Below are 253,170 nucleotides of genomic sequence, written 5' to 3'. Positions count from 1 at the left end.
TTTTTGTTATTTTCCTTTCTTTAAAACTTTAACCATGTGAGTTTGTCTGTCGTCTTTTATGTAAATGGTGCTGAAAACAAGGTTTTGGGTTTAAAGCACATAATCAATTAAAATACTTCTTCTTTTCTTTTTGCTGTGCTAATGGTACTTTACTGTCAATAAATTGCTAACTATTTTGCTTCAGGTCCAAAGTGGTGTCTGGAATGAGTATTCGTAAAGTCTGCGATTGGTTCTTCAAAACGTCTGTTTGGGAAACTTTGGGGTCAATTTTGAGGGATTTTAAAGATTTTAAATGTTAATTCATTAATTACAAAAGGCTGATTTAATTCAGCTGTCTGTCCCCAATTCATAACAATAAGTGCATTGCAAGAACAGTGCAACCTGTATCAAATAAAAATAAAGGACAACACACATGACTGCTAACATGTGTAGCTGTACTATCTGGGGCTGCATCAGAATATTCAATGATCCTGAATGCATGTCATGAAAGCACAACGTAAAAACTCCACCGGCAGAGGGAATGTTTACATCCACAACCTGATCCATCCACTATTTACACTAAAACTAATAACTAACTTACTCACAGTACATAGGGAAGCTTCCATCTTGTGACAAGTTACTTCTCTAAGCTTTACATTCTTCAACAGCTTTTTTATTCACTCATGGTACCTGGGCATTGCTGACTAGCCAGTGTTTGTTGTCCATCCTGAGTAGCCCTTGAAAAAGTGGGAGTGAGCTGCTGCCTTCTTGTGTTGCTGCAGTCCATGTGCTGGGGAGGACATGGCCTGGTAGTAATATCATGAGACTTTTAATCCAGAAACTCAGTTAATATTTTGGTAGTCCAAATCATGCCATGGCAGATGGTGGAGTTTGAATTCAATTAAAACAAAATATCTGGAATTAAGAATCCACTGATAACCACTGTCAGTTGTCAGGAAAAGTTAATCCAGCTCACTAATGTCCACAGGGAAGGAAATCTGCCATCCTCACATGGTCTGGCCTATATGTGACTCCAGACCCACAGCAATGTGACTTTCAAGTGCCCTCTGAAAAGGCCTCGCAAGCCACTCAATTGTGTCAATTGCTAAGCCACATAACATGATGGCTGCTATTTTCTGATTATTTAGTATTGAGGAATAGATTATGTTTGACAATGGATCGCAGATCATTCACAACTGATATTACAATATTACCTCACAATCCTTCTTTAAACAGACCAGCAGAATGAATGCTATATTCTATGAAACCAATGATCATAAATTGTTGAGCAACAAATCAACATTCTAGCATTGTATTGCTGTCTTTTCATACAACACCAATGGTGAAAGGACTGCCATCCCCAGCACAACTTATGCTCAGAAGGCAAAAGTGAATGAGTATGCCCAGCAACCAGTTGTCCATCCATTCCGAGATACAGGCATTTTTCTTCAGAGATGAAGGAATGAAAGAGATACGTGATGATGACCAGGTAGAGGACTGTTATTCTGAGGAAAAGTTAATCAACCTGACATGTTAACTGTGATTTCTCTTCATAGATGTTGCTAGACCTGCAGAGCCTTTTCAGCAAATTCAGTTTTTGTGAGAGAATTACTTTACACGGTGCGAAGAGTGTGAAGCAGAAAAAGAAATACAGCAAACTTTGTCTTAATCAGCACTTTATGGACGGAGAAAAGCACTTGAGAAACTGGCAGAAATTATACAGCTCAAACACAGCAAACCTTATTGCATTTTCACGATCTCCATAATGTCAGCTGGGGATGTGAGTGAGAAGACACTCTGCATTATTATTTCACTGATTTATGCTGCAAATAAAGTATGACAGTGATGTGTATGACCCCTGCATTACATCCCTATTGCTGAGAACATGCTTTTACATTGATTATGTGGACCTCTTGATCAACCAGTGCACTTCTGGTCACATTGGTGTCGGTACATATATTTGGATACAGTACAATTTTATATAATATGCAATAAGTCCAGATCATTTGAAGATGCTCCTGATCATGGTGAAGGTACAAAAGATAGCTCAGTCCAAAGAGCAACATATGAATTAAGCATGAAGTGTGTGCTCTGAGAATGATGATTGGTCAGTGGTGTTGAGTCTCAGCAGCAGCAAGAAAACTAAGGTGTTGACCAAAAGCAGCTGTGGACAACATATTAGCCTGCAGATAGACACATAATCAACAGAACAGAATGCATTGGTCAAATCTCCAAACCTTAATAGCAAAGTTTCAATTGTTAGCTTTATAACCTCTGTTTTACCAGGTTTTATAATTGTTGAATTGACCCATTTTTATATGTAGAATTATGTATATCAGTTGGGATAATTTTTTGAAGATTTTGCATGTGAAATTACATCTGACAGCATGTATTAAACAATCCTTTAAAAGTAATGCCATTACTTTATCCACAGCATGTGATCTGAGGAAATAACGGTTTTGGAAGCCAACATACCTGGGCAGGATCAATGTAGGAAACATTGGTGAAAGTGTGCTACTCATTGTGACTACACAGCTTAACAATAGAAAACAAACTGAAGTTCCTGTGGCTGTAATATTTGCATGTATCAGGAGGTGTAATAAATGTCCATTGAAATTTTCAGTACTGCATTACCCAAGTTTAGTACTTATGTTATAGAAATTAACACAAGCATTGTCACATCAGATACAAATACCCCACTGGAGGCAAAATCCACATCACAATCGAAATTCACTTCTCAGCTCAATTTGTTCTGAGACAAAGAAAAGAATGGCTGAATGTGAGAGAGTTTGAGTTCCCAGGTTTTCCAATGTGCTGTGCTGATGATCTCAGTGGAAAGGAGGAGAGATGTTCATAGCTGACCAGGAAAACCCAGAGACACAAAAGTCAGTGAGCACATCACACCATGATTGGAATTTACAAAGTAATTAGTTTACCTGCCTGTGAATGTGAACTGGTTTATGAGATGATTTTGGTTTTGAGTCTGTATTTTTGTGATAGTCTTTATTTGCATTGTAATCAAAATGATGAGGTAACATTGACAGAGGTATGGCCAGAAATTCGGTACTGATACTGAGTATGGGTTTTGGGTTTAAGTCACGAGGGTCATAATTGAAATATAACCTGGGCAGAAAGGATTTCCTATGTTGCAGCTTTCTTTTCCCCTCCTTCCTTAAGTATGGCCTTCAGTGATGCACTTCTTCCTACTCATCAATGTGGAAAACACAGTGGCTCAGTGGGTAGCTCTCACAGTGCCAGGAGCTCAGGTCCAATTCCAGCCTTGTGGTGACTGCCTGTATGGGTTTCCACCCGGGGCTCTGGTTTCCTCCCACAGTCCAAAAATGTGCAGGTTGGGTGGATTGCCACTGCTATATTGTCCTGTAGTGTCTGGGGATGTGATGCAGGGTTATAGAGGTTTGGTAAGGGCCTGGGTCTGGGTGGCTTGCTCTTCAGAGGGCTGATGCAGACCCAATGGGCCAAATTGTCTCTTTTAGCACTGTAGGGATTCTATGATTTTAACCTGGCAACTGATAGATCATGGGTTGGATCATGAAGGCAAATTGTGAGGGCAAGTAACAAGCTCCACATACTCAGCAACCATTTATTTCCTAATTTGAGTTTGGGTTTTACTGCAACCAAGTAGCTCCAGACTCACAAAGCCTAGGTGAGGAGAAAGCGACTGTTCCTGTAATCAGTTTTCTAATGACTATGTTATCACAGGCCTAACAATATTGAAGTCAATGGAATTCAATGGGAAATATATTTTGGGAGCAGCTGGGACCCAGGGAAATAATGAGGAAAGAGATCAATCTAGGACTGGTACAGTTAAGAACAGAAGCGAGTCAAACAGTCAGGGCAGGCAGGGGCAAGGTAGGATACATAAGTGAAACTGCATTTATTTCAAAGCAAGGGACGTTTCAGGGAAGGCAGATGAACTCAGGGCATGGTTAGGAACATGGGACTGGGATACCATAGCAATTACAGAAACATGGCTCAGGGATGGGCAGGACTGGCAGCTTAATGTTCCAGGATAACAAATGTTGCTGGAAGGATAGAAAGGGAGGCAAGAGAGGAGGGGGAGTGGAGTTTTTGGTCAGGGATAGTATTACAGCTGTACTGAGGGAGGATATTCCCAGAAATACATCCAGGGAGGTTATTTGGATGAAACTGAGAAATAAGAAAGGGATGATCATCTTATTGAGATTGTATTACAGACCCCCTAAAAGCCAGAGGGGAATTGAGAAACAAACTTGCAAGGAGAACTCAGCCATCTGTAGGAATAATAGGATGGTTATGGTAGGGCATTTAAACCTTCCAAACATTGACTGGGACCGCTATAGTGTTAAGGGGAGAAGAATTTGTTAAGTGTTTACAAGAACCTCTTCTGCTAGAGAAGGTGCAAAACTTGAACTACTCTTGGGAAACAAGGCAGGACAAGTGACTGAGATGTCAATGCGGGAGAACTTTGGGCCAGCGACCATAATTCTATTAGTTTTAACATGGTGATGGAAAAGGGTAGACCAGATCTAAAATTTGAATTTCTAAATTGCAGAAAGGCCAATTTTGACTGTATTTGGCAAGAACTTTCAAAAGCTGATTGGGAGCAAATGTTCAGAGGTAAAGGGACGACTGTAAAATGGGAAGCCTTCAGAAATGAGAAAATGAGAATCCAGAAAATGTATATTCCAGAAACACTGAATACCCTGTCAAAATAACAGACCTTACTTTGAACTGCAGACATTCTATACTAGGATTCCAGAATGCAAATGCAGACTCTTCACTCTCTCAAAGGCAAAGCTACAAATGGTGGGAAAAAGAGGTGCCATAGATGAAGGTGAAAAACCACTGCAGAGAATTCTGAATCTTGGTTTGCCCTTTCAGGATATAGTCAAAGAGGAGAAACCCACTACTCCATTTAAGAGAGTTAAAAATCACACAACACCAGTTATAATCCAACAGGTTTATTTGGAAGCACTAGCTTTCAGAACACTATAACCTGGTGTTGTGTGTGATTTTTAACTTTGTCCACCCCAGTCCAACACCAGCTCCTCAACACCATTTAATAGATTTAGATCATCCTGAACACTTGAATTTGGGCAGTGTTGTTATGCAAGTCCCTGCTGTCTGTTTTAGGACAAATCATCCTTTTGAAGAAGATCAAGAGCTAAAGTGGCCTGCTTATTTAACCAAACATCTGCTGGAAATGCAATAACAGCTACTGTAATCACCATTAGTAGTAATTGTGCCCTGTTGAACCACTACTCAGAAGTTGGAATAATATTGTCTATTATTTGAAACACCAATGGAAGTAAATGAAGCTTTAAATAATCCTCCAGTTACCAAAGTGCTCACAATGTCTGAAATGGATTACATCAGGGAGTTAGAAAAGAATCTTAAATCATGTAAGAAATCGGTCTCACAACTCCAACATAGATCAAACACTGTTCTGTGTTACTCCATGATTCAGTACTTTCCACTTGGAAAAAGCTTAATTTATTCCTGCTTTTTGTTTTCTATCTGCCTTCCAGTTCTCTCTTCATATCCGTACACTACAGCCAATCACATGTGTTCTAATATTACTTGTGAACCTCTTTTATTGGACATTATTGTAAGCCTTCTGAAACTTCAAGTAAACCACATTCACTGGCTTCCCCTTATCAAATCCATGCGTTAAATCATTGAAAGATTCCAGTAAATTTGTCAAACATGACTTCCCTATCCAAAGTCCATTCTGACTGTGTCTGACCCTCTCCCTGTTTTCCAAGTATCAGCCACTGAATCTTTTATAATGGACTTTAGCACTTTCCCCACTATCAATGTCAGGCCAAGTGGCTTGTTGTTCCCTGTTTTCTCTCGACTTTATTTTCAAAATTGAGAGGTCACATTAGCTAGCCCCCAATCCATAAGAATTTTGAAAGATGACCACCAAAGCATCATTTTTCAGGCTACTTCTGAGGACTGAATTATTCAGCCTGGAGAATTTATTGGACATTAATCCCAACAATTTCCCAAAACCATTTCCCTAGTATTACTGATTTCCAACGGTTCCACCTTATCACTATACTCTGTTTTCCACAACATATTTGCAATGTTGAGGCATCCTCCTTTCTGAGGATAGAAGGAAAAATATGTATTGAATCAGTCCAACATCTGTTTGTTACTGATGTATACCATGACCACTTGGCTGTTCACCCTCTCATCTCAGAATGTCCTGTAACTGCTCTGAAATGTCCTTGACTGGAGAACCAGGGAGGTAACATATCATCTGGAGTCTTGTTTGTTGCCCCAGAATCTGTTGCCCTTATAATTGGATTGCCCCATCACCATGATACTGCGACATTTATTCCCGCCCAACCATGCAGCAGTGTCAGACATTAACTGAAACAGTGACTACACCCCAACAAAATTCCTTCGCTAACTCTAAATTGGTTTATGCACGATGATTACGCAAGACACAAAATAGGTACCCGCCTTTTCACACCGAGTCACTTTCCTTGAGGTTCCAGCCAGCTCCTTTATAAGATCAATGCCATAGCCCAGGTAACAATGCTCAGCCTGCCATAACCACAACTTGTGAAAATAACACTTACTCATTTACATATTTATTGTTTGACCATGCCATAGAGCAGAGTTTATTCAGCAATTTTCCTTTTATTTTATACAAGTTATTCTTGAGCAAACATTTGCCAGGTTTCTTCCTCGGATTCGTTCTCTCCCTGAACGGTATGTCGCCGTGGGCTCCTGAGTAAACGCAAAGTAAGCAGCTTTTTCAAAATGGGTAGAATGCCTCAAAATCTTCTTTTATTTGTGTTGAAATGTATTTCCGTTTCTTTCTGTGAATGAGAGATATACCAGCAGATATACAACTTTGAACGGATAATAATAGGTTTATGACTTCGGGAATCCTTCGTGTGATAACTATTATCTTCTAATGGTTTACACTTTATGAACATTGCATATCCCACCGACTTTCCCATCGACATCGATCGGAGTGGAGCCTGCTCTCCCTCGGGCGAAAAGCAAAACTCATCACACAGCGGTAAGTGCTGGTGTGGATCTCAATGAGGGACGCGGAACTGCTGGGTCCACCATCAGCAGGAATCTTATGGTCTTATGAATCAATTTGTATAAATTGGTTACTGACGTACAGCAATTCTGAATTCATTTATCGAAGTGTTTTGACAGAACTGAATGTACTCTGAAAAACCAAACTCTGAGCAGTGTACATTAATAGATTGAATCCAGGAGAGTGAAAGAAGTGAGAAGGAAATGGGAAACTGGAACAAAAATTGCAAGAGAAACTCTGCAGGTTTGGTGTCATCTGTGCAGAGAAAGCAGAGTCAGCGTTTCGATCCCCGTGACCCCTCTTCAGAACAGAATGAAATCTGTTGGAAAGCTGGTGGTAGATGTGAAAAAGATCCGTGGGGCAGGTCAATCCTTCCCAGTTGTGACTATGTACACTTTCAAAAATTATCGAAGTGAAAAATGTTACTACCTTTAAAAATGGTGAATTGGTTTTCTCAATAAATTCATGAGAATTAATTCAGAAATGGAAGAGTTTAAACAGAAGGGAACAAATAAGGACAAGTCGAATCGTTAATAATGTTGAGGAACGTACACCTCAATTACACTGTGAGCGGAGTAACTATTTCTTTGAGTCAACTCTGGATAATGTTGGCCAGCCAGCAATGTTGTTGTGCGATGGGTCATTAAAATACATTGTGCTCAATTAATTTTAAAATTATTTTCAGGTTTAGTTATTTTTTAACCTGTCGCCAGCAGCTGGGAGGTTATTGTGGAAATGGCCCGTTTGTAGGAACTTTACGTTAAAAGATGTGTTGGTTTAATCCTGCTACACTTTGGGAGTATATCTCTTAATGAGGATAGAGTCATGTCGAGAGTCATGTGCCCTGTTGTGGCTTCTGCATGCAACTAGCCTTCGCTGCTAGATTGTTCATATATTATCGAATCATCCTGTTCAGAAATGTTAGCACACAGCAGGTGGTAGTAGCACTACCTCTGCTGGTTGTTAAAGAGGAAGTGGGCGCAGTGTAGGGTGATATTTTCAAATCAATCTGTTTGGAGATGTCATTACACACAATTACGTTGGAATTTCTCTTTGAATGCTATCGGTCTTTCCACCAGAAGTGACTCTTGTTTCATTAAAATGCAGGAGAAAGCAAGGACTGCAAATGCTGGAGATCAGAGTGGAGAGTGTGGTGCTGGAAAAGCACAGCAGGTCAGGCAGCATCTGAGCAACAGGAAAATCGGCGTTTGGGCATAAGCCCTTCATCAGGAATGTCAATTCTCCTGCTCCACGGATGCTGCCTGACCTGCTGTGCTTTCCCAGCAACACACTCTCCACTTCATTACATAGCAGTTGTGCCGGAAGTGAACAGAAATGGCTGGAAAACTCAGCAAGTTTAGCAGTATCTGTGAAGAGAGAGAAAGTGAATTCAGCAACTTCTTCAGAACTTCTTGTGTAAAGCAGCACTTTTCCTTTCTTTTCAATTTCCAAAAGTATGTTTTGGGGTTAATGTGTATTTAACAATCTTTGAATTTATAAGTAGATTGTTTGATTTATTCTTCTTTTGATCTTCATTGCCTTTGTTAATACTCTTCTGTTTCTTTGTTAAAGCTAAATTTGCAGTATCACAGGCCGATGTTTCAGCAGAAGATCATTTCACTTCATTAAAATTAAAACAAACCGGTTTATTGTCTATTAAGCCGGGGTCGAGTCTGTGGTCTGACTTGTCTGAGAACAACAGCAGATAGGATGAGAACAGAAGTATCATTCTTATTAATCCATACCGGTTTGTGTATAAATTAATGTCAATTTAAGCTCCTCGTGAAGGTGTCTGCTGCTGTGTATATATAAAATCATGTTGCTCGGTTTCTTAGGGATAAGATTGGCTGCTCAAATCATCCTGTTCTGTAACTCATTTTGATAGTTGATCAGGCTATCCTCTTTCCTATCCTATCCTCTGCTTGAATAATTCCCCGCACATTCAATTTTTATACCCTTCTGTCAGACCCGAATGGTACATTTGCAGTTTCTCATTAGGACAGTGCTTTCAGCCTCTCCCTATAGCTCAAATTCTCCAACCCTGGCAATATCCTTGTAAATCTTTTCTGAACCCTTTCAAGTTTCACAACGTCCATCCGATAGGAAGGAGACCAGAACCGCACACAATATTCCAAATGTGGCCTAATCAAAGCTTGTTCAAATGTAATATGGCTTCCCAATTCCTATACTCAATGCACTGACCAGTACAGACAAACATACAAAACGCTATCTTATCTAACTGTGACTCCACTTTCAAGGAACTATGAACTGGCACAGCAAGGTCTCTTCTTTTTCAGCAAAACTGACCAGGACGTTACTATTAAGTATACAAGTCTTACCCTAAAATGAGATTAGGAATCCTTAGTGTCATCATGATAGTTGACAGCCTGATTGAGGCATTCAAATTTTTTGGGCATTCCTTGATCCAGGGTTCTGTTTATGTGAGACTGCATTCCTACTCCTTTCCACCGATGCCATATATTGCCTTTCCTTCACTGTCACTGGGTCCAAACCATGGAATTCCCTCCTTCTGTGTATTGTGAATCAACCCACAGCAGGTGGTCTGCTGTGGTTCAAGGTAGCAGCTCATCACCATCTTCTCAAAGGCAACTAAGGATGAGCAATGAATACTGGCCAGTCAGCAACACACACATTCCACAAATTATTGTTAAAAAAAACTCTGGACATGTCTCTCTTTTTGGTTATCATCTGTCTGAAACTTAGTCCGATTTCCACCAGCTCTTGGCTTAAGCAATTTTTTGTGTTAATAAAAATACATTGTTCATTATCTAAAACGATGCAATTACAGGACAACCTTGATTATCCGAACGAGACAGGCAGGGAGTACTTTGTTCAGATAACTGATTGTTCAGATAAATTTTGTTGTAAACAAGTGGTGACTTGTGTACTGGTTATCAAACATTTCTCGGTCATCTGGCAATGCACACCATAGGGTGCTTTAACTGATAACTGAATGTTGTGTTGTCTCATGTCATTTTTGCAGGACCTTGAGATCTTGTTTGGATAATCCGAAATTTGGATAATTGATGTTCAGGTAATTGAGGTTGTGCTGTAATGATAGGGCCATTGGTAGTCTTTTGATCAGAGAAACCTCAGGGTTCAGGTACATAATTCTTTGATATTTGCATCACTGGTCAACAGGGTGGTTAAGAAGGCATTTAGCATACTTGTCTTCATTGCTTAGTCCTTTGAGTATCGGAATTGGAATGACATGCTGCGGTTGTACAAGACATGTGGGGCCTTTTCTGGAGTACTGTGTGCAGTTCTGATTGCCCTGTTATAAGAAGGATATTACTAAACTGGAGATGGTTGAGAAAAGATTTACAGTTGTAGAGTCATAAAGATATGCAAGACAGAAATGGACCATTCAGTCCAATTCATCCTGACCAACCATGCATCCTAAATAAATTGAATCCCATTTACCAGCATTTGTCACATATCCCTCTATACCCTTCCTATTCATATGCCCAGCCAGGTGCCTTTTAAATGTCATAATTTTGCCAGCCTCCACCACTTTCTCCGGCAGCTCACTCTATACATGCACCACCCTTTGTGTTAAAAATTTATCCCGTAAGTTCCTTTTAATTCTTTCCCCTCTCATCTTAAACCTATGCCCTCTAGTTTTCGACTCCTCCATTCCCGGGAAAAGACATCTATTTCCCCTATCCATGTCCCTCATGATTTTATAACCCTCTCTAAGGTCATCCCTCAGCCTCCGGCACTCCAAGGAAAATAGCCCCAGTCTATTCAGCATCTCCCTAAAGCTCAAACCCTGTGAAACATGTATAATTTGATCTGGCACACAACCTGGTCACATTTAAAATATATTGTGTTCAGTTGTGGAGTGAGCCTAGAAAAAAAAACATTTGCTCTAAACATTTACATTAGCTAATTTGTGTTTTTCTGCATGATCAAGTCTGACCCTGATGCTGACTTTCGTCTGAAACATGCATGGTATTGCAAGATAAGCATCTCAAAAGGAGCTCCAGATGAAACTCAGATGAACTCTTTCTGTCCTCACGGGTGTGGTCAAAACTGCTGAGTTTTACTCGCATTCAATTTTTAAATAAGAACTTTCAACATTTCAAGAGTGAAAACGTTGATCATCCATCATGGTCACAGGCATAGAAAGAATGTGAGCTCAACCTCATACTTTGGTGCCAGAAATAGATTAGTGAGGATTTCAATAGCTTAGATCATTCTAAATGAGTGTAAAAGGAAAGGCAGCACATTTTCTATTACAATCCACAACATTTGGTCGCCATACTAAAGGAAGGATGTGGAGGCACTGGAACGGGTGCAGAGGAGGTTTACCAGGATGTTGCCTGGTATGGTAGGAAGATGGTATGAGGAAAGCTGAGGCACTTTGGGGCTGTTTTCATTGGAGAAAAGAAGGTTTAGGGGTGACTTGATAGAGGTGTACAAGATGACTAGGGGTTTAGATAGGGTTGACCATGAGAACCTTTTTCCACGTATGGAGTCAGCTATTATGAGGGGGCACAGCTTTAAATTAAGGGGAGGTAGGTATAAGATAGATGTTAGGGGTAGATTCTTTACTCAGTGAGTCGTGAGTTCATGGAATGCCCTACCAGTAGCAGTGGTGGACTCTCCCTCTTTATGAGCATTTAAACGGGCATTGGATAGGCATATGGAGAATAGTGGGCTAGTGTAGTTAGGTGGGCTTGGGTCGGCGCAACATCGAGGGCCAAAGGGCCCGTACTGTGCTGTATTTTTCTCTGTTCTATGTTCTATGTTCTATTTCACAAACATGATAAACTTGTAGAATCAGTTTGACATCCTGCCCTACCCATAATGAGCTACTAACATGCGCAAAGACTTGCAATTTTTAATCAATTCACAATTGACTTTAAAATATCATTTCATAGTACTATTGTAGCCATTGGTTCAGAGTTCCAGGGCAGATGGGCCCTAGAATTGTTAATTATTATTATTATCATTATTATTATTTGAGTTTAAACTGCGATGCACGGAAAAGAGAAATGTAGTAGTAATAGGGAATTTAAAAGTAAGAAGAACAGACAGTTTTGTTGCCAAAAGTGAGACTCCAGGATGCCTCCCTTGTGCTAGAGTCATGTCTCAGTACATCTAGAGGGCATTCAGTAATCGAAGGGTGAACAGTTAGTGGTCATGGTACACATTGGTCATGCTGACTGAAGTAATAAAAAGGATGTGTTTCAAACAGCAGAATAGACGATGTTAAGAAGCAAGTTAAAAAATAGGACCTCAAAGGTAGTGGTCTCAGAATTACTTTCAATGCCACTTACTAATCAGAGCAGAAACAGCAGGATAAATCAGATGAACACTCTACTGGAGACGTGGTGACAGTGTGTGTTTCAGATTCCTAAGGCATTAGGATTGTTCTGAGGAACGTACATTCTAAATAGAATGTCCCTGAACAAGATCAGAACTGATTCCCTCAAGAAAGTATTTGAGAATGTAGTTAGGGAGGTTTAAACTGAAAGATAAAATCCAAGACAGGGATATAAATAACCCGGAAATAAGGACTAAACAGAGGAGAAAATGGGAAATATGAAAGGTGATATGAAGAGATTTCAAAGGCTGGAATCAAGCAGGGCCATTGTGAACAGGACTAAGAATACTAAAAAGACAAGCCTTAAGATCTGGTGTCTGGATTTAGGGATGCAAATAGAACTACTGTAAATGGGTATGATCTAGTGGGTGTTGTAGAGACATGGTTGAAAGGAATGGGAAGTGAATATCCAGGGGTTTTTACTTTTAAATGGCAGACAGAAAGGGAAAGGAGATGGGTAGCACTGGTGATTAGAAAGGAAATTAATGCAGTTATGAGGAAAGATATTCACTCTGATGAAGTAGAATGTGTATGAGCTGAGCGAAGAAATACCATAGGGCAGAAAATGATAATAGTGGTTGTATATGGACCCTCAAAATCGAGAATAATGTGGAACCAAGATGGAATTGCACAGCCATCTAAATCGCAGAAAAATGTTGGGATAAAGGGAAAGTTGTCGAGATGGCACAAAGCAAATGGGCTGAATGGCGATCTTCTGCAATCAAACTATAGTTTTATGTGGGATATTGTTGAGAGCACTGCAATCCTCGGAAATCACATCCGCAGCAATGCTTACAGTGTAATGAACACTAGATCGGAATTGTAACTTAGAGAATGAGGTTCGGAGATTACATGGTATCATAAAGAGGGAAAGTTACCTTAAACTTTGTTCCAAGAGGGAATTAAACACTAAAGATTAAGAATTGGCTCAGATTCAATTTGTCATCTGGAATTAGAGGTTAGAAATCACACAACACCAGGTTATAGTCCAACAACCACCTGATGAAGGAGCAGCGCTCCGAAAGCTAGTGATTCCAATTAAACCTGATGGACTATAACTTGATGTTGTGTGATTTTTAACATTGCACACCCCAGTCCAACACCGGCATCTCCAAATCATGGAATAGGAGTGTATAACCGCCAGCCAGGAGGAAAAGGAGAGCCAAGGTTCCGTACCAAAAGGTCAAAATGATTCATTTTACCTGAGTGGATGAGAGTGATCAGAAAACTAACCAGGGTACTATGGTACAGGAGCCTACTCAACTAGGGAGTGAGGCTAATGAAAAGGAATATGATGGAGATGGGGGCAATATTTCATTGTAATAGCTCAAATTATATGGAGCTACAAAGTAACAAACAACCTAGAAAGCAATTTATATGACAATCTTTATTACAAAGAACCTGGAATATATGCATAAATAATATTACAATTGTATAGGATATGGTGAGACTATCCTCAGCTACTGCATACTGCTTTGGTCTCCACACCGAGGCAAGATACACTTGCATAACGGCATTTAGCAAAGGCTGGCTATCCCTGAGTTTATCACATTGTCCTGGAAGATGAAGAGGGGATCCCATTAAACCACACACACACACACATATACAGATATATATATAAGACAAGAGGTTACAAAAATAATAAATGGACAAAACTTAAGGCAGTGCATATGAAAAGAAAGATGAATGAGTCGCACAAATTAAGATAAATAAGCACAATCTAGTGGCTATAAGTAAGACATGGATGCAGGATGACTTAGATTGGGACTTGAATATTGAAGTGTATGGGACATTTGGGAAAGACAAGATGCTCACAAAGGGTAGAGGAATGGCTCTGTTCATTTAAAGGTGATGTTAGTACAATAGAGAGGAATAAAATAAATTCACGAAGTCAGGACATAGAAGCAGTCTGGGCAGAAATAAGGAATGATAAAAGATAAGAAGTCATTGTGGGAGTTGTGTACAGGCCCCCTCACAGTATCCACATGGTAGTACACAGTGTCAAAGAAAAATAATGAGCGCTGTCAAAAAGGTACAGTAATGGTCATTGAATTTCCTTGCATTATGAGATCATAAGTGGGGATGTTCACTACTGATTGGACACTATTCAACACCTTTTGGACCTCCTCAGGTCCTATTGTAGTCTATGTACATATACAGCTAGAGTTGGACAATTTCCAGATTTACACTGATCAGTGGCTGCAACATTTGCACCACACCAAGCACTAGACAATGAAAGAGAATCTAACCAACATCTCTTAGCGGTCAATGGTTCTAATATATACCCACTATATAAAAAAATCCAAGTGATGATTCTGTACTCGGTTAAATAAACAAGTTGAGGAAATGATCAAGTTTCGAGATGACCATGTATGATTGAGACGTTCTGTAGAAAACTCATATCAGAATTGAAACAGTAACTCTGTGTCTCTCTGCCCAGATGCTGCCAGACGTCTAGGTTTTCCGCACCAGTTTCCATGTTTCCTTCAGGATTCCAGCATCTACCATAGTTTGGTTTTATTTGAGTCTTCTCTCCCCTTCTCCTGCTCTCATAACTCTAAGTAAATAGCGAAACATTGAATTGGCATGTCAATGGGATAAAAGCAATGAGCTAACATCTGCAACATATGCTTGGTAACTGATATAGTTGGCATTTACCTCTATTCATTTCTCTCTTGTCCTCTGTTTTGTTGTAATTCTGCTATTTGCCTTTAGCAGAATTGTTGCTCCTTTGTTAATGTATCTTTACAAACAAACTGAAAACTTAGGTATGAATTTCGATGGCAAGAATATTCTCCAGTTTCTTTCAGTAATTTTCTTTCTTTTGTTATTATTGTAGATTTAATAAACAGACAGAATCGGATTGATTGGTAATACTGGTGAACGATCAGCTCCAAGTATGGATAAACGAGTAACTAAAGACTCCTCCCAGACCTACTCCACATTCCATTTCCTTTTTGGATTGTTGGCACTGACAGCATCATTGTGGATAATTCTGAACCTTATTCTCATAATGGTGTGTAGTATGATAAAGAAGATGCTCATAATAAGCTGAAATTTAAGCAAGGCTTGAAATTACAAAGTCTAAAAATATGATGTTTGTTTTTGCTAACTGTATGTTGCAAATAGAAAATGGCACAAGGTTTGGGATTTTTTGTAGCTTCTAAAATTTCCCTTTCTGTCCAACTTTCACTCACGTTTTCTTTGATTTCCTCTTCTCCTGAAGGAACATGCAGTACAGTGGGTCTAATTTCATTGGCAGCTGCTCGATCTAATATGTTGCTCAGATAGCTATTGTTCATGTTTGTTTCTCAACAGTAAATATTGACCAGCTGTACAATGAAGGATTACTCTTGTGTTACAACATGGTGTAAACCCCTCTGCTAATTTAAACCTGACACACAGAGGAACTTACCTCGCGCCGTAATCTAGTCAATTTCGAGGAGCAAAGAACTGTCCCAGAGCTCAATACTTAAAGTAAAAATGAACAGTTTTATTCTTTAAGTCCAACAGAGAAGAGAAAAACAACAGCTATTGACAGCTCCTTTCTCTTAGACCTATCTTTTACCTATCGCTCCACAATACTCGTCCAATAAATTCCTTCTTAAATTTTCGGCAAAATCAATTTCAAATCCAGGTACAGTCTTCACTATAGATTCTCTATAGATTCCTCTCAGTTGACTTTGGTGTTCTGCTGCACAGATTTCTTATTGATAGAGAGACTGAATAGCTCTCTTCTTTCAGGGAGCTATTCAGTTAGCAATCTGTTTGTTTGTACTCGTTGCTGTTCTCCTCCTAACTGTTCAAAATGTCCAAATTTATACCCCAAAACATCATGTTATTTCATTGGTTTGATGGTATCCAAACAGTAAAACTCAAATTCGATTGGATTTTTGTATCTGGAGCATAACTTAAATGGATTGGCTGAACTTGAATTAGTTTTTTGTTCCATGGCAACAGAGCACCAGCTATTTGTGTCAAACAAACATTATGTTTTTAAATCTTTTAGCACACTAAGTCCTTGCCAGCTTCCTCTCTCTCTTAAAGGCACAGTACAAACCTACACATTTATAACACCTCCCCCTTGAGAAAAAATGAACCATAATGATTAGATTCCCTGCAGTGCGCAAACAGGCCCTTCGGCCCAACCAGTCCACACCGACCCTCCGAAGCATAACCCACCCAGATCTATTTCCCTCTGACTAATTGACCTAACACTATGGGGCAATTTAGCATGGCCAATTCACCTGATCTGCACATCTTTGGACTGTGGGAGGAAACCAGAGCACCCGGAGGAAACCACGCAGACACAGGGAGAATGTGCAAACTCCATACAGACAGTCATCCGAGGCTGGAATCAAACCTGGGACCCTGGTGCTGTGAGGCAGCAGTGCTAAACACTGAGCCATTGTGCCATCCCTAATGAAAAGATGACTTCATTTTTTTTCTATTCTTTAACTACATTACCGTGACATACATATGACTGTAATTTAAGTTCATATTAACTTCTTTCCAGATATAAATGTGTTGCTGGAAAAGCGCAGCAGGTCAGGCACCATCCAAGGAACAGGAGAATTGACGTTTCGGGCATAAGCCCCTCTTCAGGGCTTAGTCTCCTGTTCTTTGGATGCTGCCTGACCTGCTACAATTTTCCAGCAACACATTTTCAGCTCTGATCCCCAGCATCTGCAGTCCTCACTTTCTCCTCTTTCCAGATATATACAACATTGAATAGATACAAATCTCATCTATACTTTATAAGTTGAATCCACGATAACGCATCTGCAATTACTTTCTTACGACCTGCAACATGGACGATTTGTAAATTAAAAGTCTGTAACATAAGACTCCAATGAAATAGTCTCATATACATGCCATTAAAGCATTCCAAGGATGTAAGAGGATTGTGATCTGTGTACACAATCGTCTCTGACACGTTGTTCATGACGTACATATTAAAAGTTTGAAAGGACAGTATCAAACTCAATAGTTCTTTTTCGATCATGGAGTATTTCCTCTGATGGATGTTGAGTTTCTTTGAAAAGTAACCAACTATCAGTTAAATCCCAACATTATCTTCCTATAGCAGTACAGTTCCAACCCCTATGTCACTAGCATCGATGGTAACTTTGAAGGGTATCGAAAAGTTTGATGTAGCTAAAACTGGTGGGGTGGTTCATATTGCTTTTAAATGTTGAATGCCTCCTGGCATAGTTCTGTCCACTGAAACTTTGCGCTCTTCTTCAGCAAATCAGTTAACGGTGCCACTACACTCTGAGATTTGGAACAAACTTCTGATCGAATGCGCTGAGTCCCAAGAATTTTCAAGGTTTGTCATGGAAATTTCTCGATGGCCTACGTCTTTGCATTCCATGGGGTTAACCTTCCATGATCGATGTTATATCCCAAGAATATCACCTCTGCTTTTGCAAATTCAGTTTTGTTTAAGTTTATTAACAGTTTTACTTCTCGTAGTCTTGCAAAGACCTCTGCCAACTGTACCATGTGATCTTTCCAGGAATTACTGAAGGTCACTACCACATCCAAATAGACTGCATAGTTTGTTAACCCAGCCACAACTCTGTTCATGAGTCATTGGAATATGGTGGGTGCATTCTTCATTACAATTGATATAGTCCATTTGGGGTTACAAATGCAGAAATTTATTTTGGTGTCTCTGATAAAGGTTTCTGCCAGTGACCACATAGTAAGTCCAATTTGGTGATGTAACTGGCTTGTCCAACTTTCTCGATACAGTCCTCCAATCTGGGTATTGGATATGAGTCTGATTTTGTAACAGCATTGAATTTCTGATAATCAACACAAATTCGTTGTGTCACATCTGGTTTGGGAACTAAGACAATCAGTGAACTCCATTCACTCCGGGTCGGTTCATTGATATCCTTGTTGGGCATGGCCACCACCTCCTTCTGAAGCTGTCTGGCTTTAAATCGATTAAGCCATTAGGTGTGTTGTTTTATCAGAACAGTATTCCCTCCATCTACTTCATGTACAATAGCATTAGTCCTCCCCATCTGATTCCTACAAATGTCTTTATACTGCAGTAACAAATCTTTCAACTGCATTCAGACAGATACTTGCATATCCCGCTCCTCTCAAGGGCCTCTTCATTTTTGAACATATTTTGACACATCTTAAAATCCACAACATCTGGATTTCATTCCTCACTCTGCGGGGCTGTAACTAACTCTTGTTTCTCCAATTCTTTCTCTCTAGGTTAATATGGTTTCAACACATTCACACACATACCCAATACTTGTTTCTTCTATTTGGCATCTTTACTAAATAGTTCTCCTGACTTAACCTTTTTTCAATTTGATAGGGACTACTAAACCTGGCTTTGAAGTGATGTCCTATCATTGGTAAGAGTCGTAACACATCATCCCCTCAGGAAAGCGTCCGAGTCTCAGTGTTTTGAACTGCCACCTGCTTCATTCTATGCTGTGCCCTCTTTAGATGCTGTTTAGCTAACTCACCTGCTCGATTTAATCTCTCCCTCACCTCTGATACATAAGCTCAGTGAAAGATCTCTGTTTTTGGCCCTGTCAACTTTGCTTTAATTAATTTCAAAGGGCCTCTCACTTTATTTCCGAATATTAACTTGAAGTGAGTAAACTGAGTAGATTTGTATGGAGCATCTCTAATGACAAACAGCATAAATGGTATGCCTTTATCTCAATCGTTCAGGTAATGCTGACAGTATGCTGTCAACATGGTCTTCAAGTTCTGATACCACCTTTCCAAAGATCCATGAGATTCAGGATGATACGCGTTTTATTTAAAGTGCTCTATACCTACGGTATCCTTAAAAATGACACAACGCCAGGTTATAGTCCAACAGGTTTAATTGGAAGCTTTCGGAGTGTCGCTCCTCATCAGGTGATAGTGGAGGGCTCAATCCTAACACACAGAATTTATAGCAAAAATTTACAGTGTGATGTAACTAAAATTATACATTGAAAAATTGATTGTCTGTTACGCCTTTCACATGTGGAAGGCATCTTGAAACCTATTGTACAAGGGGTCTCCAGCTTCTGTCGCAACACTACGGATTTCTTACAGAAACTCAGTACCCACGAGCCAGTCAAATCGGGAACATTCCTTGTCACATTGGACGTTTCTACACTCTACACCAGCATCCTCCACAATGATGGCATCGCGGCAACTGCCTCAGTACTCAACACCAACAACTGCCAATCTCCAAACACCATCCTACAACTCATCTGCTTTATCCTCGATCACAACCTCTTCACCTTTGACAACCAGTTCTTCATCCAGACACACGGAAAAGCCATGGAGATCAAATTTGGACGCCAGTATGCCAAAATGTTTATGCACAGGTTCGAACAAGACTTCTTCTCTATGCATGATCTCCAACCAACATTGTACGCCAGGTACATTGACGACATTTTCTTCCTTTGGATCCATGGTGAGGAGTCATTGATAAAACTACACAATGACATCAACAAGTTTCATCCCACCATCAAACTCACCATGAACTACTCTCGACTATCTGTCTCACTCTTGGTTACATGCGTCTCCATCAAGGATGAACACCTCAGCACCACACTCTACCGCAAACCCACAGATAACCTCACAATGCTACACTTCTCCAGCTTCCACCAAAAACATATGAAAACAGCCATCCCCTATGGATAACCCTTACGCGTACACCGGATCTGCTCAGATGAGGAGGAACGTGACGGACACCTGGAAGTACTCGGCGATGCCCAAACTCATCGACCGCCAGTTCCGACGTGCCACAGCAAAGAACCGTCATGACCTGCTCAGGAGACAGACACGTGCTGCAACCGACAGGGTACCCTTCGTTGTTCAGTATTTCCCAGGAGCTGAAAAATTACGCCATGTACTTCGTGACCTGCAACACATTATCAATGAGGATGTGCACCTCACCAAGACCTTCCCCACACCTCCACTACTTGCCTTTAAACAGCCGCCAAACCTCAAAAAGATCATTGTTCGTAGCAAGCTGCCCGGCTGTCAGGACAACTCCATACAACCCTATCACGGTAGGCGGTGCAAGATGTGTCAGAGTGTGGGCATAGATACCACCATTACGCTGGGGACACCTCCCATCTTGTACATGGCAGGTTCTCATGTGACTCAACCAACGTTGTCTATCATTTACGTTGCAGGCAAGAATGCCTGGAGGCATGATACATTTGGGAAACCGAGCAAAGGCTACGATAACGTATGAATGGGCACTGCACAACAATCAACAGACAGGAGGGTTCCCTCCCAGTTGGGGAACACTTCAGTGGTCCAGGACATTCGGTCTCGGACCTTCGGGTGACCATCCTCCAAGGTGGACTTCGGGAAGGCAGCAGAGAAAAGTGGCTGAGTAGAGGCTGATAGCTAAGTTCGGTACCCATAGGGAGGGCCTCAACCAGGAACTTGGGTTCATGTCACATTACAGGTGACCACCATTGCGCTATACACACTCACAGATACTCCTACACACACACACACTCACACACACACAGGCACTCCTATACACGCATACACACGGACACACATACGCACAGACACGCACACAGACACCCACACACAGCCTTACAGACACACACACACTCCCACACTCACACACACACACACCCTCACAGACTTAAGACACTCTGCACTCACTACACACACGTACACTTTCTCACACTCACAACCCCCAACCTCCTACCCAGACAGACACACACACACACACACAAAGACCCACATGCACATATATATTTTGTGGGGAGAATTTGTACTTTCAGGGTTACATTGTACTTTGCTCAAAAACTGCATGCATCCATGTCGAACTCTGAGCTCAAAAACTGCATGAATTAATGTAAAACTCTGTAATCTCAATTTTTAGATTAGAATCAATCTAAACATCATGGCATAGACAGAGAACATAGGGGGGCAAAATCTACAACATATTGTCTAGCTATCACCATTGTTAACAGCTAACCCAAGAATGCAATGTTTTTAAAAAAAAGGTTTTGTCATTTACACATGAAAGAAGTGAAACTATCACTGTATTCTGACAGATGAAAGGCTTAACAGACAATCAATTTTTCAATGTATAATTTCAGTTACATCACACTGTAAATTTTTGCTATAAATTCTATGTGTTAGGGTTGAGCCCTCCACAATCACCTGATGAAGGAGTGTTGCTCCGAAAGCTAGTGTGCTTCCCATTAAACCTGTTTGACTATAACCTGGTGTTGTGTGATTTTTAACTTTGGACACCCTAGTCCAACACCAGCATTTCCAAATCATAAGCTATCCTTGACCTCCTTAAACAGCCAAGCAGTAAAATTTGACCCTTGGTCTAACTGAATCTCTCTGGGTAGCCCATACCACATGAAGAATGCTCCTAACTCTTCTACCAACCTTTTTGCCTTAATACTCCTTAATTGAGTTGCCTCCAGAAATCTGGTAACACATTCACTATAGTTAGCAAGTTCTGGTTTCCACTTTTAGTTCTCAGGAGGGCACCGACACAATCAATCAACCGTAACCCACGTGAAAGGTTCTTCAGATTCAGGAATTAGTAACAAAGGTGCTGGTTTTATTATCCCCTGTGGCTGACTACCATTTGCCATGTATGACACATACGGCAAAAGTTAACCACATCCTGGTGCCTTCCAGGCCAATACAAATGTTTTTGATACCTTAGCCTGAGTCTTTCGTACCCCTAGGTGACCTCCTACAGGCAGTTCATGTGCTACCCATAACACCTCCTGTCTGTCATCTAGCGGCAACACAATCTGGTGCATTTCAGTCCATTTCTCCTCTGCACTAACCTGCTGTGGTTTTTGTTTGTGTCTTAAGATTCGATCTTTCAGATAATACCCCGCAGGAATATTCTCTGCCTCCTTTTCAGAGTACGCAGACACAGATTTATCTTTCATTGTCTTGTCTTGCTTTTGCAAGTCCCTTAGCCTTTCAGAACTAAACTCTTCTGTCTGACCCCTGTCCATTCAGGTTTTTCCTGCACATTAAGTCAAACAGGGTGTCCACTAACTGAACCTCAACTCCTCCATCTTTCTCTTTAGTTTTTGATTTGTACTGTGACTTATGATAGGGGGATCTAGTTACAACACAATTTGGGAAAATATCAGGATATTTCTGTTTTAACCCGTTGGTTTCTGGGTCTTCCTTGGGCTTCTCTCTAACAAAGGGTGTCGCTCCCACCTTGGGCCTTGCTAAATCATTTCCAAGAACAAACTGAATTCCTGGAACTGACATTCTGTCAATCACTCCCACTGTAACTTCCCCAATCTTGAGGTGGTGCTCCAACCTGATCTTACATAGGGGACGCTAAATTTTCTGTCCATAAATCCCACAAATTGACACACTCTCAGGTAACAGATCAGAAAGAGTGCAAATGCACTCATCTCATACTCTTAGATACTGGTTAGATCTTGTACCTCTCAAATTTATAACTTCTTGTCCTTCTCCCCCTGTTCTTTCTGAGTAAACTTTACCCACAGAGGGAAATTCTTTATAGAAATCAGGCACTAACTCCGTACTCAGTCCCTGCCTAGGCTGTGCACTCTCCTGCAGCACTTCAGCTTTTCTTAGGGTCTCCCTTACCAACTTCACTAATGCCACTGGCTTAGCTTCTTTTACCACATCTTTTCCCCCCATTGCCTTTCTTTAGTGTGTCCCATTTACCACAGCGGAAACACCTGACAATTTTCACCTCCTTTCCTCCCGTTTAGGCCTCTTTTTGAACCTGTGGCATGCACTTACCAGTGCTCTCTACTCTTGGCTTAGTTGGGTAGGATCTCCCCTTCTCTCAAATTTTAACCCTCACAGGACAAAATTCTGGTTGGAAGCTTGCCTTATGCACGAATATGTATTTAGCTGCTCATTCTTCTGCCCATCTCACTTCCTGAACTATCAGTTCTTCCATGTGAATTCTTATCATTTCTGGAAGTGAGTTTTTAAACACCAACAGCAGAATAATCTCTCCTTGATCCTTATTGGTCTTATCTCTCTGTAAGGCCTACACCCATCTATCAAAATGGCTGTGTTTCATTTCTTCGAACTCAACGTAAGTCTGATCTGGTTCGTTCTTTATGTTTTGGAACCAGTGTCTATACGCTTCTGGTGCCAACTCATAAGCACTTAAAATAGCCAGTTTGACCTCTTAATAATCCCTTGACCGCTCATCTGACTGCTTGGCAAATACCTGACTAGCTCTGCCTGCCAGTTTACACTGGACTAGCTATACCCATAAATCCTCAGACCACCCCATCTGCCAAGCCTTTTTTTTTCAAATGAAATAAAGAATGTTTTGATATCTTTCCTATCAAAATGTGGCAGAGTTTGGACATACTTGTATATGTCTCTATCTTGCCTTTTAATCTCCATCCTGTTAACTTGACTTTGCTAACTAAGGCAAAATCAATTTCAAACCCAGATATTGTATTCAGATGTAGAACCTTCTCTATAGATTCCTCTTGGTTGACGTTGGTGTTCTGCTGCACAGATTTCTTATGGACAGGTACCTTTCACAGAACTGTTCGGCTGGTAGTCAGTTTGTTGGAACTCATTGTGTTCTCGTCCTAACTGTTCAAAATGTCCAATTTTATATCCCAAAACATAGGATCATTTCATTGATTTGATGTCATCCCAAATAGTAAAATTCAAATTCAATTGGATTTTGGTATCTGGGGCATAATTTAAACTGATTGGCCGAATTTGAATTTGTTGCGTGGCAACACAACACCAGCTGTTTGTGTCAACCAAATGTTACATTTTTAAATCTTTCAGCACACTAGGTGCTTCTCTAAGTCGTTGTCAGCTTCCTCTCTGTCTTCAAAGTACAATACGCACCTATACCTTCATTACACTTGTTAAGATTAAGCATGTTCACAGCCAATGTACAAACTTCCAGCAAAGCTTGTTGGTTAGTAATCAGAATGAAGGGACTGACAGATTATTTTAATTTCTTAACTCCAATATTCTGTGGCTAATATTATATCTCTTTCACTGTCACCCGATGACTGCACAAAGCCAATATTAAGCTTAGAACGTTCATACTCTGCATAGTTTAGCTTCATTGGGGAAAGCATTCTGTATTAGCTTCAAGCTCCCAGAATGCAAAGATATGAAGCCTTAATTTGGTGATTTGCCACAAATTCCACCTCAAATCAAGGGGACTGGATAATTTATCGAAATGCCTGCAAACAGCATCACCTGTAGTGACTCAGGAGATCAAACGCTACTCCCTCATGTATGCAATGATCTTAGAGAAACCCGAGCATTAGCAGCAGCAGGATATTTAAATCAGGTTGATGGCAAGAGGTCAGGATTTCTAAATGGCTGTGTTAATGGCTATCACCAGTATGGGTGCAGTCACACACACATGCGAAACTCATTGTAAGAAATCCTCAAGATTCCCAAGCCTGTCGATCATTTACCATTGGCCAAGGAAATGCTGATGAATATTTGGTCTGAAATGAGGACCCAAACAGGTTTCATGCTGTTGTGAACTTCTCCTCTGGAATACTGTGCAGGGAACTAGTCACCTTATTGAAATAAATATGTCAGTGGTTGTAGACAGTTCAATGGATGTTTACTGGAGCTGGAAGGTGGGCTAGTTGTCCTCTAAGGAAAGGGTTGATAGGCTGTGTTTCTATCTGCTGGGGTTTTGAGGAGTAAGTGGTAACTTAACTGAAAGATATACAATTGTGAGGCATCTGGACAGGGTAGATCTGCCAAGATCTTATTGAATGATAGAGCAGTCTCGAGGGACTGAGGGGTCTACAACTATTCTAATTCTTCTGTTCATATGTAAATGACATGGAGGATGGGACCAAATGTATGATAGCTAAATTTAAAGATGGCACACTTAGGTGAGGAAATGGCTTGTGAAGAGAGCATAAACAAACTACAACTTAATGCAGAAAGGCTAGTTGACTGGGAAAGATCCAACAAATAGAGCACATTGTGGGAAAATGTAAAACTGACCATTTTGGAAGGAAGAATTAAATAGAAACTGATAAATTAAATGGAGTGAGTCATATAATAATAGAGATGTACAGCACAGAAAAAGACCCTTTGGTTCAAATCATTCATCCCAAGCAGACATTTTAACCCAATCTACTCCCACTTGCCTCACATCCCTGTAAACCCTTCCTATTCATATACCCATCCAAATGCCTTTTAAAGGTTATAATTGAACCAGCCTCCACCACTTCCTCTGGCAGCTCATTCCATACTCAGATTACAGACCTTAGAAACGCTCAGGGATCTGGATGTCCTAATGCATGGTTCTCAAAAGATTAGTATGCAGACACAGCAATTGATGTGGAAGGATATTATTGTTTATGACTAGGAAATTGAATACGAAATCAGGAAGATCATGCTTCCGCTATACAGGGCATTGATGAGACCCCATATGGTGAGCTATGTAGAGTATCAGTCTCCTTATTTCACAAAGACATAAATTCTTTGAAAGTAGTTCAGGGGAGGTTTACAAGACTAAGTACTAAGGATAGATGGGTTATCTTATGAGGAATTGTTGAACAGGCTAATCCTGTATTGTATTCCCAAGAGGCCATTATCACAGAGTTTATGAGATTGGAAGGTGTTGTGCAAGGGAGTTCTGGTTCCCAGCACCACTTTATTATCTTTATCATCCATCAATTTTGTGGCCCACGGCATGAGCAGAATGATCGATTATTGCAGTTCTACTGCTTTAGTCTCCTTTCCTCTTGACTGACTCTTTCTCTCTTTTTTCAGCCTTTCTTCAATGAAACAAACCTGTTCATTTTAAGTTAATTTCCTCTGACACTTGACAATTTCATATTCTCTGGTTCCGGTCTTCTCCTTTTCACTGTGAACACTAACATTTCCAAAGCTGTACCCTCACTAAGATCATCTTCATGTGCCTGTGCTTTCCTGAAGCAGTTAAAAATGACACAACACCAGGATATAGTCCAACAGGTTTAATTGGAAGTACACTAACTTTCGGAGCGACGCTCTTTCAGTTCTTCTTCTTTCTTGGCCAAATGTGGGAGTGTTTTGGAGAGTAAACCTTAAGTAAATCTCCAAAATTTGTTGTTTTAAAACATTGTAACTTTCCACAGCCTCATAACGAATCAATCTTGGGAACAGAAGCAAGTTGGAAGAGTTACCCATCTCCAAAATTCTATTCTACAACTGTACAACTAAAGGAAAAGGAAACATCTCTTTGGACGGACAGGCTATTGCAATGTGGCTACCTGAATCACAGCTTCACCCCTGAAGAAAGGTCAGAGGGGACGTTCCTTATGAAAATGATTGAATGGCCTGCACCCCCCAAATCTGCTGTGCCCTTTCAGAAAAGCAGCGACCCAGCACATGTTCACTTTGTAATTTTAAATTCAGCAAAGACTTTCTATGTGGGAGATCAGCTACAAGTGATGCTGCAGATGAGAGATTTTGAAGGTCACCCAAAGCAATATGGGGGTGACTATCTCCAAGCTCGGATCCACACCCCAGCTTTAAAGGCTGGTTCAGCAGGAACTGTTATAGACAACCAAAATGGAATTTACTATATCAATTTTACTTTATCTTGGCCGGGAAAAGTTGAAGTCTCTGTTTTACTGGTTCATCCCTGTGAAGGGATCCAAGCACTTAAAAGACTCCGCGAGGAACGGCCAGAGAGAGTATATTTTAAAAGTACCTTCAAATCAGGAGCTGTCTCCGAGACCACTGTGTGTAATCTTTGTTTGTCTCAATCTCATCCACTCTGTAACTTTACTGATATCAGGACTGGGGAGCCCTGGTTCTGTTACAAACCGAAGAAGCTTCCCTGCTCTGCTCGTATCAACCACGCAATGGGAGGTTATCAGCAGAAGCTTTTAATAGAAGAAGAAAGACATTTCTTCCAAAGGTATGTTACTGATTATATTCCTTTCGTTTATTCACCTCCTGAGTTGGGATTAAGGCACAAGTATATTGATCTGCAACTGTAATTCGGGTTTGTGTCTCCAGAAGAGCATGGACCCCGCAATGATGGCAACACTTGTAATAGCTGGCATAACATAAAAACTAGATCTAACATTGTACTAAGAGATTTTATTGGATGTTTATTATGGTTGCTGCTATATACATGTATGACAGTAATCGACACATCAGGATAGTATGAGCATGCTTTTTAAAGTTGTACTGTGTTTGAGCCATGAACCAGAACCAGATACATTTACCAGGTTCTTGTGACAGTGAACCTCAAGAGGCAATGTGTTGAAATTGAGCACCTCTGTGTTATACCCTTGTCTATTATTCAAACCCCCTTTTAGTGTGATTCCATGCTGAAATCTGGAAGCAATGCATTTGTTTTATCAAATCGCACCTATCATTTCTGAAATGTCCATTTAAAAATACAAACATTGAAATCTCTGGGTACAACTCAATTCCTGTTGGAGATGATTGTTAGACATTGAGTGGCAGATAATAGTTGCTAATTTGTCTTGAATCTGTGAGGGAGGACATTTCAAATAATATCGGTAAAATACAACCCAGCCAAATACGACCTCATCAATCTACTCCAGATCATCAGTAAAGTGATAGAAGGTATCATCAACAGTGCTATCATGCAGCACCGACTCAGCAATAACCTGCTCAGTGACACCCAGTTTGGGTTTTGTCAGGACCACTCAGCTCCTCATTACAGCCTTGGATTAAACATGGACAAAGGAGCTGAATTTCAGATGAGGTAAAAGTGGCAGCCCTTGACATCAAGGCTGCATTTGACTGAGTGTGGCATCAAAGAGCCCTAGAAAACCTAAAACTCAATGGATATCAGGGGAAATTTCTGCACTGGTTGGAGTCATACCTGTAACATAGGAAGATGACCAGGTTGGTCAAGGTCAGTCATCTCAGCTCCAGAACATTTCTGCAGGAGTTCCTCAGGGTAGAGTCCTAGGTCCCTCTTCAACTGCTTCTTCAATGGCCATCCATCCATCATGAGGTCAGAATTGGATGTTTGCCAATGTTCAGCACCATTCAAGATTCCTCAGGTACTGAATCAGCCTATGTTCAAATGCAACAAGATCTGGGCAGTGTCCAGGACAATATCCACACAAATGCCATGCTATGACCATCTCCAATAAGAGATAATCTAGCCACCATTCCTTGATATTCAATGGTATTACCATCATTGAAAACCCCACTCTCAACATCCTGGCGGTTATCACTAAATAGAAACTCAAATGGACTCACTGTATAAATACATGGCGACAAAAGCAGATCAGAAACTAGGAATACTGTGGCAATCATCTCATCACCTGAGTCCCCACTTGCCTGGATGAGTGCGTCAACAACAACACTCTCAAAGATTCACACCATCCAAGACAAAGCAGCCCGCTTGATTGTTTGCACAACCACAGTCATCAAGTCCCTCCACATCTGACATTCAGTAGCAGCTGTGTATACCATTGACATGATGTACTGCAGAAAATCATCAAAAATACTGAGACAGCACCTTCCAAACACATGGCTCTTCTGTCTAGAAGGGCAAGCACAGCAGATACATGGGAACACCACCAGCTGCAAGTGCCACCCCAACACCCCCAAATCAAGTTTCCATCCCGACTTCGAAATATATTGCTGATCCTTCACGGTCACTTGGTCAAAGTCCTGTAATTCCCTCCATAAGGTCATTATGGATCCACCTAAGCTCGTCACCACCTTCTGTCTGGAAACTAGGGACAGATAATTAATGCTGCCCAGTCAGAGAGGCCCACATCCCATGAATAATTAAAAGAAAAGTAATCCCAGACCATGCTCCAATACTGAAAATGTGTTGCTGGAAAAGTGCAGCAGGTCAGGCAGCATCCTAGGAGCCGGAGAATCGACGTTTCGGGCATGAGCCCTTCTTCATGCTTTTCCAGCAACACATTTTCAACTCTGATCTCCAGCATCTGCAGTCCTCACTTTCTCCATGCTCCAATATTTCCAGGACCTGTCCGAAAAACAACACACAGCACATACTTTAGAATTAATCCATTTTCGGTTTCCCAGATGCTGAAAATCGTGATTTCAGAGAGAAGGATAAAGTTAAAATTGGAAGATAGTAATATTTGAAAATCTTTTCTCTGATGGGAGATAAATACAATGGGTTGTTTTATTGTATATTTCAATATATACACACTGGACTCAATTTTTCAAGTTGAATCTATTGTCAAAATTCATGAATTCTAATTTTGTCTCAATATTTCATTAACTTTCTGGATATAATGTTTCAGTGTGCTATTCTTTCTCAACACTGATTTCTCCAGAAGTGATTGACCTGTAGCTGAGGTAGATATCCACATATGCCAGTCTCCCACCAGTACGATCATGAAGTAACATTTAAGTGCTCCACATCTTATTATTCAACTCTGGCTTTATCTAGCTTCCGAGCCATGTGTACATTCTGAAATCAGAGTGAGGAATCCTGACTGATTGGACCTTCTCTCGCTCTTTGGAACTGAGGTGAATAATAGCACACTCACCATCACTCCAGACCATCTAATGCAACACACACATTGTCATTGAATCTGAAACGTGTGACGAGGGTTTCTTGTTTGAGGCAGTACCAGGGAGTCCGGAGATTTCTTGATGTTAGGAACTTGCTTCCCACCCAATTCTAGTTTTATCTTGGGGAGGTGTGGAAAGCCTGGGGTTGGGTTTTTCACCTCTAACATCAGTGTGAAAGTGCAATCTACAGTGACAACAGAGCGGATGCTAATGCAGAGGCATGTCTATCCCTGTTATAAGGCCCATCCCTGACATCATCTTTGTATCACAACAATGTAACATACTGTGAGTATAATGACTTTATTGATGGCATTACTGATGGTATTCTGGATGGTTGATAATATGTTGCCACTTGATATCTTAAAACTGGCTGAAAATACACGGTTTTTTTGGAGACCAACCTTCTCGCCACTCCCTGCAACTGGCTGTATTCTGAAAATGCAGCAGCTCATAGCATAGATCCAGGGTTGCAATCAGATCGCAACTCTACAGCCCCTCACATGACCTTGCAACTTCGACAGACGAGGCCAAACATTGAACAAACACCTGGCTTTTCTTGGCCTTTTGTCTCCCAAGTCTTATGCACTTCACACTTCTCAAGGAGAACTGGCCCTTTAGAACATTGCCTCACAATGTCAATGCATAGAGACTGGCACACACACACATACACACAGAGCAATAGTGCAACCACCATGTCTGTGCACTGCAAACCCATCAACACCAAACCCTATCCTTCCTTCGATGCTGCCTGACCTGCTGTGCTATTCCAGCACCACATTCTCGACTCTGATCTCCAGAATCTGCAGTCCTCACCGTTTCCTTTCCTTTCATTATCATACATCTGCAGCAATGTAATGATACATGACACATGGTAAACAGACTTCCAGATGCATGTGTTGCATCTAATCCCAGTGCCTATATGGTGGAGTACAGCAAGTAGTTTGGAGAGCTGGGACTCTCAGAATTAATGCTTCAGTGATTTTGATTTGGATACTCTGGTGAATGCACTCAATGATAAGACAGACCTCCAATTGTTTTCTCAATGAGCATCCTTTTGTGCAGGTGGTTCACAGTGTATCACTGGTGGGGCTCATTTTGCAGTTCTCTCAGAGGTGTTAAAAGCCACCTCTTCAAAGTCTGCACCTTGTCACCATCTCCATGTCTGCAGGAAGGACTGGTAGAGTTGAGGCAGAGTCAAAAAGTGTGGCATTGGAAAAAGCACAGTGAGTCAGTCAGCAAAAGATGTTTTTCCATTGTTATTGGTCTACTTGTGAGATTGACAGAATGGTATCCCTTCCTGGTAATAAACCTGTCTGATCTCTCCTTGAGGTCAAGGTTTAGTGTGGTCAATGAGTTCACAGTTGGCTGGATGACTGATGTGGAATGATGTCAATGATGTGGATTCAATCCAAGCATTTTCTGTAGAATTTCATGAAGACTCACCTCTGTGCCTTGTCCTTAGTGTGGAGTGATGCCTCTTAAGCAGTTTCCACTTTCTAATATAAAAAGATGCCTCCTGTCCTCAATAGTCTACACTGAAGTCACTCAACTTTTGAGGTATTGAGGGGCAGGGTCATGGGGAAAGCTGAGCGAGACGTTCTGAACCAAGGGAAGGGGATAAGGTTCCACTGATCATTGCCCACATCCATGCAGTCAACTGCCCACAACTGGAGACAAATGAAAGTCCTCCCAATCTGGCAGACAGGTCATTATGGTTACTCTGTCAGAACCACCCCAAATGTTCAGCTCATTGGAATGGTGGTGAGTTGAGGCCCTTAAGTGGCCATTAACTAACTTTTGTGCATTAATTGGTGGTGGGTCAGCCACAGAGCTTCCCCTTCTCACACCAGCACTTGATTGTAGTGGGATGGGGGCTAACTATCCCACCAGTGCTACCTCATCCAATTATTTCCTCATATTGCAACTGGACCTGCTGCCTCATCAAAATGGAAAATCTAGCCCAATAACTATGTTTCCCTCTCCACAAATGCTTCCTAAGCTGCTGAGTATTTCTAACATTGTCTGCCATTGTTTTGAGATTTGGTCATCTGTGCTGGATGCTCTGTCTAGTTGGGAGTTCAAACGACATAATCTTCTTTCATTGCAATGGAATTTGTATCTACATTTTTACAAAATTCACTCATTGAGCATGGCCATCAGTGGCTGGCCAGTGTTTATTCCCTGTCCCTAGCTGCCCTTGAGAAAATGGTGTGAGCAGCCTTCTTCAATACACTTGAATGGCTTGCTCGGAGATTTGAGAGTCTGGAGTCACATGCTGTAAGGGTGGCAGATTTATTTCCCTGAAGGGCTTTACTGAGCAAGATGGTTTTTTTTCCCCACAATTTACAATGGTTCCATGCTAAACAGCAGATTGAGATATTTGTCAACTGAATTCAAATTCCACCAGCTGCTGTGGCAGGATTCAAGCACAGGTTAACTGAGTTTCTAGAATTATAGATTAGCGATTAATATCAATCGACCGTCATCTCCCCTGATGAATTGCTCAAGGTAGTTGCAGTGCCATGGGGTGGGGAAATGGATTTAAACAGTGCATCCAACTGAAGAGGGTTACATTTCCTTCTTTTGGTGACGTGTAAAGGAAACAAATGTGCAAGGTGGGAGATGAAGCTCAGCATCACAGCCAAGTGAGTTTCCCAGCCAGTAGGAAGAGGGAGGTGGGAACATCATCACAAACAAAAACAATAGACCTTGAATTTTGACATGTCACAGCTTGAACTGCCAGCACGGCTTGCTGATCTCCCACATGGTAAATGGATTCCTGTCCTGTGTAATTTATATTGATTACAATTCTGGTTGCAATTACTTCAGATAATAACTATAATAATGATAAAAAGAATGTATTTTCAGTGGCGTCAACGTCAAGAGGCCCATATTGCCCAATGGCCTGGGATATGTAACTGTGCAACCTTCACCTCATACAGGTAAGAGCAATATAAATGATAGTAATGACTGTTGTATTAGTTTATTTATCTATTAAAGGGAGAGCAAGTAAGTAATCCTTTGCTGCAGATATTGTATCGTGCTCGAAAGGTTCAACTCACAAGGAAAGAGAAACCTATGAATGTGTTGGAACAATGAAGTATTTGTTCTCAATGACGTAGTTGAAGCCTCAGGCAGACTTTGGATGCATACCCCAGGAGATGGACCTGTTTCCACCTTCAGGGAAGTAATTGGATCTGAGGCCATCGTCAGTCATGATTTTATTGAATGACAGAACAAGGAGCCATCTGGTTCACTCCAGCCCTGAATGTGCTTTTAACCAGACTGTATCAATGACTCTGTGTCTTTTAGCTTGAATTACAAAAGGGCACAGAATTAACTTTTCCAGTTCTGTTAAAAAAGCAACACAGATAGCCTTGATTGACAACCAGATGTCTCAAAATGATTTGCAGCTAATGAAATATTTTGCAAGGTGGTCATCACTGTAATGCAACGTGTGAAAATGCAGCAGACAATTTAGTGCATCATAAAGAAATTAAATGCACTGAGCTAATACCCACAGAGCCTGTGCTACTACTGTTGATTGAAGGACAGTATTGACAGGAGGCCCAGGTAAACTCCTATGTCCTTCTACAAAGTAGTAAGGTGGGATCTTTTGTATTCACCTGGGAGGAAGGATAAAGCAATGTTTGGTTTATTACAGCTGAAAGGTGATACTTCCAGCAGTGCAGTACATCCCCTGCCAAGTCACTGTCTGAGTCTATCAACCTAGAATTATTTTTATCAGGTTTTTTTGGCAACCCACATACGTGTTTCACGAGACCATGTTATAGAGTCATACAGCACGGAAACAATCCAATCAATTCATGTTGAACATAATCCCCAACTAAACTAGTCCCAGCTGTCTTCTCCTCATCCATATCCCTTCAAACCATTCTTGTTATAGTTACCCAAGTGTCTATTAACCATTGCAATTGTGTCCATAACCACCAGTTTATTTCACATGTGAACCACCCTCTGTGTAAAACAGAATTTGCCCCTCGAGTCTTTTTAAAATATCTCTCCTCTCACTTTCAAAGTCTGTGCCCTAATCTTGAAATTTCCCATCCTCAGGAAAAGGCACCTATTATTAACCCTATCGATACCCCTCATGATATTTCAACTTCTGCAAGGTCACCTTTCAATCTCCTCTGCTCCAGTGAAAAAATCCTGGCTTATCCAAACTTTCTTTATAACTCAAACCTTTTAATTTTTCTGCATTGTATGTTCCTTTGACATCATGAAGTGCCTTTATGGTTTTCCTTCCCAACATTTCTGGGCCTTTGTCATTTTCCTTTTGCCTTGGTAACCAGAACTCAATTTAAAAATAACAAAAAGCCCACATCTTCCAATCTCGGTCAGAATTCTTATTTCTGACAAACCCAACATTCCCAGAGTTTTTTCAACTGAAATAAAGTCCAACACACAGAGACCATCGTCAGAGTGGATCATCACAGAAACTGTGCTCTTTACTGCAGTAGGTGTTGAACTCCAGTCAGTACCCACAGTTTAACAGACCCAGAACTAATTAGTCAGTGACTAAGAAAAGTGGGTGAAGATCATGAATTTTCAAAGCGAGTTGTGATAATTTATAATTTGGTTAAGGTAGGCTAATTAAAAGCTTTGAATTAATCTCTGCAAATAGTCTAGATCATATGCTATAGGAGATGTTCAATCAGTTATTGAGTTAATGAATGAAATCAGACTTCATTCAATGTAATAAAGTAAATTAGCATAATCAGCTAACAGCTATGTAAGGAACTAATAAAAGACAAAGAAGTTATAGTTATCAGACACAGAAGACAACGTCAATACTGGCTTCAAATCCCAGCCAACAAACAAGAACACACTTCCTCCCTCAATATCATTTAATCTGTCCATGAGTTTACATGTTTTCTCACTCTAAGATGATCGATTGTTTTAGAGTGTTTATGTGATGTGTTTGTGGGAGGTGTGGTGGCTCAGTGCTGAGCACTGCTGCCTCACATCACAGGGAAACCAGGTTCGATTCCAGCCTCGGGCAACTGTCTGTGTGGAGTTTGCATATTCTCCCCGTGTCTGCATGGGTTTCCTCCAGTACTCTGGTTTCCCCCCACAATCCAAAAATGTGCAGGTTAGATGAATTGGCCGTGCTAAATTGCCCATAGTGTTAGGTGCATTAATTAGATTTGATTACTTAGTGTGGAAACAGGCCCTTCGGCCCAACAAGTGCACACCAACCCTCCAAAGACCAACCCAACCAGACCCATTTCCCTACATTTACCATTTCATCTAACAGCAAAGGCAATTTATCATGACAAATTCAACTAATCTGCACATTTTTGGACTGTGGGAGGAAACCAGAGCACCCGGCAGAAACCCATGCAGACACAGCGAGAATATGCAAACTCCACACAAACAGTTGCCTGAGGCGGGAATTGAACCCAGATCTCTGGTGCTGTGAGGTAGTAGTGCTAACCACTTTGCCACCGTGCCACCCATTAGGTGTAAATGTGGGGAATGGGTCAGGGTGGGTTATTCTTTGGAGGATCGGTGGGGACTTGTTGGCGAAAGGGCCTGTTTCCACACTGTAGGGAATCTAATCTAATCATTTGTTATGGACCAGGCCAGACTCTCTTAGAATATTTTAAGAAGGTAGTCTAGACTCTAACTGTTTCGTATTTGAAAGGCAGATGTGTAGTGGATAAGCCAGGAGTGATGCAGCTGTTCAAACCACTTGTCTATAAGCAAAACAGAATTTATTTAGACATGAAGAAAACAAACCAGAATTTAAAATAATCCAGCAATTGGAAAACTCAACCGACTCAATACAGCAACTTAACTGAGGAACTATCCCAATTCCCGGAACACCTCACAAACACACCCCTAGGCAATAGATATATTCAAACACATAGAGTCATAGAGATGTACAGAGAATTAATAATTAAAATGAATAATCATGTAACTTTTATTCACTTTGGATTCTTCATTACTTATTCATTAGTTGCAGACTAATTCACAAGGTTCTTCTAATTTGTCATTTGTTGCTGGTCAATGATTATTAATATCTCTAGTTTGACAGTGTCCTATGCAAATTAAGTGCAGTAATCAAAACGTATTTTGCATCAGTACAAAATCTTCTCCTTTCATATTAGTCAAATATATGTATTTATAAAATTCCTCGAGGAGTGGTCAATTTAATAAATTAAATCAGAAAGCAAAATCTGCAAGCCCACTCTACAACAAGTGGCTGTGTGAAAGAGCAAGGTGCCAGATGGGTGAGGGAACAGATTGTCATGTGGGGGAGGGGGTAACATGTCAAGGGATATCAAATCTTGGGTTGGAGTGGGTATTGAGTCTTGAGAGTGAGGGGCAGGAGCAGTTGCCTGAGCTTGGCAGGGAAGAAGTTGGCAACTGTCAGGTTGTGTGGCGAAACAAGAGCAGTCTGGGGTGGGGGTGTTCTCGGTGGGGATTATTGTGTTGGATGTCCAGGGTAGAGTGGGCCAGTATGAATGTTTGTGAACCAATCTAAGTGATTGACCAAGAGTTATGGGACATTTCAATCCTCTAACCTTTCATGACAAACATTTAAGGTTAAACAAAGCCATCTGAAGTTTCCACCTCTGAATTAGAGTCAGGACCCATCAGAAATTTCAACTTTCCATGAGATTCCCACATGGTCAGTGCGTTTGGACGTCTGAGAAATGCATCTTTCTGAGTTCATCCAGACTCTCACTGTCTGCTCACTGGAGGATCTGTGCCAGTGAGTGTTTGGCCCATTGTGGCCATTTAACTTTACGGTTTTACTTTACTTTGTCACTCTTTGTTGATAATAAAAAAACTTTATTTTGCGATTCACTATTGCCCCTGAAACTATGATAAGCCAACTTAAAAAAAATTGGAATGACCTCCACCTCAGATGCAGAGCATTTTGTTTGGGTTGCAATTCATGTGCTTTTCTTTTCAGGCATAAATCTTGGAGGATGTGTCTCCAGCAAGCCCTTGCTTTCACCGGCTGGATTTTATTATCAGGACCAGTGGATGTCAAGAAACTGTAATGTTCGACGCTTCAACACTCCTGCAAATATTACAAACTGTCTCCGTGGGAAAAAAGTTCACATTTTTGGAGATTCCACTATACGTCAGTGGTTTGAATATTTGACAGAATTTGTACCAGGTGATGTTTATCCATATTTCTCATGGATTTTGATATAATTTGCTTTATGTGTTACATATAATCATCTTTTATAAATTCCTAGGCATTTATACTTTCTTCAACATTTGTAAAGTCAGTCAGTATTTCGACACAGCACACTTTAAACTGCAGTGAAGCAGCTTACATTTGTATATCATCTTTATTGTAATAAATTGTTCTGAAGTAGTACAAAATTAAGAGAGTAATAAAGCAAAATTAGATGTCATGCTCCATCAACGGATATCAAGATAGATGGTCAAACAAGGCAAGGGTGAGGGGTATCTCAAAGGAAGAAAATGAGGTCAAGTGTCAGAGATGCTTACAGATTGAATTCCCGATCATAGGTGACTAAAGCCCTGACCATCAATGGTGTAGTGATTAAATCTGGGACTGTTCTAGCACCCTATGGTGATAGGAGTACAGCCGTCTCAGTGCTGGGGTGATAAGAGATAAGTTATGATGAGATGTAGATGACAGTTTTAAAATCAAGTTTTCATTTGAGCGTGGGCCATTGCAGGTGCATAGATGCGATCGGTGAATAGGATTTGCAGCAAATAAAGTCAAAGGCAGAACGAAATTTCACTATGAATGGGGTTTGTGGGAATAAATTTGAATGATCTCGTGTCAAGGTCACTATAGCATTAATGAGGGTCTCGAGAGGAGCTGAGCTGAGGCAGTGGCGATGTCAGAAAAGTAGAAGAGATAGAAACAGGAAGAGGCCATTTGGCCCCTTGACCCTGCCTTGTCATACAATAGGATCATGGCAAATCTGTCACAGGCCTCATCCCCTCTCTTGTGCCAGCTCCTCATAGCCCTCAACTCCTGAATGTTTCCAAAATCTATCCACCTCCACAGTAAAATCATTCAGTTGTACTGGATGATAGCTAATTCCAAACATTACCAACTCTCTGGTAGAAATTCTTTTGCACCTTTTCTCTCCCTGTCCCCTTATTCTGTAGCAATGTTCCCGAGTTCAAGATTCCCCCACGAATGGACACACCTTCACATCATCTACCCTCTCAAGCCCCAACAGAATCGTGCATGTTTCAATAAGACTGCTCCTCATTCTTCTGAACTCAAATGAATGAACGCCTAACTGGCCATTCTTGATGTGTTAACCCCTTCCCCGCAGGACTCAGTCGAGTGGATGTCTTTTTGACTGTCTCCAATGCCAGTACATCCATTTTTAAAAGCAGGAAGCAGAATGATACATACTACTCCAGGCACATCCTCATCAACACTGTATACTGTAAAAAGACTAATTTTAAATTTCAAACCCTCCACAACACAGCTCACAATTCCATGAGCTTTCTTACTACAGACTGAACTTGCATTAAAAGACCTTGTATTTCATGCACAAGAACATCCAGATACTCCTGAGTTGTGCATTTTTCGGTTCTCTCTCCATTTAACAATATGTCTGCCTCTTGATTCTTCCTATCAAAGTGCATGACATTGCACTTTACTGGATTCAACACAATCTATCAACCTTTGCTCACTCACTCAACCTGAATTCAGAAAAGACGTTTGTAATATTTTACACTGAGTCTCATATCAGCGGTCAGGGAAATAATGGAGAATATTTGGAAGGAAAGAATTAATCTACATGTAGAAAGGCAAGGTTTGATCAGGGAGAGTTGGTATGGCTTTGTCAGAGGGAGGTCACGCCTAACAACGTTGATTGAAGTTTTCAAGGTGATGATCAGGTGTGTAGTGGAGGGTAATGCAGTTCATGTAGTTTATATGGATTTCAGCAAAGCTTTTGGAAAGATCCCACATGGGAGACTTAGAAAGAAGTTAAAAGCACTTTATATTCAGGTTAACTTGGCCCGTCAGATCAAAAATTATGTTTGGGTAATGTTTATACAGAAATCCTAACTATTCCTTCAAATATATTCCTGAAATGAGTTCATGAAAGGGATTCAGGTTACCTTGGCAAGTTGGATCAAATATTGGACCTAAGTGTGAATGACAAAGAATTGAATTGCAGGTGCAGCAGGAAAATTAGAAGGCGATTGGAACATTGTCCTTCAGTACTAGAGGGATTGAGTTTAAAAATGGGAGTTTATGTTGGAGCTGTATGACGTGCTGGTGAGACCACACCTGGAGTAATGTGTGCAGTTCTGGTCTCCTTATTTGAGAAATGATGTACATGTACTGGATGGGTTGCAGAGGAGGTTCACATGGTTGATTCCAGAGTTGAGAGGATTTGCTTATGAGGAGAGATGGACTAGAACGGGACTATACCCATTGGAATTTAGAAGAATGAGGGGGGATCTTATAGAAACATAGAACATTGTGAAGGGAATAAATAAGATAGAAGCAGGGAGGTTGTTTCCGCTGGTGGGTGAAACTAGAACTAGGAGCATAGCCACAAAATAAAGGGGAGCAGATTTAGGACTGAGTGAGGAGGAATGTCTTCACCCAAAGGGTGGTGAATCTGTGGAATTTCCTGTTCAGTGAAGCAGCTGAGGCTACCTCGTTTAATGTTTTTTCGGCAAAGTGATAGTGTTTGAATAATAAAGGAATTAGAGGTTATGTGAACAGGTGGGTAAGTGGAAGTGAGTCCACATAAAGATCACAATACCATAAAACATAGGAGCAGAAAGTAGGCCATTCAGCCCATCGAGTCTGCTCCACCATTTAGCCATGGCTGGTAGGTTTCTCTGCTACATTCTCCCACTTTCTCGCGATAACCCTTGATGCCCTTGATACTCAAGAACCGAACGAAGTCAGCCATAATCACATTGCATGGCGGAGTAGGCTCAAGGGGCCAAATGGACTACTCCTGCTCCAATCCCTGATAGTTTTATGTTCTTACATAACTATCTCATTGCACAGACTCTGACTTCTTGTGCATCACCATTTCGCTTTTGCTGCACCAATTGTCTAGTGCATTTGGCCTTGAATTCTGGAAGTTACAATTTCACCCCTTCTGTCTTTCTTCATCCTTTTTTACCTTTGCAGAGTCCTTCCCACTTCTTTGACTCAGTATTTGATCATCATCATTATAGCTCAGAACCATCAGCAACCAGCAGCAGTTGCCAAACAGCCTCCACATGAAGACACACAGCTATACGTCCCCTCAGTCTGCAGACGACATTCACTGGGCCCAGAGTCGATTCTCCTTATGGTCATTTCATCCAGATGAATGGAGCACAGTGCCAACACCATTCTTTGACTGTAAATTGGTTGTTGCTTTAAAAGCATGCAGCATCTGTTTAGTCCCTGAAACCAATGCAGTTTTTCTGTTTTTTTTTCTTTCTTCCTCTTTCCTGTTGTTTTAGAAAAGGTTCACGCTAACAGCTATTTGAAGTTGCTTTGACATTTGATGCTCCCACATTCAGCATTGACTCAATGTTATACTGCAGTGGGTATTAGGGAAAGAGTATAGGCATTAAGGAAGGGAAACCTCTTGTTTCCTTCTTGTAGCTGCAGACACAAGGACAGTCAATCAGACAGATGACGATTTAAAGACCAAAAAAAATGTGGACGCTGCAAATCAGAAAGAAAACCAAAAATTGCCAGAAAAGCTCAGCAGGTCTGGCAGCATCTGTGGAGAGAAATCAGAATTAGCATTTCGGGTTGAATGACCCTTCTTCGGGACAATGGGTTCTGAGGAAGGATGACTTGAAACAAAATGTCAACTCAGATGATAATTCAAAGTGCCAATTTATTTGCGAATTGACATTCTGTTTCCAATGAGATATTGCCCATGCTACCTGTTTGCCCTCACATTCTTTACTTTTCCATTTCCTCCCACTATGCCAACTATAAGGGACTCCTCGATGCTGGCAGTGTGTGACGTGGCACACACCTGGTGTTTCAATGTGTTGTCAGCAACAGGAAACCTGAAGGTCCAGGCAGTGGTGAGCATGCCCTCTGCTGGTTATTCAAACTAGCTCAAGGGTGGCACCAAGTAAAGTTGTGTGTATATAGTAAGGTGAGAAGTGAGGAATTGCATGAGATAACTCGCAGAGTTCATGGAGAGAATGAAACTATCTGAAGTTTACATTTGGCAAAATTGAGCACTTAGTCTTCAATTTTAACATAATTTGAGGTACACTGCTTTATTCTGTCATTTATTTCTGGCTTGTTACTACTTCAGAACAATAAAAACGAGACATTATTGTTGCATTACAAAATTGTTTATTCTGTACATGATGGTATAAAATTGCATTTTGACCTATCAGTCTTTTTAATGAATATAACGCAAACAGCTCCTCAAAATGCTCAAGTTAAACTAAGACTGACTGTATGGCCCCACTTACAAATGCCTCATTCTGAAGAAGGTTCTGAAAATCTAGTCCCATCTACAACACCCTCCCATGTTATGCACCCTCTTGCTTGCTTATCATTAACAGAATCCTCTGCCTTGTGTGTCTCTGAATCTGTTAACTGACACAACTGCTGAGGCTGAATACTTTTTAACCTTGCTCTTTATATTCTTACCTGACTGCTTTCTTCTCTAACTGTTGGTTCTCATCTCAATTGCTTAACTGCCCAAGAACTCACCCACCTATTTCCCTGAGTGTTTCCTGGGGCATCCACTGGCCTACTGATCCGAATTATTTAATCTGGCTGCTCACTTGCCTTTTCTGACTTTCCGTTGTTGTATGAAACTGATGGTCCCGCAGTAAAGTAGGATAAGAGCTGAGAGCATCCCCAAGTTAAAACACTAATGTTCTTAGTGATTTGTCTACTTTGGTCTGTTCATAATGATCAATGGAATGATAACTCACTGTCAAGTTATGTGTAATTCCATCTTCTGTTTTAGGTCTGAAGAAGTTTGATCTTGGCAATTCTAGGAAGACGGGGCCACATCTCGCTTTGGATATAGACAACAAGATCAAGGTGGAATACTATGCTCATGGCTCACCGATCCGAATCTCGCCCATTTCAAATCAGGACCTGCCATTCATCGCAAATAAACTGGATGAGATTAAAGGTGGAAAGAACACTGTTATAGCCTTCACCATTTGGTGTCATTTCAACACTTTCCCAGTTGAACCATACATCCGCAGGCTCCAGAACATCCGCAGGTCAATTCTACGATTGCTGGAAAGGAGCCCAGATACACTGGTTGTAATAAAGACTGCCAATGTCCAGGCCCTTCCGCGGGAGGTCAGTCTCTACAACAGTGACTGGTATTCTTATCAACTTGACTTAGTGATGAGAAAGATGTTTGAGGGCATCAACGTGGCATTTGTGGATGCCTGGGAGATGACAATAGCACATTACCTACCTCATGAATTACATCCCAAAAGAATCATTATAAAAAATGAAGTAGATGTATTTCTTTCATATGTGTGTCCTTTATGAAAAGGTGAAGCACTGTTTATTAGATTGAAAATGGCAGCCATGAGATTTATGTTGTATGACAAAATGAAAAGGTTACAAGCATGTCCTTCAAGAATTTTGGAAGCATGTTTTTGATGATTGTATTGTAATATTTTAAATATAGATCTACCAGCAGCATTTATCTTTTTTAAAAAGTGGTACTATGCCAACAATGCAACATTGAAGGGTATTATGTGCAATTGTGGCTTCAGTTCAGTTACAAATATCAGCAGGTTATTTCCTGACACTTTCAAGGGGAATGCTGAGTGGCACTGGGTAAGCTGGCCAGGTATGTAATGTGTCTGTCCCTGTTTCTGAGTCACCAGTCACTCTGTCCCTTACTTCATATCATCTACAATGAATGGTTAGGGCAGAAGTTAAGAAAATGGGCAAGGGAGAATGTTTTGCTTTCTGTTCCAGTCCAAGACCTGTTGTGTTCACACATTATGGGAATATGCAAATATTCAAGGAACCAGGTTGTAATACAGATGTGACCAGAAACCAATTGCGTGTGTGATTGCAAACTGATGCTTTGGGTAATGCTGGTTGTTGAATCCTACCCAGCCCTAGTTTGTCCTATACTGTGTATATGTTGTTACAAATATGTTTTGTATTTCAAGTTGCCTGGTGGACTCAAATAACTCCACAGAGGCAGGTATCCCATCATCAAATCCCCTTTTATTTTCACGTTCGTAGTACATGGACTGTGAACAGCCAGCTCAGAAGCAGTTCTTTGAATGAACAGATTGCTTGAGACTCCTGTTTATTTTTTTCCTTTCTTCTTTAAACGATGAAGTCCCTGTATACGTCAGTGCCTGTGATGCAGGAATGGTATATAAAACGGTAATTGAAGTATTCTTTTAATTCAACATGTTTCCTTGGTATTCCTCAGTGAATCATAGAATCCACACAGTGTGGAAGCAGGCCATTCAGCCCATTGTGTCCACATCATCCCTCTGAAGAGCATCCCACCCAAATCCACCAGCTTATGCTATTCCTGTACCCTGCATTTCCCAAAGTGAATCCGCTGAGTCTGCACATCCCTGGACACAATTGACAATTTAGTATGACCAATCCATCGAACCTACACATCTTTTGACTGTGGGAGAAAACTGGAGCACCCAAAGGAAAACCACGCAGACATGTGGAGAATGTGCAAACTCCACACAGACAGACAGTCACTCGAGGCTCAAATTGAATCCAGGACCCTGGCACTGTGAGGCAGCAGGGCTAACCACTGAATCACCGTGCCCCCCGTAAAATCCCAACAGCATTTTGAAAAACTTATTCCGATGTTATTATCCACTTCTGGAGCAGGTGGGTCTTAAACCTAGACCTCTTATGTCTAGAGGTAGGGACAGTACCACTATGCCCCAACAGTCCCTGGGAACCCTGTATTTATTTATTTATTTTTTTGCCCCAGCACCCATGGTGTGTGTGTGTGCAAGTGTGAGACACAGTGAGAGACACAAAGTGCACGAATCTTTATTCAATTTCCACCACCAGGAAGATAGGAAAACACCCGAGTGACCTGTGACAAGCAAGCCCTTCACATCAAAAAGGGCAATGCTGTGTGATCAAACAGTGAAGGGGAGAGCAGGGACTAAATCAAAAGAGAGTTGGAACGGGAAATGATGCACTCCACTCCCTGCGGCGCAGGACCCCTGTATTTATTTTTTTTGTGTGTGTGTTTGTGTGCAGGTGTGAGACACAGTGAGAGACACAAAGTGCACAAATCTTTATTTAATTTCCACCACCAGGAAGAAAGGAAACACCCGAGTGGCCTGTGACAAGCAGTGGCCTTCACATCAAAGGGCAATGCTGCGTGATGAAAACAGTGAAGGGGAGGGCAAGGACTAAATCAAAATAGCGTTGGAGGGGGAAATGATGCACTCCACTCCCTGCGGCGCGGGACCCCGTATTTATTTATTTATTTATTTATTTATTTCTTACACCCGGGTGGCCAGTGACAAGCAGTGCCCTTCACATCAAAGGGCAATGCTGTGTGAACAAACAGTGAAGGGGAGGGCAGGGACTAAATCAAAATAGCGTTGGAGGGGGAAATGATGCACTCCACTCCCTGTGACGCAGGACCCCGTATTTTTTTTTCTTCTTTTTTTTCTTTTTTTTCTTTTTTTTTCTTTTTTTTTTTCTTTTTTTTAACCCCCACACTACCGCCTAACTGCGGTAGTGCTTATTTTTATCCCCAGCACCCATGGTGTGTGTGTGCAGGTGAGAGACACAAAGTGTACAAATCTTTATTCAATTCCCACCACCAGGAAAAGTAGGAAAACACCCGAGTGGCCTGTGACAAGCAGTGCCCTTCACAAAGTGCAATGCTAATCTCCTGTTTATTTATTTATTTATTTATTTATTTTTTTCTCCTGTTTATATTTTTTTTTTACCTTTTTTTTTCTTTTTAACCCCCACACTACCGCCTAACTGCGGTAGTGCTTATTATTTTTAACCCCAGCACCCATGGTGTGTGTGTGCAGCTGTGAGACACAGTGAGAGACATAAAGTGCACAAATCTTTATTTAATTTCCACCACCAGAAAAAGTAGGAAAACACCCGAGTGGCCTGTGACGAGCAGTGCCCTTCACATCAAAGGGCAATGCTGTGTGAACAAACAGTGAAGGGGAGGGCAGGGACTAAATCAAAATAGCGTTGGAGGGGGAAATGATGCACTCCACTCCCTGCGACGCAGGACCCCGTATTTTTTTTTCTTCTTTTTTTTTTTTTTTTCTTTTATTTTCTTTTTTTTTCTTTTTTTTAACCCCCACACTACCGCCTAACTGCGGTAGTGCTTATTTTTATCCCCAGCACCCATGGTGTGTGTGTGCAGGTGAGAGACACAAAGTGTACAAATCTTTATTCAATTCCCACCACCAGGAAAAGTAGGAAAACACCCGAGTGGCCTGTGACAAGCAGTGCCCTTCACAAAGTGCAATGCTAATCTCCTGTTTATTTATTTATTTATTTATTTATTTTTTTCTCCTGTTTATATTTTTTTTTTACCTTTTTTTTTCTTTTTAACCCCCACACTACCGCCTAACTGCGGTAGTGCTTATTATTTTTAACCCCAGCACCCATGGTGTGTGTGTGCAGCTGTGAGACACAGTGAGAGACATAAAGTGCACAAATCTTTATTTAATTTCCACCACCAGAAAAAGTAGGAAAACACCCGAGTGGCCTGTGACGAGCAGTGCCCTTCACATCAAAGGGCAATGCTGTGTGAACAAACAGTGAAGGGGAGGGCAGGGACTAAATCAAAATAGCGTTGGAGGGGGAAATGATGCACTCCACTCCCTGCGGCGCAGGACCCCGTATTTATCTATCATCTGGTTTTCCCTGATTGGCCCAGGTTGACAGACCCAATTAGGGAACTCATTCTCATACTCAGTGAGATCCATCTGGCCAATCTGCTTCAATCACTACACCTGACCCCTTGAAGTTCAGGGATCTAGACCTGTTTTTTCTCTTGTAGTTTTTCCTGTGATATCTTCACCCCAGTCTTGTTCCCCCAGCTTGGCAGTGTGTGTACCAGACTTAGAGCATCTCAGTAGAATTTCCTCCCTTTCTTCAGATGGTAACAGTAGCGAGGCTGTGATATTGGCTGCATCTATCTCGGCGTCATGACACTTGATTGAGGGAGAGAAGCCACAGACTTTCTAGTGTTCTGAGGGCCAGCATATGTTTTGCTCCTACCCTGTTTGTGAGGTAGCAGCTTTTATGTCCATGTTTGTTCAGGTCAACCTCACTAACCCGAACGTTGTACGTCATGGGAGCCAACATCGTGCCAATTCCGCCTCATACCCATGAGGGGCCATTCCCGTGGTTCGACACCAATCTATGTCCCCTGATGTAAACTGTCTCTCTCTCACTTAGAGGTGGCCTGCAGCAGGATTGCAGTTTCACCAGCCCCACCACCAGGTCTGGGAAGATTACGTTTAACCTGGTATAGAGTATTCTCTTTAGAGCACACTAAAGGACCAGCATGGTGAGTGTGTAACTGAGTCCAGGGTTTACCTGGCCATTTCCACAAATGTGGAAGAGCTGCTGGCCGTAATGTTTGTCCTTGTTGGCAACCTGGGCACGGCCCCTGCAACACGACGATGTTAACATTCAATTGTAGCCACCAGACATGATGTCCTGCCAACATCTTCATTTTGCAAACCCCTGGATGACCCTGGTGGAGCTCAGCCAGTGCCTGGTGGTGGCCTTTACTTGAGTCAATCACATTTTCTCCCCATAATAATATGGCGTCCTCTATGGTGATCTAGTCCTGCCGGGCCCAGAAAGGTTTCAATTCTGGCTCCGATAACCCTTCTGATTCTTCCATCAACACCAGCTGTTTTAGTTTTGCTAGGATGCGATCATTTAGTGTCCACATTCAGATTATTGTCAGCGGTGACCGGAAGAATATCCAGAAAAGTTAAAACCAGAATGAAGTCTTCCAGATGAGGCAGCACTGGCAATGTATCTGCCCGTGAGAGGTGGCACAAAACATCTACATTGGCTCCTTGCCTCCTAGCCAGTCATCCAACTTGTAGTTGTGTGGACTGAGAATAAGGGCCCACTGCTGAATTCGACATGGAGGTATGGGCGGTACTGCCTTGCTTTCTTTAAGTAGGCCAAGCAAGGGTTTGTGGTTCACCATTATTACAAATTTACATTAAGGTATTGTGAAACTTCCTCACATGAAAGATGACCGTCAAACCTTCCTTCTCTGTCTGGGTATGTTTTGTTTTGGCATCAGCAAAAGTCCAGGAAGCAGATGCCAACAGGTATTCCTCCCCTCAGGGCCACTGCAATCCCAAATGGGGAGGCATCGCATGTCAGCACCGATCACGCAAGGGATTGTATTGGGCCAACATCTTAGATGACAATAGCTCTTCATTCACTTCCCTAAAGGCTACATCTTGGCCACAAGAATATTTCCAGGGCTGACCCTTTTTCAATAGCAGATGCAAGGGTGCCAGCTTGGGGGCCAGGTTAGGTATGAAATTTCTGGAATAATGCACCAACCCAAGGAAAGACCAAAGCTCCAGTATAGTCATGGGAACCTGGACACCTTTGATCTTCTTCATTTATCTTCCGACATGTGTAATCCACTCTTGGTGAGTCTGCAGCCCAAGTAGGTAACTTGGAATGCACGGAACACATTTTTCTCTTCAAAGATGTACACCTGCCTTGGATAAACATTAAGCACTATGGTCAAATACTCTAGATGCTTTTTATTGTACTTTCTGGTTGTTAGCACATCATCCACATGGTGACCTGTAAAATATTCTCCATTGGAAAATGGCACGGGTTGATGATACCTAAAATGCATTCTCGTATATTGGTACAAACACTTATGGGTATTCATTATGACATAATTCTGGGAATCCTCAATTAATCACAACAGCTTCGTGGAGGACTGCATCCCCACCCTGCCCACCGCCACCACCCCCCCCCCACCACCACCAATTATCTTATATGTCCTCTATGCAAGGGATTAGGTGTGTACCCAGCTGTGAAAAGCCATTTACTGTTTGCTTGAAATCCCCACAAAGGTGAACTGACCCAATTCACAGTCAATATAATTAGTGCTGCCCATCACTGATATCCCCACTCTGGTGTCAACCTCCATTGGAACCTGGTGGCCATTTATTTTGATTGGTTCTGATTTGCAGGTTGCTAAGCAATTTAATTGTTCCATACTAGCTGTAGGTGGACTGCCCAGGGTGTGCACTCTCCTGAATACTCACCTATGAGTCCTTTTACTCAATTCAGGGTCAAACCAAAATCACATGCTCGTCATTTTAACCCCATTAAAAATTTCAATATGGATTCCCCAGGTTCTTGAACTGCCAAGTAAAACTAATAGTGTCTCAGAATTAGAGGAGGCTTGGGTTCATAGTATTCCTGAACTAAACCTATCAACTCTTGAAAGGTTTTAGTATCTGGTGCCTCAGGGAAAGTTGCTCTCCTAATAACCAATCAAGTTACAGATACACACACTATCATGAAAACTACTCAGTGCAGTAGTTGTCAGTCCCAGTGTCATTAATCTGAAAAAGGTAATACATTCTTTCCACATATTGGACACGGACGGCAGGATCAAGCTTGTCAAATTTCCCAAATAGTGGCTTGATGCCAGAAATGTTTACCCAACTCAAGACGACTGTGGCAAGCGAATCTCTACAGGAACAGCGATTGTTTTGGGGATGTAGGGGTTGGTGGCAGCAGACAGCATTTTACAAAAAGAGGTGGGGTGAATTCATGGGATAATCAAACCGATGGGATTGACATGGAGGTCATGGCAAATACAAACCATGACTGGGTGTGTTTTTTTGGTGGGAATTATGTGATCACCAAAATTGACAGGCCAAGCCTGTGAATCACTCTGTGAAACCTATGCTACCTTCCTTCCTCATCCACATCATGAGTACACTGATAAAACAACAAAGATCTACTACATACTCGGAATGGAGAGAATAAGCATGTTTTTTCTCTGTCAGTAAGCTTTATTTCTGTGTGATGTAAGGCGCTTTAACTGGCAGCAAGCACATACAGTACTTAAAGATGGTTAAAGATATCCGTTTTCACAAAATTCCTCACGTGGACCCTATTCATTGATCAATTCTCCCGACTAAAAATCCTGATCTCAAGAATCTTAACCATGTCATTCAACATTCCAAAATAATCCCTTTGATTGGCTGTGAGGTCCAAGTAATCTCAGAGTCAGCTGTAAAAATTCATCTTAGGTCCAAAATTCTGTCTCTTTCCATGATTTCATGATGTGCGCAAAGTTTCAACAGATGCTTTGTCAACTAGGAAGAACATTATGTCTAAAAAGACAGCAGAAATTGGTTATTTACAAAGTTACCACCTGGAAATTGGTTCCAGCAAGTCAGGAAAAGACCTTATGCTCAAGCAGATGGTAAATGTTGAATGATATTTGGGACACAGTGGAGGAGATGGCCAGTGAGTCAGGGAGTGATCAGAATTTGAATTGGGTTTTGGACTGTGTTTTAAGTGAGAAATAGTCTGATTGTTGATGTTACATCATGAAAATTTGAAAGATCCCTGCCTAACCTCTCATGAACACATCTTGGAGCTTGGAAAATAGTTATAGGTGTTACTGGCTTCATCTGACCCTAATCATAATCTTTAGAATGTGAAACAAGAGATTATTGTCAATGCCTGTGGAACAACTCCCAGTGAAAACCACTGAAGTAACCTGGTCATTTTTGTTATTTTCCTTTTTTTAAAACCTTAACCATGTGAGTTTGTCTGTCTGTCTTTTATGTAAATGGTGCTGAAAACAAGGTTTTGGGTTTAAAGCACATAATCAATTAAAATACTTCTTCTTTTATTTTTGCTGTGCTAATGGTACTTGACTGTCAATAAATTGCTAACTATTTTGCTTCAGGTCCAAAGTGGTGTCTGGAATTGAGTATTCGTAAAGTCTGTGATTGGTTCTTCAAAATGTCTGTTTAGGAAACTTTGGGGTCAATTTTGAGGGATTTTAAAGATTTTAAATGTAATTCATTAATTACAAAAGGCTGATTTACTTCAGCTGTCTGTCCCCAATTCATAACAATAAGTGCATTGCAAGAGCAGTGCAACCTGTATCAAATAAAAATAAAGGACAACACACATGACTGCTAACATGTGTAGCTGTACTATCTGGGGCTGCATCAGAATATTCAATGATCCTGAATGCATGTCATGAAAGCACAACGTAAAAACTCCACCGGCAGAGGGAATGTTTACATCCACAACCTGATCCATCCACTATTTACACTAAAACTAATAACTAACTTACTCACAGTACATAGGGAAGCTTCCATCTTGTGACAAGTTACTTCTCTAAGCTTTACATTCTTCAACAGCTTTTTTATTCACTCATGGTACCTGGGCATTGCTGACTAGCCAGTGTTTGTTGCCCATCCTGAGTAGCCCTTGAAAAAGTGGGAGTGAGCTGCTGCCTTCTTGTGTTGCTGCAGTCCATGGGCTGGGGAGGACATGGCCTGGTAGTAATATCATGAGACTTTTAATCCAGAAACTCAGTTAATATTTTGGTAGTCCAAATCATGCCATGGCAGATGGTGGAGTTTGAATTCAATTAAAACAAAATATCTGGAATTAAGAATCCACTGATAACCACTGTCAGTTGTCAGGAAAAGTTAATCCAGCTCACTAATGTCCGCCAGGGAAGGAAATCTGCCATCCTCACATGGTCTGGCCTATATGTGACTCCAGACCCACAGCAATGTGACTTTCAAGTGCCCTCTGAAAAGGCCTCGCAAGCCACTTAATTGTGTCAATTGCTAAGCCACATAACATGATGGCTGCTATTTTCTGATTATTTAGTATTGAGGAATAGATTATGTTTGACAATGGATCGCAGATCATTCACAACTGATATTACAATATTACCTCACAATCCTTCTTTAAACAGACCAGCAGAATGAATGCTATATTCTATGAAACCAATGATCATAAATTGTTGAGCAACAAATCAACATTCTAGCATTGTATTGCTGTCTTTTCATGCAACACCAATGGTGAAAGGACTGCCATCTCCAGCACAACTTATGCTCTGAAGGCAAAAGTGAATGAGTATGCCCAGCAACCAATTGTCCATCCATTCCGAGATACAGGCATTTTTCTTCAGAGATGAAACAATGAAAGAGATACGTGATGATGACCAGGTAGAGGACTGTTATTCTGAGGAAGAGTCACTCAACCTGAAATGTTAACTGTGATTTCTCTTCATAGATGCTGCTAGACCTGCAGAGCCTTTTCAGCAAATTCAGTTTTTGTGAGAGAATTACTTTACACGGTGCAAAGAGTGTGAAGCAGAAAAAGAAATACAGCAAACTTTGTCTTAATCAGCACTTTATGAACGGAGATAAACACTTGAGAAACTGGCAGAAATTATACAGCTCAAACACAGCAAACCTTATTGCATTTTCACGATCTCCATAATGTCAGCTGAGGATGTGAGTGAGAAGACACTCTGCATTATTATTTCACTGATTTATGCTGCAAATAAAGGATGACAGCGATGTGTATGACCCCTACATTACATCCCTATTGCTGAGTACATGCTTTTACATTGATTATGTGGACCTCTTGATCAACCAGTACACTTCTGGTCCCATTGGTGTCAGTACATATATTTGGATACCAGTACAATTTTATATGATATGCAATAAGTCCAGATCATTTGAAGATGCTCCTGATCATGGTGAAGGTACAAAAGATAGCTCAGTCCAAAGAGCAACATATGAATTAGGCATGAAGAGAGTGCTCTGAGAATGATGATTGGTCAGTGGTGTTGAGTCTCAGCAGCAGCAAGAAAACTAAGGTGTTGACCAAAAGCAGCTGTGGACAACATATTAGCCTGCAGATAGACACATAATCAACAGAATAGAATGCATTGTCAAATCTCCAAACCTTAATAGCAAAGTTTCAATTGTTAGCCTTATAACCTCTGTTTTACCAGGTTTTATAATTGTTGAATTGACCCATTTTTATATGTAGAATTATGTATATCAGTTGGGATAATTTTTTGAAGTTTTTGCATGTGAAATTACATCTGACAGCATGTATTAAACAATCCTTTAAAAGTAATGCCATTACTTTATCACAGCATGTGGTCTGAGGAAATAACGGTTTTGGAAGCCAACATACCTGGGCAGGATCAATGTTGGAAACATTGGTGAAAGTGTGCTACTCATTGTGACTACACAGCTTAACATTAGAAAACAAACTGAAGTTCCTGTGGCTGTAATATTTGCATGTATCAGGAGGTGTAATAAATGTCTATTGAAATTTTCAGTACTGCATTACCCAAGTTTAGTACTTATGTTATAGAAATTAACACAAGCATTGTCACATCAGATGCAAATACCCCACTGGAGGCAAAATCCACATCACAATCGAAATTCACTTTCTCAGCTCAATTTGTTCTGACACAAAGAAAAGAATGGCTGAATGTGAGAGAGTTTGAGTTCCCAGGTTTTCCAATGTGCTGTGCTGATGATCTTAGTGGAAAGGAGGAGAGATGTTCATAGCTGACCAGGAAAACTCCAGAGACACAAAAGTCAGTGAGCACATCACACCATGATTGGAATTTACAAAGTAATTAGTTTACCTGCCTGTGAATGTGAACTGGTTTATGAGATGATTTTGGTTTTGAGTCTGTATTTTTGTGATAGTCTTTATTTGCATTGTAATCAAAATGATGAGGTAACATGGACAGAGGTATGGCCAGAAATTTAGTACTGATACTGAGTATGGGTTTTGGGTTTAAGTCACGAGGGTCATAATTGAAATATAACCTGGGCAGAAAGGATTTCCTATGTTGCAGCTTCTTTTCCCCTCCTTCCTTAAGTATGGCCTTCAGTGATGCACTTCTTCCTACTCATCAATGTGGGCAACACAGTGGCTCAGTGGGTAGCTCTCACAGTGCCAGGGGCTCAGGTCCAATTCCAGCCTTGTGGTGACTGCCTGTATAGGTTTCCACCAGGGGCTCTGGTTTCCTCCCACAGTCCAAAAATGTGCAGGTTGGGTGGATTGCCGCTGCTATATTGTCCTGTAGTGTCTGGGGATGTGAATGCAGGGTTATAGAGGTATGGTAAGGGCCTGGGTCTGGGTGGCTTGCTCTTCAGAGGGCTGATGCAGACCCAATGGGCCAAATGGTCTCTTTTAGCACTGTAGGAATTCTATGATTTTAACCTGGCAACTGATAGATCATGGGTTGGATCATGACGGCCAACTTGTGAGGGCAAGTAACAAGCTCCACATACTCAGCAACCATTTATTTCCTTATATTGAGTTTGGGTTTTACTGCAACCAAGCAGCTCCAGACACACAAAGCCTGGGTGAGGAGAAAGCGACTGTTCCTGTAATCAGTTTTCTAATGAATATGTTATCATAGGGCCTAACAATATTGAAGTCAATGGAATTCAGTGGGAAATATATTTTGGGAGCGGGTGGGACCCAGGGAGATAATGAGGAAAGAGATCAATCTGGGACTGGTACAGTTAAGAACAGAAGTGAGTCAAACAGTCAGGGCAGGCAGGGGCAAGGTAGGATACATAAGTGAAACTGCATTTATTTCAAAGCAAGGGACGTTTCAGTGAAGGCAGATGAACTCAGGGCATGGTTAGGAACATGGGACTGGGATACCATAGCAATTACAGAAACATGGCTCAGAGATGGGCAGGACTGGCAGCTTAATGTTCCAGGATAACAAATGTTGCTGGAAGGATAGAAAGGGAGGCAAGAGAGGAGGGGGAGTGGTGATTTTGGTCAGGGATAGTATTACAGCTGTACTGAGGGAGGATATTCCCAGAAATACATCCAGGGAGGTTATTTGGGTGAAACTGAGAAATAAGAAAGGGATTATCATCTTATTGAGATTGTATTACAGACCCCCTAAAAGCCAGAGGGGAATTGAGAAACAAACTTGCAAGGAGATCTCAGCTATCTATAGGAATAATAGGATGGTTATGGTAGGGCATTTAAACCTTCCAAACATTGACTGGGACCGCTATAGTGTTAAGGGTTTAGATGGAGAGAAATTTGTTAAGTGTTTTCAAGAACCTTTTCTGATTCAGTTGTACAAATATACCTGCTAGAGAAGGTGCAAAACTTGAACTACTCTTGGGAAATAAGGCAGGGCAGGTGACTGAGGTGTCAGTGCGGGAGAACTTTGGGGCCAGCGATCATAATTCTATTAGTTTTAACATGGTGATGGAAAAGGGTAGACCAGATCTAAAATTTGAAGTTCTAAATTGCAGAAAGGCCAATTTTGACTGTATTTGGCAAGAACTTTCAAAAGCTGATTGGGAGCAGATGTTCAGAGGTAAAGGGACGACTGTAAAATGGGAAGCCTTCAGAAATGAGAAAATGAGAATCCAGAAAATGTATATTCCAGAAACACTGAATACCCTGTCAAAATAACAGACCTTACTTTGAACTACAGACATTCTATACTAGGATTCCAGAATGCAAATGCAGACTCTTCACTCTCTCAAAGGCAAAGCTACAAATGGTGGGAAAAAGAGGTGTCATAGATGAAGGTGAAAAACCACCGCAGAGAATTCTGAATCTTGGTTTGCCCTTTCAGGATATAGTCAAAGAGGAGAAACCCACTACTCCATTTAAGAGAGTTAAAAATCACACAACACCAGGTTATAATCCAACAGGTTTATTTGGAAGCACTAGCTTTCAGAACACTATAACCTGGTGTTGTGTGTGATTTTTAACTTTGTCCACTCCAGTCCAACACCAGCTCCTCAACACCATTTAATAGATTTAGATCATCCTGAACTCTTGAATTTGGGCAGTGTTGTTATGCAAGTCTCTGCTGTCTGTTTTAGGACAAATCATCCTTTTGAAGAAGATCAAGAGCTAAAGTGGCCTGCTTATTTAACCAAACATCTGCTGGAAATGCAATAACAGCTACTGTAATCACCGTTAGTACTAATTGTGCCCTGTTGAACCACTACTCAGAAGTTGGAATAATATTGTCTATTGTTTCAAACACCAATGGAAGTAAATGAAGCTTTAAATAATCCTCCAGTTACCAAAGTGCTCACAACGTCTGAAATGGATTACATCAGGGAGTTAGAAAAGAATCTTAAATCATGTAAGAAATCGGTCTCACAACTCCAACATAGATCAAACACTATTCTGTGTTACTCCATGATTCAGTACTTTCCACTTGGAAAAAGCTTAATTTATTCCTGCTTTTTGTTTTCTATCTGCCTTCCAGTTCTCTCTTCATATCCGTACACTACAGCCAATCACATGTGTTCTAATATTACTTGCTGACCTCTTTTATTGGACATTATTGTAAGCCTTCTGAAACTTCAAGTAAACCACATTTACTGGCTTCCCCTTATCAAATCCATGCGTTAAATCATTGAAAGATTCCAGTAAATTTGTCAAACATGACTTCCCTATCCAAAGTCCATTCTGACTGTGTCTGACCCTCTCCCTGTTTTCCAAGTAATCAGCTACTGAATCTTTTATAATGGACTTTAGCACTTTCCCCACTATTAATGTCAGGACAAGTGGCTTGTTGTTCCCTGTTTTCTCTCTACTTCATTTTCAAAATTGAGAGGTCACATTAGCTAGCCCCCAATCCATAAGAATTTTGAAAGATGACCACCAAAGCATCATTTTTCAGGCTACTTCTGAGGACTGAATTATTCAACCTGGAGAATTTATTGGACATTAATCCCAACAATTTCCCAAAACCATTTCCCTAGTATTACTGATTTCCAACGGTTCCACCTTATCACTATACTCTGTTTTCCACAACATATTTGCAATGTTGAGGCATCCTCCTTTCTGAGGATAGAAGGAAAAATATGTATTGAATCAGTCTAATATCTGTTTGTTACTGATGTGTACCATGACCACTGGCTGTTCACCCTCTCATCTCAGAATATCCTGTAACTGCTCTGAAATGTCCTTGACTGGAGAACCAGGGAGGTAACATATCATCTGGAGTCTTGTTTGTTGCCCCAGAATCTGTTGCCCTTATAATTGGATTGCCCCATCAACATGATACTGCGACATTTATTCCCGCCCAACCATGCAGCAGTGTCAGACATTAACTGAAACAGTGACTACACCCCAACAAAATTCCTTCACTAACTCTAAATTGGTTTATGCACGATGATTACGCAAGACACAAAATAGGTACCCACCTTTTCACACCGAGTCACTTTCCTTGAGGTTCCAGCCAGCTCCTTTATAAGATCAATGCCATAGCCCAGGTAACAATGCTCAGCCTGCCATAACCACAACTTGTGAAAATAACACTTACTCATTTACATATTTATTGTTTGACCATGCCATAGAGCAGAGTTTATTCAGCAATTTTCCTTTTATTTTATACAAGTTCTTCTTGAGCAAACATTTGCCAGGTTTCTTCCTCGGATTCGTTCTCTCCCTGAACGGTATGTCGCCGTGGGCTCCTGAGTAAACGCAAAGTAAGCAGCTTTTTCAAAATGGGTAGAATGCCTCAAAATCTTCTTTTAGTTTGTGTTGAAGTGTATTTCCGTTTCTTTCTGTGAATGAGAGATATACCAGCAGATATACAACTTTGAACGGATAATAATAGGTTTATGACTTCGGGAATCCTTCGTGTGATAACTATTATCTTCTAATGGTTTACACTTTATGAACATTGCATATCCCACCGACTTTCCCATCGACATCGATCGGAGTGGAGCCTGCTCTCCCTCGGGCGAAAAGCAAAACTCATCACACAGCGGTAAGTGCTGGTGTGGATCTCAATGAGGGACGCGGAACTGCTGGGTCCACCATCAGCAGGAATCTTATGGTCTTATGAATCAATTTGTATAAATTGGTTACTGACGTACAGCAATTCTGAATTCATTTATCGGAGTGTTTTGACAGAACTGAATGTACTCTGAAAAACCAAACTCTGAGCAGTGTACATTAATAGATTGAATCCAGGAGAGTGAAAGAAGTGAGAAGGAAATGGGAAACTGGAACAAAAATTGCAAGAGAAACTCTGCAGGTTTGGTGTCATCTGCGCAGAGAAAGCAGAGTCAGCGTTTCGATCCCAGTGACCCCTCTTCAGAACAGAACGAAATCTGTTGGAAAGCTGGTGTAGATGTGAAAAAGATCCGTGGGGCAGGTCAATCCTTCCCAGTTGTGACTATGTACACTTTCAAAAATTATCGAAGTGAAAAATGTTACTACCTTTAAAAATGGTGAATTGGTTTTCTCAATAAATTCATGAGAATTAATTCAGAAATGGAAGAGTTTAAACAGAAGGGAACAAATAAGGACAAGTCGAATCGTTAATAATGTTGAGGAACGTACACCTCAATTACACTGTGAGTGGAGTAACTATTTCTTTGAGTCAACTCTGGATAATGTTGGCCAGCCAGCAATGTTGATATGCGATGAGTCATTAAAATACATTGTGCTCAATTAATTTTAAAATTATTTTCAGGTTTAGTTATTTTTTAACCTGTCGCCAGCAGCTGGGAGGTTATTGTGGAAATGGCCCGTTTGTAGGAACTGTACGTTAAAAGATGTGTTGGTTTAATCCTGCTACACTTTGGGAGTATATCTCTCAATGAGGATAGAGTCATGTCGAGAGTCATGTGCCCTGTTCTGGCTTCTGCATGCAACTAACCTTCGCTGCTAGATTGTTCATATCGAATCGTGATGTTCAGAACTGTTCGCACATAGCAGGTGGGCCTCCTGGCCGAGAGGTAGGGACACTATCTCTAGTGGTTGTTAAAGAGGAAAAGGGCGCAGTGTAGGGTGATATTTTCAAATCAATCTGTTTGGAGATGTCATTACACACAATTACGTTGGAATTTCTCTTTGAATGCTGTCGGTCTTTCCACCAGAAGTGACTCTTGTTTCATTAAAATGCAGGAGAAAGCAAGGACTGCAAATGCTGGAGATCAGAGTGGAGAGTGTAGTGCTGGAAAAGCACAGCAGGTCAGGCAGCATCCGAGCAACAGGAAAATCGACATTTTGGGCATAAGCCCTTCATCAGGAATGTCAATTTTCCTGCTCCACGGATGCTGCCTGACCTGCTGTGCTTTCCCAGCAACACACTCTCCACTTCATTACATAGCAGTTGTGCCGGAAGTGGAACAGAAATGGCTGGAAAAACTCAGCAAGTTTAGCAGTATCTGTGAAGAGAGAGAAAGTGAATTCAGCAACTTCTTCAGAACTTCTTGTGTAAAGCAGCACTTTTCCTTTCTTTTCAATTTAAAAAATTATGTTTTGGGGTTAATGTGTGTTTAACAATCTTTGAATTTATAAGTAGATTGTTTGATTTATTCTTCTTTTGATCTTCATTGCCTTTGTTAATACTCTTCTGTTTCTTTGTTAAAGCTAAATTTGCAGTATCACATGCCTATGTTTCAGCAGAAGATCATTTCACTTCATTAAAATTAAAACAAACCGGTTTATTGTCTATTAAGCCAGGTTCTAGTCTGTGGTCTGACTTGTCTGACAACAACAGCAGATAGGATGAGAACAGAAGTATCATTCTTATTAATCCATACCGGTTTGTGCATAAATTAATGTCAATTTAAGCTCCTCGTGAAGGTGTCTGCTGCTGTGTATATATAAAATCATGTTGCTCGGTTTCTTAGGGATAAACAGGATTGGCTGCTCAAATCATCCTGTTCTGTAACTCATTTTGATAGTTGATCAGGCTATCCTTTCTCCTATCCTATCCTCTGTTTGAATAATTCCCTGCACATTCAATTTTTATACCCTTCTGTCAGACTTGAATGGTACATTTGCAATTATGTCAGTTTCTCATTAGGACAGTGCTTTCAGCCTCTCCCTATAGCGCAAATCCTCCAACCCTGGCAATATCCTTGTAAATCTTTTCTGATCCCTTTCAAGTTTCACAACATCCTTCCGATAGGAAGGAGACCAGAACCGCACACAATATTCCAAATGTGGCCTTATCAATGTCTTGTTCAGATGCAACATGGCCTCCTAACTCCTATACTCAATGCACTGACCAGTACAGACAAACGTACAAAAACGCCATCTTATCTAACTGTGACTCCACTTTCAAGGAACTATGAATTGGCACAGCAAGGTCTCTTCTTTTTCAGCAAAACTGACCAGGACGTTACTATTAAGTATAAAAGTCTTACCCTAAAATGAGATGAGGAATCCTTAGGGTCATCATGATAGTTGACAGCCTGATTGAGGCATTCAAATTTTTTGGGCATTCCGTGATCCAGGGTTCTGTTTGTATGAGACTGCATTCCTACTCCTTTCCACCTACGTCATATATTGCCTTTCCTTCACTGTCACTGGGTCCAAACCATGGAATTCCCTCCTTCAGGGTATTGTGGATCAACCCACAGCAGGTGGTCTGCTGTGGTTCAAGGTAGCAGCTCATCACCATCTTCTCAAAGGCAACTAAGGATGAACAATGAATACTGGCCAGTCAGCAACACACACATTCCACAAATTATTGTAAAAAAAACTCTGGACATGTTGTCTCTCTTTTTGGTTATCATCTGTCTGAAACTTAGTCCTATTCCCACCAGCTCTTCGCTTAAGCAATTTTTTGTGTTAATAAAAATACATTGTTCATTATCTAAAACTGTGCAATTACAGGACAACCTTGATTATCCGAACGACTGATTGTTCAGATAAATTTTGTTGCAAACAAGTGGTGACTTGTGTACTGGTTATCGAACATTTCTTGGTCATCTGGCAATGCACACCATAGGGTGCTTTAACTGATAACTGAATGTTGTGTTGTCTAATGCCATTTTTGCAGGACCTTGAGATCTTGTTTGGATAATCCGAAATTTGAATAATTGATGTTCAGGTAGTTGAGGTTGTGCTGTAATGATAGGGCCATTGGTAGTCTTGTCGATCAGAGAAACCTCAGGGTTCAGGTACATAATTCTTTGATATTTGCATCACTGGTCAACAGGGTGGTTAAGAAGGCATTTAGCATACTTGTCTTCATTGCTTAGTCCTTTGAGTATCGGAATTGGAATGACATGCTGCGGTTGTACAAGACATGTGGGGCCTTTTCTGGAGTACTGTGTGCATTCTGGTTGCCCTGTTATAAGAAGGATATTACTAAACTGGAGATGGTTGAGAAAAGATTTACAGTTGTAGAGTCATAAAGATATGCAAGACAGAAATGGACCATTCAGTCCAATTCATCCTGACCAACCAGGCATCCTAAATAAATTGAATCCCATTTACCAACATCTGTCACATATCCCACTATACCCTTCCTATTCATATACCCAGCCAGATGCCTTTTAAATGTTGTAATTTTGCCAGCCTCCACCACTTTCTCCGGCAGCTCACTCTATACATGCACAACCCTTTGTGTTAAAAATTTATACCGTAAGTTCCTTTTAATTCTTTCTCCTCTCACCTTAAACCGATGCCCTCTAGTTTTCGACTCCTCCACTCCCTGGAAAAGACATCCATTTCCCCTATCCATGCCCCTCATGATTTTATAACCCACTCTAAGGTCATCCCTCAGCCTCCGGCACTCCAAGGAAAATAGCCCCAGTCTATTCAGCATCTCCCTAAAACTCAAACCCTGTGAAACATGTATAATTTGATCTGGCACACAACCTGGTCACATGTAAAATCTGTTGTGTTCTGTTGTGGAGTGAGCCTAGAAAAAGAAAAAACATTTGCTCTAAACATTTACATTAGCTAATTTGTGTTTTTCTGCATGATCAAGTCTGACCCTGTTGCTGACTTTCGTCTGAAACATGCATGGTATTGCAAGATAAACATATCAAAAGGAGCTCCAGATGGAACTCAGATGAACTCTTTCTGTCCTCACGGGTGTGGTCAAAACTGCTGAGTTTTACCCACATTCAATTTTTAATTAAGAACTTTCAACATTTCAAGAGTGAAAACGTTGATCTTCCATCATGGTCACAGGCAAAGAAAGAATGTGAGTTCAACCTCATACTTTGGTGCCAGAAATAGTATTAGTGAGGATTTCAATAGCTTAGATCATTCTAAATGAGTGTAAAAGGAAAGGCAGCACATTTTCTATTACAATCCACAACATTTGATTGCCATACTATTGGAAGGATGTGGAGGCACTGGAACGGGTACAGAGGAGGTTTACCAGGATGTTGCCTGGTATGGTAGGAAGATCGTATGAGGAAAGGCTGAGGCACTTGGGGCTGTTTTCATTGGAGAAAATAAGGTTTAGGGGTGACTTGATAGAGGTGTACAAGATGATTTGGTGTTTAGATAGGGTTGACAGTGAGAACCTTTTTCCACGTATGGAGTCAGCTATTATGAGGGGGCACAGCTTTAAATTAAGGGGAGGTAGGTATAGGATAGATGTTAGGGGTAGATTCTTTACTCAGCGAGTCGTGAGTTCATGGAATGCCCTGCCAGTAGCAGTGGTGGACTCTCCCTCTTTATGAGCATTTAAATGGGCATTGGATAGGCATATGGAGGATAGTGGGCTAGTGTAGTTAGGTGGGCTTGGGTCAGCGCAACATCGAGGGCCAAAGGGCCTATACTGTGCTGTATTTTTCTATGTTCTATGTTCTATGTTCTATTTCACAAACATGATAAACTTGTAGAATCAGTTTGACATCCTGCCCTACCTATAATGAGCTACTAACATGCTCAAAGACCCGCAATTTTTAATCAATTCACAATTGACTTTAAAATATCATTTCATAGTACTATTGTAGCCATTGGTTCAGAGTTCCAGGGCAGATGGGCCCTAGAATTGTTAATTATTATTATTATCATTATTATTATTTGAGTTTAAACTGCGATGCACGGAAAAGAGAAATGTAGTAGTAATAGGGAATTTAAAAGTAAGAAGAACAGACAGTATTGTTGCCAAAAGTGAGACTCCAGGATGCCTCCCTTGTGCTAGAGTCATGTCTCAGTACATCTAGAGGGCATTCGGTAATCGAAGGGTGAACAGTTGGTGGTCATGGTACACATTGGTCATGATGACTTAAGTCATAAAAAGGATGTGTTTCAAACAGCAGAATAGACGATGTTAAGAAGCAAGTTAAAAAATAGGACCTCAAAGGTAGTGATCTCAGAATTATTTTCAATGCCACTTACTAATCAGAGCAGAAACAGCAGGATAAATCAGATGAACACTCTACTGGAGACCTGGTGCCAATGTGTGTTTCAGATTCCTAAGACATTAGGATTTGTTCTGAGGAACGTACATTCTAAATAGAATGTCCCTGAACAAGATCAGAACTGATTCCCTCAAGAAAGTATTTGAGAATGTAGTTAGGGAGGTTTAAACTAAAAGATAGAACCCAAGACAGGGATATAAATAACATGGAAATAAGGACTAAAACAGAGGAGAAAATGGGAAATAAGAAAGGTGATATGAAGAGAATTCAAAGGCTGGAATCAAGCAGGGCCATTGTGAACAGGACTAAGAATACCAAAAAGAGAAGCCTTAAGATCTGGTGTCTGGATTTAGGGATGCAAATAGAACTACTGTAAATGGGTATGATCTAGTGGGTGTTGTAGAGACATGGTTGAAAGGAATGGGAAGTGAATATCCAGGGGTTTTTACTTTTAAATGGCAGAGAGAAAGGGAAAGGAGATGGGTAGCACTGGTGATTAGAAAGGAAATTAATGCAGTTATGAGGAAGGATATTCACTCTGATGAAGTAGAATCTGTATGAGCTGAGCGATGAAATACCATAGGGCAGGAAATGATAATAGTGGTTGTATATGGACCCTCAAAATCGAGAATAATGTGGAACCAAGATGGAATTGCACAGCCATCTAAATTGCAGAAAAATGTTGGGATAAAGGGGAAGTTGTCGAGATGGCACAAAGCAAATGGGCTGAATGGCGATCTCCTGCAATCAAACTATAGTTTTATGTGGGATATTGTTGAGAGCACTGCAATCCTCGGAAATCACATCCGCAGCAATGCTTACATTGTGATGAATACTAGATCGGAATTGTAACTTAGAGAATGAGGTTCGGAGATTACATGGTATTATAAAGAGGGAAAGTTGCCTTAAACTTTGTTCCAAGAGGGAATTAAACACTAAAGATTAAGAATTGGCTCAGATTCAATTTGTCATCTGGAATAAGAGGTTAGAAATCACACAACACCAGGTTATAGTCCAACAACCACCTGATGAAGGAGCAGCGCTCCGAAAGCTAGTGATTCCAATTAAACCTGATGGACTATAACTTGATGTTGTGTGATTTTTAACATTGCACACCCCAGTCCAACACCGGCATCTCCAAATCATGGAATAGGAGTGTATAACTGCCAGCCAGGAGGAAAAGGAGAGCCAAGGTTCTGTACCAAAAGGTCAAAATGATTCATTTTACCTGAGTGGATGAGAGTGATCAGAAAACTAACCAGGGTACTATGGTACAGGAGCCTACTCAACTAGGGAGTGAGACTAATGAAAAGGAATATGATGGAGATGGGGGCAATATTTCATTGTAATAGCTCAAATTATATGGAGCTACAAAGTAACAAACAACCTAGAAAGCAATTTATATGACAATCTTTATTACAAAGAACCTGGAATATATGCACAAATAATATTACAATTGTATAGGATATGGTGAGACTATCCTCAGCTACTGCATACTGTTTTGGTCTCCACACCGAAGGCGAGATACACTTGCATAAGGGCATTCAGCAAAGGCTGGCTATCCCTGAGTTTATCACATTGTCCTGGAAGATGTAGAGGGGATCCCATTAAACCACACACACACACACACACACACACACAGATATATACAAGACAAGAGGTTACAAAAATAATAAATGGACAAAAATAATAAATGGACAAAATTAAGGCAGTGCATATGAAAAGAAAGATGAATGAGTCGCACAAATTAAGATAAATAAGCACAATCTAGTGGCTATAAGTAAGACATGGATGCAGGATGACTTAGATTGGGACTTGAATATTGAAGTGTATGGGACATTTGGGAAAGACAAGATGCTCACAAAGGGTAGAGGAATGGCTCTGTTCATTTAAAGGTGATGTTAGTACAATAGAGAGGAATAAAATAAATTCACGAAGTCAGGACATAGAAGCAGTCTGGGCAGAAATAAGGAATGATAAAAGGTAAGAGGTCATTGTGGGAGTTGTGTACAGGCCCCCTCACAGTATCCACATGGTAGTACACAGTGTCAAAGAAAAATAATGAGCGCTGTCAAAAAGGTACAGTAATGGTCATTGAATTTCCTTGCATTATGAGATCATAAGTGGGGATGTTCACTACTGATTGGACACTATTCAACACCTTTTGGACCTCCTCAGGTCCTATTGTCGTCTATGTACATATACAGCTAGAGTTGGACAGTTTCCAGATTTACACTGATCAGTGGCTGCAACATTTGCACCACACCAAGCACTAGGCAATGAAAGAGAATCTAACCAACATCTCTTGGTGTTCAATGGTTAGAACCTAATCCTATCATGGCAGATAGTGACGTTTGAAATCAACAAAAACAAAGTCTGGTCAAAAAGAAAATGATTGTGAGAGTTTAAATGAAGCGGGAAGATTCAATTAGCTTTTGCCAGATACAAACCACATGATGAAAGTCAGTTTGGTGTTTAAGAGTTATCCTACGGGAAAAAAAAAGTTAAGTATTACATTGGAATATTTCCTGTTGAGTGAAGAGCTTAATTATAAGGCAGAGTAAATTATTACCTCAACGGGAGATTTCCATTTGTTTTAACTGTTAAGTAGGAGATCCTTATCTGGAGTTCAGGGTATAAGTTAGCTTCTGTGTTTAGCGTGTTTATTCCAATAAATGAGTTAAACTTTGAAATCTTGTGAGCTGAGAGGCATCATGGTCAGATTTAACCAAAAATGACATTGAGGATCCTGAGAAAAATTACAGCCAATGGCAATGGGGGAGCAACTCTACACTGGTTGGAGTCAAACCGAGCACTAAGAAAGGTGGTTGTGATTGTTTGAGGTCAGGAGGAAATAAGTAGATTCTTAATGAGTAACAGATTGAGGGGTTATGAGGAGTGGGCAGAAAGTGGTAGTAAGGCAGAGATGAGATCAACTATGATCATATTAGATGACGCAGTAAATTCCAGGGAATGAATTGCCTACCCAAGGTCATAATTCTTATGTTTTTCTGTTCTTAATATTATGTAAGGAGCTTCAATTAGACTTGATCATGTGTCGGGAGGTAGGGATTATTTAATGACCTCACAGTAAATACACCTCTAGCCAGCAGTAGTCTTATTATGATTTAATTTTACCTCAAGTTTACAAGGGAAATGAGTGGATCCAGCACAAATATTTTGAACTTAAATAAGAGCAGCTATGTTGGCGTGAAAGGTGAGTTGAGTTGAAGTGAGCTAGTACTAGCTTAAGAGATGAATCAATGAGTTTTGAGGAGATTTGTAGCTCAGGTTGAGCTTCTGGATGTAGGTTTGCTCGCTGAGCTGGAAGGTTCATTTCCAGACGTTTCGTCACCAAACTAGGTAACATCTCCAGTGAGCCTCCGGATAAGCACTGTTGGTGTAGCTCGCTTTCTATTTATATGATTGGGTTTCCTTGGATTGGTAATGTCATTTCCTCTGCTGATGTCATTTCCTGTTCTTTTTCTCAGGGAGTGGTAAATGGGATCCAAGTCAATGTGTTTGTTGATAGAGTTCCAGTTGGAATCCATGCTTCTAGGAATTCTCGTGCATATCTCTGTTTGACTTGTCCCAGGATGGATGTGTTATCCCAGTTGAAGTCCTTCCTCATCCGTATGTAAAGATATCAGTGAGAGTAGGCCATGTCTTTTTGTGGCTAATTGATGTTCATGTATCCTGGTGGTTAGTTTTCTGTCATTCTGTCCAATGTAGTGTTTGTTACGGTTCTTACAAGGTGTTTTGTAAACGTCATTAGTTTTGCTTGTTATCTGTATAGGGCCTTTCAAGTTCATTAGCTGCTGTTTTAGTGTGTTGGTGGGTTTGTGGGCTACAATGATGCCAAAGGGTCTGAGTAGTTTGACAGTAATTTTCCAAGGTGTCTTTGATGTAGTGGGGAGTGGTTGTGGTTTCTGGATGTGTTTTGTCTGCTTGTTTGGGTTTGTTGCTGAGAAATCGGCAAACTGTGTTCACTGGGTACCCATTCTTTTTGAATACTCTGAATAGGTGATTTTCCTCTGCTCGGCATAGTTCCTCTATGCTGCAGTGTGTGGTGGCTCATTGAAATAATGTTCTAACACACCTTCATTTGTGGATATTGGGATGATTGCTTCGGTAGTTCAATATTTGGTACGTATGTGTTGTTTTCCTGTTGGCACTGGTTTGAAGTCACCCATTGGCTGTTTGCTGTACTGCGACATCTAGCAGTGGCAGTTTGTTTTCCTCCTCTTTAGTGAATTTTATGCAAGTGAGGGTATTATTGATGGTCTTGAAGGTTTCCTCTGTTTCATTTAGTGATGACAAAGGTGTCATCCATGTAGTAGACCGAAAGTTTGGGTTGGATGGTTGACAGAGCGACTTGTTCAGGTCTCCACAATACTGCCTCTGTTAAGAACCCTGATATTGGAGATCCATGGATTCCGTCAGTTTGTTTGTAAGTTTTATTGTTGAAGGTGAAGTGGGTGGTAAGGCATAGATCCACTAGCTTGATGATACTGTTCTTGCTGATGAAGTTGGTGGTGTTTGGTGTATGTGTCTTTGTTCTTCTAATACTGCAGCCAGTGTTTCGTTGGCAAGGTTGATGTTGATGGATGTGAACAGTGCTGTTACATCAAAGGAGATCATTATTTCATCCTCTTCTATCTTGGTGTCTTTGATGATCTTCAGTAATTCTAGGGTGGAGTGGATGGAGTGGCATGAGTCCTCTACTAAGTGTTTTAGTCTTTGATGAAGCTCCTTGGCCAATCTGTAAGTTTGTGTTTCCTGGTAACAAGACTATGGGTCTGAGGGGAGATACTGGTTTGTGAATTTTGGGTAATCCATAGAAGTGTGGTGAACTGGATCCATCTGATTTCATTTTGTGGATGTCGGTCTCGTTTATTTCTCCAGATTTCTGAAGTCTTTTTGAGTAGGGCTGTGATTCAATTGTCTGGTCAGGTGTATCACCACTTGTTGGTAAGTGTTGGTATCTGCAAGCAGTGCATTCGCTTTCTCAAGGAAGTCTCTTTGAATTAAAATGACTGTCAAGTGTCCTTTGTCTACAGGTTAGGATAACAATGGTTTTATCTTTTTTAGTCTTTCTAGTGCTTTCCTTTCTTGTGCATGGAGTGTGTTTCCTTCATTATTCCTGCTTAATGTAGGTGCGACTGCCTGTCTGATGGTTTGCTGGGTTTCTTCTGTGAATTGGTTGTCTTTCAATGTTGTTTCTAATACTGTGAAAAAATCTCTCTTGTCCGCATCGTGGAAGTTGTAATTTAATCCTCTTGCTAAGACAACTTTGTCAGTGTCTATTAAGTGTCGGTCAGATAGGGTTTTTTTAACTATGCTATTATGTTGTCAGTGTTGTTATTTTGTGTAAGTTTGTCTACATTTTTTTGCAAGTCTAGTTTTTCATTTTCTGTGTTTGTCCCTGTCTAATATCTATAACTTGTTGTACTGTGTCTGTCCATTCATGGTCTGTTGCATGAGTGAGTAAAGATTTTACCTGAAGATCTTACCCAGTATGTGATGAAACATCTGAAAATGAATTGAATTGAATTGAATTTCTTGTCAAGTGTACTGAGGTACATTGAAAAGCTTTGTCTTGTGAGCAATACAGGCAGATCACACAATTAAGGAGCATTGATAATAAACAATAGGTACACAGCGGCAAAATCAAAATCAAGGTACAGCCGAATGTTCAGAGTTTGTGAGTCCATTCAGTAATCTAACAACAGTAGGGCAGAAATTGTTATGAAACCGACTGGTGCATGTCTTCAGGCCTCTGTAACTTCTCCCCGATGGTAGAGGTTGTGGAAAAACATTGCCAGGATGGAATGGATCTTTGAGAATACTGGCGGCCTTTCCTTGACAGTGGGCCTGGAAGATGGATTCTGTAGATGGGAGGTTAGCCTTTGTGATTGTCCAGGCAGAGTTCACCGCTCTCTGTAACTGTCTCCGATCTTGAATGGTACAATTGCCATACCAGGTAGTGATACATCCCTACAGAATGCTCTCAATGGCACACCTATAAAAATTGGCAAAGGTATTCACTGTCATGCCAAATTTTCTCAGCTGCCTGCGGAAGAAGCGACATTGCTGGGCCTTTGTAACCAGTGCATTCACATGAAGAGTCCAAGAAAGCTTGTTGTGGATGATCACTCCCAGGAGCTTGACACTCTCCACTCATTCCACCTCTGTGCTGTTAATGTGTAGGGGGACAGGAATAACATTCCACTAAAAGTCTATAATGCTTTCCTCGGTTCTGCTAGCATTGAGAGCGAGGTTGTTCTCAGTGTACCATTTTTCCAGCTCTTCCACCTCCTATCTGTAGTCTCTTTTGTCACCATCTGAGGTTTGACCAACTATGGTGATGTCATCAGCGAACGTGTAAACCTTCCAGCTCAGCGAGCAAAATTACATCCAGATAGATCAATACAGAAAAACAGTAAATACTTTAAAAATATTTCAAAATACTCAGAATAAGAGTATACCCACTATATAAAAAAATCCAAGTGATGATTCTGTACTCGGTTAAATAAACAAGTTGAGGAAATGATCAAGTTTCGAGATGACCATGTATGATTGAGACGTTCTGTAGAAAACTCATATCAGAATTGAAACAGTAATTCTGTGTCTCTCTGCCCAGATGCTGCCAGATGTCTAGGTTTTCCCCACCAGTTTCCATGTTTCTTTCAGGATTCCAGCATCTACCATAGTTTGGTTTTATTTGAGTCTTCTCTCCCCTTCTCCTGCTCTCGTAACTCTTAGTAAATAGCGAAACATTGAATTGGCATGTCAATGGGATAAAAGCAATGAGCTAACATCTGCAACATATGCTTGGTAACTGATATAGTTGGCATTTACCTCTATTCATTTCTCTCTTGTCCTCTGTTTTGTTGTAATTCTGCTATTTGCCTTTAGCAGAATTGTTGCTCCTTTGTTAATGTATCTTTACAAACAAACTGAAAACTTAGGTATGAATTTCGATGGCAAGAATATTCTCCAGTTTCTTTCAGTAATTTTCTTTCTTTTGTTATTATTGTAGATTTAATAAACAGACAGAATCGGATTGATTGGTAATACTGGTGAACGATCAGCTCCAAGTATGGATAAACGAGTAACTAAAGACTCCTCCCAGACCTACTCCACATTCCATTTCCTTTTTGGATTGTTGGCACTGACAGCATCATTGTGGATAATTCTGAGTCTTATTCTCATAATGGTGTGTAGTATGATAAAGAAGATGCTCATAATAAGCTGAAATTTAAGCAAGGCTTGAAATTACAAAGTCTAAAAATATGATGTTTGTTTTTGCTAACTGTATGTTGCAAATAGAAAATGGCATAAGGTTTGGGATTTTTTGTAGCTTCTAAAATTTCCCTTTCTGTCCAACTTTCACTCACGTTTTCTTTGATTTCCTCTTCTCCTGAAGGAACATGCAGTACAGTGGGTCTAATTTCATTGGCAGCTGCTCGATCTAATATGTTGCTCAGATAGCTATTGTTCATGTTTGTTTCTCAACAGTAAATATTGACCAGCTGTACAATGAAGGATTACTCTTGTGTTACAACATTGTGTAAACCCCTCCGCTAATTTAAACCTGACACACAGAGGAACTTACCTCGTGCCGTAATCTGGTCAATTTCGAGAGGCAAAGAACTGTCCCAGAGCTCAATACTTAAAGTAAAAATGAACAGTTTTATTCTTTAAGTCCAACAGAGAAGAGAAAAACAACAGCTATTGACAGCTCCTTTCTCTTAGACCTATCTTTTACCTATCGCTCCACAATACTCGTCCAATAAATTCCTTCTTAAATTTACAGCAAAATCAATTTCAAATCCAGGTACAGTCTTCAGATGTTGAACCTTCTCTATAGATTCCTCTCAGTTGACTTTGGTGTTCTGCTGCACAGATTTCTTATTGATAGAGAGACTAAATAGCTCTCTTCTTTCAGGGAGCTATTCAGTTAGCAATCTGTTTGTTTGTACTCGTTGCTGTTCTCCTCCTAACTGTTCAAAATGTCCAAATTTATACCCCAAAACATCATGTTATTTCATTGGTTTGATGGTATCCAAACAGTAAAAATCAAATTCGATTGGATTTTTGTATCTGGAGCATAACTTAAATGGATTGGCTGAACTTGAATTAGTTTTTTGTTCCATGGCAACAGAGCACCAGCTATTTGTGTCAAACAAATATTATGTTTTTAAATCTTTTAGCACACTAAGTCCTTGCCAGCTTCCTCTCTCTCTTAAAGGCACAGTACAAACCTACACATTTATAACACCTCCCCCTTGAGAAAAAATGAACCATAATGATTAGATTCCCTACAGTGTGGAAACAGGCCCTTCGGCCCAACCAGTCCACACCGACCCTCCGAAGCATAACCCACCCAGATCTATTTCCCTCTGACTAATTGACCTAACACTATGGGGCAATTTAGCATGGCCAATTCACCTGATCTGCACATCTTTGGACTGTGGGAGGAAACCAGAGCACCCGGAGGAAACCACGCAGACACAGGGAGAATGTGCAAACTCCATACAGACAGTCATCCGAGGCTGGAATCAAACCTGGGACCCTGGTGCTGTGAGGCAGCAGTGCTAAACACTGAGCCATTGTGCCATCCCTAATGAAAAGATGACTTCATTTTTTTTTTCTATTCTTTAACTACATTACCGTGACTTACGTATGGCTGTAATTTAAGTTCATATTAACTTCTTTCCAGATATAAATGTGTTGCTGGAAAAGCGCAGCAGGTCAGGCACCATCCAAGGAACAGGAGAATCGACGTTTCGGGCATAAGCCCCTCTTCAGGGCTTATTCTCCTGTTCTTCGGATGCTGCCTGACCTGCTACAATTTTCCAGCAACACATTTTCAGCTCTGATCCCCAGCATCTGCAGTCCTCACTTTCTCCTCTTTCCAGATATATACAACATTGAATAGATACAAATCTCATCTATACTTTATAAGTTGAATCCACGATAACGCATCTGCAATTACTTTCTTACGACCTGCAACATGGACGATTTGTAAATTAAAAGTCTGTAACATAAGACTCCAATGAAATAGTCTCATATACTTGCCATTAAAGCATTCCAAGGATGTAAGAGGATTGTGATCTGTGTACACAATCGTCTCTGACACGTTGTTCATGACGTACATATTAAAAGTTTGAAAGGCCAGTATCAAACTCAATAGTTCTTTTTCGATCATGGAGTATTTCCTCTGATGGATGTTGAGTTTCTTTGAAAAGTAACCAACTATCAGTTAAATCCCAACATTATCTTCCTATAGCAGTAGAGTTCCAACCCCTATGTCACTAGCATCGATGGTAACTTTGAAGGGTATCGAAAAGTTTGATGTAGCTAAAACTGGTGGGGTGGTTCATATTGCTTTTAAATGTTGAATGCCTCCTGGCATAGTTCTGTCCACTGAAACTTTGCGCTCTTCTTCAGCAAATCAGTTAACGGTGCCACTACACTCTGAGATTTGGAACAAACTTCTGAGAGAATGCACTGAGTCCCAAGAATTTTCAAGGTTTGTCATGGAAATTTCTCGATGGCCTACGTCTTTGCATTCCATGGGGTTAACCTTCCATGATCGATGTTATGTCCCAAGAATATCACCTCTGCTTTTGCACATTCAGTTTTGTTTAAGTTTATTAACAGTTTTACTTCTCGTAGTCTTGCAAAGACCTCTGCCAACTGTACCATGTGATCTTTCCAGGAATTACTGAAGATCACTACCTCATCCAAATAGACTGCATAGTTTGTTAACCCAGCCACAACTCTGTTCATGAGTCATTGGAATATGGTGGGTGCATTCTTCATTACAATTGATATAGTCCATTTGGGGTTACAAATGCAGAAATTTATTTTGGCGTCTCTGATAAAGGTTTCTGCCAGTGACCACATAGTAAGTCCAATTTGGTGATGTAACTGGCTTGTCCAACTTTCTCGATACAGTCCTCCAATCTGGGTATTGGATATGAGTCTGATTTTGTAACAGCATTGAATTTCTGATAATCAACACAAATTCGTTGTGTCACATCTGGTTTGGGAACTAAGACAATCAGTGAACTCCATTCACTCCGGGTCGGTTCATTGATATCCTTGTTGGGCATGGCCACCACCTCCTTCTGAAGCTGTCTGGCTTTAAATCGATTAAGCCATTAGGTGTGTTGTTTTATCAGAACAGTATTCCCTCCATCTACTTCATGTACAATAGCATTAGTCCTCCCCATCTGATTCCTACAAATGTCTTTATACTGCAGTAACAAATCTTTCAACTGCATTCAGACAGATACTTGCATATCCCGCTCCTCTCAAGGGCCTCTTCATTTTTGAACATATTTTGACACATCTTAAAATCCACAACATCTGGATTTCATTCCTCACTCTGCGGGGCTGTAACTAACTCTTGTTTCTCCAATTCTTTCTCTCTAGGTTAATATGGTTTCAACACATTCACATGACATACCCAATACTAGTTTCTTCTATTTGGCATCTTTACTAAATAGTTCACCTGACTTAACTTTTTTTCAATTTGATAGGGACTACTAAACCTGGCTTTGAAGTGATGTCCTATCATTGGTAAGAGTCGTAACACATCATCCCCTCAGGAAAGCGTCCGAGTCTCAGTGTTTTGATCTGCCACCTGCTTCATTCTATGCTGTGCCCTCTTTAGCTAACTCACCTTCTCGATTTAATCTCTCCCTCACCTCTGGTACATAAGCTCAGTGTAAGATCTCTGTTTTTGGCCCTGTCAACTTTGCTTTAATTAATTTCAAAGGGCCTCTCACTTTATTTCCGAATATTAACTTGAAGTGAGTAAACTGAGTAGATTTGTATGGAGCATCTCTAATGGCACACAGCACAAATGGTATGCCTTTATCTCAATCGTTCAGGTAATGCTGACAGTATGCTGTCAACATGGTCTTCAAGTTCTGATACCACCTTTCCAAAGATCCATGAGATTCAGGATGATACGCGTTTGATTTAAAGTGCTCTATACCTACGGTATCCTTAAAAATGACACGACACCAGGTTATATTCCAACAGGTTTAATTGGAAGCTTTCGGAGCGTCGGTCCTTCATCAGGTGATAGTGGAGGGATCAATCCTAACACACAGAATTTATAGCAAAAATTTACAGTGTGATGTAACTAAAATTATACATTGAAAAATTGATTATCTGTTAAGCCTTTCACATGTGGAAGGCATCTTGACACCTATTGTACAAGGGGTCTCCAGCTTCTGTCGCAACACTACGGATTTCTTACAGAAACTCAGTACCCACGAACCAGTCAAACTGGGAACATTCCTCGTCACATTGGACGTTTCCGCACTCTACACCAGCATTCTCCACAATGATGGCATCGCGGCAACAGCCTCAGTACTCAACACCAACAACTGCCAATCTCCAAACACCATCCTACAACTCATCTGCTTTATCCTCGATCACAACCTCTTCACCTTCGACAACCAGTTCTTCATCCAGACACACGGAAAAGCCATGGAGATCAAATTTGGATGCCAGTATGCCAAAATTTTTATGCACAGGTTCGAACAAGACTTCTTCTCTATGCATGATCTCCAACCAACATTGTACGCCAGGTACATTGACGACATTTTCTTCCTTTGGACCCATGGTGAGGAGTCATTGATAAAACTACACAATGACATCAACAAGTTTCATCCCACCATCAAACTCACCATGGACTACTCTCGACTATCTGTCTCACTCTTGGTTACATGCGTCTCCATCAAGGATGGACACCTCAGCACCACACTCTACCGCAAACCCACAGATAACCTCACAATGCTACACTTCTCCAGCTTCCACCAAAAACATATGAAAACAGCCATCCCCTATGGATAGCCCTTACGCGTACACCGGATCTGCTCAGATGAGGAGGAACGTGACGGACACCTGGAAGTACTCGGCGATGCCCAAACTCATCAACCGCCAGTTCCGACGTGCCACAGCAAAGAACCGTCATGACCTCCTCAGGAGACAGACACGTGCTGCAACCGACAGGGTACCCTTCGTTGTTCAGTATTTCCCAGGAGCTGAAAAATTACGCCATGTACTTCGTGACCTGCAACACATTATCAATGAGGATGTGCACCTCACCAAGACCTTCCCCACACCTCCACTACTTGCCTTTAAACAGCCGCCAAACCTCAAAAAGATCATTGTTCATAGCAAGCTGCCCGGCTGTCAGGACAACTCCATACAACCCTATCACGGTAGGCGGTGCAAGATGTGTCAGAGTGTGGGCATAGATACCACCATTACGCTGGGGACACCTCCCATCTTGTACATGGCAGGTTCTCATGTGACTCAGCCAACGTTGTCTATCTTATACGTTGCAGGCAAGAATGCCTGGAGGCACGATACATTGGGGAAACCGAGCAAAGGCTACGATAACGTATGAATGGGCACTGCACAACAATCAACAGGCAGGAGGGTTCCCTCCCAGTTGGGGAACACTTCAGTGGTCCAGGACATTCGGTCTCGGACCTTCGGGTGACCATCCTCCAAGGTGGACTTCGGGAAGGCAGCAGAGAAAAGTGGCTGAGTAGAGGCTGATAGCTAAGTTCGGTACCCATAGGGAGGGCCTCAACCAGGAACTTGGGTTCATGTCACATTACAGGTGACCACCATTGCGCTATACACACTCACAGATACTCCTACACACACACACTCACACACACACAGGTACTCCTATACACGCATACACACGGACACACATACGCACAGACACGCACACAGACACCCACACACAGCCTTACAGACACACACACTCCCACACTCACACACACACACCCTCACAGACTTAAGACACTCTGCACTCACTACACACACACGTACACTTTCTCACACTCACAACCCCCAACCCCCAACCCAGACACACACACACACACACACAGACAAAGACCCACATGCACATATATATTTTGTGGGGAGAATTTGTACTTTCAGGGTTACATTGTACTTTGCTCAAAAACTGCATGCATCCATGTCGAACTCTGAGCTCAAAAACTGCATGAATTTATGTAAAACTCTGTAATCTCAATTTTTAGATTAGAATCAATCTAAACATCATGGCATAGACAGAGAACATAGGGGGGCAAAATCTACAACATATTGTCTAGCTATCACCATTGTTAACAGCTAACCCAAGAATGCAATGTTTTTAAAAAAAAGGTTTTGTCATTTACACATGAAAGAAGTGAAACTATCACTGTATTCTGACAGATGAAAGGCTTAACAGACAATCAATTTTTCAATGTATAATTTCAGTTACATCACACTGTAAATTTTTGCTATAAATCCTATGTGTTAGGGTTGAGCCCTCCACAATCACCTGATGAAGGAGTGTTGCTCCGAAAGCTAGTGTGCTTCCCATTAAACCTGTTTGACTATAACCTGGTGTTGTGTGATTTTTAACTTTGTACACCCTAGTCCAACACCAGCATTTCCAAATCATAAGCTATCCTTGACCTCCTTAAACAGCCAAGCAGTAAAATTTGACCCTTGGTCTAACTGAATCTCTCTGGGTAGCCCATACCACATGAAGAATGCTACTAACTCTTCTACCAAACTTTTTGCCTTAATACTCCTTAATGGAGTTGCCTCCAGAAATCTGGTAACACATTCACTATAGTTAGCAAGTTCTGGTTTCCACTTTTAGTTCTCAGGAGGGCACCGACACAATCAATCAACCGTAACCCACGTGAAAGGTTCTTCAGATTCAGGAATTAGTAACAAAGGTGCTGGTTTTATTATCCCCTGTGGCTGACAACCATTTGCCATGTATGACACACGGCAAAAGTTAACCACATCCTGGTGCCTTCCAGGCCAATACAAATGTTTTTGATACCTTAGCTTGAGTCTTTCGTACCCCTAGGTGACCTCCTACAGGCAGTTCATGTGCTACCCCTAACACCTCCTGTCTGTCATCTAGCGGCAACACAATCTGGTGCATTTCAGTCCATTTCTCCTCTGCACTAACCTGCTGTGGTTTTTGTTTGTGTCTTAAGATTCGATCTTTCAGATAATACCCCGCAGGAATATTCTCTGCCTCCTTTTCAGAGTACGCAGACACAGATTTATCTTTCATTGTCTTGTCTTGCTGTTGCAAGTCCCTTAGCCTTTCAGAACTAAACTCTTCTGTCTGACCCCTGTCCATTCAGGTTTTTCCTGCACATTAAGTCAAACAGGGTGTCCACTAACTGAACCTCAACTCCTTCATCTTTCTCTTTAGTTTTTGATTTGTACTGTGACTTATGATAGTGGGATCTAGTTACAACACAATTTGGGAAAATATCAGGATATTTCTGTTTTAACCCGTTGGTTTCTGGGTCTTCCTTGGGCTTCTCTATAACAAAGGGTGTCGCTCCCACCTTGGACCTTGCTAAATCATTTCCAAGAACAAACTGGATTCCTGGAACTGACATTCTGTCAATCACTCCCACTGTAACTTCCCCAATCTTGAGGTGTCACTCCAACCTGATCTTACATAGGGGAACGCTAAATTTTCTGTCCATAAATCCCACAAATTGACACACTCTCAGGTAACAGATCAGAAAGAGTGCAAATGCACTCATCTCATACTCTTAGATACTGGTTAGATCCTGTACCTCTCAAATTTATAACTTCTTGTCCTTCTCCCCCTGTTCTATCTGAGTAAACTTTACCCACAGAGGGAAATTCTTTATAGAAATCAGGCACTAACTCCGTACTCAGTCCCTGCCTAGGCTGTGCACTCTCCTGCAGCACTTCAGCACTTCTTAGGGTCTCCCTTACCAACTTCACAAATGCCACTGGCTTAGCTTCTTTTACCACATCTTTTCCCCCCATTGCCTTTCTTTAGTGTGTCCCATTTACCACAGCGGAAACACCTGACAATTTTCACCTCCTTTCCTCCCGTTTAGGCCTCTTTTTGAACCTGTGGCATGCACTTACCAGTGCTCTCTACTCTTGGCTTAGTTGGGTAGGATCTCCCCTTCTCTCAAATTTTAACCCTCACAGGACAAAATTCTGGTTGGAAGCTTGCCTTATGCACGAATATGTATTTAGCTGCTCATTCTTCTGCCCATCTCACTTCCTGAACTATCAGTTCTTCCATGTGAATTCTTATCATTTCTGGAAGTGAGTTTTTAAACACCAACAGCAGAATAATCTCTCCTAGAGCCTTATTGGTCTTATCTCTCTGTAAGGCCTACACCCATCTATCAAAATGGCTGTGTTTCATTTCTTCGAACTCAACGTAAGTCTGATCTGGTTCGTTCTTTATGTTTTGGAACCAGTGTCTATACGCTTGTGATGACAACTCATAAGCACTTAAAAAGCCAGTTTGACCTCTTAATAATCCCTTGACCGCTCATCTTACAGCTTGGCAAATACCTGACTAGCTCTGCCTGCCAGTTTACTCTGAACTAGCTATACCCATAAATCCTCAGACCACCCCATCTGCCAAGCCTTTTTTTTTCAAATGAAATAAAGAATGTTTTGATATCTTTCCTATCAAAATGTGGCAGAGTTTGGACATACTTGTATATGTCTCTACCTTGCCTTTTAATCTCCATCCTGTTAACTTGACTTTGCTAACTAAGGCAAAATCAATTTCAAACCCAGATATTGTATTCAGATGTAGAACCTTCTCTATAGATTCCTCTTGGTTGACGTTGGTGTTCTGCTGCACAGATTTCTTATGGACAGGTACCTTTCACAGAACTGTTCGGCTGGTAGTCAGTTTGTTGGCACTCATTGTGTTCTCCTCCTAACTGTTCAAAATGTCCAATTTTATATCCCAAAACATCGGATCATTTCATTGATTTGATGTCATCCCAAATAGTAAAATTCAAATTCAATTGGATTTTGGTATCTGGGGCATAATTTAAACTGATTGGCCGAATTTGAATTTGTTGCGTGGCAACACAACACCAGCTGTTTGTGTCAACCAAATGTTACATTTTTAAATCTTTCAGCACACTAGGTGCTTCTCTAAGTCGTTGTCAGCTTCCTCTCTGTCTTCAAAGTACAATACACACCTATACCTTCATTACACTTGTTAAGATTAAGCATGTTCACAGCCAATGTACAAACTTCCAGCAAAGCTTGTTGGTTAGTAATCAGAATGGAGGGACTGACAGATTATTTTAATTTCTTAACTCCAATATTCTGTGGCTAATATTATATCTCTTTCACTGTCACCCGATGACTGCACAAAGCCAATATTAAGCTTAGAACGTTCATACTCTGCATAGTTTAGCTTCATTGGGGAAAGCATTCTGTATTAGCTTCAAGCTCCCAGAATGCAAAGATATGAAGCCTTAATTTGGTGATTTGCCACAAATTCCACCTCAAATCAAGGGGACTGGATAATTTATCGAAATGCCTGCAAACAGCATCACCTATAGTGACTCAGGAGATCAAACGCTACTCCCTCATGTAAGCAATGATCTTAGAGAAACCCGAGCATTAGCAGCAGCAGGATATTTAAATCAGGTTGATGGCAAGAGGTCAGGATTTCTAAATGGCTGTGTTAATGGCTATCACCAGTATGGGTGCAGTCACACACACACATGCGAAACTCATTGTAAGAAATCCTCAGGATTCCCAAGCCTGTCGATCATTTACCATTGGCCAAGGAAATGCTGATGAATATTTGGTCTGAAATGAGGACCCAAACAGGTTTCATGCTGTTGTGAACTTCTCCTCTTGAATACTGTGCAGGGAACTAGTCACCTTATTGAAATAAATATGTCAGTGGTTGTAGACAGTTCAATGGATGTTCACTGGAGCTGGAAGGTGGGCTAGTTGTCCTCTAAGGAAAGGGTTGATAGGCTGCGTTTCTATCTGCTGGGGTTTTGAGGAGTAAGTGGTAACTTAACTGAAAGATATACAATTGTGAGGCATCTGGACAGGGTAGATCTGCCAAGATCTTATTGAATGATAGAGCAGTCTCGAGGGGCTGAGTGGTCTCCAACTATTCTAATTCTTCTGTTCATATGTAAATGACATGGAGGATGGGACCAAATGTATGATAGCTAAATTTAAAGATGGCACACTTAGGTGAGGAAATGGCTTGTGAAGAGAGCATAAACAAACTACAACTTAATGCAGAAAGGCTAGTTGACTGGGAAAGATCTAACAAATAGAGCACATTGTGGGAAAATGTAAAACTGACCATTTTGGAAGGAAGAATTAAATAGAAACTGATAAATTAAATGGAGTGAGTCATATAATAATAGAGATGTACAGCACACAAAAGACCCTTTGGTTCAAATCATTCATCCCAACCAGACATTTTAACCCAATCTACTCCCACTTGCCTCACATCCCTGTAAACCCTTCCTATTCATATACCCATCCAAATGCCTTTTAAAGGTTATAATTGAACCAGCCTCCACCACTTCCTCTGGCAGTTCATTCCATACTCAGATTACAGAGCTTAGAAACGCTCAGGGATCTGGATGTCCTAATGCATGATTCTCAAAAGATTAGTATGCAGACACAGCAATTGATGTGGAAGGATATTATTGTTTATGACTAGGAAATTGAATATGAAATCAGGAAGATCATGCTTCCGCTATACAGGGCATTGATGAGACCCCATATGGTGAGCTATGTAGAGTATCAGTCTCCTTATTTCACAAAGACATAAATTCTTTGAAAGTCGTTCAGGGGAGGTTTACAAGACTAAGTACTAAGGATAGATGGGTTATCTTATGAGGAATTGTTGAGCAGGCTAATCCTGTATTGTATTCCCAAGAGGCCATTATCACAGAGTTTATGTGATTGGAAGGTGTTGTGCAAGGGAGTTCTGGTTCCCAGCACCACTTTATTATCTTTATCATCCATCAATTTTGTGGCCCACGGCATGAGCAGAATGATCGATTATTGCAGTTCTACTGCTTTAGTCTCCTTTCCTCTTGACTGACTCTTTCTCTCTTTTTTCAGCCTTTCTTCAATGAAACAAACCTGTTCATTTTAAGTTAATTTCCTCTGACACTTGACAATTTCATATTCTCTGGTTCCGGTCTTCTCCTTTTCACTGTGAACACTAACATTTCCAAAGCTGTACCCTCACTAAGATCATCTTCATGTGCCTGTGCTTTCCTGAAGCAGTTAAAAATGACACAACACCAGGATATAGTCCAACAGGTTTAATTGGAAGCACACTAACTTTCGGAGCGACGCTCTTTCAGTTCTTCTTCTTTCTTGGCCAAATGTGGGAGTGTTTTGGAGAGTAAACCTTAAGTAAATCTCCAAAATTTGTTGTTTTAAAACATTGTAACTTTCCACAGCCTCATAACGAATCAATCTTGGGAACAGAGGCAAGTTGGAAGAGTTACCCATCTCCAAAATTCTATTCTACAACTGTACAACTAAAGGAAAAGGAAACATCTCTTTGGACGGACAGGCTATTGCAATGTGGCTACCTGAATCACAGCTTCACCCCTGAAGAAAGGTCAGAGGGGACGTTCCTTATGAAAATGATTGAATGGCCTGCACCCCCCAAATCTGCTGTGCCCTTTCAGAAAAGCAGCGACCCAGCACATGTTCACTTTGTAATTTTAAATTCAGCAAAGACTTTCTATGTGGGAGATCAGCTACAAGTGATGCTGCAGATGAGAGATTTTGAAGGTCACCCAAAGCGATATGGGGGTGACTATCTCCAAGCTCGGATCCACACCCCAGCTTTAAAGGCTGGTTCAGCAGGAACTGTTATAGACAACCAAAATGGAATTTACTATATCAATTTTACTTTATCTTGGCCGGGAAAAGTTGAAGTCTCTGTTTTACTGGTTCATCCCTGTGAAGGGATCCAAGCACTTAAAAGACTCCGCGAGGAACGGCCAGAGAGAGTATATTTTAAAAGTACCTTCAAATCAGGAGCTGTCTCCGAGACCACTGTGTGTAATCTTTGTTTGTCTCAATCTCATCCACTCTGTAACTTTACTGATATCAGGACTGGGGAGCCCTGGTTCTGTTACAAACCGAAGAAGCTTCCCTGCTCTGCTCGTATCAACCACGCAATGGGAGGTTATCAGCAGAAGCTTTTAATAGAAGAAGAAAGACATTTCTTCCAAAGGTATGTTACTGATTACATTCCTTTCGTTTATTCACCTCCTGAGTTGGGATTAAGGCACAAGTATATTGATCTGCAACGCTAATTCGGGTTTGTGTCTCCAGAAAAGCATGGACCCCGCAATGATGGCAACACTTGTAATAGCTGGCATAACATAAAAACTAGATCTAACATTGTACTAAGAGATTTTATTGGATGTTTATTATGGTTGCTGCTATATACATGTATGACAGTAATCGACACATCAGGATAGTATGAGCATGCTTTTTAAAGTTGTACTGTGTTTGAGCCATGAACCAGAACCAGATACATTTACCAGGTTCTTGTGACAGTGAACCTCAAGAGGCAATGTGTTGAAATTGAGCACCTCTGTGTTATACCCTTGTCTATTATTCAAACCCCCTTTTAGTGTGATTCCATGCTGAAATCTGGAAGCAATGCATTTGTTTTATCAAATCGCACCTATCATTTCTGAAATGTCCATTTAAAAATACAAACATTGAAATCTCTGGGTACAACTCAATTCCTGTTGGAGATGATTGTTAGACATTGAGTGGCAGATAATAGTTGCTAATTTGTCTTGAATCTGTGAGGGAGGACATTTCAAATAATATCGGTAAAATACAACCCAGCCAAATACGACCTCATCAATCTACTCCAGATCATCAGTAAAGTGATAGAAGGTATCATCAACAGTGCTATCATGCAGCACCGACTCAGCAATAACCTGCTCAGTGACACCCAGTTTGGGTTTTGTCAGGACCACTCAGCTCCTCATTACAGCCTTGGATTAAACATGGACAAAGGAGCTGAATTTCAGATGAGGTAAAAGTGGCAGCCCTTGACATCAAGGCTGCATTTGACTGAGTGTGGCATCAAAGAGCCCTAGAAAACCTAAAACTCAATGGGTATCAGGGGAAATTTCTGCACTGGTTGGAGTCATACCTGTAACATAGGAAGATGACCAGGTTGGTCAAGGTCAGTCATCTCAGCTCCAGAACATTTCTGCAGGAGTTCCTCAGGGTAGAGTCCTAGGTCCCTCTTCAACTGCTTCTTCAATGGCCATCCATCCATCATGAGGTCAGAATTGGATGTTTGCCAATGTTCAGCACCATTCAAGATTCCTCAGGTACTGAATCAGCCTATGTTCAAATGCAACAAGATCTGGGCAGTGTCCAGGACAATATCCACACAAATGCCATGCTATGACCATCTCCAATAAGAGATAATCTAGCCACCATTCCTTGATATTCAATGGTATTACCATCATTGAAAACCCCACTCTCAACATCCTGGCGGTTATCACTAAATAGAAACTCAAATGGACTCACTGTATAAATACATGGCGACAAAAGCAGATCAGAAACTAGGAATACTGTGGCAATCATCTCATCACCTGAGTCCCCACTTGCCTGGATGAGTGCGTCAACAACAACACTCTCAAAGATTCACACCATCCAAGACAAAGCAGCCCGCTTGATTGTTTGCACAACCACAGTCATCAAGACCCTCCACATCTGACATTCAGTAGCAGCTGTGTATACCATTGACATGATGTACTGCAGAAAATCATCAAAAATACTGAGACAGCACCTTCCAAACACATGGCTCTTCTGTCTAGAAGGGCAAGCACAGCAGATACATGGGAACACCACCAGCTGCAAGTGCCACCCCAACACCCCCAAATCAAGTTTCCATCCCGACTTCGAAATATATTGCTGATCCTTCACGGTCACTTGGTCAAAGTCCTGTAATTCCCTCCATAAGGTCATTATGGATCCACCTAAGCTCGTCACCACCTTCTGTCTGGAAACTAGGGACAGATAATTAATGCTGCCCAGTCAGAGAGGCCCACATCCCATGAATAATTAAAAGAAAAGTAATCCCAGACCATGCTCCAATACTGAAAATGTGTTGCTGGAAAAGTGCAGCAGGTCAGGCAGCATCCTAGGAGCCGGAGAATCGACGTTTCGGGCATGAGCCCTTCTTCATGCTTTTCCAGCAACACATTTTCAACTCTGATCTCCAGCATCTGCAGTCCTCACTTTCTCCATGCTCCAATATTTCCAGGACCTGTCCGAAAAACAACACACAGCACATACTTTAGAATTAATCCATTTTCAGTTTCCCAGATGCTGAAAATCGTGATTTCAGAGAGAAGGATAAAGTTAAAATTGGAAGATAGTAATATTTGAAAATCTTTTCTCTGATGGGAGATAAATACAATGGGTTGTTTTATTGTATATTTCAATATATACACACTGGACTCAATTTTTCAAGTTGAATCTATTGTCAAAATTCATGAATTCTAATTTTGTCTCAATATTTCATTAACTTTCTGGATATAATGTTTCAGTGTGCTATTCTTTCTCAACACTGATTTCTCCAGGAGTGATTGACCTGTAGCTGAGGTAGATATCCACATATGCCAGTCTCCCACCAGTACGATCATGAAGTAACATTTAAGTGCTCCACATCTTATTATTCAACTCTGGCTTTATCTAGCTTCCGAGCCATGTGTACATTCTGAAATCAGAGTGAGGAATCCTGACTGATTGGACCTTCTCTCGCTCTTTGGAACTGAGGTGAATAATAGCACACTCACCATCACTCCAGACCATCTAATGCAACACACACATTGTCATTGAATCTGAAACGTGTGACGAGGGTTTCTTGTTTGAGGCAGTACCAGGGAGTCCGGAGATTTCTTGATGTTAGGAACTTGCTTCCCACCCAATTCTAGTTTTATCTTGGGGAGGTGTGGAAAGCCTGGGGTTGGGTTTTTCACCTCTAACATCAGTGTGAAAGTGCAATCTACAGTGACAACAGAACGGATGCTAATGCAGAGGCATGTCTATCCCTGTTATAAGGCCCATCCCTGACATCATCTTTGTATCACAACAATGTAACATACTGTGAGTATAATGACTTTATTGATGGCATTACTGATGGTATTCTGGATGGTTGATAATATGTTGCCACTTGATATCTTAAAACTGGCTGAAAATACACGGTTTTTTTGGAGACCAACCTTCTCGCCACTCCCTGCAACTGGCTGTATTCTGAAAATGCAGCAGCTCATAGCATAGATCCAGGGTTGCAATCAGATCGCTACTCTACAGCCCCTCACATGACCTTGCAACTTCGACAGACGAGGCCAAACATTGAACAAACACCTGGCTTTTCTTGGCCTTTTGTCTCCCAAGTCTTATGCACTTCACACTTCTCAAGGAGAACTGGCCCTTTAGAACATTGCCTCACAATGTCAATGCATAGAGACTGGCACACACACACATACAAACAGAGCAATAGTGCAACCACCATGTCTGTGCACTGCAAACCCATCAACACCAAACCCTATCCTTCCTTCGATGCTGCCTGACCTGCTGTGCTATTCCAGCACCACATTCTCGACTCTGATCTCCAGCATCTGCAGTCCTCACCGTCTCCTTTCCTTTCATTATCATACATCTGCAGCAATGTAATGATACATGACACATGGTAAACAGACTTCCAGATGCATGTGTTGTATCTAATCCCAGTGCCTATATGGTGGAGTACAGCAAGTAGTTTGGAGAGCTGGGACTCTCAGAATTAATGCTTCAGTGATTTTGATTTGGATACTCTGGTGAATGCACTCAATGATAAGACAGACCTCCAATTGTTTTCTCAATGAGCATCCTTTTGTGCAGGTGGTTCACAGTGTATCACTGGTGGGGCTCATTTTGCAGTTCTCTCAGAGGTGTTAAAAGCCACCTCTTCAAAGTCTGCACCTTGTCACCATCTCCATGTCTGCAGGAAGGACTGGTAGAGTTGAGGCAGTCGAAAAGTGTGGCATTGGAAAAAGCACAGTGAGTCAGTCAGCAAAAGATGTTTTTCCATTGTTATTGGTCTACTTGTGAGATTGACAGAATGGTATCCCTTCCTGGTAATAAACCTGTCTGATCTCTCCTTGAAGTCAAGGTTTAGTGTGGTCAATGAGTTCACAGTTGGCTGGATGACTGATGTGGAATGATGTCAATGATGTGGATTCAATCCAAGCATTTTCTGTAGAATTTCATGAAGACCCATCTCTGTGCCTTGTCCTTAGTGTGGAGTGATGCCTCTTAAGCAGTTTCCACTTTCTAAAATAAAGAGATGCCTACTGTCCTCAATAGTCTACACTGATGTCACTCAACTTTTGGGGTATTGAGGGGCAGGGTCATGGGGAAAGTTGAGCGAGACGTTCTGAACCAAGGGAAGGGGATAAGGTTTCACTGATCATTGCCCACATCCATGCAGTCAATTGCCCACAACTGGGGACAAATGAAAGTCCTCCCAATCTGGCAGACAGGTCATTATGGTTACTCTGTCAGAACCACCCTGAATGTTCAGCTCATTGGAATGGTGGTGAGTTGAGGCCCTTAAGTGGCCATTAACTAACTTTTGTGCATTAATTGGTGGTGGGTCAGCCACAGAGCTTCCCCTTCTCACACCAGCACTTGATTGTAGTGGGATGGGGGCTAACCATCCCACCAGTGCTACCTCATCCAATTATTTCCTCATATTGCAACTGGACCAGCTGCCTCATCAAAATGGAAAATCTAGCCCAATAACTATGTTTCCCTCTCCACAAATGCTTCCTAAGCTGCTGAGTATTTCTAACATTGTCTGCCATTGTTTTGAGATTTGGTCATCTGTGCTGGATGGTCTGTCTAGTTGGGAGTTCAAACGACATAATCTTCTTTCATTGCAATGGAATTTGTATCTACATTTTTACAAAATTCACTCATTGAGCATGGCCATCAGTGGCTGGCCAGCGTTTATTCCCTGTCCCTAGCTGCCCTTGAGAAAATGATGGTGAGCAGCCTTCTTCAATACACTTGAATGGCTTGCTCGGAGATTTGAGAGTCTGGAGTCACATGCTGTAAGGGTGGCAGATTTATTTCTCTGAAGGGCATTACTGAGCAAGATGATTTTTTCCCCCACAATTTACAATGGTTCCATGCTAAACAGCAGATTCAGATATTTGTTAACTGAATTCAAATTCCACCAGCTGCTGTGGCAGGATTCAAGCACAGGTTAACTGAGTTTCTAGAATTATAGATTAGCGATTAATATCAATCGACCATCATCTCCCCTGATGAATTGCTCAAGATAGTTGCAGTGCCATGGGGTGGGGAAATGGATTTAAACAGTGCATCCAACTGAAGAGGGTTACATTTCCTTCTTTTGGTGACGTGTAAAGGAAACAAATGTGCAAGGTGGGAGATGAAGCTCAGCATCACAGCCAAGTGAGTTTCCCAGCCAGTAGGAAGAGGGAGGTGGGAACATCATCACAAACAAAAACAATAGACCTTGAATTTTGACATGTCACAGCTTGAACTGCCAGCACGGCTTGCTGATCTCCCACATGGTAAATGGATTCCTGTCCTGTGTAATTTATATTGATTACAATTCTGGTTGCAATTACTTCAGATAATAACTATAATAATGATAAAAAGAATGTATTTTCAGTGGCGTCAACGTCAAGAGGCCCATATTGCCCAATGGCCTGGGATATGTAACTGTGCAACCTTCACCTCATACAGGTAAGAGCAATATAAATGATAGTAATGACTGTTGGATCAGTTTATTTATCTATTATGGGGAGAGCAAGTAAGTAATCCTTTGCTGCAGATATTGTATCATACTCTGAAGGTTCAACTCACAAGAAAAGAGAAACCTATGAATGTGTTGGAACAATGAAGTATTTGTTCTCAATGACGTAGTTGAAGCCTCAGGCAGACTTTGGATGCATACCCCAGGAGATGGACCTGTTTCCACCTTCAGGGAAGTAATTGGATCTGAGGCCATCGTCAGTCATGATTTTATTGAATGACAGAACAAGGAGCCATCTGGTTCACTCCAGCCCTGAATGTGCTTTTAACCAGACTATATCAATGACTCTGTGTCTTTTAGCTTGAATTACAAAAGGGCACAGAATTAACTTTTCCAGTTCTGTTAAAAAGCAACACAGATAGCCTTGATTGACAACCAGATGTCTCAAAATGATTTGCAGCTAATGAAATATTTTGCAAGGTGGTCATCACTGTAATGCAACGTGTGAAAATGCAGCAGACAATTTAGTGCATCATAAAGAAATTAAATGCACTGAGCTAATACCCACAGAGCCTGTGCTACTACTGTTGATTGAAGGACAGTATTGACAGGAGGCCCAGGTAAACTCCTATGTCCTTCTACAAAGTAGTAAGGTGGGATCTTTTGTATTCACCTGGGAGGAAGGATAAAGCAATGTTTGGTTTATTACAGCTGAAAGGTGATACTTCCAGCAGTGCAGTACATCCCCTGCCAAGTCACTGTCCGAGTCTATCAACCTAGAATTATTTTTATCAGGTTTTTTTGGCAACCCACATACGTGTTTCACGAGACCATGTTATAGAGAGATACAGCACGGAAACAATCCAATCAATCCATGTTGAACATAATCCCCAACTAAACTAGTCCCAGCTGTCTTCTCCTCATCCATATCCCTTCAAACCATTCTTGTTATAGTTACCCAAGTGTCTATTAACCATTGCAATTGTGTCCATAACCACCAGTTTATTTCACATGTGAACCACCCTCTGTGTAAAACAGAATTTGCTCCTCGAGTCTTTTTAAAATATCTCTCCTCTCACTTTCAAAGTCTGTGCCCTAATCTTGAAATTTCCCATCCTCAGGAAAAGGCACCTATTATTAACCCTATCGATACCCCTCATGATATTTCAACTTCTGCAAGGTCACCTTTCAATCTCCTCTGCTCCAGTGAAAAAATCCTGGCTTATCCAAACTTTCTTTATAACTCAAACCTTTTAATTTTTCTGCATTGTATGTTCCTTTGACATCATGAAGTGCCTTTATGGTTTTCCTTCCCAACATTTCTGGGCCTTTGTCATTTTCCTTTTGCCTTGGTAACCAGAACTCAATTTAAAAATAACAAAAAGCCCACATCTTCCAATCTCGGTCAGAATCCTTATTTCTGACAAACCCAACATTCTCAGAGTTTTTTCAACTAAATTAAAGTTCAACACACAGAGACCATCGTCAGAGTGGATCATCACAGAAACTGTGCTCTTTACTGCAGTAGGTGTTGAACTCCAGTCAGTACCCACAGTTTAACAGACCCAGAACTAATTAGTCAGTGACTAAGAAAAGTGGGTGAAGGTTGTGAATTTTCAAAGGGAGTTGTGATAATTTATAGTTTGGTTAGGGTAGGCTAATTAAAAGCTTTGAATTAATCTCTGCAAACAGTTTAGATCATATGCTATAGGAGATGTTCAATCAGTTATTGAGTTAATGAATGAAATCAGACTTTATTCAGTGTAATAAAGTAAATTAGCATAATCAGCTAACAGCTATGTAAGGAACTAATAAAAGACAAAGAAGTTATACTTATCAGACACAGAAGACAACGTCAATACTGGCTTCAAATCCCAGTCAAAAAACAAGAACACACTTCCTCCCTCAATATCATTTAATCTGTCCATGAGTTTACATGTTTTCTCACTCTAAGATGATCGATTGTTTTAGAGTGTTTGTGGGAGGTGTGGTGGCTCAGTGCTGAGCACTGCTGCCTCACATCACCAGGAAACCAGGTTCGAATCCAGCCTCGGGCAACTGTCTGTGTGGAGTATGCACATTCTTCCCGTGCCTGCGTGGGTTTCCTCCAGTACTCTGGTTTCCTCCCACAATCCAAAAATGTGCAGGTTAGATGAATTGGCCGTGCTAAATTGGCAATAGTGTTAGGTGCATTAATTAGATTAGATTACTTACAGTGTGGAAACAGGCCCTTCGGCCCAACAAGTCCACACCAACCCTCCAAAGATCAACACAACCAGACCCATTTCCCTACTTTTACCTTTTCACCTAACACCAAAGGCAATTTATCATGATAAATTCAACTAATCTGCACATTTTTGGACTGTGGGAGGAAACCAGAGCACCCAGCAGAAACCCATGCAGACACAGCGAGAATATAGCTGAAAATGTGTTGCTGGTTAAAGCACAGCAGGCCAGGCAGCATCCAAGGAACAGGAAATTCGACGTTTCAGGCCAGAGCCCTTCATCAGGAATGAGGAGAATGTGCCAGGCAGGCTAAGATAAAAGGTAGGGAGGAGGGACTTGGGGGAGGGGCGATGGAGATGTGATAGGTGGAAGGAGGTCAAGGTGAGGGTGATAGGCCGGAGTGGGGTGGGGGCGGTGAGGTCAGGAAGAAGATTGCAGGTTAGGAGGGCGGTGCTGAGTTGAGGGAACCGACTGAGACAAGGTGGGGGGAGGGGAAATGAGGAAACTGAAGAAATCTGAGTTCATTCCTTGTGGTTGGAGGGTTCCCAGGCGGAAGATGAGGCGCTCCTCCTCCAGCCGTCGTGTTGTTATGTTCTGCCGATGGAGGAGTCCAAGGACCTGCATGTCCTCGGTGGAGTGGGAGGGAGAGTTAAAGTGTTGAGCCATGGGGTGGTTGGGTTGGTTGGTCCGGGCGTCCCAGAGGTGTACTCTGAAGCGTTCCACAAGTAGGCGTCCCGTCTCCCCAATGTAGAGGAGGCCACATCGGGTGCAGCGGATGCAATAGATGATGTGTGTGGAGGTGCAGGTGAACTTGTGGCGGATATGGAAGGATCCCTTGGGGCCTTGGAGGGTAGTGAGGGAGGAGGTGTGGGCGCAAGTTTTACATTTCCTGCGGTTGCAGGGGAAGGTGCCGGGAGTGGAGGTTGGGTTGGTGGGGGGTGTGGACCTGATGAGGGAGTCACGAAGGGAGTGGTCTTTGCGGAACGCTGATAGGGGAGGGGAGGGAAATATATCCCTGGTGGTGGGGTCCGTTTGGAGGTGGCGGAAATGACGGCGGATGATACGCTGTATGCGGAGGTTGGTGGGGTGGTAGGTGAGAACCAGTGGGGTTCTGTCTTGGTGGCAGTTGGAGGAGCGGGGCTCAAGGGCGGAGGAGCGGGAAGTGGAGGAGATGCGGTGGAGGGCATCGTCGATCACGTCTGGGGGGAATCTGCAGTCCTTGAAGAAGGAGGCCATCTGGGCTGTACGGTATTGGAACTGGTCCTCCTGGGAGCAGATGCGGCGGAGACGAAAGAATTGGGAATATGGGATGAAGTTTTTACAGGGGGCAGGGTGGGAGGAGGTGTAGTCCAGGTAGCTGTGGGAGTCAGTCGGTTTATAGTAGATGTCTGTGTTGAGTCGGTCGCCCGAGATAGAAATGGAAAGGTCTAGGAAGGGGAGGGAGGAGTCTGAGACAGTCCAGGTGAATTTGAGGTCGGGATGGAAGATGTTGGTAAAGTTGATGAACTGTTCAACCTCCTCGTGGGAGCACGAGGCAGCGCCGATACAGTCATCGATGTAGCGGAGGAAAAGGTGGGGGGTGGTGCCAGTGTAGTTGCGGAAGATGGACTGTTCCACATATCCTACGAAGAGACAGGCATAGCTGGGGCCCATGCGGGTGCCCATGGCAACTCCTTTAGTTTGGAGGAAGTGGGAGGATTGAAAAGAGAAGTTATTCAGGGTGAGGACCAGTTCAGTCAGTCGAAGGAGGGTGTCAGTGGAAGGGTACTGGTTGGTGCAGCGGGAAAGGAAGAAGCGGAGGGCTTTGAGTCCTTCGTGATGGGGGATGGAGGTGTACAGGGACTGGATGTCCATCGTGAAGATAAGGCGTTGGGGACCGGGGAAGCGAAAATCATGGAGGAGGTGGAGGGCATGAGTGGTATCCCGAACGTAGGTGGAGAGTTCTTGGACTAAAGGGGACAGAACCCTGTCGAGGTACGCGGAGGTGAGTTTGGTGGGGCAGGAGCAGGCTGAGCCAATGAGTCAGCCGGGGCAGTCAGATTTGTGGATTTTGGGCAGAAGGTAGAAACGGGCGGTGCGGGGTTGTGGGACAATGAGGTTGGAGGCAGTGGATGGAAGATCCCCTGAGGTGATGAGGTTATTGATGGTCTGGGAGATGATGGTTTGGTAGTGGGAGGTGGGGTCATGGTCAAGGAGGCGATAAGAGGAGGCGTCCGCGAGCTGGCGTTTGGCCTCAGCGGTATAAAAGTCGGTGCGCCAAACTACCACCGCGCCTCCCTTGTCTGCCGGTTTGATGGTGAGGTTGGGGTTGGAGCGGAGGGAGTGGAGGGCTGCACGTTCTGAGGGTGAGAGGTTGGAGTGGGTGAGAGGGGTGGACAGGTTGAGTCGGTTGATGTCGTGGCGGCAGTTGGCTATAAATAGATCGAGGGCGGGTAAGAGGCCAGCACTGGGTGTCCAGGTGGATGGGGTGTGTTGGAGGCGGGAGAAGGGGTCGTCAGAGGGTGGGCGGGAGTCTTGGTTGTAAAAGTAGGCACGGAGGCGAAGGCGGCGGAAGAATTGTTCAATATCTCGCCGCGTGTTGAACTCATTGATCTGAGGGTGTAGGGGAATGAAGGTGAGGCCTCTGCTGAGGACTGATCTTTCATCCTCAGAGAGGGGGAGGTCTGGAGGGATGGTGAAGATCCGGCAAGGTTGGGAGCTAGGACCTGGTGTGGGACTGGAGCTGGGGGTGGGGGCGGGGTTAGAGGCGGGGACAGAGATCGACGTAGGGGCGGGTTTAGACGTGGTGACGTTGCTCGGTGTCGGGGCGGGGTCAAGCGTGGGGGCGTGGTCATGTGTCGTGACAGAAGAAAGCGTGGGGGCGGGGTTACGTGTGGTGGCGAAAGTCGGTGTGGGGGCGGGGTTATGCGTGGTGACGAAGGTTTGCGTGAGGGCGGGGACGCCCGGACCAACCAACCCAACCACCCTGTGGCTCAACACTTTAAGTCTCCCTCCCACTCCACCGAGGACATGCAGGTCCTTGGACTCCTCCATCGGCAGAACATAACAACACGACGGCTGGAGGAGGAGTGCCTCATCTTCCGCCTGGGAACCCTCCAACCACAAGGAATGAACTCAGATTTCTTCAGTTTCCTCATTTCCCCTCCCCCCACCTTGTCTCAGTCGGTTCCCTCAACTCAGCACCGCCCTCCTAACCTGCAATCTTCTTCCTGACCTCTCCGTCCCCACCCCACTCCAACCTATCACCCTCACCTTGACCTCCTTCCACCAATCACATCACCATCGCCCCTCCCCCAAGTCCCTCCTCCCTACCTTTTATCTTAGCCTGCCTGGCACATTCTCCTCATTCCTGATGAAGGGCTCTGGCCCGAAACGTCGAATTTCCTGTTCCTTGGATGCTGGCTAACCTGCTGTGCTTTAACCAGCAACACATTTTCAGCTCTGATCTCCAGCATCTGCAGACCTCACTTTTTACAGCGAGAATATGCAAACTCCACACAAACAGTTGCCTGAGGCGGGAATTGAACCCAGATCTCTGGTGCTGTGAGGTAGTAGTGCTAACCACTTTGCCACTGTGCCACCCATTAGGTGTAAATGTGTGGAATGGGTCAGGGTGGGTTATTCTTTGGAGTATCGGTGGGGACTTGTTGGCGAAAGGGCATGTTTCCACACTGTAGGGAATCTAATCTAATCATTTGTTATGGACCAGGCCAGACTCTCTTAGAATATTTTAAGAAGGTAGTCTAGACTCTAACTGTTTCGTATTTGAATGGCAGATGTGTAGTGGATAAGCCAGGAGTGATGCAGCTGTTCAAACCACTTGGTTATAAGCAAAACAGAATTTATTTAGACATGAAGAAAACAAACCAGAATTTAAAATAATCCAGCAACTGGAAAACTCAACCGACTCAATACAGCAACTTAACTGAGGAACTATTCCAATTCCCGGAACACCTCACAAACACACCCCTAGGCAATAGATATATTCAAACACATAGAGTCATAGAGATGTACAGAGAATTAATAATTAAAATGAATAATCATGTAACTTTTATTCACTTTGGATTCTTCATTACTTATCCATTACTTGCCGACTAATTCACAAGGTTCTTCTAATTTGTCATTTGTTGCTGGTCAATGATTATTAATATCTCTAGTTTGACAGTGTCCTATGCAAATTAAGTGAAGTAATCCAAACGTATTTTGCATCAGTACAAAATCTTCTCCTTTCATATTAGTCAAATATATGTATTTATAAAATTCCTCGAGGAGTGGTCAATTTAATAAATTAAATCAGAAAGCAAAATCTGCAAGCCCGCTCTACAACAAGTGGCTGTGTGAAAGAGCAAGGTGCCAGATGGGTGAGGGAACAGATTGTCATGTGGGGGAGGGGGTAACATATCAAGGGATATCAAATCTTGGGTTGGAGTGGGTATTGAGTCTTGAGAGTGAGGGGCAGGAGCAGTTGCCTGAGCTTGGCAGGGAAGAAGTTGGCAACTGTCAGGTTGTGTGGCGAAACAAGAGCAGTCTGGGGTGGGGGTGTTCTCGATGGGGATTATTGTGTTGGATGTCCAGGGTAGAGTGGGCCAGTATGAATGTTTGTGAACCAATCTAAATGATTGACCAAGAGTTATGGGAGATTTCAATCCTCTAACTTTTCATGACAAACATTTAAGGTTAAACAAAGCCATCTGAAGTTTCCAACTCTGAATTAGAGTCAGGACCCATCAGAAATTTCAACTTTCCATGAGATTCCCACATGGTCAGTGCGTTTGGATGTCTGAGAAATGCATCTTTCTGAGTTCATTCAGACTCTCACTGTCTGCTCACTGGAAGATCTGTGCCAGTGAGTTTTTGGCCCATTGTGGCTATTTAACTTTACGGTTTTACTTTACTTTGTCACACTTTGTTGATAATAAAAAAACTTTATTTTGCGATTCACTATTGCCCCTGAAACTATGGTGAGCCAACTGAAAAAAATTTGGAATGACCTCCACCTCAGATGCAGAGCATTTTGTTTGGGTTGCAATTCATGTGCTTTTCTTTTCAGGCATAAATCTTGGAGGATGTGTCTCCAGCAAGCCCTTGCTTTCACCGGCTGGATTTTATTATCAGGACCAGTGGATGTCAAGAAACTGTAATGTTCGACGCTTCAACACTCCTGCAAATATTACAAACTGTCTCCGTGGGAAAAAAGTTCACATTTTTGGAGATTCCACTATACGTCAGTGGTTTGAATATTTGACAGAATTTGTACCAGGTGATGTTTATCCATATTTCTCATGGATTTTGATATAATTTGCTTTATGTGTTACATATAATCATCTTTTTTTAATTCCTAGGCATTTATACTTTCTTCAACATTTGTAAAGTCAGTCAGTATTTCGACACAGCACACTTTAAACTGCAGTGAAGCAACTTACATTTGTATATCATCTTTATTGTAATAAATTGTTCTGAAGTAGTACAAAATTAAGAGAGTAATAAAGCAAAATTAGATGTCATGCTCCATCAACGGATATCAAGATAGATGGTCAAACAAGGCAAGGGTGAGGGGTATCTCAAAGGAAGAAAATGAGGTCAAGTGTCAGAGATGCTTACAGATTGAATTCCCGATCATAGGTGACTAAAGCCCTGACCATCAATGGTGTAGTGATTAAATCTGGGACTGTTCTAGCACCCTATGGTGATAGGAGTACAGCCGTCTCAGTGCTGGGGTGATAAGAGATAAGTTATGATGAGATGTAGATGACAGTTTTAAAATCAAGTTTTCACTTGAACATGGGCCATTGCAGGTGCATAGATGAGATCGGTGAATAGGATTTGCAGCAAATAAAGTCAAAGGCAGAACGAAATTTCACTATGAATGGGGTTTGTGGGAATAAATTTGAATGATCTTGAGTCAAGGTCACTATAGCATTAATGAGGGTCTCGAGAGGAGCTGAGCTGAGGCAGTGGCGATGTCAGAAAAGTAGAAGAGATAGAAACAGGAAGAGGCCATTTGGCCCCTTGACCCTGCCTTGTCACACAATAGGATCAAGGCAAATCTGTCACAGGCCTCATCCCCTCTCTTGTGCCAGCTCCTCATAGCCCTCAACTCCTGAATGTTTCCAAAATCTATCCACCTCCACAGTAAAAGCTTTCAGTAGTACTGGATGATAGCTAATTCCAAACATTGCCTACTCTCTGGGAGAAATTCTTTTGCACCTTTTCTCTCCCTGCCTCCTTATTCTGTAGCAATGTTCCCGAGTTCAAGATTCCCCCACGAATGGACACACCTTCACATCATCTACCCTCTCAAGCCCCAACAGAATCGTGCATGTTTCAATAAGACTGCTCCTCATTCTTCTGAACTCAAATGAATGAACGCCTAACTGGCCATTCTTGATGTGTTAACCTCTTCCCCGCAGGACTCAGTCGAGTGGATGTCTTTTTGACTGTCTCCAATGCCAGTACATCCATTTTTAAAAGCAGGAAGCAGAATGATACATACTACTCCAGGCACATCCTCATCAACACTGTATACTGTAAAAAGACTAATTTTAAATTTCGAACCCCCCACATCACAGGTCACAATTCCATGAGCTTTCTTAATACAGACTGAACTTGCATTAAAAGACCTTGTATTTCATGCACAAGAACATCCAGATACTCCTGAGTTGTGCATTTTTCGGTTCTCTCTCCATTTAACAATATGTCTGCCTTTTGATTCTTCCTATCAAAGTGCATGACATTGCACTTTACTGGATTCAACACAATCTATCAACCTTTGCTCACTCACTCAACCTGAATTCAGAAAAGACGTTTGTAATATTTTACACTGATTCTCATATCAGCAGTCAGGGAAATAATGGAGAATATTTGGAAGGAAAGAATTAATCTACACGTAGAAGGGCAAGGTTTGATCAGGGAGAGTTGGTATGACTTTGTCAGAGGGAGGTCACGCCTAACAACGTTGATTGAAGTTTTCAAGGTGATGATCAGGTGTGTAGTGGAGGGTAATGCAGTTCATGTAGTTTATATGGATTTCAGCAAAGCTTTTGAAAAGATCCCACATGGGAGACTTAGAAAGAAGTTAAAAGCACTTTATATTCAGGTTAACTTGGCCCGTCAGATCAAAAATTATGTTTGGGTAATGTTTATACAGAAATCCTAACTATTCCTTCATCACCAACAAATATATTCTTGAAATGGGTTCATGAAAGGGATTCAGGTTACCTTGGCAAGTTGGATTAAATATTGGACCTGAGTGTGAATGACAAAGAATTGAATTGCAGGTGCAGCAGGAAAATTAGAAGGCGATTGGAACATTGTCCTTCAGTACTAGAGGGTTTGAGTTTAAAAATGGGAGTTTATGTTGGAGCTGTATGACGTGCTGTTGAGACCACACCTGGAGTTATGTGTGCAGTTCTGGTCTCCTTATTTGAGAAATGATGTACATGTACTGGATGGGTTGCAGAGGAGGTTCACATGGTTGATTCCAGAGTTGAGAGGATTTGCTTATGAGGAGAGATGGACTAGAACGGGACTATACCCATTGGAATTTAGAAGAATGAGAGGGGATCTTATAGAAACATAGAACATTGTGAAGGGAATAGATAAGATAGAAGCAGGGAGGTTGTTTCTGCTGGTGGGTGAAACTAGAACTAGGAGCATAGCCACAAAATAAAGGGGAGCAGATTTAGGACTGAGTGAGGAGGAATGTCTTCACCCAAAGGGTGGTGAATCTGTGGAATTTCCTGTTCAGTGAAGCAGCTGAGGCTACCTCGTTTAATGTTTTTTCGGCAAAGTGATAGTTTTTGAATAATAAAGGAGTTAGAGGTTATGTGAACAGGTGGGTAAGTGGAAGTGAGTCCACATAAAGATCACAATACCATAAAACATAGGAGCAGAAAGTAGGCCATTCAGCCCATCGAGTCTGCTCCACCATTTAGCCATGGCTGGTAGGTTTCTCTGCTACATTCTCCCACTTTCTCGCGATAACCCTTGATGCCCTTGATACTCAAGAACCGAACGAAGTCAGCCATAATCACATTGCATGGCGGAGTAGGCTCAAGGGGCCAAATGGACTACTCTTGCTCCAATTCCTGATAGTTATGTAAGAAAATAAAACTATCTCATTGCACAGACTCTGACTTCTTGTGCATCACCATTTCGCTTTTGCTGCACCAATTGTCTAGTGCATTTGGCCTTGAATTCTGGAAGTTACAATTTCACCCCCTCTGTCTTTCTTCATCCTTTTTTACCTTTGCAGAGTCCTTCCCACTTCTTTGACTCAGTATTTGATCATCATCATTATAGCTCAGAACCAGCAACCAGCAGCAGTTGCCAAACAGCCTCCACATGAAGACACACAGCTATACGTCCCCTCAGTCTGCAGACGACATTCACTGGGCCCAGAGTCGATTCTCCTTATGGACACTTCATCCAGATGAATGGAGCACAGTGCCAACACCATTCTTTGACTGTAAATTGGTTGTTGCTTGAAAAGCATGCAGCATCTGTTTAGTCCCTGAAACCAATGCAGTTTTTCTGTTTTTTTTCTTTCTTCCTCTTTCCTGTTGTTTTAGAAAAGGTTCACACTAACAGCTATTTGAAGTTGCTTTGACATTTGATGCTCCCACATTCAGCATTGACTCAATGTTATACTGCAGTGGGTATTAGGGAAAGAATATTGGCATTAAGGAAGGGAAACCTCTTGTTTCCTTCTTGTAGCTGCAGACACAAGGACAGTCAATCAGACAGATGGCGATTTATAAACCAAAAAAAATGTGGACGCTGCAAATCAGACAGAAAACCAAAAATTGCCAGAAAAGCTCAGCAGGTCTGGCAGCATCTGTGGAGAGAAATCAGAATTAGCATTTCGGGTTGAATGACCCTTCTTCGGGACAATGGATTCTGAGGAAGGATGACTTCAAAAACAAAATGCCAACACAGATGATAATTCAAAGTGCCAATTTATTTGCGAATTGACATTCTGTTTCCACTGAGATATTGCCCATGCTACCTGTTTGCCCTCACATTCTTTACTTTTCCATTTCCTCCCACTATGCCAACTATAAGGGACTCCTCGATGCTGGCAGTGTGTGACGTGGCACACACCTGGTGTTTCAATGTGTTGTCAGCAACAGGAAACCTGAAGGTCCAGGCAGTGGTGAGCATGCCCTCTGCTGGTAATTCAAACTAGCTCAAGGGTGGCACCAAGTAAAGTTGTGTGTATATAGTAAGGTGAGAAGTGAGGAATTGCATGAGATAACTCGCAGAGCTCATGGAGAGAATGAAACTATCTGAAGTTTACCTTTGGCAAAATTGAGCACTTAGTCTTCAATTTTAACATAATTTGAGGTACACTGCTTTATTCTGTCATTTATTTCTGGCTTGTTACTACTTCAGAACAATAAAAACGAGACATTATTGTTGCATTACAAAATTGTTTATTCTGTACATGATAGTACAAAATTGCATTTCGACCTATCAGTCCTTTTAATGAATATAACGCAAACAGCTCCTCAAAATGCTCAAGTTAAACTAAGACTGACTGTGTGGGCCCACTTACAAATGCCTCATTCTGAAGAAGGTTCTGAAAATCTAGTCCCATCCACAACACCCTCCCATGTTATGCACCCTCTTGCTTGCTTATCATCAACAGAATCCACTGCCTTGTGTGTCTCTGAATCTGTTAACTTACACAACTGCTGAGGCTGAATACTTTTTAACCTTGCTCTTTATATACTTACCTGACTGCTTTCTTCTCTAACTGTTGGTTATCATCTCAATTGCTTAACTGCCCAAGAACTCACCCACCTACTTCCCTGAGTGTTTCCTGGGGCATCGACTGGCCTACTGATCCGAATTATTTAATCTGGCTGCTCACTTGCCTTTTCTGACTTTCCGTTGTTGTATGAAACTGATGGTCCCGCAGTAAAGTAGGATAAGAGCTGAGAGCATCCCCAAATTAAAGCACTAATGTTCTGAGTGATTTGTCTATTTTGGTCTGTTCATAATGATCAATGGAATGATAAGTTATGTGTAATTCCATCTTCTGTTTTAGGTCTGAGGAAGTTTGATCTTGGCAATTCTAGGAAGACGGGGCCACATCTCGCTTTGGATATAGACAACAAGATCAAGGTGGAATACTATGCTCATGGCTCACCGATCCGAATCTCGCCCATTTCAAATCAGGACCTGCCATTCATCGCAAATAAACTGGATGAGATTAAAGGTGGAAAGAACACTGTTATAGCCTTCACCATTTGGTGTCATTTCAACACTTTCCCAGTTGAACCATACATCCGCAGGCTCCAGAACATCCGCAGGTCAATTCTACAATTGCTGGAAAGGAGCCCAGATACACTGGTTGTAATAAAGACTGCCAATGTCCAGGCCCTTCCGCGGGAGGTCAGTCTCTACAACAGTGACTGGTATTCTTATCAACTTGACTTAGTGATGAGAAAGATGTTTGAGGGCATCGACGTGGCATTTGTGGATGCCTGGGAGATGACAATAGCACATCACTTACCTCATGAATTACATCCCAAAAGAATCATTATAAAAAATGAAGTAGATGTATTTCTTTCATATGTGTGTCCTTTATGAAAAGGTGAAGCACTGTTTTTTAGCTTGAAAATGGCAGCCATGAGATTTATGTTGTATGACAAAATGAAAAGGTTACAAGCATGTCCTTCAAGAATTTTGGAAGCATGTTTTTGATGATTGTATTGTAATATTTTAAATATAGATCTACCAGCAGCATTTATCTTTAAAAAAAATGGTTCTATGCCAACATTCCAACATTGTGCAATTGTGGCTTCGGTTACAAGTATCAGCAGGTTATTTCCTGACACTTTCAAGGGGAATGCTGAGTGGCACTGGGTAAGCTGGCCAGGTATGTAATGTGTCTGTCCCTGTTTCTGAGTCACCAGTCACTCTGTCCCTTACTTCATATCATCTACAATGAATGGTTAGGGCAGAAGTTAAGAAAATGGGCAAGAGAGAATGTTTTGCTTTCTGTTCCAGTCCAAGACCTGTTGTGTTCACACATTATGGGAATATGCAAATATTCAAGGAACCAGGTTGTAATACAGATGTGACCAGAAACCAATTGCGTGTGTGATTGCAAACTGATGCTTTGTGTAATGCTGGTTGTTGAATCCTACCCAGCCCTAGTTTGTCCTATACTGTGTATATGTTGTTACAAATATGTTTTGTATTTCAAGTTGCTTGGTGGACTCAAATAACTCCACAGAGGCAGGTATCCCATCATCAAATCCCCTTTTATTTTCACGTTCATAGTACATGGACTGTGAACAGCCAGCTCAGAATCAGAACTTTAAATGAACAGATTGCTTGAGACTCCTGTTTATTTTTTTCCTTTCTTCTTTAAACGATGAAGTCCCTGTATACGTCAGTGCCTGTGATGCAGGAATGGTATATAAAACTTTAATTGAAGTATTCTTTTAATTCAACATGTTTCCTTGGTATTCCTCAGTGAATCATAGAATCCACACAGTGTGGAAGCAGGCCATTCAGCCCATTGTGTCCACATCATCCCTCTGAAGTGCATCCCACCCAAATCCACCAGCTTATGCTATCCTTGTACCCTGCGTTTCCCAAAGTGAATCCGCTGAGTCTGCACATCCCTGGACACTATTGACAATTTAGTATGACCAATCCATCAAACCTACATATCTTTTGACTGTGGGAGAAAACTGGAGCATCTAAAGGAAAACCACGCAGACATGTGGAGAATGTGCAAACTCCACACAGACAGACAGTCACTCGAGGCTCAAATTGAATCCAGGACCCTGGCACTGTGAGGCAGCAGGGCTAACCACTGAATCACCGTTCCCCCCGTAAAATCCCAACAGCATTTTGAAAAACTTGTTCCGATGTTATTATCCACTTCTGGAGCAGGTGGGTCTTACACCTAGGCCTCTTATGTCTAGAGGTAGGGACAGTACCACTATGCCCCAACAGCCCCTGGGAACCCTGTATTTATTTATTTATTTATTTGCCCCAGCACCCATGGTGTGTGTGTGTGCAGGTGTGAGACACAGTGAGAGACACAAAGTGCACGAATCTTTATTTAATTTCCATCACCAGGAAGATAGGAAAACACCTGAGTGACCTGTGACAAGCAAGCCCGTCACATCAAAGGGCAATGCTGTGTGATCAAACAGTGAAGGGGAGAGCAGGGACTAACTCAGAAGAGAGTTAGAGGGGGAAATGCTGCACTCCACTCCCTGCGGCGCAGGACCCCTGTTTTTTTTTATATATATTTTTTCTTTTTAACCCACACACTACCGCCTAACTGCGGTAGTGCTTATTTTTCCCCCAGCACCCATGGTGTGTTTGGGCAGTTGTGAGACACAGTGAGAGACACAAAGTGCACAAATCTTTATTTAATTTCCACCACCAAGAAGATAGGAAAACACCTGAGTGACCTGTGACAAGCAGTACCCTTCACATCAAAAAGGACAATGCTGTGTGATCAAAAAGTGAAGGGGAGGGCAGGGACAAACTCAGAAGAGAGTTGGAAGGGGAAATACTGCACTCCACTCCCTGCGGCGCAGGACCCCTGTATTTATCTATAATCCGGGATTCCCTGATTGGCCCAGGATGACAGCCCCACTTAGGAAACTCATACTCATACACAGTGAGATCCATCTGGCCAATCTGCTTCAATCACTACACCTGACCCCTTGAAGTTCAGGGATCTAGGCCTGTTTTTTCTCTTGTAGTTTTTCCTGTGATATCTTCACCCCAGTCTTGTTCCCCCAGCATGGCAGTGTGTGTACCAGACCTAGAGCATCTCAGTAGAATTTCCTCCCTTTCTTCAGATGGTAACAGTAGCGAGGCTGTGATATTGGCTGCATCTATCTCGGCCTCATGACACTTGATTGAGGGAGAGAAGCCACAGCCTTTCTGGTGTTCTGAGGGCCAGCGTATGTTTTGCTCCTACCCTGTCTGTGAGGTAGCAGCTTTTATGTCCATGTTTGTTCAGGTCAACCTCACTAACCCGACGTTGTACATCATGGGAGCCCACATCGTGCCAATTCCGCCTCATACCCATGCAGGGCCATTCCCGTAGTTTCGACACCAAACTATGTCCTCTGATGTAAACTGTCTCTCTCACTTAGAGGTGGCCTGCAGCAGGATTGCAGTTAAGTGGATTGCCACTGCTAAATTGTCCTGTAGTGTCTGGGGATGTGAATACAGGGTTATAGAGGTATGGTAAGGGCCTGGGTCTGGGTGGCTTGCTCTTCAGAGGGCTGATGCAGACCCAATGGGCCAAATGGTCTCTTTTAGCACTGTAGGGATTCTATGATTTTAACCTGGCAACTGATAGATCATGGGTTGGATCATGACGGCCAACTTGTGAGGGCAAGTAACAAGCTCCACATACTCAGCAACCATTTATTTCCTAACATTGAGTTTGGGTTTTACTGCAACCAAGCAGCTCCAGACACACAAAGCCTAGGTGAGGAGAAAGTGACTGTTCCTGTAATCAGTTTTCTAATGAATATGTTATCACGGGACCTAAGAATATTGAAGTCAATGGAATTCAGTGGGAAATATATTTTGGGAGCAGCTGGGACCCAGGGAGATAATGAGGAAAGAGATCAATCTGGGACTGGTACAGTTGAGAACAGAAGCGAGTCAAACAGTCAGGGCAGGCAGGGGCAAGGTAGGATACATAAGTGAAACTGCATTTATTTCAATGCAAGGGACCTTTCAGGGAAGGCAGATGAACTCAGGGCATGGTTAGGAACATGGGACTGGGATACCATAGCAATTACAGAAACATGGCTCAGGGATGGGCAGGACTGGCAGCTTAATGTTCCAGGATACAAATGTTGCAGGAAGGATAGAAAGGGAGGCAAGAGAGGAGGGAGAGTGGTGTTTTTGGTCAGGGATAATATTACAGCTGTACTGAGGGAGGATATTCCCAGAAATACATCCAGGGAGGTTATTTGGGTGGAACTGAGAAATAAGAAAGGAATGATCATCTTATTGAGATTGTATTATAGCCCCCCTAAAAGCCAGAGGGGAATTGAGGAACAAACTTGTAAGGAGATCTCAACTATCTGTAGGATTAATAGGATGGTAATGGTAGGGCATTTAAACCTTCCAAACATTGACTTGGACCGCCATCGTGTTAAGGCTTTAGATGGAGAGAAATTTGTTAAGTGTTTACAAGAAACTTTTCTGATTCAGTTGTACAAATATACCTACTAGAGAAGGTGCAAAACTTGACTTACTCGTGGAAAATGAGGAAGGGCAGGTGACTGAGGTGTCAGTGCGGGAGCACTTTGGGGCCAGTGACCATAATTCTATTTGTTTTAACATGGTGATGGAAAAGGGCAGACCAGATCTAAAATTTGAAGTTCTAAATTGCAGAAAGGCCAATTTTGACTGTATTTGGTAAGAACTTTCAAAAGCTGATTGGGAGCGGATGTTCACAGGTAAAGGGACGGCTGTAAAATGGGAAGCCTTCAGAAATGAGAAAATGAGAATCCAGAAAATGAGAATCCAGAAAATGTATATTCCAGAAACACTGAATACCCTGTCAATATAACAGACATTACTCTGAACTACAGACATTCTATACTAGGATTCCAGAATGCTAATGCAGACTCTTCACTCTCTCGAAGGCAAAGCTACAAATGGTGGGAAAAAGTGGTGCCATAGATGAAGGTGAAAAACCACCACAGAGAATTCTGAATCTTGGTTTGCCCTTTCAGGATATAGTCAAAGAGGAGGAACCCACTACTCCACTTAATAGAGTTAAAAATCACACAACACCAGGTTATAATCCAACAGGTTTATTTGGAAGCACTAGCTTTCTGAACACTATAACCTGGTGTTATGTGATTTTTAACTTTGTCCACCCCAGTCCAACACCAGCTCGTCAACACCATTTAATAGATTTAGATCATCCTGAACACTTCAATTTGGGCAGTGTTGTTATGCAAATCCCTGCTAACTGTTTTAGGACAAATCATTCTTTCGAAGAAGATCAAGAGCTAAAGTGGCCTGCTTATTTAACCAAACATCTGCTGGAAATGCAATAACAGCTACTGTAATCACCGTTAGTAGTAATTGTGCCCTGTTGAACCACTACTCAGAAGTGGGAATAATATTGTCTATTATTTCAAACACCAATGGAAGTAAATGAAGCTTTAAATAATCCTCCAGTTACCAAAGTGCTCACAACGTCTGAGATGGATTACATCAGGGAGTTAGAAAAGAATCTTAAATCATGTAAGAAATCGGTCTCACAACTCCAACATAGATCAAACACTGTTCTGTGTTATTCCATGATTCAGTACTTTCCACTTGGAAAAAGCTTAATTTATTCCTGCTTTTTGTTTTCTATCTGCCTTCCAGTTCTCTCTTCATATCCGTACACGACAGCCAATCACGTGTTCTAATATTACTTGCTAACCTCTTTTATTGGACATTATTGTAAGCCTTCTGAAAGTCCAAGTAAACCACATTCACTGGCTTCCCCTTATCAAATCCATGCATTAAATCATTGAAAGATTCCAGTAAATTTGTCAAACATGACTTCCCTATCCAAAGTCCATTCTGACTGTGTCTGACCCTCTCCCTGTTTTCCAATTAATCAGTGACTGAATCTTTTATAATGGACTTTAGCACTTTCCCCACTATCAATGTCAGGACAAGTGGCTTGTTGTTCCCTGTTTTCTCTCGACTTTATTTTCAAAATTGAGAGGTCACATTAGCTAGCCCCCGATCCATAAGAATTTTGAAAGATGACCACCAAAGCATCATTTTTAGGGCGACTTCTGAAGACTGAATTATTCAGCCTAGAGAATTTATTGGCCATTAATCCCAACAATTTCCCAAAACCATTTCCCTAGTAGTACTGATTTCCAACGATTCCACCTTATCACTATACTCTGTTTTCCACAACATATTTGCAATGTTGAGGCATCCTCCTTTCTGAGGATAGAATGAAAAATGTGTATTGAATCAGTCTAACATCTGTTTGTTACTGATGTGTACCATGAGAGGCTGTTCACCCTCTCATCTCAGAATATCCTGTAACTGCTCTGAAATGTCCTTGACTGGAGAACCAGGGAGGTAACAGCGGTAGTGCCTCCCACCCACCCTCCTCCTCTAATCTAATAATAAGACCCATTGTGGTAAGCAGGTAAGTGCTGCATTTTTCTTGTTCTATTGTTTGGACCTAGTTTTTTTTTTAAAGGTCACTTTTAGAGGCACGGCAGTGAAGGTAGTGCAATGTTCCTCTTGCATATGTTCGCGGTGAGGGATGCCATAGTCGTCCCTGCTGATTACACTTGCAGGAAGTGCACCCATCTCCAGCTCCTCCAAGACCGTGTTAGGGAACTGGACCTGGAGTTGGGTGAACTTAGGATCATTCGGGAGGCAGAGGGGGTCATAGATCGGAGCTTTAGGAAAGTAGTAACTCCAAAGACTGGGAGGAAGCAGCCAGTGCAGGCACCCCCTACGGCCGTTCCCCTCAAGAACAAGTATACCGTTTTGGATACTTGTGGGGGGTCGACTTACCAGGGGTAAGCAATGGGGTTCAGGCCTCTGGCACAGAGCCTATCCCCGTTGCTCAGAAGGGAAGGGTAGAGAAGAGCAGAGCAATAGTCATTGGGGACTCGATAGTTCGGGGCACAGATAGACGGTTTTGTGGGGGCGAGAGAGACTCACATTTGGTAATGTTGCCTCCCAGGTACAAGGGTACGTGATGTCTCTGATCGTGTTTTCCAGGTCGTTAAGGGGGAGGGGGAGCAGCCCGTAGTCGTGGTCCACATTGGCACCAACAACATAGGTAGGAAGAAGGATGAGGATGTTAGGCAGGCTTTTAGAGAGCTAGGTTGGAAGCTCAGAGTTAGAACAAACAGAGTTGTTGTCTCTGGTTTGTTACCCGTGCCACGTGATAGAGAGTCGTGGAATAGGGAGAGAGAGCAGTTAAATGCGTGGCTACGGGGATGGTGCAGGAGGGAGGGATTCCAGTATCTGGATAACTGGGATTCTTTCTGAGGAAGGTAGGACCTCTATAAACAGAATGGTCTACACCTGAACCTGAGGGGTACCAGTATCCTTGGGGGGAGGTTTGCTAGTGCTCTTTGGGGGCATTTAAACTAACTCTGCAGGGGCAAGGGAACCTAGACTGTAGCTTTAGGGTGCAGGACCTGGAGTGTAGGGAGGTTAGGAACATGGCATCAATCTCGAAGGAGGGTGCCTGTAAACAGGAAGGGTGGCTTGAAGTGTGTATACTTCAATGTGAGGAGTATACGAAATAAGGTAGGTGAACTTGCAGCGTGGGTTGGTACCTGGGATTTCGATGTTGTGGCTGTTACGGAGACATGGGTAGTACAGGGCCAGGATTGGCTGTTGCAGGTTCCAGGGTTTAAATGTTTTAGTAGGGTCAGAGGTGGGGGTAAAAGAGGGGGAGGTGTGGCATTGCTTGTCAAAGATAGCATTACAGCTGTGGAAAGGACGATGGATGAAGATTCGCCATCTGAGGTAGTTTGGGCTGAGCTTAGAAATAGGACAGGTGAGGTTACCCTGTTAGGAGTTTTCTACTGGCCTCCTAATAGTCCTGGAGACATAGAAGAAAGGATTGCGAGGATGATTCAGGAGAAGAGTGAAAGTAATAGGGTGGTTGTTATGGGGGCTTTAACTTTCCAGATATTGACTGGGAAAGCTATAGCTTGAGTACGATAGATGGGTCGGTGTTTGTCCAATGTGTGCAGGAGGGTTTCCTGACACAATCTGTAGACAGGCCAACAAGAGGTGAGGCCATACTGGATTTGGTTCTGGGTAACGAACCACGCCAGGTGTTAGAATTGGAGGTAGGTGAGCACTTTGGAGACAGTGACCACAATTCGGTGACTTTTACTCTAGTGATGAGAGGAATAAGTGTGCACTGCAGGGCAAGAGTTATAGCTGGGGGCAGGGAAATTATGATGCAGTGAGGCATGACTTAGAATGCATTTTTTGAAAAAGTAGGCTTCAAGGGAAGGGTGCAATCGATATGTGGAGCTTGTTCAAGGAGCAACTATTGAGCGTCCTTGATAAGTATGTACCTGTCAGGCAGGGAGGAAAGGGTCGTGTGAGGGAGCCGTAGTTTAATAAGGAATTGGAATCCCTTGTTAAAGGGAAGAGGGCGGCCTATGTAAAGATGAGGCGTGAAGGTTCAGTTGGGGTGATTGAGAGTTATAAGATAGCCATGAAGGATCTAAAGAGAGAGCTAAGAGCAGCAAGGAGGGGACATGAAAAGTCCTTGGTTGGTAGGATTAGGGAAAACCCAAAGGCTTTCTATAGGTATGTCATGAATAAAAGAATGACTAGGGTAGGAATAGGTCCAGACAAGGATAGTAGTGGGAAGTTGCGTGTGGAGGCTGAAGAAATTGGGGAGACACTAAATAAATACTTTTCGTCAGTATTCACTCAGGAACAGGACATTGTTGTCGATGTGAATATTGAGTCATAATTAATTATAATGGATGGCTTTGAGGTATGTAGGGAAGAGATGTTGGAAATTCTGGAAAGGATGAAAATAGGTAAGTCCCCTGGACCTGATGGCATTTATCCTAGGATTCTCTGGGAAGCAAGGGAGGAGATTGCAGAGCCATTGGCCTTGATTTTTATGTCCTCGTTGTCTACAGGAATAGTGCCAGAAGACTGGAGGATAGCAAATGTAGTTCCCTTGTTCAAGAAGGGGAGTAGGGATAAGCCTAGTAACTATAGGCCGGTGAGTCTCACTTCTGTTGTGGGCAAAGTCTTAGAGAGAATTGTAAGGGATAGGATTTATGAACATCTGGATAGGAATAATGTGATCAAGGATAGTCAGCATGGTTTTGCGAAGGGCAGGTCATGCCTCACAAACCTTATTGAATTCTTTGAGAAAGTGACGAAGGAGATGGACGAGGGTAAAGCGGTAGATGTGGTGTACATGGATTTTAGTAAGGCATTTGATAAGGTTCCCCATGGTAGGCTACTGCAAAAAATACGGAGGTATGGCATTGAGGGTGAGTTGGAGGTTTGGATTAGGAATTGGCTGGCTGGAAGAAAGAGAGTAGTAGTTGATGGTAAAGGTTCATCTTGGAGTGCAGTTACCAGCGGTGTTCCGCAAGGATCTGTTTTGGGACCATTGCTGTTTGTCATTTTTATAAATGACCTGGAGGAGGGGCTAGAAGGTTGGGTGAGAAAGTTTGCAGATGATACGACAGTCGGTGGAGTTGTTGACAGTGAGGAAGGATGTGGGAGGTTACAGCGGGATATAGATAAGCTGCAGAGCTGGGCAGAAAGGTGGCAAATGGAGTTCAATGCAGCTAAGTGTGAAGTGATTCACTTTGACAAGAGTAACAAGAAGATGGGGTACTGGGCTAATGGTCAGATACTTGGTACTGTGGATGAGCTGAGGGATCTTGGAGTCCATGTACACAGATCTCTGAAAGTTGCCACCCAGGTAAATAGTGCTATGAAGAAGGCATATAGCGTACTGGCTTTTATTGGTAGAGGAATTGAGTTCCGGAGTCCTGAGGTCATGTTGCAGTTGTATATGACTCTGGTGCGGCCGCATCTGGAGTATTGTGTGCAGTTTTGGTCGCCATACTATAGGAAGGATGTGGAGGCACTGGATCGGGTGCAGAGGAGGTTTACCAGGATGTTGCCTGGTATGGTAGGAAGATTGTATGAGGAAAGGCTGAGGCACTTGGGGCTGTTCCCATTGGAGAAAAGAAGGTTTAGGGGTGACTTGATAGAGGTGTACAAGATGATTAGAGGTTTAGGTAGGGTTGACGATGAGAACCTTTTTCCACGTATGGAGTCAGCTATTACGAGGGGGCATAGCTTTAAATTAAGGGGAGCTAGGTATAGGACAGATGTTAGGGGTAGATTCTTTACTCAGCAAGTCGTGAGTTCATGGAATGCCCTGCCAGTAGCAGTGGTGGACTCTCCCTCTTTATGGGCATTTAAATGGATAGACACAGGGAGGATAGTGGGCTAGTGTAGGTTAAGTGGGCTTGGGTCGGCACAACATCGAGGGCCAAAGGGCCTGTACTGCACTGTATTTTTCTATTTTCTATTCTATGTTCTATGTAACATATCATCTGGAGTCTTGTTTGTTGCCCCAGAATCTGTTGCCCTTATAATTGGATTGCCCCATCACCATGGTTTTGCGACATTTATTCCCGCCCAACCATGCAGCAGTGTCAGACATTAACTGAAACAGTGATTACACCCGAACAAAATTCCTTCACTAACTCTAAGTTGGTTTATGCACGATGATTACGCAAGACACAAAATAGGTACCCACCTTTTCACACCGAGTCGCTTTCCTTGAGGTTCCAGCCAGCTCCTTTATAAGATCAATGCCATAGCCCAGGTAACAATGCTCAGCCTGCCATAACCACAACTTGTGAAAATAACATTTACTCATTTACATATTTGACCATGCCATAGAGCAGAGTTAATTCAGCAATTTTCCTTTTATTTTATACAAGTTCTTCTTGAGCAAACATTTGCCAGGTTTCTTCCTCGGATTCTTTCTCTCCCTGAACGGTAATGTCCAGGGTAGAGCGGGCCTGTATAAATGTTAGTGAACCAATCTAAGTTATTGACCAAGAGTTACGGGAGATTTCAATCCTCTAGCCTTTCATGACGAACAGTTAAGGTAAAACGAAGCCATCTGAAGTTTCCAACTCTGAATTAGAGTCAGTGCCCATCAGAAATTTCAACTTTCCATGAGATTCCCACATGGTCAGTGCATTTGGACGTCTGAGAAATGCATCTTTCTGAGTTCATCCAGACTCTCACTGTCTGCTCACTGGAGGATCTGTGCCAGTCAGGTTTTGGCCCATTGTGACCATTTAACTTTACGGCTTTGCTTTTCTATATCACACTTTGTTGATAATAAAAAAACTTTATTTTGCGATTCACTATTGCCCCTGAAACTATGATGAACCAACTGAAAAAAATTTGGAACGGCCTCCACTCAGATGCAGAGCATTTTGTTTGGGTTGCAATTCATGTGCTTTTCTTTTCAGGCATAAATCTTCGAGGATGTGTCTCCAGCAAGCCCTTGCTTTCACCGGCTGGATTTTATTATCAGGATCAGTTGATGTCAAGAAACTGTAATGTTCGATGTTTCAACACTCCTGCAAATATTACAAACTTCTCCGTGGGAAAAACGTTCACATTTTTGGAGATTCCACTATACGTCAGTGGTTTGAATATTTGACAGAATTTGTACCAGGTGACGTTTATCCATATTTCCCATGGATTTTGAAATAATTTGCTTTATGTGTTACATATAATCATTTTTTAAAAATTCCCAGGCATTTATGCTTTCCTCGACATTTGTAAAGTCAGTCAGCATTTCGACACAGCATATTTAAACTGCAGTGAAGCAGCTTACATTTGTATATCATCTTTATTGTAGTAAATTGTTCTGAAGTAGTACAAAATTAAGAGAGTAATAAAGCAAAATTAAATGTGAAGCTCCATCAGCAGATATAAAGATAGATGGTCAAACAAGGCAACGGTGAGGGGTATCTCAAAGGAAGAAAATGAGGTCAAATGTCAGAGATGCTTACAGATTGAATTCCAGATCATAGATGACTAAAGCCCTGACCATCAATGGTGTAGTGATTAAATCTGGGACTGTTCTAGCACCCTATAGAGATAGGAGTACAGCCGTCTCAGTGCTGGGGTGATAAGAGATAAGTTATGATGAGATGTAGATGACAGTTGTAAAGTCAAGTTTTTGCTTGAGCATGGGCCATTGCAGGTACATAGATGCGATCGGTGAATAGGATTTGTGGCAAATAACGTCAAGGCAGAAGGATATTTCACTATGAATGGGGTTTGTGGGAATAAATTTGAATGATCTAGTGTCAAGGTCACTATAGCAATAATGAGGGTCTCGCGAGGAGCTGAGCTGAGAAATTCTTTTGCACCTTTTCTCTCCCTGGGTCCTTATTCTGTAGCAATGTTCCTGAGTTCAAGATTCCCCCACGAATGGACACACCTTCACATCATCTACCCTCTCAAGCCCCAACAGAATCGTGCATGTTTCAATATGACTGCTCCTCATTCTTCTGAACTCAAAAGAATGAACGCCTAACTGGCCATTCTTGATGTGTCAACCTCTTCCCCGCAGGACTCAGTCGAGTGGATGTCTTTTTGACTGTCTCCAATGCCAGTACATCCATTTTTAAAAGCAGGAAGCAGAATGATACATACTACTCCAGACACATCCTCATCAACACTGGATACTGTAAAAAGACTAAATTTAAATTTCAAACCCCCAACAACACAGGTCAAAATTCCATGAGCTTTCTTCATCCAGACTGAACCTGCATTATAAGACCTTGTGTTTCATGCACAAGAACATCCAGATACTCCTGAGTTGTGCATCTTTAGGTTCTCTCTCCATTTAAAAATACGTCTGCCTTTTGATTCTTCGAATCAAAGTGCATGACATTGCACTTTACTGGATTCAACACACTCTATCAATCTATCAATCTTTGCCCACTCACTAAACCTGAGATAAGACGTTTGTAATATTTTACACTGAGTCTCATATCAGTGGTCGGGGAAATAATGGAAAATATTTGGAAGGAAAGAATTAATTTACACTTGGAAGGTTTGATCAGGGAGAGGTGGTATGGCTTTGTCAGAGGGAAGTCATGCCTAACAAAGTTTTCAAGGTGATGATCAGGTGTGTAGAAGAGGGCAATGCAATTGATGTAGTTTATATGGATTTCAGCAAAGCCTTTGACAAGATCCACATGGGAGACTTATAGAGAAGTTAAAAGTACATTGGATTCAGGTTAACTTGGCCCATCAGATCAAAAATTATGTTTGGGTAATATTTGTACAGAAATCCTAACTATTCCTTCATCACCAGCACCTATATTCTTGAAATGGGTTCATGAAAGGGAGATAATCTTTAATTACTTGCCTGGAATTCATTGAGGACATTGCGAATGCAGTAGACAACAGGAAACCAGTAAAGGTGGTGTATCTAGATAACCAGGAGGCATTCAGCAAGGTGCCGCACAAAAGGCTGCTGCATAATATAAGGGAGCACAGCATTATGGGTAAAGATTAGCATGGATAGAGGATTGGTTAACGAACAGAAACCAAAGAGTAGGGATAAAAGGGTGCTTTTTTTTTGGTTATCAATCAATGACTAATGGTGTCCCTCAAGGATCAGTGTTGGGACCAAAATTGTTTACAATTTATATTGAAGATTTGGAGTTGGGAACTACGTGTAGTGTGTCAAAGTTCACAGATGGCACGAAAATGAGTGACAAAGCAAAGTGTGCAGAAGGCACTGTAAGTCTGTAGAGGGTTATAGATAGGTAAGTGAGTGGGCAAGGATACAATGATGGCATATGTGAGGTCATCCATTCTGGTAGGAATAACAGCAAAATGGACTACTATTTAAATGATGGAAAATTGCAATTTGCTGTTGTGCAATGGGACCTAGGTGTGAATCACAAAGAAATTGAATTGCAGGTGCAGCAGGCAAATTAGAAGGCAATTGGAATGTTGTCCTTCATTACTAGAAGGATTGAGTTTAAAAATGGGAGTTTATGCTGGAGCTGTATAACGTGCTGGTGAGACCACACCTGGAGTACTGTGTGCAGTTCTGTTCTACTTATTTGAGAAATGATGTACATGTACTGGACGGGTTGCAGAGGAGGTTCACATGGTTGATTCCGGAGTTAAGAGGATTTGCTTATGAGGACAGATGGATTAGAACGGGACTATACCCATTGGAATTTAGAAGAATGAGGGGGGATCTTATAGAAACATAGAACATTGTGAAGGGGATAGATAAGATAGAAGCAGGGGAGTTGTTTCCACTGGGGGTGAAACTAGAGCTAGGAGCATAGCCTCAAAATAAAGGGGAGCAGATTTAGGACTGAGTTGAGGAGGAATGTCTTCACCCAAAGGGTTGTGAATCTGTGGAATTCCCTGCCCAGTGAAGCAGTTGAGGCTACCTCGTTGAATGTTTTTAAGGCCAAGCGATAGTTTTTTGAACAATAAAGGAATTAGGGGTTATGTGAACAGGTGGGTAAGTGGAACTGAGTCCACATAAAGATCATAATACCATAAGACACAGGAGCACTGACTCTGACTTCTTGTGCATCCCCGTTTCCATTTGCTGCACCAATTGTCCTGACCATTTAGGCCCTGAATTCTGGAAGTTACAATGTAAACCCCTCTGTCTTTCTTCTCCTTTTTTCACATTTGCACAGTCCTTCCCACCTCTTTGATTCAGCATTTAATCATCACCATTATAGCTCCTTTGTCTCTGTTGTTTTGCCATGATTGTGCCTCTGCTTGACAGATATTTGGATGTTCAGGTCACTGTATAAATGCAAATTGTTTTCACATAGTTGACCATTCCACTTTTGATGCTCATTGTCTTGTTTGGGAAGTGTGAAAGTGTAAGTTCTAAGGGGATATGTCATAATGTAGTTTTAGTTTAATTTACTTGTTTGCCCTGTTTCATTGATGTTAAACCTACAACATGTACCAGCAGCTAATAGAGTCACCACATTGCATGTAATTTACCCAAATGGCCATGTCTCAAACTCTAAGGGCAAAAGACTTCATTCCAGTGACAGGTCAATGTCTTCTTTCGGGAGGTCTTTACCACAGTCTGGATATCCCAACCACATTATCAGCATCTACCTTTCCTAATTATTTTCAATATTCTGGAGAGTTTAGAGAGATTATCTCTTTAGTCAAAACTCTAGAGAATGTAGAACTAGTTTGTCCAACCTTTTCTTCAGGATGATCTCCCTAAATCATTGAAACAGGAAATCTGGGGAACCATTGTTGTACCCCTTCTTTGGCAATGCTATCCTTCATGAGATAAGGAGACAAGAACTGCAGACAGGTGCAATCTAAAAAAGGTCATACGCAAATGAAACAAGATTCATCACACTTGTACTCAAATCTTCCAATGATAAAGATTAATACGCTGTAAGTTTGTTGTATCTGCATGTTAACCTTCAATGACTTAATAACAAGGACACTCAAATCACTTTGGACTAGTCTCACCATTTAAGAAATTCTCTATACATCTGTTCTTCCTAGAAAAGTGGATAACCTTATGTTTTTCTGCATGATATTCTGTCTGCCATATTCTTGTCCAATCACGAAGCCTGTCGAAATCCTTTTGGAAGCACCTTACATCATCTTCACAACTCATGTGCCTGTATAGATTTGTATCATCTGCAAATTTGTAAATATTACATTTGTTCCCCAACTTTAAATCCTTGATATAATTTGTGAACAGCTGGGGTCAATGACTGACTCTAGTCAATTCAAGAGTGACCCATTTATTTACTCAAGGGTTCCTGTCTGTCAGCCAATCCTTAATCCATGCCAGTACATTATCTCCCCGATCACGTGCTTTAATCTTGCCAACTAACCTCCTTTGAGGAAATGTTTATCAAAAACTTTCTGAAAATCTAAATTATATGACATCCATTGACTCCCCATTGTTAATTTAGTTTGTAACATCTTCAAAACATTCCAATAAGTTTGTCAAACATGATTTTCTAATTGTAAATCCACGTTGACTATGGCCACATCAGATCATTTTGAGCCAAGAGTCCACTTACCACATCCTTTATGATAGATTCTAGCATGTTTCCTGCTACAGAAAGAAGGTTGCTGGGTCTGTAGTTCCTTTCTCCTTTTTTAAATTGGAGGTTGACTTTTGGAAGTTTCTAATCTGCGAAAATCACTCCATAGAGTCATAGAGCTATAGAAATGTACAGAATGGAAACAAACCCTTCGGTCCAACTTGTACATGTCAACCAGATATCCCAAACTAATCTAGTCCAACTTGCCAGCACCCAGCCCATATCCCTCTAAACCCTTCTTATTCATGTACCCATCCTGATACCTTTTAAATGTTGCAATCATACCAGGCTCATTAGGCATGGCTGATTTATCTTTACATTTAGATGTTTGTGTATTTGAAGAACGTATATCTGTTGTAAACAATGTATCTTTTCAAATACCAGCTATTGCCTGTCTACTGGCATAGCTTTTGGTGATTTGCCCAATCTAGCCAATTTACCACTCATACCCTCTTAATTTCCTTTGCTCAAATTTCAAACTCTAGTTTCAGAAAGAACTATGCCACAGTCAGATCTCACAGGGTCCATTATAGTAACATTATTAATTAGATTTTCTTATTACATACGACTAAATCTAAAGTAGCCAATTTCTAATTGATTGTGTTATGCTAAAGTTCAACTGAGGAGTTGTGAATGGTATTAATTGCACATTTGACAGTGAACATTCCCACTTTTGACCTTATGATGGAGGGAAGGGCATTGATGAAGCAGCTGGAAATGGCTTGTCCTGGGATATTTCACTGAAGAACTGGGCTCTTGTAATGCAGTGGGAGTATCCCTACCTCTTGACCAGGAGACACAGATTCAAGTCCCATCTCCTCTAGATGTATGTAATAACAGATCATGTAGAAAATGTTTATCTTGAAGAATTCCTTACAGACATGTCATGGAAATCAGATGCTAGACCACCACCAACTATACTATTTTTCCTTTGTCCCAGATATGATTCTAATAAGTGGAGTGTTTGTTTTTTTGATTCCCATTGATCCCAGTTTTGCTAGGCTCCTTAATGTCACACTTGATCAAATGTGACCACGATATAACGTGCATTCTTACTATCGCCTTACCCTTAGTTTCATTTTAGATTCATTGTGAGTGGTGTTTGGAGATTTATGGCATTTACATGCACTTAAATGAAGTCATCTGTGAAAATTTAGGCGATGATGACCAATGGATCAACTATCTTGACAGCCATTTCCTTCAAATCCCTGGGTGCAGACCATTCAGTTTTAGGCACTTATCAACTTTCAGCCCCATGGACTTTCTTGGATAACCTTCTTCCTGATGCTAATTTACGTCAACTCTACATTCTCCCTAGTAATTGGGATCTCTAATTTGAGAGATTCCTTGTTTCTTTGTCAAGGAAAACAGACACAAAGTCATTAGCGGCAATTGAATAGGTACATGGATAGGTGCTTTAGCTAGGACAAATGTTCGGCACAACATCGTGGGCCGAAGGGCCTGTTCTGTGCTGTATTGTTCTATTTTCTATGTTCTATCTATGATTGAAAACAAATTTGACTTACTGAAATGCTGCCGGGAACAATCCTGGACATCGATGGGAGCCCAGGCACCATCTCCAAATGACTGGCCTCCTGCCCTTTCTCTCTCACCCCACATTTTCCCTGGAGTTCTACCCAGAGGTGTACCCTAAACTCCCCTTCCCAAGATAATCTCTCCAACATTGTCCTGTACAGGGCAAAGGTGGAACTTGTCAAAAAGCTGCAGTAAAAAATGTGTGTGTGTGTGTGTGTGTGTGTCTGTCTGTCTGTTTGTGTGTGCTATTTTGAGACTCACCCCACAAAGGCAGCAGCAGTCTTACTGTTGGCGTCCAGTCCGATTGCCCTGGTGAAGGGGGCAGGGGCTCACGCATGGTGTGCTGCTGCCTCATCTTCTGAACAGGGAGCAGACTTGTCAAGTGCTTCCTGTGGCAATCCCATTGCACTAATGGGGGCGGGGCCGGGAGGCTTCAGCAATGCTGCAGGTCCTTTCCACACAAGTGTGTGTCTGCTCAGAAACAAGCCCTGAGACAGAGAGAGGGAGCAAGGCAGGCAGAGAGAGGAAAAAGGAAACTTCAAAAAACACTGAGCCCCAGAGGAGAGGCATTGAATCAATCAACCAAATAATCAATTATCCAAATGAAATACTGCCCGCACATCTCATTCGGATAACCAAGGTTCCTCTGTATTACTACTTCTGACCACTTTATAAGCCTTTCCTTTTAATCTTATTCAAGCTTTCACTTCCTTTGACAGCCATCATTGACTGAGCACTCTTGAGTTTTTGCACCTTGAGGGAATGTGTAGTTGCTGTAAGCCATAAAGTGGCTCTTTGAAGTTCATTCATTGATTATAGAATCATAGAACCATAGAATCCCTACAGTGTGGAAACAGGCCTTTCAGCCCAACAAGTCCACACCAACCCTCTGAAAAGCAAACCACCCAGACCTATTCCCCTGTCCCATTACTCTGCATTTTACCAGACTAATGCACCTAAACCACACACCCCTGATTACTATGAGCAATTTAGCTTGGCCAACTCACCTAACCTGCACATCTTTGGTTTGTTGGAGGAAACTGGAGCACTTGGAGGAAGCCCACACAAACACTGGGAGAATGTGCAAATAAAAATGTGGGACTCAATTAAAATATTTACTTGAGTGAGAGAAAGAAGAATTTTATTACTTGGACCAGGAATAAATAAAGATGTAACATCTAACATTCAGATTGTATATACAGTCATGGTCTTTCATTTATTTCCCATTCTAGCTCAGCCAATCTGTTCCTCAGGCTTTCATCATTTCCTGTTCTTAACACTCCTGCTTCAGAATGATGCACCTCACTCTCAACATGATGTAAAAATACATCATATTATGGTCACTCATTCATTAGTGTCCTTTTACAGTGAGATTATTAACTATCCACTTTTCATTGGAGAAGTCAATTGTGGAGCATAGAGGCAGTGTGCTGAAATACAAAAGGGGAACAAAAAGGTTCCGTTGCCATAGTCCTCCCATCCAGAGGGCTGCTCTCTCATTATCGAGATAACTGGTGGTGGTCTAACCTGAGGATCACCACACCTCAGGCCAGGGGAGAGGTTGAGAAGGTGAGTCCTTCGTGGTAACCTCTGTTACCAAAGCGATGAGGATGGAACCCTCATGATAATTAAACTGAAACACAAGTCCCAATCTATTATGGCGGGAGTAGAGATTCCCTTCTAACAATTAAATCCAAAACATCCAGAGAAGCTTGCCTCACCCCTTGTAATCTGTTAAAAGTGTGGTTAACTGAAAGGCATCCCTGATACTTTATAAGTAATAAGTAACAATTTATTTATTTAATTATAACAGCGAATAAATTAACAGAATTACTAACAAACTGAACAATTCCTCCCTAACTACTAACTATTCCCTGACTGAACTCACTTCCACTGGCATGTCGTTCCAATAAATACTTTTGATGAGAACTCGTCTACTGAGGCAGTATGGGCTGTGGTTAGAAACAGGAGAGGAGAGATCACACGCTGGGAGTTTTATATAGGCCTCTGCAGAGTTCCAGGGATGTGGAGGAGAGGATTGGTAAAATGATTCTGGGTAGGAGTGAAAAGAACAGGGTGATCATGATGGGGGACTTTAACTTCCCCAACATTGACTGGAAATGCTATAACTCTAGTATGTCGGATGGATCAGTTTTTGCCCAATATGTGCAGGAGAGTTTCCCATATCCCTCTAAACCTTCTAAATCAGAGTATTGAGTACAGGAGTTGAGAGGTCATGTTGTTGCTGTACAGGACATTGGTTGGGCCTCTGTTGGAATATTTCATGCAATTCTGGTCTCCTTCCCATCGGGAGCATGTTAAGGAACTTGAAAAGGTTCAGTAAAGATTTACAAGGATTTTGCCAGGGATGGAGGATCTGAGCTATCGGGAGAGGCTGAACAGACTGAGGCTGTTTTCTCTGGAGCGTTGGAGGCTGAGGGGTGACCTTATAGAGGTTTACAAAATCATGAGGGGCATGGATAGGGTCAGTAGACAAGGTCTTTTCCCTGGGGTGGGGGAGTCCAGAACTAGAGGGCATAGGTTTAGGGTGAGAGGGGAAAGATATAAAAGAGACCTAAGGGGCAACCTTTTCACACAGAGGGTGGTCGTGTATGGAATGGGCTGCTGGAGGAAGTGGTGAAAAGGGATCTCTCTGGGTATATGAATAGGAAGGGTTTAGAGGGATATGGGCCAAATGCTGGCAGGTGGGACTAGATTTATTTAGGATATCTGGTCGACATTGATGAGTTGGACCGATGGGTCTGTTTCCATACTGTATATCTCTGTGACTCTATGACTCTAAGTAATGTGAAAACAATAAATTAAAACTTCGTCTCTCAAAGTTCATACAGAATGTGTCTTCCAGGATACTCTGACTTCTCCACTATCTCTCCAGTCTTGCTTCAGCTGATCTCAAATCACAAATGCCTTTTTTCCACTGTTCCTGCTGTCAGTGATGTTTTGTCTGTTATTTCTTTTGTCTGGAATATTAGCTGAAGAGGCCATGGTACCTTTGATTGATAGATGGTGCTTTCTCTGAGGGGTGAAAGTTGGTGTCTTCAGATGGCAGTTGGCACTCTCCAATGTTCCAAACGCCCTCATCTTTTATACCCTCGATGACATTTTTTTACACTTGAATTGGTTTGAGGTCATCAAAGCAATCACATTTAAATATAATTGAGTATAGGTATCTAGAGTCTGGTTTAAATTAACTGGCTAATATTGAAGCCGGTTGCTTTAACATCAAAATGAGCCTAAGGTTCGCAATCACACAACCAACTGATACACATTTCAAATTCCAAACTGTCAGTAATCTACAGCTGCTCACGGACACATTTATCAGTGTAAAATTCTAAGCTTACAAAAACACTTTACCTCTTAAAGGGACCATACACTCTTTCCTCCCATCATTTTTACTGAACAAATTCTAGCTTCCTGCCTTTCATTTTGCTAGTACTCTGCACATCTTAATAATGCCACAGCCAATACAGAAATTGAACCCATTCCGTTAGCATTACGCCTTGCAAACCAACTATTAAGTCAATTGAGCAAAGTGACCCCTAAATAAAAAGAGGACCATACTTGTGTCAGGGGACCGGTCGATATATAAGCATGGGAGACAATAGCCCATTAGGTAGGTCGAAGTATAAGCATGGCAGACAACAGACTATCGGAAGGCAAAGGATGCAGCAGGAGAGGTTGGATTGTCAAGTTACCACCAACCCGGCTTTGATGACAGGGCAGTGTATCATGATGTTTGACATCGCTGACCTGTAGACAGTTGTGTTTCTCAGCAAACTCATGTGATAGAAAATTGTGTAATGGAAGACCATCATCAAAAATCACACTGTGAAAGATCACCAAAAGAAAATCGCTATACCGTTCAGTAGAAAGTTTACGATATCCAAACAGTATCCACAATTTGTTTTGACAATTTGTGTTGACGAAATGCACAGTGTACCAGACTGACCTGTAGTTGTCTTTGTGTTTGTGAAGGGAGCAGCCTTCACTTGTGATCAGTGTGGGCCCTTCAAGGGGCAATTTCATTAATCAAGCAGTTACACAGTACAGGCTAAAGACAATCATTGTAATCTTGTCATTCGACATGTGAACCACATGCAGTGACCAACCTCATTCAATACAAATTTTGGTGACAAACCACCTTGAGCATATCATTGATCACTGCAGCTCAATTATCGTCACCTCTGTGAACCAGAGGTAATCACAGAGGTAATCTTTAATGTAGGCAAAAGTGAGGACATCAGATGCTGGAGATTAGAGTCAAGATTAAAGTGGTACTGGAAAAGCACAGTGGGTCAGGCAGCATCCGAGGAGCAGGAAAATCAACATTTCGGGCAGGAGTCCTTCATCAGGAAATATTTAATGTGTCATTGGTGGCCATAACTCACAGAGATAATCCAAAGTCTCATTGGCTGCACAAGGGATACATAAAGCTGTTTCCATCTCATATTGAACTCTGCATATTTGACAACATGCTCTTCTTGAGTGATGTGGGTATTAGAGGAAACAAAGTTTCTGACCACACTTACAACCTTCTGCTTTATTTGTGTGATGTGCCATCCACTGCAAACATCAGAGTATTGTCCCTATGTCAATGATTTGTGTAGATGCATTCCATGAACCTTTTTGTCAGAGATCAATATATTTCAAATTTATTGAGCACTGTGATAAAATATCATTTTTCTGTGAAGCAAATACTGACTGCTCATATTGCTGAGGAGTTGTAATGTTTCTTACATTCTTCACAGAGGTTCATTGGAACCATTCGCAATGGGTCTAGGCACAGCAGTTGTTCTTGTCATGATGACTATGGCTGTGACACAGTAAAGGTGCAGAGTTATTGTGAAGGACCAAATATGCAGCAAGCCCAGAACCATCAGCAACCAGCAGCAGTTGCCAAACAGCCTCCACTTGAAGACACACAGCTACACGTCCCTTCAGTCTGCAGAGGACATTCACTGGGCCCAGAGTCAGTCTTCCTGATGGTCATTTCGTCCAGATAAATGGAGCACAATCCCACCATCAAATGAGGATGTCCCAGACACCCGCACAGGATTGTCAACTGCTGGAGTAGGGCTTATAACCTTAAGTGGGGGGTTGCCATCCGATCCCCAATGGGCAAAGACAGTTCCATTAAACTCTTGTGTGATTGGCTGATTCCAAAGATCCACTGGGGACCTATGTTGGATCTTTCCACCCTTACCCCACAAATGTGTCACTGTGGTTACCAATGTAACTTGTGCAGGATTACATCACTTCATCTTGTTTCCCATGATGCTACAGCCCAACTGTTGGGCTTGCAAACATAACTGGCTTGCCCCAGGTGCAAAATGCCATAGACTGTACAGATATGATGCTGAAAGCATCATATCATAATGTGCTTGACTTCAACAACAGAAAACGTTGGTCAGTGCGTAAGTCTGGGATCCTAGAGATCTGTGCTAAGTATGCTGCTATAACCTGGATAACTTGTAAGTTCTTGCTTCCTTTCAAGGGATGGAAGACTTTTAAGGATGGTTACTGAGAGACAAGGAGGGAGGACATCTCCACAACACACGCATGAAACAACCCCACTGCCCTGCAGCTGAACACTTAAACTCCCCCTCCCACTACGCCCAGGACATGCAGGTCCTGGGCCTCCTCCACCGCCAAACTCTTACCACCCAATACCTGGAGAAGGAACACCTTATCTTCCGCCTTGGGACCCTCCAACCATACGGGATCAATGTGGATTTCACCAGTTTCCTCATTTTTCCTTGCCCAATCTTATCCCAGGTCGAACCTTCCAACTCAGCACTGCCCTATTGACCTGTCCTATTTGTCTATCTTCTTTCCACTTATCTGCTCCACCCCCTTCTCCGACCTATCACCTTTACCCCCAACTTGATTTACCTATCAGATTGTAAAGAGCTGCAAATGTGTTGCTGGTCAAAGCACAGCAGGTTAGGCAGCATCTCAGGAATAGAGAATTCGACGTTTCGAGCATGAGCCCTTCATCAGGAATAAGAGAGAGAGAGCCAAGCAGGCTGAGATAAAAGGTAGGGAGGAGGGACTAGGGGGAGGGGCGATGGAGGTGGGATAGGTGGAAGGAGGTCAAGGCGAGGGTGATAGGCCGGAGTGGGGTGGGGGCGGAGAGGTCAGGAAGAGGATTGCAGGTTAGGAGGGCGGTGCTGAGTTGAGGGAACCGACTGAGACAAGGTGGGGGGAGGGGAAATACCTATCAGATTCTCAGCCACCTTACCCCAGCCCCACCGAACTGCCATTTATCTCTTCAGTCCCCTTGGGCCACCCCCTCAATCCTGATGAATAGCTTATGCTCAAAGGTCTGGCAGCATCAGTGGAGAGAAATCAGAGTTAATGTTTCAGGTCAAGTGATCCTTCCTCAGGACTGCAGGTTCATAGTGCCAATATATTTGCAAATTGATTTTCTGTTTCTAGTGCGATATTGCCCGTGCCACCTCCGTGCCCTCAAAAGCTTTATTTTTCCACTTCCTCAAAGTATGCCAACTATAAGGGACTCCTTGAGGCTGGCAGTGTGTGACATGGTGCTGGGGTGGCACGGTGGCTCAATGATTAGCACTGCTGCCTCACAGCACCAGAGTCCCTGGTTCGATTCCAGCCTCGGGTGACTGTCTGTGTGGAGTTTACACTCCCAATGTCTGTGTGGGTTTCGTCTGGGTGCTCCGGTTTCCTCCCACAGTCCAAAGATGTGCAGGTCAGGTGAATTGGCAACGCTAAATTGCCCATAGTGTGAGGTGCATTAGTCAGAGGGAAATGGGTCTGGGTGGGTTACTCTTCAGAGGGTCGACGTGGACTTGTTGGACCGAAGGGCCTGTTTCTACACTGTTGGGAATCTAATCTAATCAAATCTTAAATGTGTTGTCAGCACCAGGAAACCTGAACGTCCAGGCAGTGGTGAGCATGCCCTCTGCTGGTCAGTACACACTAGCTCAAGGGTGGCACCAGAGTAAACTTGTGTGTATATAGTGAGATGAGAAGTGAGAAATTGCATGAGATAACTCACAGAGCTCATGGACAGAAATCCTCCATGAAACTCCCTGAAGTTGACATTTGCTGACTTTTGGGAAAATTGAGCACTTAGTCTTAATTTGTAACATAATTTGAGGTACGCTGCTTTATTCTGTCATTTATTTCTGGCTTGTTACTACTTCAGAACAAGAAAAACGAGACATTATTGTTGCATTACAAAATTGTTTATTCTGTACATGATGGTACAAAATTGCATTTCGACCTATCAGTCTTTTTAATGAATATAACGCAAACAGCTCCTCAAAATGCTCAAGTTAAACTAAGACTGACTGTGTGGGCCCACTTACAAATGCCTCATTCTGAAGAAGTTTCTGAAAATCTTGTCCCATCCACAACACCCTCCCATGTTATGCACCCTCTTGCTTGCTTCTCATCAACAGAATCCTCTGCCTTGTGTGTCTCTGAATCTGTTCACTTACACAACTGCTGAAGCTGAATACTTTTTAACCTTGCTCTTTATATACTTACCTGACTGCTTTCTTCTCTAATTGTTGGTTCTCATCTTAATTGCTCAACTGCCCAAGAACTCACCCACCTACTTCCCTGAGTGTTTCCTGGGGCATCGACTGGCCTACTGATCCGAATTATTTAATCTGGCTGCTCACTTTCCTTTTCTGACTTTCCGTTGTTGTATGAAACTGATGGTCCCGCAGTAAAGTAGGATAAGAGCTGAGAGCATCCCCAAGTTAAAGCACTAATGTTCTTAATGATTTGTCTACTTTGGTCTGTTCATAATGATCAATGGAATGATACGTTATGTGTAATTCCATCTTCTATTTTAGGTCTGAGGAAGTTTGATCTTGGCAATTCTAGGATGACGGGGCCACATCTCGCATTGGATATAGACAACAAGATCAAGGTGGAATACAATGCTCATGGCTCACCGATCCGAATCTTCCCCATTTCAAGTCAGGACCATTACCATTCATCGCAAATAAACTGGATGAGATTAAAGGTGGAAAGAACACTGTTATAGCCTTCACCATTTGGTGTCATTTCAACACTTTCCCAGTTGAACCATACATCCGCAGGCTCCAGAACATCTGCAGGTCAATTCTACGATTGCTGGAAAGGAGCCCAGATACACTGGTTGTAATAAAGACTGCCAATGTCCAGGCCCTTCCGCGGGAGGTCAGTCTCTACAACAGTGACTGGTATACTTATCAACTTGACTTAGTGATGAGAAAGATGTTTGAGGGCATCAATGTGGCATTTGTGGATGCCTGGGAGATGACAATAGCACATTACCTACCTCATGAATTACATCCCAAAAGAATCATTATACAAAATGAATTAGATGTATTTCTTTCATATGTGTATCCTTTATGAAAGGGTTAAGCATTGTGTTTTTTTTAGATTATAAATGGTAATTATGAGATTTATGTTGTATGACAAAATGAAGAGATTATAAATCTGAACTCCAAGAATTCTGGAGGCATGTTTTAAATGATTGCATTGTAGTATTTTAAATATTGATCTCCCTGCAGCTATTATTTTTAAAGATTTGATTCTCTGCCATTTTTGGGAATGCTTTGTGAGCATGGAGCATGGATGAGTATTATGTGCATTTGAATCTTCAGTTAGGTTACAAGTGTCAGCAGTTTATTTCCCGACACTTTCAATGGGAGTACTAAGTGGCAGTGGGCAACATGGCCAAGCACATCATGGCCCTGTTTCTGAGTCCTAGTGTACAGTCACCATTTTAACCAGTCACCCTGTCCTTTATTTAATGTCATCTAAGAAAGCGCTTAAGAGAGAATGTTTTGCTTTCTGTTCCAGTCTAAGGCCTGTTGTGTTAACACTTTATGCAAATATGCAAATGTTCAAGGAACCAAGATGTAAAGCAGCTGGGACTAGAAGCCAGTAGTGTGTTGATTGGAATCTGATGCGTTGAGTAATAATGGTTGTTGAATCCTAACTAACCCTAGGTTGTCCTGTATGTTGTTACAAATATATTTAAATTATTTGGAGGATTTAAATTTTGAAAGATCAGAGAACATTGCTTTATTTCAAATTTGGTGGACATACTGGAAGTAGGCTTTTTAAACGCGATTATTCAAAATTCACTCTGAGCATTAATTTTTTTAATTACATTTTCCTGTTAATAACATAGAACATCGAGCAATAGAACAACATGACTGGCGATAACTAATTGTTTGGGACTGGAGATTTTCTTGAACAAAAAAAGTGAAGTATTTGTTTTGTCTGGTTGAGTTGGAGGAAAGCTTGCTTAGAATAAGCTGCCCAGCTAATCTCTCCCTTTTCTGAAACGAAGACCTTCATGTGTGGAATTCCGAATGAAACCTGCATGTTCCTTTGAAAGAGTGATTGAACAAACATCTCAGTATTGCTGTCGCTGCCAACTGTGCATGACTAGTGTCTGATGATATATGCCAGAACATCAGAACAATGGAGTCCAGATCATCTTGTGCCTTTTGCTTCTGCCTTCAAAATTATGGATGAAGTATTTATTTTTTTCAGGAAGCCAATCTCTGCAGAGGAATCAGATTTTTCCTTCTTTTTTTGGAGAGAGGGAGTGTGTGTGTGTGCGCTAGAAGGACAGGCATTTATACTTCATCATTGACTGTGTATCTTAACCAATTATTGCGTCTTTATTGAATATATGAACTAATGATAATAATCCAGATTTGTGTTTATTAAGAAATCTAGTTGATGGATCTTTTTATTTAAACATTGATGTAGATAAGAATCTTAATTGGACATTTTATTATTGAGTAAGAATATTTTAATTTTATGCTATGACCCATAGAGTAGTGGATCTCAAGAAACTGTGTACTCCTCCTGCCTCAATCAAAACACAAAAGTGGAGGCCCATGCAGGGTGCCCAATGAAGGTATTATTTAATTGGAAATGAGGTTCTGGTAATTGAAATACAATAAAAGGAAACATACTTGGTTTATTGCGCATCATTCTGTCAAAATGTCTTTTGGAGTTGCTAAGACATTTCTTCTGCAGATTTAGATTTATCCCAAAATAATCTGCAAATGAGTATCAACATTAGGTTAGTTGGATTAGCTGAGAAGTTAGGGCTAGAGTTAAAATTAGGGGCCAGGAATACTAATGTAATTGCGATAATTACACAGCATGTGACGTTGGAGTTTCGTAGGTTGTGGGAAAGATGTAACAGGCGATCAAACCAGCACCTTTAATTCTCCTACCAGTTTTTGAGGGATCATTTAGTAGGGTGTTTAGTGGATTGTGTGTGACCTTTGCACAAAACAGAGCAGGACACCAGTATATCCTCACTGTGTTCAGTTCCCACAGGACATATCTTAAAGATCAATCGCGGTTAAGTTAGTAGGAGAGAATTTAAACCAGTTCTTTACTCAATATGTATTACTGATGTAGATTCAATCAGACACAATTATAATTTAATATCTAAAACCTGACGTGTAGTCAAGATATCGCCCACAGGCACAAGGAGCTTAAGTAAGGTAGCGTCAAATCCACAAAATTGTCACCATGTTGTCAGGAATATTTCATCACCGGGACAAATGACCAAAACCTCTTTTGTTCAACATGCAAACATCAATGAATACATCTTAGACCTTTTGATTTACTCTATGGTTATGAAGCAAGAGGAGCTCTGAAGCTGATCAAAGTGAAGTTTTCAGGAGTGAAGAAAGAACTCCCCGTAATAGACCATGGGTGGAATCTTCTAGTGGTCTAAACAATGTAGGTTATAGCACAGCCAATTCTGGTGATAAGTGCTGTGAGGTCCATCTCAGCATTGGGAACAACTCGGCCATCTTTTATGCTTTTCATAAGCAGTGTGCTGAGATTCTCACTCAGCAATGGTAAGATGTCAATTAATGCTGATCAACATTTATTGAATGTCTTGTTAACAGTACAACACACCTCATTAATATTCAATCATACCATCTTAACAAACTTGCCAACCACGCAAGATGTCAGAAAAGCTTGACAAGAAAACCAGGGCAGGTGCCTGGTTGTTTCAGATTACTGCTGGATCCAAATGATACCAGGAACCAATTTCTCAGGCTACATACACCCAAGTCCTTGGTCATTGTTCCAGTTTCTAAGAACCCTTGTGACACATCTCCAATTCACTCACAGGATATTGCTGCACCTCAGGCTGCACCAGGAGCTGTCAATATAATGCTGCTGCAAGGACACCATGTGGTCAGGGGATCATACCCAGCAAGTGGACTGGACCAGGTTGCATCTCTCGTCCATTCGTTTGCTGTCATAGTGCTCAGTCACTCTACCTGGATACTCACACCATCCGTGCCTTGCCTTACCATTCTGTGTTTTGCCTCCTCTCAGTCAGGATGTCAGGTTCACATTACTGCAGTCTTACCCATGCCTAGCACAGATAAAAAGCGAGGAAGCTTGTCCTTGTTGTCAATAGGCTTAAGTCAAGTCAAGGGAGATATCCCTTACTCAGGGGTTCCCAGCTCAGTCAGTCAAGGACAATATCAGATATCAGTCCCATGCCCTGGGACTGATCATAATCAGCATACTCTCTTCATAAGAGATGAGGAGGAAAATGATGACCAGATCAACACCTTTTGTGGTCTGTTTCACTCATGGAATGGAAGTGAGGCAGGTATTATAGCAGATGTAAGTGTATGGCACAGGTATCCCGGTTATTACAGGTGGGCAGTTAATAGGCAGGACAGAAGGTGAGTGATGCCAGGGTTGGGGAGGAGAAGAGAAAGTAGGGAAGGTGTTGCTGGTAATAGTCTGAATGGGAGAACATGCGTCTTCTTGGCAAATGGCACTGTGGCAATCAGTGAGAGGCTTTTTAGAGAGAACCTGGTGGCACTGATGCGAAGAGAGTGGAGGAGGATATTAACCTTTTTCCTGCTGAGCTGCTCATTTCTGTAGCCAGCTGAAACTGCTTTAACCTGTGCCGCAATCTTGGACAGGGTGGCATGGTCTGCTGTCTTGGCATCCACTGCCACTCCTGGAAGAAGGGTGTGACCAGCCTGTGCATCACCCATCAAGCAGGACTTCCAGGATCCTACCCAGATCAAAACATAGAAACACAGAAAATAGGAATGGAAGTAGGCCATTCAGCCCTTTGAGGCTGGTCCATCATTCAATACAATCATGGCTGATCATCCAACTCAGTAACCTACTCCTGCTTTCACCCCATCCCCTTTGATCCCTTTTGCCTTTATTCATTCTCTTCGTAAAAACAATGTTGTGGCCTCAACTGCCGTTCTGTGGCAGTCAATTCCACAGGCTCACCACTCTCTGGGTGAAGAAATCTCTCCTCATCTTCGTTCTAAATGGCCTACCCATTATTCTTACAACGTGACCTCTGTCGAGTGTGCCGAAGGTTGTGTTGCCCACCTGGTGCCCAGGTTCAGGATATCTCATCTAGACTGCAGAGGAACTGGGAGTGGGAGTGAAAGTACAGTTTAGTCCATACTGGGTAATCAAAAGTATGGAAAAAATATCTAACTGAAACCCTATATTGTCAGAAAAAGAATCAGCTGTGTCATATCAATGATTTGAAGCATTTTCAGGTTTTCAGGCAGTCAGAAACAGTGATGGTGAAGAGACAGTGGGAATGAAACTCAGGCAAGACCAGAGAATTCCAACTGAACCAGCTACTATACAGTTAACTATAACTGAACCATCTGGGCAACTAGAGAATGTGTTTTCATGCTTGAAGGCAAAATAACAAAAAGACCTACCAAGGTTACTCGCCTAATTTAAGGAATATTTTAGGGCAATTTGAAGAACTAACGAAGAGGATTGATGAGAGCAAAGCTGTGGACTTGATCTAAAAAGTGAGGACTGCAGATGTTGAAAACCAGATGTTTCGGGCAACAGCCCTTCATCAGGAATAGGCTCTATTCCTGATGAAGGACTTTGGCCCGAAACGTTGATTTTCCTGCTCCTCGGGTGCTGCCTGACCTGTTGAGCTTTTCCAACACCACCTTGATCTATATGGACTTCAGTAAGGCATTTGTCAAGGTTGCCTTGGCAGACTGGTTAACAAGATTATGTCACATGGAATACAGAGAGACCTGGCCGATCGGATACAGAACCAGCTCAATGTCCTGGGTAGGAGATTTGCTCGTGTGGTTCTGGAGGGTTTAAATTAGTTTGGCAGGGGGTGGGAACCAGAGCTACATATCTGAGAAGGGAGTAGTTGTAGATGGGGCAGTGACAGGATGTAGTGAATCTATTGGGAAGGATTTTCATGTGATGAAACAAAGGGATTGGTTAAAGTGTGTCTGATTTAATGCAAGGAGTGTCAGAAACAAGAGCAATGAACTTACAGCATGGATCAGTACTTGGGACTATGATGTTGTGGCCATAACGGAGACCTGGGTTTCACAGGGGCAGGAATGGTTGTTGGATGTTCCAGGGTTTAGAACATTTAAAAAGAACAGGGAGGGGGAGGGGGGAAAGAGGAAGGGGTGTAGCATTGCTAATCAGAGAGTGTGTCACAGCTAGAGAAATGAAGGTTGTCAAGGAAGGTTTGTCTACTGAGTCAGTATGGGTGGAAATTATGAACAGCAAGGGAGCAGCCACTTCGTTGGGGGTATTCTACAGACCCCCTAATAGCAGTAGGGAGATCGAAGAACTCATAAGCCAGCAGATTTTGGAAAAATGCAGATGTAGCAGGATTATTGTTATGGGTGACTTCAACTTTCCCAGTATTGACTGGAACCTCCTTAGTGCAGATGATTTGAATGGAGCAGTTTTTGTCCAGTGTGTTCAGGAGGGTTTCCTTACTCAGTTTGTAGACAGGCCGATGAGGGGAGTGGCCATTTTGGATTTGTTGCTCGTCAGGACAAGTGTCAGATCACACGGTGGGAGAACACTTTGGTGACAGTGACCACAACTGCCTTGCATTTACCATAGCCTTGGAGAAGGAAAGGAGCAGTTACCAGGGGAAGATATTTAATTGGGGAAAAGGAAAGTATGATGCTATCAGACAGGATTTGGGATGTGCAGATTGGGAGCAAATGTTCCACAGAAATGACACAGAGAGGGCACAATAGAAACTGTTTAAGGAGCAGTTGTTGCGAGTGATGCATAAATTAGTTCCTCTGAGACAGGCAAGAAGGATTAAGATTAAGGAGCCTTGGATGATGAGAGCAGAGGAGCTTCTTATCAAAAGGAAGAAAGCAGCTTACGTAAGGTGGAGGAAGCAAGGATCTAGCACAGCTTTAGAGGATTACAGACTTACGAGAAAGAAGCTCAAAAATGGACTGAGTAGAGCACGGAGGGGCACGAGAAAGGCTTGGCAAGAGGAATTAGGGAGAACCCAAAGGCATTTTATTCATACGTGAGGAATAAGAGAATGATCAAGGAAAACGTCGAGCCAGTCAGAGATAGCGTAGGAAACTTGTACATGGAGTCTGAGCAGATAGGGGAAGCCCTAAATTAGTTTTTAGCTTTGATTGTCACTAAGGAAAGGGACCTTGTTGTGAATGAGAACTTTGAGGAGCTGGGAAACAGGCTTGAAAGGATCGAGATTGAGGAAGTTGATGTGCTGGAAATTTTGGCAAACATTAAGGTTGGTGAGTCCCCTGGGCCAGATCAGATTTATCCTAGGCTGCTCCAGAAAGTGAGAAAGGAGGTTGCTAAGTCGCTGACAAAGATCTTTGCTTCCTCACTCTCCCCGGGAGTCTTATCGGAGGATTAAAGGGAGGTGAATGTTGTTCCTCTTTTCACAAAGGGGAATAAGGAAATCCCTGGCAATTACAGACCAGTCAGTCTTATGTCTGTGGTCAGCAAGGTTTTGGAAAGAATTCTGAGGGACAGGATTTATGACAATTTGGCAAAGCATAGCATGATTAAAAGCAGTCAGCATGGCTTTGTGAGGGGCAGGTCATGCCTCGCAAATCTTATTGAGTTCTTTGAGGAGGTAACGAGACAGGTCGACAAAAGTCGAGCAGTGGATGTGGTGTATATGGACTTCAGCATGGCATTTGCTAAGGTTCCCCATGATAGGCTCATTCATAAAGTCAGGAGGTATGGAGTACAGGAAGATTTGGCTGTCTGGATTCAGAATTGGTTGGCTGACAGAAGGCAGAAAGTGGCTGTAGACGGAAAGTATTCTGCCTGGAGGACAGTGTTGAGTGGGGTCCCACAGGGCTCTGTTCTTGGGCTTCTGCTCTTTGTAGTTTTTATACATGACTTGGATGAGGAGGTTGAGGGGTGCGTTATTAAATTTGCAGATGACACAAAGTTTGGAGATGCCGTTGATAGTATCGAGGGCTATTGTAGGCTGCAGCACAACATTGACAGGATGCAGAACTGAGCTGAGAAATGGTAGGTGGTGTTCAACCTAGATAAATGCGAAGTGATGCATTTTGGAAGGTCAAACTCAAATGCTGAATATAGGATTAAATATAAGATTCTTGGCAGTGTGGTGGAACAGTGGGATCTTGGTGTTCAAGTGCATAGATCCCTCAAAGTTGCCACCCAAGTGGATAGGGTTGTTAAGAATGCATATGGTGTTTTGGTTTTCATTAACAGGGTGATTGATTTTAAGAAATGTGAGATTTTGCTACAGTTCTACAAAACTCTGGTGAAACCACACTTAGAATATTGTGTCCAGTTCTGGTCGCTCTATTATAGGAAAGATACAGAGGCTTTCGAGAGGCAAAGAAGGTTTACTGGATGCTGCCTGGACTGGAGGATGTGTCTTACGAAGAGAGGGTGACTAAGCTCAGACTTTTCTCTCTGGAGAGGAGGAGGAAGAGAGGTGATCTGATCAAGGTGTACAAGGTAGTGGAGGCATGCATAGAGTCAATAACCAGAGACTTTTCCCCAGGGCAGGATTAATTGCCAGAAGGGGTCATAGTTTTAAGACATGAAGAGGAAGGAATAGAGGAGACGTCAGAGGAAGGTTCTTTATGCAGAGAGTTGGGAACGCATGGAATGTGTTGCCAGTGGTGATGGTGGAAGCAGAGTCATTAGGGACATTCAAGCGACTATTGGACATGCACATGGGCAGCAGTGAGTGAATTGAGGGGTGTGTAGGTTAGGTTATTTTATTTTAGATTACGACTAATTCTCGGTACAACATCGTGGGCCAAAAGTCTTGTTCTGTGCTGTACCTTTCTCTATTCTATGTTCTAAAAGGTGGTGACAGAGGGTTGCTTTTCAGACTGGAGACCTGTGACCAGCGGTGTGCCACAAGGATCAGTGCTGGGTCTGCTGATTTTCATCATTTATATAAATGATTTGGATGTGAACATTGGAGGTACGATTAGTAAGTTTGCAGATGACACCAAAATTGGAGGTGTAGTGGACGGCAAAGAAGATTACCTCAGATTACAATGGGATCTTGATCAGATGGCCCAATGGGCCGAGGAGTGACAGATGGAATTTAATTTAGATAAATGTGAGGTGCTGCATTTTGGGAAAGCAAATCAGGGCAGGACTTATACACTTAATGGGAAGGCCTTGAGAGTGTTGCTGAACCAGAGACCTTGGAGTATAGGTTCAATGTTCTTTGAAAGTGGAGTTGCAGGTAGATAGGATAGCGAAGAAGGTGTTAGAATGCTTGCCTTTATTGGTGAGTACATTGAGTCTAGGGGTTTGGAGATCATGTTCATAGAATCTCTACAGTGTGGAAACAGGCCATTTGGTCCAACAAGTCCACACTGACCCTCCGAAGAGGAACACACCCAGACTCATATTACTCTACATTTACCCTGACTAATGCACCTAACCTACACATTCCTCAACATTATGGACAATTTAGCACAACCAATTCACCTAGCCTTCACATCATTGGATTGTGGGAAGAAACCAGAGCAGACAGAGAAAACCCACACAGACATAGGGAGAACGTACAAACTCCAGACAGACATTTGCCTGAGGCTGGAATTGAACACAGGTCCCTGGCGCTGTGAGGCAGCAGTGCTAACCAGTGAGCCACCATGCCACCCCATGCTGCAGCTGTCCAAACATTGCTTAGGTCACTTTTGGAATACTGCTTGCCAGTCTGGTGTCCCTGCTATAGGACTGAAGTTATAAAACTTGGAAATGTTCAGAAAAGATTTACAAGAGTGTTGTCAGGATTGGAGGTTTTGAGCTATAGGGAGAGGCTGAATAGGCTGGGGCTGTTTTCCCTGCAGGGTCGGAGGCTGAGGGGTGACCTCATGGAGATTTGTAAAATCATGAGGGACATGGATAGGTAAATAGCCAAGGTCATTTCCCTGCAGTGGGGAGGTCCAGAATTAGAGGTTATGGTTTAAGGTGAGAGGGGAAAGATTTAAATGAGACCTAAGAGGCAACTTTTTCACGACGAGGGTGGTGCGTGCCTGGAATGAGCTGCCAGAGGAAGTGATGGAGGCTGATACAATAACAACATTTAAAAGGCATCCTAATGGGCAATTGAATAGGAAGGGTTTAGAGGGATATGGGCCATATGGTAAATGGATTAGATTAATTTAGAATATCTGACCGATATGGGTGAGTTGAACCGAAGGGTCTGTTTCCGTGCTGTACATCTCTGACTCTGTGAGTCTAAATTAAGGTGTGCAATATTATCCATTCATGTTTTTGAAATGGCAGAATCTTCTCACTTTTATTTGTATCATCTCCAGCCACGGGCCTGATACTGGAGACCGGACAGTGGCTAATGTCGTGTCTTTATTTAAGAAAGGCTGTAAAGAGAAGCCTGGGAACTATAGACCTGTGAATCTGACGTTAGTGGTGGGTATCTTATGAGAAGATATTCTGAGAGATAGGATTTACTGCACCTGATGAGTCAAGAACTGATTACGGATAGTCAGCATGGCTTTGTGCATGGGAAATCATATCTCACACACTTGATTGAGATTTTGAGAACGTAACCAAGAATGTCGGAGCATCGGAAGCTGAGAGGTGACCTTTTAGAAGTTTATAAAATCACTAGGGGCATGCATTGTGTCACTAGACAAGGTCTTTTCCCTGAGGGTGGGGGAGTCCAGAACTAGAGGGTAAAGGTTTAGGGTGAGACGATAAAAAATTAAGAGGGACCTAAGGGGCAACATTTTCACACAGAGGGTGCCAGAGGAAAAGATGGTGGCTGGTGCAATTTCAACATTTATAAGGTATCTGGATGGATATATGCATAGGAAGGGTTTAGAGGGAAATGGGCCAAGTGCTGGCAAATGGGACTAGATTGGTTTAGGATATCTGTTTGGCATGGATGAGTTGAACCAAAGATCAGTTTCTATGCTGTACATCTCTATGACCCTATGACTAGGGCAGAACAGCAGACATTGTCTATGTGGATCTTAGTAAAGCCTTTCACAAGGTTCTGTGTGATAGACTAATTAGTAAAATTACATTACGTAAGGTTCAGGGAGAGTTTACCAACTGGATACAAAATTGGCTTGACAGTAGGAGACAGAGGGTGATGGTAGGGGGTTATTTTTTCGATCTGAGGCCTATGACCAGTGGTGTTCTACAGGGATCAGTGCTGGGTCCACCTTTCTTTGTTACTTATATAAATGATTTGAATGAGAATTTAGGAGCTGTGGTTAGTGTTGTCAAGCAGAAAGACATAGGGGTTCGGTATATAGTTCTTTGAAATTCGTGTCACAGGATGGTTAAAAAAGCATTTAACACACTTGCCGTCATTGCTCAGAACTTTGACTAAAGGAGTTAGGACATCATCGAGGAGAAAGTGAGGTCAGCAGATGCTGGAGATCAGAGCTGAAAATGTGTTGCTGGAAGAGCGCAGCAGGCCAGGCAGCACCCAAGGACTCCTGCTCCTTGGATGCTGCCTGACCTGCTGCGCTTTTCCAGCAACACATTTTCAGCTCTGATCTCCAGCATCTGCAGACCTCACTTTCTCCTCAAAGATTTTAACCTACTGCGAATCCTCTTGCAAGGAAGCCTTCCTTGAAGAAGCTCTCTTCCTCCTTCTACAAGGATTTCAGTGAGTCCCTCTCTCACTGCACACCCCAGGTCATCTCCTCTGCACAGAAGCTCTTCAGCCACGTTCTCAAACAGACTCGACCTCTCCGCCCCCACCCCACTCCGGCCTATCACCCTCACCTTGACCTCCTTCCATCTGTCGCATCTCCATCGCCCCTCCCCCAAGTCCCTCCTCCCTACCTTTTATCTTAGCCTGCTGGACACACTTTCCTCATTCCTGAAGAAGGGCTTATGCCCGAAACGTCGAATCTCCTGTTCCTTGGATGTTGCCTGACCTGCTGCGCTTTTCCAGTAACACATTTTCAGCTCAGTTAGGACATCATGTTAAGGTTTCATAGGACATTGAAGCCACTTTTGATGTACTGGTTGCCCTGGTATAGGAAATATATTTTTAAATTGGAGAGGAATCAGAAAAGCTTTATCAGGATGTTGCTGGGACTGGAGAGTGTGAGTTATAAGCAGAGGGCGAGAGGAGGGGAGCTCAAAATAGGGGGCATATTTTTAAACGAGAAAGATTCTAAAAAGAACCTGAGGGGCAACTTTTTCATACAGAGATTACTTCATATATTCAATGAACTGCCAGAGAAGGTGACAGCTACAGATATAGTTCCAATATTTAAAAGGCATTTGGATAGGTGCATGAATAGGAGAGGTTGAAAGGGATATGGGCTAAATGCAGGCAAGTAGGACCAGTTTAGTTTGGGAAACTTAGTCATCAATGGAACAAATGGCTTGTTTCTATGCGTTATGAGTTTAAATTTATGTTGGAAACCAGTCTAACCAAACACAATCAAAGCAGCTGAATGTCCCTCATAGTGTTTAAAGCTAGGGTTAATGCTGCAAACAGATTCTGCGTTTATTTAAAAAAATGGTCATTGCAGTAATGATGACAGCTTCCTGTCCAATTCCTCACTTGAAAGATTATTGATAGGGTTGGAAATGCCAGATTTTTCACCAAAGTAGATTTGCTAAAGGGCAAGTTCTTTTAAAACCTGAAGCTAAAGGGATATTGGCCTTTGTCATAATAATGGTCTTTTCAATTGCTAAGTAATTACATTTGAGCTAAAAAAAAGTTTGGAGAATTTTCCATAGTCTTATGAATCAATTGGCAGCCAGTGTTCCTAATTGTGTTGTTTAATATGGTAATATATTGGTATATAGTGACACTTGGGAGGACCACTTGAAATAAGTGGAAGCTTTATTTCAGAAAGTAAATTCAGCTGATTTGGTATAAACCTTGCCAAATGTGAATTTGTAAAGTTAGCAGTATCCTACCAAATGCCTGTCATAGGACAAGGACTGTTTTCAAAAATAAAGCTGAGCTATTCATTTTCATCTTCTTTAATAACTGGCTCTCACATTCCATGAGGAAAAGGGCCACAATAGGACAAAAAGACTCAGCATTCAGTTCCTCACCACTCATGATTTGAGGATCCTGACTTGGCATATCTCAAATGGCTGACTCATCATGCCTAAGCCCTGGATTGGTATCTAAAGCAGCCCTGGGCTAAGTAGATCAGCAAGACAACAGTAATGTGAGTTTGGTATTTGGTGGATGAGGTACAAAAAGACAAAACAAGGCAAGGATGCTATGAGCATCTAGGTTGGCTCAGAGTGAATGACCACAAGTGAACAGTTCAGAGGTGCGCCTTGGCCCACTGCATGAGCTGGTGTACCATCCTAGTCACACAGTATCTTGTTGCAACATTACAACAGTAATTGCCATTGTGCCCCAGAGGTAATCCACTGATGTGCAGAATCATACTGTAAGTTGATCAGACTTGCGTCATGAGGGTTCTTAGAGGTTGGCACATGTCCAATGCCTTGCACACTAAAATAGTTCCACTTAATATTTGGGGAGTTAAAATCCACAACTATTATTGCCTTACGTATCCATGCTGGTATGTTACCTCCTGCACCATGTGGGTTCTGGAAACATAGTAGGACAATGGAGTAATATTCATATCAATAGGTATAAATACTACAGTTTTGGTAAAGTTAGAGCACACTGGCAAGAACACTCTGTAGTGAAAACAGAGTGAGAATCTCTGAAAGAGACTTAGTCAGCATATGGATTTGAACACTCGAAGAGCATAGATTTATTCACTCATATGATTAGTGATTACTTACTGTAAGTATGAATGAAAGCCTGGAATAAGATTGCCATGTGTGACAGTAAATAAATGGTATCACTTTGAAGAATAAGGCTGAAGACCATTTTTGACTAGCCTTCTCCAGAGCAGTCTGTCATGAATCCAAAACTCATCATGTGTTGCAAATTGGGGCAGCTAAGGATATACTGCTTAGAAGACTGAAGCAGTTGAGAAGATCTGAAAAACAAGCCTGAGATCATTTAGAGAAGAGGAAAAAAATCAGAAAACCAATTTTTCAAAATATTGTTGGTGCAACTTTATGAAAAAGTAAGCTGTCAAAAATGACAAAGGACCTGCCAATGGGTCAGCACTTTTGTTTTGCTTACCAAGTGATCTGCTCAACAATTTGGCTACAAAATGAATGAGGTGAAAAACAGATGGTTGCAGGAGAAAATTCACACAATGGACTGGATACCATGAAACTTATGCACCCCTACACTTCAACTGCAAATGGGAAAATTCAGCCAATTGTTCAAAACTATAACAGTAATATTGAAGCTAGGTATCATTTCTTTGAGATCCATTGCTATTTCTTCACCCAAGTCCATGTGGCATCATCCTACTGGGTGATAGAATGTTAGAATTATACACTACAGAAGAGACTGTTTGGCCCATCAGGTCTGTACCACCAAAAATATATGATCTACACTTATCCAGACTAGGACCACGGACTTGAATGTTTTGACACTTCAAGTGCTCATCCAAGTACTTTTTAAAGGTTGTGAGGTTTTTCATCTCAACTGTGCTAATGTTTAGCCAATTCCACAATATTAACCCTTTCAGACTCTTAACCTTTAGAAGAAGGTGATGACTGTAAATGCTGGACAATCAGAGTTGATAAAGCTGGAAAAAGCACAGCAGGTCAGGCAGCATCTGAGGTGCAAGAGGGTTGACGTTTCAGGCTTAGCCCTTCTTCAGGACTGCAGAGGAGGAAAGGGGCTGAGAGACTAGATGAGATTACTTAAGTGTGGAAACAAGCCCTTTGGCCCAACAAGTCCACGCAGACCCATTCCCCTACATTTACCCCTTCACCTCACGCTACGGGCAATTTAACATGGCCAATTCACCTAACCTGCACATCTTTGGACTGTGGGAGGAAACCGGAGCACCCAGAGGAAACCCACGCAGACACGGGGAGAAAGTGCAAACTCCACACAGACAGTTGCCTGAGGCAGGAATTGAACCCGGGTCTCTGGCACTGTGAGGCAGTAGTGCTAGCCGCGGTGCCACTGTGCCGCCCGCAAATAGATTGATATATTGGTGAAGAGGCAAGTGGGGCTAGGGAAAAGGTAGGTGAGGTGGCGATGGGTAGGCGAAGATAGGAGATGATAGTGATAGGTCAGTGAGAAGGAAGATGAATAGGTAGGTCAAATCAAGAGGGTCAGATCTTGAGTCAGAAGGTTGGATCTGGGATGGGGCTGAGGGTGAGAAGATTTGGAAACTGGTGAATTCAATGTTCATGCTGTGTGGTTGTAGGCACCCAAGGCAAAAGATGAGGTGGTCCCCCTCCATTTTGAGGGTGGCCTTGTGTGGTGTGGTGGACACCCAGAATGGACATGTCATGGGGGGAATGGGACGGAGAGTTGAAGTGGATGGCCACAGAAAGGTGGGGCTGGTTGGTGGGTGCAGACCAGAGATGTTTCCTGTACTGTTCTGTGAGTTTGTGCTCTATCTCCAATGTAGACAAGACCACATCGAGAGCACTGGATAGAATAAATGAGGTTGGAGGATGTACAGGTAAATCTCTGTTCGATTTGGAATGATCATTCAGGGCCTTGGACTGAGGTGAGGGCGAAGGTGAGCACAGGTTTTGTATCTCTTACAGTGACAGGAGAAGTTGCTGAGTGTGGAGAGGTTGTTGGTGGGCATTATGGACCAAATGAGGGAGTCGTAGAGGGAATGGTCCCTACAGAATGCAGATGAGGTGGGAGGGAAATATATTTTTGATGGTGGGATCTGACTGTAATTGATGAAAATGCCAGAGGATGATGCACTGGATTTGGAGAATGATGGGGTGGAATGTGAGGACCAGGAGGATTCTGTCTTTGCTAGTGCTGGGGAATGGAGTTTGAGGCGGAGCTGCAAGAAATGCAGGAGACACGATTGAGGTCACTGTTGATCATGGGAGGGAAAATTATGGTTCTTCAAGTAGGAGGACATCTTGGATGTCCTGGAGTGAAATCGCTCATCCTGAGAGCAGATACGGCAGAGGTGGAGGAAATGGAAGTAGGGGATCGTGTTTTTATGGGGGGGGGGGAGGGCAGGGGAGGAGGTGTAGTCAAGGTAGCTGTGGGAATCAATCTCAGCACCCTTCCCCCTCCCCACTCCTGAAGAAAAGTTATGTCCAAAACGTCAACTCTCTTGCTCCTCAGATGCTGCCTGACCCACTGTGCTTTTTCCAGCACCATGCTTTATCACACTTGTAACCTTTGCACAATAGATTCCCTGCTTGTCTTTCTCAAATATTAACAAACTGTAAATCATTTGGAATGACCACAGGAAGGAAAACTATCGAAACTGATCACAAACGCTCACATGGAGTGTCTTCTTGATAGTGGCTAGTGTGACGGTTAACTAGAGTTAATATGGTAAACAGGGACCCAGACATTTGTCCAACAGTCAAAGAATTGCAAAACAAAATACTTCAATTATCCAACCGGGGGCGTGCAATATTTAAAGATGGAGCGAATGCAAGTAAGCAATAGAGAAATAAAATTGGAAAGAAACCAAGAGAAGAAATAACAGTACATTTTCACGAAGTAATTCACAGCAATTATATTCAAAACAAAATGAGACATTAAAGTATGGAGTTTGTGGCCAGATGCTTCTGATACAATTCTGATTGAGTGAAGGAGCACCTAATCCACTAAACAACTGGTTTAAACCATTAAGTTGGTTAATATTACATCTTACATTTGTACCATGTTAATGATTATTAACATCATATGTTGAACAAAGTGTACTCACGTTTATTATTTCAATGAGAGTTGACTGAAAGAACAAGGAATGGCAGTCTGGATTAAAAACCGTTCCGTTGTAGACATATGTATTTCTAAAAATGTTTTAAGATATAGTAAGTAAAAAATAATTATGACAGCTGATTGTTATAGCTTAATGTTAACAGAATGTTTCTGCTCTGACTGCTAACTTCATTTCATTTTGTTCTGGGAGTAAGATTTAAAATTGTAGGCAAACTCCAATATTGTGACTACTCGTAAGTTTCTTTCATGTTTCATATTTTATCATGCTTTTTTCCCTAAGATTTTAAATGCAAGGTGTATAAATCAGTCTTAGATATATTCCTTGTCCATCTTCTGTATATATAGGCTTGACAAGCTTTAACATAATATTGGAGTTTAATTTTGTTATTTCCCTAAGGTTATCATTTATTATGTGGAATACCTCATGAGTTATTTTTTATTCTATAGAAGCCATGCCTGATGAGGAGTTTGATGCTGACTAAAAAAGAAACAGTACATAAGTTGCATGATGAAGGGCAAAGATCCTGTTCACAGAGACTTTATCTTTAAACTCCTGCAAATACAAGTTGTGAGAAATAGGATGGAAACCAAGCAGGCTGACAATTAAAATGGAACAGGACTTTCCCATTCATCTCCTGCTACACATCTGTTTGACTGCATCTTAGATTTTAAACAGGAAGGAAACCTGTTCCAGGCCAGATGAATCATCTTTCAGGTCCTGGTTTGTGATTTTAACCCGAGGTGTAAGCGGGGATTATCTTCTACGATTAGTATTCCTGCCGATGGCTTCATTTGGATTCTTATTTACTAGATGAGCAAAAACCTCCTGAATTAAACTAATCTTTGGCCATCACAATAAAATCCACTCCCTCACCTCCCAATTTTATTCCAAACCCTGCTAAATGATTGAAGTTGAGCTCACCTGCTTACTCCCCTGGTTTTGTGTTTGGTCCCAAGATGAACATTGACCACAGAGTGGCACCATCATTGAAAGTGTCCATTTCCAACTCCCATTCATCACCAAACCTTGTTCCAGCCTCAGTTCATCCTCTACTTGTCATTCAAACCTGCATGATCTCTAAGCTTAAGTATTTAAACATACTCCTGACCAATCTCATATCCTGCCCTCCATTAACTTAAGTTTAATCTAAAATTCTGCTTGCTGTGTCTTAATATGAACCATGTCCCTTTCACCCATTGTCCTTGGGTTTACTGACTCACATTGGTTACAATAATGTTACTCCTCAATTTTAAAATTCTCATCCTTGCTTTCAGATTCCACCCTTTCCATATCGATAATTTCCTCCAGTGCTACAAGTTTCAGAAATCCCTCCAGTCCTCTATTTATGGCCTTTCAGGAGTCCTGCATTATTCACTCAACTTTTGGTAGCTGTAGCGTCAGTTGTCAAGGCTGTGAGTTCTGGTATTTCCTCCCTAATCCATATCTTCTCTTTGTTCCTTTAAGACACTCCTTTATATTTACAAATTTGTTATGTTGCTGTATATGATAGGATGTATCTGAAACAGTTAGCTAACATAATGAGATCACATACATCCATCATGTTAAGGATATAGATGTCTATTCCTGGAAGTTGCAGATGTCTCTAATTTTGTGTTCTAGAATGTTTCAGTCACATTTATATGTACTTTTCAGTTGAGCATGGTATCTCACAAGTGACTAGCATTTATCTCAGATGTGATATAACTAGTCAATAAGAACTACATTATAAATCTTTACTGGTTATTCAGATGAAATCTTTTAGCTCCTGCTGATTATATGTGGCGTTTCTTTTCCTCATGTTGTCAGTAACATAGACTGATAACAAAATGAAAGATTGGTGGCAATGAATCTACCTGAGGCTTCTCAATCACACCATTGTAATATAGTGGAGGTTTGATCTCCTGACATTATAAGATGATAACAGCAACTAGCACAAGCTGAAAGAAAGGTCTTTTGTTCTACAAAATATCCAATTATCTGAGAAGAAGCAAATAAGAAAATGTTAATTGAGGACACAAAAATACACAGAGCCAATTAGTTCAGTGAGTGCAGGAGCCAACAGTTAGCAATTGAATTAGATTTGCCTCAGGGCAACTGACTGTGTGGAGTTTGCACATTCTCTTTGTGTCTGCATGGATTTCCTCTGGGTGCCCCGGTTTCCCTTCACATTCCAAAAATGTGCAAGTTGGCATGCTAAATTGTCCATCGTGTAGGTTATTAGTCAGGGGTAAATGTAAGGGAATGGGTCTGGGTGGGTTATTCTTTGGAGGGTCAATTTGGACTTGTTGGGCTGAAGGGCTTGTTTCCACACTGTAGGGAATCTAATTCTAAAAAAAACATTTATTGTTACATCAACTGACATGAGTCAGTGAAATGTTTGCATGTCACCAGTTACGGCATCATCTGAGACACAAAGGTTTCTGGGAACAGAATCTTAGGTACAAAGCAGAAAAATAAGGAAAACAAAGTTAAAAAGTCAAACATTACAGTCTTTCTTACTAAAAGATAGAAAAAGAAATAAGAAACACCATAGTCCATAACTGCCTGGCTCAACCTCCTCACAAGGGCTCAACTTCTCCCTCAGAGGACCCCCAGATGTCTTCTCTCACCGCCTCGCAGCCTGTTCTGGCTACCACTGCCACTTGTTCCCTGCTCTCATTCTCGCCGGCAGCCACTCTGGGCTGCCTGCTCCCATTAAGCAAGTAACTAATACTGCTGGAAACTGAAAACAACTGGAATTAATGGAAAATATTGAAAATGCTTATGTAGACCACAGTCTTAAAAAGCAGCTAGGGAAAAATAGAATGATGTCACATAATATTGGACACCTAAAGAGTGTTAAGGCCCTTAGAGAGATGATGTTTTGTACATTTAAGGAAAACTTTAGTCTGAGAAATTAAAAGGGGGCATAATTCATAATTTTTAATAATGAACATTGCTAAACTCTTAAAATTCTTCAATAAAGAAGGAAAGAATATTTGATCTGAAGGCCATTCATGAAGGAAATTGTAGAAAGTGCTATATAATTCAACTAATGAGAGAGGAAATGTCAAAGACAAAAAAAAGAGTTTATTTAGGTTAGAATTCTGAGTAATAAAAACTAACTTTTATCAAAACTTTTTGAAAAATTGCAATAGCAGGATGACACCATTTCTTTTCAAACGTACATCTACAAAAGAAACAGAGAGAACAAAATAATTTATGTTGTTTAAAAAAGTATGAAAACCATTAAGAAAATGGAGGACAATGACATGAATATAGTCTTATCTCCATGTTAGGGAGAAATGCATCATTTATTCACTTTGAAATATTTCAAAGATCTTTTAACACAAACCTTCTATCCTTCACCTGAAAATTCTTCCCTGTGTTATTGACCCTTCAACTAAGGAGAACAGCTAATTCTTATTGACCTTGTCCATGTCTCTCATAATGTCCCACACCTCACTCAGGATCCCCCTCAGCCTTCTCTGCTCTAAAGAAAACAACCTGACCCTATTGCCTTCAGGGATCTTTTGTCAAGCACCCCAAGATCCCTTTGTCCCTCTGAGCTTCCGAGTGTTCTGTTTTTAATTGAGTACTCTCTTGTCTTATTATTTCTTCCAAAGTTCATTAACTCAATTTTTAAGTTTAAATTCCATCTGCCATTGATCTGCCCATTTGGCCAACTCATCTACATCTTCCTGTAAACTAAAATTATCTTCCTCAATATTAACCACTTGGCCAATCTGTGTGTCCTCTGCAAACTCTTAACTTAATATTCCCCACCACCATCTCCCATACCTATCCTCTTCTATATCATTTATATATCACAAACAACAAGAGGGCCAACATTAATCTCTGTGGGTTGCCTCTGGAAACTGGTCTCTAGTTACACAATCACATTTCTATCACTGCCCTCTGGCTCTTACCACTAAGCTAACTTTGGAACCTACCAAGTTACCCTGAATCCCATATGCTTGATTTTGATAAAATCCACATAAACTACATCAAATGTATTACTCTCATCGACAGATATGATCCCCCTAAAAAAAACAATCAAATTTGACAAAAGCATGCTGACTATCCTTGACCAAACCTTGCCTCTCCAAGTGGATTAATTCCCTCCATCAAAATTTTCTCCAGGAGTTCCCCTATCACAGCTGTGAGACTCACTGATCTATAATGCTCTGGTTTATCCTGACCACCATTTTTTGAAAAATGGAACCACATTGTCTGTCCTCAATCCTCTGGCACTTCACCTCTGGCCAGAGACAATCTGAAAATTTGGGTCAGAGCCCCTGTAATTTCCTCCCACATCAATTTGAGGTACAACTCATCCAGATCTTGGGACTTGTCCACTTTTAAGTCTGCCAAAAGCTCTATCAACCTCCCCATTCCTTATGTCAATCTGCTCAAGAATTTCATATTCCTTCTTCTTGAACTCTGTACATATCCCCTCCCTCTTTTGAATGAGGACAGATGTAAAGTATTCATTCAACACCCTACCAATGTCCTCCAGCTCCAAGCACAGATTTCCTCCCGGTCCCTAATCGGCCTTACTCTTTCTTTCATATTTCTTTCCTTTCTTGATACTATATGGTGTATTGAAACACCTCAACCAGTTCAGGAGGCAAATACCAGTGATCAACATAATGTAACTCAAGAAAAGAAGATTTCATAGATTTTAGAAAAATGTTCATTGAACCTGAGGGAAAAAATAAACCACAAAAGTTTCCACAGTTTTGGAAGAACAACTTAATTGTTTTCCAATCATGGGGTAAACCTTTAGAATCTGATATCCTTAACAACACAATTACCAGGAGTTGGTAGTAGACCTTTGATGCAACCAATTCAGATATTTAGAAGGAGCAGAATGAAGAGAATCCATCAGCTTTAGCATCTATGGTTAAACATGATGAGGTCATTCAAAATGAGTGTAGGTGCAAATGGAAGAAATATATGTAAGCCTACTGTGTTACAACTTAAAAAAGAGCAATTACTACACTAATGTAGTATTACTATATTAATAAAAACAACTATATACCCTGACATGATCTGAGGAAACTAAAAGTCATTTAAAGGAGACAAACATTCAACAGTGGCTTCAATGTCAGAGATAATCCTCTGCAAAGCCATTCTTTACATTAAAGATTCACCAAGGTTTCAGCATAGCAATGAACTGAACTTGAATATTTCATCCTCAAGCAGCAGACTTTTAATCCAACCAAGTTGCCTTTGGTTCAGAGATTTGTGGGGAGATGAGGTAGCAATGGGGAGGTGGTGCCATAGTGTTATTGTCACTAGCCTTGTAATCAGGCTAATGTTCTTGACAAGGTATGAACCTCAGCATTGCAGATGGTGATATTTGAATCAATGAAAATTTGGAATTGTATGCTATCATACTGATAAAGTCACTACAGGACGAGTCTCTCATTAAAGAGATATGACCTGGTTGTGGTTTAACCGGAGGTCTCCATAGCTCAGGTGAAGGGCAAGGTTGAGAAGGCAGACTCAGCCAATGCAGGAATTGAAACCATTTAGTTGGCATCACTCTACATCAAAAACCAGCCGTCAGCCAACCGAGCTAATCAACCTCCTACTATTTCAAATCTCCCTCATTTCAATTGACATTAATAAAAGGAAAAATCATGAGAGATATTAAAAAAGGTTATTAATTCACCACCCTCCATGCAATATCACACAAAATCAAGAAGATAGAGTCTGCTTCTTTTTATTTAATTTTATCTTTGGTTGTGGGCAGAACTGTGAATAAGCCCTATTTAACAATAAAGATCGAGGAAGGAATTGCTATACTTTTAAAGAGTAAGTTACTGAAACCCCTTGTGAGTATGTTTATATTGTTGCTTTACAAGCTATGGGTGAAGGTATAAGGGTAGCTGGCACAATATGGAGCATTTGTGTAAAGTGAGATTCAAACAGCATCAAAAATTTGATTGGTCTGGGCAATTATGGCCATCTGTAGATGGTAAATTTCCTCAGCCAACTGTCAACTCTTTGTTTGGTTCTTGGATAGCTAAATAGTTTATGAATATGAACAATACAGGGCAAGCCCTTGGACCTCTGGAAAGGGAGGTAGTCTCTCTCTCTCTCTCTCTCTCTCTCGCTCACTCTGTCTATCTAGTAAAATATCTGAAGCTAAGAAGAGCCAGTTGTCTTCTCTCACTAGTTACTATAAGGTGTTGCTTTTAATCAATAAGTCATGGACTTTATAGTTTGTGAACCAGTCACTCTATGTCTCCAGTAAAAAAGTAACTGAGCTCAGACAGAAAAAATTGGAGATTTGGAGGACTTGTGAAATGAAAATCAAGCACTCCCAACGCTAGAACTGAACTGTCCACTCAACTGATTTCTCAGTATTTGCTTTCCCTCAGACAATGACACAAACATTTTTATCTGTCTGTACATACTGTATATGCATGTAAGAGTTTTTACAAGGAGTTAGAGTAACTGGTAGAGTTATATGTCAACTGCTCATAGCTATTTATATTTGGCTAGAATCTATATATTTTTAATAAATAGTAGCTACGGTGGCTTGGTGGTTAGCACTGCTGCCTCACAGTACCAGGGTCCTAGGTTCAATTCCTACCTGTCTGTGTGGAGTTTGCACATTATCAGCATGGGTTTGCTCTGGTTTCCTCCCATAGTCCAAAGATGTGCAGGTCAGGTGAATTGGTCATGCTAAATTGCCCACGGTGTTAGGGGAATGGGTCTAGGTGGGTTTCTCTTCGGAGGGGTGGTGTGGACTTGTTGGGCCGAAGGGCCTGTTTCCACACTACAGAGAATCTATATTCATCAATCTGGTCCATAATGTCTATTAACCTGAGTCTAGGAGATAGGAAAATTAAGAACTTTTTTCACTAAATATTTTAGTGACAACTCTGGGAATATGAAGGCTTGATTTCAGTGGGTTACTCCAGTGAGTCATGACAACAGCTATGTTGTACAGTCTTACAAACATGCCAAAGGATGAAACAATAATGTGATCATTACATTATTTATTAACATCTACATTGCCTTGTGAATGAAATGGATTTTGTTATATGAACATAAAGACATAATGCTGTTATTCGCGTACCACCATTGAAATGGCTTTTGTTCTTAAACTTTAAACAATTTAAATTTGCATTGAACGTAAAAGTTTTCAATTCTGAATTCGCTGATTGATTTGCTGCTTACTCGTCATACATGATAGCAGATAATGCTAACCAAAGAGAACACTACTCCAAAGAATAGGCAGACTCTACTTTTAATGGTCTCAGCTCCTATTTCTTTATTAACTCATTGGTTTGTTTGCAATGGCAACCTGACATTCAAAGATAAATTACAACATGGTCACTTGCTGGCATATAGCTGTTTTAATAAAAAAATGAAATAATATAAGAGAGATACAATAGTATGAATGACCTTCGGTGTTTAGCTTGTTTTTGCTTTTCCTCCCCCAGATTTTTGATACAGGAAGGGTTCTCTGAACTCTTTGGTAATCAAGTTAATCAGTGAATTCCCAGAATGAATGGAAAATCCACAAAGTCGTTGTTTCCCTATTCCACGTCCTTCTGCGTTTACACACTGCTGACACTGATGGTATTGTTAATTCTCATTTTAAACATTGCACAAATCAAGGTGGGTGGAGTAATCAAAGTTTGTTCACAGCAAACTGATATGACAAACGATGCATGAGGTGGCCATGTTTAAAATGTGACACTTGTATTACAAATGGAAAGTATTTCTAGATTTGTTGTGGTTTGGTTATTTGTAATGACATGTTTTTCTTCTAGCTTCCATATTGTTTTCAGTGTTTTCTGTAATTTTCTCTACCAGGATCCTGTCCTATGGGCATCAGTGTCCTTCTAGTTTCTTTCCCCAGTGACCATTCTGAACATCAGTGCACCACAACTGACCCAAATCTTCAATCCATTTGATGTCCAAACCATCAGCATACTCAGGAATCACATCTGCACCCTGATGCAGCAGGTCCAACTCTAAACTGAGCTTGCATTTGCTGCACTTCACACTCACTTGACTTGAACAAAGATCCTGCGTCCTGGAAAGTTTCTCCTGAGATTGGCCCAGCAAGTCAGGAAATTTTCTAACCTATACTGCCAACTTGGGAATATGAAAACCAGGCTGATGTGTTCAGATGTAGTCACTTCATGATGTAATTCTAGGGCTTTTAGAATTATGAAGAGGATTGATACGTGAACTGGACAAATTGCTCACAATGGTTAAGTGTTCAAATCCACAAGGCAAAACATATAAAAATAGAACCTATGATGAGAGAACTGGTAGAATAATTGGTAAACATCTGCAGTAAATTACCAAGGAAGACCATTGAGATTGATAGCATGGAGAGAATCATTTAATCTCATGCTAATGGTATGATATGTATCAGAAATCAGGGCTGATGACCAATTATTTTTCTGTTCATTAAGAATAAAACACACCAGAAACTAGAATGTTGTGTGTAACTGCATGTTCTTTAATCACCGAGTGATGTGTAACCCTTAGGATATCTTCATTTCAAAACACTTCCATTATTGATTTCAGGAGCTTTTTAGACTGTAATAGATGCTGTTACAACATGGGGTAAGTCCCTCTGCTAATTTAAACCAGACACACAGATAAGATTTACCCTGTGCTATAATCTGTTAAAATTCAAGAGGCAAAGAACTATCCCAAAAATCATGATTTTGAAGTCAAAATTGACAACTTTCTTAAGTCTAACAGAGAAGATTAACTAACAACTATTTACAACTCCTTTCTCTTAAACCTATCTTTTACCTCTCCCTTCCCAATTACAACTTACAGAAAAATAATCACATTTCAAAACCAGTCAGCTTTGCTGAGTTTCCTCGGTAGAGTTTCCTCTGTAGATTCTCTCTCTCCAGGTTGGTTTTGATGTTTTTTTTCTGTGCAAGCTCCTTCTCCTGACAGTACCTCGTGGAAAGCTTTTGCTAGCAGCCTACATCTATTGGTCTTCTGGCATTTCTCTTTGCCTCTGTGGCTAACTATTCACAATGTCTGATATTTATACCCCAAAACATTGGATTGTTTCATTGACTTTAATATTATCAAAATACTATATTCAAATTTGATTGGAGTTTGGTATCTTGGGGAATAATTTAAACTGATTGGCTGAATTTGAATTTGTTTTTGTCTCATGGCAACCCAGCTACTCTAGCTGTTTTGACTAATGTTAAATTGTTACCTTGTTCCAGACCCTCTCTGTTTCTCTAAGTCCTTGCTGGCTTTTCAACTCTCTTAAAGGTGCAGTACCCCTACACCTTCATAACACCTCCCCCTTTAAGAAAAAATGAACAATCCTAACAAAAAGATGGCTTCATTTTTTTTTCTCTAATCCTTAACTGCAATATCATGACATGCAAATGACTTTAATCTAAGTTCATGCTAACTTATTCCCACATATCACTGAATAGATACCAATCTCATCTATACTTTATCCATTAAATCTGCAATAACCCACCTGTGATTATATTCTTACAACTCGCAACATATACGATATGTAAATTAAAAGTCTGTAACATAAGACCCCAATAAAATACTCTCATATTTTTGTCTTTAAAGCATTCTAAGACTGTAAAAGGTTTGTGATCCGTATACATAACAGTCTCTGACATATAGTTCGTGACATACACATTAAAATGCTGTAAGGCCAGTACCAAACTCAATGGTTCTTTATCATTCGTGGAGTATTTCCTCTGGTAGATGTTGAGTTTCTTTGAAAAGTAACCAACTGACAGTTCAATCCCATCCTCATCTTCCTATAGCAGTCGAGCACCAACTCTTATGTCACTAGCGTCGATGGCAACTTTAAAAGGTTTTGAAAAATTTTGTGTAGTTAAAATTGGTGCAGTGGTTAATGTTGCTTTTAAATGGTCGAATACTTCCTGCCACTGTTCTGTCCACCAAAACTTTGTGTTCTTCTTCAGCAAATTGGTTAACAGTTGCTATACTGCTGAAGTTTGGAACCAATTATCGATGGAATGCACTTAGTCCCAAGAATCGAAGCACCTCTTTCTTTGAGGTTGGTCGTGAAAATTCCTCGATGGCCTTCGTCTTTGCATTCCATGGCGTCAACCTTCCATGACCGATGTTATGGCCCAAGAACATCACCTCTGCTTTTGTGAATTCTGTTTTATTTAAGTTTATTACCAGTTTTACTTCTCATAGTCATTCAAAGAGCTCTGCCAACTGTACCATGTGGTCTTTCTAGGACTTACTAAAGATCCCTACATTTTCCCAAAAGACTGCAAAGTTTCTTAACCAAGTCACAACTCTGTTCATGAGCCTTTAGAATGTGGCGGGTGCATTCTTCATTCCAAAAGGCATCATTTAAATTGATATAGCCCATTTAGAGTTACAAACACAGAAAATTCTTTCGTTGTCTCTGATAAAGGTACCTGCCAGTAACCATGCAGTAAATCCAACTTGGTGATATAACTGGCTTGTCTAACTTTCTTAGTGCGGTTCTCCAATCTCAGAATTGGATATGAGTCCAACTTTGTAATGATGTTGACCGTCCGATAATCAACACAAAATAGTTGAGTCCCGTCCGGTTTCGTTGGGTTACGATCAGCAAACTCCACTCACTCTGGCTCGGTTCAATGATGTCCTTATTGAGCATGGCCGCCACCTCCTTCGGGACCAATCTGGCTTTGAAAGGATCAAGCCAATAGGGGTGTTGTTTTATCACAGCAGTATTCCCTATATCTATATCTATTTCTAGCATTTCCCCCCCCCCCCCCCTCCACCGCCGTCTGATTCTTACATATGTCCTTATACTGCAGTAACAAATCTTTCAACTATGTTCTGTGCTCCTGAGACAGATAGTTTATGAACTTATCCCACTGCTCAAGAACTTCTTCATTTTCTAATCTATTTTGAAGCACATCAAAATTCACACCATCTGGACTTAATTTTTCACTCTGCGGGGCAGTAACTAACACCTATTTCTCCCATTTTTTCTCCCTAGTATAATACAGTTTCAACACGTTCACATGACATACCCAACACGGTTTTTTTCCCAATCTGGCATCTTTACTAGATAGTTCACCTGACTCAACTTTTCCTCAATTTGATAGGAACCACTGAACCTGGCTTTGAAGAGATCTCCTATCACTGGTAACCATACTATCACATCACCCCTCGGGAAAAGTCCAAGTCTCAGATCTTTTATCTGCCACCTGCTTCATTCTATGCTGTGCCCTCTTAAGGTGCTGTTTAGCTAACTCACCTCCTTGATTTAATCTCTCCCCCACCTCTGATACATAATCTAAGTGTGAGGCCTCCAATTTTGGTCCTGTAAATTTTTCTTTAATGAATTTTAAAGGGTCTCTCACTTCATGCTCAAATACTAACTTGAGGGGAGTGAACTGAGTAGATTCATTTGGGGTATCTCTAATGGAAAACAATATGAATGGGATACTTTTATCCTAATTATTTGGGTAATCCTGATAGAATGCTCTCAACATGGTCTTCAAAGTCTGATGCCACCTTTCTGAAGGTCGCTGGGATTCAGGATGATGCACATTTGATTTAAAGTGCTCTACACCTAAGCTATCCATAACCTCCTTAATTAACCGAGCAGTAAAATTTGACCCTTGGTCTGACTGAATCTCTCTGGGTAGCCCATACCACATGAAGAATGCTACTATCTCTTCTACCAACCTTTTTGCCTTAATACTCCATAATGGAGTTGCCTCCAGAAATCTGGTAACACATTCACTATAGTTAACAAGTACTTCTCCCCATTTTAAGTTCTCGGGAAGGAACCTACACAATCGATTATAACCTGTGTGACAGGTTCTTGAAATGTGAGAATTGGCAACAAAGGTGCTGACTTTATTACCACTTGTAGCATACTACCAGTTGGCATGTATGACACATATGGCAAAAGTTAACTACATCCTTGTGCATTCCAGGCCAATGAAAATGTTTTTACACCTTAGCCTGAGTCTTTCTTACCCCTAGGTGACCTCCTACAGGCAATTCATGCACTACCCGTAACACTTCCTGAATGTATACTACCTGCAACACAAATTGGTGCACTTTGGCCCACTTCTCCTCTGCACTAACCTGCTGTGGTCTCCATTTCTGTCTTAGGATTCTATCTTTCAGGTGATCACCCTCAGGAATATCCTCTCCCAGAGTACGCATCCACATATATATTTTTTATTGTCATCTTTTTCTATTGCAAATCCCTTAGCCTCTCAGGACTAAACTCTTCTGTCTGTTCAGGTTTTTCCTACACCATTATATCAAAACAGGGTGTCCGCTAACTGAACCTTAACTCCTTCATCTTTCTCCTTATTTTTTGCTTCGTGCTGTGACCGATGATAGTGGGATCTGGTTACAACACAATTTGGGAAAATATCAGGACATTTCTGTTATAACTCCTTAGTTTCTTGGTCTTCCTTGAGTTTCTCGACAACAAAGGGTGTCGCTCCCACCTTGGATCCTACTAAATCATTTCCAAGAACAAACTGGATTCCTGGAACTGATATTCTGTCAATCACTCCCACTGTAACTTCCCCAGTCTTGAGGTGACACTCCAACCTGATCTTACATAGGGGAACGCTAAATTTCTGTCCGTAAATCCCACAAATTACTACACTCTCAGGTAACAAATCAGAAAGAGTGCAAATTCACTCATCCCTTACTATCAGCGACTCATTAGATCCTATATCTCTCAAAATTATAACTTCCCACCTTTTTCCCCCTGTTTTTTCTGAGTGAACTTTACCCACAGAGGCGAATTCTTTATAGTGATCAGGTACTAACTCCAATCGCAGTCCCTGTCTAGGCTATGTGCTGTCCTGCAGCTCTTCAGCTCTTCTTGGGGTTTGCTTTACTACCTTCATTAATGACACTGGCTTAGCTTCTTTTGCCAGATCTTTCCCCACAGTGCTTTCCTTTAATGAACAGCTTTGTGACTTGATGTATCCCACTTTATCACAGTGAGGCCTTTCACCTCCTTTCCAACCTCTTTTTTAAACCTTATTTAAAACTAGTAAACACCAGTGTTCTCTACTTTTGGTTTTGTAGTATGGGATCTCCTCTTCTCCCAACTTCTGTCCCTCACAGGACAAAATTTTGGCCAGAAGCTTGTCTTATGCACCATCATGTACTCATCTGCTAATTCTGCTGCTCTTCTGACTTCCTGAGCTTTCTGTTCTTCCACATGAATTCTTACCATCTCTGAACGTGAATTTTTAAAGTTCTCCAGCAGAATAATCTCTCTTGGAGCCTCATGGGTTCTATCTATCTTTAAAGCACACACCCATCTATCAAAATGACTATGGTTAATCCTTTCAAACTCAACATAAGTCTGACTTGGTTCCTTCTTTACCTTTCTGAACTGCTACTTTTATGCTTCTGCTACCAATTCATAAGCACTTAAAATAGCCTGTTTGATCTCTTCATAATCTCTTGACTCTTCATCTGACAGTGCAGCAAACACCTCACTAGGTCTGCCTACCAGTTTAATCTGAACTAGCATTACTCCTTAATCCTTGGACCACCCCATCTGTCTACCCAATTCTTCTAATTAAATAAAAAAAGGCTTCAACATCTGCTTCATCAAAGTGTGGCAGAGTTTTGACATATTTGTATATATCACTACTCTTTTAATCCTCATCCTGTTAACTTGACTTTGCTGACTAAGTTGCAACTTTTCAAGTTCAAATTCTCTCTCTTTTTGCTCAACTAAGAAACTTCTCTCGTTCTCTTTTTCCTCTCTGTCCCTTTTTTTCTTTCTCTCTCCCTCTCTCCTTCCTCTTTCTCTCTCTTTATCTTCTAACTTCATTCTTCTCAATTGCAATTTAAGCTTTTCTAACTCTCCCTTACTTGTCTGTATCTCTGACACACCAAAGTGTTTGAGTAACTCTCTTGCAATTTCAGCTTACTTTTGTCCTTAGTTAAACCAAATCTAACTTCTTTGCTAATTCTAAAAGTATGGCCTTTTTCTTTCCTTCTAAACTTTCTTGGCAAATTTGAGAATCATCTTCAAATCTCAGAACCTCTTAAGCTATTTTGTCACTTTTAATTTAATTGACCACAAGTCACTAAAATTAAACAAATTGTCTCACTTACATTTTATTTAAAGATCGAGAACACCAACCTGCAAGAGTTTATATCTACTGGGCTTTATCGCATCCCAAATCTATTCAGATCTGTCCAAATCTCAGACTGGATCTGTCTAAACCTGTTCAAATCATGAATCTGAAATGCAAACTGCTCAAATCCTAACGATGAACCCCAAACTGTGGCAACACAATTGAAAAGCATTGAAAAGTAGTCACTAAAACAGGAAATAGAAATTATTATGTACAGATTATTTAAAAAGTTGCTCTTTTACACAGAATCATAATGCCTCAATATATGAGTCAATACAGAGCTGGAGGATTTACCCAATTCCCAAACTTAACTCCAGTAAGAAGCAACAAATGCAGCCCAGGAGGAATCTTTGGACAGAAAGACTAGTGCAATGTGGCTACCAGAATCACAGCTTCACCCCTGAAGAAAGATCAGAAGGAAAGTTCCTTATGAAAATGATCGAATGGCCAAAACCAACCGACTCTGCTGTGCCCTTTCAGAAAAGCAGCGACCCAGCACATGTTCGCTTTGTAATTTTAAATTCAGCAAAGACTTTCTATGTGGGAGATCGGTTACAAGTGATGCTGCAGATGAGAGATTTTGAAGGTCACCCAAAGCGATATGGGGGTGACTATCTCCAAGCTCGGATCCACACCCCAGCTTTAAAAGCTGGTTCAGCAGGAACAGTTATAGACAACCAAAATGGATTTTACTATATCAATTTTAACTTATCTTGGCCAGGAAAGGTTGAAGTCTCTGTTTTACTGGTTCATCCCAGTGAAGGGATCCAAGCACTTAAAAGACTCCGCGAGGAACGGCCAGAGAGAGTATATTTTAAAAGTACCTTCAAATTAGGAAATGCCTCCGAGACCACTGTGTGTAATCTTTGTTTGTCTCAATCTCAACCACTCTGTAACTTTACTGATGTCAGGACTGGGGAGCCCTGGTTCTGTTACAAACCGAAGAAGCTTCCCTGCTCTGCTCGTATCAATCATATTATGGCGGGCTATGAGCAGAACCTTTTAGAAGGAGAAGAAGGTCATTATTTCCAAAGGTATGCCTTTTTTTTTAACTTTTATGTCCTTCTATCTTCCTTTCTGTGACCTTAATAACAACATGATTTGGAGAATCCAGTATTGGACTGGGGTGTACAAAGTTGAAGATCATACAACACCAGGTTATAGTCCAACAGGTTTAATTGGAAGCACTAGTTTTCAGGTGGTTGTCTGATGAAGGAGCAACACTCTGAAAGCTAGTGTGCTTCCAATTAAACCTGTTGGACTATAACCTGGTGTTGTGTGATTTTTAACTTCATAATAACAGAGTTAGATACTGGAATGTCAATTCAAAATTTCAATATTGAAAATCTTAGAGTATTATACCATTCTGTTACATTTAATTGGAGGTTTTACTAATTTAAGAGACAGATAAGCTTTTTTTTAATCAAATCACAGGTCACCAAAGATCTCTTACATATAGCTGTAGAATGGGTGAAGGAACCTGAAATTTCTGCCCGCTTTCTAAACAATTAGTATTTCTAACATTTCAAATTTTAACAGTTTTTACCCTTTGAAATAGGATCCTTCAGCTTCCACACTCACTGACTAGTACACATGTGTTTGGAAAGACCCATGTCAGGCAAGATAGAACACTTTGGCTGCAATCTCAAATCTGGTTAAGTTTACTATTAACTCAAAACCCCCTCCTTCACAACCCCTTTGTTTCAAACCTGGTTACGGAATTGCACAGGAGCTACAGAGAAGATTTATTTGACAGTCAAATAATTTCACTGAGTTAAGCATACATTGAAAATTTAACAAGAAAATTTAACAAATTTCGCCCTTCTTTCAAACCCTCTTCTGTAAAATCACTCAGGCACTCTTCCTCTATTCCACCCCCTGTCCTTAACTCAAAAATGTTCCAACCTCTAACCTCCTGGGCCTGTTCATGTGGGCATTCTTGACCTTTTTTCTTACAGTTCATTGCTGGCTATGGTCAGAATGAGGACATTGATGGGATGACCGCATTTATTACTGATCCGATTTCGTTGGTCCTGAGAATGTAGTGACTGTTCTTCTAACAATGGAACATGCAATTGCATCATCCAAGGGCATTTCAGAAACTTTAAAAGTTGCCTATTAAGTGAAAATGTTACTATCATCACCGGACTATTAATCCCCAGAGACCCAGGAAATGTCTGGGGACTTGGTTCAAATCCTATTACGGTAGATGGTGAAATTTGAATTCAATAAAAAAACTGGGATTAAGAGTCTAATGATGACCATGAATTCATTGTCGATTATCAGAAAAACCCATTTGTTCACTAACGTCCATTAGGGAAGGAATTTGCTATCTTTACCTGGTCTAGCCTACACGTGACTCCAGACCCCAGCAATGTGGTTGACTCTCAACTGCCCTGTGTGATGGGAAATAAATGCTGGCCTAACCAGGGATGTCCTTATTCTGTAAATGAATTTTAAAAGGCAGCAGTTGAAGATATCCTTCCATGCAGAAGCAATAGACTGAGTCCATTTGAGACTTTTAAACAAAATACAGCTTGAGTAATTATGGTTCTGAAGCTAAATCATAAACCAACAGATTTATGGTATGTAGCTCTGAAACTTGCATTTGAACTCTGCATTTGAATTCCAATCTTGTTAGTCTAATATCAATCAGACAATGTCCAAATGTAGCAAGAGCTGGATGATATCCAGGCTTGTTTTGATACATGACAAGTAACTTTCACACAAGACAAGTGACAGACAACAAGAGAGAATATAACTATTGTATCCTTAACATTGGATGGTAATACCATTGCTGAATCTCACCATCAGCAACCTGGGGCTTTCCATTGAGCAGAAAGTGAACTGGACTAACCATAAAAATATCATGGTTACAAGAACTGGTCAGAGATTAGGAATCCTGCAGCACATATCCCACCACCTGACTATGCAAAACATAGTCAACAAGATCAACAAGACAAATCATGAGTGTGATAGAATATTCTCCATTTGCCCAAATGAGTGCAATTCCAACAACAGTTAAAAAGCCTGATTCTCCAAGACAAAGCAATATGCTTGATTGAAACCACATCCACAGCCAATCACTTACTCTACCAACAACGCACAGTGTATGGTCTATAAGATAACTGCAGAAATTCATAAAGGCTTTTTAGACAGTACCTCGTAAATCCATAACTACAACCAAATGGATGGATAATAGCAGTAAATAAATAGAGCATCACCACTAAGTTCCTGCATGTTTCCCCCCAAACCATTCACTTTCCTAACTTGGAGATATCTTACCACTCCTTTCGTGTCAACTGAGTCAAATTCCTGGAACTCCCTCCCAAACATTGTTGGGAGTTTACCTGCATCAAAGTGCGGCAGATCCAAGAAGGCAGCTCACCAGCACTGGCCAGTCAATGATGCCTAGATCTGATGAGTAAATAAGAAAAACTATCTTTTATATAGCACATTTTCCATCCTTGGACAACTCAAATAAATTCATAGCCAACAAGTGTTTTAGATACTTGTGTGCAGAAATTGCTTTTGCAATGTAATGAAATGTGATACCAATATTAGAATACTACAAAAGCAATGAACTAAATAAGTGGATCATGTTTCAGTGATGCTGATTAAAGGATCAATATCAAGCAGGACACAGGTAGATATCCTCTTCTTCCATGGACTCTTCTACTTCAGTTTTGAGAGTATGTGAAGGGGCTTGGTTTAACATCTCTGAAAAGCAACAATCTCCACCTATGTGCTGTGTTCAAGTGCTGGGGCTGCACAACTTCTTGGTTCATGGACAAGAATGCTATTCTGACACCTATAACATGGCCACTAAATTTGCACAACCTGCTGCAGACCAAAAAGCGAGGAGCAGAATTTTTGAAGATGTTGTGATGGCAGTTGAACAAAACCTCTCCCCTCTTCATCCCTGCCCTCAATCACTTAACTCAACAGTGTGACGCTGTACACCCCAAAGCCTGGCAGATCATATAAAATAGCATGCCCTTTGGCTATTCGCAAACAGGCGAGGTACTGACCATACACAACATGGCTGAGATTGCAAAACTTGCAACACAGCATCTAACATGATTTGATTTGAACTGATTTAATTTTTTGTTATAAAATACAATGAGAAGTGTTATATTGTATGGTGTGGCCATTATTTGGCACCATCTTAAAGCACATAAAAATAAACCAAAACACAGAGTATTAAGGCAGAAAAATGAAGAACTAAAGAAGAAGTGTTCGCCTTTACAGTCCTTCTTGTTAAGTGTTCCATCATGGGCCATAGGCCTGGTGGCTAGGCTCAAGTTCCCTTTGCCTCACAGCCACTACCAGAATGCAAGTTGCCAATCTTGGACACCATCCCGCCATCTCACTATCATGAGCCCCTGATGGACCACACCAAAGCAGATGCTACTGGATACAGCATTGGCATAAACCCAACTCCACCGCGGCCATGAGTCTGTATCATGCCCAACTCGCCAATGCAACCACTGCTGATGGTGCCAGGTTTCATCCTGGGCCCAAACTCAACCTCACCACCACCTCCACGAATCTGTGCTGGGCTCAGATGCCACTGGAAACCCAAATGCACCTCTTCCGGCATCACCGGGAGGGATAAGTAAAATAAATGACACAAAAAGGGAAAAAAACACAAGAAAAAAGAGAAAAAAGAAAAGCAATGAAATGAAAACTGGATGGAATGGCTGAGCCCAGGACTCAGAAGCCCTACCCACCACCATTAGATGTGATTTTGTCATTGTTCTTTTTCTGGAGAATCTTGAACGTGCAGGGAATTATGCTGACAACTACAGCCATCCGAGTTCACAGAGTTGTCACAGACACAATGCCAGAAGTTAAATACATTAGTTCAAGGGACCCCCTATTCTTTCCAGATAAAATGAACATATACACACGCTGAGCCATTTCACCATTACAAACTAGTTAGCAGCCATTCGCTGGTTCATTTCTCAGACAATGCCCTGACTAATCGGAGTCAAACTATTTGATTTATAATTTAAATACGATCTGTCTGTTGTCTGTCAATCAGTGTTAATGGGTGCATTGTCCATCAGAATGCCTTTCAGCAATACTGAACAATTCAGTACCATTAAACATTTTTTTATGATGAATAAACCCCACTTTACTGACAGCACTGAGGCTAATTTTGATGTTCACAATAATACAATGTGACCTTCTATTTTAGAGTTCCATTGCCCTTTTGGCAGGATTCCCTGCAACAGGCTGGAGAACCCAACTTTGTAACTTGTGATCAGAAAGTTAGCTTAGGCTACTACACACACCAGTGGGGCCCAACGAGTGGAAAAATGAAGATTGTTTAGATAGTCCTGCTATTCTGACCATCCAAGAATTTGAGTGACATCTGAAACCATTCTGTGAAAGTAATTTTAAACCAAGCCTTTCTGTATTAGATTAGCAAGGAATGGAACAAGTGAAACTGTATTTTCCAATCATACAAGCTAATCATTCTTTCCATGAAGATGAAACATGCAATAATAACAATCATATATTTTCAGTCAAGTCAATGTCAAGAAGCCCATACTGCCCAGTGGCCTGGCTCATGTAACTGTAAAGCCTTCACCTCATGCAGGTAAGAGTAGTCTGAATTATTATGCTGATGAGGGGATGGGCAGTGTCAGATATTAGATGGAACATGAGGTAGTTCTTTGCGAACACTTAAACATGAATGGCTCTCCTGTTTAAGTATAATTTAGTGAGTTACCTCATTTATTATCTACTGAGCATAATCATCTTTTATAACCTTAGTGTGAATAGGGTGCTGTCAGACAAATCTTGCGGCGCAGTGGCTCAGTGGTTAGCACTGCTGCCTCATAGTGCCAGGGGCCAGTGTTCAATTCCTGCCTCGGGCAACTCTCTGTGTGGAGTTTGCACATTCTCTGTGGCTTTCCTCCCACAGTCCAAAGATGTGCAGGTCAGCTGAATTGGACGTGCTAAAGTGTCTGTAGTGTTAGCTGCATTAATCAGGGTGAATGTAGGGGCATGGGTCTGGGTGGTTGGCCTTTGAAGGGTCAGTGTGACTAGTTGGGCTGAAGGGTCTGTTTCCACATTGTAGGGAATCAAATCTTGATAAGTTTGCATTCATTTGAGTAACACTGCCACAGTTACAATGTGCCTATTGTTACTGTAGAATCCCTACAGAATCACATACAATGAATTGGATTTAATCAGCCCTCTGGGGACAGCTTGAGATGGGAGTGCAGTAAAAGTAAAAAGGCGAAGTAATGCCTACTTTCTTCCTGTTGCTATGTAATTGTAACAGTGGCTGGAAAGATGAAGAACAAGTCCACACAGTACCTAATTAGTGCTCAGTCGAGTGAATGTTCTTGATACAGTGAGTTAATTGTCCCTGAAGCTGCCATGCGACATCACTTAGTCCACAGAGCACTAAACCCTGGCCAATAATTGACTAGATATGGAAGGCAGGCATCCTGTGAAACGTTGTTCTCATTTGCTTTCTGTAGTGTCAGAATCAAACACAGAGCCTCTCGCGTAACACTGGTTGTGTTCCTGCTTCTGATCCAGAAGGCTTGGGTTTGAGCCGCTCCTGCTCCAGAGCGATGTAGTAACACATTTGAAGAGGATTCTTAAAAAAAATTCAGAACTAGTACAATGACGCTCAGGATCTGACTGGGTATAGTCACTTCAAATTTTACATTGAAACCGGAGGGTCATCAGTCCAGACATCATAATGTTACCCGTGGACAAAATATTGTTAAATTTAGGCTGTTGAAATTATTGGAATCTGCTGCTGAATATTGTTAAATTAGTCAACTACATTGACTTCTGGACTGACATCTAAATTGGAACAGAAGCATAAAAATATGATGGGTATTACCAAAATAAAGTCTAGAAAAAAAGTGCAGAATTCGAGCTGTTTATAGATGGGCTAGGACCCATTCAGTTGGGTAGCTATTTATTAGCTTGGATCAGTTAATAGGCAGAAAACTGTGAGGGGGAGAAGTATTTCTGGGTTGCCAGGCTGCAATTGATTCTATACAGCAAGGCAAAAGTGAGGACTGCAGATGCTGGAGATCAGAATCTAGATTAGAGTGGTGCTGGAAAAGCACAGCAGGTCAAGCAGCATCTGAGGAACAGGAAAATCGACGTTTCGGGCAAAAGCACTTAATCAGGAATGAGGCCTCCTCTACAGCAAGGGCCACTACCTGAGTCACAGTTGCATATAAACAAGAGTGAGGTATTAAGTGAGCAACTAAAGGGCATTTGGATGGGTATATGAATAGGAAGGGTTTAGAGGGATTTTGGCTGAGTGCTGGCAGTGGGACTAGATAGAGTTGGGATATCTGGTCGGCATAGACGGGTTGACCCAAAGGGTTGTACATCTCTATAACTCTATGACACTATAACCTGTACAGTTTTGCTGATATTACAAAGTTAAATTGGAAAGTAAATGGGAGAGGAATGTGAAGAGGTGGCACAAAGACATAGCTGGGTTGGCTCAGTACAAATGAAAAATAAAATCATTTTGGAATGATGAGAATTTGGAAGATGAGCAAGTTTTAGTTACAAAAGAACTACATGACAAAGAATAAAGGAGGAGTCTCCAGGCTTAGCCTGAAGATCACCATGCCTCTGGTGATGTCAAGACCTTTATGTTGAACTTGGTGAGTGCAGTAATTGAACCCACACTGTTGGCATTAACTAGTGGCTCAAGGCAGCTGTCCAGACAACTGAGCTAACCAACCACCATTTAACCAAGCATTTAAAATTAACATGATGGAACTTGAAAGGTGCAGCAACAATCTTAAACAGTACACAAGCCTGAATTCCTTTTCATGATCCATAGCAAGCATAGCTCCAATCCCTCACACTGACCAATCTGATACCCAATCACTGTTAAAGCCAACATTGAACTTGCCCCACCCCACTCCACCACTTCCCAATCATCTGATCAATCCCTGCTCAACCTCAAACTATCTAGGGCATCAAACCCTACGTCCACAACATCTGACAGCACCCTGACTATTGTCCCAATATTCAACACCCAACCATTGCCCTTACATCCAATCGGAACCATACCACATCCAATCCCCTTCATCAACACCCACCCAACACCAAGCTCATCCTACCATCTCACTCACTTTCCTGACGCTGACAAAAAATCGTTGAAGTAAGCTGTTGCAATGGTTGGAATCTTCTGCTGAATATCATTAAACTAGGTAACTACATGGACTTCAGGGCTGACATCTGAATTGGAATAGAAACATAAGAATATAATATGTATTACCAAAATAAAGTATAGAAAAAAGTGTATAATTCAAGCTGTTTATAGATGGGTTAAGACTCATTCAGTTGGGTAGCTAACTGAATGCCCTCACCCACCTGCCAATCAAGCCCCTTTAACATTCTTAAAAAGTTTGACAAAGAACATTCTGAGAAAACATTTCTTCTGGCTAGGTAGCTTGGAATACTAAGTCATGGTCATAAAAGAAGAACTGGGATGGGGAGGAATTCAATAAACATTTAAAATTTAAACCTACAGGCCTCCAAACAGTAGTCAGGAGCTGGGGCACAAGATACACCAGGAGATAGAAAAGATGTGTAGGAAAGGCAACGTTACAGTGATCATGGGGGATTTCAATATGCAGATGAACTGGGAACATCAGGTTGGCAGTGGATTGCAAGAAAAGGAATTTGTGGACTGTCAATGAGATGACTTTTTGGAGCGGCTTGTGATGGTGCCCAATAGGGAACAAGCAATACTGGATTTAGTGTTGTGCAATGAAGCAGATTTAATCAGGGAGCTGAATGCGAAGGAACCCTTAGGAGGAGTGATTGTAATATGATTGATTTTACGCTGCAATTTGAGAGGGAGAAGATAGAATCGGGATAACAGTATTACAGTTGAATAAAGACAGCTACAGAGGCATGAGGGAGGAGCTGGGTAGAATTGACTGGGAAAGGAGCCCAATAGGAAAGACAGTGGAACAGCAATGGCAGGAATTTCTGGGAGTAATTCAGGAGACACAGCAGAGATTCATTCTAAGGGAAAGGAAGCATGGTACAGGGAGGATGAGGCAACCATTGGCAGACTAGGGAGTCAGGGACAGCGTAAAAGCAAAAGGGAAAGCATGTAATGTGACCAAGGGCAGTGGGAAATTAGAGGATTGAGAAGCTTACAAAGACCAATTGGGGGCAACAAAAAAGAATTAAGGAGAGAGAAGATTAAATATGAGAATAAGCTAGTCAATAATATAAAGGAAGACTGTAAAAGTTTCTTGAGATGTATAAAAGGACAAAAAAGAGGCAAAAGTGGACATTGGGTCACTGGAATATGATGCTGAAGAGATAGTAGTGGTGGAAAACAAGGAAATGGCTGAGGAATTGAATAAGTACTTTGCATCAGTCTTCACTGTGGAAGACATGAGTAACATCCAAAAAGTTAAAGAGAGTGAGGGGGCAGAGCTGAGCATGGCTACCATCACCAAAGAGAAGGTGCTAGAAAAACTGAATGGCTTGAAAGTGGATAAATCACCTGGACCAGATGTACACAGAGTTCTAAGGGAGATAACTGGAGAGATAGTGGGAGTATTAGTGGTAATTTTTCAGGAATCACTAGAATCAGGAAGGGTCACAGAGGACTGGAGAATTGCTAATGTGATGCCGCTGTTTAAAATAGGAGTAAGGCAAAAGACAGAAAATTACAGAACGATTAGCCTAACATTGGTCATGGGTAAGGCCCTGGAAACCATTGTGAAGGTTGAGATTTCTGAATACTTGGAAGTGCATGGTAAAATAGGACAATGTCAGCATGGTTTCATCAAGGGGAGGTCATGCCTGACAAATCTTCTAGAAATCTTTGAGCAAGTAACAAGCACGTTAGACCAAGGAGAGCCAATGGATGCTATTTACCTGGACTTCAAGAAAGTCTTTGACAAGGTGCCGGACAGGAGGTTACTGAGTAAGATAGGGGCTCACGGTGTTAGAGGCAAGATAGTAGCATGGATAGAAGCTTGGCTGTCCAGCAGAAAGCAGAGAGTGAGGATAAAAGGGTCCTTCTCAGGATGGCAGCCAGTGACTAGTGGTGTTCTGTAAGGCTCAGTGTTGGGACCACATCATTTCATTTTATACATTAACAATCTAGATTAAGGAACTGAGGGCATTCTGGCTAAGTTTGCAGATGATACAAAGATCAACACAGGGACAGGTAGCACTGAGGAGGCAAGAAGGCTGCAGAAGGATACAGACAGGTTAGGAGAGTGGGCAACGAAGTAGCAGATGGAGTACAATGTCTGAAAGTGTGAAGTCATGCACTTTGCTGGGAAGAATGGACATGGACATGGACTTGGGAAGAAAATTCAGAAGTTTGAAGTGCAAAGAGACTTGGGAGTTCTAGTGCAGAATTTTCTCAAGGTAAACTTGCAGGTTGAATCAGTAGGTAAGAAGGCAAATGCTATGATGGCATTTATTTTGAAAGGATTTGAATCTAAAAGCACGGATGTACTTCTGAGGCATAATAAGGCTACAATTGGAGTACTGTGTGCAGTTTTGGGCACCATATCTCAGAAAGGATGTACTGGCCCTGGTGTATGTTCAAAGAAAGTTCATGAGAATGGTCCCAGGAATGAAAAGCTCAACAAATGAGGAATATTTAAGGTCTCTTGGTCTATACTCAATGGAATTTAGAAGGATGAGAGGGAATCTAATTGAAACATACAGAATACTGAATGGCCTGGACAGAGTAGATGTTGGGAAATTGTTTCCATTGGTCATAGAGACGAGGACCTAAGGGCACAGTCTTAGGGTAAAGGGAGGACCTTTTAGAACGGAGATAAGGAGAAACTTTTTCAGCCAGAGAGTGGTGAATCTATGGAATTCAATGCCACAGAAGGCTGTGGAGACCAGGTACTGAGTATATTTAAAACTAAAATGGATAGGTTCTTGAGTATCAAGGGGATTAAGGGTTATGGGGAGAAAGCAGGAGAATGGGGTTGACAAATGTATCAGCCATGATTGAGTGGCGAAGCAGACTTGATGGGCTGAATGGCCTAATTTCTGCTCCTAAAACCTAGAGTCTTATGTTCTAACTTCCTTTGTTTGAGAATGAGGTTTCTTTGAGTTCTGTCGATTGGCCTGTACATTGGATTTAGAAGTTTTTCCCATCTAGAATGAAATAACATTACGACAAAGAGCTCGGCAACCCGTCCCAACTTCAGAACAACTTTTTTTTTGGAACTGTATTAGTTTACCGAGGGCTTTCCAGACACCATACCTCTGTTCTGTATCAGCGAACAGTTCAAAAGCTAGTCAGAAACTTGCAGTAAGTTGAATCACTTTAAGCATTCCACCAGTCTGACATTGACATAAGACCACATTACCAATGGGAATTAATCCATAATAATATAAATCTTCTTGAACATTTCCTGGTACAATACACAGATCCAAACCCTCAAATTTGCATCAATCCCATGGTCCCATCTGACTTACTTTTTTTTAATCTTTATTAAAACTGGCATCAACCTGTTCCTTATGATTCAAATGTTCTTTTTGCCTCAGGTTCAAGGTTGTTACATGCAGTTGCATAAAGTGGAAGGCCAAGATAGCAAAATGTAAAAATTAGCAACTTTTCATATTACAAATTATAATAAATCTATTATTTCATCCTTCTCCTTAACTTGAATATTTTACTCAATTTAATTTAATCATGTACCTTGTCTAGACATATTCTTTTAAACTGAGTCCATATTAAAAACAATTTTCACATCTAATTAATATGTTCATGTTCTCTTCAGAAATTTGAAAAATGTAAAGTTCTGGACACAGATTAATGTTGGAAAAGTGCAAACCAATATTTTGTGTCAAAGTAGAGGAAATGGTGAAAAAAAAAACAGAATGAAAGGCCCATGGCCCATTCATTGAAAATATGAAAAAATAATTGAAATACCGTATATACTTGTATATAGGTCAATCTCATATATAAGGAGAAAGTAAGTACTGCAGATGCTGGAAATCAGAGTCAAGATTAGACTTGTGCTGGAAAAGCACAACAGGTCAGGCAGCATCCGACGAACAGGAAAATCGACATTTCGGGCAAAAGCCTAATGAAGGAAACGTTCCTGACCTGCTGTGCAGAGTTAGTTTCCACTATCCATGGTTTACTACGGCCCAAACGTGATAAACGTATTCCAGAACCAGAGTCTGGGGGCTGCCTGGAAGGTAAATTTCCCATTTAAATGACCATTTGGAAATTGACATGTTTATGATTGTCTTTCTCTTGCTAAAACTTAAAAACTTACTTACTAGAGTCAGAGAGTCATAGAGAAGTACAGCATGGACAAGGCCCTTCGATCCAACCTGTCCATGCCGACCAGATATCCCAACCCAATCTAGTCCCACCTGCCAGCACACGGCCCATATCCCTCCAAACCCTTCCTATTCATATGCCCATCCAAATGCCTATTAATGGTTACAATTGTACCAGACTCCACCACTTCCTCTGGCAGCTCAGTCCATACACATACCACCCTCTGTGTGAAAAAGTTGCCCCTTAGGTCTCTTTTATATCTTTCCCCTCTCACCGATGCCCTCTAGTTTTGGACTCCCCAACCCCAGGGAAAGGGCATTGCCTATTTACCCTATCCGTGCCCCACATAACTTTGTAAACCTCAAAATGGTGACCCTTCAGTCTCTGACGCTCCAGGGAAAACAGCCCCAGCCTGTTCAGCCTCTCCCTATAGCTCAAATCCTCCAACCCTGGCAACATCCTTTTAAATCTTTTCTGAATTGTTTCAAGTTTTACAACATCTTTCCAATAGACCAGAATTGCACGCAATATTCCAACAGTGGCCTAACCAATGTCCTGTACAGCTGCAACATGACCCCCCCAACTTCTGTACTCAATACACTGACCAATAAAGGAAAGCATACCAAAAACCTTCTTCACTATCCTATCTACCTGCGACTCCACTTTCAGGGAGCACTCCAAGGTCTCTTTGTTCAGCAACAGTCACTAGGACCTTACCATTAAGTGTATAAGTCCTGCTAAGATTTGCTTTCCCAAAATGCAGCATCTCGCATTTATCTGAATTAAACTCCATCTGCCACTTCTCTGCCCATTGGTCCATCTGGTCCAGATCCTGTTGTAATCTGAGGTAACCTCTTTGCTGTCCACTACACCTCCAATTTTGATGTCATCTGCAACTTTACTAACTGTACTATTATGCTCGCATCCAAATCATTTATGTAAATGGCAAAAAGTTGAGGACCCAGCACCGATCCTTGTGGCACTCCACTGGTCACAGGCCTCCAGTCTGAAAAACAACCCTCCACCGCCACCCCCTGTGGTCTACCTTTGAGTGCATTCTGCATCCAAATGGCTAGTTCTCCCTGTATTCCATGCGATTTAACCTTGCTAATCAGTCTCCAATGGAAACCTTGTCGAATCCCTTACTGAAGTCCATATAGATCACATTTACCACTCTGCCCTCATCAATGCTCTTTGTTACTTCTTCAAAAGACTCAATCAAATTTGTGAGACATGATTTTCCATGCACAAAACTATGTTGACTATCCCTAATCAGTCCTTGCTTTTCCAAATACATATACATCCTGTCCCTCAGGAATCCCCCCAACAACTTGCCCACAATCAAGGTCAAGTTCACTGGTCTATAGTTCCCTAGCTTGTCCTTACCACCCTTCTTAAACAGTGGCACTACGTTTGCCAACCTCCAGCCTTCAAGCACCTCACCTGTGACTATCGATGATACGAATATCTCAGCAAGAGGTCCAACAATCACTTTTCTAGCTTCCCACAGAGTTCTCAGGTACACCTGATCAGGTCCTGGGGATTTATCCACTTTTAACCATTTCAAGACATCCAGTACTTCCTTCTCTGTAATCTGGACATTTTGCAAGATGTCACCGTCTATTTCCCTACAGTCTATATCTTCCATATCCTTTTTCGCAGTAAATACTGTTGCAAAATACTACTTGAAGATGAAATGCAAATGACAATCAAGACTTGAATACAAATTGTTTTCTTCACCATGCATCCTGTACTCAACCACTGTAGATATTGACCGATATTGTATGAAAGTATGTATAAGCTGAGGCCATTTTACTTTGTTTAACGTTGCTAATATCCAAGAACCATAAACAATACAAAAAGTACAAGAGACTTGAGAGCAGTACACCCTCATATGACTGATTTAATTGCAAGTCTTTCTGCCTAATAATATCTGCCTCAATTATCAACATAATTCATAGGATTATCTTACGTTTCCAGTCAGTTCTAAAAGTTCAATCATGGTATAAGTTATACCACACATGCAGTGAACAACTTTAGATATGCTTCTGCATTAAGTCTTGGAACATATCCCCCAGGGATATGGGGGGAACCACTGTACCATTCTACTGTAGCTGGCAGAATGGCGAAGTTATTTTGTAGACAAATATTCAATAATGACCATAATATTTTTTCTTTTGTTGTTTATTATTTTATATAGAAACCTAACTGTTGTTTGTCTATTTTTTGACTCATACCGAGCATGAATTTCATCCCCTCGAAAACAATACCTTGTGTGTTAGTCGACCCCCTAATTTCAGCTTATAAAAAAAGTCTTCAAATTTCAACCTTTACGCGAGTATATATGGTAAATAAGTTGAAATAAGCTTTACTTAATCATGGATGCAAAATGGCCATGGCTGCAAGTTGAATAATCGAAAGTACATTTCAGAGGGATTGACAAAGAAAGAAAAGGCATATTCTTTGAAAAGGTACAGAGTAGGTTTACCCAGAATTGTTCTGTGAATGACAGTGGAGAAACTAGGATTATTCTCCTTGGAGCAAAGAAAATGAAAGAGAGATTTGATGGAGATGTACAAGATTATGACAAGGTTAGATATGGTAGATAAAAGTTGTTCATATTAGCTGACAAAGTACTAGGTAACACAGATTTAGGGTTTTGGACAAATTGACAAGAGGGTTTGTGGGAAAGAACTTTACACCATCTTCTGCCTCCATACCTTTTTCATTATCCTCTTGTTATCTCAGTAAAATACAATGGGACCAAAAATCCTCAAAATCTCTCAGTCAATGAGGCAATGGTGACACAGATTTCGTCATCCAAAGCTGAAATGTAAGACTGACTTGAATGCTTTCTGGGGAGATGGATGGGAGTAGGCCAAGTGGCCTTCTTCAAAAGAATGATACTATGACTGTGTTTGAATGCTTCGGATCAGGCATTTTCCCTGGAATGGAAGTGCTGCCACACTAGAATGTGACTAGGAGTAGGTGGTGGCAAGTCACTAAAGACAGAGCCAAAGTGTCCAGGAGAAGATTGAAAAACAATGGACACTTGTGTGAAATACATACCTGATTTTAAAATAAGCATTTGTTTTAGCATGTACATCTTTTGGTGAGTTTTGTTTAAACAGTTTCTAAGAAGTAACAATTATTCCAGTGTATTCCGATGTTGGGTTTCCTATTTTGTGTTTTCTCATGACAGACAGTGAGCTCAATGTGATTTCTAAGCTTTCCGAATAAGTTTTTTCTTAAAATGTGGAAGAGTTTAGAAGATGCCTTGCCAGCCATTTATCTGAACATATAGTTACTAATTAGACATTGTTACCTATTGCTTTAAATGCACAATACTAGTGTGGTTGAGAATTTCCAATTAAAAATCTTTAGTCTTGAATGTTACATATTTTTCATTCTCTACTCATATGTATGTTTAAGGCCAGTATTAGTGTTTACGTATCTTAACTCATGTTTCAGTCTTGCTTTTCCAATTCTCAGGTAAAGATCTCAGAGGATGTGTCCCTGGCAAGCCGTTGCTTTCACCAGCTGGATTTTATTATCAGGACCAATGGATGTCAACAAGCTGTAACATCCGATGTTTTGATACTCCTGTAGTTATCACAGACTGTCTCCGTGGGAAAAATGTTTATATCCTTGGAGATTCTACTATACGCCAGTGGTTTGAATATTTGACTGAATTTGTATCAGGTTAGGCTCAGCTATTGCTCTGACATTTTTGTATTGTGTTGAAATCTGCTTTACATGTTATTTATAACTCAGTCTCAAGCTAAATTTCATAAACTTCTCAATCTGCATCTATCAGTATTTAAATTTATGAATCTTGATGAATTGTCATTTGTGCACAATACACTTTAGGGCAAAATCTATATGCCATAGTTTGTAAATAGATTGAGTACAAATAAGGTGATTTTGAGTTGAGCAGAATAAATGATTACACTTAATGTGGGTAACCTTTTAAGGAATCTGTATAAAATGATTGATGACAAATCAGCCACATGTTGTCCAACACTTCAGAGTTTTATTTCCATTGAATTCAACTGGAAAAATCTAATTCTAAATTCCTGACAAGTAACTCTAGATGGAAGATTTATGAATAAACACATGCAAATAGACCTGCCAAGTACCTTGCTTCTGTACTGATTTGTTCATGATTATATAAAAAGATAAATAGCCAATGTGCAGGGTAAAATATTGGAAAATAGGATTCAAATTAATAACATTGGCATGGAGATGGTAATGCTGGGTTAAATGACATCCTCCTGCATTGACATTTCTGGGATTCTATAATCAACAATAGTACAGTAAAAATTTTCAAATAAAAGCAAGGTGCTGTGGATTCTGGAAATCTAAAATAAATACAGGGAATGCTCGAGAAACTCAGTAGGTCTGGAAAGTGAAACAGAGTTAACATTCTGAACCTGGTATAGCTCTTCTTACATTACATCTCTCATTAGAAATCTTGTACCTCCTGTAGAATTAGAGGGGGTCAATTCAGAACAGAAATGCGGAGACATTTCTTCAGCCAGAGGGTGGTGGGCCTGTGGAATTCATTGCCACAGAGTGCAGTGGAGGCCGGGACGCTAAATGTCTTCAAGGCAGAGATTGATAGATTCTTGTTGTCTCAAGGAATTAAGGGCTACGGGGAGAATGCTGGTAAGTGGAGTTGAAATGCCCATCAGCCATGATTGAATGGCGGAGTGGACTCGATGGGCCGAATGGCCTTACTTCCACTCCTATGTCTTATGGTCTTATGGTCTTATGGTCTTATGGTCTTATGTTGACCATCTTAGTTTCTGTGACAAAATTTTGTTGCAATTTTCAACCATCATTTCCCATAATGAATTCCTATTTGTAGTTATTAAACTTGCTTCCAATTAAACTTGTGGTTCTGGAAATACACCAGCCATTAAATATGCCACTGTAGAACTTTAGTTTTTATAACTCAGCATCTTCAATATTAGACAAGGCCTTACATTTCAACACGTAAGCTTCTATGCTTCCCCAAATGGTGTAGAAAATTTTTTCAAATTGCTTATACATAACAGCAAATGAAAATATTCTATAACACTAAGGATATGCAAATAGTGTGATAATTTAATCTATCTGCACAGCTGCCTTTTTTTTCATTCACGGGACGTGGGCATCGCTGGCTAGACCAACATTTAATGCACCAGTCTGAGTGAGAGGGGACTTGTGAACTTCTTTCTTGAACCACTCCACAGTCCATTTGCATGATGTGCAAATGGTGGTAAAATAGTTCTGAACACACTAATCAAATTATTCCTTATCTTCTATGTATTTTACATTTCTCAGTTCACTGCATTCTTTATAGAACATAGAACATAGAACAATACAGCACAGAACAGGCCCTTTGGTCTACGATGTTGTGCCAAACATTTGTCCTAGCTTAATCACCTAAACATGTACCTACCCAATTGCCGCTTAAAGGTCACCAGTGATTCTGACTCTGCCACTCCCACAGGCAGAACATTCCATGCCCCCACCACTCTCTGGGTAAAGAACCTACCCCTGACATCCCCCCCATACCTTCCACCCTTCACCTTAAATTTATGTCCCCTTGTAACACTCTGTTGCACCCAGGGGAAAAGTCTTTGACTGTCTACTCTATCTATTCCCCTGATCATCTTATACACCTCTATCAAGTCACCCCTCATCTTTCCCCATTCCATTGAGAAAAGGCCTAGCACTCTCAACCTATCCTCGTATGACCTATTCTCCATTCCAGGCAACAGCCTAGTAAATCTCCTCTGCACCCTCTCCAAAGCTTCCACATCTTTCCTAAAGTGAGGTGACCAGAACTGCACACAGTACTCCAAAAGTGGCCTTGCCAAGGTCCTGTAAAGCTGCAACATCACCTCACAACTCTTGAATTCAATCCCTCTGCTAATGAACGCTAATACACCATAGGCCTTCTTACAAGCTCTATCCACCTGAGTGGCAACTTTCAAAGAGCTATGAACATAGACGCCAAGATCTCTCTGCTCGTCCACCTTACTCAGAACCCTACCATTAACCCTGCATTCCGCATTCTTATTTGTCCTTCCAAAATGGACAACCTCACACTTGACAGGGTTGAATTCCATCTGCCACTCCTCAGCCCAGCTCTGCATCATATCTAAGTCCCTTTGCAGCTGACAACAGTCCTCCTCACTATCCACAACTCCACCTAACTTCGTATCGTCTGCAAATTTACTGACCCACCCTTCGACTCCCTCTTCCAAGTCATTAATAAAAATTACAAACAGCAGAGACCCAGAACTAATCCCTGCGGAGCTCCACTTGTAACTGGGCTCCAGGCTGAATATTTACCATCTATCTCTCTGATTTCAACCGGTTAGCCAGTTCTCTATCCAACTGGCCAAATTCCGCACTATCCCATGCCTCCTGACTTTCTGCTTAAGCCTACCATGGGGAACCTTATCAAATGCCTTACTAAAATCCATGTACACTACATCCATTGGTCTACCCTCATCCACATGTTTGGTCACCTCCTCAAAGAATTCAATAAGACTTGTAAGGCAAGAACTACCCCTCACAAATCCGTGCTGGCTGTCCCTAATCAAGCAGTGTCTTTCCAGATACTCATATCTGGAAGTAAGACTAACTGGCCTGTAATTCCCGGGGTTATCCCTATTCCCTTTTTTGAACAGGGGCACAACATTCACCACTCTCCAGTCCCCTCGTACCACCCCCATTGACAGTGAAGATGAAAAGACCTTTGCCAACGGCTCTGCAATTTCTTCTCTTGCTTCCCACATTATCCTAGGATATGTCCCGTCAGGCCCGGGGGACTTGTCTATCCTCAAGTTTTTCAAAATGCCTAACACATCTTCCTTCCTAACAAGTATCTCCTCTAGCTTACCAGTACATTTCATACTCTCCTCTTCAACAATATGGTCCCTCTCATTTGTAAATACTGAAGAAAAGTACTCATTCAAGACCTCTCCCATCTCTTCCGACTCAATACACAGTCTCCCACTAGTGTCCTTGATCGGACCTACCCTCGTTCTCGTCATTCTCATGTTTCTCACATACGCATAAAAGGCCTTGGGGTTATCCTTGATCCTACCCGCCAAAGATTTTTCATGCCCTCCCTTAGCTCTCCTAATCCCTTTCTTCAGCTCCCTCCTGGCTATCCTGTATCCCTCCAACGCTCTGTCTGAACCCTGTTTCCTCAACCTTATGTAAGCCTCATTCTTCCTCTTTACTAGACATTCAACCTCCCTCGTCAACCAAGGTTCCCTCACACGACCATCTCTTTCCTGCCTGACAGGTACATGCATATCAAGGATACGTCGTATCTGTTCCTTTAAAAAGTTCCACATATCAATGACATCCTTCCCTGACAGCCTTCCCTGACAGCCTCTGCTCCCAACTTATGCTCCTCAGATCCTGTCTTGCAGCATCATATTTACCCTTCCCCCAATTGTAAAACCTACACTGTTGCACGCACCTATCTGTCTCCATAACCAAGGTGAAAGTCACAGGATTGTGGTCACCATCACCAAAATGCTCACCCACTAACAAGCCCATCACTTGTCCCGGTTCGTTACCGAGTACCAATCTAATATGGCCTCCCCTGTGGTCGGACAATCTACATACTGAGTTAGAAAAGCTTCCTGGACACACTGCACAAACACTGCCCCGTCCAATCTACTTGATCTAAAGAGCTTCCAATCAATATTTGGGAAGTTGAAATCGCCCATGACTACTACCCTGTGGCTTCTGCACCTTTCCAAAATCTGTTTCCCAATCTGTTTCTCCATATCTCTGCTGCTATTGGGGGGGCCTATAGAAAACCCCCAACAAGGTGACTGCTCCTTTCTATTTCTGACTTCAGCCCATACCATCTCCAAAGGCAGATCCCCCTCGAACTGCCTTTCTACAGCCATTATACCATTTCTAATTAGCAACGCCATACCCCCTCCTTTATTATCACCCTCCCTAACCTTACTGAAACATCTGTAACCAGGAACCTCCAACAACCATTCCTGTCCCTCTTCTATCCATATTTCTTTGGACAACAGATATTTTCCTAATCAATCTCTTCAGAGTTGAGATGTTATAATACATCTCTGGAGCAAAATGGGACTGAACCAGGCCCCCTCACTCAGAGGTAGGCTCACTACCACTGCAGCATCAGAGCCCTCTTTCCTCATCTTCTAACCTCACTTTAAATATAGGCAAAATGTGGGATAATTACAACCAAATCCATCTCACTGAAAAATTAATTTTAAAGCAAAGTGAAATTGTGTATTTTGTAAAATCAGTGACCAAACTAATTGCATTATTTCCCAATGTCAGTGCCATTGAATGACAACTGATATCTTACCAAAGTCTTGGATATACCCTCTCTTCCTGAGTAAACTGCTACCTTTGCCATGATTTCTTTTGTCATTGATTTATTAGACTCAAAGAAAGATGGAAATTTATAGCAGCAGAGGTGATAATTTAATCTATCTGCACAGCTGCCTTTTTTCATTCATTCATGGGATGTGGGCATCGCTGGCTAGGCCAACATTTAATGCACCAGGCTGAGTGAGAGGGCTCTTGTGAACTTCCTTCTTGAACCACTCTATAGTCCATTTGGTGTAGGTAAGCCCTAATACTGCAGTGATGGCCTGGAGCAGAGATGACTGGCCTCCAGCAACCACAACCATCATCGTTCACATTCAGGATGACTTCAACCAGTGGAGAGTCTTCTTCGATTCACATTGACTCCAGCTTTATTGGGGCCTCTTGATGCTATATTTTGTCAAATGTGACCTTGATAATAAAGACAGTCATTCTCAACTGAACTCTGTAGTTCAGGCCATGGTAATCCATGTTAAGGCTGTAATGAGGTAAGAAGTTGAGTGGCCCTGAGGGAATCCAAACTGAGGGTTTAGTAGGCAAAGTTTGGTGATCAAGTGCTATTTGATCCTGTCCACCACTTGCTTATGATCAAAAGTAATCTGATGGAATGGTATTTGACTGGGCTGGATTTGTCCTACTTTTTCACCACAATATATATCTGGGAAGGTTCCCAGCTTGTTGGGTAAAAGTCATTGTTGTAACTGTACTGGAACAGCTAAATGTAAAAGTTATCTGATTAGTTCAACTTGCAAATTCTTTCCCATAGCACTGCAAATTCTACTTTTTCTAATACACATTCAAATTTCTTCTGTAAGTTCCTTTTGAATCTGCTTCTATCATCCAAACAAGCAATGCACTCTAGACTTAATGCATGAGAACATTCTTCTTATTTTCCTGTCCTGCAGTAGATCATTTGTCATTTAATTAAATTCTATGTCTACTGGGTACAAACTTATTTGTCAGCAGAAACTATTTCCCTTTACTACAGTATCAAACCCGGGATAACTTTGGACATCTCTATTAAAATAGCACTTAACTTTCACTGCTCTAAGGAAAATAATCACATCGTCTCTAGTCTTTCCAATTAACTGAGGTGCCTTATTTATTGTATTATTCTGATAAATCTCCTCTAAAATCCTATCTACAATATGCTAACCAGAGTTTTGTGAAGGGGATTACCATAATTTTCTTGCCTTGTTATACTATGCTTCCATATGTATTTTAATAGTTTCATCAACTGGTTCTATTACCTTCAAAGTTTTGTATATGAATCCCCACATATCTCTGTTTCTGCACCCTTATTAAGTTTGTATTGTTTAGTTTTTATGGCCTTTCTTAATTCTTACTTTCAAATTGCGTTAATGTTGCACAGTATAACATAAAAGCTAATGTACATGGAAAATTAAGTTCTAAATTTTTAATAGACTCATATTTAGAAATGAATTAACTTAAAAGATGTGTAAAGGATTTTAAAAAGGATCTTCGAAACATTCCTTGTGATGTCCTTATAATAGATTGCAGAGCAGACTCTCAAAGGCAATGCAGAGACTTTGGATTGAAAGTAAAGTGGGGAAAGCATCTACTTCTTACCTTGCGCATAAATGTCAAGATGAGTTCATTCAGATAATGGTAATCAGGATCAAAAGAAACAAAAAACTGCCTTATAACTTCTCTAATATATCTATATAGAGAGAGTAGGCATCCTAAGAATGATGTTATTTGTCTTGACTGAACTGATGGAGGTCATACAGAATCATTCGCAAATCCCTCAATGAAGGGGAAATGAAGAGCATAAAGCTATTATTTCTCACTGAAGATAGTCAATAAAAACAGAGAGTATATGTGCACCATAATATGAATGTGTCAAAAAAGTCACTTGTTTAAACAAGTTGAGCTGGACATTTATGGTTGTAAAGACTTTTTTGTGTTCAGTGAAAATGCCAGGATTAATGTTTGTGATGATATAATAAAGTATGGTGTGGGGCATCTAGCATGATTGAATGAAGATTGATTGGATGGGCTAGTGTGATGAGAAGATATGAATCTATTTTGATAATGTGACACTAATTACATAGTATCTGTGTTAGGTCTGAAAAAGTTTGATCTTGGCAATCCGAGAAACACGGGGCCACATCTCGCCTTAGATATAGACAACAAGATCAAGGTGGAATATTATGCTCATGGAACACCGATCCGAATCTTCCCCATTTCAAATCAGGACCTGCCATTCATCGCAAATAAACTGGATGAGATTAAAGGTGGAAAGAACACTGTTATAGCCTTCACCATTTGGTGTCATTTCAACACTTTCCCAGTTGAACCATACATCCGCAGGCTCCAGAACATCCGCAGGTCAATTCTACGATTGCTGGAAAGGAGCCCAGATACACTGGTTGTAATAAAGACTGCCAATGTCCAGGCCCTTCCACGGGAGGTCAGTCTTTACAACAGTGACTGGTATTCTTATCAACTTGACTTAGTGATGAGAAAGATGTTTGAGGGCATCAACGTGGCATTTGTGGATGCCTGGGAAATGACAATAGCACATTATTTGCCTCATGAATTACATCCCAAAAGCATCATTATAAAGAATGAAATAGATGTATTTCTTTCATATGTGTGTCCATTGTAAAAGTGTTAAATTCATTTTAAATTTGTTTCAATAGTTTTCAGTAATCATGAAATTTCAATTGATTTAAAGTACAATGAAAAATTACAACGCCATCAAAACCCCTAAATATTGGAATATCAAAATAGAATATGAATTGCAGTTATTTCCATTGTGGTTCTCCATCAGTGGCACGACAGCAAAAAAAAGGCAGTAAAACTGGTGAACAAGACATAGTGGCATGACTTTTCTGTGCTTTAAAATGGAGCTCCAGTTCGTTTATTACATTCATTTCCAAGTATTAGTTTTTTTTTAATGACTTTTCCTCTAGGAATGATATGGAATGAATCTTGACACAGTAGTGTCAGAATCTTAGGTGGACGTTTTGACCTGGAGAAAGATTCTTACATTAGGAGATACTCAGTCCCACATTTGTCTTAACTTTCGATGCTTTACGTGACATAGCTAAATACAGGTTGCCCTTCCTTGCCATCCTTTAATGTGGGAGAAGTATATCTAGTGACTGTACAATTTTTTAAAACAATTTTGAACTCCAACTTTGTGTTTATTCTCTACACGTTAGCCTCTATTCTAGTTTACTCTATTCTAAAAACCGGCATTTATGGTACAACAACTGCTTCAAAGTGAAATTGCTAGACTTATTACTATCTTGCTGGTAATGCTCTGACTGCGGATATTTATTTGGGGCATTACAATGTTTTGCCAAGTATCCAGCTATTACAGACAGTTAGAAGTCTTTTAATCAAATCAAGTAAATATGATGCAGGTAAGCCCCATTTGAAATCTTAAGGGACATGTGGGTGAACTGTATAATCCCAATAAGTGACCCTCAAAGGCCAATGCCAAAACTTTTGCCAATTCATTTTTTGTGGCTTCACAAATGTTTCAGGCTCCACACATCCATGGCTCACACCATCTTCCCACTCCCATTTACAAGCCTATTTACAGTGTGATGATAGATTTATATTCATATATATTAATTTCTTTAGAATTAGGGTTTCAACCTAGTGGCATTTGGGTATTGATTACTTTCATGAAGATTTCTTAAAAAAAAAGAAGTGAAGTGCATTCAAAAATTGATCAAATCCAGCATGTGTCAGACAGCAACCTGAAGAAGGGTCACTGATCTGAAACATTGACTCTGCTTTCTCTCCACAGATGCTTCCAGACCTGCTGAGCTTCTCCAGCAATTTATGATTTTGTATCCTTACATTCAATTTCAACAAGAACATGTGCAAAATGGAACCACAGTTTCTCAATCGATGGCCTTTTTTTTTTTACCCAAGTGAAATAATCAGTTCCTGGCCCTTCTGAATCAAACACAAGCTATACTTCTTAAATTGGTTACTCTGTCCAGTTGTAAAGCTTTTACAATGCAAGATTCCAATTTCACACCAAGGACTCTATCTGTCATACTGGTTAAACAAAAAAAAGGCTCCAGAAATACAAAAAGTTGATTATTAACCTTTTCATACTAATGAAGTGATTTAGTTCAAAATTCAGTTTATAAACTAAATTATATTTATAAAAACCACATGCCTTACATTAAAGTGAGAATACCCTCAGTGTTGGGTTGAACATTGTATGGAATATCCAAACATTGTTAGAAAGTATGCATGATGACTGCTATGAGCAGTGCATCATGATGTTTGCAGAAGTGACTCAGGAGTCTTTGCCCTTTCTCTGCACACTCACTATGTGTCATCCTGTATGGGATCTTAGAACTGTTCAACTAGTGGGGAGTCAGGCTACCCTTTAACCTGCCCCCACTAATTTTTGCTCTTGAAGTCTCCTGCTAGCCAAGTCCAACTGGTTGACTTTAGGGTCATCCTGTTATTGTGTTATGCCTCACAGTCAGTAAACCTTTAAGAGACACATTATGTCAGTATACCTTTAGGAGTCATGCTCAAGTGATCATTAATGTGTCATAACATAAAGCAGTGAGGGTATGAATGTTTTAGACTTCATTTTAATTCAGGCTACTTAAAGCATGACATGCTGAAGAAAATATATTGCTCTTTGTAACCAAACAGCTTAATCAAAGTTTGTGCGAAGATTTGTAGCTCGGGTGCTTGTTGTAGTGGTCCTGTTCGCCGAGCTGGAAGTTTTTGTTGCAAACGTTTCGTCCCCTGGCTAGGAGACATCATCAGTGCTCTGGAGCCTCCTGCGAAGCGCTTCTTTGATGTTTCTTCCGGCATTTATAGTGGTCTGTCCTTGCCGCTTCCGGGTGTCAGTTTCAGCTGTCCGCTGTAATGATTGGTATATTGGGTCCAGGTCGATGCGTCTGTTGATGGAGTTTGTGGATGAATGCCATGCCTCTAGGAATTCCCTGGCTGTTCTCTGTCTGGCTTGCCCTATGATAATAGTGTTTTCCCAGTCGAATTCATGTTGCTTGTTGTCTGAGTGTGTGGTTACTAGGGATAGCTGGTCGTGTCGTTTCGTGGCTAGTTGGTGTTCATGTATGCGGATTGTTAGCTGTCTTCCTGTTTGTCCTATATAGTGTTTTGTGCAGTCCTTGCATGGTATTTTATAAACTACATTAGTTTTGCTCATGTTGGGTATTGGGTCCTTTGTTCTAGTAAGTTGTTGTCTGAGCGTGGCTGTTGGTTTGTGTGCCGTTATGAGTCCTAAGGGTCGCAGTAGTCTGGCTGTCAGTTCTGAAACGCTCCTGATGTATGGTAGTGTGGCTAGTCCTTTTGGTTGTGGCATGTCCTCGTTCCGTGGTCTATCTCTTAGGCATCTGTTGATAAAGTTGTGCGGGTATCCGTTTTTGGCGAATACCTTGTATAGGTGTTCCTCTTCCTCTTTTCGCAGTTCTGGTGTACTGCAGTGTGTTGTAGCTCTTTTGAATAGTGTCCTGATGCAGCTTCGTTTGTGTGTGTTGGGGTGGTTACTTTCATATGAAAGTAACCACCCCAACACACACAAACGAAGCTGCATCAGGACACTATTCAAAAGAGCTACAACACACTGCAGTACACCAGAACTGCGAAAAGAGGAAGAGGAACACCTATACAAGGTATTCGCCAAAAACGGATACCCGCGCAACTTTATCAACAGATGCCTAAGAGATGGACCACGGAACGAGGACATGCCACAACCAAAGGACTAGCCACACTACCATACATCAGGAGCGTTTCAGAACTGACAGCCAGATTACTGCGACCGCTAGGACTCATAACGGCACACAAACCAACAGCCACGCTCAGACAACAACTTACTAGAACAAAGGAGCCAATACCCAACATGAGCAAAACTAATGTAGTTTATAAAATACCATGCAAGGACTGCACAAAACACTATATAGGACAAACAGGAAGACAGCTAACAATCCGCATACATGAACATCAACTAGCCACGAAACGACACGACCAGCTATCCCTAGTAGCCACACACTCAGACAACAAGCAACATGAATTCGACTGGGAAAACACTACTATCATAGGGCAAGCCAGACAGAGAACAGCCAGGGAATTCCTAGAGGCATGGCATTCATCCACAAACTCCATCAACAGACACATCGACCTGGACCCAATATACCAATCATTACAGCAGACAGCTGAAACTGACACCCGGAAGCGGCAAGGACAGACCACTATAAATGCCGGAAGAAACATCAAAGAAGAGCTTCGCAGGAGACTCCAGAGCACCGATGATGTCTCCTAGCCAGGGGACGAAACGTTTGCAACAAAAACTTCCAGCTCGGCGAACAGAACCACTACAACAAACAGCTTAATACACGCCCAGCCACGTGTTGCCACATCAGTTACAAATACACTGCATGAAGTAATTCTGCAATTTGTTTTTGTTCATTTGCTTTAATATCTGAATCCTGAGGATCTTTATTGTTTAAAAACTCTGGTAAAAATATACAAGAACTGGAAAATTAACACTTTGCCACCAAGTTCTGAAGTTGTGACAGTGAAGGACAAGAAAATTGAGAGAAAGTCAATTTTCTGTACTTAATCAGCTTGCAATAAAACGAGTGGACAAAGTCAGACATCGGGTAAAAATGAGGTCTGCAGATGCTGGAGATCACAGCTGAAAATGTGTTGCTGGCTAAAGCACAGCAGGTTAGGCAGCATCCAAGGAATAGGAAATTCGACGTTTCGGGCATAAGCCCTTCATCAGGAATCAGACATCGTACAACACCAGGTCATATTCCAACTAGTTTATTTAAAATCACAAGCTTTCGGATGGTGGGTCCTTTGTAGATGAAGTGAAGAAGGAGAAGCGCTCCGAAAGCTTGTGATTTTAAATAAACCTGTTGGACTATAACTTGATGTCATGTGGCGTCTGACAATAAAAGCCAGGCAGTGGTTGTAGCCTATTGTATTTTTGCCAATAGAATATGACTTTCTAGTTATGGATTTATCTTAAAAAAATGGAACAGCGTATGGCCAAGAGATTATTCATCTTGACAATACTCGAATCTTCAAATGATCACGTCTCAATTACCACTGATAAAATCCATATGATATACAAATTAGTCTATTTTCAGGGCTTCTGCTCTACTCGACTTAATGCATCAACAAAAGCTAATTGAGATTTCATGGAATCATTGTTCTTGAAACATTTCATCAGGCTGTCAATGAAATGTTTTTGAAAGCAATCAATTATGTTCAGCACTGTTTTATTCAATATTTTGATGAGCTTCTGCTTAGCTCAATGGAAACTTTTATTCTTAATTTGAAAAACTTTTTACAAGTACACAGATTCTATGTAATTGTACAGCATGCAAATAAATATAACTTAGTTTATCCTGAATGTAACAGTTTGACAGTGTGATGTTTGTAAGATTTTCTATGGGCAAGTAAGCAAATCAACAGGTCACAATATTGCAATCAATCTCTTAGTCCCATGTAAGGATCATTATAACTGGGAAGGCACAAGTGTAGAGCCCACAAGGAAACATCTCCTTTCCATCAATATAATTAACTCAAAACTGGAGGAAAAGTGAATCGCAGCATTAAATTTCACACTCCTCCTTTTTAGCCCACAGGAAGTGGCTAATTGTAGCACCTATACTTTGTCTTTGCTAACACCGGAATACAATCAGGTACAAATGTCTGTCCTAGACTGCCATAATCATTTGACCTCTACTATGAGGCAAACATCATGTGGGCAGATATCTTAAGCTTCTCTTCAATAAAATGCTTTTGTTTAACCCTGTTGGCTTGTACGTTTTAAACATGGTGTCAGCAGAAGCACTGAGATGAGTGTTTAGAGCTGAAATAAAAAACAAACAAGAGTTGTGAGCTGCCATATGAATAACAAGAATGGACTGATGATCATAGTGAAAGCATTGTTTGAGAGAATATTGTTGCGCCAATTGCTGCAGTTCAAACTTCTGGAGATCTAAGGGAAAACTGAGGATTCTTCCTTGAACAATGGCAGAATTATGTCACTGCGACGGATTTGTTGAGCAGACCTGAATAAATAAAAGTCACAACACTTTTATAACTGTTGGAGCGAGATTTTCAAGGCAAATTCCACTCTGAATGGGTTTCCTCCAGATGCTCTGGTTTTCTCCCCCAATCCAAAGAAATGTAGGTAAGATGAATTGGCCATGCTAATAATATCCAGGGATGTGCAAGGCTAGGTGGATTAGCCATGGGAAATGCAGGGACAGGGTAGGGAGTGAGTCTGGGAGGGATGCTGTTCAGAGGGTCAGTGTAGACTCGATGGGCTGAATGGCTTGCTTCCAAACTGTAAAGATTCTATGATCCTTTCAAAAATCTCTCTCAAATGCCAAAGAAAAACAGGCAGCAGAATTTTTTAAAGCTTTGAAGGCAGGTCTTCAACCCCAGGTGAGATTTACATATGAACAGTACACATTCAACACAAGGGAAAAAAATGTAAAATAATCCATCGATCATGATGTAAACATCATTAACTCAATTTGCAGGATCCTGTGAATCTGAACAAGTAAAGGAGAAGCCAGCTAGATACAGGATTGTATTAGAAATAAGGAATCCAAAAGTGAAAAGGCCCTGACTGAGAGAAGACAAACTTGCCGTCAGAAATGTAACTGACCCACATCTAAATGCTGAGGTTGTAAATTGACAGCTAGAGCACAATCATGGTAGAACAGACCAGCCTTGCCTTTTGCTGACAGGTACACCAGGCACAACATGGAGGGTTCTTGTGTCACAATGGTCATGCCTCTGACTCTGAGCCAGGAGGCTAGTAGCCCACCTACTCCAGAGATATGTAATAAAACCTTTGAATAGGTTGTTTAGAAAATATCTGGAACAATCAAAAAGACTAGAATGAAAATACTACAGGAGATATTATGTCCAACATGAGGAAATCAATATTCTCACTGCAAAAAGATGAGTCATGTTGCATGCAGGTATGTGGCTAAAATGAACGAGGAGAAAGTGAGGACTGCAGATGCTGGAGATCAAAGTCAAGACTGTGGTGCTGGAAAAACATAGCAAGTCAGACAGCATCCGAGGCTCAGGAGAATCGATGTTTCGGGTATAGGCCCTTCATCAGGAATGAGACCTGCTGCCTGACCTGCTGTGCGTTTCCAGCACCACACTCTCGACGATGGCTAAAATGAAGCAATATAAGCAGGAATGGATGGCCAATGGAAAGATAGTAGCTGAAGTTTCTGAGGAATCACTACACTACGTCCAATAGTTCAATCAAGCTGATAGGTTTGAAATGGCTTGTGGCTGTTGGAGTGAAGATTTCAGAAGGATACTTTCAGATAAAAGGTCAGATAGATTGGTCCATCATGCAATATCATGGCCTTCACTCACCTGTGCAAAATGGCTTAACTTGGTAATGCAAAAATGAAGTCCTTAAAGTAAAGGTGAGACTGCACCATACTCATTTCAAGGGGACATATTACATGTACGAGATCAGGGGTCCCAGATCATAAACTGCAAGCAAATGCCACTCACCTCAGCTGAAACAAGTTGAAAGCTTGGGCTCATAGCCCTCAATGTGCGAACGTTAAGTTGCATGCTAAGCCATTGGCCATAGAGTGCATCCTAGAGAAGTAAAAAGATGTGTTCACAAGATTAGGACATTGTCCAGGTGACTATCTTCAAGGAAGTAGAGTGTAAGATTAGTTCAGCATTAGCTAGGGAACATTCCAGCTGCCCTCAAGATTAATCTGAAAGGCAAGTTACAAAAGCCGCAAAAAAAAAATCAAAAAAGTGACAACTCCTATGGAATGGATTAGTAGTGTGCTAGCAGTGAAACAGCCCAGAAAGCTGAGGGTGTGCATTGACTCAAAACATCTCAATCAAATGCTGAAGAAATCTCACTACCCCATGTCAACCTCTGGAAGGATTTTGTTACAACTTGTAAAGGCAAAATTCTTCACCAGATATATCTCGGGAAGCTCAGCAGGTCTGACAGCATCTGTGGAGAGCAATCAGAGTCAGCATTTTGGGTCCAGTGACCCTTCTTCAGAATAGTCTGAAACCTTAACTCTGATTTCGCTCTATCGATGCTACCAGACCTGAGGAGTTTTTCCAGCAATTTCTGTTTTTGTTTCTGATTTCCGGCATCCGCAGTTCTTTTGGTTTTAAAGAATCTTCACCACCCTGGCATGTGAAGCAAGATGAAAGCAGCAGCATTTTAAATACACTCAGCATGTCTTTAAGGAGTCAGATGATTACGCATGATTTTTAATACTTTCTCTGCTCCAGATGAATATCAATGCCAACCTCATGAGATAGTTAGTGATCTTTCTGGAGTTAAAGCTATACTGGAAGAAACCATTGCTGATCATGATCAAAATCTAGCGAGACTGTTCGACAATACGAACAGAACATGAAGTTGAGCAAAATAATTTGTAATTAAAGGTGCCACATAGGCCACAGACTGACTAGAAAGCTCTTTACTCACATCCCAAAAAGGTGTGAGCTGTCAAAATGGTGCAACAATCAGTAGGTGTAAAAACAGTGCGGCAAGTTGTTGGATTCATTGACTATTTGGTAAAATATATGCTCGATTTATCGTGGAGTGTGAATTATTACATCAATTCACAGCCAAGGAAGTGCAGTGCTACTGGGGAAGAGAACAAGAAGAAGCATTCACTACCATCAAGCAAGTAATCAAGTTGAAATAGTACATAAATGATGATGGCATCCTGTAGTTTGATGCCAACAACACAGGATTTGGATTAACCCGAATGCAACAAGGTCAACTGGTTATGTTTGCATCTCGGGCACAGGCACAGTGAAAATTGCTAAAGGTATCATAAAGAAATCAAACTGATCCTGCATAGGTATACACAGAGCAATCCTCAACACCGATTGAAGGCATGGAAAATAGTCCAGTACAAAATCTAATGTTACCCTGTACACAAAAGACTCTTCCAAAGGAAAATACGGCCACTGAAACCAGAAGAAGTAATAGTTGTGAGTGAAAAGTCAAGGTGAAATGGCAGGAAGTCAAATTTCATTTTAACAAGGCTGCTAAACCATTGCCAGAGTTGTCAGGACACAAATATTCGACAAGCTCAACAAAGGCCAGCTCAAATGGAAACTCAGAACCTGTATGGACCAGTTACCACTTCCATTGTCAGCGAAGGAAACGAATGACCAACCACAGGCACATACACCCAACTGCAGAGACCATTCTTTAACCAAAATTGGCTTAGTGATTAGAGACAGAGGGTGTTTAGAAAGCTATAAGTTTGCAGATGACCATGTTGTTAATAGTGAGGAAGAATCAGGAAACTGTAATCAGGTTGGTCGAATGGACCATTAGTGGCAGGTGGAATTTAACCTTGGTAAATGTGAGGTGGTGTACATTGGAAGAAATAACAAGGCAAGGGAGTGCTCAATAAATAGTAGAACACGAGGAATTTCAAAGGATCTTGGAGTGTTTGACAACTGATGCTTGATGGTGGTGAATGAGGTGGTTAAGAAGGCGTTTATCAGTCATGATGGAGATAATAAAAACAAGGAGGTTATGTTGGAGTGATACAAAACCTTGGTTAGGTCATAACCAGATTACTGTGTGTAGTTCTGGTCACCACACTATAGGAAGGATGTGATTGCACTTGAGAAGGTACAGAGAAGATTCACCAGGATGTTGCCTAGATTGGAGCATATTGCCTTAAAGAGCAGCTAGACAGGCACAAGTTTTTTTCTTTAGAGCAGAGTAAGCTGAGAAGACATCTGATTGAGGTGTACAGAATATGACAGGCATGGACTGGGTGGATAGAAGGCAGCGGTTTCCCTTAGTTGAAGGGTCAATAACGAGGGGGCATAATTTTAAAATGAAGCCAAGATGGCTTGGAGGGAATTTGAGGATAAAACTTTTCCCCCAGAGGGTGCTGACAATCTGGAATGCACTACCTGGCAGGGCAGTAGAAATGGGAAACCTCAGACCCTTTAAAAAATACATAGATGAGCAGTTGAAATGTCCTAAAGCTGTGGGGTAAGTACTGGGATTAGTACAAATACAGTCAGTTCTGCAATAACATGCGTTTCGACAACACAAATTGGATATAAAACAATTGAAGAATTTAGACCATTATTTATAGAATGCAAACTTTCCTGAACTATATTAGCTATAATGCGATTCCAGTTAAAATGGTGCTGCTATTACGCGATTTTCTTATAATGTGGGATCACACGAGAATGGAACTATCACCTTATATCAGAACAGACTGTAGGTTGGTGCAGATTCAATGAGCCGAAAGGCCTTATACAACTTTTTTCCCCTATGTAGTTCTGTTCAATAAAACTTGGTGCTATTCACTCACAAGAATGTAGACTTCCTTGACTAAGTCCCTTTCTATCTACTCAAGCCTAATCCCTCCCCTTAGGCTAACATTATCCACCTCCTGCAAATTCTAACACTGCCCAGCCTGAGACTTGATCACTCCCATTCTTCTGCTATCAGTCTGCTGACTAAGCCCCAATTGTACCCCATTAGTACTATCCTTTGAACGGCCTGTGGTTCAATCAGTATCCTTCACCAATGTTACTAGTGACCTTCACACTACCTGACTTTGTTTTTCCCCAAGGTCACCTATCCCTCTCCATGTCTTGTAATTAGACCAAATCCTCTTAATGGAATCTCCATATGACAACTTTTAAACACAGTGTTTCTTTTTTATTGTCTGTGATTGGTGGCTTCTTGTGAAAATCTACATTTAAAAAAAGCCCTGCTGTTGGTTGCTCCTTTTTATTTGTAGAGGTTATAATTTGCTTGAGTGTCCACCTGAGATTTGGTATTTTAACCATGGCTGGCTGAATCTCACACTTGCTTAGAGCAGCAACAGAGAAAGGTAAGGAAAGGAAAAGTGCAGATTACTTCTGTCAACTGTTAAGCACTCAATATTGCACAGATAGAAAGGTTTTGTTTCCTATTTCTCACATTCAAAAAAACTTCACATTTACAGTTAATATCTCTGAAATCCCCTGACTCAGTGTGAAATGTATTTGTGTAAGAGTCCATTGAAACTTACAATATGTAACACTGAGCAGATATTGTCATTCCTATCAACAGTCTCAAATTAACAATTTGTGACAATATCACTTTTGGGTTCACAATGTTCCTACTTTTTTAAATCTGCAATTAACCTTGGAGTTTGAGTTATTTGCATAAATCAGGAACTGCGTGTGCTGTTCAATACAATTAAATACACTGTTACATAAATTATATTTTGAAGCCAAAATCGTTGTTTGTTTATCAGTGAGATATAAAAGAGTGCTCAGTTTATCGTTAAACAGTAGATTGAGTAGATTTGTCAAGTTAATACATGAGTCATGTTCCAGCTTTTGGTGTAGCAGGAGACCCAGCCGGTAGGAGTTTCTGTTAGAAATTCAGTGTACTCTTCCACTATTTTCTAAACATTTTAAATAACATTTTAAATGGAGTTGTTCTTATAGCAGTGTTTCTGATATTCATTCATGGTTCTATGCTGGGAGTGGGAAATTAGAAAGTTATTTTTAGATTCAGTCTCGTCTTCTGCTTTGCCTCATCTCCTACTGGAAAAATAATGAAACCGCACCTAAATTTAGGCATCGGGCTTCATCATATTGTCAGCGATTAATAGACAACAACTGGGCAACTCCTCACTTCCACAAGGACAAAGTTGGACTGCAATCCACCTCTACTTCAGGTAGGCCTGGAAAACGTGGAGGATGACTAGAAGGGAGGTTGGTGTTCAGGCGAGGAATAGATCAATAGGAGGAAAAAGGTCAGGACAACAATGGTTTTTTGGACTGTTACAGTGCCAGTCAGAGCAATGGTGGCTCTCCCTCAGCCCGTATTCACACATAAGTATCTTTTGTCCAACTGTCTTTCAAGAAACACTGGTTATGCCTCTTGCAGACTTGACTGAAGGAGGTCTTGTGGTGCATTGGATAGCACCTCCGCCCCTGGGTTTGAATCCCACCCCAAAACCTGATGTCCAAGTAAAATGCATTCATAACCTGGCCAAACAGCTCAAGTTTCAATGTGTAAAACCTTCTAATGGCAGGTGCTAAGATCGGGAGAAATTCTTGGTCAGTCATATGATGGAAACAAAATTGGAGTTTCTACTATTGCTATCCCCTTTTCCACAGTACACCATGCTGCAAAAGTATATGTGGCCACAGAAACATAGATGCCATGTGTGATGCACCAGATGTTGCTATCCTGAAGGAGCAGGTCAGTTTCTGGAAGGACCTCCTATTGTTATGACTATGTAAGGAGGGCTTGGTCAGTACCGGAACATCAGGTGGGTGTTTAGTTTCTGCTATGCTCCCTTGTACATCTTCCAGTAAGTAAGGCTTCATCTTCATTCCTCCTCCTCTGTATGAGAACTCGTCTGATCCCTGCTTTAAATTTACTATCAGTCTATCTGTTAACCAGATCTCTAACTCTGCCTTGTCAGCTTTTTTTTTACCTGCCCAGGTCCTTAATTACCTTCTTTTATAGCTAGTGGTCGAAGTCCAGCCCTTCTAACTCCATTGAGTTCTGCCTCGTCCCTTTCTAGCACTGCAGGCTGGACATCAGCCTTGTTTATTTGAAGTGACATTTTTTGAGTCATTTATGGGTTGTGCTATCCTCTGCCGGGCTTCTGAACCATCCCCACATCCCAGGCTTATCAGCTGAATCCCACTGGCTTAATTCCAGTGGCATTTTTTGAGGGAATCCAGCAGTCACAGACATCAAATGCCATTGCCCTGTCTAACGAAAGAAACAGGGTGATCAACGTTAATCTTTTTAAGGTGATGATGAGGTTGTGGATTGGGGCATGACAGAGCAAAGCATTTCAGAATATGCAAGGCCAGAGAGAACCTAATTCAGCCTCACTTCCACGATGAAGGATTAGAATTTGGATTTCAATTGTTTAAGATTCTGTTGATAATCTGGCAAGCAGTCATTGCTTAGTGCAAGAAATATGAGGACCTTGCTATTTTTACAGTCTTTGACCTTTTGTGCTGTTGAATATACATTTCATTATGCAAATGATGGTATGCATGACATCTTCAGATGATCCCACTTTAAAGTGTAGACACATACTAGGTCCAATAGACCATTAGGGAAAAGACTTGAGTCAGTGAAAGTGTAATCTAGGTTTGCAGTGGGCTAAGGTTAGGTAGTTCTTCAGGCATCTGACAGAATATCCTAAAGAAGGACATTGGTTGGATGGCTTTTGGAATATTGTGTGCAATTCTAGTCTCCCTCCTATTGGAAAGATGTTATAAAAATTGAAAGGTTCAGAAAAGATTTACAAGGATGGAGGCTTTGACCTAAAGGGAGAGTCTGAATAGGCTGGGGCTATTTTCCTTGGAGCATCGGAGCTGAGAGGTGACCTTATAGAGATTTATAAAGTCATGAGGGGTAAATAGACAAGGTATTTTCCCTGGGGTAGGGAAGTCTAGAACCAAAGGGCATAGGTTTAGGGTGAGAAGGGAATAACTTAAAAGGGACTGAAGAGGCAACTTTTCATGCAGAGGATGGTGTGGGTATGGGATGAGCTGGTGGAGGATGGTACAATTGCAACATTTAAAAGGCATCTGGATGAGTATGTGAATAGGAAGGGTTTGGTGGGATATGGGCCAAGTGCTGGCAAATGGGACTAGGTTAATTTAGGATATCTGGTTAGCATGGACTAGTTGGACCGAAGGGTCTGTTTCCGTGTTGTACATCACTATTACTCTATGATCTTTTGTCGTTTCCAACATCAGTAATTCTTCAATGTTTCGGAATGTGTGCTTGCTGTTAAGTTGCTCTAAAATGGTTCAAGTTTAGAATAGAATCTGTAAGCAGCAGCATTTTGTGCAGTTTCACCTCAGTAGACCAAAGCACTGTACGGGAGAGTGGATATATGAGCTGCTCATTATTTTGTATCATTATTTTATATTAGCCTTGAAAGGCAGTGCATTCACTTGACTGACTCATAGAGTAAGCCTTGCCCTTTAGAAGGGTGTGCAACCATCACTGATGCCATACTCTCACTCACATGTTGGTTGTGAAAGTGGAATTATGTGTGCAAGCTAAGCAGGCTAAGCCAGGCTATGGTGGATTCCCTGTACATTGTGTCTCACTCCAGTGTTGGCCTTATTATAGTGCAGTGTCTTGGCTGCAGTCCTGAATGTAAAGATTCCCTGACATTTCAGGCTAACTGCCGTCAAAGAGTCAATCGCTTATGAGAGGTGAGCAATACTTCGCCATTGCAATGTCTTTTATCCTTAAGACATCTGAAGACGCTGCTCATCTGTCACATAATGTGGAGGAGCCGGTGTCGGCCTGGAGTGGACAACTTTAAAAATCACGTAACACCAGGTTGTAGTCCATCAGTTAAATTGGAAGCACTAACTTTCAGAGCACTGCTCCATCATCAGGTAGCTAGTGGAGCAGGATCTTAGGACATAGAATTTATAGTAAAAGATCAAAGTGTCATACAACTGATGCAATGAATTGAACAAACCTAGATTGCTATTAAGGGAGCAGATTCATGCAGAATCTGGTGTGTTATCAAGACGGTGGTGCAATCTAGGTTTGTTCAATACTTCACATTAGTTGTACGACACTATGATCTTTAACTATAAATTCTGTGTCCTATGATCCTGCCCAACTCGCTACCTGATGATGGAGCAGTGCTCCAAGAACTTGTACTTGAAAATAAATCTGTTCGACTATAGCCTGGTGTTGGGTGACTTTTAATATCTGTCACATAGCTGTAGCTTCACCAGGTCTGACAGGAAATTGTATATTACGTCAGGCATTCTAACAGCGTAAGTACGCAGAAGTTTACAGAAAGGAAATGATACTTACAATGATGTGTCACCCAAGTCTCCTATCTGCCCTTAGTACATTGTCTTCTTTCTCATTCTGGAGTGAGTTAAATGTCTCTTAAGCTTCCCACTGCATCCTGTGCCAGCTCCTACAGCTGGGTTAGAGGACGCCTGTTCTGTGGTCAGTCCTTTAGATTGCAAGACTTGGGCAGCCAGCACCTGATGATTTGGGCCTTAAAAAGCCGTAACCTGCTGAGCATTTCCTCTCCAGATGTTCGCATACCTTCTTCAACTTGTGCTGCTGTGGAATTTAGGATTGCAGGAAGAAGTTTGTGGGATGGACAGGTGGTGATGAGGGTGGGGATGTGGATGAGGTGCTATCTCTCGCTTCCCCTTCCTGTTAGTGCCTGCTGAGTGCACTCTGTCTCCCTGAGAGGAAGGGTGGCTGGAGTGAGTTAGACATTTCTCAAGCCCCTCTCGTTTTGCCTAAACCTACAGATAGAGTGATGCCCATATCCGGGAGAAACTGCGGACTGCAGATGTTGGAGATCAGAGTCAAGAGTGTGGTGTTGGAAAAGCACAGCAGGTTAGGCAGCATCTGAGGAGCAGGAGAATCGATGTTTCGGGGATAAGCCCTTCATCAGGGCTTATGCCCAAAACGTTGACTCTCCTGCTCCTCGGATGCTGCTGGACCTGCTGTGTTTTTCCAGCACCACACTCTCTACTGATGCACATATCTAGCAGTCACTGAAAGTGTTGGACCTATATTTCCAAGGTGATCATCAACGTATTCATAAAGGCAACCAGAGGCACACATGTTGGGTTTAGCACAGCATTGGTAATGTTAATGGACTACTCCACTCTTCGATCCAGTTTACTAACTGCCTTAGTATTCTCTTGTTCCAGTTTCTGCAGTTTGTTGAAGGTATTCATGGCCAAGAATAGGATTTTCTGTCTGGAAGTGAGCAGGTGCCTGATTTCCAGCATTCCTCTGAGAGCCGGCATTTTTTTCCCCAACTGCAGAGATGTACTCACCAGAATCTGCTCCCAAGTCTAATCTGGAAGCCATATTGAGCATGGTGAAAGTTTCTGAGATTGTCAAAAAGTGCAGACAAAAGCCTCCTCAGAGGTGGAACTGGAATTGAGGGTCTCTGGTACTAACCACTGTCTGGGGAAGTTTCACTGGCTTGATGTCTGCATGGGTGAGGAGAGGGAATTAGTTCCAGAAGAGGAATCGAAGCTTGTATTGATTAAGAATGAGTTAACTTTGGTGTTAATGGGAGAACACAGCAGCACAGCACAATGGAACTTACTGGGCTGATTCCTCGTAGACGATTCACTATCCTCACATGAGTTTCAGGCTAGTTCCAGTATTTTCTGGTTATTGGGAGTGAGGAGTGAAGGATCCAATGTCTCTTACAAGAGATGAATGGATGGATTGAGTCTGATGGAAATGGATGGAGAGCAATTAGTGGTGACGTACAAGTAAAAGAATTGGTGAGATGTACCTAGTTAATGAACAGGAAGCACAGAGGGCAGGAAATGTTAGTATTTTGGGAGGATGAGTTGGGTAAGAGCTGTTGTTTGGACATAATGCACACATTGCTGAGAATGGTATTCATGACTCTTTGTGAGCTGAGTGGACAGTGGCAGAGTTAGAGCAAAGGTCCTGTGAATGTAAGGTATGTGCACCTTTATACCATGCCAGTCATTCACCTTCTTTCAATACTGTGGGAGTCCTGCTTCACTCTAATAGATATTGATTTATAGAATCATAGAATGCCTACAGTACATAGAGAGGCCATTTGGCCCATCGGGTCAGCACCAACCCTCCAAAGAATATCCCATCCAGACCCAGACCCTACCCTACCCCCGTAAACATTTACCTGGCAAATCTACTTAACTTGCACATCTATGGACTAAGTCAGAAGTCACAAGACACCAGGTTATGGTCCAGCAGGTTTATTTGAAATCACAAAGTTTCATCAGGTAAAGTCCTGACTAAGGAACTGCATTCCAAAAGCTTATGATTTCAAATAAACCTGTTGCACTATAACCTGGTGTTGTGTGACGTCTGACTTTGTGCACCCTAGTGCAACACAAGCACCTCCACATCATCTTTGAACTGTGGGTGGAAACTGAAGTACCCAGAGAAAAATCATGCAGACACAGAGAAAATGTGCAGACCACATGCAGAAAGTCACCCAAGGCTGGAATCGAACCCAGATCCCACCAGGCTGCAGTTTGCTCCCTGGTTGGCTGTGCCCGTTGCTGTGCTTTCCAATGGCTATCAGCTAGAAAAGGAACTGCATGCCTCTCCACCATCCCCTCCACAAACAGCTCGAGATCACCATCTACAAAGTGGGAGCGAGGTTTCCTTTCCTTTAAGTCATGTCTGCAATGTTAAGGCTTGAACACCCAGTGGAAGGGATACTTCCTAGCTTATGGTTGTGTGCAGCTTAGATTTAAATAGAGCACCAGAGGTGCAAAAGTCAGAAGATCCCAGAAGTAGGGAGCACTTCCCCTTCTCCAGCTGAGCAATTCCGTGAGAAAGATGCCCAAGAACATGACTACGTAATTAATCATGTGGAGTGAGGAAGGTTGCTTGACAAAGTGTGCCATGTTGTCGTACACACTACGAATCTTCACAAGGAAATGGGAAAGCATTCTGTTTTTCATTCATTCATAAGATGTGGGCATTACTGGTAGGACAAGCAATTATTGCCCATCATAAACTGCCCTTTGTGAAGACAGTGGTGAGCTGCTTTCTTGAACTGCTGCTTTAGGTAGACCCACAATGTTGTAAGGATGAGAATTTCAGGACTTGAACCCAACGGTACTGAAAGAATTGTGATATATTTCCAAGTCAATATGGTGAGTGGCTTGGAGGAAACGTGCTGGTGGTGATGTTCCCATGTATCTGCTGCGCTGGTCCTTCTGAATGGAAGATGCCATCGGGTTGGAAGGTGATGTCTAAGGATCTTTGTTGAATTTTTGTGGTGTAACTATAGATGGTATACACCACTGCTACTATATATGGAGATTAGTTAACCGTGATTATTGCCATCCCTTTAACATAGGTGTGCAATATTTCTTCTCAATTATTTTCTCCAACATTAAGGTTAATGTTAGAGATTGTAAACCACACTTAACAGTGAACTTTTTGCCCTGCATTCCTCATTTCCACCCAGTGATTTTCCACCCTGATGTCCAGCAGCAAGTTCATCTTTAACAAATGTTTTTAACTGTGCTATCCCCTCTGTCCTTTTGTAACGTCCTATTCCTCTTGAATGTTAAATGCTGCTCAATATTGAGGAACAAGCCCTTGTCATTCTACAGCCATGTCTTTGTAATAGAGCATATTTGTTTACAGGAGTCCCCAGTTTATGAATATCCGACCTATAAGTGCTTGTGCTTACAAATACAATCCCAAACAGGGGTATATTTTTAAAGATCTGACATAAGAACAATTCCCGTATTTACAAACAGCTTTCTAATATTGTCCAACATAGTGTTCCAACTTGCATACAAATCGACTTGCAAATGGATTCAAAATTGGAACACATTTGCAACCTAGGGACTGCCTGTACTTCAATTTGTGCAGTCAAATTTTAATTGTTTAATTTGTTGTGAATGCTATGCACATTCTGATACAGAGCCATTAGCTTTGTCTTTTTCTGTACCATAAGTGCTGATAGTTTATTTAACTACCAATATAGTCATTTGTTTCTATTTATTATTGTTAGCTCGATCAAAATAGATTTTCACCAGATTTTTTTCAACTCAAAAATAACTTGTTTATGAAGAAAGAAACTTATGCGTATCAAATGACAAAACTAGTCATGTAAACTATTATGTTCAATTAAACTATATCACACTCAATCCTAAAATATGCATTAATACCCAGACAGAACAAGACGCCATGCTGCAGGGGTATTATGGGTTGGAAAAGAAAGGGTAAAGAGAACAATATATTATGGATCAAGAATCCAAACTAAAATGGCAGAATGAGTTGACTCACTACAAGTTTGTTTGGCTTCCAGTCAACAAGATCAAGTTGCTATTGGCGACAAAGCAATAAAAACCCTCAGTTTGAATGAAAACTTGGTCCAACCAAGGCTGTTGGAATATGTTAACAGTTCAGCTTTCAAAGTTTATGAGGAGATCAGAAATATTGATTTCTGGAACATTCTCTGATTCCAAATAAATATTTCACTAAGATATTGCTTCAGCTGGTTTTCGTTAACAGTTTTATATTTTACTCATGAGAGAGAGATGGAAATGTTTTCCCTCCTGACAACTTTACTAAAGTCTGTGCTAAAACAAAAACCATAAGTCTATAGGCTGTTGCTACTTAATGGCAGCAAAAGTCCTACCATTTTTCCTTCAGGCTTGTTGTCAAACCATTAAAGGCACAAATGCAATCTCAACTCTTAAAAGCTTTAGGTTTTCACCTTTTCCCACAAACAGTTTATTTCTAATAGACAGCAAATAATCCAAAATGCTCCTTGACTCTTGACCTTATCTAAGAAATCAGTTGATAAATTCCACATCAACTCAGTAACACCCAAATAGTTCATTTTTCTAGCATTCTTTCTGCCAGTCTTTGATCCTTATTTTCCATATTACAATTTTACTTGCCTTGCCTCCACTCTTTGAAATACTATGTATTTCCATATTTGATCTCTTGCCTCTATTATTTAGCTTGAACCCTACTCTGCAAGGGGAGATTCTATTCAATAGTTGGAGTTATGCCTAGCACAGAAAATGGTTGTGGCTGCTAGAGGTTAATGATCTTAACATCAGGAGGTTCTCAGAATAGCATCCTAGGCCTAATCACCTTCAGTTGCTTCATCAATGATTTTCTTTCCATCATAATGTCAAAGAAGAGAATATTCAGTGATAATTGCACCATTTGTGGCTGCTCAGATACTGAAGCAGTTCTATGCCTAAAGATGGCAAGACCTGGGCAATACCCAGATTTGGACTGACAAATGGAAAGTAACATTCACACCACACAAGTTCCAGGCAATGACCATTTTTAACAAATAAGAATCCAACCATTACCCCTTGAAATTCATTTGGAGGTGCCGGTGTTGGACTGGGGTGTACAAAGTTAAAAATCATTTAACATCAGTTTATAATCGAGAGAATGGTGCTGGAAAAACACAACAGGTCAGACAGTATCCTAGGAAGAGGAGAATTGACATTTCGGGCATAAGCCCTTCATCAGCAATAGGCTTGTGGGCCGGGGTAGGGGCGAGAGATAAATGGGAGGAGGGGTGGGGGGTGGGGTTGGGTGAAAGGTAGCTGAGTGCTTCCAAATAAGCCTGTTGAACTATAGCCTGGTGGTGTGTGGTTTTTACCCTTGAAATTCAATGGGATTACTATCACTGAATCCCCCAATACTGACATCCTTATAGAGGCTCAGAATTCTGCAGCACGTTAACACACCTCTGATCTCCTCTATACCAAACCACAAACCCCAATGCATAAGCCAGAAGTATGACTGAATACTGTCTAATTGCCTGCATGGGTGCAGCTCCAATGAATGTAACATTCTGGAGAATTACTTTCCACTTCTCCCGTTCCACGTTTTTCCCTATACCCTCCTTGTGCTCAAACCTATGCACAATTGCAACTTGACTACTATCTCCCCTGAATTAATCATTAGCTCCATTTTGGCACTCTTCCTTTCTAGGTACAAAGTTTATGAAGGGCTTATGCTCGAAACGTCGAATTCTCTATTCCTGAGATGCTGCCTGGCCTGCTGTGCTTTGACCAGCAACACATTTGCAACAAAGTTTATGATAGCCTACTGACAAAGTAAGCAATTCTGTTTAAACATGTGTCTGCAATCATGGTGCTATAAAAGGACGATACAAATAAGCATGCAGAAGTTAAGATTATTAGGCTGCTGTCCAGATATATAAGAAATTAGACATAAGATCAGTCGCCCTAGTATCCAGTGAGATCATGGCTGATCTAATAATCATCATCTCCAACTTCCTGCCTTTTCCCCATAATCCTTGGTTCCCTTTACTGATTGAACATTTGTCCATCAGCCTTGAATATATTTAACAATGCAGCTTCAACAGCCTTCAACAGCAAATAATTCCACACATTCACTACTCTCTGAGAAAAGAAATTTTTCCTTATCTCTGTCATAAATAGGCAACTCCTTCTTCTGAGATTATGCCCTCTGATTCTAGGCTCTCCGGCAAGGGAAACAACCTCTCTGCATCTACCCTGTCAAGTTTCTTAAAAATCTTGCAAATTCAAAATGTTGCTTGCATTCTTCAAAATTCCAATGAGTACACATGCAACCTACTCAACCTTCCCTCTTAAAAGAGTCCCTCCAAACCCAGGATCAGCTTAATGAACTTTCTCCAGACTGCCTCCAATATCAGAACATCTTTACTTAGATAAGGGATCCAAAACTGTTCACAGTATTCCAGCAGTGGCCTGGCTAGTGCCTTGTATATTTTCTGGAAAACCTCCCTACTTTTATACTCCATTCCCTTTAAAATAATGGTCAATCGTTCATTTGCCTTCCTTATTACCCAGTGAACTTGGATGCCAGCATTTCAGTTAGTGTTTACTTTTCCCATTTCTTTCTTTCAGATAAAAGAATCTGCAAGTATTTGCCAAACTGCGTAGAAATATAAGCCAATTGTGAGGCCTCAAGTATCCACCATGTCTGTACGCCAGTCCACTTTCCAGCTGATGACATTTTTGCTGCTGATTCGAAACATGGACTGCATTAAGGTATTGGGGATGAGTAGTTAAAATGATTATCCGATTGGCTGGTCTTATGATGATTTTATGTTTTGCCTTTTACATTTGTAATGGATGCTTATGCTCTTTTTGCTGCTATTGTCACCTCTTACATTTCTTTACTCCCTCTTCTCCTGAAACAATAATAAACTCCCTGAGTTGAGCTTCAACATGCCCCGGTTTTGGACCACTTCTTTATCTGCCTGGCTATTAGTCACATGTGATATGGCACTTGGTATTAAGTGCAAGCAGGCTAACATAAGGCATGTCCAATCTTGCCCTCATCCAACATACACACATATTTCCATTAAGGAAGTCCATGTTTTGCCTTTGTTAAATGAGGATCACATTTTCACCCAAATTCCCTAATGTCTCCCAGCATGTAGACAGTAAGCATCTTCCCAATTCCTTGCTGGCGTCCTTTTCAGCTGCAAGGAGCAATGCAACTAAAGCCTGCCACTTACTCCTTTAAGGGTAGAATAATCAGGCGAGTCAGTTTGGAGATTCCATTATGCAATTAACGCAACATGTCACAAAAAGCTAGGGGGCAAAGAATAAATGATGATCAGATGAGTGTCAACATCACAGCAGAAATCGAGGAAGCAAGGAATTAAAGGCTGGGCTTTAGGAGTTTGTAAGATTATAAGAAATAAATGCAAGACACTGCAAGGGGCTAGAGAAGAAATTGCAGGGGCCCCAGTTGATATTTTTGTGGGTTTGTCACGGGTAAGGTCCCGGAAGGTAGTGAATGCTGTGCCATTATTCAAGAAGGGCTGCAAAGAAAAGTCTGGGAACTACAGACCAGTAAGCTTAACATCTGTGGTTAGTAAATTACTTGAGAAGATTCTTCATAAACATGCATTTGGAAAGGCAGGGTTAGATTAGGAGTAGTCAGCATGGCTTTGTGAGTGGGAGATCATGCCTCACAAATTTGTTAGAGTTCTTTGATGAAGTGACCAGGAAAGTTGATGAGGGCAGGGCAGCAGACATAGTCTCTATGGATTTCAGTAAGGCCTTTGATAAGGTTTCCCATGGTTAGGGCTGGAAGGTTAGGTCGCATGGAATCCATGGCAATCTGGCAATTTGGATACAAAATTGGCTTGATGGTAGGAAGCAGAGGGTAATAGTGGAAGGATGTTTGTCAGACTGGAGGCTTGTGACTAGTAGAGTGCCTCAGGGGTCAGTGCTGGGCCCATTGTTGGTTGATATCTATATCAGTGATTTGGATGAGAATGTACAAGGCATGATTCGTAAGTTTGCTGATGACACTAAAATAGGCGGTAATTTGGACAGTGAAGAAGGTTATTAGAAATTGCAGCAGGAGGTTGATCAGCTGGGGAGGTGAGCCGAGAAGTAGCAAATGGAGTTTATTGTCAGTAAATATGAGGTCTTGCATTTTGGAAAGTCAAATCTAAATAGGAGTTTCATGTTGAATGGGAGGCCTAAAGGAGTGTAAAAGGACAAAAGGACCTTGGAGTTCAGGTGCACGGTTCTCTGAAAGTGGAGTCAGGACAGTGGAGAAGGCTTTAGGCACACTGGCCTTCATCAGTCAGGGCATGTTATGTTGCAGTTATACAGGATGTTGGTGAGGCAGACCTTGGAGCATTGTGTTCAGTTTTGTCACCTTGTTAAGGGAAGGAGTTTATTAACCTGAAAAGAGTGGAAAAGAAATTTACGAGGATGTTTCCTGGATTCAATTGTCTGAGTTAGAGGGAGAGGTTAGACAAGTTAGGACTTTGCTTCTTTAGAGCGTACTGAGGGTGAACCTAATAAAAGTGTAAAAGATCATGAGAGGCATGGATATGGTGAATGCACTCAGTCTTTTTCTGGGAATTGAAGACGAAAGGGCATCAGTTTAAGTTTGGGGGAAAAGAATAAAAGGGAACCTGAGGAGCACAGAGGGTGGTACACATATGGAACGAGCTGCTAGCAGAAGTGGTTGAGGTGGATAGATTATCAAAATTTAAAATTTAAAAGGCATTTGGAAAGTATACGGATAGGAAAGGATTAGAAAGATGCGGGCCAAGTGCAGGGAAACGTGGTTAGCGTGGATGGACATTTTGGTCAGCATGGACCAGTTTGGGACAAAGGGCTTGTATCCGTGCTGTATGACTGTATGACTAGGCCATTTGGCCCATCATACCTACATCTCTATTCAATACAAACATGGCTCACCTGACTGTAACCTCAAATCAATTTTTCTGCCTGTCCCCAATCATTCTTGAGTCCTTTATCAATTGACAATCTGTCTAAATCAGCCTTTAATGTACTCAATAACTTAGCCTTCACTACTGTCTAGGGAAGAGATCACTGGCCATCAAGAGAAGAAATTTCTCCCCTTCTTCATTGTTATGAAAGCCTAGATTTTGCTTCAGAATAAAATGTTTGGTTTTAAGCTTACATCGTTTAACTCTAGGCAAGTGGAGGCATCTGATTGAGAAGCTGAAAAGCAACTTTGATGAAAATGCAACTCAAAAACACTTGGATTTATTACATTTGAAAGTTAACAAATGTTGATCTTGCAAGTCCAGACTCCAAAATGAAAAGAGTCAACAATGAATGATCAATCTGTGATGCAATGAAGCCAATGGGAAATGAAAACAGGCAGTAAGATCCATGAGCAATAGAAATTTGGAGGGTTTGAGCTATAGGGAGAGGGTGATTAAGCTGGGGCTGTTTTCCCTGGAGCGTCAGAGGCTGAGGGGTAACCTTTTAAAGGTTTATAAAATCATGGGGGGCATGAACTAGGTCTTTTCCCTCAGATGGGAGAATCCAGAACTAACGGGCATAGGTTTAGGGTGAGAAAGGAAAGATATAAAAGTGACTTAAGGGGCAACTTTTTCATACAGAGGGTGGTGGGGTGTATGGAATGAGCTGCCAGAGGAAGTGCTAGAGATTGGTAACATTTAAAAAACATCTGGATGGGTATATGAATAGGGAGGGTTTGGAGGGATATGGGGCAGGTGCGGGCAAATGGGACTAGATTAATTTAGGATATCTGGTTGACATGCACGGGTTGGACCAAAGGGTCTATTTCCGTGTTGTACATCTCTATGACTAAATTATTTATCTGCATTGCAGAATCAAATATTTATGATGAAGGAAAAAATAATCACAGTCTGTTTAAATTTAAAGCAAGCCACATTTCCGTAGAGATTCTGATTCATTGTGAATCCTTGCTTATAAGTTTCTTTTGCTTTGTTTTGTGTGTTGAAAGAAGCAGCAATTCGTTTGGGTTTTGTGAGAGAAAAGCTGCTGGAGAATTTGGGCTACCTTGCAGTGAGTGGAAGAAACCTGCAGAGGTCCTCACTGAGCCGTTTGGCAGAAAGCACTCTGAATCACAGAACAGATAGAGAAATAGCAGTCGTTGTACATCCACAGCCATGACAGGTAGCTCAAGGATCACAGATCGTGAGGTCTTTAAAAACAATTGGAGCATTTCTTAGCCAGAAACAAATGAAAGGATTCCAATGATATTTATATATCGAGATAGCTGAAATACTGTTGTCCATAGTTCCAGAAGTGTCTGTAAGTGTTTGAAAGGATTAACACAGAGACGTGCCATACCACCGTCTACTATGATTATATCCTATGGAGCAATGGGCAAAACAGTTTAGGATCACAAAGAATTGAGACCTAATATCTGGTTCTCCTCAAAATCTCTGGAACAAAGCCAGTCAAATCATGTACATCAAAACCAGCTACGAACATGCAATAACCTAAATCTTGTTAATTCTAACAGACTCTTCTAACTAGACCACAAAGTGATTTTTGTCTATAGCACTATATGAAGCAGGTCCTGTAGTACACTGAGTAAAAGTCATGGCTGCAACCATCATATGAGTAGCAGCTTGTACAGTATAGTGAGATGTCACATCCATACAACATGGTAGAAAGTGCAATTGTTTTAAAGAATGCATGGTTAGTTGTGATTGGAGATATTCTAATTCATACAGCCACAGAGTCATGGAGTCATTGATTAGATTAGATTACTTACAGTGTGGAAACAGGCCCTTTGGCCCAACAAGTCCACACCGACCCGCCGAAGCGCAACCCACCCATACCCCTACATATACCCCTTGCCTAACACTATGGGCAATTTAGCATGGCCAATTCACCTGACCCGCACATCTTTGGACTGTGGGAGGAAACCGGAGCACCCGGAGGAAACCCACGCAGACACGGGGAGAACGTGCAAACTCCACACAGTCAGTCGCCTGAGGCGGGAATTGAACCCAGGTCCCTGGCGCTGCGAGGCAGCAGTGCTAACCACAAAAACAGTCATTCAGCACAAAAACAGACCCTTTGATCCAAGTAGTCCATGCCAATCATAATCCCAAACTAAACTAATCCCAACTGCCTGCACTTGGTCCACACCACTCCAATTATTTCTTATTCATGTACATATCTAAATGTTTTTTTAAATGATGCAACTATATTCACATCCACCACTTCCTCTGGAAGTTCATTCCATACACAAACCATTCTCTGAGTTAAAAAAGGCTCTTCAGTCTTTTTTAAAAACTTTTCCTCTCACCTTCAAACTATGTCTCCTAGTCATGAAATCCTCCACCCTAAGGAAAAGACATCTGCCATTCAACTTATCTATACCCCACATTATTTTATCAACTGCCATAAGGTCACCTCTCATCCTCCCACGCTCCAGTGAAATTACATCTCAGTTTATCTGGCCCGTCCTTATAACTCAAAACTTCCATTCCCAGCAACATCTTGGTAAATCTCTTCTGAACCCTCCAGCTTAATAATATCCTTCCTATAACAGGGAGATCAGAACTGGACACAATACTCTAGAAGGACCTTACCAACCTCAACATAATGCCCCAACTCATACTTAAAGATCTGAGCAATGACAAAAACGTTAAATGCCTGCTTAACCACCCTAACTGTAAATGATGCAAAGTTCAAAGAATTATGAACTTGAATCCCTATATCTCTGTACTCCATCACTGTCCAAAGCCCTAATTTTAACTGTGAAAGTCTTGTCTTTGTTTGTTTTACCAAAATGCAATACTTTGCATTTATCGAATTTAAACTCTATTTGCTACTCTTTACTCCATTTACCTAATTGGTAACAAAGAACAAAGAACAAAGAAAAGTTTACAGCCCAGGCACAGGCCCTTCAGCTGTCCAAGCCTGTGCCAATTCAAATCGACCCCCTAAACCTGTCGCCCAATTCCTAAGCATCTGTATCCCTCTGCTCCCCACCTACTCATGCATCTGTCCAGGTGCACCTTAAATGAATCTACCGTGCCTGTCTCTGCTACCTCTTCTGGCAATGCATTCTAGGCACCTACCACCCTCTGTGTAAAGTATTTTCCGCATGTATCCCTCTTAAATCTTTCACCTCTTACCTTGAATGTGTGACCTCTTGTTATTGAATCCTTCGCCGTGGGAAAAACCTTATCTCTCTCCACTCTGTCTATACCCTTCATGATTTTGTAGACCTCAATTTGGTTCCCCCCTCAATCTCCTTTTTTCTAATGAAAACAATCCTAACCTGCTCAGCTTCTCTTCAAATCTAGCACCTTGCATACCAGGCAACATCCTCATAAACCTTCTCTGCACCCTCTCCAAAGTGCCCACACCCTTTTGGTAATGTGGCGACTAGAAGTGTACACAGTAATCCAGTTGCAGCTGAACCAAAGTCTTGTACAATTTTAACATAACTTGCCAGCTCTTATACTCAATATTCCGTCCAATGAAGGCAAGCATACCATATACCTTCTTGACCACTCTATCTACCTGTGTAGCCACCTTCAGGATATAATGGACCTGAACTCCCTGATCTCTCTGCTCATCATTTTTACCCAAGGCTCTTCCGTTTACGGTATAGTTTGCTCTAGAATTAGACTTCCCAAAATGTATCACCTCACATTTGCCCAGATTGAACTCCATCGGCCACTTCCCTGCCCAACTCTCCAATCTATCTATATTCTCCTATATTCTTTGACAGTCCCCTATGTTTTCTGCTACTCCACCAATCTTGATGTCATCTGCAAACTTACTGGTAAAAACCAACAATGGCCTCTTCCAGATCATTTATGTATATCACAAACAACAGTGGCCCCAGCACTGACCCCTGTGGAACACCACTGGTCACCTTTCTCCATTTCGAGAAACTCCCTTCAACTACCACTCTCTGTCTCCTGTTGCTCAACTAGTTCTTTATCCACCTAGTTAGAATACTCTGCACACCATGTGACTTCACTTTCTCCATTAGTTTACCATGGGGTGTCTTATCAAATGCCTTACTAAAGTCCATGTATATGACATCTAGAGCCCTACCTTCATCTATCAACTTGGTCGTTTTCTCAAAGAACTCTATTAAGTTTGTAAGGCACAATCTCCCCCACAAAAAAACCATGTTGCCTATCATGATAAGCCCATACTTATCCAAATATAATAGATTTTATTCCTCAGTACCTTCTCCAACAACTTTCCCATCACTGACATCATATTCACTGGTCTGTAATTACCTGGAATATTCCTACTACCCTTCTTGTACAGGGGGACAGCATTAGCAACCCTCCATTCCTCTGGCACTTCACTTGTGTTTAAGGACGCTACAAAGATATCTGTCAGGGCCCCAGCTATTTTCTCTCTTGCCTCCCTCAGCAATCTGGGATAGATCCCTTCTGGTCCTGGGGTTTTGTCCATCTTAATATTCTTAGTCTCCCAACACATCTTCCCTCCTTATGTCAATGTGATCCAGAGTAAATAAACTTCTATCTCTAATCTCAATATTCATCATGCCCCTCTCCCCAGTGAACACTGATGCAAAGTAATCATTGAGAATCTCACCCATTTTCTTAGGTTCGACACACAACCTTCCTTCCTTATCTTTTAGTGGACCAAGCCTTTCTCTAGTCACACTCTTGCTTCTAATATATGAATAAAAGGCCTTAGGATTCTCATTAATTCTGCTCACTAAAGTTATTTCATTACCCCTTTTAACCCACTTGATTTCTCGTTTAAGATTGGTCCTCTAAGGACTGTTCTGTTCTTAGCTGCCTGGACCTTATGTATGCTTCCCTTTTCCTCTTGGTTAGTCACATGTCTCCTGTTATCCATGGTTCACAAATCTTGCCTTTCCTATCCCTTGTTTTCAAAGGAAAATGCCTATCCTGCACTATCTTCAACCTATCTTTGAAAGCCTCCTACATAACATTTGTGGACTTCCCTTCAAATTGCTGCCTCCAATCCACATTTCCCTGCTCCTGCTAAATGTTGATATAATTGGCCTTGACCCAGTTTAGTACTCTTCCCTTAGGCACACTCTCATCTTTGTCTACGAACATTCTATAACTTACAGAGAACTCACTATTCCCAAAGAAATCCGCCACTGCAACTTCTACCACCTGGCCTGGCCCATTCCCCAACACTAGGTCCAATATGGCCCCTTTCCTAGTTGGACTACTGACATACTGCTCTAGAAAATTTTAATGGATGCTCCCTACAAATTCTGTCCTGTCCAGATCTCTGACACTAAGTGTATCCCAGTCAATTTTGGGAAAATTAAAATCTCCCATCACCACCACCCTGTTGTATCTACATCTTTCCATAATCTGTTTACCTATTTGCTCATCTACCTCACGCTCACTGTTGGGAAACCTGCAGTACCTCCCCAACAATGTAACTACACCCTTCTTATTTCCAGCTCTATTCACAATGCCTCACTGCTCAAGCCCTCCATAGTGTCCTCCTTTAGGACAGCCGTGATATCATCCCTGAGCAGCAACGCAACTCCTCCCCGCCCTTTTACTTTCCTCCCTCTCCTATCTGAAGCATCTAGATCCTGGAACATTTAGTTGCCATTCATGCCCTTCCTTCAACCAAGTCTCTGCGATCACAATAATGTCATACTCCCAGGCACCAATCCAAGCCCTAAGTTCATCTGCCTTACACACTATACTCTTTGCATTAACTTCAGGTCACCAGTTTTTTTTACGTTCATCTTCGCTCTGCCTACTCTTCCCCTTGGTAATGCTAATGTCATGATTCTTACAGTCTCCAGTCTCCACCTCACTGTCTACTTGTCTTCTCTTCTGGTTCCCAACCTTCTGCCACATTAGTTTAAAAACTCTCCAACAGCAGTAGCAAAAACTCCACCAAGGACATTAGTTCCAGTCTGGTTCAGGTGTCCACCATCCAATTTGTAATTGTCCCACCTACCCCAGAACTGGTCCAAATGTCCCATAAATCTGAACTCCTCCCTCCTACACCATCCCTCAAGCCACATGTTCATCCTCCCTATTCTTGATCAAGATCTCTTTGTAACCTTAGATAACCTTCCTCACTATCTGCTATAAACTTGGTGTCATCTGCAAACTTACTAACTACGCTTTCTATATTCTGACTGAATTCATTTATGTAAATGACAAACAAAAGTGGGCCCAGCACCAGTCGCTGTGAAACACCACTGGTCACAGGCCTCCAGTCGGAAAAACAACAATCCCACCATCACTCTCTGTCTCCTGTCATTGAACCAATTTTGTTTCCAACTGGCAAGCTCACCCTGCATCCTATGTGATCTAACTTTACTAATTAGTCGACAGTGTGGAACTTTGTCTAAGGCTTTACTTAAAGTCCAAGTAAACAATGTCTACCATTCTGCCCTCATTAATCTTATTGGTTACTTCCTCAAAAACCCAATCAAATTCGTGAGACATGATTTCCCTCACACAAAACTATGCTGACAATCCCTAATTGATTCAAGCTTCTTCAAACGCTGGTCTGTTTTTGTCCAGCTCAGTGACTGTCTGTGTACTTGAATTTTCAGCCTAATGCTAGAGATCTGTGTGTTGCAGGATTTTGCCAAGTATTTATTGTCCATCCACAGTTGCCCAGAAGGTGGCAGTTAATTGCCCTCTTGAGTCATTGCAATCCACCAACACTGTCAAAATGGAGGGAGTTAAATGATTTAAGCCTAGCAATGGTGAAGGAACAACGATGTAGTTTCAAATCAGAATGTATGTTTGGAGGAGAACGTTTTTGCGGGCGCGAGTGTTAACATGCATCTGCTGCCCTGTCCTTTTGGGTATCAGAAGCTACAAATTTCAAAGGTGTAAGTCTAAGGAGCCAATGTAAATGGAGTCATATCTAGCAAAATGGAAAATGGTTTTTATTGGACGTCAATAATCTCACTTCCAGGACATCATTGCAGAAGTTCTTAAGGATAGTGTCCTAGGCCCAATCATGTACAGATTCTTCATCAATAACCTTACTTCCATCATAAACCCAGAATTAGGGACATTTGTTGATGATTGCATAATGTTCAGTACCACTTGAAACTCCACAGATACTAAAGGATCAGTGTCGCAAGACCTGGACAACATCCAAACTTGGCCTGATGAGTGACAAGTGGCAGACAAAGACCATCGCAAACAAAAGTTAATCAAAATATCACCTATTGTCAATTAAGGGCATTACCCATTGTCAAATTCTCTTTAAATGTTCTAGGGCTTACCACTGATCAGAAACTGAACTGGGCTGTTGTATAAATGAATGGAAATAAAAAAATCAATTCAAGATAAACTGAGGCTTTGAGCAATCTCATACTTAATGCAGCTAATGCTGAAGCATCAACCTGTTTGGGCCATTTTAGCATTTTAGACTGACAGCAGTTGGAGACTTGCATTGTCTTCTTGTGAGCCATACAGTTCTTACCTACTTCTTGCTGTGGTAGTTAATGTGCCTAAGAGTTACTGTTACCTGTATATATTTACTGGAGTATAATCTACTATGTTCTGTTATCTAAGACAAGACTCTACTGAGACATTTTAGTGATTCATCCGTCATCGTGGATTATTGGACAGACATTTAGACGAGAATAATGAAGAGAATGGGTGGCAAGGTTCAATCAAAGTACAAGGGGTTGGTACTCAGGCCTTCTCATCTTTGTTATAATATGTCATATAAATATTGTTGCTACTCAGATGGCTCTACAGCTTAGAATTCTACATCAAGTATTCCATCTCCCATCTCTCCAAAGCCACCAATTTGCTGGAGCGTGTTTTGCGTTATTTCTTGCCCTACAACATCCCATCCCAAGGAACCCACAGTCCCAGCTCAGAGTATTGGTATAACTGGTGTCAGGCCAGACTCTCATTCATAATCACAATATCAGAAAATGACAAGCTTTCCAAATTTAAAAGTATGTCACACTCTGTGCCAAAAGTCCAAAAAATATCTAAGGCCTAAACTACTCTTTTTAGCTTTCTTGCTTTTTCTCTTTAACAAGTGGAAAGATTACAATTGAAAATGACAAATGGAAGCAGGATATAGAACATATTTGTTTAAAAAATTTCCTTCCTATTCACAGCATAATAAATATTCAGCATCTAGACGAGAGCAAAGTAAGAAAAGATACCCATCTTCAGCATCAAAGTCAACAAAGGAACACATTGAAGAGCAGGCACCTTGGACAGACAGGCTATTGCAATGTGGCTACCAGAATCACAGCTTCACCCCTGAAGAAAGGTCAGAGGGAACATTCCTTATGAAAATGATCGAATGGCCAAAACCCCCCGACTCTGCTGTGCCCTTTCAGAAAAGCAGCAACCCAGCACGTGTTCGCTTTGTCATTTTAAATTCTGCAAAGACTTTCTATGTGGGAGATCAGCTACAAGTGATGCTGCAGATGAGAGATTTTGATGGCTACCCAAAGCAATATGGGGGTGACTATCTCCAAGCTCGGATCCACACCCCAGCTTTAAGAGCTGGTTCAGCAGGAACTGTTATAGACAATGAAAATGGAATTTATCGTATCAATTTTAAATTACTTTGGCCGGGGAAAGTTAAAGCTTTTGTTTTATTGGTTCATCCCAGTGAAGGGATCCAAGCACTTAAAAGGCTACGTGAGGAACAGCCAGAGAGAATATATTTTAAAAGTGCTTTCAAATCAGGAAATGCCTCCGAGACTACTGTGTGTAATCTTTGTTTGCCTCAATCTAAATCATTCTGTAACTTTACTGACCCCAAGACTGGGGAGCCCTGGTTCTGTTACAAACCAAAGAAGCTTCCCTGCTCTGCTCGCTTCGCCCACACAGTGGGAGAGTTTCAGCAAGATTTCTTTGAAGGAGAAGAAGAACGCTACTTCCAAAGGTATGTCACTGAACAATTTCTTATTTACTATAGTTTGATTTCTGCTTTCCTCACATGAGACATAAAGGTTCTTTGCAATCATTGCCCAGTTCTAGAGCCCTATTTGTGATATAACATTGCAATTTCCATATCTAAAAGAGTGTATTGGGTGGCAGTTGGTGCTGCAAGGCCACTGCAAAGATACCTGGAAGTCATGTGTACAAAGCTGGAATCCCACTGCACTTCAAAGAGTCCCCGTGTTCTTGATGATTTTCTGCCAAAATAATCGTGATGGGCAGTGCCTAAACCCGGTTGGCATGCCCCAAGTTTGACCAAATAATGTACCTTGCCATGGGTGATCCATAGACAATCGTGAAAAAAAAATTTTAAAAGGAGGCATATACAAAAGAAGTGAGTTGATCCCAGTATGTAGAAACATAATCCAAAATGACAAAAAAAAAGAGAAATGGTTAGCCAAAGAAAAATTGACAATGGAACAAAAATTGTTAATCATTTAGTAAAAGGAGCTTCAGGTTACCCTGTGGTAAACCGTTTGTAAAATGGAACTACATACATTGGTGGTGTTAACAAGCCTGAGGCATTGTTATGAGGCATTTACCACTCTATTAAACACAGATAAAGGGCATTTAAAATCAAATAATTTTAGCATGAAAAGTTTGTGTTATTAATCAATCTCTATTTGGAGATAATCCTGGTCTTTAACGTTGATGTGACATTGCCTTTCAAATAACCATGCCTCTCAGTGAGGGAGCAATCAGACTTTTATTGACAAACCTTGACCATTAAACATTAAAAGTAGCAATTAGTTGCCCTGAGTAGAATACATGTCCAATCCAGTTTATTTTGTTTTGTTTCAGTGTCTACCCTTGAAACAGCATAGACCTGGGTAGATTTGCTCCTTGCTCATAAACTGATTAATGGAATAACTTTCATCCTTTATTTCTGAGCCCCTAACCTCAGAGTCTTCCCATTTCCTTCTTTACATGTAGAAGATCTCCCTTAGTTGCCTTTCTTAATGTTTTCTGATCTTTCCAGGGGTTTTGCGGACAAAGAGGGCAGAGTACCTGCTGCTGATTTCAATCTTTTCAGTACCTGTGCCTCGTACTTCTTTCAATATTCTATGACCATTTTTGCTGGTTCCAGAATTTTTAGGGCTTCTGATGTTGAACTAGTGCCAAACAAAATTATTTTCTACTTTACATTGCTGTTGAGGACCCCATAAAAAGTTATGTCATGTTCTGTGAGGTGCAACTGGATATGTCATGCTGGTTTTAGCAGTAACTCTTGCTGAATAACCAATCAGATTATTCTGATTGATTAATAAATTTTAAGAATTAATTTACGGTGGAGCCTCGATTATCTGAATGAGACAGGTGGGCAGTATTTCATTAGAATAATTGATTATTCAGATAATTGATTTGACTTTAAACAAGGGAAGTCATACTGATCTAACATTTTGCTCTATTGGGGAGTTTGTTTAAATCTATAATTTCAATGAGTCTGCTATTTTAACAAACTAATCTTTGCATTCTGCAAATTGCAAGTTAAACTGAGAAGAACTGAGCCCTTACCATCTCATAAATATATGAAGTTCCAGCATTAAGCAAGGTCTTGAACAGCTTCTACAATCACAAGAGCATTTGTCAGTTTCTGCTGAATTCAGTTTTGTGATGCGTTTGCTTCCTCTGATGGGAATAAAGCATTTACTTTTACAAAGGACTGTGTAACTAACCCTTAGGTTTAGAAAATCCAGTCACTCTTGCTTGAGATGCTTGTATTTCTTTGCTTTTGTCAGTGTTTCCACATGTTCGTCAGTCCAGGTAAATTGAATACACATTCCTTTTTGATGTACATTGAGATCTTTTTTTGATAATCTGAAATTCAGATAAGCAAGGTTCCTCTGTATATTAGCAGAATGGTGGAAATTGGCAGATTTAGATTAGATTACTTACAGTGTGGAAACAGGCCCTTCGGCCCAACAAGTCCACACCGACCCGCAACCCATTCCCCTACATTTACCCTTTCACCTAACACTACAGTCAATTTAGCTTGGCCAATTCACCTAACCTGCACATTTTTGGACTGTGGGAGGAAACCCACACAGACACGGGGAGAACGTGCAAACTCCACACAGACAGTCACCTGAGGCGGGAATTGAACCCAGGTCATCTGGCGCTGAGAGGCAGCAGTGCTAACCACTGTGCCACCATGCCGCCAACTTATGATAAGCTATTGGTAGATCTTTAAACAAAATCCTTGAACCTAAGTTGTTTTTAAAAACTTGCATGGATATTTCAGCTTCTGCCTTAATTCTATGTGTATGTCCCAACATTTGCTTCACTTTGTGTAAAACTTTGATGAAGTGATTGATTTTAAAGCCTTTCATTGCCCGTTTTCCTGTCTGTGAGAATTTTTCAAATTGTGACTGGTTACTTAGTGACATCACTACAACTTCACATGCAAATTCCTATAACATGACATTGAAATGAGTTGTATTTCAAGAGAGTTCACTTTCTTGTTATGGAAGTAAATAAATCTCATAGTGAGGTGGTTTTTGAGGTCAGCAAAACCCATGGCCATCATATGCAGACATCAGCATTTTTATTCCCTGCATGCTGCTTAAATAGAACATAGAACATAGAACAATACAGCACAGAACAGGCTTTTTGGCCCACGATGTTGTGCCGAACATTTGTCCTAGCTTAATCACCTAAACATGTACCTATCCAATTGCCACTTAAAGGTCACCAATGATTCTGACTCTGCCATTCCCACAGGCAGCGGATTCCATGCCCCCACCACTCTCTGGGTAAAGAACCTACCCCTGACATCCCTTCTTTACCTTCCACCCTTCATCTTAAATTTATGTCCCCTTGTAACACTCTGTTGTACACGGGAAAAAGTCTCTGACGGTCTACTCTATCTATTCCCCTGATCATCTTATAAACCTTTATCAAGTCACCCCTCATCCTTCGCCGTTCCAATGAGAAAAGGCCTAGCACTCTCAACCTATCCTTGTACGACCAATTCTCCATTCGAGGCAACATCCTGGTAAATCTCCTCTGCACACTCTCCAAAGCTTCCACATCTTTCCTAAAGTGAGGTGACCAGAACTGCACACAGTACTCCAAATGTGGCCTTACCAAGGTCCTGTACAGCTGCAACATTACCTCACGACTCTTGAATTCAATCCTTCTACTAATGAATGCTAATACACCATAGGCCTTCTAACAAGCTCTATCCACTTGAGTGGCAACTTTCAAAGAGCTATGAACATAGATCCCAAAATCCCTCTGCTCATCCACCTTACTAAGAACCCTACCGTTAACCCTGTATTCCGCATTCGTATTTGTCCTTCCAAAATGGACAACCTCACACTTGACAGGGTTGAACTCCATCTGCCACTCCTCAGCCTAGCACTGCATCATATCTAAGTCCCTTTGCAGCTGACAACAGCCCTCCTCACTATCCACATCTCCACCAATCTTCATATCATCTGCAAATTTACTGACCAACCCTTCGACTCCCTCTTCCAAGTCATTAATAAAAATTACAAACAGCAGAGGACCCAGAACTGATCCCTGCGGAACTCCACTTGTAACTGGGCTCCAGGCTGAATATTTACAATCTACCACCACTCTCTGACTTCGACCGGTTAGCCAGTTCTCTATCCAACTGGCCAAATTTCCCACTATCCCATGCTTCCTGACTTTTCGCATAAACCTACCATGGGGAACCTTATCAAATGCCTTACTAAAATCCTTGTACACTACATCCACTGCTCTACCCTCATCCACATGCTTGGTCACCTCCTCAAAGAATTCAATAAGACTTGTAAAGCAAGACTTACCCCTCACAAATCCATGCTGGCTGTCCCTAATCAAGCAGTGGCTTTCCAGATACTCATAAATCCTATCCCTCAGTACCCTTTCCATTACTTTGCATACCACCAAAGTAAGACTAACTGGCCTGTAATTCCCGGGGTTATCCCTATTCCCTTTTTTGAACAGGGGCACAACATTCGCCACTCTCCAGTCCCCTCATACCACCCTTGTTGACAGTGAAGATGAAAAGATCATTGCCAATGGCTCTGCAATTTCCTCTCTTGCTTCCCACATTATCCTAGGATATGTCCCGTCAGGCCCGGGGGACTTGTCTATCCTCAAGTTTTTCAAAATGCCTAACACATCTTCCTTCCTAACAAGTATCTCCTCTAGCTTACCAGTCCATTTCATACTCTCCTCTTCAACAATATGGTCCCTCTCATTTGTAAATATTGAAGAAAAGTACTCATTCAAGACCTCTCCTATCTCTTCCGACTCAATACACAGTCTCCCACTACTGCCCTTGATCGGACCTACCCTCGTTCTCGTCATTCTCATGTTTCTCACAAACGCATAAAAGGCTTTGGGGTTATCCTTGATCCTACCCACCGAAGATTTTTCATGCCCTCTCTTAGCTCTCCTAATCCCTTTCTTCAGCTCCCTCCTGGCTATCCTGTATCCCTCCAATGCTCTGTCTGAACCTTGTTTCCTCAACCTTATGTAAGCCTCCTTCTTCCTCTTTACTAGGCATTCAACCTCCCTCGTCAACCAAGGTTCCCTCACACGACCATCTCTTTCCTGCCTGACAGGTACACACGTATCAAGGACATGTTCCTTGAAAAACTTCCACATTTCAACGACATCCTTCCCTGACAGCCTATGCTCCCAACTTATGCTCCTCAGATCCTGTCTTGTAGCATCGTATTTACCCTTCCCCCAATTGTAAAACCTACCCTATTGCACGCACCTATCTCTCTCCATAACCAAGGTGAAAGTCGGACAATCTACTGAGCTACCCTGACATACTGAGTTAGAAAAGCTTCCTGGACACACTGCACAAACACTGTCCCGTCCTATCTACTTGATCTAAAGACCTTCCAATCAATATTTGGGAAGTTGAAATCGCCCATGACTACTACCCTGTGGCTTCTGCACCTTTCCAAAATCTGTTTCCCAATGTGTTTCTCCACATCTCTGCTGCTATTGGGGGGCCTATAGTAAACACCCAACAAGGTGACTGCTCCTTTCCTATTTCTGATTTCAGCCCATACTACCTCCAAAGGCAGATCCCCCTTGAACTGCCTTTCTGCAGCCATTATACCATTTCTAATTAGCAACGCCACACCCCCTCCTTTATTATCACCCTCCCTAATCTTACTGAAACATTTGTAACCAGGAACCTCCAACAACCATTCCTGTCCCTCTTCTATCCACATTTCTGTGATGGCCACAACATCGTAGTCCCAAGTACCAATCCACGCCTTAAGTTCATCTTCCTTATTTCTGATACTCCTTGCGTTGAAGTATACACACTTGAACCCATCTCTGTGTCCGCAAGAATTCCCTGTCAGTGCTACCTTCTTCGCTGCCTCCCTACATTCTTGGACATCCTGAAAAACAGCTAACCTATTTGCTGGACTACAAGTCCAGATCCCATCACCCTGCCAAATTAGTTTAACCCCCCCCGAAGAGTGCCAGCAAACCTACCTCCCAGGATATTGGTGCCCTTCTGGTTCAGGTGCAACCCTTCCTGCTTGTACAGGTCCCACCTTCCCCAGAATGCAGTCCAATTGTCCAAATACCTGAAGCCCTCCCTCCTACACCATCTTTGCAGCCACGTGCTCAACTGCACTCTCTCCCTATTCCTTGCCTCACTGTCACGTGGCACCGGCAACAACCCAGAGATGATGACTCTGTCCGTCCTAGCTTTTAGCTTCCAGCCTAACTCCCTGAGCTCCTGAATGACCTCCCCACCCCTCTTCCTACCTATGTCGTTGGTGCCAATGTGCACCACGACTTCTGGCTGCACACCCTCCCCCTTAAGGATTCTGAAGACATGGTCCGAGACATCTCGGACCCTGGCACCCGCGAAGCAACAAACCAACCGAGAGTCCTCCCCATGTCCACAGAACCGCCTGTCTGTCCCTTTAACTATAGAGTCTCCTATAACTAGCGCTCTCTTCCTCTCCCCGTTTCCCTTCTGAGCCTCAGAGCCGGACCTCGTGCCAGAGACCCGGTCACTGCAGCTTACCCCTGCTAGGCCATCCTCCCCAATAGTATCCAAAGCGGTATACTTATTGTTGAGGGGATCGACCACAGAGGATCCCTGCACTGCCTGTTTCCTCCACTTCCCACCTCTAACTGTTACCCAGCTACCTCTGTTCTCTGGCGTAACTATGTCCCTGTAGCTTCTATCTATCACTCTCTCAGCCTCTCGAATGATCCTGAGTTCATCCAACTCCAGCTCCAGTTCCCTAACGCGGTCTGTGAGGAGCTGGAGCTGGCTGCACTTCCTGCAGATGAAGTTGACAGGAGCATCGGTGGTCACCCCTATCTCAAACACCCTGCAGGAGGAACATTCCACTGCCTGCGCTGCCATAACTCTACATTTAGTCTCCAAAACAAGAACACTAAGTAGCTTACCTGTTCAGCTGACTGAGTCCTTTTTTTTAGCTTAGAGGAGGAGGGAGGGTGGGAGGCACTACACGTGTAGTGTCTCGGGTTCCTTCTCCACTCATTATAGGGTGGACAGCACAAAAAGTTTAAAGTGAGAACAACCTTAAAAAGTCAATGCATCATGTTTCCAGCCTTGTACTCTTTTCCACGAATGTCAACTTTCACTTAAGATTTAAATGGAAATTTATTTTTTGATATCACTCTTTCCCCAGCTACCTGATGATATCTTGATATTGATGCCCAGAGATTTGAAACATAAACTTGGGATGGCATGGTGGCTCAGTGGTTAGCATTCTGCCTTGTAAAGCCAGGGAGACAGGTTCAATTCCAACCTCGTGTGTAGGTCTTTGTTGAATTTGCATGTTCTCCCTGTGTGGGTTTCCCCTGAATGCTCTAGTTTCCTCCCACAGTCCAAAGATGTGTAGGTTATGCAGATTGGACATGCTAAATTGATCAAGGATGTGTGGATTAGCCATGGGAAATGCAGGGTCTCAGGGAAAGGGGAGGGTGTTCTTTGGAAGGTCAGTGTGAACTCAAAGGGCTGAATGGCCTGCTTTCACACTGTAGGGATCCTATGATTGTGCCTTTGATGTTGAATTGTTAAAATCTCCCTGCATACCATTCAGTTTGCAATACAATCCAGGCAAAACAGTGTGAACTGGTGCAAATTTACAGCAATATCTGTTGTCCTTTTGGGTAATTTTAGTGGTCAGAAGGGAAAACAATGGTCTGGATGACCACCATCACCATCTCTGGATATGTGCTATTTCACCAGCTGGACAGGCCCAGCAGAGTTGGCAGCATAGTTGTGTCTATGGAGGGAGATGTCCTGGGAGCCCTGAGCATTGATTTCCGACACCATCAAGCCTGATGATGCCAAAACATGGGCAAGGAAACTTCCTACTGATTACCAAAGACCAGCTTCTCTTAGTTGATGAATCAGTACTCCCCCATCTTGAACAGAGGCATCACTAGGGTGGTAAGGGTACAGAATGTACTCTGCTTGGGGAATTTCAATATCCAGTAATAGCTTGGCAGCAGCACTACTGACCAAGTTGGTAGGAACCTTACAGCATACAGCTGCCAGACAGCTGCCAGACGGCAGATGGTGAGGGAGCCATCAAGAGAGAAAGACATACTTAACCTCATCTTCATTATCTGTCCATTGCAGATGGATTGTTCCATGACAGTATCAGAAAAAGTGATCATCACACAGTCCTTGTTTCACATTGAAAATATCTTACATGGTGTAATGTAGTATTATGGCTGTTCTCAATGGTAAAGACTTCAAATCAATATGGCTACACAATACTGAACATCCATAAGGCACAGTAGGCCATCAGCAGCAGAAATGTGCTCCAACACAATCTGTAACATTTTGTCCTGCCATATCCCCACTTTACCATTGCTGTCAAGCTAGGGATAAATCCTGAATCAATGAAGAATGAATAAGAACATGCCAGGACAAATCCAATCCAGCTAATTACCACCACATTAGTCTCCACTCAATTAGTAAAGGGATGGGAGGTGTCATCAGCAGCGCTATCAAGCAGCATTTACTTAGCAATAAAATGTTCAGTGATGCCCAGTTTGAGTTCCATCAGGGCCATTCAACTCCTGATCTCATTATAGTCTTGGTTCAAAGATAAATAAAAGAACTGAAATCCAGGGTTGAAGTGAGGGTAACAGCTGCTATGGACTAGGCCAGACCACCCAAAACATTCTTAAGCAGGCAGCCCCAAACCGTAACTTTGCAATTTGTTTCGATAAGTGTATAGTGAAAATTACCCAGAGCAAGTTAGCAAGGTTGACTACCAGGATTAAAACAGACAAAAATTTATTCACAAAATTACACAATGAAACACAAAGAATATAATAAAGAACCCCTACAGAACTCAGTCTATCCAAACGAGACTTAACTATTCTGTTCCAATTCCACACAACAGTCCCAATAAGCAAAAACTATTAGAAACCAGTATAGATGAATGGAACAGATACTTACAGGTTGAAGTTAGAAGGGCAGAGAGAGAGAGAGAATTTATTTCCACACAGCTCACTGTTGAAATCCAAACTACTGGACTGAACTAAACTGTTCAGCTCAGCTAAAGAGCTGACCATTCCCTTTTCTTTATACAGTTTACCACTTATTACCACTTTAGCCTGAAATCTAATCTGCTTACATTTAAACAAAAAGCCTCTCAAAATCCTTTTCATCTCTGTACCTAACCAGTCTGGTCAGAGCCCAGCCTGGTTTATTACCCCTCTGGAAAAAAATTAAGGACAGAGTATCCTTGAGCCAAGGAATAGCTTTTAGTTAAAAAAAAGGGCTAACTTAGTGGCACCAACTCCCCTGAAATAAAATGAACCATCAATACCAAAATATGGCTTCATTTTTAACCTTTCAAATCCCTGTTAGTAGTCTGAACTAACTATAACTAACTGAACTATAGTAGTATATTTCCATTCCTGATGATGGGCTCTGGCCCGAAACGTTGAATTTCCTGTTCCTTGGATGCTGCCTAACCTGCTGTGCTTTAACCAGCAACACATTTTCAGTATATTTCCATTATACTACTATAGTTCTATATTACTAGTACTAGTAGTATAGTACATTATACGAACTATAAACATGCAAACAAGCACAACTACATGCAAATTCAAGCCGTAGCACACTCGCCACCAAACACCCCTGTACCTTATTTGAGTCTCAACAATGCATTGGTAATCACAGTTTTGTGACTTGCCACATGCACAACTGTTAAATTGAATGGTTGTAACAACAAACTCCATCTAAACAGTCTGGCATTTTTATCCTTAAATTTCTCCATAAATGTCAATGGGTTATAATCGGTGTGCATGATTGTCTCAGATGCATTGCTGGTAATATAAACACCGAAATGTTGCTTAAAGTCACTTTCTCCACCATTGAATATTTCTGTTGATGAACGTTCAGCTTCTTAGAAAAATACCCAATGGGTTTTTCTATCCCCTCGTCATCCTCCTGCAGGAGCACCGCACCGACACCCACATCAATGGCATCAATAGCCACCTTGAAAGGCTTTTTGTAATCCAGTGTGGCTAATACTGGGGCAATGGTTAACACTGTTTGTAGGCTGTCAAATGCCTTTTGACAGTTTCCTGTCCACTTAATCTTCTTGCCCTCTTTTAACAATTCAGTGATTGGAGCAACCACACTGCTAAAGTTCAGCACAAACATTCTGTAAAATCCACTCAATCCCAGGAACAGCAGTACTTCTTTCTTCATTGACGGTGTGGGAATGCCCCAATTACTTACGCTTTTGCATCCCGTGGGGCCATTTGTTCGTGTCCAATAAAATGGCCCAGGAAGGTGACTTGGGCTTTGGCAAATTCACTTTTAGCTTGGTTCACCACCAAGCCTGTCTTCCAAAGTCGATTGAACAAGTCTGATAAATGTTGTAAAGGTTCCTTCCATGAATGACTAAAAATCACCAGGTCATCAATATGCACCACACAGTTGGGTAATCCAGCAATGACCTTATTAGTCAGACTCTGAAGTGTGGCTGGGACATTTTTCATACCAAGTGGCATGACTTTAAACTGATATAGTCCATTTGGCATTACAAAAGCCAAAATTGTCTTTGCTCTCACTGGCAGAGGTACTTGTCAGTAACCTCTGAGCAAATCCAACTTAGAAACATAAGCTGCTTGTCCCACTTTTTTGACACAGTACTCCAGTTGGAATTGAATATACATCAGTCTTTGTAATGGCGTTGACTGCGCAGTTGTCCACACATAACAGTTGGGTACCATCTGGTTTTGGTACCATGACTATGGGTGAGCTCCAGTCACTGTAATTCACTTCAATTACTCCATCTTGGACCATGCTGTCCAGCTAACTCTACAGCTATATTTAATGGTTCTCTAAAATTTGACACATTATCCAAATGGGTGGTCTCTGAATTCTGACTTATTAATTTCTCCTTAATCAATTTTAACGGTCCTCTTACTTCATGCCCAAAAGTTCTTTCAAAGGGACTGAATTTGATTCATTCGGTGCATCTCTGATCACGAAAAGTACAAACGGACCTCCCTTATCCCAATTACCTGGATAGTCCTGACCATAAGCTCACAACATGGTCTTCAGTGTTTGATGTCATCTCTCTAGCACTCTCTGTGATTCTGGATGGTAAGCAGTAGATTTGAATTGCTTTATTCACAAGTTATCCACAACCTTCTTGAATAGTTTGTATGTGAAGTTTGATCCTTGATCTGACTGGCTCTTTACTGCAAGTCCATAGCTAGTAAAAAAATTAAGTAATTCTTCTACAACCCGTTTTGTAGTGATGTTGCATAATGGGATTGCCTCTGGAAATCTAGTTGATACATCCATTATTGTTCATAAATACATATTCCCACTTTTTGTTTGAGGTAGCGGACCTATGCAACCAATCAAAACCCTTGTGAAAGGTTCCTCAAATATTGGAATAGGTATTAAAGGTGCAGGTTTTATTACTGCCTATGGTTTTCCGATTAACTGATATGTATGACGTGTCTGGCAAAGTTGAACTACATCTTTGTGTAGTCCAGGCCAGTAAAAATGTCTCTGTATTTTAGCCAGTGTTTTTGTCACCCCTAAATGACCTCCAAGTGGTCGTTCAGTGCCACTTGCAGCACCTCCCATCTATACCCTTCTGGCAAAACAATTTGATAAATTCCTGTCCATTTCACATCTGCTTTGATATGTGAGTGTCTCCATTTCCTCATTAAGACATCATTTGTTAAGTAATAACACACAGAAATGCATTCACTTTCTTTCTCTGTAAATGCTTTTTGATATGATTGTTTTATGTTCACATCTTTCTGTTGTAATTCAATCAGTTTAGCAGTGTTAAAGATACTGGCATGCTTATCTATTTGCTCCTTCTCTGTTCCACTTATCTGATCAAAAAAACTTTCGGATAACCCTATGTCAGCTTCCTTATCTGTGCCTTTTGATCTCTCCTGCTTCAGCTTGTGCCACTATGATCTTGTGATCACACAATCAGGGAAAATTCCTGGATAAACATTCTCCAAGTCTTCAGTTGCCTGCATCTCCACTGACTTTTGAACTAGAGTAGGCAGCCTGGTGAATCAGCTATATCATTTGCAAGGACAAACTGTATTCCTGGAGCTGAGAGTTTGTCCAGAACCCCTACCACAGATTCTCCACTTTTTTTTGGACTCTCTAGCTTCACTTTACATAATTGAGCACTTTTTACCTCACCATGAATTCTTGTTGCCAGTACCTTTTCTGGTAGCAGTCTCACAGGAGTTCATATCTCCTCCTCTTTCAGCTGAGAGAATCCTGTGTCCCTTAATATTTTAATGTCCTTACCTACTATTCTTGGCATATGTGAATAAACTTTACTCTTGCATGTACATTTTTAAGCAGATCTAGCACTTCCTCCTTAATCAGCCTCTGATCACCTTGTGCACGCTGAAGCAATTGTCTAACTTCCCTTGTGCTTTTTGTTACTAGTCCAACAAAAATTCCAGACTTGTCCTGTTTTCCTAGATCTGGCTGTCTCCTAGCCCACCAACACTGTGGCTTTGTGTGGCCCACTTTATTAGACTGAAAATACTGAAGCTTTTTAACTTCTTTGTCCCCCTCAAGGGTTTCTTTTTTACCCTGTTGTAAGTTATCCTGATGATGTTCACTGAGATCTACCTTTCTCTTTCCTTGTGAGGATTTCTCTTTGCCCCAATTTCTATCCCTCATGGACTGAAATTGACGCTGGAAGCCAAGCTGTGTTTTATGGACCAGCTCATAGTCATCAGCCACCTCAGCTGCTAACCTTGTTGTTTTAAGTCTCTGCTCTTCCACATGACTTCACACTACTTCAGGCAATGAATTTTTTGAATTCCCCCCAAATAATTATCTCTCTTAGGGCATCATAGGTTTGCTTGATTTTTAAAGCTCTTATCCATCTATTAAAATTACTCTGTTTGATCTTTTCAAACTCAATATAGGTTTGACCAGGGTCCCTCCTGAGATTCCTGAAACATTGCCATTAGGTTTCTGGTACAAGTTCATATGCACTTAAAATGGCTTCTTTCAGCACCTCATACTCCCCAGATACCTCCTCTGATAGTATGCAAATACCTCACCAGCACTACCTACAAGTTTCGCTTGGATCAACAAAACCCACATTGCCACAGGCCACTGCATATGGAAAAAGGCTTCCACATCTTCTCTTCAAATTTAGGCAATGCTTGAATATACTTAAACAGTATCTCATGAGGCTTCTGATGATCAGAGGCTTGCTTATCCTCACTGTCTTCCTCACTAAGCCTACCCTCAGCCTTTCTCTCCAGCTTTTAAGCTGACCTTTGTTTTTAAGTGTCAGTTTTTGAAATTCAAAAACTCTTTCTTTATTTTTCTCTGCTCTATTTTTCCCTCTGTTCCGCTGCTTTCTCTTTTTCTCCCTGTTCTGCTGCTCTCTCTTTTTCCCTCTCTTCTGTTTTTAATTGTAACACACACTATTTCATTTCTGCTGCCCTTTTCTTACCTCTTGCCTCTAACTCAAGCTGCTTCATTTGCACGGAGATTCTTGACATCTCTACAGATTCTGATGGTTTCCCTAGCAAATTTAAATTCTGAGCTACTGCTATAATTATCTCTCCTTTCCTCACAGAAGCAGGCAGTTCCAATTCCAGCATCTCTGCCAATTCCTGCAGCTTGGTCTTGTTCACTTTTTGCAACACTTCCAAAGTTACCACATCCAGAAAACCTTTGGTGACTCAAAGAGCCATTACTATCCCAAGTTTTGTCTTACCCAACCAAGCCAACACCCAAAATAAAGACACTAGCAACTACCACTCACTGTTCAAAATCCCACAACCAGCCCCTAATTTGTTATGGACTAAGCCAGACCACTCAAAACATTCTTAAGCAGGCAGTCCAGACCATAACTTTGCAATGTGTTTCTGTAAGTGTACAATGAAAAATTACCCAGGATAAGTTAGCTAGATTGACAACCAGGTATAAAACAGACAAAAAATTATTCAAAAATTACACAATTAAACATGAAGAACAGAGTAATGAACCCCTAGGGAACTCAATCTATCCAAACTAGACTTAATTATGTTGTGCCAAATACACACAACAGTCCCAATAAGCAAACCCCATTAGAAACCAGTATAAATGAATGGAATATATTCTTGCAGGTTGATGTTAGAAGGGAAGAGAGATAAAGAGAGTTTGTGTCCACACAGCTCACTGTTGAACTCCTAACTAGTTCTGGACTGAACTAAACTGCTCAGCTCAGCTGGAGAGCAGACCACTCCCCTTTCATTATACAGGTCACTTCTAAAATATGACCACTTTGGCCTGAAGTCTCATCTGTTTACATATAAACAAAAAGCCTCTTAAAATCCTTTTCATCCCTGTACCAAACCAGTCTGATCAGACCCCAGCCTGGTTTATTACACCTCTGAAAAAAATCAAGAACAGAATATCCTTGAGCCAAGGAACAGCTTTTAGAAAAAAAAGAACTAGCTTTGTGACACTGCCCTTGACATTTATGCCACATTTAACCAAATGTGGTGTCAATGACGTCCAGTAATGTGAATTGGAGAAAACACTCCATTGGTCGGAGTCATAGCTGGTAAACTGGAAATGATCACTGTTCTTGGAGGTCAGTCATCTTAACTACAGGAGATCTTCAAGGTAGTGTCCGTGGCCCAACCATCTTCAGCTGCTTCATCAATCACCTTCCCTCCATCATAAGGTCAGAAGTGAGGATGTTCACTAATGATTGCACAATGTTCAGCACCATTCATGACTCCTCAGGCACTGAAGCAGTCAATGTTCAAATGTCACAAGACCTGGAAAGTATGCAATCTAGGACTGAAAATCATAGAATCCCTAGAATGTGAAAACAGTCCACACCAATACTCTGAAGCGTAACCCACCCAGACCCATTCCACTACCCTGTTGCCGTATGTTTTACTCTGACTAACGCGCCTAACCTATACGTTCGTGAACACTATGAGCAATTTAGCATGGCCAATTCACCTAACCTGCACATCTTTGGATGGTGTCAGGAAACTGAAGAACGTGGAGGAAACCCATGTAGGCACGGGGAGATTAGATTAGATTAGATTCTCTACAGTGTGGGAAGGCCCTTTGGCCCAAGTAGTCCACACTGACCTTCCAAAGAGTAATCCACCCAGACCCATTCCCCCTATTTACCCTTGACTAATGCACCTAACACTATGGGCAATTCAGCATGACCAATCCACCTAACCTGCACATCTTTGGACTGTGGGAGGAAACCAGAGCACCTGGAGGAAACCCACGCAAACACGGGGAGAATGTGCAAACTCCACACAGACAGTCGCCCGACATGGGAATCAAACCCAGGTTCCTGGTGCCATGAGGCAGCAGTGCTAACCACTGAGCCACTGTGGCACACAAATGCCAGGCAATGACCACCTCCAATAATAGATAATCTAATCACTTGCACCTCTCATTCAATGGTGTTATCATCATTGAATCCTCCACTATCAATATCCTGGGTATTACAATTAACCAGAAACCCAACTGGACTAATCTAATAAATATAATGTCTACAAGAGAGAGTCAGATGCAAAGAATAATGAAATGAGTAACTCACTTCCTGACTCTGCAAAGCTCTCCACCATCAGGAAGGCATAAGCTCGGAGAGTGATGGAATACTCCCCACTTACCTGGATGAATGCAGCATCAGTCCACAATCAAGAAAAGTGACACCATCCAGGACAATGCAGTCAGCTTGATTAGCATCATCACCAGCACGTTCCCCTCCAAACCATTCATGATCCTGCCTTAGAACTATATCGCTGGTCATTTAGTGTCATTAGGTCAAACTCCCGGAATTCCCTCCCTAATAGCATTGTGGGTCTACCTACAGCACATGGACTGTGACTCACCACCAGCTTGTCGAAGGCAACTTACAATAGACAATAAATGCTGTCCAAGTCAGCAACACCTACGTCCCACAAATAACAAAAAAAATCTTGTAACGACATGCACCGGAGATTATTGAACCATTTGACGCAATTCAAAAAACGTTTTACATAGAACATAGAACAGTAAAGGCCCTTCAGCCTTTGATGTTGTGTTGACCTTTTATCCTACTCTAAGATGAAATTAACCTACATACCCTACATTTTACTATCTTCCATGTGTCTATCCAATTGTCATTTCAATATCCCTAATGTATCTGACTCTACTACCACTGCTGGCAGTGCATTCCACGCACCCACCACTCTCTATGTAAAGAACATACTTCGGACCTCTCCCCTAAACCTTCCTCCAATCACCTTAAAATTACACCCCCTTATGATAGCCATTTCTGCCTTGGGAAAAAGTCTCTAGCTATTCACTCCACCCATGTCTCTCAACATCTTGTACACATCTATCAAGTCACCTCTCATCTTCTTCACTCCAATGAGAAAAGCCCTATCTCCCTCAACCTTTCTTCATAAGACATGCCCTCCATTCCGAGCAGCAGCCTGGTGAACCTCTTCTGCACTTTCTTGAAAACTTTCACATCCTTCCTATAATGAAGCAGCCAGAACTAAACACAATATTCCAACTGTGGTCTAACCAGGGCCTTATAGAGAAGATTAGATTAGATTACAGTGTGGAAACAGGCCGTTCGGCCCATCAAGTCCACACCGACCCGCTGAAGCGCAACCCACTCTTTACCTAACACTACGGGCAATTTAGCATGGCCAATTCACCTGACTTGCACATCTTTGGACTGTGGGAGGAAACCGGAGCACCCAGAGAAAACCCACGCAGACACAGGGAGAACATGCAAACTCCACAAACTGAGTCAGGAATTGAACCTGGGTCTCTGGTGCTGTGAGGCAGCAGTGCTAACCACTGCGCCACCGTGCCGCCCACAGAGCTGCAGCATAACCTCACAGCTCTTAAACTCAATCCCCTAGCTAATGAAAGCCAACACAGCATATGCCTTCTATCAACTTGGATGATAATGTTGAGGGATCTATGGACATGGACCCCAAGATTCCTCTGTTCCTCCACGCTGCCAAGAATCCTGCCTTTAACCCTCTAATCTATTTAAATTCAACCTTCCAAAACTAATCACTTCACAATTTTCCAGGTTGAATTCCAGCTGCCACTTCTCAGCCCAGCTCTACATCCTGTCAAGGTCCCGTTGCAACCTACAACAGAATTCTACACTATCCACTATTCTTCATGTCATCGGAAAACTTACTAACCCACCCTCCCACTTCCTCATCCAAGTCATTTATAAAAATTAAAATAGCAGACGTCTCAGCACAGGTTCCTGCAGAACACCACTGATCACTGAGCTCCGGGCTAAATACTTTCCATCTACTACCACACTCTGTACTCTATGGGACAGCCAATTCTATATCCAGACAACCAAATTTCCCTGTATCCCATACATCTTTCGTCTTTACTTTCTGAATCATCCTACAATGGAGAATCTATCAAATGCCTTGCTAAAGTCCACATACACAGCATCCACTACTCTACCTTCATCAGTGTGTTTTGTCGCATCCTCAAAAAATTCAATAAGGCTTGTGAGGCATGATCTGCCCCTCACAAACCCAAGTTGATATCTCTAAACAAGTTATGCTTCTCCAAATAATCATAAATCCTGTTTCCCAGAATCCTTTCCAATAATTTGTCCACCATCAACATAAGACTGACTGATCTGTAATTCCCAGGGTTATTCCTATTCCCTTTCTTGAACAAGGGAATAACATTTGCCACCCTCCAATCATATGGTAATACTCCAGTGGATAGTAAGGACACAAAGATCATCGCCAAAATCGCAGCAATCTCTTCCCTTTCTTCCTGTAGTAATATTCCATCTGGCCCAGGGGACTTATCAATCTTCATGTTTTTCAAAATTTCCAGCATATCCTCATTCTTAACAGCAACCTATTCAAATATGTCAGCATGTTTCACACTGTTCTGACAAACAACAATGTCTCTCTCAGGAGTGAATACTGAAGCAAAATATTCATAAGTATCTCTCCTACCTCCTCTGACTCCAGACATAAGCTTCCTCTAAGATCGCTGATCAGTCCTACCCTCACTCTGGCCATCCTCTTGTTCCTCACATAAGTGTAGAACACCTCACGGTTTTCCATAATCCTGCCCACTAAAGATTTTTCATGCCCCTATCTAGCTCTCCTAATTCCATTCTTCAGTTCCCTCCTGTCAACCTTTGATCCCTATAGAGCCCTATCTGATCCTTGCTTCCTCAACCTTAAGTAAGCTTCCTCCTTCCTCTTGTCGAGATGTTCCACATCTCTTGATATCCAAGGCTCCTTCATCCTATTATCCCTTCCTTGCCTCAGTGGGACAAACCTATCCAGCACTCGCAGCAAGTGCTCCCTGAACAACTTCCACATTTCTGTCAAGCATTTCCTTGAGAGCATTTGTTTCAATTTATACTTCACTATTCCTGCTTAATAGCATTGTAATTCCCCCTTCCCCAGTTACGTACTTCCTCACGCTGTCTGCTCCTGTTTCTCTCCATGACTGTAGCAAAGGCCAGGGAGTTATGATCACTACCACTGAAATACTCTCCCTCCAAGTGATCTGACACCTGACCTGGTTTATTGTCAAGTACCAAGTCCAATATGGCCTCCCCTCTAGTCGGTCTATCTACATACTGAGTCAGGAATCCTTCCCAGATACACCTGAAAAAATCTGCTCCATCCAAACCATTTGCACTAAGGAGGTTCCAATCAATATTAGTGAAGTTGAAGTCACCCATGTTGACAAACCTCTGTTACTTTCCAAAATCTGCCTCTCAATCTGTTCCTCCGTGTCTCTATTGCTATTAGGGGTCTACAGAAAACCCCCAAAAAAGTGACTGCTTCTTTCCTATTTCTGACTTCCACCCATACTGACTCTGTAGACAAACCCTCCTCAACAACCTCTCTTTCTGCAGCTGTGATACTAGGCCTGATTAGCAATGCCGCTCCCCCACTTCTTATATCTCCCTCCCTATTCCTTTTGAAATATCTAAACTCTAGAACATCCATCAACCATTCCCATCCCCGTGATGTCCAAATCTCTGTAATGGCCACAATACCGTAGCTCCAAGTACTGATCCATGCTCTAAGTTCATCACCCTTATTCTTGACACTTCTTGTGCTAAAACAGACACACTTCAACCCATCACACTGACTGCAACTTTGTCTTATCAACTGTCTATCCTTCCTCACAGACCCTCAGCACTCTGGTAAAAGGATCATCCCAGAACATATTTCCCTAATTACAATTCTATAGGCACTGGTCTCTCTCATATGTGCATATATTTTGTCCAACTTAATGATGTGATCATTCAGATATAATGGTACTTATACACAACCTATTGGCTTTCTGGAACAGTATAGCTGAGGCTGATTTGCACTTCCCACAATATCCTAAATTGGTACACTGCCAGCAGGGTTCACTGGCTTCGGTGAACTCAGTATGGATATAACACCAGACTTGATTGTTGTGATTGGCACAAGGTTGGCCAGATGGACCTTGTTGAGTATGAGATCCCTGATTGGGGCTGTTAACCTGGGCCAGTCAGGGAATTCTGGATGACAGATATAAATAGATATATTCTCTTCACTCTAGGTACTGGCTCTGATTTAGCTGGAGTCTTTGTACTGTGTACATGTATATAAAAGGTGATTTGGTGAAAGGATGTTGGCCTCTGTGCAGTTATTTCATTGATGTTTCTGGTTTCTGTGACTCAGCGACTCACTGGGTAAAATTATGCAGCTATTTTGCATAGTTCATCTATCAATTTGTTTTAAAATGCTGCACGACTTAACAATATGAAAGTTAAGCTAAAAGAGATTTTAAAATTATTGATTGAAGGGTAAACCTGGTAGATGAATGACCAGATCATTATGAAGTCTTCTAATTTTACATCTAATTAACTGCAATGAAAATAAGCATCACATAACTTCTATAACTTTGTGGGTTGACTTAAAACTCTGGTCAAATCTTAAAAATCTACCCGCATACGTTTCAAAAGTGCACTAGAATCATAATTTCTGAAATTTCTGCTTTAAATTGAGAGAGAGATTCTTTTATACCTTCAGTAAGTCGATATGAATTTTTGTAATGGGCCTCCTGCTCATCCATTGGAGTGGTGGTGGAAAGGCTGAAAAAATGTCTGAATAAAATGCAGCGGATACACTTTTGTGCTATTTCCTCAACTCTTTTGACCTATTTGACAATGAGAACCACTGTAAACATTCACTCCTATATATAATTTTAAACTTTGTACATTTCAAACTCTACTTGTTAATAGTTAAATGATGCACTGGCTTAACATGTAACAAATGTATTATATTTTCAGTAAAGTAAACATCAAAAAGCCCATACTGCCCAAAGGTCGAAATTATGTCATTGTACGTCCTTCACCTACACCAGGTAAGAAAGTATAAATTATTGCCATGAATTCCAAACTAAAGGTTTTCTATTTGAACAAATTATGTAATTGGTGTAGATGGCACTTAAGTATACTAATAAAATACAATTTAATGTGTCTACATATTCATTTACTCAGTTAATTAAGAATTTGAGTACCATGTTTAATTTAACTGTCCATATTACGGAGGAGGAAATGCTGGATATCTTGAAACGCATAAAAGTGGATAAATCCCCAGGACCTGATCAGGTGTACCCTAGAACTCTTTGGGAAGCTAAGGAAGTGACTACTGGACCTCTTCCTGAGATATTTGTATCATCGATAGTCACAGATGAGGTGTCAGAAGACTGGAGGTAGGCTAATGTGGTGCCACTGTTTAAGAAAGTTGGTAAGGACAAGCCAAGGAACTATTGACCAGTGAGCCTGATGTCAGCAGTGGGCAATGTGTTGGAAGGAATCCTGAGGGACAGGATGTACATGTATTTGGAAAGGCAAGGACTCATTAGGGATAGTCAACATGGCTTTGTGCATAGGAAATCATGTCTCACAAACTTGAAGTAACAAAGAGGATTAATGAGGGCAGAGTGGTAGATGTGATCTCTATGGACTTCAGTTTGACAAGGTTCCCCATGGGAGACTGGTGGGCAAGGTTAGATCTCATTGAATTCAGGGAGAACTAACCATTTGGTTACAGAACTGGCTCAAAGGTAGAAGACAGAGGGTGGTGGTGGAGGTATGTTTTTCAGACTGGAGGCCTGTGACCAGTGGAGTGCCTCAAGGATCGGTACTGGGTCCTCTACTTTTCGTCATTTATATAAATGATTTGGATGCGAGCATAAGAGGCACATTTAGTAAGTTTGCAGATGACACCAAAACTGGAGGAGTAGTGGACAGCGAAGTAAATTACCTCAGATTACAACAAGAACCAGATCAGATGGGCCAATGGGCTGAGAAGTGGCAGATGGAGTTTAATTCAGATAAATGCGAGGTGCTGCATTTTGGGAAAGCAAATCTTAGCAGGACTTATACACTTGACGTAAGGTCCTAGGGAGTGTTGCTGAACAAAGAGAACTTGGAGTGCAGGTTGATAGCTCCTTGGAAGTGGAGTCACAGGTATATAGGATAGTGAAGAAGGCATTTGGTATGCTTTCCTTTATTGGTCAGAGTATTGAGTACAGGAGTTGGGAGGTCATGTTGCGACTGTACAGGATATTGGTTAGACACTGTTGGAATATTGCATGCAATTCTGGTCTCCTTCCTATCGGAAAGATATTGTGAAACTTGAAAAGGTTCAGAAAGGATTTTCAAGGATGTTGCCAGGGTTGAAGGATTCGAGTTATAGGGAGAGGCTGAACAGGCTGGGGCTGTTTTCCCTGGAGTATCGGAGGCTGAGGGGTGACCTTATAGAGGTTTACAAAATTATGAGGGCAGTGGATATGGTAAATAGACAATGTCTTTTCCCTGGGGTGGAGGAGTCCAGAACTAGAGGGCATAGGTTTAGAGTGAGAGGGGAAGATATAAAAGAGACATAAGGGGCAACTTTTTCATGCAGAAGGAGGTACATCTATGGAATGAGCTGCCAGAGGAAGTGGTGGAGGCTGGTACAATTGCAACATTTAAAAGGCATTTGGATAGGTATATGAATAGGAAGGCTTTGGAAGGATACGAGCCAGGTGCTGGCATGTGGAACTAGATTGGGTTGGAATATCTGGTCGGCATGGTCGAGTTGGACCAAAGGATCTGTTTCCATGCTGTACATCTCTATGACTCCATAAAACAATTAAGATAGATTCTACAAAAATGTATTTTTTAAGTTTAAATCCATGTGCCTAATACTGATCTTGTTACAATTTATTTTTTATAAAAACCATGAATTAGTTACATAAATCTTGAGACTTGAGCAGTTTTGTGCATTTTAAACATTTAAACACATGGTTTCATGCTTTTGTTTAAATAAAAACTTTATTTTTTTTCTCAATTAGAACTTGCTGAGGTATTGTACATCATTCTTAGGACAGACTTTACTGTCAAAACACAGCCGAACAGCTGATCAAATTGATTGAGAAGGAAAGTATTCCAACAGTTGCAGTTTTTCATTGATCATTGGATCGGGCAAGTTTCAAAACTGGCCTTTGAGTTATCCACTATGCACATTAGCCCAGCAATTACAAGAGGAATGTGATATGTATGAATGCTGAATTTATTAAATAACATTATTTACTTATATTTTAGCTGAATTATTGATCATTTAAAATAAATGGGACAATAACTCTTGAGAGAGGGGAGAGAGTTTTGATTCATTTGTGATACACATTTAAAGAACATAGAATATTACAGCACAGTACAGGCAACTTTTAGGGACCTATGTACATGAACACCAAGATCTCTCTGCTCATCTACACTACCAAGAATCTTACCATTAGCCCAGTACTCTTTATTCCTGTTATTCCTTCCAAAGTGAATCACCTCACACATTTCCACATTAAACTCTTATTTACCACCTCTTAGCCCAGCTCTGCAGCTTAGCTATGTCCCTCTGTGACCAATAACATCCTTTGGCACTATCCACATCTCTACTGACCTTAGTGTTATCTGCAAATTCACTAACCCATCCTTCTACGCTCTCATCCAGCTCATTTATAAAAATGACAAACAGCAGTAGCCCCAAAACAGATCCTTGCTGTACACCATTAGTAACTGAACTCCAGAATTAACATTTCCCATCAACCACGACCCTCTGTCTTCTTTCAGCTAGCCAATTTCTTATCCAAACCACTAAATCACCCTCAATCCTATGCCTCCATATTTTGTGCAATAGTCTACTGTGGGGAACCTATTGAAATCCATATACACCACATCAACCACTTTACCCTCATCCACCTGTTTGGTCACCTTCTCAAAGAACTCAATAAGGTTTGTTAGGCATGGCCTACCCTTCACAAAATCCTGTTGACTATCCCTGATCAAATTATTTCTATTGAGATGATTATAAATCCTGTCTCTGATAACCGTTTCTAACAATTTACCCACAACTGAAGTAAGGCTCACTGGTCTATAATTATCAGTGGTGTCTCTGCTCCCCTTCTTGACCAGTCTTCCAACACTATTCCTGTAGACAATGATGACATAAAGATCAAAGGCAAAAGCTCTGCAATCTCCTCCCTGACTTCCCAAAGAATCCTAGGGTAAATTCCATTTGACCCAGGGGACTTATCTATTTTCACACTTTTAAGAATTGCTAACACCTCATCCTTGTGAACCTCAATCCCATCTGGACTAGTAGCCTGTATTGCAGTATTCTCCTTAACAACATTTTATTTTTCCAGTGTGAATACTGATGAAAAATATTCATTTAGCACTTCGCCTATCTCCTCTGACTCCACCCACAACTTTCCACTACTATCCTTGATTGACCCTAATCTTTTCAGTCAGAATAATTTTCAGATTATCTGTTGGAGGATTTTTTTACCCATGTGATTTCATAAAGAGCCTGCAATCAGGAGGTAGTTTACAGACTTCTTTATTCAAGCTTGTACCAACGCAATGTGGGTGAGGCCTCAGAGTCAAGCTTCAAGACACTCCGCCATTTACAGCTCAAAACAGCATATTTATACATTTTAACGTCACAATGGTTATGTGCAATATTGGTATTAAATAAACCATATGTTAAACATTACTGCAAAAATAGAATACAGTTCAGTTTCTTGCAGGTGGCAAGTCCTCTAATTCCATGGCCATACTATCTTCAGAGCTTACCTGTCTATAAACTACTGCTCCTGATCCAGGACTTTCCTTATAAATTATACTTATGTGACTATCTTAAACTATACAGATGGTCTCTAAACCCTAAGTAACTGCTGACTGTTTTTTCTGATGCTAATGACCTAAAATCATAGAATCCTTACACTGTGAAAGCAGACCATTCAGCCCACCAACCCACCAAAGTGTATCCCACCCATCTCTGTAACCCTACACTTCTCATGGCTAATCCACCTCACCTGCACATCATGGGCAATTTAGAATGGCCAATCCACCTAACCTGCACTTCTTTGGACCCACACAGACACAGGGTGAATGTGCAAACTCCACACACAGTCCCCTGAGGGTAGAATTAAACCCACGTCCCTGATGCTGCGAGACAGCAGTGCTAACCATTGAGTCATCATGCTACCCATAAAGCTCATTTCACCCCAGACAGGATTTGAACCCACCAAGCATGGCTTCAGTGGTCAGTGTCTTAACCATTAGGCCACGAGGGCCATAAAGCGAGGCATTTGTCGTAAACTCAGCTGGTGAGAGAATTTAACCCAAAGTGTTAAAGAATAAAAGACAAATCAGAATGGAGAACAGAGTGTAGGGTCTGAAGGCACTGAACTTATTCAGAAGCAGAGGTGTTACTCCGCTTGCTAACAATTCTCCACACTACTGACCTGTTTTTTCCTACATTTCCATTATTCCTGTAAACCTTTTTCCAATTTTCTTCTAAATATTACTACTAGGTTTGTTTCCACTTTGCTTTAAAGGAATGCGTTCTAAATCACAATTTTACAACTCGCTGCACAAGAACAAAAATAATTTCCTTACAATTTGTTTTACTAATTCTCTTCAATCAATGTTCCGTAGTTACAATCCCCTGGCAATTTCTTCTATTTACTCTATCAAAATCTTTCATGATTTTGAATACATTTTTTTCAAATATCCTCTGCATTTTCTCTACTGTAAACAAAACAACCTTTGATTACCCTACCTCTCTATCCTTGCTGAAAATGTGTTGCTGGAAAAGCGCAGCAGGTCAGGCAGCATCCCTTAAGGGCTCATGCCCGAAACGTCGATTCCCCTGTTCCTTGGATGCTGCCTGACCTGCCGTGCTTTTCCAGAAACACATTTTCAGCTCTGATCTCCAGCATCTGCAGACCTCACTTTCCCTCTCTATCCTTACACCAATCCTCCCAAATGCCTTGAAATCCTTCACGATTCTAGTACTTAGCTGAAATATTCTGAAGTTATGTGAGAACGTAATTATTTTGAGTAACACTAAACTTGCACCTGGATACTTGCAGACTCCACAGTTCAATCATCAGCCTGTTGTATGGTCTCAGATCCAAATCCACCATGGGATAGCCGAAGCCCATTTCAAGCTTTCATTGACAGTAATCTCATCCTTCACTAGTTCCAGCTCGGCGAACAGAACCACTACAACAAGCACCCGAGCTACAAATCTTCGCACAAACTTTGAACTAGTTGCCTTATTTCTTCCATTAGCTGCCTCCATCATCAAATTTCCACCATCCCTCTCACTGCTTCCTCTTCCAGCCACATGAGATCATGGCTTCTCCATGTACCTGCTGCAGGTCTTTAGCCTCCCTGCCTGCAATTTGCTTCAGCAGCATATTTGCCCTGGCAGCTCAGATTTTTTCCTTGGTCATTAAAGCCCTGTTAAATGGAAACACAAATATTTTTAGAATCCAAAATGTCGGACAGTCAGATCACAGCAAGGGGATGTAGAGGAGGGAGTGTAATTTCCAGGGTGTAGGTGGGGGGAGTGTTTAATGGACAGAAAGGAGTAATCTTTTATGAAGGGAGTCAATCCCAAAAATTGTTGGATATGCGGACAAGACAAGATGGTAAAGGGTTGGTGATCATAGAGTTGTGGGGGGGGGGGGTTCATTCAGAACATGATGTGATGAGACATTTCTTCACACAGAGTGGTAAGCCTATGGAATTCTCCACCTGGGAAAGTGGTTGATGCCAAAACATTGAATATTCTCAAGAAGGAGGTGGATATAGTTCTTAGCACTAAAGGAATCATAGAGTATGGGGTGAAATTAGGAACAGGATTCTGAGTTGGATGATCAGTCATGATCCTTTAAAATGGTGGACGAGACTTGAAGGATTGAATTGCCTACTGCTAGTCCTATTTTGTATGTTATCACGTCCTTGGAGGAAGGAAAATGTAGAAAGCAAATATCGGATCACGAGTGGAGTTGAAGGGTCTAGGGAGGAAATGGCTATCCTGAGAGGAATTGAGATGACAAAGTGAGGTCAGACAGGTTAATCTGAACGCTAATGGATTAACAGGTCTTTTGGTAAACGTGGAGGATACACCTCTGCACCTGCTGGCTGACAGGTAGTGCTGGAAAAGATTGTAATGATTCCTTCAGACAATTGTCTGAACGAGGTCAGGGAAGCCAGCCAGTGTTAGAGTTCGGGTAACATCTTAGACACAGCCTAATTACAATGCTCAACACAAGTACAACACTACAATCGCATTATTCACACAACCTACCTCTCTACCTCCATTAAAACCAGCTATGAGTTGGTGAGTGCAGTTTTAAAACTCTCAATCAGCCAAATCAGCTGAAATTTATCACCACTGTTTTTTCCAGATTTCTGTCATAAGCCGTGGTCCATTTGATTCAAATCCATAGCAATGTGTGAGTTGTTCATTTTCCAGGTTCAAAAGAGAGGACCAGAGGTGAATGAAAGGATGCAGTGGCAAATTTGCAAATAAACTATTTCTTCCGGTGGCAGAATCCAGGGCGAGATCTTAAAACTAATGCTAACCTTTTAAGGGTGAAATCAGGAAGTATTTTTACTAAAACAATAATGTAAAATTTAGAACTCTGTCTCCATAAAGAGTGAGCTTGATAAAGTTTTGTTTGTTACGGTTATCAGGAATATGGTAGAAAGGTGACAAAATAAATTTGATTGTCAAATCATCGATGACCCAACTGAATGTCCAAACAGGCTTGAAAGGCTGAATGATTAGTTTCTGATGCCATGACAGACTTTGCTTATTATTGGGAATAAGACTTTTCAATTGGGGAGGGATGTGATCCTTTCTTGTTCTTGTCCTTGTTCTTGTTCTTGAGAGGTTTGCTATTATTGGCAGATATTCAGTGCTCTCTGCATTAGATGCAGTAGTGGTTGTCTTTGAGCAATGTAATCCCTTTCCCCCATCAGCATGAAAGCTCACTGGATAAAGTTCCAGTCAGCTACTCAAGGCTGACAGGCAAACCTCTTGGCCTATCAGATACCTCTATGCTGATATCTCACCCTCAGAAGCTGTGGACCAATCAGAGGCTGGTAGCCACTGGGACATGGAGATCACCACTAGATGTCCAAGCTATGCAGCCAGAGAGGGTGGGATTTCTCAGCATAACACAAGGTGGGTGGGAGTCAAGGGGAGAGATGAGACTCGACTGCTTTTACAGTTGAAAAAGAAATAGAGGCTAGGAAACTCAGGGAAATAAATACCAACATTTTGAAAACAGTACACATTACAGAGAGGAAGTGCTGGATATTTTAGTAAACATAAAGGTGGATATATCTCCAAGACCAGATAAAGCATATTCCAGGACATTGTAAGTGCTAGGGAGGAAATTACAGGCTCCTAGAAGACATGCTTGTGTCATCTGGTTAGGTGCTGGGGGAGTAGAGGGTGGCTAATGTTGTGCCATTTTTAAGAAAAGCTGTATGAAGCCTGAAAACTATAGACCACTGAGTCTGACACTGGTGGTGGGTATATTGTTAAGGGTGATTATGACAAATAGAATTAACATGTATTTGGAGATACAAGAATTGATTAAGGATAGTCAGAATGGCTTTGTGTGAGGAAAAAAGTGTACCACAAACTTGATTGGGTTTTTTAACAAAGTAACCAAAAAGATTGAGATTACATTGATAGATATTGTTAATTTGGACTTTAGTAAAGACTTTGACAAGATTCCTCATCGTATACCAACTAGTAAAATGAGATCACATAGGTTTCAGGGTGAGCTTGCCATTTGGATACAAAACTGGCTAAATGGTAGGAGACAGAGAATGGTGGTGGAGGGTTGTTTTTCTGACTGGAGGTCTTTGATCTGCAGTGTTCCACAGAGATTGTTACTGGGTCCACTTTAGTTTGTTATTTAGTTAAATGATTGGGATGAGCATATAGAAGGCATGGTTAGTAAGTTTGTGAAAGACACCAAAATTGGTGGTATGGTGGATAGTGAAGAAGCTTATCTGAGATTACAAAAACATCTTGATCAATTGAGTCCATGGGCTGAGGAATAGCAGATGGAGTTTAGTTTGAATAAAGGTGAGGTATTGCATTTTGTTAATACAAACAAAAATAGAACTAATAAAATTAATGGTACGGCCATGGATAGTGTGTCATTCAGGGAGACTTAGGGGTTCGCACAGATAATTCTTTGAAATTTGAGTCACAGGTAGACAGGGTAGTTAAGAAGGTTTTTAGCATGCTTGCCTTCATTGCTCAGATCTTTGAGTGTAGGAGTTGGAATGCCATGTTGAGTTTGTACAGGATGTTGATGAGATCTTTTCTGTGTGCAGTTCTGGTCACCCTCCTATAGGAAAGATATTATTAAACTAGAGAGGATTCAGAAATTATTTACCAGGATGTTGCTGGGAATGGAATATTTGAGATACTAAAAAAGGACTAGAAAGGCTGGGGATTTCTACACTGGAGTGTAGGAGGTTATAAAATCATGAGGGGCATCGATACAGTGAACAACAAGGGACATCTCGCTAAGGTGGGGGAATTCAAAATTAGGGGGCATGTTTTTAAGGTGAGAGAAAAAGGACTTAGAAAGGACATGAGGGGCAATGTTTTACTAAATGTTTCGTGTGTGAAGTGAACTTCCGGAGTTAGTGGTGGATGGTGTTATAGTTACAATGTTTAAAAGACATTTGAATATGTACATGAATAGGAAAGATTTGGAGGGATATGAGCCAAGCGCAGGTGGGTGGGACTAGTTTAGCTTGGGAACATGGTCAGCATGGACTAGTTGGACCAAAGGGTCTGCCTCTGTGCTGTCTGATTCTGCGACTCTGAGTCAGCAGGTTTCCAAGTCAGGGCAGTTGATGCTCTTAGCAGGCACTCCCAGCTCTGTTCCAGATGCCCAATTGCTTACAGATTGGGGCAAATCGAGTCCCTGCATCTCCCCCTGCACACCCAGCACAACACCAAGCACGCCACCCAGGTTTCCCTGTCAGGAAAGCGGCCACTATTCTCACCACTGGGGTATCAGCTGATCAGATGCCCGGTTGAGGTCTTTACTGACAGACCTTAATTGATTAGGAATGTCATCCATGGAACATCAGGCACCGAGGTTAATTGCTTTGGTAGTTGAAAGGGACCAGATATCTCAACAGCTCTAACTTACCTAATTATTTGACCTCCATGCCACATACCATGTTGGGGAATGTCCTATTCTGTGTTTCATTTCATCCTTTACTATAGGAACGTAAGATGTAAGCCATTAAGCCCATCAAGTCTGCTCCACCATTCAATGAGACCATGGCTGATCTGATAATATTCAATTCCATTTTCCAGATTTTTCCCTATGAACCTTGATTCCCTTTCTGATTAAAACTTTATTATTTATGTCCTTCTGTTCGAATACTCCTTACCTGTGATTCAACAAATGAAGAGCAGGTGAAGAGTCATCTAGACCCTAAACATTAGCTCATTCTCTCTCCACGGAAGCAGCCTGACTCACTGTGATTTTCAGCATTTTGTTTGTTTTCAGTACATATTCTAGCATCTGCAGTAATGTGCTCCTACAAAGACTGAAGACAGCCTCCTCCATATTGTTGCAACTTAAGACCATGATAGGACTTTTCTCACTGGAGCATCGTTGTTGACTGTACATTTCTCATGCAATCAATAAAAAGTACAATTGATTTTTCATTGCCAAGTAAACAATGACTTTTCAATCTGAAAATGCTTTGAGGACATATTGTAATGATAAACAGCTTCAGAAAATGTGTGACTGAAATCCTTTCAAGTCTCCATGAACTTCATTTTCAGATGTAACCCTTGGAGAATGTGTACCTGGCAAGCCTTTGCTTTCACCATCTGGATTTTATTTTCAAGACAAATGGACATCAACAAGCTGTAATGTTCGGCGCTTCAATTCTCCTGCCAGTGTCACAAACTGTCTTCGTGAGAAAACTATTCATATTTTTGGCGATTCTACAATACGCCAGTGGTTTGATTATTTGATACGGTTTGTACCAGGTTAGTATCAGCCATCTGGTTTCAGTGTTGTGCCATAATCGTCCTTAACTACTATTTATTCATCAGATTAGAATCAGTTTTTAGATGTAATCCCATGAACTAGTGCATGTTTAATTAGTTTACTCAGCTATTTCTTTCATGGCATACCTGAAGCCACTGTACAATAAGTAACTTCCTGGCTTTGCTGTTACTAACTACTGCCTGGTTTACACATTTGGAATACTTACACTCATAAAGCAAAACGATCAATTCTAGGTTAATGTATAATGCTTGTAGCTACCCCTACCAGAAGATCTACTAACAGAATATGCTTGTGTCTGCCTGGTCCAATCTGTCACATCTCCTTTAATTTGTTTGCAAGCATTCTGTGATATTTGCCAATAAGTGCATCAAGGCCAATCCTTCTTCCAGCTGCCTTTCACTTTGTCCTTCAGCAGACAACTCTGTAGATTTTAGCTCTGTTCAAAGGACCAAAGTACTGACATTTTACTGTCTGGATCTTGTGATTTTGAGTTAACTTTGTTGTTGCAATTTCAAGCATCTCTTCATTTGTCTTATCGTTTATTGATGGATGGTTAGGCATCTCAAAAACCCTTAAAACGTGAAAGCTATTTAAAGCCACTGATCTGACTTATTGCTCAGGTTTAAACAGGAAAAGAATGTGGTGTCTTTTGATGCTTTCTTTTCCTGGCTGAAAACGTCAGTTTTCTTGATAACACAACCTTCATCGCAAAAAATTCTTCAGGCAAAATAAACATGTAAGTGAGGTAATTTGGAGGTTTACCTGGCCACCAGACTAGAATTACCTTGTTAAAGATGGGCAGACAGCACCAAATTGTTAGACATGTGAAAGTTGTTCACAACCTACCATTTGCAATTTAACCATGGGGGTAGAATAATCTATCTCATTAGCTCACTCTGCAGAAGTGAAACAGTAATTTCAAAATTCAAAAGAGATTCCACATTCATTTCTTTTAAGCCACCTGAATACAACAACAGTGGCTAGGTTTCCCAGGGCTGCAATACTGAGGCTGAAGCAGCTGGCAAACAAGAACTGATAGAACTTGCATGAAAATGGAGCTGTGTGGAACAGGAGAGCTCTTCCTATATTTAAAAGAGGGAAAGAGCCAAAATTCAGGTAACTTCAGGCTAGTTAGCTGAATGTAAGTTATTGGAGTATATTTGAGTCTTTTGAAAAGGACTTAATAGCAGAGCATTTAAAAACACATACATTAGCATGGCTTCATGAAAGGGAAATCACATCTGAGAAACTTATTAGCATTCTTTGAGGAAGTTACAAATGGAATGGATAGAGGAAAAGCGATAGATGAAATATATTTGGATTTTCAGATGGCAGTTGATAAGATACTACACATTACGTGATCTAACAGCATAAAAGTCTATGGGGTTTGAGGTAATATACTGACATGGACAGGGGACTGGATGGCTAACAGAAGATAGGTAGTTAGGATAATGGGGACACTTTCAGGATGGCAATCTGTAATTAGTGGAGTGTCACGTGCATCAGTGTTGGACCACAATTGTTTAGGATATATATTAATGACTTTGATGCTGGAATTGAGTGTACTATAGCCATGTTTTCAGCTGACACAAAGAGTAGGCTGTTGACAAATGGTGAGGATGGCACACAAAGTCTGAAGGGGATATCGACAGTTTAAATGAGTGGGCAAAACCTTGACAAGTAGAATATAATGTGGGAAGGTGTGAGGTTATGCACTATTGCAGGAAGAATAGAGGAATAGAATATTATTTAAATGGAGAAAGACTGCAGAAAGCTACAGACCAGAGGCATTTGGGAGCCCTTATCTATGAAGTACAAAAAGCTAGCATCCAAGTTAAGCAGGTAACAGGGAATGTAAATGGAAGTTTAGACTTTATTTCTAAAGGAATAGGGTATAAAAGTAGGGAGATTTTGCTGAAATTTTACAAAGCATTACTAGACCTCAGTTGAAATTCTGTGAATAGTTTGGGACCCCTTATCTAAGGCAAGATATATTGGCATTGGAGGGAAGATTTATAGGTTGAAACCATGAATGGAGAGACTGCTGTATGTGGAGAAGTTGAAAAGTCTGTGCCTGGAATATAGAAGAATAAGAGGTTGACTTATTAAAATATACAAGATTCTTGGGGAACTTGACAGCGTAGATGCAGAAAGGTGAATAAGGAAGCTTATAGTGAATATTAAGGGCTCAAAACAGCAAAATCCCTAAATTACAAGAAAGCTTAAATAAGAAATTAGGAAAGTAAAATGAGACCTAAAAGGACAATGGCAGGTAAAATGAAAGAAACTCCTGTTATTTTATGGGAACATGAAGGATGAAAGGATAATTAGGGAAAGAGTAAGATCGGTCAAGAAAATGTGTTGAAAGTTCACAGTTGTTTAGTTGTGATTAGAAATTATTTGTTCTTATTCGTTATAAACAGTACTACTTCTAAGTCTAGGGACCTAGCTATGCTTTTCTGTTAAACTGATTCCATCAGACAGATAATTCATTCCTATTGATGGTGACCTGGAAGGAATGGAGCTTGAGAATCAGTGCATTATCCTAAGTGCATTCAAAACTTTTGCAAAACGTTTCAAAACTGTACACTCTGATTATCAACCCTTCTACTAATGGGAACAGTTTCTCTAATTCTATTCTATCTAGCCCCTTATAATCCCAAAAATTTCAAACTAATCTCCTTTTCACCTTCTACTATCAAGGGAAATAGTCATAATCTTTCAAATTATTCAGCACAACAGAAATATCTCATCCTGGAACTATTTTCTGAAACAGTAGCTGAGCATCCAGGGGAATTGTGGACAATTTTATGAATGATCTCTACAGGTTAATGAAAAAAATGAGCTTCGAAAACTGAATTCACAAGAGAAAGAAATATTATTAGAATTGAAATGTTGATGAGTCTTTGTGGGATTTATTACAGTCCAAAGAAGATGTGACTTTGGAGTTTATTCAGATTCAAATTGGATCATGAGTAGCATGGTATGGGTCCTCAGATCTGGGGACTGGTCATAGTCATAGAATCATAAAGGTTGACAGCGCAGAAATGATGTAAATTGGCCCATCATGTTTGCACCAATCAAAAACAACCACCTAATTTTATACAATTAAACCTCTAATCCCCTTTTAAATCACTATAGACACATATTGCCAGACACCATTAAACAAAAAAGAAAACATTTGTGTGATAGGTGGAGGGAACAAAATGGGTAAACATAGTTCAATAGGACTAGTCCTCAGGGTTTGATGAGTTTGTTCCTTTTGTCTTCCATTATCTTCTGTTCTTCAATTGTTATTCTCCAATTTTTCAATTGTTCTTCTCCAATTTGTTTTACTTCTTCAAAGAAGGCACTGGGTGATAGGTACACTAAATGCAAAGTCTCTTAGTTCCCAATTAATGGCAACAGCTTACAACAACTGGATGGAAAAATATTGTTCAGGCCTTTACAGTAGAGAGATAGAGATACAAAACTTGATTTTCCAGCTGGCCAGCAGTAATCTTCTAAATTCCTAAGCATTTTCTTGGGAACCAATCTGAGAGCTGTCATCAAACTGATGACTTGAAGCATCCACAACTGGTCACATCTGCACAAACCAATCAGCAGTCCGTTGCCAGATGAATCATGCTTTGCCTACACATCCATAAGATGTCCTGTCATCTTATCACACCAACTTGCAGCCAACTTGCAGAACATTTCAGAGAAAATCTCCAGGACCCTCAGACAAAACAACCCCACCATTCTGTGGCCAATCATTTCAACTCCCCCTCCCACTTCTCCAAGGGCATGCAACTCCTTCACCACCAAAACCTAGCCTCCTGACTCCTGAAGGAAGAGCGCTTCATCTTCCACTTTGGGACCCTCCAACCACATTGGATTAATGTTGATTTCACCAGTTTCCTCATCTCACCTCCCCCTACCTTACTCCAGATCCAATCCTCCAACTTGGCACTGCCCTCTTGAACTGTCCTACCTGTCCATCTTCCTTCCAATCTATCCGCTCCACCCTCCACTCCGATTTACCACCTTCACCCTCAACTATTGCATTCCTAGCTACTTTCTCCCAAGCCCCCTCCCATTTATCTGTCAGCCCCCTTAGGCCCCCCCACCACAACATTACTGATGAAAAGCTTATGCTCACGACATCAGGGATGGCACAATGGCTCAGTGGTTAGCACTGCTGTCTCACAGCACCAGCGACCCAGGTTCAATTCCAGCCTTGGGCGACTGTCTGTGTGGAGTTTGCACATTCTCCCTGTGTCTGTGCGGGTCTCCTCCGGGTGCTCCGGTTTCCTCCCACAGTCCAAAGATGTGCAGGTTACGTGAATTAGTCATGCTAAATTGCCCCTACTATTAGGAGCATTAGTCAGAGGGAAATGGGTCTGGGTGGGTTACTCTTCAGAGGATCGGTGTGAACTTGTTGGGCCGAAGGGCCTGTTTCCACAGTGTAGGTAATTTTATCAGCTCTCTTACTCCTCGGATGCTGCCTGACCGGCTATGCTTTTCCACCGCCACACTTTTTGACTCATTCTGCACCGTAACAATTCTGCTACTTACAATTTTTCTATTATATGTTAATCTTCTAAACATTTTATTAGTTCTCAGATTAAAATAATTGACAAAATCTTATAGAGCTTATTCAAACATATCTGTCATTGGTTTATATTTGTAGCATAATAAAATATAGGTTGTGTTGAATAGAATAGTTTATTTGTTGTTCAGCTTGTGATTTAATGTGTTGAAAATGTGTTTGGAAATTGTTTTCTACATGATGCTCAATCCTGTCATCTATTTGACCCACCTCTGCAATTAAATTGTGCACTTGCATTATTTCTCTTGCTATGTTTCTCTAATGTGACCGCTTATTCTTTTAACTTTAAAGCTTCTAACTTCTGCATTATTCTCAACGTTATTGCAATCTCTGACACTTGTTCACATTCGCTTCTGTAATAGAGATGTTGTTTTGTTTTCCTTGTCTTAAAGTTTCTAACCTATACAATATTGCACCCTTTTCCTTACTTAATTCCGTTAAGTAGTAATGATTTATGGTAATCTTCTGTCTTAGGTCTTAAAACTTTGAGAGCTGCTAATACTACGCTTATCAACCCTCAATTTGCTGAGGAGAAAGTAAACAAAATTAGTATGGAATATTATTCCCATGGCGTACCAATCCGAATCACCCCTACTTTGAGCCAGGACCTGCCATTCATCGCAAATAAACTGGATGAGATTAAAGGTGGAAATAACACTGTTATAGCCTTCACCATTTGGTGTCATTTCAGCACTTTCCCAGTTGAACCATACATCCGCAGGCTCCAGAACATCCGCAGGTCAATTCTACGATTGCTGGAAAGGAGCCCAGATACACTGGTTGTAATAAAGACTGCCAATGTCCAGGCCATTTCACAGGAGAGCAGCCTCCAGAGCAGTGACTGGTATTCTTATCAACTTGACTTAGTGATGAGAAAGATGTTTGAGGGCATCAAAGTGGCGTTTGTGGATGCCTGGGAGATGACAATAGCACATTACTTGCCTCATAAAATGCATTCCCAGCAAGTCATTATAAAGAATGAAGTAGATGTGTTTCTTTCATATGTGTGTCCTTTGTAAAAGGGTGATAAACTGTTTTAAATATGTTCCAACTGCAGTTTGCAATCTTCAAATTAATGTTGAAAATACCATAAAAATTAACAATGCCGTTAGAGCTCCAAGATTTATTTAATCCTCTTTAATTCATGTGGACAGCAGTTATTTTCATAGTCATCCACTAAACATTTAAAAATCCCAAGGAAGAAATGTCAAATCTAACACTCAGAGGCACTCAGATGTATACTCGCTAACATTAACATATCAGCCCGGGGTTTTGGTGCACCCTCTTTTTTTCTGGCTATGCAGGCTTCCATTACAGTATCGGAAGCTCAAGGAACACCCAATATCACACTCCTGTCTTCATTACCATACACACTAACCAATACTTTGCTGACAAAGTCAAATGGGAGATTGGACCACTGCTATCAATTAGGCTGGGAGATAGAAGTGTCGAAAAGTGTGGCATTGGAAAAGCACAGCAAGTCAGGCAGCATCTGAAGAACAGGAAAATCAACTTTTTGGTCTTAAGCCCTTCATCAGGAATTCCTGAAATATCGACTCTCCTCCTCCTCAGATGCTGCCTGATGTGCTATGCTGTCCCTGTGCCACACTTTTTGACGCAGAGTCACCAGCATCTGCAGTCCTCGCGCTCTCTGGGAGCCAGAAGTGGCTGTGGTGGGGTTGGATAGCAGTGATGGGGTACAACAATATATTAGCTAATGTGGGAATGGAAAGAGGTGGACAGGGGAGCCCAATGTGACAGTGATTGTTTGGGAAAGATTTTGGTACCAGAATTTTGGAAAGTAAGGCCTAAGATGGTAGTGGTGGTGGTGCTGTGGGGTTGGTTAGAGGTGGCTGGTTGGGGAAACGATCGTGGCTGGTGGCGGAGTCAAGGATAGCAGCGGGCAGGTGAATAGGGAAGTGGAGGGAGGGTAATGCAGAGCTGACTGGGTGCTGAACAAGGTGGTGGTGACTGAGAGGTGGCTAATAACAGGAAGTTCAAGGCTGGGTAAGAGGATGGTGTAAGGAAGGTCATAGTATCTTCAACCGGATGGAAAATGACAGTCAAGGCAGGAGGCTGTTCTGTTAATTAGGTTTTTTTTCAGGAAATCTAAAATCCATTTTTTTTAAGTCACTCATGGGATATGGGCATCACTCATGGGCCAACATTTATTGCCCATCCGTAGGTGCCCTTGAGAAGGTGGTAGTGAGCTGTGTTCTTAAATTGCAACAGTCCACATGCCCCACAATGTCCTAGGGAGAGAATTTCAAGATTTTAACCCAGCATGAATGGTGAATAATGAATGAATGGTGATATATTTCCAAGTCAGGATGGTGAATGGCTTGGAGGGGAAGCTGAAGATGTATTTGCAGCCCTTGTCCTTCTACATTGCGTGATTGTGAGTTTGCAAGATGCTGCTTAAAGAATTCTTTCTCCAGCTCCACTCTCTTCCCAATGTGCTATCTTCTTCAAAGATGTCCAACTTTCTTGTAAAAGCGCACCTCTACCTGAATACTTCCATGTGACAAAATACTCTGTACTTGAAATGTTGTGTAAAAATGATTTCTATTGCTCTATTAGATATATGTTTAAATTAATGATCTCTACAATCAAATGAAATAGATTTTCCCCATTCACCCTATCAAAATTGTTCAGAATTTTATTAACCTCTATTCATATCCCTTTTCTGCTCCAGTGGAACTAACCCCAATGTTTCAAACTCTCTAATAGTTTCTATTCCTTGAAATAATTTTAGTAAAACTATACAGAATGTGTGTATGTTTTTAATGGTCTTTCAGATATGTGGCACTCAAAAGTGTACGCTAATGATGACTTAACTATAAATCCATCAGCATACCTGTGTCCATCCTCATACCTATGATGTGAATGTCTATGGTGAGACATTTGTGATATCAGTATCAATTATATAAATACATGCTTCTCTTATTGTGCATAAACTCCCTGCTGCTCCTCCATGCTGCACATGTGAAAAGATTCTGCTCTACTTGCTTCAATACATTATGTGCTGTGCCTGGAAAACAGGACCTATTATAATCACATTGCCGTCATCGATTGAATGTAATGGATCAATATGGAATTAGTTATCCTCTTATTTATGCTGTAACTTACCCACAAACAGTATGAATCCATCAGTTCAAACAATATTGTTTTAGAAAGCAAAGTATACTCTGAGACATAAGGTACCGCTCAAAAGTAAATATAAAACTAAAACAAATCTAACAATCTGGCCAACCAAAATATAATTTCCCTTCTACAATAGCACCACCTTGTGGTCATTTATATATATATTTATTTACCAACTTTCAGTTGTACATTACATTTGGTGCTGAGGATGGGATTGTGTATGTCCCTAGCTAAACAAATGTGTTTTGATAAGCTTCCAGGAAGCCAGTAGTGGAATTTGCTGAGAAATAATTTTGAAGATCCAGTTTGCATGGAAAGGCTTTTTTTATGGTGGCTGAATGAACAGATATTATTGGGAGAGTGGGAGAGTACAGATATGTTTGAGTATTTTCAGTGTATACGTGGAATAGCTTGAGATATTTCTCACTGCTCATAATTTCCTTGGTGTCCCTGACAGTCCAACTGTTAATGAGGTGATAGGAAATGAAAGAAATTCAACATTTTTCACCGAAGCGGACCTCGAATTGTGGGATGTTATATTATAGCATAGATTCCAGAGGGCTGTACCATTAAAACAATTATATAATATCATCACATGTGATTTTTATAAGAAAGGAAACTGACTCAGCTTCAGTCATTTTCTCTGTAATGGAGACAGTGCAATTTAGGCAATCGGTTTTGTAAAAGTAATGTACACTAACATTAGTGGGGATATAACCCAGATACTGTGTAAATCTCTGGTAATATAACCTTAGAAATGGTTTGTGTTGTGAATAAACTTCAAGATACCTGCCTCACAAAAAAAACCTGATTCTTTGTGGTATGTGTTAAATGGGTGAACGTATAGAAAACTACAAATACACCACAGTGGCACTAAAATCAAGTCATGGCAACTAATGAGTGAAGAGGAGAAAGTGAGGTCTGCAGATGCTGGGGATCAGAGCTGAAAATGTGTTGCTGGAAAAGCGCAGCAGGTCAGGCAGCATCCAAGGAACAGGAAATTCGACGTTTCGGGCATAAGCCCATCAGGAATGAGGAAAGTGTGTCCAGCAGGCTAAGATAAAAGGTAGGGAGGAGGGACTTGGGAGAGGGGCGATGGAGATGTGATAGGTGGAAGGAGATCAAGGTGAGGGTGATAGGCCAGAGGGGGGTGGGGGCGGAGAGATCAGGAAGAAGATTGCAGGTTAGGAAGGCGGTGCTGAGTTTGAGGGATTCGACTGAGACAAGGTGGGGGGAGGGGAAATGAGGAAACTGGAGAAATCTGAGTTCATCCCTTGTGGTTGGAGGGTTCCCAGGCGGAAGATGAGGCGCTCTTCCTCCAACCGTCGTGTTGTTATGGTCTGGCGATGGAGGAGTCCGAGGACCTGCATGTCCTTGGTGGAGTGGGAGGGGGAGTTAAAGTGTTGAGCCACGAAGTGGTTGGGTTGGTTGGTCCGGGTGTCCCAGAGGTGTTTTCTGAAACGTTCCGCAAGTAGGCGGCCTGTCTCCCCAATATAGAGGAGGCCACATCGGGTGCAGCGGATGCAATAGATGATGTGTGTGGAGGTGCAGGTGAATTTGTGGCGGATATGGAAGGATCCCTTGGGGCCTTGGAGAGAAGTAATGGAGGAGGTGTGGGCGCAAGTTTTGCATTTCTTGCGGTTGCAGGGGAAGGTGCCGGGAGTGGAGGTTGGGTTGGTGGGGGGTGTGGACCTGACGAGGGAGTCACGGAGGGAGTGGTCTTTTCGGAACGCTGATAGGGTAGGGGAGGGAAATATATCCCTGGTGGTGGGGTCCGTTTGGAGGTGGCGGAAACGACGGCGGATGATACGTTGCATATGGAGGTTGGTGGGGTGGTAGGTGAGAACCAGTGGGGTTCTGTCCTGGTGGCAGTTGGAGGGGCAGGGCTCAAGGGCGGAGGAGCAGAAAGTGGAGGAGATGCGGTGGAGGGCATCGTCGATCATGTCTGGGGGAATCTGCGGTCCTTGAAGAAGGAGGCCATCTGGGCTGTACGGTATTGGAACTGGTCCTCCTAGGAGCAGATGCGGCGGAGACGAAGGAATTGGGAATATGGGATGGCGTTTTTACAGGGGGCAGGGTGGGAGGAGGTGTAGTCTAGGTAGCTGTGGGAGTCAGTCGGTTTATAGTAGATGTCTGTGTTGATTCGGTCGCCTGAGATAGAAATGGAAAGGTCTAGGAAAGGGAGGGAGGAATCTGAGACAGTCCAGGTGAATTTGAGGTCGGGTGGAAGGTGTTGGTAAAGTGGATGAACGAGGAGCACGAGGCAGCGCCGATACAGTCATCGATGTAGCGGAGGAAAAGGTGGGGAGTGGTGCCAGTGTAATTGCAGAAGATGGACTGTTTCACATATCCTACGAAGAGGCAGGCATAGCTGGGGCCCATGTGGGTGCCCATGGCAACTCCTTTGGTTTGGAGGAAGTGGGAGGTTTGGAAGGAGAAGTTGTTCAGGGTGAGGACCAGTTCAGTCAGTCGAAGGAGGGTGTCAGTGGAAAGGTACTGGTTGGTACGGCGGGAAAGGAAGAAGCGGAGGGCTTTGAGAACTTCGTGATGGGGGATGGAGGTGTACAGGGACTGGATGTCCATCGTGAAGATAAGGTGTTTGCCCCCTGTAAAAACGCTATCCCATATTCCCAATTCCTTCGTCTCCGCCGCATCTGCTCCCAGGAAGACCAGTTCCAATACCATACTGCCCAGATGGCCTCCTTCTTCAAGGACCACAGATTCCCCCCAGACGCGATCGACGATGCCCTCCACCGCATCTCCTCCACTTCCCGCTCCTCTGCCATTGAGCCCCGCCCCTCCAACCGCCATCAGGACAGAACCCCACTGGTTCTCACCTACCACCCCACCAACCTCCATATACAGTGTATCATCCGCCGTCATTTCCGCCACCTCCAAACGGACCCCACCACCAGGGATATATTTCCCTCCCCTCCCCTATCAGTGTTCCGAAAAGACCACTCCCTCCGTGACTCCCTCGTCAGGTCCACACTCCCCACCAACCCAACCTCCACTCCCGGCACCTTCCCCTGCAACCGCAAGAAATGCAAAACTTGCGCCCACACCTCCTCCCTTACTTCTCTCCAAGGCCCCAAGGGATCCTTCCATATCCGCCACAAATTCACCTGCACCTCCACACACATCATCTTATTGCATCCGCTGCACCCGATGTGGCCTCCTCTATATTGGGGAGACAGGCCGCCTACTTGCGGAACGTTTCAGAGAACACCTCTGGGACACCCGGACCAACCAACCCAACCACCCCGTGGCTCAACACTTTAACTCCTCCTCCCACTCCACCAAGGACATGCAGGTCCTTGGACTCCTCCATCGCCAGACCATAACAATATGACGGTTGGAGGAAGAGTACCTCCTCTTCCGCCTGGGAACCCTCCAACCACAAGGGATGAACTCAAGATTTCTCCAGTTTCCTCATTTCCCCTCACCCCGCCTTGTCTCAGTTGAATCCCTCAAACTCAGCACCACCTTCCTAAACTGCAATCTTCTTCCTGACCTCTCTGCCCCCACCCCACTCCAGCCTATCACCCTCACCTTGACCTCCTTCCACCTAGCACATCTCCATCGCCCCTCCCCAAAGTCCCTCCTCCCTACCTTTTATCTTAGCCGGCTAGACACACTTTTCTCATTCCTAATGAAGGGCTTATGCCCGAAATGTCGAATTTCCTGTTCCTTGGATGCTGCCTGACCTGCTGCGCTTTTCCAGCAACACATTTTCAACTAATGAGTGAAGACTAGAGTCTGAAAAGGTTTAACATCTTTTCCTAAACAGTCATCCATCATTCTGTCTAATTTGAAAACTAAAGCCAATTCTAAAGTGCCACAACCAGGATTAAATATTATAAACTGTACTGAATATATTGAGCATTCTACCTTTGTCCTTCTGTTTAAAAACATCAGGCCCAGAAAACCTCTCATTTAAAGAAAAAAGGACAATTTAAAACTAGTTGAAAGGATAGCTCCTGGATTTAAATAAAAGAAGCAAAAACAGGAATAACAATTAAAGAAACAGTTTTCTTCATTGTAAGGGTTAGTCTGTTCACAGCCATTTACTGGTTCCACCATCTTACTGCTCAGAAAAGGCATGCTGTCACCATAACCTGTATCTTTAGGCACAAATACAACCCAAGATCACAAGCCTGCAACTTCTAAATTTACAGCAAGAATGAAAGGAGATTAAGTTTAATTATAAAGAGAAGAACTTTAAAGCCAGCAGCAAAATAAAAACGGGAAAGCAAACCTCTGCAGTGCAATACAGATTCTTGCACAGACATTTTTACAGAGCATAAAGCCATATAAAATCAAGCTGGGAAGTGGATATTTCACCATGGAATAGTAGCCCTATGGCATTCTATCAGCATTTCTGTTATTTAAAGGAAGAATCAGTCTTTACTTAATAGACCAGAAGGACTAGGTGCCATCAATAGGGTAGCACAGTGGCTCAGCAGTTAGCATTGCTGCCGCACAGCACCAGGGACTCAGGTTTGATTTCAGTCTCGGACAACTGTCTGTGTGGAGTTTGCACATTCTCCCTGTGTCTGTGCGGGTGTCCTGCAGGTGTTCTGGTTTCCTCCCACAGTCCAGAGATGTGGAGTTTAGGGGGATTGGCCATGCTAAATTGTCCACAGTGTCTAGGGATGTATAGGTTAGATGGATTAGCTGTGGTAAATGCAGGAGTATAGGGATAGGGTAAGGTGATAGGATTTGGGGGGGCGCTGGTATTTAGAAAGTCAGCATGGTTTAATGGGCTAAACAGCCTGCTTCTACACTGCAGGGAATCTATGACCTCAACTGCATATCATCAACACAGGAGGATAACTCAGATACTGAAGACGTCACATCTGATAACAATGACAAGCCTATGGCACATGATACAGATCTATCCACAATGACAGAGAGCACGGCAAAGTGAAGATACACTACGCATTCACGGTAACTGTATTAGGACCAATTCTGGTTATGTTGTACATTCACTAAGGCATAATTTAAATCTGCAGAGACAATATATCCATATGCCCTCTCAGTAAGTTTCACACAATCAGGAAGGAGAGATCACATCCACAGCGAGATGCAGCCTAAGTGGGTTTATAGTTCTGGGAATTTGGAGACAATGTAGGAGTTCAGGACAGAAGGGAAGAGATTCTTTTTGTTTGCTTTTTGGGGGGGGCTCACAATTTTTTAACAAGATAAATTGAAGCCAGGGATCAGAGGTTCAGCAGAAGATGACATCACAAGAACAAAAGAAGTTCATTTGTTAGTGATAGCTGCTAAGTTGACAATCTATTATAGGTTATCTGCAGGTTAAGGTAAGTCAGGAGATTCTTTCAGGCTATAAAGTAAAAGTGCAGTACAAAATTTTCAAAAATGAACTTAAGAGTTAAGTCAATGAAATAGACATGCCAGTTCAGATGATGTGTGGTAACTGCATGCTGGTGGATCCCATTGTGGTTCATAGTGACCACATCTATAGCATGTGTTGGTTATTTGAGGAACTCTGGCTCAGAGCTGATGAGCTGGA

At 41.5% G+C, this 253,170-nt stretch overlaps 4 protein-coding genes across 12 annotated transcripts; all 4 read left to right on the top strand.

Moving 5' to 3' along the window:
• Window positions 1-6,483: 6,483 nt before the first annotated feature.
• On the top strand, window positions 6,484-42,585 carry LOC132820815 (NXPE family member 3-like). Of its 4 annotated transcripts, none has more exons than XM_060833138.1 (6): window positions 6,484-6,519; window positions 15,238-15,414; window positions 26,522-27,309; window positions 32,805-32,878; window positions 36,883-37,092; window positions 41,888-42,585. In XM_060833138.1, exons 2-6 carry the CDS (start codon window positions 15,298-15,300, stop codon window positions 42,430-42,432), a joined length of 1,734 nt encoding a protein of 577 aa, XP_060689121.1. In that variant the 5' UTR covers window positions 6,484-6,519; window positions 15,238-15,297; the 3' UTR covers window positions 42,433-42,585. The 4 variants fall into 4 exon arrangements, with proteins under 4 accessions (XP_060689121.1, XP_060689118.1, XP_060689119.1 ...); XM_060833135.1 differs by lacking the exon at window positions 6,484-6,519 and adding an exon at window positions 6,650-6,735; XM_060833136.1 differs by lacking the exon at window positions 6,484-6,519 and adding an exon at window positions 6,931-7,018.
• Window positions 42,586-56,206: 13,621 nt separating this feature from the next.
• LOC132820813 (NXPE family member 3-like) lies at window positions 56,207-99,677 on the top strand. 6 transcript variants are annotated; one of them, XM_060833129.1, is made up of 7 exons: window positions 56,207-56,243; window positions 56,369-56,459; window positions 69,148-69,324; window positions 80,426-81,213; window positions 86,707-86,780; window positions 94,067-94,276; window positions 99,068-99,677. In XM_060833129.1, exons 3-7 carry the CDS (start codon window positions 69,208-69,210, stop codon window positions 99,610-99,612), a joined length of 1,734 nt encoding a protein of 577 aa, XP_060689112.1. In that variant the 5' UTR covers window positions 56,207-56,243; window positions 56,369-56,459; window positions 69,148-69,207; the 3' UTR covers window positions 99,613-99,677. The 6 variants fall into 6 exon arrangements, with proteins under 6 accessions (XP_060689112.1, XP_060689115.1, XP_060689111.1 ...); XM_060833132.1 differs by lacking the exon at window positions 56,369-56,459 and having other exon boundaries at window positions 56,208-56,243; XM_060833128.1 differs by lacking the exon at window positions 56,207-56,243 and having other exon boundaries at window positions 56,253-56,459.
• Window positions 99,678-112,332: 12,655 nt separating this feature from the next.
• On the top strand, window positions 112,333-177,788 carry LOC132820603 (NXPE family member 3-like). The gene is made up of 8 exons (XM_060832808.1): window positions 112,333-112,365; window positions 121,001-121,221; window positions 121,536-121,723; window positions 124,085-124,257; window positions 154,711-155,498; window positions 159,999-160,072; window positions 170,258-170,467; window positions 177,244-177,788. Exons 1-8 carry the CDS (start codon window positions 112,333-112,335, stop codon window positions 177,786-177,788), a joined length of 2,232 nt encoding a protein of 743 aa, XP_060688791.1.
• Window positions 177,789-198,691: 20,903 nt separating this feature from the next.
• LOC132820602 (NXPE family member 3-like) lies at window positions 198,692-245,509 on the top strand. Its single transcript, XM_060832806.1, has 6 exons — window positions 198,692-198,763; window positions 209,115-209,896; window positions 229,776-229,831; window positions 230,406-230,434; window positions 239,700-239,877; window positions 244,965-245,509. Exons 1-6 carry the CDS (start codon window positions 198,692-198,694, stop codon window positions 245,507-245,509), a joined length of 1,662 nt encoding a protein of 553 aa, XP_060688789.1.
• The last annotated feature ends 7,661 nt before the right edge of the window (window positions 245,510-253,170 follow it).

Source organism: Hemiscyllium ocellatum, chromosome 12 (genome assembly GCF_020745735.1).
Source record: "Hemiscyllium ocellatum isolate sHemOce1 chromosome 12, sHemOce1.pat.X.cur, whole genome shotgun sequence".
Classification (NCBI taxonomy): domain Eukaryota; kingdom Metazoa; phylum Chordata; class Chondrichthyes; order Orectolobiformes; family Hemiscylliidae; genus Hemiscyllium; species Hemiscyllium ocellatum.
This window is presented reverse-complemented; position numbering and strand designations above follow the sequence as displayed.

Bases quoted from the DNA above. Each gene is read 5' to 3' on its own strand.
- LOC132820813 (XM_060833129.1), top strand. From the start codon at position 69,208: ATGGATAAACGAGTAACTAAAGACTCCTCCCAGACCTACTCCACATTC. The intron at 81,214-86,706 runs GTATGTTACTGA...ATGTATTTTCAG, and splicing joins GAAAGACATTTCTTCCAAAG to TGGCGTCAACGTCAAGAGGC. The intron at 94,277-99,067 runs GTGATGTTTATC...CTTCTGTTTTAG, and splicing joins TTTGACAGAATTTGTACCAG to GTCTGAGGAAGTTTGATCTT.
- LOC132820602 (XM_060832806.1), top strand. From the start codon at position 198,692: ATGTCTGTACGCCAGTCCACTTTCCAGCTGATGACATTTTTGCTGCTG. The intron at 198,764-209,114 runs GTATTGGGGATG...TCCTATTCACAG, and splicing joins GAAACATGGACTGCATTAAG to CATAATAAATATTCAGCATC. The intron at 229,832-230,405 runs GTCCTTCACCTA...ACAAACTTGAAG, and splicing joins TCGAAATTATGTCATTGTAC to TAACAAAGAGGATTAATGAG.
- LOC132820603 (XM_060832808.1), top strand. From the start codon at position 112,333: ATGAGTGACAAAGCAAAGTGTGCAGAAGGCACT. The intron at 121,724-124,084 runs GTAAGTTCTTGC...CTTCTATTTTAG, and splicing joins TGCTATAACCTGGATAACTT to GTCTGAGGAAGTTTGATCTT. The intron at 160,073-170,257 runs GTAAGAGTAGTC...TCCAATTCTCAG, and splicing joins AAAGCCTTCACCTCATGCAG to GTAAAGATCTCAGAGGATGT.
- LOC132820815 (XM_060833138.1), top strand. From the start codon at position 15,298: ATGGATAAACGAGTAACTAAAGACTCCTCCCAGACCTACTCCACATTC. The intron at 15,415-26,521 runs GTGTGTAGTATG...AACTTTCCACAG, and splicing joins TGAACCTTATTCTCATAATG to CCTCATAACGAATCAATCTT. The intron at 37,093-41,887 runs GTGATGTTTATC...CTTCTGTTTTAG, and splicing joins TTTGACAGAATTTGTACCAG to GTCTGAAGAAGTTTGATCTT.